Source organism: Pan troglodytes, chromosome 3, assembly GCF_028858775.2.
Source record: "Pan troglodytes isolate AG18354 chromosome 3, NHGRI_mPanTro3-v2.0_pri, whole genome shotgun sequence".
Lineage (NCBI taxonomy): Eukaryota > Metazoa > Chordata > Mammalia > Primates > Hominidae > Pan > Pan troglodytes.
The window spans coordinates 132,547,254-132,835,611 of NC_072401.2; the positions used below are offsets into that span (position 1 = coordinate 132,547,254).

Consider the following 288,358-nt stretch of genomic DNA (forward strand, 5'->3'; position numbering starts at 1 on the left):
TTTCTTAGGTCTGAAAAATATGTATGCATGAGAAACAGGAAGGTTTGCTCTTGAAATTATTATTCCTCCCCTCATTTATTGCCTGTTCTAAAATGGCACCAGGTCAAAACAATGAGACAATTTGCTGATAGTATCGCTATAAATACATAGATTTATTGATGGAATTATGACACTGCAGAAGCTTTTCAATTAGTATTAGAGTCATTAACTAGGCAGGAAATATATGGATAGTGGCACTTTTTTCAATTATACTTATAAAGATGTATTACTGCAGATAAGAAGAAGTAATAGAAACACTTGTATATAACAGTGTTTAAATGAAATACCAATAAAATGCTGTTTTTTTTCCTCTCAAACAATGTAGCTGATAGCATTTTGCTACTCCCACAACTTTAAACCTTGAGGATTGGATCTGTTCCCTGAGTGTTCTTGGCTTCCTGCAAGTCATTGAGTTTAGTGGTATTAACAAAGTCATGTAAAATTCTTTGTGCCAGTTTTTCATAGCTTGTTATTTCATATTATTCAAATATCTGCTCAAATATCAGTTCATCAAAGAAACTTTCTCTTACTAGCCTAGCCTACCAAAAATGTCCACAACTTTATGAATACTACTTACTCACTGTTCCGCTGTTTGAACTCTTAGGGGTAAACGTATCCAGGTTTGTGGAATTTAGCAACTCTTACCTTTGACACATTGTGAGGTAAGCGTTACAGAGAATTCAAATTACTTGCTTTCATTATAGCATGCTAACTATAATGGGGTGACTCAATAGCCCACATATACTGCTTATTAACAACTGGTAATAAAAGAAATCTCAGTAAAATCAGCAGAGTGTTTTTTCATATACAAAGAATATAATAATAGTGGTAATAATAAAGATATATAAACAGACACAATAAAACAAAAAACTAAAACCAAATGTCCCCAGACCTTGGCAAATAAAACCGTAAATACAGGCAGATTGTAAAGATCCAAAAGGTATTCCAATAAATTAGGCAATGCTGGGCTACCACAACTCATAGACTCAAGTACATAGTGGTTCAACATAATAGAAGAGTAGATCATCTAACAGTCCAGGGTAATTGGTGAGGGGATGAGAGCATATTTTCCACAGTCATTCAGGGACCCATGCTGAGGACCACTGTGCCATCTTCAATTGTAAGGCTAGTCCAGGCCACCAGGTGATTATTCTGTTGCCAGAATCAACCAGAGGAGGAAAAGGACAGGCCTAGAAGAAGCATGCATTATTTTTGTTCTCCTTCCATTGACCTGAATTCAGTCATATCATCACAGCTAAATGTAAAGAATTCTAACAAATTTGGCTCAGTTGTCTTCCCAGGGAAAAGAAACAGAGATTTTTATGGTCAATGAGCAGACTCTGCCACAGTAGCACAGATTGTTGGTATGTTGGTGATAGTTTGTACAAAATCTTCTGTAACTCAGAATATGTTCTGCAAAACTCCATATTCTCTAAAATTAGTAGGATGAATACCTATTCCAGGTTGTTTGAGGTAGTACTAAACATGCTTTCCCCAGAAACTATCCAGTTATTATCCCCTTTCCCTTTAAAAAATGCCCAGGTTAATTTTGTGAATTATATGGCAAACTTACTTATGAGAAAATAATAGAATTAGCACAGCCCACTCAAAATCTCGGCCCTGATAAACAAGAACAGTCATTAAAAAAAAAAAAAATGCCAGCACAGTTACATTTCCACTAACGTTAGTAGCCAGCATTATAATCAGTCTATCCATTGAAGCCTTAGTCCTTGGGTCTCATGTTTCTCTTTTAGTTAATATTTGGCTTCATGTAATCTGATATACACTCTTTCTGTGTGGTTATTTAATAATTCAAAACTAAAATTAAAAATTTACCCTCAAGCTATGATTATCAAAATCCTTTAGCTATACTTACTGCCATCTATACCAAGGATTTATTAAATAGTATAATGGACATTTGTAAATATTTTTCACTTCAAGGATGAGTAATAAGTAAGATGTGAATCAGTAAAAGTATTGGGAAGTCACTTCCGTGATTATGCAAAGTAGAGAAAACAAAGGATCCCACGTAAATAGGTCCTCATGCCTGTAATTCCTATGGGTTATGCGCTGACACTGATTAGAAGAAGGTTCATCAAATTTTGCTGCTAGAGTATTGTTACTTGTGACTCATATCAACCTTCAAGATTTGGGGAAGACACAACGTTTGGAATTCATTGAGCCTCTATAATCGCTTTATAATTTTTTTTTACCTAAATGACAATAACATTTCCCAGCACAGCAGAATTTATTCTGAGAGTTGTTTTCATTATAACATATCATCTGACAGTAGGGAGACTGATAACGCTTGCACATGTCCTACAACTGAAGAATTACTACAAAAAGACATCTAATGATTGTGAATGACCATACTTACATCAGTTTCCAATAGAAAGTTCATCAGTATCGGGCCAGGCATGGTGGCTCACGCCTGTAATCCCAGCACTTTGGGAGGCAGAGGCGGGTGGATCACCTGAGGACAGAAGTTCAAGACCAGCCTGCTCAACATGGTGAAACCTCGTCTCTAATAAATATATAAAAATTAGCCAGGCGTGGTGGCAGGCACCTGTAGTCCCAGCTACTCAGGAGGCTGAGGCAGGGGAATGGTGTGAACCCAGAAAGTGGAGCTTGCAGTGAGCCGAGATCAGGCCACTGCACTCCAGCCTGGGCGACAGAGTGAGACTCCGTCTCAAAAAAAAGAAAAAGTTTGTCAGTATCTTGTTTTGACAAAATTTATAGTGTAAGTTTGGCAGTAAGTGGCTGAGCCCATTTGAGAGAAAAAGCATTTTTTTTTTAACCTTGATGTTGAACTTCTCAAGGATGCTGACAGCAAATGGTCAGTCAACAAATAAAGTACGTCAGACACAAAAACCTTTAATGTATGAGTACATACTAGAAAGAGAAAGGTAATTGTGTAAGTGAAAATATAAATATTAAGGTGGTGGAGGTTTTGTTTGTTTTCTCCATGAAAGCTGCACTTAATTGAAAGAAAAGTAGAAGAAATTTAAAAGATACAAATCCTATCACCTAACCCTATGAATGGTGGAGTATAAGAAAATTAAGAGGTATCATAAAAGAACATCTTTTGAGGCTAGGGCACAAAATGTGTATATTTCAAAGGGATTTTGCTGCAATAAGTGAATATGCTGAGCACAGTGTTGTATCTTGGGGCACACAGTGGTATTTAACGGTGAGTGTGTGGAAAAGAGATGAGATCTGGGTCACAGCCAAGGGAACATAAAGTAATAGTAAGTAAAGTGCAGCACAGCCATGATAGAAAGTAGTATGCATTCCATTGACTATATGCATGATTATAGGTGTTATCTAGGCACTGTGTTTAAAATGATAATCTAAAATGTTTGTTTTAAATTGCAGTACAAGAGGAATATGTAATACTTCAATATATCGTCAAGGTAATTATTGCGTAAAATAATGATAGTAAAATGGATTTATTTAACATATGAATTAAATAAGATAATAGTGAGGCAGTAAAATAGGTTCTGGGGGCAGGGGACATGAGGCCAATTCACATTTCAGCTGTAACAGGAAATATCCTCTCCATAGGGTGTACACCGTCAATAACTTTGTAAATTTACTTCATCCTCTCCATTTGCATAGGGTGTACCAGAAGTAACCAATGGAATCCTCTAGGAGGTATTAAAACTCCCAAAAATTCTGTAACGGGACCTTTGAACCCATATGTTCAGGCCCACTTGCACATTGTGGAGTGTACTTTCATTTTCAATAAAACTCTTCATTCCTTCCTCGCTTTGTTTGTGCGTTTTGTCCAAGTCTTTGTTCAAGACGCCAAGAACCTGGACATCCTTCATTATTAACAATAGTACAAGATGAAAGCTATATTTAATTGATCTTAAAGGAGGTATTCCAATGAATCAAGTTAGGGCAACACTCAAGTCAGAACAAATATCCAGGGTATTCTTTTGGTGAGTGATTAATAAGTGTAGTTTGGATGTATTTAAGCTGAAGGATCTTGTTGAGGATGGTGGGTAATGAATTTAGCAAAATAAGTGTGACTTATTTGCCTGACAGTGGTTTTCACAATAAGTTTTGGGCAGAATGTGGAAATGAATTTTTCCTTCAGCAATATCAAAATGGTATATTTCCAGGTATTTATAATCTTATTTAGGGGCAGGAGTGGAACACTTTTACTCCTGTAGACTCCATGCTCTTCTTTTTTAAATATTTATTTAATTTTAAAAATAATTGACACAATAATTGCACATATTTATCAGGTACAATGTGATACTTCAATGCATGTATATATTATATAATGGTTAAATTAGGGTGATCACCATATCCATCACGTTTAAAATGTATCATTCCTTGTAATGACAACATTCAAAATCTTTACTAAACCAATTTTACTTTGCTTGTGTAGACACAACGTGAAAATGACATATTATCTCTTTTTACGTGTTTCTGTACTCAACTTGCTAGTATTTTTTTTAGATTTCTAGAATCTATATTTGTGAATGAGATTAACCTGTGATTTTCTTTCCTCATACTGTACCTGGCTTGTTTTGTTATCAAAACATAAAATGTGTTGGTAGTTTTTCCTATTGTTAATCTGCCGGCCAGCGTAATTATTTATATAAGATTAGTGTTTGGATTTATTTGAAATAGTATCATAAGTGCCTTAGCCTATTTTTATTTTAGTAAAAACATTTTAATTTACATTTAAGGACAGGTTCATGTCAGGTTATTTCTTTTGCAGTTTGAGTAGGTAATAAATATTTTCTATGTATGTATAGAGAGATGACATAACAAGTTAAATATATATGTATGATTTACTCCAAAATATCAAGCTTATTAAAATAAAAGTTTTTACAAATATTATATCTTATTACTGTTTAGTATCTTCAGACTCTATGTCTATATTCTTTTACAATATCTAATATTGTTTATTAAGCCATATATACACACACACATATGTATGTCAATCATGGTGACTTATTTCCCTATGTGTTTCACAATATGTATGTGTGTGTGTGTATATATGCATATGTGTGTTTGTCTATGTATGTATAAAATGTATAGCTCAGTCAAAACAGTACTTAAAAGGAGCATTTATATTTGAAATTATATTTTTAAATAAAAGCTAATAAAATATGTCTACATAGCTATATTAATAAAATATATTAAATAATATATACACACACAAATATATCTTTTTCTTAATATTGACAAATATTTGTATAGTTTATTCATCTTTTAGGTACCACTGTTTTAACTTGCTTGCTCTTCTCATATAAAATTATTCTGGCATGATTTTCAGCTCTTTATTTTTATTATTTTCGTTATTGTATTATTTTTGGTTTTATTATACTGTTCTTTCTAACTTCCTGTTAAATATTTGGCTCATTTAGTGTGAGCCACTCTAATTTTCTTTTATATCATTTCAAATATAAGTGCTCCTTTAAATGCTCCTTTAGTACTGTTTTGGCTGAGCTATGTATTTTATACTTATATAGATGAACACACATATATACGCACACTTATATAGATGAACACACATATATACGCACACACACATATACATACACATATACATATACATACACACATACACATATATACACATGTATATAAACACATACACACATGTGTGTATCCTTAACAGGCCAAGCTATTTCTATTCTATACAGTAAGATTTCTAAAGTAATCAGTTGCTTAAAATGTATTTTCGATGTATGTTTATGTTCATATACTTTTCAAGCTATATGTAATTGATTCTAATTTAATTGTACTGTGATAAAAATGGCATATATGGCACTGTTCCTTTTATTTATTTTTTGAGGCTAGATCATGTTCACTTTTCGTAAGTTATCAAAATGTTTTTGAAAATGCCATCTATTTCCCAATGTCATGATGCAATGTACCATATATTTTTATTAAATCAAACTTACTCGCTTTTTATCATTCAGGTCATCTAGATACTTTTGAGAGGTGACAACGCGCTAGCAGCCCTTGCTCGCTCTCTGCTCCTCCTCGGCCTCGGCGTCCGCTCTGGCCGCGCTGGAGGAGCCCTTCAGCCCGCCGCTGCGCTGTGGGGGCCTCTCTCTGGGGCTGGCAGAGGCCGGAGCCACCGGCTCTCTCTGCTGGCGGGGAGGTGTGGAGGAGGAGGCGCGGGCGGGAGCCGAGGCTGCGCCGGTGGCGCTCCCGCCGGCGCGGGTTCCTGGTGGGCGCAGGCTCAGCGGGCCCCCTACTCTGCGCGGCCAGCCAGCGCCTGCTCAGGGGAGGAGCTCACTCTGGGCTGCTGGAGTGCCCTGGGCTAGGTGCCGCGAAGTCCAGCAGGGAGTGCCATTGAGAGGTGAAGCCGGCTGGGTCCGGTGGTGACTTGCAGAACTTTTCTGTCTAGCTAAAGGACTGTAAACGCAGCGCTCTGTGTCTAGCTAGAGGTTTGTAAACACACCAATCAGCACTCTGTCAAAACGCACCAATCAGCTCTCTGTAAAATGGACCAGTCAGCTCTCTGTAACATGGACAATCAGCAGGATGTGGGTGGGGCCAGATAAGGGAAGCAGGCCTCCAAAGCCAGCAATGGCAACCCACTTGGGTCCCTTTCAATGCTGTGGAAGCGTTGTTCTTTCACTCTTCTCAATAAATCTTGCTGCTGCTCACTCTTTGGGTCTGCCCCGCTGTTATGAGCGGTAACACTCACAGCCAGGGTCTGCAGTTTCATTCCTGAAGCCAGCAAGACCACAAACCCACAGGGCGGGACAAACAACTCCGGACGGGAGGAATGAACAACTCTGGACGCGCCACTTCTGTGAACTTTTATGAACTCTAACACTCACCGCAAAGGTCTGCAGCTTCACCCCTGAGGCCAGGGAGACCACGAACCCACCGGAAGGAATGAACAACTCCAGACGCACTGCCTTTAAGAGCTGTAACACTTACCACGGCTGTCTGCAGCTTCACTCCTGAAGTCAGCGAGACCACAAACCCAACAGAAGGAAGAAACTCCCGACACATCTGAACATCTGAAGGAACAAACTCTGGACACACCATCTTTAAGAACTGTAACACTCACCGTGAGGGTCCACCGCTTCATTCTTGAAGTCAGCCAGACCAAGAACCCACCAATTCCGGTACGTAAAAAAAGCTTGTGCCAGACTGTAAATTAAACCACTGCCTCTTTCATGGAGAATGTCTTAAAATTAACCAAAAGAAAAAAATTGTAACAGATAAAAGTGTGCTTAGTGAGAGAGAGTTCGTTTACATTCTAGCCCAAGCTCCAGAACTTGTTGCAGATTTATAAAGGTTTGGAGAAAGCATTGAGCGTGGTCCACTCAGTACAGATCATACTTTGAGGATTACTTGGGCAAGTTAGATTTTGCTAACAAACATCCCCAACCTGATGTCTACAACAAGGACATGAAGTAATTTAGGGAATAGTAGCCTCCATTTCGTGTCATCCTCACTCAGGGATCCAACTTTGGAAGATTTCACTATGGGAAACAATGAGATGGGAAAAAATAGAAAGTAGTGAGTCATGTACTGGGCCATGAAGGCTTTTCTTCAGCAGGGACTCTGCTCTTTTCATGGACTTGCAGTAAATAACACAAACGTGTTTAACTTCAGGGAAGCAGGAGAGAGAACTATAGATATTTAGTGACTAACATGAATTACCTTCATGAATGTCATGTTTTTGTAATAGCCAATGGCTATGTATTTTTTATCTTTCCATTATTGAAGAATATTAAAATCTCCCAATATTAGTACAGTTCTCTATCCAAAACTGTGGGTTTTGAATGTATACATTTTTCGGACCCTGTATTTGGTGCATCCAAACATAGAATCTGGATAGTTATAAGTGCATACTATGTAGTAAACCTATTTAATTCAAGCATAAATTTTGCTTTAAAATAATGCGTATTGACATGACTACTCCAGAATTATTATGGTTATTATTTGTCTGCTACGTATTTTATATTGTTCTCATATTGTTCCATAAGACTTTGAATTTTGCTGAGGTTTCACATTTTAAGTGTAAAAGTAAATTTAGATGGATTCATTTATTAATAAATAAATGGATTGGATTAATACATCCATTGGATTATTAATAAATCCATTGGATTAATAAATAAATGGATTCAATTTAGATGGATTCATTTATTAATAAAATGTAATGTCACAAGACTTTCTTTTAGTTTGTGTAGTTGGTACTTTTTCATTTTTACTAATTTCCCCTGTTTTTAATTTATTTCCGATATCTTATTTTACAACTTGTATATTTTAAACATCTTTACATTTGCATTCCCCTTATCTTTTAAAATATTTTTCTGATTTTAATTCCTTCTTTCTCTTACTTGAAACATTAACAATTTCAATATTAATTAACCAACGTCTTACACTCCTCTTGGCCAGATTTCAGAACAATTTAGATAACCTACTAAACATACAAGTTTTCCTAGTCTACTACTTTAGTTTAAACTTTGTCCTATTAGATATGTTATTATGTTAGGCAGTTATTGTTTATTTGGATTTACCAATGTCATTACTCTTCGTTAAAGCACAGCTTTTCTATTTGAAATCTTTTCCCTCTGCACCCAGAAACTACTTCAGAAAATGTTCTCTTTTAAATGGGTCTTGTGTATGTATCTGTGTAGTAGACTTTTACATTTTGTGTAAAAGATGTCTTTCATTCACATTATGTTTTTTGTAGGTATTTTCATACTTTTTTTTTTATTTTCTATGTGTTTACTATTTAAGACTATATTTAAACTTCTTAACTCATTTCTTTTCCTGAACCTGATAATTATTGTTTTCCAACAGTTGTAGAGAATTATCAGAGAATTATCATCAGTTGTCTCCTCCAACAATGCCTCTCATTTTCTAATAATTTCTAATAATTTTATTTTATATATATGTGTGTGTGTGTGTGTGTGTGTGTGCGCGCACCTCATCTTTTTTTACCTGTGTCTCCTATGTCATGTTTTAAATATTTCATCTAGGTTTTTTTTTCCATAAACATTATGCATGAATTTTTCAGTTCTAATTTCTAGTTTGCTTATTTTTTATTAAAATATTCTTAATTCCTTAATCAGATCTTCATTGTTATTTGTTTTTGTAATTTATAAATCATACTTTTCTATTTTGGAAGTTTTTTTTTAATATTCATTTTACAAGTCTGATACCTAAAATATCTATGTTATGCTTTTGCCATTTCTTGTTTCTGCTGCTTCTCAATCATGGTGACTTATTTCCCTATGTGTTTCACAATTTCTGTTTTCTATCTGCTTATATCATTTAACCTGAGTTTTTCCGTATAAGTTTTGCTTAATGTCTGCAAGTTTTTTGTGGTTGCTATCAAATTGGATAAATTTTTAACTGTGTTTCTCACTTAAGATTTTTGATAATACTCAGACACCAAGAAATTGGATTGAAAGTTTGCATTTGGGGCAGATTATAATAACCAGTTCTTAGAGACAACTCTTTTTTTCTACTCAGTTTCCTTGCAGAGTGATGTTTATTTCTTGTTCCAAGTTATGATGCAGTCCAGCTCTTTGTGGAACCATCTGTGTGCTGCTATATTGTTTTGGATTCCTTAATGCAAAGCTGTCCTGGCCTTATTACTTTCTCTATATTTCATGAGTTCCTTGATAGGAAAACTCCAAGTGTCCAGCATTTTACAGCGACCCTTAGGATAAGGTTCATTGAAGGCGTTATTCATAACCTCTGAGTTTCTCATTTTATTTTAAAGCTCAGCATAGTCGTCATTTTCAAGGAAGCTGGTATTTGTGTTTTAAAATACGTTTTAGTCAGCACATTAATTATTTTTGCTGACGGAGTCATTCAGCTCATTTCATTTTTGTTTGCTATTAAATCCATGTCTGTGAATATCTACTGTTACACCAATGAGGTCATAAGATATTTGAAGGAATGGGTAGATCTTACATATCCTTTTACCTGTAAACAACATTAGATTTAGCTTTTCTCTCCAACCAATACCAATCCAATTCCTGTTACTCCCTCTCCCCAAATAACAATGTAACTACTTGTAGTTTTAAACAAGAGCCATGTTTTCCTTCATTATATTGCATGTGTTTCTGTCAACATGTCCATTGTTTTATCTAGAATACTATTCTTCCTTTGTTAATATAAAAATATACACATATATGTGTGTATATGTATATTTATATATTTACTGGATTCTTTGTGCCTAGTACTATCTAATTTATGAGATTACTATACAAATCTTAAACACATACAAAAAGACTTTGCCTTTCATTCTTCTAAGACTATGTTGAAAGAGATGGATATTTGGAAACAATCACACCGGTACCAAGAAGAGTATTAAAAAAGGAAAACGATTTTATATTGTGGGATGTAAGAAACTGTTGCAACAATCAATTTGTTGTTTCCCAGATCGAGATCAACCCTTCTATGTCCTGACTTTAATACAAGAGAAGGACCTTGTAAATATTTCTTCTTTGCCAACTGGTGCAACGTTAGGTCTTGGAAATGGAGGGCACCAGAAGAACACTGAACGAGGAAGGAACTTCTCTTTGTGGTTGTGATCATTTATTTTATGCTCCCATGGCAAAGTTGGCAGCAGCAGAGTATTCAAGCCAGGCTCCAGATTCCATGGAAGTTTTGTGTAGGAGACTCAAGGGCACCCAAATTGAAGAAAGTTTTAGCAGTGGCCTTGGAAGAGGATTCCCAGTGTGTTTCATCAGTGCGCAGCAGGCAGATTCTCTGAGAGATTTTCCATCACCCAGCAGGTGCCTTTCTAGGGAGGCTCATTGTCAACTTACTCAGTGGTTTCCTAGAGTTTTCCTTGTACCTGAGTGGGAAGTTTTCTACTTCTCTGTTTCAATCTATGACATCTCAGTAAACATCTTTGATATCTAGTAGGCCACACCATACCTTGTTTAATAAAGTTTGAATCTCATTTTTTTAAGTTTGTCTCTTTAGCATTTGTCCTTGATCCTAGAGGTTATAGATTATTCCTTACACTTGTTATGTCTGTATTCTTTAGCTTTGTCTATGCAGTTTTAGTAGTTAATTAGGTATAGCTAGTTAATAATTCTTCATATTAGATGCTTCTTATTCCATTTGCTGATACAATTTCTATCTCCTTGATGAAACTGCCCAACACAAAAAGGCACATGACAGCAGAGAGCTCTATTATGCTCCGGATGTGAAGCATAAATTAAAAAGATTACTCAATTGATCTTGTAGGATTTTCATTTTGGAGTAACAACATCCTACTTATCCTTATACCTGAAATTAATAAAATATGAGGATATAGAAATATATGTGTATATATATATGAAGTAATATATTTCAGCATATTAGGCATCGATCAATGGAAAACAGCAATCCTTGAAACACTGGGAACAAATCACACTCTACCTTAATCCCAGGTCACTTCAAAGCTATAGCACATGGAAGGGAAAACAAAGTGGAGCTTATTAGCTGCCCTGAGTTCACAAGATAACTCTGAGAACTCAGAGAAAGCCAAGTGGGTAGAATATGCAGGGCAAAGTATCAAAGAGAAGAGAGGTGCACAGAGAAAAAAACTGAAAAATAGTTCTCCCCCTCTTTTCTCCTCTTTCTCCTCCTTCTCATCCTCCTTCATCTTTTCGTCATCCTCATCTTCTTCTTTTACTTTGTCCTTTTCTTCTTCAAAAGAAGATACAATCATCCCAGTATCATTTGCTGAAAAGATTATCCACACATTACTGAGTTGCCTTTGTACATTTGCAAAAAATGATATGTGAACACAAATGTGGATCTATTTCTGTACTCTGTATTCATCCTACTTGATCTATCTTATGGCCAGGACCACAAGCTCTCAGTCACTGCAGCTTTATAACAAGTCTGTCTAAAGCTTTCTTCTTTCTCAAAGTTACTTTGGCTAATGAATGTCCTTTCCATTCCATATGAATTTTATAATCAGCCATTTGTCAGGGCATAAGGTGTTAAATGGTCAATTAGGGCAATGAGCCAAATGGAAAGTAACAAAACTTTATTCGCTTACTACAATAGTACAGGAAAGAAAGAGACAAAGAGAAAAAAAGGATTGTTTCTTTTTTTTCTTTTTAATTTTTATTTTACATTTGAGGGCACATGTGAAGGTGTGTTGCATATATAAACATGTGTCATGGGAGTTTGTTGCGCTTATTATTACATCACACAGGTATTAAGCTCAGTACCTAATAGTTAACTTTTCAGCTTCTCTCCCTTCACCTGCTAGTGTCAAGTAGACCCCAGTGTCTGTTGAATCTTTCTTTGTATTCATAAGTTCCTATTATTTAGGTCTCATTTATAAATGAGAACATTCAATATTTGGATTTCTGTTTCTGTGTGAGTTTTCTAAGGATAATAGTCTCCAGCTTCATCCATGTTTCTGCAAAAGACAAGATCTTATTCTTTTTTATGGCTGCATAATATTCCATGGTGTGTATGTACCACATTTTCTTTATCCAGTGTGGGCAGTTAAGTCGATTCCATGTCTTTGCTATTGTGAATATTGCTGCAATTAACATTCATGTGCATGTGTCTTTATGGTAAAATGTTTTATATTCTTCTCGTTATATACCCAGTAATGGGATTGCTGAGTTAAATGGTAATTCTGCTTTTATCTCTTTGAGGATTTGCCATACTGCTTTCCACAATGGTTGAATTAATTTACACTCCCACCAGTAGTATTTAAGGGTTCCCTTTTCTCTGCAACCATGCCAGCATCTGTTGTTTCTTGGCTTTTTAATAATTGCCATGCTGACCGGTGTGAGATGATATCTCATTGTGGTTTTGATTTGCATTTCTCTAATGATCAGTGATGTTGAGCTTTTTTTCATGCTTGTTGGCCACATAAATGTCTTCTTTTAGGAAGTGTCTGTTCATGTATTTTGTCCACTTTTTAATGGGGTTGTTTTTCTCTTGTAAATTTGTTTATGTTCCTTACAGATGCTGGGTATTAGACCTTTGTCAGATGCATAGTTTGCAAAAATTTTCTCCCATCCTGTAGGTTTTCTGCTTACTCTGTTGATAGTTTCTTTTGCTGCGCAAAAACTCTCAAGTTTAATTAGATCCCATTTGTCAAATTTGCTTTTGTTGATTGCTTTTTTTATCTTTGCCAAATCTTTGCCTGTTCCTAGGTCCTGGATGGGATTGCCTATGCTGTCTTCTGGGGTTTTTATAGTTTTGTGATTTATATTTAAGTCTTTAATCCATCTCGAGTTAATTTTTACTTATGGTGTAAGGAAGGAGTCTAGCTTCAATTTTCTGCATATGGCTAGCCAATTATCCCAGCACCATTTATTGAATATGGAGTCTTTTCCCCATTGTTGTTTTTGTCAGCTTTGTCAAAGATCAGATGGTAGTAGATGTATAGCCTTATTTCTGGGCTCTCTATTATGTTCCATTGGTCTCTGTGCCTGTTTTTTTTTTATTTTTTTTAATATTTTTTTAACAGTACCATGCTGTTGATTGTTTCCCTAATGCTCCATTTTTCCCAATAGAATGACACTGGACAAGGTTCTGTCAGATGACATGAAGCCCAGGAGGGGGGAATAGAATCATCTCCGTGCTGAAAAGCCCTACATACAAGGCTCCTTCTGCATTATGAATCCAGGAATAGGACAGGTGAGGGAGAGGAAGAAGGGCTAGGAGTGGAAAAGTACTGACTAAGATTGGAGGAAAAAAGTATCTTAGTCAAGTCTACAATCACCCCTCAACAAGACCTCCTTTGGGGTTCTTGAAAAGCCTTCAGCCAAAGATTCACAACAAGGAGACCTCCAACAGGAATCTCCTAGGCTAAGAATGCAGAAATACATATGAGCATGGCTGTACTGGTGGATGCCTTAGTGCTTGACTGTAACTCTCTACAGAAAAGTAAAATGCACTGGCTGTGCACCAAGTCTGATGAGGAGGGCAACTTTCCCTATGAGGCCTACCAGTAAAGTCTTTGAAATTGCCTAATTACAAAGGTCAGGCCTAAAGAATCACACATAGGATTCTGCCCCAGAACTAGACTCTTCAACTCCGCCACTTGATTCTTCAGGGCCTGAGCCTGAAGCATAGGCTACCTCATAGGAATCAAAACAGTTCAATTTAAGGGACTATAATTACACTAGTTAATTTGTCTCAGACAACAGTCAATGACCAGAATGATGACTAAACTTTAAGTAGGGTAATCAGACATGCCATGGAAGAGTGAATATAGCCATAAGTTCCAGTCATTATTAAGTCAGAAAAAGATGTCCCAAAGCCCAATAGAATCTATTGTAGAGATCCAAGAGACCAATTGATATGCTTTGGCTCTGTGTCCCCACCCAAATCTCATCTTGAATTATATTCCTATAACTCTCATGTGTTATGGGAGGGACCTGGTGGGAGATAATTGAATCATGGAGGCAGTTCCCCCATACTGTTGTCATCGTAGTGAATCTCACAAGGCCTGATGGTTTTATCCGGGGTTTCTGCTTTTGCATCATCCTATTCTCTTTTTGCCTGCTGCCATCCATGTAAAACGGGGCTTGCAGCAATTCCCTAAAAAAGGCACTTCTCATTTGCTACTTATATTTGACCATGCTGCCACCCCCTTTTCAATGTTGTACTTTTTTTTTAATATAATTATTGATATGTAATTCTCCATGCGTGACCCTATCACGGCCTTTCATTCTCAGCCATGTGGAACTGTAAGTTCATGTGGAACTGCTAAGTCCATGTGGAACTGTAAGTCCAATTAAACTTCTTTCTTTTGTAAATTGCCCAGTCTCAGGTATGTCTTTATCAGCAGCATGAAAATGGACTAATACACCAATCTTCTTATGTTTTTATATGATTATTTTTAAAATCTGGCCTGAGACATTAATCAGTCATAGCACAGCTCTGGCCAGTAAGTTAAAGCTGCCCTAAATGGCTTCTAGGATTGACGCTGTGTCATGATGGTCAGGGTATAAACATAAAGTACAATCCCAGCGGGCATACATGGTGCCACTGTAAATAAATAGTTTACACTGTTAGGGCATCCTGATCAGGATATACATTATTTAGTCAGTCAGGTTAACAGCACCCCCATGATGTTCTTGCACCATGGGGTTTTTTGTCCACTCAGAAGAATTTAATTTAGTCCTTGCTTTCAAAAGGACTAACTGAGACAGTCAGTTGTGAACAGTTTTATTTGTTCATGACATTAGTTTATCAACAGGAGTGTGAATGACATCTGGAGGTGTTCTCCGTGGAAAATCCAAGAGCTGAGGTCACCCCCTGCTGTCTCATAATCAGCATTATCAGGTGTGATCCTAGTCTCAGCAGTCACTTTGAACTTGATGTGTTCACAGCAGTTTAGAAAGGTAGTGCAGGGAGGTGGTGGTGGTGGTGTGTGTGTGTGTGTGTATGTGTGTCTTTCCCCAGAATGAACAGAAAACTGTCAGAAGCTGATCTGGAAAATAAAGATCATTAATGTCTTGGCCTGACCCTACCTTCACCCCACCACACATATCTCCCCAGGTGTCAGCTGGGGCTTTGTTTGTTTGTTTGCCCACTGCCACTTTGTTGCTTCATTCAATAATCAAAATTTCTTACTTTCTTAATTTTCTGCTATTCTCACCAGACTTTTTATTCAAAAGAGTTACAGCAAGATGTAAAATAAAAGCAGTTTAACATAAGTAGTTTTTATACAATATATCCAGAAAGACACTATATGTTTAAGAATTGATTGGGACAAAATTCTGAAAAATTTAAAATGGGTTTGCATAACCTCTTTCAGTCCTTCCTGTTTAAAGCCATTCTGGTCTGCTATCAATTTGAGCCTTCATAAAAGGGTAGAAGAGAATGAAAGGCCATGATAGGGTCACGCATGGAGAATTACATATCAATAATTATAAAAGAAAGGTATAACATTGAAAAGGGGGTGGCAGCATGGTCAAATATAAGTAGCAAATGAGAAGTGCCTTTTTTAGGGAATTGCTGTAATGAGACCCTACATTGCTTCCCCATGATGTACAGTCTAAGCTGGTTTTCTTGTTTCCTCCCAGTCGTCACTTAAGCCTATCATTTAATTATGAATTGAAAGGTTAACCACCCCTTCAAGTTGGGATTGTTATGGAACATGGAGATTCTATCATAGGATCCATGAGCTCAGTGATATGCAGCTTTGGCTGCAAATATGGGGCTATTAACAGATGCATTGTGCTGAGGGAACATAAACAGAAAACAAATGTGGACTTGCCAGGACTGGATAGTGTGGCTTGAGTTAATGAAAAACATCGGAATCCAAAAAAAGTGTTGATTCAGTGGAACCCTGTAGATGGGATGGGAAGCCTGGTGTGATCTATTTGCCAGGAAGTCCCTTCCTCACTGGCTCAAGAGATATATCCCTTTGACCAGGATGTGGCAGGTAGGGCAGTTTTGTTTTGGTGGTGTTGATATGGTTTGGATACTTGTCCCCTCCAAACTACATGTTAATATATGATTCCCAATGTTGGAGGTGAGGCCTGGTAGGAGGTGTTTGGGTCATGAAAGAGGATTCCTCCTGAATGGCTTGGTACACTCCCCACCATAATGAGTTCACATGAGATCTGATTTTGTAAAAAGAGCCTGGCATCTACACTCCTCTTGCTGTCTCTCACACCATGTGACACACCTGCTCCCCCTTCACCTTCTGCCATGATTGTAAGCTTTCTGTGGCCCTCACCAGAAACAGATGTTGGCACCATGCTTCCTGAATGCCCTGCAGAACCGTGAGCCATTAAAACATTTTGGTTTCTAAGAAACAGAAAACAAACAAACAAAACACCCCACAATTTTTCTTTATAAATTGCCCAATCTCTGGCATTCTTTCATAGTAGTGCAAATAGACTAAACAGATTGTCTTCTGATAGAGTAGCAGTTTGTGTCTCTAGGTTCAAGGTAGGATGGTGTCTGAATTTCCATGGGCTGTTCTCTTACAGATCCAGAAGGCTATCAATTCTACATGTGCTTGTTCTGGGAGAATAATTCAGTCTCATGTTCAGCTGATGAGGTTGGGTTTGCTACCATTTATCAGCATAGGTTTTGTTTGTTTGTTTGTTTGTTGTTTGACAGTCTTGCTCTGTCTCCCAGGCTATAGTGCAGTGGTACGATCTCTGCTCACTGCAACTTCTGCCTCCTGAGTTCAAGCGATTCTCCTGCCTCAGCCTCCTGAGTAGTTGGGAGTGCAGGCATCTGCCACCGCGCCTGGTTTATTTTTGTATTTTTAGTAGAGATGGGATTTCACCATCTTGGCCAGGTGGTTCTTAAATTCTTCACCTCGTGATTCACCTGCCTCAGCCTCCCAAAGTGGTGGGATTACAGGCGTGAGCCACCGCGCCTGGCCTAGCATAGGGTTCTTTTTTTTTTTTTTTTTTTGAGACAAAGTCTCGTTCTGTCGCCCAGGCTGGAGGGCAGTGGCGTGATCTCGGCTCACTGCAAGCTCCGCCTCCCAGGTTCACGCCATTCTCCTGCCTCAGTTTCCCGAGTAGCTGGGACTACAGGCGCCCTCCACCACGCCCAGCTAAGTTTTTTTTTTTTTTTTTTTTTTGATTTTCAGTAGAGACGGGGTTTCACCATGTTAGCCAGGATGGTCTCAATCTCCTGACCTTGTGATCTGCCCTCCTTGGCCTCCCAAAGTGGTGGGATTGCAGGCATGAGCCACCACGCCTGGCCTAGCATAGGGTTCTTTGTAGTGATCATCCACATAAGTAACAATGAGTTTATAAGTAGCAGATCTGATTTTTGCACAAATGTCTTGTTTCCACAGGGCACTTTATTTTATATGCTAGTCTAAGGCTTGCCAGTGGCCTGATCAAATACTCAGGCCATGGTGTGACAAAAACCAAGAGTCAAATGAAATATACTATATTAGTATGTTTAAGAGTTGGTCAGGACAAATGGGCCTGGACCATTGATGTGGCCTGAATAGCCATTCCTAGCACATGATGCTCTGCCCATTGTTTATGGGAGACAACAACACTAGACGCTGATAATCAGGTCTATGTTTTATTTTGAACAGCGTGTATTTATTTTAATGCTTCTTTGCATGTCTGCTAATTTCAATGGAATGCTATATATTGTGATTTTTGCCTTTCAGGATGCTGTATACATTTATATTTCTATTAATGTCTTTTAGCTTTGTTCCATCATACAGATAAGTTATTGGGAAATAATTTCATTTTTTAAGGACTTACTTTGAAGATTTGTAAGATGAGACAACAGCAGCGTTTTGTCTAAGGGTAATTATCACGTACTACTGAGGCAAAACACTTTGACTATTATCACCAATCCCTTTGAATCATCAGGTTTTGTGTATTACCTGGAGAAAGCTGTCAGTCTCCTGGCCTGTGTAGTCTCTTGGTACTGTTTTCACTAATTCTTATTGGGACTGTGTAATCCCTTGGTACTGTTTTCACTAATTCTTATTGGTGATTTGTTGCCTAACTTCTGGTAGTTTCTTCACATACATTCTTGACAACTCCTGACTACCTTAGGAGGATCTAGGTCCATCTATTTAGGACAAATGGCTCCTAAAACTAAATATAAATTGAAAATTTATACAACGTCTAAGAGGAAGCTCAAGAAAAAATCTTAAAGACATTTGCTTAAGTAAACATTGTTTTATTTCATTTAAGATGAAATGAAACCACCAAAAATATACATAAAATAAAAATTTTGATAAGTTCTACTTCATTAACATGAGAATCTTCTTCTTTTTAAATATACAAGTAATAGAATTAAAAAAGCAAGCTACGGGCCGGGTGTGGTGGCTCACGCCTGTAATCTCAGCCCTTTGGGAGGCTGAGGCAGGTGGATCACTTGAGGTCAGGAAATCGAGACCATCCTTGCCAACATGGTGAAACCCCATCCCTACTAAAAATACAAACATTAGCTGGGCATGGTGGTGTGCGTCTGTAGTCCCAGCTACTTGGGAGGCTGAGACAGGAGAGAATTGCTTGAACCTGGGAGGCGGAGGCTGCAGTGAGCCAAGATCACACCACTGCACTCCATCCTGGCAACAGAGCGAGACTCCATTTTAAAAAAAAAGCTACAGCCTGGAGGAGAAAAGATTTACAAGTAATGTAAGTAACAAAGGTTTTGCATTAATAATTCATAAAGAACTTTCAAAACTCATTAATAGAAACCATAAAAAAATTTAAAAATCTATAGCTAAATGCAAAGAATTTGCAGCTATGTCACAAGATTATATATATTTGTTTGTGTAAATATGACCACAGAAACATTTTCAACATCATTTTAAACATTTTCTGCATCATTTTAATTAATGTAATTAAAACCACAATGAGATACAACTATACAACTGCTACAATAGCTCAAAGTTAAAAATATATATAACAGTGTTGCAAGTGTTGGCAAGGCTACTATGAAACTTGAGCTCATACACTCCTTGTAGCAATGTAACATGGCAGCCACTTTAGAAATCACTTTGGCAGATTGTTTAAAAATTATATGCATCTAGCTTATAGCCTAGCTATTTCATTCCTAGGTATGTGTACAAGACAAAAGCATGTATCCATGCAAGGACTTGTATATGACTGTTTATAACTGATTTCTTGTGATAATCAAAATATGAAAACAAACCAAATGTCCACACACATGAATGTATGAACAAATTGTGGCATCTCCATACAATGAAATTCATCTTAGCAATGTAAATGAAAAGTACTGTTAGTACCTGTACCCACATTTTTAAGATAACTCTTTAAATTATCATATTGAGTGAAATGCACCATGTAAAAGAGTACATATTGAAAGATTCCACTTCTGTAAAGTGGTAAAAAACAAACTAATTTATAATGACAGAAATTTGAGCATGTACCTAGGTTCTCATAATTAGGACATGAACATCGTTGGGGGAAGGAAAGGGAGACATCATATGATTTACACAAATGTTCAACAATCATGTGAAAGAAACAATTGTAAAAATTTCAAGACTATATTTAGATAAACTATTTTTTTAATTTATTCTTATTTGTATAAATTTAAGGGACACAAGGACAGTTTTGTTACATCGATATATTAAATAGTGATGAGGACTGGGCTTTTAGTATATCCATCTAAATGGATATACTATAAAGATAATAATGATATGATGTATGTTTTACTCATTATTTTCTCATACCCCACCCCCTCCCACCATCCCACCTTTCTTGAGTCTCAAATGTCTATCATTACACACTCTATGTTCATGTGTACCCATTATTTGGCTCCCACTTAGAACTGAGAACATGTGATATTTGACTTTCTATTTCTGAGTTCTATTTAAGATAATGGCTGCCAGTTCCATCCATATTGTGGCAAAAAACATGATTTCATTATTTTTTATTGATGAACACTATTCCATCATGTATATATACCACATTTTCTTTATCCAATCATCCATTTATGGACATTTAGGTTGATTCCAAAGCTTATTGCTGCAATAAGCATAGGAGTGCAGTTATCTCTGCTACATACTGATTTCAGTTCCTTTGGATATACACTCACTAGTGGGATTGCTGGGTCATATGGTAGTTCTTTTTTTTTTTTATTATTGTACTTTAAGTCCTAGGGTACATGTGCACAAGGTGCAGGTTTGTTACATATGTATACATGTGCTATGTTGGTGTGCTGCACCCATTAACTTGTCATTTGCATTAGGTATATCTCCTAATGCTATCCCTCCCCTCTCCCCCCACCCCACAACAGGCCCCAGTGTGTGATGTTCCCCTTCCTGTGTCCAAGTATTCCCATTGTTCAGTTCCCACCTATGAGTGAGAACATGCGGTGTTTGGTTTTTTGTCCTTGCGATAGTTTGCTGAGAATGATGGTTTTTTGATCAAAATAAATTTCTTTGAGAAAGGCATAATTTCAGAAATAGTATCATTGCCATTAGATATTAACTAATAAAAGAAAAATGACTACTGTTTATTCTGTCGTATTTTCTCTGAGTTCTGATTTTATGATTTATGACAGCATTTGGGTTTCTTTTGTTTTTCAAATTTTCACTTTATCTGGAGTGGGGTGAATAGGTAACTGAAATATTAAAAACAGTTCAAAACAATAGTAAATAATGACACTTATACATTCCAAAGAACATGGAATTATTACTATTCTTAAATGATACACTCTTATAATAGGTTTTCCAGTTTTCACAGACAAGCCAATATGAGCAATTTATTGTTATGAAATCATGTGTTTTTAATGTTTGAATGCTGAAATTTGTAAATGATATTTCTGTTCACTCCAATAACCTGCTATAGATCAAATTTATCTCCTTCAGAGTTTATTCAGAAGGACTAGAGAAAGCCTTCAAGACATAAAACCATAGTAAATAAATTACTTGTACTTAGCAGGTTTAAATGTTTTTATGTTCCATTTGTAGTCATTTATAAAAACATATAGAAGATCTTTGACATTTTGTAGGTCTTTTGTATCAATACAAAAGTCAGCTTAATTCCAATCTTTAAAGCACACTGAATTTGTATTTTAACTTTTTATTAGTTTTCTTTTGAAAAGAGTTAAAAGATTTTTTGAATCCTTTTTGGAATAGGCTAACATGATTTATGCTTTCTTTTCCTATTTTCCTTAAAGCTCTCCCCACCCCTTAACACAGGCTTCCAAACATTATCTTTCTAAAGGTAACTCTAGAGGAAGGGTTATGATTAAGTATCTGAAACATAGCAATGTTCACCTTATAATGTAATAATTTTTGTATGCATGATAAACCATATTTAATTTTAAAACTAAATAGAAAATTGAGAATTATTCAGAAATAAGAGTAATCATTATGCAATTGCTATCATTAAGCATGGTAGCAATTAGAATTAGAAAGGGGAAATAATTCAGTCTCTGTATGTTGGATAATTGAGGAGGTTAGTACTCCTGATTATGGTTGTCAAATCTAAGAGCAGGGTATATTTTTCACAAAGTGTCCTCTGAGGAGTTACACACCAGAAAAACTTTAGGCTGATAATTAGAAATGAATATACCAAGGCGTCAAGGAGTCACTCATACCCACTAACCAGGTGTTACCTGAGCAGGACAATAAAACTGCATTTACATAGAAATTCATCAGTTGATTGTTAATTATATCATTATTTAAAAATACAAAATTATTGCATATTTTCCAGTGGATTACCTTTAAAACTTTATTTATGTTCTTTGATCTTGAAAGAGCAGTTGTATACTGTATTGGAATTTAATAATTCTTTCTCTGTTATAACACCATTTAGTTATCTATAGCCATTCTCAAGAGTAGAGGTAGTCCCAGCCCTGGCTTCAAATTGGGGCTTCTAAACCAAAAATGAAATTCTTAACCCCCTGAGTCCCTCAAGGTCTGATAAGAGACATTTACCATCTACTTTCTCTGAAGCCTACTACTTAGAGTCTTCATCTATGTAACAAGAACCTTGGCTTTCACAACCCTATTTATCTTAACTGTAGCATTTCTTTATGCTGCCTTCAGCTCTTCAAGCAAAGTTTAAGTCTTTCAACCAATTGCCAATCAGAAAATCTTTGAATCCACCTATGACCTGCAAGACCCTACTCTCCATCCTTCAATGTGTCTCATCTTTCCAGGCTGAACCAATGTTATTTCTTTATGTATTTGCCTGTAACTTCTGACTCCCTGAAATGCATAAAACCAAGCTGTAACCCAACCACCTCAGGCACATGTTCTCAGGACCTCCTGAGGCTGTTTCATGGGCCGCCCTCTTATTTACAGTTGCAGAATAAACCTCTTCAAATATTGTACAGAGTTTGGCTTTTCTCATCAACAGGCTTAAAGCTAAACCTCCCATCTTTCATAGGAACCAATTTCTTAAACTCCACTACACAGTTTTATTGCCTGAATTTCTATAGGTCTTCAGTTTTATTTAGCTATGCTCAGTGTTTTGTTTTACTATTACATTTCTGGTTAACAAATATGACTATCTTGTATTTGAATCTTAATTCTATTTTCTTTTTTCTTGCTTTTATCTATTATTCAGTGTATCTGTTGAAGTCAGTGTCATTCAGAGTTGACTCTCCACATTTCTTGATCTAGAAATTGCAAATACTTCTCAACTGAAATTGCAAAAATTTCAGTCCTCAGGAACACACATAGAGTATGTTTTTGTTGAGTGCAACAGGTTTAGAGCAGCAGAAAGCAATGTTGCTTAATTTTGAACTTGTGAGGAAAGATCTTAAAGCACACACAACAAACACAACGAAGTATAAATCATAAAGAAAACTACCGATATATTTTATTAAATATATTTTCCTTTGAAAAGAGTTAAAAAAATTTATATTTATATATCTGTAGATATAGAGATATAAATATCTGTAGAGAAAATAATTATAACATACACAAGTTAAAATCTGGAAGAAGGTGTTTTAAATGTATAAATATTTAAAAGGATAGATATTTAAAATATACAAAGAATATTTGAAATAAATAAAAGAACCAATAGAAAATAGTGATCATAATGTTTGATTGTTGACTTTAAGAAGAATAAACTCAAATGGCCAATAAACTATATAAAAATACTTTCAACTTTTTAATAAATTCAAATTAAAAGAAGGTAGCATATCATACCTGTCAGATGTCATATACATCAATGGTGATATTATTATACGTGTTGGTCCAGATATGGAGCAAAAAGAACTCTATGCTATTCTAGTGAAGAGCAAATTTGTCAAACACTTTTCAGGCTTTGCAGTGTCTCACTTGAAGATTATTTTGAAATGCTATAGAAATCTAACTTTTGTTCATATCATAAATGCCTCATAGAAATTCCTGTGTACAAAGGAACTTCCATAAAAATATTTATTGGACTATTGTGTGTTACATGAAAATGTTTAAACAATCTAAAATTTCATGAAGAGAGCAATTAAATTAAAGCTTATTTACAAGATGAGGTTTTTATAGAAAAAACTAAAACTACATATATCAACAAGCATAAATCTATAAAAAATTCAAAAATGTATATTACAGAATATTCATACATGTTGATGCCACTTTATATATATTCATATATGTTGATACCATTTATAAACAATTAAAAACCTGTTCATGGGTGAATATATTCTAAAAACATGGAAAAGAGTGATATATCCTGATTTAATGGTAGTGGTTTTCTTTGAAACGGAATGCGGAGAATGTTGTCAAGGAGATTATCACAGTGGTCTCAAGTACATATGTAGCATTTTATTTTTCATAAAAACAAGAACTGATATGACACAATATTAAGACTTTTTAAAGTTTGTATGTAAATGACTACTGACTGTATTGACTTGTATGCTTATTTATATACTTTAATGTTCACTATTATTTTAAATTTATAATACATGCAATAATTATAAATTCATATATTTAGTATTTAAAATAGATTTGTCTTGCAGAATCTTGAGTAATCACTAAGTTTTTTTTTTATTTTACTTTAAGTTCTGGGATACATGTGCAGTACGTACAGGTTTATTACATAAATATACATGTGCCATGGTGGTCTGCTGCACTCATCAACCCATAATCTACCTTAAGTATTTCTCCTAATGTTATCCTTCCCCATCCCCCAACCCCTGACAAGCTCCAGTGTGCGATGTTCCCCTTCCTGTGCCCATATGTTCTCATTGTTGAACTCCCACTTATGAATGAGAACATGCAGTGTTTGATCTTCTGTCCCTGTGTTAGTTTGCTAAGAATGATGGTTTCCAGCTTCATCCATGTCCCTGCAAAGGACATGAACTCATTATTTTTTATGGCTGTATAGTATTCCACTGTGTATATGTGCCACATTTTCTTTATCTGATCTGTCATTGATGGGCATTTGGGTTGGTTCTAAGTCTTTGTTATTTTGAATAGTGCTGCAATAAACATACGTGTGCATGTGTCTTTATAGTGGACTGATTTATAATCCTGCTGGGACAAATTTCTACTTCGAGATCCTTGAGGAATCGCCATACTGTCTTCCACAATGATTGAACTAATTTACACTCCCACCAACAGTGTAAAAGCATTCCTATTTCTCCACATCCTCTCCAGCATCTGTTGTTTCCTGACTTTTTAGTGATCGCCATTCTAACTGGCATGAGATGGTATCTCATTGTGGTTTTGATTTGCATTTCTCTAATGACCAGTGATGACGAGCTTTTTCTCCTGCCTTTCTTGGCCTCATAAATGTCATCTTTTGAAAATTGTCTATTCATATCCTTTGCCCACTTTTTGATGGGGTTGTTTGTTTTTTTCTTGTAAATTTGTTTAAGTTCCTTGTAGATTCTGGCTATTAGCCCTTTGTCAAATAGATATATTGCAAAAATTTTCTCCCATACTGTAGATTGCCTGTTCACTCTGATGATAGTTTCTTTTGCTCTGCAGAAGCTCTTTAGTTTAATTAGATCCCATTTGTCAATTTTGGCTTTTGTTGCAATTGCTTTTGGTATTTTAGCCATGAAGTCTTTGCCCATGCCTATATCCTGAATGGATTTGTTTCAGTTTTCTTCTCAGGTGTCCATGGTTTTAGGTCTTATATTTAAGCCTTTCATCCATCTTGAGTTAATTTTTGTATGAGGTGTAAGGAAGGGGTCCAGTTTCAGTTTTCTGCATACGGCTAGCCAGTTTTCTCAGTACCATTTATTAAATAGGGAATCCTTTCCCCATTGCTTGTTTTTGTCAGGTTTGTCAAAGATCAGATGGTTGTAGATGTGTGGTGTTATTTCTGAGGCCTCTGTTCTGTTCCATTGGTCTATATATCTGTTTTTGTAACAGTACCATGCTGTTTTGGTTACTGTAGCCTTGTAGTATAGTTTGAAGTCAGGTAGCATGCTGCCTCCAGCTTTGTTCTTTTGGCTTAGAATTTTCTTGGCTATGCGGGCTCCTTTTTGGTTCCATATCAAATTTAAAGTAGTTTTTTCTAGTTCTGTGAAGAAAGTCAATGGTAGCTTAATGGGAATAGCATTGACTCTATCAATTACTTTGGGCAGTATGGCCATTTTCATGGTACTGATTCTTCCTATCCGTGAGCATGGAATGTTTTTCCATTTGTTTGTGTCCTCTCTTATTTCCTTGAGGAGTGATTTGTAGCTGTCCTTGAAGAGTTCCTTCACATCCCTTTTAAGTTGTATTCCTAGGTATTGTAGCAATTTTAGCAATTGTGAATGGGAGTTCATTCATGATTTGGCTCTCTGTTTGTCTATTATTGGTGTATGGGAATGCTTGTGATATTTGCACAATGATTTTGTATCCCGAGATTTTGCTGAAGTTGCTTATCAGCTTTAGGAGATTTTGGGCTAAGACGATGGGGTATTCTAAATATACAATCATGTTATCTGCAAACAGAGACAATTTGACTTCCTCTCTTTCTATTTGAATACCTTTATTTCTTTCTCTTGCTTGATTGCCCTGGTCAGAACTTCCAGTATTATTTTAAATAGGAGTGGTGAGAGAGGCCATCTTTGTCTTGTGCCAGTTTTGAAAGGGAATGCTTTCAGATTTTGCCCATCCAGTGTGATATTGGCTGTGGATTTGTCATAAATATCTCTTATCATTTTGAGATACCCTCCATCAATACCTAGTTTATTGAGTGTTTTTAGCATGAATGGGTGTTGAATTTTATCAAAGGCTTTTTCTGCATCTATTGAGTTAATCATGTGGTTTTTGTCATTGGTTCTGTTTATGTTATGGATTATGTTTATCCATTTGTGTATGTTGAACCAAGCTTGCATCCCAGGGATGAAGCCAACTTGATTGTGATGGAAAAGCTTTATAATGTGCTGCTGGATTTGGTTTGCCAGTATTTTATTGAGAATTTTTGCATCAATGTTCATCAGGCATATTGGCCTGAAATTTTCTTTGTTTGTTGTGTCACTGCCAGATTTTGGTATTAGGATGATGCTGGCCTCATAAAATGAGTTAGGGAGAAGTCCCTCTTTTTCTGTTGTTCGAAGTAGTTTCAGATGGAATGGTACCAGCTCCTCTTTGTACCTTTGGTAGAATTCAGCTATGAATCCTTCTGGTCCTGGGCTTGTTTTTGGTTGGCAGGCTATTAATTACTGCCTCAATTTCAGAAATTGTTATCGATTTATTCACAGATTCTACTTCTTTCTGGTTTATTCTTGGGAGGGTGTATGTGTCCAGGAATTTATCCATTTCTTCTAGATTTTCTAGTTTATTTGCATAGAGGTGTTTATAATGTTCTTAATGGAAGTTTGTATTTCTATGGGATCAGTGATGATATTCCTTTTATCATTTTTTATTTGTCCATTTTATTCTTCTCTCTTTTCTTCTTCATTTTTCTGGCTAGCGGTCTATCTATCTTGTTGATCTTTTCACAAAAAACAGCTCCTGGATTCATTGAATTTTTAGAAGGGTTTTTTGTGTCTCTATCTCCTTCAGTTCTGCTCTGATCTTAGTTATTTCTTGTCTTCTGCTAGCTTTTGAATTTGTTTGTTTTCCCTTCACTAGTTCTTCTAATTGTAATGTTAGGGCATCGATTTTAGATCTTTCCCACTTTCTCAGGTGGGCATTTAGTGCTATAAATTTTTCTGTAAACACTGCTTTAGCTGTGTCCCAGAGATTCTGGTACATTATGTTTTTTTTGTCATTGGTTTGAAAAAACTTATTTATTTCTACCTTAATTTTGTTATTTACCCAGTAGTCAATCAGAAGCAGGTTGTTCAGTTTCCATGTAGTTTTGCTGTTTTCAGTGAGTTTCTTAATCCTGAGTTCTAGTTTGATTGCACTGTGGTCTGAGAGACTGTTTGTTATGATTTCTGTTCTTTTGCATTTGCTGTGGAGTGTTTTAATTCCAATTATGTGGTCAATTTTAGAATAAGTGCTAAGTGTTGCTGAGGAGAATGTATATTCTGTTGATTTAGGATGGAGAGTTCTGTGGATGCCTATTAGGTTTGCTTGGTCCAGAGCTTAGTTTAAGTCCTGAATGTCCTTGTTAATTTTCTGTCTCATTGTTCTGTCTAATATTGACAGTGGGGTGTTAAAGTCTCTTACTATTATTGTGTGGGAGTCTAAATCTCTGTGTAGGTCTCTAAGAACTTGTTTTATCTATCTGGGTGCTCCTATATTGGGCGCATACATATTTAGGATGCTTAGCTCTTCCTGTTGCATTGATCCCTTTACTCTTGTGTAATGCCCTTCTTTGTCTTTTTTGATCTTCATTGGTTTAAAGTCTGTTTCATCAGAGACTAGGATGGCAACCTCAGCTTTATTTTTGCTTTTCATTTTCTTGGTAAATACTCCTTCATCCCTTTATTTTGAGGCTATGTTTGTCTTTACACGTGAGATGAGTCTCCTGAATACAGCACACCAATGGGTCTTGACTCTTTATCCAGTTTGCTAGTCTGTGTCTTTTAATTGGGGAGTTTAGCCCATTTACATTTAAGGCTAAGATTGTTATGTGTGAATTTGATTTTGTCATTATAATGCTAGCTGGTTATTTTGCCCATTAGTTGATGCAGTTTCTTCATAGTGTCAATGATCTTTACATTTTGGTATGTTTTTGCAGTGGCTGGTACCAGTTTTTCCTTTCCATATTTAGAGCTTCCTTCATGAGCTCTTGTAAGGCAGGCCTGGTGGTGACAAAATCTCTTAGCATTTGCTTGTCTGTAAAGGATTTTATTTCTCCTTCACTTACGAAGTTTAGTTTGGCTGGATATGAAATTCTGGGTTAAAAATTCTTTTCTGGCTTGTAGGTTTTCTGCAATGAGTTCTGTTGTTAGTGTGGTGGGCTTTCCTTTGTGGGTAACCCAACATTTTTCTGTGGCTGCCCTTAACATTTTTTCCTTCATTTCAACCTTGATGAATCTGATGATTATATGTCTTAGGGTTGCTCTTCTCGAGACCTATCTTTGTCATGTTCTCTGTATTTCCTGAATTCGGTTGTTGGCCTGCCTTGCTAGGTTGGGAAAGTTCTCCTAGATAATGTGCTGAAGAGTGTTTCCCAACTTGGTTCCATTCTCCCCATCACTTTTAGGTACACCAATCAAATGTAGATTTAGTCTTTTCACATAGCTCCATATTTCTTGGAGGCTTTGTTCATTACTTTTCATCCTTTTTTCTCTAATCTTGTCTTCACACTTTATTTCATTAAGTTGATCTTCAATCTCTGATATCCTTTATTCCACTTGACAGATTCGACTATTGATACTTGTGTATGCTTCATGAACTTCTCGTGCTGTGTTTTTCGGCTCGATCAGGTTACTTATCTTCTTCTCTAAACTGGTTATTCTAGTTAGCAGTTCCTGTAACCTTTTATCAAGGTTCTTAGCTTCCTTGCATTGGATTAGAGCATGCTCCTTTAGCTCAGAGGAGCTTGTTATTACTTAACTTCTGAAGCCTACTTCTGTCAATTAGTCAAACTCATTCTTCACCCAGTTTTGTGCCCTTGCTGGCGAGAAGTTGTGATCCTTTGGAGGAGAAGAGGCATTCTGGTTTTTGGAATTTTCAGCATTTTTGCTCTGTTTTTTTCTCATATTTGTGGATTTATCTACCTTTGATCTTTGATGCTGATTATCTTTGGATGGGGTTTTTGCTTGGGTGTCCTTTTTGTTGATGTTGATGTCATTGCTTTCTGTTTCTTAGTTTTCCATCTAACAGTCAGGGCCCTTTTTTGCAGGTCTGCTGGCGTTTTCTGGAGGCCTACTCCAGATTCTGTTTGCCTGGGTATCACCATTGGAGGCTGCAGAAGAGCAAAGATTGCTGCCTGCTCCTTCCTCTGGAAGTTTCACCCCAGAGGGGCACCTGCCAGATGCCAGCCGGAGCTCTACTGTATGAGGTGTCTGTTGACCCCTGCTGGGAGGTGTCTCCCTGTCAGGAGTCATGGGGATCAGCAACCCTCTTGAGGAGGCAGTCTGTCCCTTAGCAGAGCTTGAGCACTGTGCTGGGAGATCCTCTGCTCTCTTCAGAGCTGGCAGGCAAGAATGTTTAAGTCTGCTAAAGCTGTGCCCACAGCAACCCCTTCCCTCAGGTGCTCTGTCCCAGGGAAATGGGAGTTTTATCTGTAAGCCCCTGACTAGGACTGCACCTTTCTTTCAGAGATGCCCTGCCCAGAGGGCTGGAATCTAGAGAGGCGGTGTGGCTACAGCGGCTCTGCTGTGCTGTAGTGGGCTTCGTCTAGTCCAAACTTCCTGGAGACTTTGTTTACACTGTGAGGGGAAAACCGCCTACTCAAGCCTCAGTAATGGTGGATGCCCCTCCCCCCTACAAAGCTCCAGTGTCCCAGGTCAACTTTGGACTGCTGTGCTGTCAGTGCGAATTTCAAGCCAGTGGATCTTAGCTTGTTTGGTTTCATGGGGGTGGGATCCACTGAGCAAGACCACTTGGCTCCCTGGCTTCAGCCCCCTTTCCAGGGGAGTGAACTGTTCTGTCTTGCTGGCATTCCAGGCAACAATAGGAAAAAAAAAAAAAATCCTGCAGCTAGCTCAATGTCTGCCCAAATGGCCACCCGTTTTGTTCTTGAAGCCCAGGGCCCCAATGACATGTAGGCACCCAAGAGAATCTCCTGGTCTGAGGTTGTGAAGACCATGGGAAAAGTGTAGTATTTTAGCCCGATAGCACCACCCCTCATGGCTTCTGTTGGCTAGGGGAGGGAGTTCCCTGACTCCTTGAGCTTCCTGGGTGAGGCAATGCCCTACCCTACTTCTACTCGCCCTCTGTGGGCTGCACCCACTGTCTAACCAGTCCCAATGAGATGAATCAGATATCTCAGTTGGAAATGCAATAATCACCTGCCTTCTGCATTGGTCTCACTGGTAGCTGCAGATCGGAGCTGTTCCTATTAGGTCATCTTGCCCAGGCCCCAAGTTTCTATTTTTAAAGGGCTGAGAATGTTAGTCAGCAACACATAATAATTAATTAAAATTCCATGATAGAAAGGAAAAAGTTTGAAATCCGATTGCTCTGTCATCAAATACTAACTCTACATTTAACTTATTTATGACATTCATGACATGAGCATTCATAAGTATGCCCATTCATAAGTAAGCCACTTTTTTTTTATTTATTTGTATTTTTAATTTTTTGAGACAGAGTTTAGCTCTCTCACCCAGGTTACAGTGTGGTTAGCATGATTATGACTCACTACAGCCTTAATCGCAGGGGCTCAAGTGATCCTCCCACCTCAGCCCCCCACCCCAAGTGGCTGGAAATGCAAGCAAGCACCACCATGCCCAGCTAATTTTTCAATTTTTGGTGGAGACAGGATCTCACTCTGTTGCCAAGGTTGGTCATGAACTCTTGGCTTCAAGCAATGCTCCCTCTTTGGCCTCTCACAGGGCTGCTATTACAGATGTAAGCTACCATGCCTGTCAGATTTTTAGACTAAGGTCTTTTTGTTTTGTTGTGTTTTAGAGATAGATGGAGTCTTGCTCTGTCGCTCAGGTTGGAGGGCAGTGGCCCAATCATTGCTCACCACAGCCTCGAACTACCGGGCTCAAGTGATCCTCCTGACTTAGCCTCCTGAGTAGCTGGGACTACAGGCATGTGCCATTGTGCCTGAATAAAGCCACATTAAAAAAATGTCTTCAGTAGAGCCCCCATAATGCTAATAAAACAGGGATAAGAAGATAACAGAATATTGTCAATGAAAGATCAGAGATTTCAGGATTAAGATGTTTGTCTATGCAAGATCTTTATATCAAGGATAGATTCATGTTTTGTATCATTTCTTAAGCATTTAATTCATTTAAAAATATGTACTAAGTGCTATTATACCTCTCTGGACTTTTGCAGACAAGATATGTTGAAGAAATATTATTCTTTATTTATAATGTAGGATTAATCTATCATATCTGATACAAGTAAAATTAACAAAGCAGCAATAAAGTGATAGAGAAAACACTTGTTTTAATAGTCAATGAGCTAGTTAAATCAGGAATCTTGATTCTCTGTACCAGCCCTGATCACTTCACAGAACATAAGTGAGAAAGAATTAGCATTACAGTTTTTAAGACATTGTATTTTTGTGACTTTTCTTTATAGTGTGTTAACCTCAATTCTACCTAATAAAATATTTGGATTCAAGCAGTGAAATGCTATCATAAAATAGCCCAAAAAAGCCATTTTTTATCAGTTGAGAAAGAAACAGCAAATACACAGGTGCTATAAATTAGAAAGCTGTAACTTTTAGTAGTCTATGATAATATTTGGTAGTATTATCACCTACTTTACTTTGGAAAACATACCACATGCAAACTGAGCTTAGCTTTGGGGCACTATTGAAGGTCAGAATTTTGGCATATAAGGCTACCTCCTGTTTCTTTTAATAAAGCCTGATTGAATTCCTCATTAACAAGCTGAAATGAATGTGAGTTTATTTCTGTCAAGAAAACATTTTTCTTTCTAGTTCCCCAAATCTAAATTATCTGATGATCTATTCATTTGAGTCTTCATAAGATTAAAAAAAGCTAATTATTTCTGCATTTCAAACTGAAGATCTTCTATGATGTGGCTTTAAAAATTAAGCCTCATCAAAAGATAAGCCAATGGATGCAAAACTTTCTCAAAAATGTCAGAATAAATGCTTTCTGTTAGGCACTATGAAACGCTTCAGAGAATAAGATCAGATTAACATTCTTTCATTTATAACTAAAGTTCTTTAAAGAAAAGTTCTCAATATAGCCTCCATTAAACTGACAGAAGAAAGATGAGATCACAGAATGCTATAAATACAAGATCAGAGTTTTTGAAACTAAGATGTATGTCTATACATGATCTTTGGCTATGTCAGAGGTGAATACAAGTTTTGTGGGGAGTCAAATATATGCAGTATGTAGCTAATAGGCCGCTGAAAATAATAATACAAAATTATGAACACAAAATTAGGTTCAGAGTCTTGTATGGAGTCTATGGAAGTGAGGGGTCTTGACACTTAAACTTTATTAGCTTCATGGTAAATTCTTTCCTTGAAGCAGTTAATTTTGCATGGAGTTCATTATAAGTAAATAAGTAAACAGTGCATCTCAAATAACTATTAAACAGAGGCTACAACAACCTGTGATAGTGTGAAAATAAGGTCAAAATCTGTACAGCTGCAGGACACTTTGAAGTATGTCAGAGGACAATGGATAAGGAGTACATTAAAATCTCCCACTGTAACTGTAGGCTTGCTTCCTTTTTGCTACTAGTTACTCTAATTTTTTATTTATATATTGTAAGATTATCATATTAGGGTCATGCAAATTGATATTTTTACCTTTTAATTGCATTAGCTTTTTGCTTCATGATAATGTTATTTTTACCCATTTTCTCTTTTAAGTATTCCTCTGTCTTTGTCTCTTCTTATTCTGGGATTCTAATTACACATTTCTTAAAACCCCTCATTGTATCCCCATGTCTTTTACAGTCTCTTTTATATATATATTTTTTGTTTCTTTACATTTTATTTTACATAATCTCTTCTTTCTCTAGTGAACTAATTATTCAGACGTATTGGATTTTTTGGTAAGTTAATTTACTGAATTTTTGGTTTTTTCAATATTGTGTTGTTGTTTTGGAGATAATTTTTGTTTAGTTCTTTGCCTGCAGTTTCTACTTTTTTGCCAAGTTTGCATGTTTTCTGAAACATACGAGTATACTTATTTTAACAACTGATTCTAATAACTTCATGTCTGAATTTCTTGTGGCACTGATTGTATTTTTTTCTTAAATTTCAATCATCTGATGTTGACTCCTTGTGATTGTATTTATTTTTACTTGTGTGCTGAAACTTATATAAAATTAATTGTAGAAATAATGTCAGACTTTTAATGACAGTGTCTTCTTTATGTCATGAGTTATGTTTGTTGCTGTCTGCAGTCCCTGATTGGGCTGGTCTATATTCAACTTACCTTTCTTAAACAATGTAGCCCTCTGACATCCAATCAAAAGTATTTTATCCTGATTCTGTCCCCTTCCTGCTGACAATGACTAAAAAGGCTGGAAAAGAACTAGAAAATGTCAAGACAGCTACTGAGGGAATGAATAATAATGAGATCAGTATTCAGAATTAAGAAAAAAAATTTAAACGACAGTGAAGTGTTTTTATGGAGTTTGGGCCAGTTTTCTCTTAGGATTCAATTCTACATGGCACGGCAAAACTGAGGAGCTGAATAGCATTTTTACGATTTACACATAATTTAAAATATTTTAATTTGACTCCATATTACAGTGTGGGCAAGTAAAGAAACCTAATCCATTTTAAGAATAAGTCTGCAGGTGGCAATTTTATAGCCCTTTCCTAACACATAAAGACAGGAAACAACAGTAACCGTATTGAGACCATATGTCAGCAAGAAGGACATGAGCTCATAGTTAGTTATGAGTCCACTTTAATATGAAATCTTAACATGCAAATTGTCTTTCTGTTATTTATCCTTGAAGTAGACAGACCACTGTCTAACATATACTCTTCTACAAATACAAGGACAAAGAAGTAGCACACATATTCTGATTTGCTGTTTTTTTATTCAAGTTGTCTCAGATAAGATAGTGAGAATGATTTGCTACATTAATTTATTCTGCTTTTGCTATTTGGTATGTGTGTTTTAGCATTGAATCCTGGCAATAGTGATTACAAAGGAACTTTATTCTGTTTGAAAAAATGTTTATTAAACTGTTGATTTTTATTACAGTAAATCTGCTTTTTGATCCCAACCTATTAAGCTCTGATTTATCTTTCACCCTTTAAACAATAACAGTTATTTGAAGCACCATTTTCCTCCTCAGAGCTCAAATTAACTTTTATTCCACAAATGATGGTGATTTTTAAAAATTTTAGTGAAATTTTATTTCTAAATGTATTTGATAGTAAAACACTCACAGTAAACACTTAATGTCAGACAACATGTCTGCATAAGCAAACAGGTTAATACATGTTACCTTCTTTAACTCAGCTATGTAAAGATAATGATGTGTCCTAATCATGGTACCAATATGTCACTGAAAAATCAAAACCCTTTAGTATGTAGTTGATTTTGGTATATACACAGGCATTTGCCTTCTAGTTCTGGACATGTGGTAATGAAATGGGAAATGTTCCCTTGACCCTCTAGCAGGGCATGCGATGGGGCTGTGGCTGGCTTCTTCGTTCAGTGCCCCGATGCTCACACCTCTAGGGGGAACATTCAGATGGGCAGACTGTGGGGCTCTGACCCCATAGCAGCGGCTAGGGATGAATGTTTACAGCTGCAGTACCCATGGTTGTGTGTTACAGTGTCTTCTTTCAGTTTAGCTTCTTCAGTTTTAGTTTAGGTGGCTTGTGTTAGTTTAATTAGACCCCCTGCCTAATCTCAAGGAAAGAAGACTTTCTGTATCCCACAGTTTCTTGCCTTGGTGTACCAAAAGAATCGGATCACATGTGGGCTTGGAGAATGAGTTCAAGGTTCTATTGAGTAGTGGTAGCTCTCAGCAGATGGATGGAGAACCAAACCAGAAAGGGGATGGAGTGGAAGGTGGTTTTCACCTGGAGTCGGGCTGACCAGCAGCTGGGCTCTCCTCCCACTACCCTGGCCAACAACTGTGTCATTCTGCTGGTCAGCCTGCCAGAATCTGCTGGTGTCTCAATGTGTTCTGCCAGCATGCTCCTCTCGACATCCAGTTGCTTGTGTTTTCCTCTGCTGGTGTGTTCCTCTCGATGTCTAGCTGCTTGTGTCTCTGCCTGCTAGAGTCTCAGGGTTTTTATAGGCACAGAATGGGTATGTGGCAGGTCAGGGTGGTCTTAGAAAATGCAACATTTGGGCACAAAAATGGGAGTGCCTGTCCTCACCTAGGTATGTGGGCACAGGCCCAGGAGTGGAGATCTCTCCAGGGACCCCACTCTTCTCCTCCCAGCACTTCCCTACCCCTTTCTAGTATCAGTAATATTGTTCCTTCCCACCCCTATGAAATTGGGTATTGCCATGTGGTGTTTTAGATGCTGAAGAATTTGATGGAATGGTTATTGTCATTTCAGAGCAAAAGCTTTAAAGGATGTTATACTATGTGTTACAATGCTTTCCCCACCAAAATGATAGTATTAGGATGCATGGGGATGGCCTGCATCAGCCTGGATCTTTAAAGGACAATCACAAGCATTTTCCCCAAATCCATTGCAGACATACCACATGGATAAGAAATAAACACTACTTATTTTAAGACAGTTATTTTAGGATTGTCGTAACTGCAGCAAATCTAGTCTATTTTGAATTATGTACTACCAAAGGCTCCCCATCTTCCACATCTAAAAGCATGTAGCTATAGATCTAGTTTATTTGGGAACTATAATATTATTCTTCAACAGTTTTCTTTCATCTGACCACAAATTTTTAAAGATGCGTGAACACACAAAAGTCATATTTATGTATTTTAATCCAGCCTGAACAGTAATACTAATAGAATTTACTATAATGAAGACCAATGAAGAAGCAAAATAACAGTATGTGAACAAGAGTTAGTTCTGAATTGGAGAAAATGAAAGTTAGGTATGATTTTAGAATTATGTATTTATAATAGCTTAAAGCTCAGACATACCACAGATATCAGTTTTTTTCCTCTTAACTTCTTTATTTTGTAAAATGACACATTGGATCCATTGAGTTTACTAAAGATATATCAGGAGTGGGAGAGCTAGATCTAGAACTGTGTTTTCAGTATTCCCAATCCAGTGCCCTCTTCAGACAGAAAAGTGAAGTCAGTTTAACTGCTTTTAACATTTAACTGCTTGGTTTATTAATGGGCCTTAATTTACTCAAAATATGTGAGTAGATGAAAGAATTGAAATCATTTTCTATAACTTTCTCTCATTAGTTCCAGGTCATTCTAAATGACAAATGTTTTGTATGAGAAAAAAAAGTAAGTCCTGTCTGAATTTTACACCCAAGAGAGGCCGAACAAAACCATTACTGCCTAAAACATACATAAGTAATGGATAAATTATGAAAAGAGAAGTGTAGGTGAACTCAAGAGCAAGAACATGATCTGCCGTAAACAAAGAGGTATCCCAAAGGCAGAGTAAGAAATAGGGGCTATCAAGATTGCAAGTCTCAAGCCCCACAGATGGTTAAGTAGCAGGATGTTATTCTCTACATAAAGCAAAGAAAACTGTCAGGATAAAGCTATCTCTCATTCATGAATTAGGATTAGAAAAATTCTACTCATCATCCTAGAGATATATTCTAGAAATTGGTTGCCCATTCTGGATGTAAATGGAATAACACACAAAATTTATGAAGCCTTAGACACTATTCTGCATGAGTGTGGTAACAAAATTTGCTGTGTGCATGTGTACTGAGACTCCAGGTTAAGGAACAAACCCCAAAATTGGTCTTGACCCAATAAATGACACACAGTACAGACCAAGATGAATGGGAAATTACCCCACAATATTTTATTTACAAACAAGATCACGTGAATGACTTTTATGTCTGTTACCAAAACACCAGGGATTTGGTCTAGGTCCTGCTCCTCATCACACAGAAAGCCAATCACTGAGACAATGAATATTCCCAGGAAAGAAGGTTTTAATCCAGTGCTGTCGCCGACAAGATCAATCTCAAATCCATCTCCCTGACTGACTTAAGTTAAGGGTTTTTACAGCAAGGAAAGAATGCAGCTGTGTGAGGAAACAGGAGCTAGGGAAGGGTGAGGAAGAATAGTTGGTTAACAACAAGCAGGTGGTCAGTTAGGAAAATATGAACTGAGAGGAGTAAGGAAGCAATCATGACAAATGAGAGTCCTGGTATCTCATTGTCTGGGTGCTGTGATATAGTGAGTTCTATTTCTTTGATACTTTTGAAGAGGCTGAGGGTCTTCTGATAAAGGAACTCAGTTAAAACAAATGGAAGTTTTAAGCCTTAAGACCAGAAAGATCAATTTCTATGTTTATCAAAAAAAAAATGTCAATGGGACTATTGGGTTGGTTTCAGATCTTGCTAATGTTCTGTTAAACACACACATGGACATTCATATACATACATACAGATATGAGTAAATCCTCTAAGGTTCCATTTAGTCAGTGGATAAAAGAAGAAGCACAATTGTACTAGAGTAAATGAAAATAATACTAAAAATACAGAGGGCATTATAAAACTAGGTTAAGTTTTTTTAAAGACTAGAGCAAATAGAATGCAAAAAATAAATAATTAAAAGATAATGATAATAACAGATGATTAATAGATATATTAATAAATCATAATAAAAACTACAAATCATCTAGACAGAAAATTAAATGTGTGAAAATTAAAATAAATAATCATTAAAATAAGATAAACATTCAATAAATAGGTTAAAATAGACTAGTAATACATAAAAAGAAAAGTAAGAAATTGAAAGTCATATCTAATTCTGAGGAATCTGTGTCCTGACCAAAAAAACCACGTGTGATTTTTCAGGCTGAATAATGGCTAATTACAAAGGCTTGATGCACAGTCAACACTGACAGTCTCAGAGGGGAGCTGCAGTCAAGGACTCAGGCTTCTCTTGCCAGCCATGCTGTTATACACATTTACATTCCTAGCCAGGCACCTTTATCTCTAGGTCTCTTTACCTGAGGCTTTGCCACCACTGATAAGACCTTTCTATGGAAGAGGAAGAGTAGAACCTTTAAGACACTGTTTCCCAATCTTACATAGTACTCAGAGCTTTCTACTCCTAGCCCTTCCCCCCATTTTTCTTGCCCTTATCGCCCCTCCCCACCCTATAACCCACAAAACTTCAGGAGCCTTTTGTTCAAGGTTCTCGTGGCAGTGGGATGAGCCTCACATCTGTGTTGGAGGGTCAAGCTTCACTTGACCCTCACTTGACCCTCCACTGGTATGCTGTTCGGTGGGGGAAAAATAAAACAAGGAAGAGTCTAAATTTTCTCTGGTTTAGCCTCTTGCTTATACTATTATAATAAGTAATTAAAAACTTTACCATTACTTCCATTTTTAATCTGCTAATCTGACAGCTGGCAGCTCAGCTATCCCTCTCCAGGTGGTTCAACTCCTGTCAAAGTCAATAGGACAAGGTGCTACATAATAATGTATTAAAATGACAAATACAAAAAAATTAAGAGATGTGAAGGGTGAGATAAAAAACACCATACATCTAATGAGTCTTACGAGGTAGCACTAGAGTGATAAATAACAACAAATACTAGTTATTTGAAAAGGCAAATAAATATATCATTGGCAAAACTGAACAGAATTTTAAAGAGTAAAAAATAAATAAATGATGAAAATATAAGAAAGGACAGCAGTAGATTATTTATAGTATTAAAAAGTTTTCAAAACTAAGAATAATTTTATGCCAATAATTTAGACAATATAGATGAAAGAGATGGAGAATATCTAAGTTATTCATAATAAACCAAATGATAGAAATAGATAAATGGCCTAAGCAAAATTTTAAGATGGTCCCACACTCATTGGTGTGGAAGTCCTCAAGGGAGTCCTTCTAAAGAGTATTTAGAGTACAGAGATGAAAGAAGTCATAGAGACTTAAAGCTGCAGCAGCTTCTCTTGTTAACCTTAAAGAAGCAAACAGCCTTCTAAAGAGGTGCAGAATCCTGTGGGCAGCTTCTGAAGGGTGAGGATAGTCCTCCATTGACAACCAGTCAAAAAATTGTAACCTCAGTCCTACAACCTCAAGAAACTAAATTTTACTAACAGCTTTAATGAGATTGAAAGAAGACTTCAAGCCTCTGGAGATGCTACTGTTCTGGCCAACACTTGATTTTAGGCTGGTGTGGGGCCCAGCTAACCCCTACCTGAATTCCTGACCCACAGAAATGAACATAAAAAATGGGGGATATTTTCCATTACTTAACTTCATGGTAATTTGTTATGGATTAAGAGAAAACCAATAAAATAAACAACTCACCAATTCATTCTATAAAGTTACAACCTTGTTAAAAATATGTAAATATTTTGAAGGAAAAAGAAATGAAAGATAAATTAAATATATGACAATAATTTAAAATATTAGCAAAGTAGCAATACAAGAGGGCCTCTCTCAAGAAACATATGTTTAATAGTATATATAAAAGAGTCATATATACAAAAAATTTATACTAATAAATCTTTAAAAATATTTGCCTTCCATGTAATCATTTACATTTTTATTTTAGGGTAAATGAGTTCCCAAAGTGCAAATTACGTCAATTTAACATAAAGACAATTTTGCCAATTATTTTTAAAGTTAGTATTCTTTTGTTTCTTAGTCAAAACTTCCAATAATGTTGTGCAATATTTTTAATTCACAGTTCTACCCCATCTATAATTTAATACTGATTAAATATTTATATATGTAATATGTTTTTTATCAATTGTTGGAAAAAATAAAAAAATATTTTCTCATTGTAAAATAATTTATTGATAAATTAAGTAACAACTAAGGTATGTGCCAATCATTGCCTTATACTCCTTTAAACAACAAATGTAATCTCTAAACAAAAAAAACTTAAGTAAAATATTGTAACAAATTTAATATTTACAACTGTTTTATGACATTGGAGTTTTATCTTCACAAAGAGATGAGTATCTTTTCCAGTGTTGTATAGCTGCTAAGAGGTAGAGCTGGGATTTGAACTAAAGCACTCAGATTTTAATACCACATCATTAATCATTATGTTACTGCTCTATGCTAAAAATAGTACGGTAGAGAAAAAGGTAACTCTTATCTATATCTCCATATATTAGTATTGGAAAGATGAGTCGCAATGATAAGTATTAACACATTTTTCAGTGCAGGAGTTTATTTAAAAATAATCTGTAGGGTAACAGTTTTCAAATGGAATCAACAAAATCAAAACATATGTGACAGACTTGAAGAAAATATTACCAAAATATGAATAGAGATGTGAATAATTCATAAGTTCTAGACAAGCAAAACAAGCACAATAAATCGATATACAAAAAGATGAACATTTCACAGAAAAGAAATATTAGAGGAGAAATAAATGTATACAATTATTTTTATCCTAGCTGGGAGAGAAGTGACAGTTAATACAATAAGATAAATCTTACAACTATCATATTGTAAAAAATAAAACAAAATTTTCTAAGATCCAGGATTGTTGAAGGTATAGAAAAAAATAATAATTTTATATTTTGTTTATCTGACAGTGAATTGAACCCGCCTTTTTCAAACAGAGTTTAGCATTCTTTAAAAATAATTTCTGGGAAGTGGCTAAGATGGCCGACTGAAAGCAGCTAGTGTGCATGGCTCTCACGGAGACAGACGAAAGGGGCAAGGGAACACAGCACCTTCAACTGAAACATCCATGTACTTGCGTTAGGACTAATCAAGAAAACAACTTGACCCATGGAGAATGGAGAAAAGCAAGGCAGGATGACCATCCACCAGGCAGGAATACGGAACCAAGGGGACCTCCCCTGCCCTAGGAAGTGGTAAGTGAATGTGCAACCCTGGGAACCCACACTAGTCCCACTGATCTTTGCAACTCTCGGGTCAGGAGACCCCCGACATGAACCCACTCCACTAAGGCCTTCAATCTGAGGAGTCTCGGCAGAACAGCCACTCAGGCACACGTAGAGACCCAGGATCTTTAGATACTCTGGCTGTCTGGCAAAAGTAGCTGCAACTCCAGCAAAGTGGGAGTTTAGACCCCTGTGCATACCCCTAGAAAAGAGATTGAATTTAGGGGGATGAGCAGTGATAGTTTACAGGCCCCGCTTCCACGGTGCCTCACAGGATAAGACTTAAAAGTCCAGCCAGGCACTGGTAGCAGCATTGCACCTCCCCGGGACATGGCTAGACTAACTTTTTAAGTGGGTCCTCAATCTTGTTCCTACTGACTGGGTGAGAATTCTGAACAGGGGTGTTTAGCCAGCATTCTGGCTGGCAACAGGCCTATACTTTTCTGGGACAGAGCTGCCAGAGGGAGGTGCAGGCTGCCATCTTTGCTGTTTGGCAGCCTTCACTGGTGTTATTTCCAGGTACTGGAAAATCCGAGTTGGCTAGGGACTGAAGTGGACCCCCAGCATACTGCAGCTGCCCTACAGAAAAGTGGACAGAATTTTAAATGGGTGCCCATTCCCATATTTCCCAACTGAATAGTTCCTCCAGGCCTGAGCCTCTAGCCACCCCCTACTAAAGCTACTGAGCCAGTAGCAGCTCAGCAACTCCCTGGACAGACCCTCCAGGGGCAACTGAAAGACACTCTAATGCTGCCTCTACAATTGAACTGCCCTTGCTACCCTTTGACTAATGAAGGAGCAAATACCCTGAGTGCCTTATCCACACTTCCAACAAGCTGCAGTCAACCCAAGGAGAAGAAGACAGTCTGTCTCCCATGGGTCCCACACATCCCCCACTGCTTATCACCAGACAGGGAACCCCTAGCTTGCTTTTACAGCACAGACCCTACATCCAGGGCTAATTGCACTAAGCAATTGCTAACCCACATCTCTCTGGTGTGGAGCAACCAATAGACAAGCAAAGTGGGTTAGCAGCAAGCCAGCTGATGTGAAGCCCACAGAGTTTGGTGCAGAAGCATCTGTAGCAGAGCATGGCCAGGGCCAGCCACCTTTCTAAGCCCGACTTGCTCCCATAAGAGACTTAGCCCTAGGAAATTGTCAGACCTGATCTCTGCAGGGCAGTCTTGCACATCAGATGGGACTGGTCAGACCTGAGCACTCCTTGGTGTGCTGGCCTCTCCTGGGAACCCAGCCTAGTCTCATGCGCTTACAGGGCAGTTGTGGGTTCCCTGAGGGCCCATACCATAGCTTCTGTGCTGGTGCATTGTGCCTGACTGGTGGAGAGCTCCACTGAGGCGGCTCCTACACTCACACACCAGCCCACATGTTTCCTCCCCATACTGCAGCTTCCCCCAAACCATGGTAGCAACTCTGCACATCAATTTGCTGGTACATGTCTGCACAGAAAATTTTTGCTTCACTTGCCAGCACACAGGAGTGCAGCACATCCCCTACCCCCACTGACCACCATTGCAGACTGACCCTTGGTGGGTTCAGAGTCAGCAAGCCCCACATCTGCCAGCACCCCGCTCTTGCACTAACACTGTGCAAAGAACAGGAGATCTTCCCACACCCTGAGTGATGGCTTCTGCCTGCAGGGCACAGAGAAGGCACCTAGACCTGAGCTGGCCAGCAGCCTGCTCCAAATAATGAAATTAAGGCAAAAATTCAAGAAGTTATTTGAAACTAATGAGAACAAAACTACAACATACTAGAATCTCTGGGACACAGCCGAGGCAGCATTAAGAGGGAAATTTATAGCACTAAATGCCCACAAAAAGTTAAAAAGATCTCAAGTTAACAACCTAACATCACATCTGAAAGAATGAGAGAACCAAGAGCAAACAAATTGCAAAGCCAGCAGAAGACAAAAAATACCCAAAATCAGAGCTAAATTGAAGAAGACTGAGACACAACATATCATTCAAATTCAGGAGCTGTTTTTTGAAAAAAATAATAAAATGGGTAGTTTGCTAGGTAGACTAATAAGTAAGAAAATAGAGAAGATTCAAATAAACAGAATCAAAAATGACAAGGAAGATATTACCACTCACCTCAAAGAAATACAAACAACCATCAGAGAACATTATGAATAATATTATGAATATTATTTCCAGTTTATATTATGCACATAAACCAAAAAAAATCTAGAAGATGTGATAAATTCCTGGACACATACACCCTCCCAAGACTGAACCAGGAAGAATTTGAATCCCTAACCAGACCAATAACGAGCTCTGAAATTTAGTCAGTCATAAATAGCCTACCAAGATAGAAAAAGCACAGAACCAAATGGATTCATAGCTGAATTATACCAGATGCACAAAGAAGAGCTGGTTCCATTCCCACTGAAACTTTTCAAAAAAAAATTTAAGAGGAAGGACTCCTCCCTTACACATTTTATGAGGCCAGCGTCATTTTGATACCAAAACCTGGCAGAGATATAACAAGAAAAGAAAACTTCAGGCCAACATGTTTGATGAACATCAATACAAAAATCTTCTGTAAAATACTGGCAAACTGAATCCAGAAGCACATCAAAAAGCTTATCCACCACAATCAAGTAGGCTTCGTCCCCAGGATGCAAGGTTGGTTCAACATATGCTAATCAATAAATGTGATTCATCACATAAATATAACTAAAGAGAAAATATTACATAATTATCTCAATAGGTGCAGAAAAAGCTTTAAATAAAATTCAACATATCTTCATGTGAAAAACTCTGAATAAACTAGGTAATGAAGAAACATACCTCAAATAATAAGAGCCATATGTGACAAACCCACAGCCAATATTATGCTGAATGGGCAAAAGCTGGAAGCATTCCCCTTGACAACTGGCACAGAAAAATGTTCTTTCTCACCACTCCTATTCAACATAGTATTGGAATTTCTGGCAATAGAAAGAAATAAAGAACATCCAAATATGAAGAGAGGAAGTCAAATTATATTTGTTTGCAGATGGCATAATCCTGCATCTAGAAAACCATCACATAGTCTCAGCCTAAAAGCTTCGTAAGCTGATAAACAACTTCAGGAAAGTTTCAGGATACAAAATCAATGTGCAAAAGTCACTAGTATTTCTATACACCAAATAAAGTCAAGCTGAGAGCCAAACCAGGAAGAAACTCATTCACAATTACCACAAAAAAATGAAATACCTAGGAATACAGCTAACTAGATAGGTAAAAGATCTCTACAAGAAGAACATCAAACCATGCTCAAAGAAAGCAGAGATGACAAAAACAAATAAAAAACATCCATTCTCATGGATGGGAAGAATAAATTTCATGAAAATGGCCATATTGCAACAAGTAATTTATAGATTCAGTGCTATTTCTATTAGACTACCATTGACATTCTTCACAAAACTAGAGAAAACTATTTTAAAATCCATATGGAACCAAAAGAGAGCCTGAATAGCCAAGACAATCCTAAGCAAAAAGAACAAAGCTGGAGGCATTATACTACCTGAATTCAAACTATACTACAAGGGTACAGTAACCAAAACAGCATGGTACTAGTACAAGAACAGATACATAGACCAATGCAACATAATAAAGAACCCAGAAATAAGAACACACACCTACAACCATTTGATCTTTGACAAACCTGCAAAAAACAAGCAATGGGGAAAGAATTCCCTATTTAATAAATGGTGCTGTGATAACTGGCTAGACATATGCAGAAGATTAAAACTGGACTCCTTCTTTACAATCTATGCAGAAATTAACTCAGGATGGATTAAAGACTTAAATGCAAAAGCCAAAATTATAAAAACCCTGAAAGGCAACCTAGGCAATACCATTCAGAACATAGGCATGGTCAAAAGTTTCATGATGAAGATGCCAGAGCAATTGCAAAAAAAGAAAAAATTGACAGATGCGATATAAATAAACTTAAGAGCTTCTGCACAGCAAAAGAAACTATCAACAGAGTGCACAGACAACCTACAGAATAGGAGAAAATTTTTGCAAACTGTGCATCAGACAAAGATCTAATATCCAGCATCTATAAGGAACTCAAACAAACTTACAAGAAAAAAAAAACCCTATTTCAGAGTGGGCAAAGGATATAAACAGACACTTCAAGAGTAGTCATACATGTGGCCAATAATCACATGAAAACAAGTTCAGCATCACTGGTCATTAGAGAAATGCAAATTAAAACCATAATGAGATACAATCTCACACCAGTCAGAATGGCTATTACTAAAAAGTAAAACAACAACAACAACAACAACAACAACAACAACAACAAAACAGAGCTGGCGAGGTTGTGGAGAAAAAGGAATGTTTATACACTGCTTTGGGAAGTGTAAATTATTTCAATTATTGTGAAACACAGAGTGGCGATTCCTCAAACACATAAAGACAGAAAAACCTTTATGCCAGACAGAAATACCTCAAAGACATAAAGACAGAAATATTTATTTGACCCAGAACCCCCATTACTGGGTATAGACCCAAGGGAATATAAATCATTCTATTATAAAAATGCATGCATGTGTATGTTTGTTGCAACACTATTCACAATAGCAAAGAAAATGGATCGACCTAAATGCCCATCAATGGTAGACTGCATTAAGAAAACGTTGTACATACATACCATGGAATACTATGCAGCCAATAAAAAGAATCAGATCATTTACTTTGGTGGGACGGTTGGAGCTGGAGGCCATTATCTTTAGCAAACTAAGGAATAGAATACCAAATACCACATGTGCTCACTTATAAATGAGCGCTAAATGTCAGAGAACACATGGGCACATAGATGGGAAAACACTTTGGGGCCTATGGGAGGGTAAAAGGTGGGAGGAGGGAGAGGATCAGGAAAAACAACTAATGAGTACTAGGCTTAATACCTGGGTGGTGAAATAATCTGCACAACAAACCCTCATGACACAAGTTTACTTGCGTAACAAACCTGTACATGTACCCCTCAACTTAAATAAATGTTAAAAAAAAAAAAGTAAACTCAACTGGAAAAAAATTAAAATTAAAAAAAAGTGTAAATGTGATTGCCTTTTGACTTTTAAAATGATACATGCCAATGAAAATAAATGTTATTTTCAAGGCTAGGATGTTAATGTCCTAAGATTATCAAGTTGCAACCTACTTGTAAGAGATCACTGAAGAAAGTATAAAATGGTATACAGTTATTTTTAAAAGTTGTCAAATAAGTGGTATGGTTAGCTCCAAGAGTTCTAAAGCAAACATAAAAATACATTTTTACGTCAAATATATTTATTTCTATCTGCACATACTTAAAATTTAATGTACTAGCAACCATTGTATAACAAATTTAAAACTTTATTAATTTACATGTGGACTAACATGAGAAAAGTTTTATTTTAAAAAAAGTCAGGAAAAGAAGAATTGAATGGGAGGAAGGGAAGATGAGAATTTAAAAAGACTACCAAGGTCCACTTGGTGCAGAGCTGAGTTCAATTCCTGGGTATCCTTGTTAACTTTCTGTCTCGTTGATCTGTCTAATGTTGACAGTGGGGTGTGAAAGTCTCCCATTATTATTCTGTGGGAGTCTAAGTCTCTTTGTAGGTCACTCAGGACTTGCTTTATGAATCTGGGTGCTCCTGTATTAGGTGCATATATATTTAGGATAGTTAGCTCTTCTTGTTGAATTGATCCCTTTACCATTATGTAATGGCCTTCTTTGTCTCTTTTGATCTTTGTTGGTTTAAAGTCTGTTTTATCAGAGACTAGGATTGCAACCCCTGCCTTTTTTTGTTTTCCATTTGCTTGGTAGATCTTCCTCCATCCTTTTATTTTGAGCCTATGTGTGTCTCTGCACATGAGATGGGTTTCCTGAATACAGCACACTGATGGGTCTTGACTCTTTATCCAATTTGCCAGTCTGTGTCTTTTAATTGGAGCATTTAGTCCATTTACATTTAAAGTTAATATTGTTATGTGTGAATTTGATCCTGTTATTATGATGTTAGCTGGTTATTTTGCTCGTTAGTTCATGCAGTTTCTTCCTAGCCTCGATGGTCTTTACAGTTTGGCATGATTTTGCAGTGGCTGGTACCAGTTGTTCCTTTCCATGTTTAGTGCTTCCTTCAGGAGCTCTTTTAGGGCAGACCTGGTGGTGACAAAATCTCTCAGCATTTGCTTGTCTGTAAAGGATTTTATTTCTCCTTAACTTATGAAGCTTAGTTTGGCTGGATATGAAATTCTGGGTTGAAAATTCTTTTCTTTAAGAATGTTGAATATTGGCCCCCACTCTCTTCTGACTTGCAGAGTTTCTACCAAGAGATCCGCTGTTAGTCTGATGGGCTTCCCTTTGTGGGTAACCTGACCTTTCTCTCTGGCTGCCCTTAACATTTTTTCCTTCATTTCAACTTTGGTGCATCTGATAATTATGTGTCTTGGAGTTGCTCTACTCCAGGAGTATCTTTGTGGCATTCTCTGTGTCTCCTGAATCTGAATGTTGGCCTGCCTTGCTAGATTGGGGAAGTTCTCCTGGATAATATCCTTCAGAATGTTTTCCAACTTGGTTCCATTCTCCCCGTCACTTTCAGGTACACCAATCAGACGTCGATTTGGTCTTTTCACATAGTCCCATATTTCTTGGAGGCTTTGTTCATTTCTTTTTATTCTTTTTTCTCTAAAGTTACCTTCTCGCTTCATTTCATTCATTTCATCTTTCATCACTGATACCCTTTCTTCTAGTTGATCGCATCGGCTCCTGAGGCTTCTGCATTCTTCACATAGTTCTCGAACCTTGCCTTTCAGCTCCATCAGCTCCTTTAAGCACTTCTCTGTATTGGTTATTCTAGTTATACATTCGTCTAAATTTTTTTCAAAGTTTTCAACTTCTTTGCCTTTGGTTTGAATTTCCTCCAGTAGCTCGGAGTAGTATGATCGTCTGAAGCCTTCTTCTCTCAACTGGTCAAAGTCATTCTCCGTCCAGCTTTGTGCCATTGCTGCTGAGGAGCTGCATTCCTTTGGAGGAGGAGAGGCTATACACATCTACAGAACTCTCCACCCCAAATCAACAGAATATACATTTTTTTCAGCACCACACCACACCTATTCCAAAATTGACCACATAGTTGGAAGTAAAGCTCTCCTCAGCAAATATAAAAGATCAGAAATTATAACAAACTGTCTCTCAGACCACAGTGCAATCAAACTAGAACTCAGGATTAAGAAACTCACTCAAAACTGCTCAACTACATGGAAACTGAACAACCTGCTCCTAAATGATTACTGGGTACATAATGAAATGAAGGCAGATATAAAGATGTTCTTTGAAACAAATGAGAACAAAGACACAACATACCAGAATCTTTGGGACACATTCAAAGCAGTGTGTAGAGGGAAATTTATAGCACTAAATGCCCACAAGAGAAAGCAAGAAAGATCCAAAATTGACACCCTAACATCACAATTAAAAGAACTAGAAAAGCAAGAGCAAACACATTCAAAAGCTAGCAGAAGGCAAGAAATAACTAAAATCAGAGCAGAAATGAAGGAAATAGAGACACACAAAACCCTTCAAAAAATTAATGAATCCAGGAGCTGGTTTTTTGAAAGGATCAACAAAATTGATAGACCACTAGCAAGACTAATAAAGAAGAAAAGAGAGAAGAATCAAATAGACTCAATAAAAAATGATAAAGGGGATATCACCACCGATCCCACAGAAATACAAACTACCATCAGAGAATACTACAAAGACCTCTATGCAAATAAACTAGAAAATCTAGAAGAAATGGATAAATTCCTCAACACATACACCCTCCCAAGACTAAACCAGGAAGAAGTTGACTCTCTGAGTAGACCAATAACAGGAGCTGAAATTCTGGCAATAATCAATAGCTTACCAACCAAAAAGAGTCCAGAACCAGATGGATTCACAGCCGAATTCTACCAGAGGTACAAGGAGGAACTGGTACCATTCCTTCTGAAACTGTTCCAATCGATAGAAAAAGAGGGAAACCTCCCTAACTCATTTTATGAGGCCAGCATCATCCTGATCCTGAAGCTGGGCAGAGACACAACCAAGAAAGAGAATTGTAGAGCAATATCCTGGATGAACATTGATGCAAAAATCCTCAATAAAATACTGGCAAACCGAATCCAGCAGCACATCAAAAAGCTTATCCACCATGACCAAGTGGGCTTCATCCCTGTGATGCAAGACTGGTTCAATATTCGCAAATCAATAAATGTAATCCAGCATATAAACAGAACCAAAGACAAAAACCACATAATTATCTCAATAGATGCAGAAAAGGCCTTTGACAAAATTCAACAACCCTCCATGCTAAAAACTCTCAATAAATTAGGTATTGATGGGACATATCTCAAAATAATACAAGCTATCTATGACAAACCCACAGCCAATATCATACTGAATGGGCAAAAACTGGAAGCATTCCCTTTGAAACCTGGCATAAGACAGGGATGCCCTCTCTCACCACTCCTATTCAACATAGTGTTGGAAGTTCTGGCCAGAGCAATTAGGCAGGAGAAGGAAATAAAGGGTATTCAATTAGGAAAAGAGGAAGTCAAATTGTCCCTGTTTGCAGACGACATGATTGTATATCTAGAAAACCCCATTGTCTCAGCCCAAACTCTGCTTAAGCTGATAAGCAACTTCAGCAAAGTCTCAGGATAAAAATCAATGTACAAAAATCACAAGCATTCTTATACACCAATAACAGACAAACAGAGAGCCAAATCATGAGTGAACTCCCATTCACAATTGCTTCAAAGAGAATAAAATACCTAGGAATCCACCTTACAAGGGACATGAAGGACCTCTTCAAGGAGAACTACAACCACTGCTCAATGAAATAAAATAGGATACAAACAAATGGAAGAACATTCCATGCTCATGGGTAGGAAGAATCAATATCGTGAAAATGGCCATACTGCCCAAAGTAATTTATAGATTCAATGCCATCCCCATCAAGCTACCAATGACTTTCTTCACAGAATTGGAAAAAACTACTTGAAAGTTCATATGGAACCAAAAAAGAGCCCGCATCACCAAGTCAATCCTAAGCCAAAAGAACAAAGCTGGAGGCATCACACTACCTGACTTCAAAGTATACTACAAGGCTACAGTAACCAAAACAGCATGGTACTGGTACCAAAACAGAGATATAGATCAATGGAACAGAACAGAGGCCTCAGAAATAACGCCGCATATCTACAACTATCTGATCTTTGACAAACCTGAGAAAAAAACAAGCAATGGGGAAAGGATTCCCTATTTAATAAATGGTGCTGGGAAAACTGGCTAGCCATATGTAGAAAGCTTAAACTGGATCCCTTCCTTACACCTTATACAAAAATTAATTCAAGATGGATTAAAGACTTAAACGTTAGACCTAAAACCATAAAAACCCTAGAAGAAAACCTGGGCATTACCATTCAGGACATAGGCATGGGCAAGGACTTCATGTCTAAAACACCAAAAGCAATGGCAACCAAAGCCAAAATTGACAGATGGCATCTAATTAAACTAAAGAGCTTCTGCACAGCAAAAGAAACTACCATCAGAGTGAACAGGCAACCCACAAAATGGGAGAAAATTTTCGCAACCTACTCATCTGACAAAGGGCTAATATGGAGAATCTACAATGAACTCAAACAAATTTACAAGAAAAAAACAAACAACCCCATCAAAAAGTGGGCAAAGGACATGAACAGACACTTCTCAAAAGAAGCCATTTACGCAGCCAAAAAACACATGAAAAAATGCTCACCATCACTGGCCATCAGAGAAATGCAAATCAAAACCACAATGAGATATCATCTCACACCACTTAGAATGGCAATCATTAAAAAGTCAGGAAACAACAGGTGCTGGAGAGGATGTGGAGAAATAGGAACACTTTTACACTGTTGGTGGGACTGTAAACTAGTTCAACCATTGTGGAAGTCAATGTGGCAATTCCTCAGGGATCTAGAACTAGAAATACCATTTGACCCAGCCGTCCCATTACTGGGTATATGCCCAAAGGACTCTAAATCATGCTGCTATAAAGACACATGCACATGTATGTTTATTGCGGCACTATTCACAATAGCAAAGACTTGGAACCAACCAAAATGTCCAACAATGAGAGACTGGATTAAGAAAATGTGGCACATATACACCATGGAATACTATGCAGCCATAAAAAATGATGAGTTCATGTCCTTTGTAGGGACATGGATGAAATTGGAAATCATCATTCTCGGTAAACTGTCGCAAGAACAAAAAACCAAACACCGCATATTCTCACTCATAGGTGGGAATTGAACAATGAGAACACATGGACACAGGAAGGGGAACATCACACTCTGGGGACTGTTGTGGGGTAGGGTGAGGGGGGAGGGATAGCATTAGGAGATATACCTAATGCTAAATGACAAGTTAATGGGTGCAGCACACCGGCATGGCACATGTATACATATGTAACAAACCTGCACATTGTGCACATGTACCCTAAAACTTAAAGTATAATAATAATTAAAAAAAAAGAGACTACCAAGGAATTAGGGGAAGGAGGAAAATTGGAGAAAGGGTTAAAGAAGAAAAACAATGAAAGCATTAAATATGCAATTAAAATAGAATCTATGGTATGAATTAAGGAAGAAACAAATAAAGATAACTCAATAAACACTACAAGACCTTTACTTGTCAAATTTTAGAAAAAAACATACTTAGAAAAATTTTTATTAAAGTCTCATTATGATTAGTAAATAACTGTGTAGGAAAATGAAAATGGCTGTACATACTTATAAATCAGGAAAAGCTTAGAGCACAGTATTGTTGTCAATTCTTATCTTTAGTTGGTATAAAAAATTAAAAAGAAAATATAAAAATATAAAAGGGTTTTACAGATGTTGTCATTTCCCTCACATATATATTAGGACTCATATATAATTATTCTCGAGACCATGAAGTGAATTAAGGAGTTGTGTTCTGGTAAAACAGATCCTGACAAATTCAAAGTTATAGGTATATGGGACCATAGAAAGTATAATATGGTCTCCTTTTCTGCATATATTCAAAATTTCCTTTATAGATTTTTCTTTTAATCCCCATGTCGCTGGTTTACAGATTTCAAGATATATTACACCAATGGGAAGGGATTAACATACTGCCTGGCATTCAATGGGCATAAAAGTAATCATCCATATTATTGTGTCTGATTTAAAAATTGCCTTTGATAAGATGGACAAAATTACTTAAGATTAAGTTCATCTATGTTATTAGGAGGAACTTTTACCTCTCCATGAAAGAGAGAAAGAAAGAAGGAGAGTAAAAAGAAAGAAAGAACAAAAGAACGAAAGAAAGGAAGGAAGGAAAAAGAAAAAAGAGAAAAAGGAAGGATGGAGGGAAAGGAAGGGAAGGGAGAAGGAAGGAGAGAGAGAGAGAGAAAGGAAGGAAGGAAGGATGAAAGGAAGGAAGGAAAAAGAAAAAAGAAAGGAAGGATGGAGGGAAGGGAGAAGGAAGGAGAGAAAGAGAGAAAGAAAGAGAAGGAAAGAGAGAGAAAGAAGAGAGAAGGAAGGCAGAAAGGAAGGAAGGAGAAAGAAGGACGGAAGGAAGGAAGGAAAGGAAGGAGAAGAAAGGAAGGAATGAAGGAGAAAAAAGGAAGAGGAAGGAAAGAAAAAAGGAAGAAATGAAGGAAGGAAAGAGAAAAAAGGAAGGAAAGAAGGAAAGATGGAAGGAAGGAGCGAGAGAGCGAGAGGAAGGAAGGCAGAAAGAAGGAAGGAAGGAAGGAAAAAAGAAAGGAAGACAAAAAAGAAAAAAGAAAAAACGAACGAACAGATTTTGGCAGAGGCTTAAATTAGGGTTTCCTTGAGCTCTCCAGAGCTCCAGTTATTTTGAGTAAATCTACTTCCCCTTTGCATACCCACACCACCCACTCACCGGATTATTGTCTCCATCATGACTAAAAACTGCCTATGCAACCAGTTTCCCAAAATAGATTATGTTGTAATGGAGGTTTCCCTGACCCAGTCAATCATTCAGGCACCACCAGTAGGTAAAGCCTCCAGGTTGTACATCATCACCAGGGCTTGCCTCCATCAGTCTGGTCTGATCCAAAAATCACCATCCCCAACCAAGCGATGTACTGTACCTTCTGGAATTTCCTGCCTGATCTAAGCAAGATCCTACAGTTTTCAATATTTTAAAGAATATTTTTGTTTCAGTTGCAATTGATTGTTTCCATCTGTAACATATTCTTTGCTAACTGGGTTAACAAATATAGGCATATTTTTCTCACATAATCTGAAGTCCACATATAGGCAGTTCCTAGCTTTGGTTCGGTCTCTGTTCAGGCTCTGCAATTCTCAGAATGTGGGTTTGTTGTCTTCATAATTTTGCCTTGCCTCTTAGTCATAAGAAGGCTGATGTATCTCAAATCATCTGGCCATATTTTAATCTGATAAGATTTTAAAAAATGGAATTTGTCCTGTTGTGTCTGCTGCTTGAGCAAGAAAACAAAAGCTCTCCAATGACTCATTCTTACCACTTACTGGTTAAATACAGGTTGTGTGACCTCCTGTAGTTGTAAGAGATACTGTTTTAATTATGGAAAATGGGCTTCCTGAGAAAGAGAAAGGCAGCCTGTGTCATTCAAAGCTAGCCCGCTACTATCGGCTATGCTTTGGTGGTGACAGAAGCTGGCCTGCTGCTCACAGTGAGGCCTTGGTGTTTTCTGTTGAACATAAGGACTTTTTTGGAATATTAGTGGAATATTAACATCAGACAAGGCAAATCTGCGACTGTGATTAATCAATGAAAAACAAGTTAGTAACATAAACTTGTATGATCACAGTATAAAATATATTTTTCTAACCACAAAAATGTCTAAATGTCTGCTGATTTTTTGAAACAGAGTCTCACTTTGTTGCCTAGGCTAGAGTGCAGCGTCGTGATCAAGGCTCACTGCAGCCTCAACATCCTGATCCCCAGTGTTCCTCCCACCTCAGCCTCCCAAGTAGCTGGGACCACAGGTATGTGCCACCACAATGAGCTAATTTTTATTTTTGTAGAGTCCTAGAGAAGTCTCCCTATGTTGGCTGGTCTCTAACTTCTGGGCTCAAATGAAACCCCCACCTCAGCCTCCCAAAGTGTTGGGATTAAAGGCATGAACGGCATCTGGCCCCCTTATCTTAACTAATAGGAACAACTGCCTATTCTTTAACAGTTATAGTTTATCCGTGGCCTAGTCTTTACTTCTTATAGGTAAGATGAATTAAAATGATCATAGATTGACCCCTGCCTCTTGATAGCATCCCATCTAGAGCAAAGCCTTGCTACCCAAAGTCCATTTCAATGTCAACCAAAGTCCAAAATATAATAATTCCTTTGTAACATCTTCTTACTAAAATGCCCCACATTTCCCCATGGTGTGTGTCTCACCTCCTCACAATGTGTTGGTCAAGTACAAGTGTGCTCGCAGGGGTCTTTACCTGGAAAGCAGTGGTGAATACCTCCACTCTTTGACTTCTCTAGTTCCAATAGCCTGTTGCTCCAAGTCACTCAGTCAGAAACTCCCATTGTTATATTCTAAACTTCGTGATTGTCAGTAGCTGTAGAACTATAAAAAAAATCTCAGTTTCAAGCATCCCACTTTAATCAACACTTACCTTTTTCCAACACTTTCTAATTTGTCTTTTTTTAGTGCCTACATTCCAAAAATATTTTTACTTCCTTAAAGTCTGTAATGAATTGACTTGACCCATTTTTTTCTATCTCATTAGCCATTTCTGTGCTGATCTTTTCTAGATATTATTCATGCTTGGTCCATTTTGTACTCTTCATTGCCCTTGGCCATTTATACATTTATACACAGTCCTTGCTCCAATTTTTCTATTAAACATATTTCATATAACTGCAACCTTGATAGAAACTAAATTCTCTATCTGTTCTGTTCCTTTCCCGGAAAAGCAGAATGTGCACATACATGAAAGATAACTGATCCATCCATCCATATAAAAAATAACTTTTCTGACTTAAATATGTAGCTACAAAATTTGTGTTTCATACTTTCTTACTCTCCCCCAAAAATATTTCACATGCCTTTGTCTCTTTTGAACATCCCATACATATTCTATCTTCCTATCCTCAGCTGATAATTTCCTTCTATTCTGCAGGGGACTGAATATTTATGCCCGCCCCGCATCGTGGCTCCCACCAAATTTAGATGTTGAAATTGTAACCTCCCAATGTGATAGCATTACAAGATGGTGCCTTTAAAGGATAATTAGGTCATGAAGGTAGAGCCCTCATGAATGAGATTAGTGCCCTTATAAAAGGAACCCAACTTCTTTTTGCCAGGTGAGAATACAGTCCTGTTGTGCAACCCCAAAGAGGGCTCTCACTGGAATCGAACCAGGCTGGCACCCTGATCACCCTGATCATGGGACGTACAGCCTCCAGAACTGTGAGAAATACATTTTTGTTGTTTGAAAGTGACTCAGACTATGGCAGTTACAGCAACCTGAATTAGTGAAGTACTATTCCAATGAGATAATTTGAAGCATTTGGAAGAGTCTAATTTTCCAGGCATCAAATTTAGCAATGAAACTGTACCTTTACCAATATATTCTATAGTCCATTCTGATGTCACAAGTTTTTATTTTTATTCAAAGCCCCCTCTTTAGAGCTGTATCCTGGATCATTATTTTTTTCATCTTTTCTCACATACTTTTTTCCGGAAATTACGTCTTCTCCCTCTGGTATAATTAATTGTCTTTTTACTTAATCATCCCATCAGATTAAATACATGTTGTAATATCTTCCATCTTTAAAAAAAAAATTTCTCTGATCACACATGCCGCTATTTATCCAATGTCGTTCCTTTTTATAGCAAGTATCCTTGCAAGTGTTGTTTTTATTTGCTGTTTCAATATTTTACTTCTGACTCTCCATTAAAACATATTTTATTATGAAATACGTTATATAATCAAAATGACAATACATACACTATTTCAAGAAATTGAAGATGACATTAACTGTAGGACATATCACTATTTTATCTATCAATAAGAGAGCATCAACAGTAGCAGGTAAAACTATAATAACAACATTGATTGGCAGATACATTGCAATGGTGGTAATGTGAAAAATGAACATTTTAGAAATGCAGTACCATATTATTTTTATTAATATAGTAGAAGAATTTAGCAAATAATATTCTTGTGCACATATAATAATAAAAAGAAGGACTCTGGTTTGGGGTTATACTGCTGACTCCTTTCAAGTCACTACCCCTCCTCTTTACTTTATGCTTCACATGTGGGCAATCTGTGGTGGAAGGTGGCACAGGCTCTTAATTCCAATCAAACTAGGCGAACCTCAGCTGTAGGGGGCAAGCTCCACTATGGTATTCTGGTCATTTTGCACATATCTAAATAGGCCACGTGGGCATAGGCTTGACCCGCACCTGGTCTGAGTTTTCACTGGAGCATGGTGTGATCTGATCTGCCTGGGACATGAGTGGGATCCTCGTAAGAAGCTGTTCTGAGATAATCTCCCACTCGCCTCTTTGTCTTACTTGGGAGGCTGGGGGAAGGCAGTGTTTCTGAATCTATCAGTTTCTGAGGTATGGGAATATTGGCTTTGCTTTCCCCCTCAGAGTAGAGCTATAAAATTTAGACTCCTCAGTAATGAGATATTCTACTACTCATGTTGTAATTAAGCACTTTTGTTGTGATGCCAGCCTTCTTGGTATATGGGACCGGGATCACAGGGTTCCATCATTTTTCCCCTTGTTCTTTTTTTGCTATCTATGCACATAATAAGCTATGCTAATGTAGATATTACTGAGGCGATGCATCAGTCCTTGGCTTTTCCTGTCTTCTGCATCTGTAAGCTTGACACCAGCCTCACCAGCTCCACCTTCTGACCAACATAAAGCCCAGTACCACCTGCATCCTCTTGCTTTTCTTTCACTTTAGACTTAATGTGGGCCCTTCTACTTCTGTCAAAGACAAAATTAAAACAAATTTAGTTTAAAGATCTCAGTCAGCATTATTGTAAATTGGGCAACACTCCATTCTATGAAATAAAATAAGTGTTCCAATGAGCTGCGTGGAGGGGGGTGGTTTTATGAAAAAAGTAGCCAAAGAAAGCAGAAACAAAGATCAAAGTGCAGATTGGTCATTTCAAAACTTATTTTCCTTGGAAGGTGGGGTCAGGGACACAGAATAATAGAAAAATAACTGGTTACCATCAGGTTGCTTCAGGTTTCATTTTGTTGTAAGGATTAAAATGAAGGAAATTTTGTTATGCCAATCGAAACTGGCCTGCTTAGGAAACTAGACAGTTTTCTCTCTCTCCTGATCTCCTGGAAGGCCAGACTACAACTCAGTTTCAGTTTGGTGATGTGGAGCCTCAGCATGAGTGACTTTATTTTGATTTTTAGTGTAGCCTATTGGGGCTTAGTGGAGGAGCTTAGTCTGCAACAATGACGTCTTATAATTTTTATTCAACACCTCAAATCTATTAATGCCCATGTGTCATTCATCTTAAGATTCATAAATTTCCAGGCAGTAGGGGATGCCTGGAATTTCCTAGCAGGGAATGCTAGGACCTCAAATAGCACAGCAGGTATACTTCTGTAGAGCATGATTGTTATTTTTAAAAATATAGCTGGGAGCTGTGATCATGCCACTGCACTCCTGTGTAACAGAGTGAGGACCAGTCTCAAAAAAAAAAAAAAAGACTAAAGAAAAGAAATAGAACTGGGAATGTTATTATTTTGTCATAGTGAATGCTTGTTAAAATATACCTAACCACTAGTAGGTAGTTTGTGTGAATTCCCATTATTCCATATCTTTTTTCAAGCTTTGGAAGAGTCTTCTTTCTTTTGATTTTAAAATGCTTAAACATATTCTTGATATTCTCTCCTGGACATTATAAAGTATTATTTTTCATATTTAAATTATTATTTATACTAGAATTGTATAATTAGTGAAAACAATATTTCGTGGTATATAAATGCATCCAATTTTTTGACACTGATACCCAATTATTCCAATAAAATCTATTAATACTCTTCTTGCTTTGCTGATCCATAATGCCATCTTTGTAATGACATATGCCTTTTCTTTCGTATCTGATTGAGTTTCTTTCTGGGACCAAAATTCTGTTCCACTGGTTTATTTCATTATTCAATATACTAAGGGGGTATTAAATTACTTAGCAAAAGTTTATTTAAAACAAATTTATTTAAAACAAAATCACCATATTTGAATAAGTACTATCTCTAGTCTCATTATTGGTCATAAACATTTTTAATTTTGTTTTTATTTTCCCCCTGCCATAAACACAGCCTCCACATACCAGTATACCCATGTGTATGCATATATAAATATTTATATAATTGAGAAAATTGTATATATTGTACTGTGTTGAATAATTTACTTTTTATCAAAATAACATTTAAAAATATTGAATGTATTTGTTAACCATTTGTAAATTTAGAAGAAATATTTTTTAAAAATATTTCACCAGCAAAAATGAACTTATTACGAAAGAAAGGGATATAAACCTAGAGAGAGAATGACTGTGGTGTGGCAGATGGTGTAGATCCCCATCACCTATCTTCTTGGCCAACCTCTCCTTTCAGCTCCACTTTCTTTTTATCTTTAGCTGTGAGAGATCATACTGACTTTGATAGCTCCATGCCCCAAGTACCTGACCCTCTATTTCTCTCCCTGAGAGCTTTAACTGTGTATCCCAAGCTTGCTCAATAAAAGACAACTGCAACCAAGAAGTGTGAGAAAACTGACACTTCCCAAGAGCAAACTCTAAAGCCATGGGGGCTCAAAGCCAGCCAAATAATGCCCCAACCTCTCTATATTCTGGTGGACAGTTCTGGGAGGTGTTCTATATCACATCTTAGAGGCAGTCAATGAGATTAACCCTCAGTTGCCCACAGTGGAAACTTACTTCTTCAGGCAATTTTCATTGTCTTTAAAATGTCTCGTTTTTACTCTCTTCATACTCTCAATTGTGAGTCCTGGCATCATGTACTAACACCCTTCTCTTAGTTCTTATTTTAGAATCTGCTTTTGTGGGAATTAAAATTAGGACACATGCCATCATAAAATGTACAATAGCTTCAAAGAAATAATATAGTCAGATGTATATCAGATGTAATAAGACAGATTTATTAAATAGTTCATTAGAGAAGATAAATATGATAACATAACTAGTTCATTCAAAAATAATACAGCTAAAATGGGAATTTTTACTAAAAGAGGGAGCAGAGATTCTGACTATATATACACACGCATATGTGTGTACACACACGTCTTTCACTGTGTATACATATATACACAATATGCATGTGTATACACATACACACATAAAAATGAAGAGTATCTATATAAGTATTATATATCCTTAATGAGAAAAAGCTTGTTGATTTTGTATAAAGTTTTAGTTGTGCAAGATGAATAAGTTCTAGAGATCTACTGTACAACACAGTACTTATACTTAACAATACTGAATCATGCACTTAGAAAATTTGTTAACAGCCCTGTTAACACCAGCCCTGTTAACTCTCCCTTTTTGTGGTTAGTGTTTTTACCACTAATAGGAATAAAGGCCCAACAAACCTTTGGAGATGATGGATACATTTATTATCTTGGTTGTGGTGATGTTCTCATGGTTATATGCATATGTCCAAACTCATTAACATGTATACATTGAATATGTGCAGTGTTTTGTATCAATTATACTTCTGCTATAAAAAAACTGTTGAAAAGAAACAAATTGAAAGGTTAAATTATTACAAACCTAAAAATACAAAATGCCATATAAATAAGAATAAAAAATTTAAAAGTTAATGTACTACAAAGAATTTTCTTCATTCATAGACTTTATTTTTAGAACTGTTTTAGGTTTACAGAAAAATAAGCAGAATACAGTACATAGCATTTTCATACTGGTTTCTTTAACTTAACAATACATATTTAAGGTTCCTCTATGTCTTTTTATGTTTTTAGAGTTGATTGCTTTTTATCTTTGGGTAATATTCTACTGTATGGATATATCACAGATTGTTTAGCCATTCACCTATTGAAAGATGTCCTGGTTGCTCCCAGATTCTGGCAATTATGTATAAAGCTTCTACAAATGTTTGTATGCATGTTTTTATTTTGACATTAGTTTTCAACTTACCAAATTTTCAATTTGGGTAAACAGGAAGAAACATGATTGCTGGGTTCAATTAGTAAGAACAGGTTTAGATTTATAAGAAATAACCAACCTGTATTCCAAAGTGGTTGTATCATTTTGCATTCCCAGTGGTAGCAAATGAGAGGTCCTGTTACCGTACATCTTCGCCAGCATTTGCTGTTGATAGTATTTTGGATTTTAACATTTCTAAACATATGTAGTGGAATCTCATTTTTGTTTAAATTTGCAATTTCCTATAACATAAGAAGTTGAACCTCTTTTTGTATGTTTATTTTTTATCCTTACATCTTCTTTAGCAAGATATATGTTCAGCTCATTTTTAATTAGTTTTTTTTGTACTTTTTAATTTTAAGTTCAGGAGTACATGTGCAGGACGTGCAAGTTTGTTACATAGGAAAATGTGTTCCATGGTGATTTGCTGCACAAATCATCCTATCACCTAGGTATTAAACCCAGCATCTTTTAGCTATTCTTCCTGATGTTCTCCCTCCTCTCCCCGCTGACCCTCTGACAGGCTCCAGTGTGTGTTGTCCCCCACATTATGTGTCCATGTGCTTTCATCATTCAGCTCCCACTTATAAGTGAGAGCACGTAGCATTTGGTTTTCTGTTCCTGTGTTAGTTTGCTAAGGATAATGGCTTCCAGCTTCATCCATATTCCTGCAAAGGACATGATCTTGTTCCTTTTTATGACTGCATAGTATTCCATCGTGTATATGTACCCCATTTTCTTTGTCCTGTCTATCATTGAAGGGCATTTAAGTTGGTTAAATGTCTTTGCTACTGTAAATAGTGCTTCAGTGAACATACATGTGCATGTATCTTTATAATATTTTATGCTCCTTTGGGTATAGCAAGTAATGGGATTGCTGGGTCAAATGGTATTTCTGCCTCTAGGTCTTTGAGGAATCACCACACTGTCTTCCACAATAGTTGAAGTAATTTACAACTCCTACCAATAGTGTAAAAGCATTCCTTTTTCTCCACAACCTTGCCAGTATCTGTTCTTTTCTGACTTTTTAATATTATCCATTCTGACTGGTTTGAGATGGTATCTGTATCAGTCCATTCTCACATTGATATAAAGAACTGCCTGAGACCAGGTAATTTATAAAGAAAAGGGGTTTAATTTATTTATAGTTTGACATGGCTGGGAGGCCTCAGGAAATTTACAGTCATGGTGGAAGGGAAAGCAGGCACATCTTACATGGCCGCAGGTGAGAGAGAAGTGAGTACACAGGAAAAAAACTGCTACTTTTAAATCCATCAGATCTCATGAGAATTCACCCACTATCACAAGAACAGCATGGGGAAAACAGCTCCCATGATCCATTCACCCCCCTTCCTCTACAAGGGGAAATTACAGGTCCCTCCCTTGACATGTGGGAATTACAATTTGACATGAGATTTGAGTGGGGACACAGAGACAAACCACATTCGTATCTCATTGTGGTTTTAATTTGCATTGCTCTAATGACCAGTGATTTTGTTGGGCTTTTTTTCACATGTTTGTTGTCTGCATGTATGTCTTCTTTTGAGAAGTGTCTGTTCATGTCTTTTGTCTAATTTTTAATGGTTTTTTTCTTGCAAATTTGTGTAACTTCCTTGTAGATGCTAGATATTAGACCTTTTTCAGATGGATAGATTGCAAAAATTTTCTCTCATTCTGTAGGTTGTCTGTTCACTCTGCTGATAGTTTATTGTGCTGTGCAAAATTTTTTTAGTTTAATTAGATCCCATTCATCAATTTTTGCTTTTGTTGAAATTGCATATGGTGTCTTCAACCTGAAATCTTTACCGGTGCCTATGTCCTAAATGGTATCAACTAGATAGTCTTCTAGGGTTTTATATTTAATTATTTAATCCATCTTGAGTTGATTTTTGTATACAGTGTAAGGAAGGGGTCCAGTTTCAATCTTCTGTTTATGGCTAGCCAGTTCTCCCAGCACCATTTATCAAATAGGGGATCATTTTCCCACTGCTTGTTTTTGTCAGGTTCGTGGAAGATCAGATGATTGTAGGTGTGCAGTCTTATTGCTTGGTTCTCTATTCTGTTCCATTGGTCTACGTGTCTGTTCTTGTACCAGTACCATGTTGTTTTGGTTACTGCAGGTTTGTAGTGTAATTTGAGGTTGGGTAGCATGATGCCTCCAGCTTTGTTCTTTTTCCTTAGGATTGTCTTGGCTATTTGGGCTCTTTTTTTGGTTCCATATAAATTTTAAAATAGTTTTATTCTAATTCTGTAAAGAATGTCAATGGTAGTTTAATGGGAATAGCATTGAATCTATAAATTGCTTTGGGCAATTTTTGCTCTTGTTGCAATTGCATATGGTGTCTTCAACATGGCCATTTTCACAATGTTGATTCTTCATGCTGCTATAAAGATACATGTACACGTATGTTTATTGTGGCACTATTCACAATAGCAAAGACTTGGAACCAACCCAAATGTCCATCAATGATAGACTGGATTAAGAAAATGTGGCACATATACACCATGGAATACTATGCAACCATAAAAAAGGATGAGTTCATGTCCTTTGTAGGGACATGGATGAAGCTGGAAACCATCATTCTCAGCAAACTATCGCAAGGACAAAAAACCAAACACCGCATGTTCTCACTCATAGGTGGGAATTGAACAATGAAAACACTTGGACACAGGAAGGGGAACATCACACACTGCGGCCTGTTGTGGGGTGAGGGGAGGGGGGAGGGATAGTATAAGAGACGTACCTAATGTAAATGATGAGTTAATGGGTGCAGCACACCAACATGGCACATGTATACATATGTAACAAACCTGCACGTTGCGCACATGTACCCTAGAACTTAAAGTATAATTAAAAAAAGAAAAAAAAATTGATTCTTCCCATCCAAGAGCATAGAATGTGTTTTCATTTGTTTGTGTCATCTCTGATTTCTTTGAGAAGTGGTTTGTAGCTCTCCTTGAAGAGATACTTCATTTTCCTTGTTAGCTATATTCATAGGTATTTTATTATTTTTGTGGCAATTGTGAATGGGAGTTTATTCATGATTTGACTCTTGGCTTGCCCATTGTTGGTGTATAGGAATAATAGCAATTTTTGCACATTGATTTTGTATCCTGAGACTTTGTTGAAGTTGCTTGTCAGCTTAAGAAGTTTTGGGGCTGAAACTATGTGGTATTCTAGATATGAGATCATGTTATCTGCAAACAAAGATTGTTTGCGTTTCTCTCTTCCTATTTGAATTCCAGTATTTCTTTCTCTTGCCTGATTGCCCTGGATTACATTGAATACGAGTGGTGAAAAACAGCATCCTTGTCTTGTGCTGGTTTTCAGGGGAATGCTTCCAGCTTTTGCCCATTCAGTAGGATATTGTCTGTGGGTTTGTCATAGATGTCTCTTATTATTTTGATGGATGTTCCTTCAATATTTAGTTTATTGAGAGTTTTTAACATGAAGGGATGTTGAATCTCATCAAAGGCCTTTTCTGCATCTCTTGAGATAATCATGTGGTTTTTCTCTTTAGATCAGTTTATGTGATGAATCACATTTATTTATTTGCATATGTTGAATCAACCTTGCATCCTGGGGATGAAGCCTACTTGATTGTGGTGATAAGCTTTTTGATGTGCTGCTGAATTTGGTTTGCCAGCATTTTGTTCAGGAATTTTGCATTGATGTTCATCAGGGATATTGGCCTGAAGTTTTGTATGTGTGCATGTGTAGTATCTCTGCCAGGTTTTGGTATCAGGATGATGCTGGCCTCATAGAATGAGTTAGGGAGGGCCGGGCGCAGTGGTTCACGCCTGTAATCCCAGCACTTTGGGAGTCCGAGGCGGGCGGATCACGAGGTCAGGAGATCGAGACCATCCTGGCTAACACGGTGAAACCCCATCTCTACTAAAAATACAAAAAATTAGCCGGGCGTGGTAGCGGGCGCCTGTAGTCCCAGCTACTCGGGAGGCTGAGGCAGGAGAATGGCGTGAACCCGGGAGGCGGAGCTTGCAGTGAGCCGAGATCGCGCCACTGCACTCCAGCCTGGGCGACAGAGCGAGACTCCGTCTCAAAAAAAAAAAAAAAAAAAAAAAAGAATGAGTTAGGGAGGAGTCCCTCCTTTTCAATTTTTTGTAATAGTTTCAATAGAAATGGTATCAACTCTTTCTTATAACAATAGTAGAATTCAGCTGTGAATCCTTCTCGTCCTGAGCTTTTTTTGGTTGGTAGGCTATATTACTGACTCAATTTCAGAATTCATTATTGGTCAATTCAGGGATTCAATTTCTTTCTGATTCAGTCTTAGAAAGATGAATGTGTCCAGAAAATTGTTCCTTTCTTCCAGATTTTCCAGTTTGTCTTCATAGAAGTGTTTGTGGTGTTCTCTGATGACTGTATTTCTGTGGGATCAGTGGTGATATCTCCTTTTTCACTTCTGATTGTGTTTATTTGAATCTTCTCTTTTATTCTTTTTATTCTAGCTAGAAGCCTATCTGTTTTCTTAATTTTTTCAAAAATCTAGCTCCTGGCTTTGTTGATTTTTTTGAATTGTTTTTCATTTTTCTATCTCCTTCAGTTCAGCAATAATCCTAATTATTTTTTGTCTCCTGCTAGCTTCAGGGTTTGTTTGCTCTTGGTTTTCTAGTTCTTTTAGTTGTAATGTTAGGTTGTTTACTTGAGATCTTTCTAGCCTTTCGATGTGAGAATTTAGTGCTATTAATTTTCCTCTTAACACTGCTTTAGTTGTGTCCCAGAGATTCTGGTATGTTATCTCTGTTCTCATTAGTTTGAAAGGACCGCTTGATTTCTGCCTTAATTTTATTATTTACCCAGGAGTCTTTCAGGAGCCGATTGTTCAGTTTTTATGTAGTTGTGTGGTTTGGAGTGAATTTTTAAGTCCTGAATTCTAATTTGATTGTGCTGTGGTCTGAGAGACTGTTTGTTATGATTTCAGTTCTTTTGCATTTTCTGAGGAGTATTTTACTTCCAATTATGTGATCAATTTTAGAGTACATGCCATGTGATGAGAAGAATGCATATTCTGTTGTTTTGGGGTGGAGAGTTCTGTAGATATCTATCAGGTCCACTTGATCCAGAGCTGAGTTCAAGTCCTGAATGTCTTTGTTAATTTTCTGTCTTGATAATCTCACTTATATTGTCAGTGGGTGTTAAAGTCTCCCACAGTTATTGTGTGGGAGTCTAAGTCTCTTTGAACTTTTCTGGTAACTTGCTTTATAAACCTGGGTGCTTCTGTATTGGGTGCATATATATTTAGGATAGTTAGCTCTTCTTGTTGAATTGAAGTCTTTACCCTTATGTAATGTCCTTTTTTGTCTTTTTTTATCCTTGTTGGTTTAAAGTCTGTTTTGCCAGAAAGTAGGATTGCAACCCCTGCTTTTTCTACTTGCCATTTGCTTGGTAAATTTTCCTCCATCCCTTTCTTTTGAGCCTATGTGTGTCATTGCATATGAGATGGGTTCTCTTAAAGACAGCATACCAATGGGTCTTGGTTCTTTATTCAGCTTGCCAGTCTGTGTCTTTTAATTGGGACATTTAGCCCATTCCATTTAAAGTTAGTATTGTTATGTGTGAATTTGGTTCTGTCATCATGATGCTAGCTGATTATTTTTCAGACTTGTTTATGTGGTTGTTTCATAATGTCACTGGTCTGTATACTTAAATGTGTTTTTGTAGTGGCTGCCAATGGTTTTTCCTTTCCATATTTAGTGCTTCCTTCAGGAGCTCTTGTAAGACAGGTTTGGCGGTAATAAATTCCCTCAGCATTTATTTGTGTGAAAAGCATCTTATTTCTCTTTTGCTTATGAAGATTAGTTTGGCCCAATATGAAATTTGGGATGGAATTTCTTTTCTTTAAGAATGTTAAATATTGGCCCCCAATCTCTTCTAGCTTATAGGGTTTCTGCTGAAAAGTTCACTGTTAGTCTGATGGGTTTCCCTTTGTAGGTTACCTGGCCTTTCTCTGTGGCTGGCCTTGACATTTTTCTTTCATTTTGCCTTTGGAGAATCCAATATTGTGTGTCTTGGTGATGATTTTTTTGTGGAGCATCTTACTGGGGTTCTCTGCATTTCCTGAATTTGAATGTTGGCCTGTATTGCTAGGTTGGGGGAGTTTTTCTGGATGATATCCTAAAATATGTTTTCCAGCTTGGTTCTATTCTCCCCATCTCTTTCAGGTACCCCAAATCAGTCATAGATGCAGACTCTTTACATAATACTGTATGTCTCAGAGGTTTTGTTCATTCTTTTTCATTCTTTTGTCTCTATTCTTGTCTGCTTGTCTTATTTCAGAAAGATGGCCTTCAAGTCCTCTGCTCAGTCCTTTCTGCTATTAATACTTGTGATTGTGAAGTTCTTATAGTGTGATTTTTAGATCTAACAGGTCAATTATATTCCACTCTGAACTGGCTATTTTGGCTGTCAGCTCCTGTATTGTTTTATCCTGATTCTTAGCTTATTTGCATTGGGTTACAACATGCTCCTTTAGCTTAGTGAAGTTTGTTATTATTCATCTACTGAAGCCTACTTCTGTCATTTCAGCAACCTCAGCCTCATCTCAGGTCTGAGCTCTTGATGAAGAGGTGTTGCGGTCATTTGCAGGAAAAGGGGCACTCTGATTTTTTGAGTTTTCAGTGTTCTTTGCATTGATTCTTTCCCATCTTTGTTGGCTTATCTACCTTCCATCTTAAAGATTTCTGCTCTTTGAATGGGGTTTTTGTGGTTTGTTGTTGTTGTTTTCTGTTTGTTTTTCTTTTAACTGTCTGGCCATTCTTCTGTAGGGCTGCACACTTTACTAGGGCTCCATTCCAGACTCTAGTTGCCTCAGTTTTTTTCTGTACCTGGTGATCTCACCAGTAAAGTCTGTGACACAGCAAAGATGACAGTCTGCTCCTTCCTCTGGAAACTTTATCCCAGGGGGATACTGACCTATTGCCAGGCCAAACATGACTGTTGTAGGTGGCTGGAGACCCCTGTTCTGAGGTCTCACCTAGTCAGGAGGAATGGGATCAGGGACTCGCTTAAAGAAGCAGTCCAGCTGGTTTTTGGTAGAGCATCTGTGCTGTGTTGGGAATCCCTTGAGCCCCTTATCCATTTGGACTGTCCAAGGCCCACAGCCTGGACCAACTGAGAAGCCCGAAAGGCCAAAGTGGTGGCCTGCCCTACCCCTCAGTCACTCTGTCCCAGGAAGAACACAGGCATGAGTGGCTAGATGCCCTGGCTGGGAGGACCTACCCTGTGAGGAGGAGTGGAATGGTGTCCCACTAAAAGAAGCAATCTGGCCACTCCTTGACAAACCAGCTGTGTCATGGTGGGGATCACTTCTGCCCCTATCAGCTTGAACTCTCCAAAGCCCACAGGCTAAATGGCTGAGTTGTCCAACCAACCCGGTGGACAACTCCCCTTCCCTGGCAACTCCATCCCAGAGGAAGATCAGAGCTCTGTCACTAATACATGCCGGTGGGCATGGCCGGAGGGTCTGGTTGGGACATCCTCCCCAGTGACCAGAAATGGATCAGGTCCCACTTAAAGAAGCAGTCTGGCCGCTATCTGCCAAAGCCACTGTGTTGTGTTGCTCAGGGGACCCCTCCTCATCCAGATGTTTGGACTCTCCAAAGCCCGCAGACTGGAACAGCTGAGTTGACCAAACAGCAGCGATGGCACCTGCCCCACCCCCTAGGGCTTTGCTGAGTCTCAGACAGGCTCCACCCTGTTGCCTGTGGCTGGCTGGAATTCCAAGCCAGTGCATCTTATCTTGTGAGGTGTCCTGGAAGTGGGGCCCACGTAATGACACTGCTCAGTTCCCTGGATTCTGCCCCATTCCTAAGGGTACGTGCGGACCTCCCGCCTTGCCTGAATTGCAGACACCTTTGTGGGGGATCCTAAGGAAGGAATGTGTAAAGCTCTTGAGTCTCTGTGCTTGGCTGAGCAGCTGCTCTGTCAAGATTTCACACTGTTATGTGTGTCAGACCCATGGCTTTTGTAGCATGGGCTCAGAAGGGGATCTCCTGATCTGCAGGTTGCAAAGATCTCTGAGAGAAATGTGGTTACCAGGGGTTGCAGTCACTTATCGCTTCTCTTGGCTTGGAGTGGGGGTTCCTTTGGCTCTGTGTCACTCCTGCATGGGTCATTGTCCCACCCACCCTACTTTTGTTTGTTCTCCATGTGTCCAGTTTTTTCCTAATCAGTCCCAATCCGAGAACCTGGATATTTCAGTTGAAGGTGCTGTATTCACTTGCCCTTTCCGTTCGTCTCTGTGACGATTTTCAAAAAATAGAGCAAATTGCTCTATTTTTTGAAAATCCACAATTTGTATTAATATGTGTAGATTATAAAGAAAAAAATAAAGAAAAGTTAAATGAGAATTGTAGCATATTATTTTCAAATTATGAATATTGATTTGAAATGAAAAAAAGTCTTATAACCATACTCTAAATGTATTATTAGTTAGATTAATAATTACTTAGAAAAGAATATGTATGCAGATTTTTTAAAATACTTTAACTTTTCCAATGCATATGTACTTTATCAAAAAACAGGTTTAACACACTGAAAGGCACAATATGTATCCCTTCGTTTTTCCCACCAACATATCAATAAGTAAGTGGCCTTAGAATTCTCATATTAGAAATTTATTGTACTATATGAACTGAAATGACACCCATTTTTGTAAGTTAGATATATATGGGTAAATCCCCCATTTATCTGCCAGATATTTACATCTCTCTAAATATAGTGAATAGTGGATATGTTTCTCACATGACTTTAATTTTTCTAAAATTATGCATCAAATTAGTATAATTATTATAATGTCTCTCAATTTGTATTCTATTACAGCTATAAGAAATATTTGTATTTTACTTTAGGGTTGTGATAATTATTAGCATTAAGATTTTTCATTAACTTTGAGGTTTTGTTGTGGTTGAAGGCAAACATGATTTATCTAGTAGTGATCTAGAAGGACTGGAGGCTGGTCTATTTCCAATAACTGTGTCTATGGAGATGGTGATAATCCCATCTGCACCATTACAAAGACTAAATGTTCACATTCAAAATTCTAGAATTATGTTACAGATGTCTTTATCTCATTACGTGGTTACTAGGGGGTTGTTTCATCTGGTGTACTTTGATACTGTGTGTACCTTAACAAGCAATCTGGAATAAGCCTTCTGTTTATAGCACTAGAAAACAGAGCATTGTTATATATCATGGCTACTGTTAATTACACTGCCGTGCAAGACATCATTAAAGCTTGAAATGCTCAAGGCATGTCAGCAGAATTTGTTTTACTTAAGTTAAATTACTTTTAAGACTCAGATTTAAATAAACAATATATGTGACAATTAAGTATATCACTATATATCATTGCTTTTGCAGCTTTGGTTGAGACTAATCTATTGGCAAGTTCAGGTTGTTGGTCAAATTTAACTCTTTGTAGTCAGAAAAAAATTCCATTATTTCAATTAATTTCTGACAATTCCATTTCACTTTAATTGAATACACACGCATTTAATGTTCACTACATACACGATTTGAATTAAGTACAATGCATAGTAGACACAACTTCTGCCACAAAATTCTTTACAATTTGTGTTACCTACACATATTAAAAACTATAGTGCAAAGAAGACTAAAATAATTTGGAAAATAATTGCTGAATATTTGCATTGTATGTCTCTATTTAAATAGTGATAAAATGAAAGGTGATGAAGTTTGCACTGTGTATTGCTTATTTGATATATATGTATATATAAAATGACATTGAGCCAGGCACGGTGGCTCATGCCTTTAATCTCAGCACTTTGGGAGGCCGAGGCAGGCACATCACATGGGGTCAGGTATTTGAGACCAGCCTGGCCAACATGGTGAAACCCTGTCTCTACTAAAAATACAAAAATTAGGCGGGGATGGTGGCAGGCACCGGTAATCCCAGCTACTCGGAAGGCTGAGGCAGGAGAATTGCTTGAACCTGGGAGAAGGAGGTTGCAGTAACCCGAGATGGAGCCACTGCACTCCAGCCTCGGTGACAGAGTGAGACTCCATCTCAAAATAATAATAATAATAATAACATAAAATTTAAAGAAAAAAATTGCAAGAAATCATCAAACTTAAAACTTTTTATTGAAAGAGAATAATTAAAAGGAAAACATTAGGTTGGCATATTTGGCTATAAATGAGGAAAAAAATGTTACATGTGATTTTTTTTTTTTTTTTTGAGACGGAGTCTTGCTGTGTCACCCAGGCTGGAGTGCAGTGGCTAGCTCTCGGCTTACTGCAAGCTCCACCTCCCGGGTTCAAGCCACTCTCCTGCCTCAGCCTCCCAAGTAGCTGGGACTACAGGCGCCTGCCACCATGCCAGGCTAATTTTTTGTATTTTTAGTAGAGACGGGGTTTCATCGTGTTAGCCGGATGGTCTCAATCTCCTGACCTCATGATCCACTCACCTTGGCCTCCCAAAGTGCTGGGATTACAGGCGTGAGCCACCGTGCCTGGCCTACATGTGATTATTAAGAGAATGATGTATCACTCTCATATAGAACAGTGTATGTATGTATATATAGATGCATATCAGTTCTGTTACGTGTTAGCTGTTTAGTCTTAGACTAAATATGCAGTTTTGCAAAATCTTGCTTTCTTCATTTTAACATTAGCTTCCTGGCTTCTTTCAACCCAATATCATCACAGGTTAAAGAAAGCAGTCTTTTTGTCTACTTGCCTGAGTTGTTCTGAAACCTAAATAAAGCATTATGTTATAAAAAATGTTTAATAAAGGCTCGGTTATAAGGAAGCACTCAACTGCTCATCATCATTATATTTTGACTTATAATAGTGGTCTAAACAAAATAGAATATGTACTCTAGGCAAAGCCCAAAAGCTTTTAGTGTAGAGATTTCTTCATAACCAAATATGGTAATTAAGTTTCATCAAATTCTCGTAAGTACATTTGCCTTTTAAAATTTGTAATAACCAAAAGTGTATTTTAACTTTAAAAATCTATCTGTAATTGTTATACATTTATATTTAAGAATGCAACTAAGTTTACATTTGATGAATTTGAAAGAATAGTAACAAATTTATGAATATTCATTAACAATGCTATCTTGATTTTTTATCAGTGATACTGATTGTAATCAATATGAATTCCAAATGAGAATTTGAACACAAAAATAAAATAATTTTCCATTTTAATAGAAATTGAATGGAAGAGTTTAGGATAAAGCTCTGGAGCGAGACTTACTGCATTTGAATCCAGGTTCTGCCTCTTATTAACATGATAACCTTTGGCAACTTACACCCTCATGGTGTGTTAATGTCTCTTCTCTAGAACAGAGAAAATAGCATACCTACCTCAAGGGTTATTGTAAGGAATAGGTAAATTAATATATGTAAAGCACTGCTGTTGACTGAATGTTAATGCCCCTGCCAAAAAATTTATATGTTGAAATCTTCCCCAGTGTGGTGGTACTAGGAAGAAGGGGGCTCTTGAAAGTGGGCAAGTAGGGACACCTTGCAAGGTGATTAATGCCTTTATTTTATTATTATTATTATTATTATTATTATTATTATTTTTTGGAGACAGAGTCTCGCTCTGTCGGCCAGGCTGGAGTGCAGTGGCACAATCTCGGCTCACTGCAACCTCTGCCTCCCAGGCTCAAGCAATTCTCCTGCCTCAGCCTTCTGAGTAGCTGGGATTACAGGCATGTGCCACCATGCCCGGTTAATTTTTGTATTTTTCATAGAGACGGGGTTTCACAATGTTGGCCAGGCTGGTCTCGAACTCCCAACCTCAGGTAATTCACCCACCTCAGCCTCCCAAAGTGCTGGGATCACAGGCGTGAGCCAGCGCACCTGGCCAATTAGTGCTTTTATAAGGGAGACTTGAGAGAGACCCATAGCCAGTTCTGCCATGTGAATTTACAGTGAGAAGATTGTTGTCTATGAGGAAGTAGGTCTTTACCAGACACTAACTATGTCAGCACGTTGATCTTGGACTTCACAACCTCCAAAACTGTGAGAGATAAATTTCTGTTGTTTATGTCACCCAGTCTCTGGTACTTTGTTATAGCAATTAGTGATGGCTAAAGCTGATTCCTGTCAGTTCTCCATGTAGCCTGGTATATTTTCATGTGGTAGACCATTACAGCAAAAAACCCTGTCTGTATTAATTTAATCCAGTGTATCTCAAAAATGTTCATTAACAAAATATCATTTCTCAAAAAAATTTGCACAATTCATATTAATGCCTCAAACAACTGTGAAACTAATATTTTAGATAAGAATTTAGTACAACATACTATTTTTTTGTTTTACATAAATTTTAAAAAATACTCCAAGACCAAAGATATATAGAGATTATTCTTAATTTTTTAGGTATTGTTTAAATATGACTTAGGACCTGTATTACTGACATGCAATCAGTTACTGCTTGCCCACTCTCAATGTCATTCCTGGTGGGTAAATAATTATATCTATGTGAGTTCCATTCCCCTCTTTTAGTAAAGAATGATGGCACATGAATAATATTTTAAAGTAAGTAAAAGTTAAGAGAATTATTTAGTCATTATAAAACCTATATTGAACATGTGTTATGTACCTGGTAACATACCAGGTGTAGGAGATTTACAAAGAAAGGACCTAAAGCTAAATGGAGATGGGGACAGCTAAGGAATTATGGTACTTTAGCTGTGTCTTAAGTGACACAGAAGGTGTCAATGATACAGGAAGCATTTTGTGCAAATATACAGGGCCCACATATTCTGAAAATATTTTTTCCCAACCATGTGACATCTGAGATTTATTTAATAACAGTTCAGAATACAAAACCCATAAATTTGTAGTAAATTTTAAAAGCTGTACAACCTTCAAACAACTGTGAAACAAAATATTGTTATGACATTGTAAAATAACAGCTTTATAAAATGAAATGGGTTATATTATGAGAACTCTACCATCAAAATCTGGAGCCATGAGTTGAATCTAATTTTACTTTAGTTAAATTTTTTATTTTCTCTTTACTTACACAAAAATAGAAACTTCTTAGAATTATAAAATTTAGGAGAAAATGGCAAGTGTTTTCTATCTGTGTCACACAGATTTGTAAATGTAGGTGCTATGGGTTCCAGAAATTAGGGAGAGTTCTAACTAGAAAAACAAAAGACAAAACAAAACAGAAAAATGACTTGTCTTCCATGAGAAGATGTCATATACCATTACTCAAAAAATGTATGTGGTTTCCATGTCTTATGGAATTTCAAGATTCATATATTTCATTTACCTAATGCCTCTATCACAGGTTACTATGAGCCCAGAATTTCCAATTATCTTCACATGACTCTGTTGCAGCAGTTGTTACTCAGTGCTTCGCTCTCAGTCTGAAGCACATCTTATGTTCTGTATAGCAGATATCATCACATATAGTTTATGTAAAAATAATTTATTAACAAAAAGAAAATTGTAAGATGGATTAAATAACTATTTTTGTAATTAATAATACCAAAGAAAAATGGAAAAGCATAGAGAAGATCTTTAGGTTTGATGCATTCTAGAAGATAATGGAAATCTTGAAAAATTAATAAACATGAAAAACATTTTCCAGTTATAACTTCATTAACTGTAATGCAGCTTATAAATCAATTTTTCATTGATTAATTAATGCAACATATATTTGATAAATATGCACTATGTGCAGGCATAGTACTAAATGAACGGATAACCATTCTTGCGATAAAATAATCAATAGTCTGCCAAGAATTCTAAGAGAATTTTTAAAATGAGGATGTAGAGTTAAATTATCAAATATTTTGGTAAAATTATAAAGAAGCTGAAAGAAGCACTTTTAAAATAAGTTTAGAATTGTTGCTGTATATAAGAGGTAATAGAAAATAATTGCCTCAAATGCTATTAAAGTGATACATTTATTAATTTTAACGATTGGATAAATAATAAGAATATTCATAGAGTAAAAGACAGTTTTTTCTATTTTCAATTAGGAAACAAAAAACTGAATTGATGCTGTCAAATTGATGATTTTCTTTAATTTTTAATGTATCATTGAGGATAAAATTTAAATTATAATTATGTGTATGCTAAAATTCATTATTCTTGAAGTGAGATTACTAGAAATTCTATATATCACTTTTGATAGACAAAAAAGTATAATTTTGCATTGCTGTGTATTTAACATTGGCAAAGTAATATATTCATAAAAACAAAAATATTGATGTTTAAAAAATTCACCATAATCATAATTATATAAAGCATTTTGTCACTTATAGTGCTCCATTGTTTTCAAAGAGACAATATTATTAGAAAATGTATGTCTCCACATTAGAAAATAGATTGAATTATATGTAAATGGTGTGGATAGGAATGATAAAGCAACTATTAAGATCTATATAAAAACATTCTGATTTTTAAACTTATGAATAACAAAAATTGTTTTTAAATCTACATTATCTTTACCTTAATATTGTATGAGATACATGTCTATTCAAAATAATCTTAGGCCTCTTATTCATTGTGCTTCAATCATTTATTTTTCTATTCCATTGAGATCAGCAAGAAGTATGCCTATACTGTGTGTGCACGTGTGTGTGTGTGCACGTGTGTGTGTATGTGTGTATATATTCCAAAGCTGATACATTTTTGAGGTAATAAATGCAAAATGTTTTGGAGCTGACATCGTATGTTAAGCTCACATATTAAACGAGCTCTTCTTTCTTCACTATTTCTTTAGCTCAGCATAAATTAGGACTTGCTTAAAATACAGCTTATTTAACATGGGAACATGGGTAAGTAGACACAATACTACCTTGAAAATGTAGGTACAAAACAACTTTAGCATTGAGACAAACTGCATAAAACAGATTTTAACAAACATGAGTCATCTCTGCTCATCAGCAGAAAGTAAAAGAGGAATCTACTTCCAGAAGAGGCATCTTATGAAATTAGAAAACATTTACACTTAATCTGAAAAATAATGTGACACATTCATGACTTTGATGAAATATATAAGAATTCATAGTTAGGTAATTCACTTCCAGCAAATTGGAATGAAATAGAAGTATTTAACTGGAGACCTTTCAAATCCAGCTTTTTCATTTTTATAATTAATAGTAAATAATAAGTTGTTTTCTGTGCATTTTTCCCATTGTTTTAACTGTATTTAATCTTCAGTAAATTGTATATGTGAAGTTTCAGGGTGAAATTGTTCTCTGATAAACTTTTGTTAGAATCTACTGCAGTAATATGCTAAAATCCCATATCGATTCTATTTTCAAGTATTTTCTAACTTAGCAGATTGTTAAATATTATTCATATTAATTTAATAACAATTTGAGAAATTGTACAAAAGGATGTGTAGTATTGAAGGTAAGTATAGAACACTAAATGACTATACTCTGTATATATATTTTTTTCAATAGGCTTTATTTTTAGAAATAGTTTTAGTACACAGAATTTAGAAGATAGTAAGTGGTACCCATTTATCTTGTACTCAATTTCCCTTATTATTAATACCTTTTATTAGTCAGATATATTTGTTACAATTAATGAACCAATATTGATACATGATATAATCAGATTATCTTAAATTCTATCTAATACAATTTGTTGTTTGTTGTTATTGTTGCAGGATCTCATTCAGACACAACATTTCATTTTGTTGTCATGTTTCTCTTTGGCTCTTCTTGGCTGAGACAGTTTCTAAGATTTTCCTGGTTTTTGATAATGTGAATACTTTTGAGGAGTATTGGTTAGGTATTCTATAGGATAAGCCTCCGTTGAAATTTGCCTGATGTTTTTCTTATGATTCGACTTGAGGTTATATATTTTTGAAAGGAAAATCACAGAGGTATTGGGTCATTTTCCTCCAGCATGTTAAGGATATATATTATCAACATGATGTATAATTGTTGACGTTGACATCTGGCTCAGGTAGTGTTTGTCAGGTTTCTCTACATTTTCTCTTCATTTTCTTCCATCCTTTCTAGAAGGAAGTCACTATATGCATTCCACACTTAAATAGTGGGGAGTAATTTGCCCCTTCCTGAAGGTAATAGTCCCCCTTATCCATGGTTTCACTTTTCATAGTTTCAGTTACCTGTAGTCAACTATAGTCCAAAAACATTACATGGAAAGTTCCAGAAATAAACAACTCATACAGTTTAAATTGTGTCCTGTTTTGAGTAACAGTGATTAAATTTTGCACCACCCCACTCTATCCCATCTAGGACATGAATCATCCTTTTGTCCAGCATGTCCATGCTGTAATGCTGCCTGCTCAGTAGTCACTTAGTAGCCCCCTGGGTTATCAGATTGACTGTCATGGTATTGTAAAGCATGTGTTCTATTAACCATTATTTTATTTAACAATGGTCACAAGTCCAAGAGTAGTGAGGTTGGCAATTTAGATATGCCATAGAGAAACTATAAAGTGCTTCCTTGAAGTAAAAAGGTGGATGTTTTTGACTTAACAAGGAGAGAAAAAGTATCCTATGCTGAGATTGTTAAGATCTAAGGTAAGAACAAATTACTACCTGTAAAATTGTGAAGGAGAAAAAGAAAATTTGTGCTAGTTTTGCTGTTGTGCCTCAAACTGCAAAAGTCGTGGTCACAGTGCATGATAAGTACTTAGTTAGGTGGAAAAGGCATTAATTTATGGGCAAAAGAGATGAACAGAAAAGTGTTCCAACTGATAAAAACAAATTGGGTTTTGTAGTACCTGTGGTTTCAGGCATCCACTGGAGGTCTTGGAATGTATCCTCCATAGATAAGGGAAGACTACTGTACATAGATTATTTGGAATTCTACTGCATGAGTGATTTATCTACTATTTCCTAATGGTTAATATATTCAACCATTTATTTATATGAGTATGGAATCACACATATTTATTTTATTTTACACTATGGACCTTATCAAATACTATTTTATTAATTTTATTGCTTAAATTATTCTAGCATTGACCAACAGGAACTCCTTCAGTGGGCTGGTTCCTGTGCCACTTTGATATATTTCTATCAATGTCCGTTTGTGGGTGTGAGTGTTCCAGGATTATCTTGTTTATTTTTTGCTTCAGTCCTACAACCAGACTTTCTTCAAGGAGTCCTGGCTCCTTTTATTGAAGAATAATATTAGAAACCAAAATCTGAGTGGTAGCTATGCTCTTTACTAGCAAAGTGTCCCTACATGTTTTGATTTATTTTAACCAGGGAAAAGATACCAAGCTCTGTGTTTATGGTTATGCTCTGAAAAAAAAAAAAAAAAACAAAAAACTGAAAGTGAAAATAACACCAGTTTACGGAGCACCCCTACAGCTTCCCAGTGCTCTGTTTAATAATTTAGGAAATAAATGATTTTGTAGTATAAGATAGTGTTATAGACAAAGATAAATTAATCAAAAATTGAATTGATTTGAAAATTTTAAAGAACACTCAAGAGAAAGAAAGTTCTTACTAAACCTATAGAAACTATGACTAGCAGATGAAAAGAAGGTCTAGATCAATGAAAAACAACTGACAAAATGAAAGTGATGGTGACAGGAAGGTGACTGGAAATGTCTAAAGAATTACTGTTGTTTGAAGTATATGGTGGGCTTTAATTGTGTTAAGTCTCTATTATATGCCTCTGTAGCATACATCTTTGAATACTGTTATTATTATTCCTAATTTGTCCAAGTTGTTGGCTTGTACAAAATTGTTCAATTCTAAGAAGCAGAACCAGTAATCCTTGCGTTTTAGCTATTGGGGTCACAGCTATTTAATGAGCATTGCTTTAAAATATGTATCTCATGTAGAAAGGCAATGCTCCAACTATGAAGAATACTGCTCTTATTAATTTGTTTCTTTAGCGGCACCTTAAAAAATGTTTCAACATGTTTTTCAGCTTCTAGGTGACTAGCGTATGGCAGGACAAGTCCCCATTGTCCCACCTCCTTGAAATAGTATGCATACCTTGGGCCAAGAAATGTTACACAAACATCTGTGATGACAAATTAGACAACCTGTGAGCCAAAGGACAAAGGCATTGACCAAGGCATTGAAGCCAGAGAAAGAAAATCTCTATTTAGGATCCATATTGTTCTTAACACAACAATGAAAATAGAAAATTTATCACCCAAACTTTTTCTTTTTGCCACTTTGCACTGAATCCCTATTCTACGTGCCCTGGACTTTGGCAAACACTAATCTAATTTTCATGACCATGGTTTTGCTTTTTCCTGTAATTTCAAATACCTGAAACTATATGTATAATAGATAACATATGTAGTCATATTTTTCTCATTGCATTAAGCATAACTCTTTGGAGATGCCTCTATATTGTTCCTCTATCAAGAGTTCACTTCTTTTCTTTGCTATGTAGTGTCCCATTATCTATATTTAGCACAAATGACTTTCCCATTTTTGCCTACCAGTGTTTTTCAGATTTTGTCAATTATGTATAAAGCTATGGTAAACATTCTAGTGCAGGTTTTTGCATGAATATGTTTTCATTTGTCTTGAACATGTGGGTGTGGGTGGGTGGATATGCGGATGTGGAATGCCCAGGTTAAATAGTATGTGTTTAACCATATAAGAAACTTCCAACTCATTTCCAATATGACTCTTCCCTCTCCCTAAAACAGCCTCCCAAACACTCAAGAAAATGAGCCTTTCCAACATAAGACATCAAATAGTAGGCCTATGTAGTGGTTTTCATGTAGCAGATATCCAAAGACTACAGCTTCAAAACAAATATGTTCTTTTGTAGTCTACAATAAAATTATTACTGTATACAATGTTTTCTTTTAAATCAGTGTGAGGCTTAAATGAGTTATTCTTTTAAAAATATTTTCTGTCCTTTCTCTATCTGCATATGTATATTTCATTGAGGTAATAAATCTACAAGATATGTTGTCTCTCTTACTTTAAATGATCATGATTTAGTAATAAATCAAGAGGAGTGCTGAGATTTGGTCTTAGGGCATCTGCACATTTTAAGATGTTACTTAGGTGAACCTGAAAGATTCTAAGCACAGCACTATCAGAGAGAGAAGAATGACAGGTACAACTCTGTTTATCATTTTTCTAGTAACTATAAGACCATTCCTGAAGTTCCTAGCCCTCATTAGATAAATTCTGATGTTTTATACAGAACAAATTAGTGGCTTTAAACTTCTTGGTATTGGTAATATTTATGAACATAATTAATCCCAATGAAGCTGATACTTCCAAAAGATGTTTGACAAACTATGACACTTTGATCATTTTCAGTAACTACTACCCTAAACTTTGTTATTTTGTTTTTGTGATGACAAGAAGTCATTTAGTAACAAAAATAGGCCTTTAAAGCCTATTTGTTATCATACCACCAGAAAAAAATAAGTCAATGTAGACCATCAAATAGTTTAGCCATTCACATTTATCTTGTTATTCTAAGTTTAAAAGGTATCTATCAACTAATATATTATTAAGCTGCTATATTAACATAGAAAATTTAGGGAAAGATTTAGAGAAAATTAAACTGGTAAGATCCTGTTTCTAAGACTGTGTAAGAAAGCTCACGAATACTTACCAAGGGGGTCTTAAAGTTCCCCTCACCTTGACTAAACTTTAGACAGGCTTCTTCCTAACTTGAAGCCCCTGAACTCCCTTTTCTTAGAATATTTATTTTAGAAAACTTACAAATTATTTATCTAAAAATTTGAGATGTAAATCTTTTTAATAGCCTCTTACAAGCTTGACAACCTGATGATGTTTTTTTTTCAAGGACCTTGGAGCCATCCTTTTGAAATGTAATCATGAAAAAAAGAATGCTCTTGTCTTCCAATTTCTGTGAGAAAGTGGGGGCCTAACTTTGGAGGGCACGTATCTCCAACTTTAAAACTACCTCTGGACTTGAAGATACAAGAAAGTTTACTTTTCCTTTTGGTAAAGCCAATTAGCAAACACAAATAACCTAAATTCTTTATTTAGCATGCCATCTCTTAAAAGTTGCTGTCTTTTGAGAATCTTTAAATAAATAATTAAAACAAAATAACATGAGATTCTAAAGAATGAAAGAGGTTTTGTTAAGTATACAAAATATATTTTATTGATGTCAGAAATTGTCTGTAAGGTGTTTTTCTTCTAATCTATTTCTAATGACTACTATCAGAAAGCTCTAGGGTATAATAAAAAATATGATACTAAATCCAAGGATACACTGCCTTATAGTCTATTAAACATCTTGAGTAGTATTGTTGATAGCACAAAATTGAGGCATTTCTCCTCAGGGGCATGCAAATTGCAATTGGTTTTGCAATCAATTGGTGCAGTTTCTTCCCTTCTAGTCTACCATAGTTCAAATTTTTATACACAGTCTTCTTCCAGCATGAATAAGAAAATATTACAGGCATAAACTATTGTGATACTTACATAAATAAATACATTTTAACTTTATACCGATTATGTAAAGACACCACAATTTTTAGAAATGTACTGGGATTTTTAAACTATTTAATTCAATCCTGTTTTGTAATACGTGAGGAAACTAAGTATAAATAATATAGCAAAGGTCAAAACTGTTGATTAATGGCAGATTTAGTATTCTCATCTAGAATCCAGCTTATAGTACAGTTCCGTTTTCATTTTTACATGCCGAATATAATACTTTATAAACCTTTATCAATCTCTTTTGAAATCAATATATTTCATTCAGTATTATGTACTATATATATGTAGGGTTAAATGGAAAGGAAACAAAAACAGTGGCCCACATTGCTAATGTTGGGGCTTTCTTCGTATCTCATTCACGAATAAAACAGTGATTATTATTATCATTATCATGGAAAGTTTTGGCACACATATTAATGACTCTACATTACTTATTTCATTTAATTTCAAATAACATAGCTCATTTTAAGCTTAGTAAGAATTCTTAGAAAGTGGAGCTGACTCAGATATCCTCATAAAATGGACATATATGTATATATGCCTATATTTGTATGCATGCGTGGATAATATTTCTAAATTTATATAAGTATATATGTTTATGTGTGTATGAGTATATAATATTTCCTAAATTATATTATATAAAATATATATGCATGCATATACAGTATTTCAGAATTTATTTGTTTGGCTCTAAGAGTATTTATTGCCTGTTTCACTTATAAGTTTTTTAAGTACTACAAGAACTTTCGGCAGAATAATTATCTCTGTTTGTATATCTCCTTCATTTGTTTTGTTTCAATTTCTATCTGATAAAGGCAACTTTTTCCCCAGAAGCATAAGACAAAACAATCAATAAAGAATTTTCAGATGGGTAGATTGCAAAAATTTTATCACATTCTGTAGGTTGCCTGTTCACTCTGATGATAGTTTCTTCTGCTGTGCAGAAGGTCTTTAGTTTAATTAGATTCCATTTGTCTATTTTGGCTTTTGTTGCCATTGCTTTTGGTGTTTTAGTCATGAAGTCCTTGACCATGCCTCTGTCCTGAATTGTATTGCTTAGGTTTTCTTCTTGTGTTTTTATAGTTTTAGGTCTAATATTTAAGTCTTTAATCCATCTTGAATTAATTTGTGTATAAGATGTAAGGAAGGGATCCAGTTTCAGCTTTCTACATATGGCTAGCCAGTTTTCCCAGCACCAGTTATTAAATAGGAAATCCTTTCCCCATTTATTGTTTTTGTCAGGTTTGTCAAATATCAGATGGTTGTGGATGTGTGGCGTTATTTCTGAGGCCTCTGTTCTGCTCCATTGGTCTATGTATCTGTTTTGGTACCAGTGCCATGCTGTTTTGGTTATTGTAACCTTGTAGTATATTTTGAAGTCAGGTAGCTTGATGCCTCCAGCTTTGCTCTTTTGCTTAGGATTGTCTTGGCAATGCAGGCTCTTTTTTGGTTCCATATGAACTTTAAAGTAGTTTTTTTTTCAATTCTGTGAAGAAAGTCATTGGTAGCTTGATGGGGATGACATTGAATCTATAAGTTACCTTGGGCAGTATGGCCATTTTCACGATATTGATTCTTCCTATCCATGAGCATGGAATGATCTTCCATTTGTTTGAGTCCTCTTTTATTTCGTTGAGCAGTGGTTTGTAGTTCTCCTTGAAGAGGTCCTTCACATCCTTTGTGAGTTGGATTCCTAGGTATTTTATTCTCTTTGAAGCAATTGTGAATGGGAGTTCACTCATGATTTTTGTCTGTTTGTTATTGGTGTATAGGAATGCTGGGGATTTTCGCACATTGATTTTGTACCCTGAGAATTTGCTGAAGTTGCTTATCAGCTTAAGGAGATTTGGGGCTCAGGCGATGGGGTTTTCTAAATATACAATCATGTCATCTGCAAACAGGGACAATTTGAATTCCTCTTTTCCTAACTGAATACCCATAATTTCTTTCCCTTGCCTGATTGCCCTGGCCAGAACTTCCAACACTATGTTGAATAGGAGTGGTGAGAGAGGGCATCCCTGTCTTGTGCCTGTTTTCAAAGGGAATGCTTCCAGTTTTTGCCCATTCAGTATGATATTGGCTGTGGGTTTGTCACAGATAGTACTTGTTATTTTGAGATACGTTCCATCAATACCTAGTTTATTGAGAGTTTTTAGCATGAAGGGCTGTTGAATTTTGTCAAAGGCCTTTTCTGCATCTATTGAGATAATCATATGGTTTTTGTCATTGGTTCTGTTTATGTGATGGATTACATATATTGAGTTGCGTATGTTGAACCAGCCTTGCATTCCAGGGATGAAGCCAACTTGATCATGGTGGATAAGCTTTTTGATGTGCTGCTGGATTTGGTTTGCCAACATTTTATTGAGGATTTTTGCGTCGATGTTCATCAGGGATGTTGGTATACAATTCTCTTTTTTTTATTGTGTCTCTGCCAGGCTTTGGTATCAGGATGATGCTGGCCTCATAAAATGAGTTAGGGAGGATTCCCTCTTTTTCTGTTGATTGGAATAGTTTCAAAAGGAATGGTAGCAGCTCCTCTTTGTACTTCTGGTAGAATTTGGCTGTGAATCCATCTGACAAAGAGCTAATATCCAGAATCTACAAAAAACTTAAACAAATTTACAAGAAAAAAACCACCAAAAGTGGGCAAAGGATATGAACAGACATTTCTCAAAAGAAGACATTTATTCAGCCGACAGACACATGAAAAAATGCTCATCATCACTGGTCATCAGAGAAATGCAAATCAAAACCACAATGAGATACCATCTCACACTAGTTAGAATGGCAATCATTAAAAAGTCAGGAAACAACAGATGCTGGAGAGGATGTGGAGAAATAGGAATGCTTTTACACTGTTGGTGGGAGTGTAAACTAGTTCCATCATTGTGGAAGACAGTGTGGCGATTTCTCAAGGATCTAGAACTAGAAATACCATTTGCACAGTAATAGTGATCCCATATACTGTGTATATACTCAAAGGATTATAAATCATGCTACTATAAAGACACATGCACACATATGTTTATTGCAGCACTATTCACAATAGCAATGACTTGGAACCAACCCACATATCCATCAATGATAGACTGGATTAAGAAAATGTAACACGTATACACCATGGAATACTATGCAGCCATAAAAACAGATGAGTTCATGTCCTTTGCAGGGACATGGATCAAGCTGGAAACTATCATTCTGAGCAAACTATCACAAGGACAGAAAACCAAACACCGCATATTCTCACTCATAGGTGAGAGTTGAACAGTGAGAACACTTGGACACGGGGCAGGGAACGTCACACACAGGGGCCTGTCATGGAGTGGGGGGCAGGGGAAAGGTTAGCATTAGGAGAAATACCTAATGTAAATGACAAGTTAATGGATGCAGCAAACCAGCAAGGCACATATATACCTATGTAACAAACTTGAACATTGTGCACATATACCCTAGAACTTAATAATAATAATAATAATAAAAGAATTTTCCTTCTCTCTCAAACTGCTCCCTTATTTCTTTCTTCCTACTTTTCTCCTTTCATGAAATAATTTTCATTCCTTCTTAATGTTATCAGTTTTCTTTGCATTTTGTCTAAAATATGTTATGACTTTTATCCAGAATAAAGTGGAAGTCTCCTAAATATCTGTCAGTGATAGGGATGAACTACTGTCAGAATGTTTTGTCCAGTGGGCATGAAACAGGAAAAAAAAAACACATAACATATAGGGAAATAAAGAATTTGGGTAAGCAGCTTTTTTCTCCCATTTTTTGTCATCTCTAAAATCTCTCTAGCAAATCTTTTACAAAATATCCCATCAACTTTATGCACACCAAGACTAACGAACTTACTTTTCTTTAAGATTAATTTAACAGTATCTATGATCAATTGAAAGTTGTCATGGTTCTTGCAGCATGCCACGTAGAAAAGTAGACATTTTGTGGTGAAGACAACAAATGTTTATGAAAACTAACCCGGAACAAGTGGTCCTATTGCAAACCACAACAAAACACATGGGATATTCTATTTTCTTCCCCTTATGAAGAAAGGTGTATTTACTTCCTTAAACTTTGTTGTCTCTTTAATCCAATAGACGTTTATTGACTGTTTCAGTTTTGCACTGTGTTATGTAGAGGAAACAATGTAAGCAGGATGGCATGTGCTCTGATAAGGAAAAGAGATACTATATATACAAAAGATAGTGAAAGGTAGCTAATGACAAGTAGTGGGGTAGAGGGGACAGTACAGAGAAAAAGAGAGGAAAATGCATGACTGAGGAACTTCAAAAGTTTCATGCTTTTAATGTGGGCATTGGGAACTAGAAGTTCAAGGCATAAATAAGAGACAAGCATTTCAAAGAGTGTAAAACTGTGAATAAGAGCAAGGTTACACATACTATTTTTAATGATTATAAGAACCATCATGTCTCAAAAAAAAAGAGCCATTTCTTTTTTACCTGGAGTCTTTTGAGATAATTGTGTTACTTATTTTTTAAAAAGATCTAAAATATAATTGAATTTAATGCTAGTTTAGGGTATAATCCTTTGTCCACAAGTAACCTCCAATTAGGTTGTTAAGTGGCTCTTTTTATTTATCTATCTATCTATCTATCTATCTATCTATCTATCTCTCTAGTTACTATTATCTGTTTATCCTTAATAACTTATCTACCTATTCAGTCATCCATGCATCTGTCCATCTGTCATTTTGTCTTCTCTCGCTACCCATTATTTTTGCATAAGACATATAAACAATAATACTGTAATGTCTAAAGGAGTTATTGAATTATACAGTGGTACTATAATCTGATAATGCTTCAGAGTGGATCTGACATTTATGATTAGAAAAAGATTTCAATGAGTGATGTGATTTAGCAAAGAGGAAGAAGATGATTACTTTTAATCATCTGAGAAAAAAATATAGACCCAGAACAAAGGCTGACTACTTACTTCATTTGTTTGAAATTTGTGGTTTTTCTAAGATTATAGTAGTTAGATAGAAGCTCAAAGAGCAGGTAACAACTACATTTAGAAAACTAAAAAATATTTTCAAATTAACTGCTCAGTGACAACAAGCTTTTTTATCTGTTAAAATACATATTATGGGTGAAATTATAATTTCTCCACCTAAATAGTTGTAGGAAAATGAAGAGTTATATGTTAATACAATTTCTCACTTTCTACTTTTCAAAATAAATTTTAAATTAATCTTTTAAATTTTAAAATAATTTATTAGAATAAAATTAGTGTCACTCTGTTTTTTCATATATACATGTTGATCAGGTTAATTAGGCATTAATCCCACAAAGGAAGTATATATAATATAATATACAACTATTTGGATCTTATTATTAATTTTAAAATACAGTTCATAACTGTGCTTAATAATTAAAATAGTGAAATATTTTTCTTTTGAAAAACGTGTAACTTGATATCTAAATACTGTCATTGTGATTCTGTTGAAAATTCTCTGTGTTTTAAAGTAGTGATAAAAATCCACTTTGAATACAATTTCATGAAAAGGTGAGCATCTATTACTGTGGCTTGCTGACTATCTCCTGTAAGTTCAAAGGCTATAGAATTTCTAAGATATCAACATACTATTGAGGTAGTAGATCAGCAGGGCTTGTTTTCCAAGCACTGGTGATGACCCCAGTCTCCACACTGCTGATCAGAGCAGGATGTGGTTGAAACAGTGTGCAGTGAAGAAGCCTGCAGAAACCAGCCGATGGTGACAGAGAAAAGCGATCTCTGGTTTTCCTCGCTGCTTTTTAGCACAAAGACACTCCTACTGGTGCCATGAAAATTTACAAATGACATAGCAACAGGTCATGATAATGGCCCAGAAGTTACCTTATATGGTTCTGGAAACTCCCTGCCCCTTTTCCAGAAATTTCTGAATAACCTAGCTCTTAATTAGCATATACTTAAAAGAGGGTATAAATACCACTGCCAACAGCCCATACACGGCTACTCTGGGCACACTGCCACTGGGGTAGCCCTGTTCCACAAGGGGCAGTACCTCTGCTACTGCTGCTGCTGCTGATGATGATGTTCATTGCTGCTTCAGTAAAAGTTGCTGACACCACAGGCTTGCCCTTGAATTTCTTCCTGAGTGAAGCCAAGAGGTCTCTGGGGCTAAGCTTCAGTTTTGGGGCTTGTCTTCCCTGCATCTCTATGAACGTGTAAATGTAGCATCTTACTTTCAAGACAAATTCAATAATCATTTCATTTGCAAGGCTTTCCATGGCACACTTAGTACCAGAGTCAGCAAACTTTTTCTATAAGGAGCCAGATGGCAAATATTTTCTGCTTTGTGGGCAGTACATATGGTCTCTGTCACAACTACACAACCCTACTGTTGTAGTGTGAAATATAATCCTCAGGGACAAGATCGGTAATAGCAGAAGCCACAAATAGTAAGAAAACTCACAGAGAATACAGGACTCAAGAAACAGTATCGGTATCAGCTGCCCCTTGTTACTTTAAGATTATCTTTCCCCATATCCTTACCTGTGAATTTTTTTTTAGCTTAATAAGGATGGTGTTCTACTTAAAAACCTCCTTTCATTTTCCCTAACTTAGAGTATACTCGACCCCTTTTTACCACCTTAGTAAGCAGGTTAATTAAGTGAGCACTTTCTGGTAGTGGTCAAAAAACATCCCTGACTCACACCTTTAGTTTTCCTATTGATTGCACCTGCAATCTGTGTTACAACTAATACTAAGAGGATAAATCCCTTTTGTTCTGATAGTCTCAACTTCTTTCTCTAAGACAGGCAATACATTTACTAGTGAAAAAAATAAAATTTAAACCCCCTCATATAAATATTGCATTTGATTCCATTCTTTTTACATGTAATATGCTCTATCAAAATGTGAAGCAAAAAGATCCTCTTTATTTTCTAAAATTTTCAGAAGGATGTTTTCAGAAGGATGAGTCAAAATCAGCCCCCTCCAAAGAATTTAGACTGCCAACACTTAGACATTTATTTAATGCTTCCCCACTTCTTCATATACATATATGTATGTATATATATCAATGTTAAAAATTATATAGAGGGGTTATTATACAATATTCAACTAGTTAGATTATACATTTGATTCCATATTCTCTGGTGTGTATAAAATTTGGAGAGTGGAGGGACATTAAGACTCATCTGGCCAGTTGGAGAGTCGTAGATTTAAGTTTGGCAAATAAATCACCTTTTATTTAGAATTCCAAAGTGCAGTCTCAGTAAATAAAGCACACTGAGTTGAATGCAGAGTGAGGCATAATCATTATACTTATTATTATGTAGTCATTGTTTAGCTCTCGTATTGTCTTTATAGATATGCTGTGGCTTCCAAAGAGCAGTGAACTATTTTATTTTATCTTTATATCCCAGTATCTGGCACAAAGCTTGGTACACCTAATGCATTAAAAATGTTGAGTAAAAGTGTGAAAAATTCTGCAGGCCATTGAATGATCTGTCCCTAAGTCTACTTAGGTAGAATTGTGTGACAAAAACAAGAGTCTGCAAACATTTTCTGGATGTCTGCACATGTGAATAAGTGAATGATGCATTAAATATAATACACACTAACACATATCTAATTAATTTAGCTTTTTATGCCTGATAAAAGAATAATGAGAAACTCTAAAAGATATTGCTTTGAGATATTTCCCTCTGGACTCATTTACAAACTAACAGAAGGATGTAAATCTGGTAATCGGTAAAATTTGCATATTTGTGAAAGAAAGATCTGTGAGATGATAGATCACTAGGAACTTTGCTCTATTTGATATTTTATAAGTTCATGCCATCAGATGGTGAATCCATTTGGGGAAAAAAAAATTCCTCCTAGAAAATTTGACGCTAAACACTGAAATGTAATAATATCCAATGTGAGAATGTCTCCTTTGACTTTGTATTTGCATTTCCCTGTACATCACAAAGAGGCTTGCACATCACTCATGAGTAAATTAATATGGTAATAATGGTAATAAAATACAAAACTATTTGAAGATCCTTGAAAAATTTAAAAATCCATCCCTTAGATTATATGAATAGCCTTCTATTATCTGTGTTAATATCTTAAAATTAAATGTTCTCCCCCAAAATCAAATACAAACCTAAAACATTTCTGTTTCCATTGAGTAAGTATTTCTGACTTAGGGAATACAGCTAGCAGTCAGTGATCTGACAGTATACCCTAGATACTGTAAGAGGAATAACACGTAAGTGAACACTCTACAGAGGAGAAGCCATAGATAAAATGGGAGTTTTAAGAGCCTGTAATCAAAGATGTGTAAGAAGCAGAGTGGCACATAAAAGGATCAAGAACCTTAATTTTTGACAAAATATGGGTAAAAAAACTTATAGATGCATACTATTTAATATTAATATTATCAATATTTTCTTTTAAACAGATTTTGTAATGTTTAAAAAAGAATCAGCCCTTTGTGCTTGCTATGCTCTCTATCGGTTAGATAGATCTTCACTTAATGTACTGTCTTATCACTATGTACTCATCAATTACTTTTGGGTCTTTTTTTAAACATCTTCTTTGACCACCTCATCTACAATAATTACTTTTGCCATTCTTTGCTACCTCTTTATTCTACTGTGGTAATAGTGTCATATACTATCATATATAGAACTTATAGCACTTTACAAAGGCACACATTGTGATGTTAGTGATATTGTGTCATTTTTGCTACTGTGTTCTCAGCTATTGGAATACATTACAGGTGCTCAATAAATAATTTTTGAATGCTGAATGTTGAATGAATTAATGGAGAAAATTCCCTGTTCAATCTAGTATTGATATTAAATCTCAACATATTCAACTTAACCAACACCTTTCATGTTGTACGTTCATAATTTTAATCAATAAATGCATTAACCATGTAATTTTTAAATTGAATATGTATCTTTGTTAAGATATTCCTACATATATAATTGCAGAAGATATTCAACAACTATATTTTAATCTATTATGAATAATGCATGGTTTTCTGTTTTTAATTGTTAAACTACAAGTGTTTTAATGCCAATGGACTTACTTGCTGACAAATTTTATTTTAACTAACAAAAACGAGGTTAAAATAAAAATGACTTACAGTTGAAAATGGCAAAAAATGCAAACTACAAAAGTATAATTATGGTCAATAGTAAAGAGCATGAGTGTTTTAAAATAAAAATACCAGGCTATTTTTCAAATTTTCTTGCATATTTTCATGTTGATTTGGTTCTCAAAATGAAATAAAATAAATATCCGAAGACTATTTTGGCAACTATAGAGATAAGTCAATAGATATATAACATAATCATGCTCAATAAGAAATTGCTATTTTGATCATTTCTTTCATTTCTGTTGTCAGTAACTGTGAAAATAACCTAAGAATATAGATGACACTCTACTCAGGAATGAAACCATTGCTTGCCCTCCAAAAGAAAAAAGATTATGAAAACAAAATAAAGAAAAAAGTCAGTTTTGACAGAAAACATAGCATGGAAAAATAAACTGAATTAAAACACAAATTATCTTATATATATGATATTGCTAAATGTGTTAAAATGATTATTTTCTGCACTATGATTTTTGTTTTTGTTTAAGATGTTATTAAGACAAAAACATTTCTTAGAAATTAGGTTGAAAGTTATTTACTTTGTAGTGAGCTAGATATTTGAAAGAAATTAGCTGCTATGATTTCTTTTTTTCATTTTTTTAAATTTTATTTTATAAGAGCACTAAGCATGAGATCTACACTCAACATGTTTTTTTAAATTTTTTATTTATAATTATAATGGGTACATAATAAGTGTATATATTATTGGGGTACATGCAATATTTGGATACAGGCATGCAATGTGTAATAATCAGATCAGGGTAAATAGGGTATTCCTTTATCATTTATTTTTGTTAGAAACATTCCAATTTTACTCTTGTAGTTATTTTGAAATAATAAATTATTGTTGACTATAGTCACTGTTGTGTTATCAAATACTAGATAATATTCATTCCAACTATATTTTTGCACTCGTTAACCACTCCTACTTTATGTCTCATCACCACTACCATTCCCAGCATTTAGTAACCATAAATCTAGTCTCCATGAGTTCAATTGTTTTAACTTTCATTTTTCACATGTAAGTGAGAACACGCAAAGTTTACTCAACAAATTTTAAGTGTTAAATATTATGTTGTTATCTAGAGGTGCAAGGTTGTATATCAGATCTCTAGAACTAATTTCTCTTGCATAATTGGAATTGCGTATGTGTTGACTAGTAACTCCCCGTTCATCTCCCCCAGTCCCTGACAAACATTATTCTATTCTTTGCACCTATGTTTTTGTATATTTTAGATATTTTATATAAGTGGAATCATGCAATATGTGTATTTCTGTGATTGGCTTATTTCACTTAACATAATGCCCTCTGGGTTCATTTATGTTGTTCACATGTTGTAGGATTTCCTTCTTTTAAGGCTGAATAATATTCCATTATATATATGTATACCACATTTTCTTCATTCATCTGTTGGTGGATATTTAGATTGTTTACACATGTTGGCTACTGTGAATAGAGCTGCAGTTAGTGTGGGAGTTGTTATATCTCTTAAGGATTTCAATTATATTGGAGTAATATTAAAAGTGGGTATGGTAGCTTTATTTTTTTAATTTTTATTACATTATTTTATTTCATTTTATTTTATTTTATTTTTGAGATGAAGCCTTGCTCTGTCACCCAGCTGGAGTGCAATGGCACAATCTCAGCTTACTGCAACCTCCGCCTCCCGGATTCAAGCAATTCTCCCACCTCAGCCTCCTGAGTAGCTGGGACCAGAGGCACTCCCCACCATGCCCGGATTTTTTTTTGTATGTTTAGTAGAGATGGGGTTTCACCATGTTGGCCAGGTTGGTCTTGAACTTCTAACCTCAAGTGATCCACCCCGCTTGGCCTCCCAAAGTGCTGTGATTACAGGCATAAGCCACCACACTCGTCTGGGTAGCTTTATTTTATTTTTAATTTTTGATGAATCTTCATTCTGTTTTCCACAATGGAAAAAGCTAGATAGATATCCAATTTCCCCCACACCATCTGTTGAAGAAACTATCCTTTCCTTATTGTGTAACTTGGCACCTTTGTAGAATGTCATGGTTAATACTGAGTGTCAACTTGATTGGATTGAATGATACAAATTATTGATTCTTGTGTCTGTGAGGGTGTTGCTAAAGGAGATTAACATTTGAGTCAGTGGGCTTGGAAAGGCACGAACACCCTTAATCTGGGTGGGGCCAATCTAATTAGCTGTCAGCATGGCTGGAATATAAGTAGGCAGAAAAATGTGAAAAGAGACTGGCCTAGCCTCCCAGCCTACATCTTTCTCCCATGCCGGATGCTTCCTGCCCTCTAACATCAGACTCCAAATTCGTGAGTTTTGTAACTGGGACTGGTTCTCCTTGCTCCTCAGACTACAGACAGCATATTGTGGGACCTTGTGATGGTGTGAGTTCTTAATAAACTCCCCTTTATATATATATTTATATATATAATATGTTTTATTGTATATGAAATACATATATATGAAATACATAAAATTATATCTAATGATATATTTATTAATATATTAATATACAATTATATAATTATATGTAATTATATATATAATTATATAAAAATATATATAATTTTATATATATTTCATTAATTCTGTGTCTCTAGAGAACCCTGACTAATACATTGAAGATCAATTGAATATCTACGTGTGAATTTATTTGTGAGCTCTCTATTCTGTTCCATTGGTCTGTAGTTCTGTCTTTGTTCTAGTACCATACTGTTCTAATTACTGTACTTTTGTGATGCTTTTTACTGTCAATCAAGAAGTGCAATGTCTCCAGCTTTAGTCTTTTTTTTCAAAATCGATTTGGCTATTGAGTTTTTTTGTGGTTCCTTATGAATTTTAGAATTGTTTTTTTCTGTTCTTATAAGAAAGGTTATTGAGATTTCAATAGGGATTCCATTAAAACTTTAGGTCTCTTTGTTTAGTATGGACATCTTAACAATATTGAATCTTCCAATCCATAAATATTAAATGTCCTTCCATTGTTGTGTGCCTCACTTAATTTCCTTCATCAATATTTTGTAGTTTTCAAAGTACACATCTTTCACTTTGTTAGTTAAATTAAGGCTAAGTATCTGATCATTTATAAATGCCCCACTTTACTTTGTTGATATGTTTCAAGTAACATAATTTTCATAACAGCCCTTTTATTAATCATATGTATTTAAAAGTAATGGATATATCCTTCTATATATTCTTCAAAAATTAACTGATTTTCTTTAGGAGATGGTTTTAAAACAGTGTTTTGCTAGTCAAGTAATATGTATTAATTTATATTCTAAACTAGACATTCTGATGAAGTTCAGATATTAAAGTATGAACAAGACAAATGTATTTATTATTTTTTAAAAAATTTGTGGTCTTTATGGGGAAGATAATTAAAAATATAACTAATTACTAAGAAGTAATATTTTTAAGTTAAAGGAAATAAAGATGCTGTGAGAGAGGCATTATATTTAATTGTATGTATATATAATCCAAACAATCTTATATCTAAGTGCTAAACTTTTGCTATGATTTAAATTTTTTTGTGTGCTCAAATTTTGTGAAACTTGCCCAAAGTAAAAATTCTGAAAAAGGCATCTTTGAAATGCTTTATTTTCATTCCTCATGTAGGCTAGTCCTGCCCCCAAAAAAATTATCCCAAAGGATACACAGTTGATTTAAATTATTCATACTTTTAAATAATAAAAAGTAAATTACTTTTATATTTTAATTAAGTTCACTCTACTACAAATCTTTAAATGTAACTAATGTAAGAAAACTAAGCTTACACTTTGTCTTTAAGTCTTCAACTATACCTTAAACCCTACACAACATATTTAAATTTAAGAGATTATAAGAAATAGTGGCTAGAGAATGTTAAGTCAGAAGAAAAACTAGACTTTGAAAACCTTGTTTTTCTTCAAAATGCAGTGTCCTCTCTGTGCCTCTGGATGTCATAAGTATCAAAAGAAATAATTTATGACCAAGATATTGTGTTTTGTATTTTTTACCTGCTACATACATACCTAATAAATAATCATTTCACAACTTCTCTTTAAACCATACTATGGTCAATGAATCATGTAACATTTGAGATTGTCATCAGGTGAAACTGGGACTTACAGAGCTCAGATAAGCCTTCGGTGATGACAGAATGTGAACCCTTCAGTATCAACACCAACTGACTTCCATCTATAGATTATGTTAAAAAATAAAATAATCTTTAGCACATGATCTAAACCTAGAAGGCACAGAAATTGGCATCTTTATAGTATCTTAATAGTTATGGTTTGAAATTTCATAGTCCTCTCTCAACACTATAATTATCTTCTTTGAAAAATTTTTTGAAGGTAAGTATTTTTCATTATTTTATTGCACAATAGTATAACAGATTATACTTGGTTTTGGTGAGATATTAAGTTACACTCGTTGAGAAGAAGAAATATTTTGACAAGTGCCAAAATAAGCAACATTCTCTCTTCAAGATACATGCTGTTTTATACTATAAAAATAGGCTTTTTTAAATGTTTTTGAAAGATAATATACATCTATTAAATTTCTAAAATATGTGGTTGTAATTTTTCACTATTATTATTTAATTTCATTGGATATACAATATAAATTTTTGAGGAATAAATTATTGTAACAATGTAGAGAATGATAAATAAACTCCTAAAATGGCCATTCTGTTAAATGTGGTGAGTTACATGTTTACTGTTCCTGTGACTCTATTTAAACATTGAAATGTCATCTTTCCATCCATTTAACTTATAATCTGGTATGGTTTGGCTGTGTTCCCACCCAAATCTTAACTTGAATTGTATTTCCCAGAATTCCCATGTGTTGTGAGAAGGACCCAGGGGAAGGTAATTGAATTATGAGGGCTGGTCTTTTCCATGCTATTCTCGTGATAGTGAATAAGTTTCATGAGATCTGATGAGTTTCTCAGGGGTTTCCACTTTTGTTTCTTCCTCGTTTTCTTTTGCTGCCACCATGTAATAAGTGCCTTTTGCCTCCCTCCATGATTCTGAGGCCTCCCCCGCCACATGGAACTGTTAAGTCCAATTAAACCTCTTTTTCTTCCCAGCCTCAGTTATATCTTTATCAGCAGCATGAAAACAGACTAATACAGTAAATTGGTACTGAGGGTGGGATGTTGCTGAAAAGATACTCAAAAATGTGGAAGCAACTTTGGAACTGGAAAACAGGCAGACGTTGGAACAGTTTGGAGGGCTCAGAAGAAGACAGGAAAATGTGGGAAAGTTTGGAACTTCCTAGAGACTTCTTTAATGGCTTTGCCCAAAATGCTGATAGCGATATGAACAATAAAATCCAAGCTGAGCTGGTCTCAAATGGAGATGAGAAACTTATTGGGAAGTGGAGCAAAGGTGATTCTTGTTATGGTTTAGCAAAGAGACTGGCAGCATTTTGCCCCCACCCTAGAGATTTGTGAAACTTTAAACTTGAGAGAATTGATTTAGGGTATCTGGCAGAAGAAATTTCTAAGCAGCAAAGCATTCAAGAGGTACCTTGGGTACTGTTAAAGGCATTCAGTTTTATAAAGGAAGCAAAGCATAAAAGTTTAGAAAATTTGCAGGATGGTTATGTGATAGAAAAGAAAAACCCGTTTTTCTGGGGATAAATGTAAGCCAGATGCAGAAGTTTGCACAAGTAGCAAGAAGCCTAACGTTAATTCTCAAGACCAAAGAGAAAATGTCTCCAGGCCATGTCAGAGACCTTCACAGCAGCCCCTCCCATCACAGGCCCGGAGGCCCAGAAGGAAAATATGGTTTCATGGGCCAGGCCCAGGGCCCCTGTGCTGTGTGCAGCCTAGGGACTTAGTGCCCTGTGTCCAAGCCGCTTCAGCTGTGGCTGAAAGAAGCCAATGTACAGTTCGGACTGTGGCATCAGAAGGTGGAAGCCTCAAGCCTTGGCAGATTCCATGTAGTCTTGAGCCTGCAGGTGCACAAAAGTCAAGAATTGACATTTGGGAACTTCTACCTAGATTTCAGAAGATGCATGGAAATGCCTGGATGCCCAGGCGGAGGTTTCCTGCAGGGGCTGGGCCCTTATGGAGAATCTTTGTTAGAGCAGTGCAGAAGGGAAATGTGGAGTCAGAGCCCCCACACAGAGTCCCTACTGGGGCACTGCCTAGCAGAGGTGTGAGAAAAGGACCGCTGTCCTCCAGACCCCAGAATGGTAGATCCACTGACAGCTTGCACCGTGAGCCTGGAAAAGCCGCTGACACTCAACACCAGCCCGTGAAATCAGCTGGGAGGGATGCTATACCCTGCAAAGCCAGAGGGGCTGAGCTGCCCAAGACCATGGGCACCCACCTCTTGCATTAGCATGACCTGAATGTGAGACCTGGAGTCAAAGGACATTATTTTGGAGCTTTAATATTTGACTGCCTTGCTGGATTTTGGACTTGTATGGGCCCTATAACCCCTTCGTTTTGGCCAATTTCTCCCATTTGGAATGGCTGTATTTATCCAACTATCTGTACCCTCATTTTATCTAGGAAGTAACTAGCTTGCTTTTGATTTTACAGGCTCATAGGCAGAAGGTACTTTCCTTGTCTCAGATGAGAATTTGAACTGTGGATTTCTGCTGAAAGTCATTTAATGCTGAAATGAGTTAAGACTTTGGGGGACTGTTGGGAAGGCATGATTGGTTTTGAAATGTGAGAACATGAGATCTGGAGGGGCCAGGGGCTGAATGATATGATTTGGCTGTGTCTACACCCAAATCTCAACTTGAATTATATCTCCCAGAATTCCCATGTGTTGTGGAAGGGACTCAGGGGGAGCTAATTGAATCATGGGGGGCGTTTTTTCCCATGCTTTTCTCGTGATAGTGAATAAGTCTCACAAGATCTGATAGGTTTATCAGGGGTTTCCACTTTTACTTTCTCATTTTCTCTTTCTACCACCATGTAAGTAGTGCCTTTTGCCTCCTTCCATGATTCTGGGGCCTCCCTAGTCTTGTGGAACTGCAAGTTCAATTAAACCTCTTTTCTTCCCAGCCTGGGGTATTTATTTATCAGCAGGATGAAAATGGACTGATCCATAATCATAGAATCTTTCTCCATTTAAGCAGGAGTGGCATTATACATTTTACATAAACGTGTGTGTGTATATGCACCTGCTTGGAATATTTTAAAATCTTAAATAGTCAATTTCTTAAATTTCATCTTTTTCAACTCTTTTATTTTTTAAATACAGAAGCTTACAATCATATTTTCGTAAGGTAATTTTGGTACATTTCACATTTAATGGCTTATTTCTGATAATATTATTGATAGCAAAAAAACCTTTTTAGATAATGTTTTGTTATAAAAAATTATGCTTGTGTATTTGGTTGAGTATCTGGCCTTCATTGTATTTATACATGCAGATTTAAAAATTCTGGATTAACATCAATTCACCTCATAATTATTGCTTAAAAAAATAGCAGGTATATAGGTCTTATGAGTAGGTAATAATTAAATACTGTTAAATCATTATAGGTACAATTATATCCAAGAAACAACATTGATGGACTATAATGGCTGAGATCTTAATTAAGCACAAGTCAGCAAATTCTAAACAAAGGTTCTATGACTACCACCTTTTCCTAAGTCTTTATACAGATCATTAGGCTGTATCTTTTTTTTTAACATAAATTTCAACATAAAATTTAAGTGCATTATTTAAGAAGACAGAATATAAAAATCTCAGTTGAATATTAAAAGAATGGAACTGCTATAGTTTAAAATGTACTCCTTCCAAAATTCATGTAGATGCTTTATCTCCACTGTGGCAGTATTAAGAGGTGAAGCATTTGGGGAAGTGATTAAGTCATGAGGGTTCAGTCATCATGAATGAGGTTAGTGTCTTATAAAAGAACTGAAGGGAACCATGTTAGGCCCTTTTTGCACTTCTGCTTTCTGATATGTGAGAAAACAGTATTTGACTCCTCAGGAGGATGCAATAAGACATCACATTGGAAAGAGAAAACAAGGCCCTCATCAAACATCAAGCCTACCAGCACCTTGATCTTGAACTTCTCAGCCTCCACAGCTATGAGAAATAAATGTCTTCCTTTATAAACAACCCATTATTAGGTATTTTATTCGAGCAGTAGAAAAAGACAAAGACAGGTATTAAATCACCTTTTGAAAAATCTGCCAGAATATTTTTAATGATCCAAACTTATCATCAATTGTACAAAATAAGAATTATCTCCCTGGAATGTGCAAATTAGGATATTGGTTTAGTTCTTTATTGAATTTATTTTAGTCCAGGTCATCTCGATCATTTTTGACAAACTCTAATTAAAATAACTTAATTTATATTAAAATGATATTATTATAAAATATGTAGCTTTCAGCTCTCAATTCAGAAATCTGCTCATTTTTCTGTGTGGCTGTCTAACCCAACACTGGTATAGTTCACTTTTCATAACTCAGAAGGCTACAGGTCTGTCTGGAAGTTTGCTGGGCCACTGAGTAGCGTAATTATTTATGCTCATCTTGTAATTGCTTCCTCAATTTCACAATAATTGGGGAAAATGAGTTAAGGATAAAGGCAAAGTGCTTAGGTACTATACAAAGAAAATGATGAATTTTATTGTATTCTGACTAACTTAGTTTTAAGCTACCTCAGAGAAAAAAAAAAGTCTAATTTTTTAGTAGTCTCCAATATAGTACATTATCCAGTATCTATATAGTATGCTTCTAAATTTAATGCATGATTGAAAGGAATAATTTGGTGTTTTCTGATATGTAAACATGGCTTAAAATTACAATTTGACAGCAGTAGAACTTTCTACTCAATCTATCCAATACTTTATTTAAGTAATAAAAATTAATACATAGTAAAATCTCCTTATGTTATAGATTACTAACAGTTTTTTTTTATTTTTAGTGAATCTTTTTGGTTTCTTTAAAAGTATATATTTTCAAATACTGGCCGTTTTCTTCCTCCTATCTAACTGAAACACTGCACCCTTTGACCAGTCTCCCTATTCCTCCACTCTCTAGCCTCCTGTAGCCACAGTTCTGTTCTCTGCTTCTGTGTGTTCGTTTTTTAAATAGCTTATTTTAAATAACTGTAAAGTATCACAGTAAAGGTAGAATATGACTTGAAATTTTGACATATAAAAGGCCAAATGCAGAAGGGTAGTGTCAAGTTTGATGTAGTTAAACTATTACTGTACGGGATCTGCGTAAGTTTGCTAGAGGTGCTCTAACAAAGAACAACTAGTGGCTAAAAACAAACAAACCAACAACAATAACGAACAGATAATTTATTTTCTTCATGGTTCTTGAGACTAGAAGTCCAAACTCATGTTGTCATCAAATTTCGTTTCCTCTGAGACCTCTCTTCTTGGCTTATAGATGGCTTTCTTCTCTCCATGTCTTCATATCATCTTTCCTCTGCAGATGTTCATGTCCAAGTGTTCTCTTACTATAACAACATTAGGGCCCACCTTAATGACCTCATTTCCACTAAATTACCTTTTTAAAGGCCCTATCTTTAAATATAGTCACACTCTGAAGTACCGGGGATTAGAACATCAACATATCAATTTTGGTGGGACACAATTCAACCCAAAATAGAATGATAAATATTAAGGCTGGCAAGGAGGAATGGTTATAAATATTTTTCCAATGTTACTACTTTTTCTGTGATAGTAAAGAAGAATGGTACATTATAATACCGTAACAAAATGTGGTCCTCACAATATAAATTATTATTTATCTATTATTTTCTTATAGAAAGCTTCAGAACACAATACCACAAAATTAGTAGCTTAAAAGCATACCTAGTTATGATCTCCCCATTCTCTAAGTTTGAATTCTGGGCACAAAATTAGCACACATTGTGCTTAGGCTCTCACAAGCCTGAAATCTAACTCTTGGCCAGGGCTTGTTCCCATTTAAGGCTTGGGCCCTATCCCTAGAACATGTGGTTGTTGACAGAATTCAGTTCCTTACAGTTGTAGGACTAAAATCTCTACTTTCCTACTAGCTTTTGGCCCAGGGATCAAAATTGGCTTCCAGTGCTAACCCTTGAGTCCTACCTACTTGGTGCTTTCACAGCATGGCAACTTAATTTCATCAAGAGCGGCAGTATAATCTTTCTCATACTCTAAATCTCTGATTTCAGGAAGAAGATAAGCCCACCAAAAGTGATAATTTCAAGTTATAAGAAAAGAAAAATATAATCTTGTGACATAAGTTACCTATGATAGACAAAAATTACATGATTCTCTCTAATTTTAGTAGCAAATATGACCAGACTTAGTGAAATACATTTATGTTTTATATTATATTTTCAAGATTGCATTTCCAAGGATTGGAGCTTCCCAATGAGGCAAATTTCCAACTTTTTTGTAAAAGCTGCTCTTAACAAATTATTCCAAAGCCCATTTTTTTCTCAACTGAAGTTTAATCATTATAAATAATTTGTCAACTGTTAAATATATATTTATTGAGAATTAACACTTATCTTCCTGAGATCACATTAGGTGTTGTATTAACGTGCTTAGATAAAACATTCTTCTTTTTTATTATTATAGTACTTTAAGTTCTGGGATACATGGCAGAATGTGCAGGTTTGTTACATAGGTAAACGTGCCATGGTGGTTTGCTGTACCCATCAACCCATCATCTACATTAGATATTTCTCCTAATGCTATCCCTCCTCCTGCCCCCGACTCCCTGATAGGCCCCAGTGTGTGATGTTCCCTTCTCTGTCCATGTATCCTCATTGTTCAACTCCACTTATGAGTGAGAACATGTGGTGTTTGGTTTTCTGTTCCTGTGTTAGTTTGCTGAGAATGATGGCTTCGAGCTTCATCCAGGTCCCTGCAAAGGATAGAAACTCATGCTTTTTTATGGCTGCATAGTATTCCATGGTGTATATGTGCCGCATTTTCTTTATCCAGTCTATCATTGATGGGCATTTGGGTTGGTTCCAAGTCTTTGCTATTGTGAATAGTGCCGCAATAAACATACGTGTGCATGTGACTTTATAGTAGAATGATTTATAATCCCTTGGGTATATACCCAGTAATGGTATTGCTGGGTCAAATGGTATTTCTAGTTCTAGATGCTTGAGGAATTGCCACACTGTCTTCCACAGTGGTTGAACTAATTTATACTCCCACCAACAGTGTAAAAGTGTTCCTATTTCTCCACATCCTCTCCAGCATCTGTTGTTTCCTGACTTTTTAATGATTGCCATTCTAACTGGCGTGAGATGGTATCTCATTGTGGTTTTGATTTGCATTTCTCTAATAACCAGTGATTATGAGCTTTTTATCTTTTGTAGGCTGCATAAATGTCTTCTTTTGAGAAGTGTCTGTTCATATCCTTGCCTCACTTTTTGATTGGGTTGTTTGTTTTTTCTTCTAAATTGCTTTAAGTTCCTTGTAGGTTACTCATATTAGCCCTTTTTCAGATGGGTAGATTGCAAAAATTTTCTCTCATTCTGTAGGTTGCCTGTTCACTCTGATGATAGTTTCTTTTGCTGTGCAGAAGCTACTTAGTTTAATTAGATCTTATTTGGCAATTTTGGCCTTTGTTGACATTGCTTTTGGTGTTTTAGTCATGAACTCTTTGCCCATGCCTATGTCCTGAATGGTACTGCCTAGGTTTTCTTCTAGGGTTTTTGTGGTTTTAGGTTCACATTTAAGTCTTTAATCCATCATGAGTTAATTGTTGTATAAGATGTAAGGAAGGGGTCCAGTTTCAGTTTTCTGCATATGGCTAGCCAGTTTTTCCAGTATCATATTAAATAGGAAATCCTTTCTCCATTTCTTGTTTTTGTCAGGTTTGTTGAAAATCAGATGGTTGTAGATGTGTGGCGTTATTTCTCAGGCCTCTGTTCTGTTCCATTGGTCTATATATCTGTTTTGGTACCAGTGCCATGCTGCTTTGGTTACTGTAGTCTTGTAGTATATTTTGAAGTCAGGTAGCGTGATGCCTCCAGGTTTGTTCTTTTTGCTTAGTATTGTCTTGGCTATATGTGCTCTTTTTTGGTTCCATATGAAACTAAAATTAGTTTTTTCTTATTCTGTGAAGATATTCAATGGTACTAGCAAAACTAAGCTTCATAAGCAAAGGAGAAATGAAATCCTTTACAGACAAGCAAATGGTGAGAGATTTTGTCACCAACAGGTCTTCCTTACAAGAACTCCTGAAGGAAGTATTAAATATGGAAAGGAAAAACTGGTACCAACCACTGCAAAAACATACCAACTTGTGAAGACCCTCAACACTATGAAGAAACTGCATCAACTAATGGACAAAATAAAGAGCTAGCATCAAAAAGACAGGATCAAATTCACACATAACAATATTAATCTTAAATGTAAATGGGCTAATGCCCCAATTAAAAGACACAGACAGGCAAATTGGATAAAGAGTCAAGACCCATCAGTGTGCTATATTCAGGACACCCATCTCCTGTGCAAAGACACACATAGGCTCAAAATTAAGGGATGGAGGAATATTTACCAAGCAAATAGAAAGCACGAAAAGCAGGGGTTGCAATCCTAGTCTCTGATAAAACAGACTTTAAATAAACAAAGATCAAAAAAGACAAAGAAGGGCATTACATAATGGTAAAGGAACGAATGCAAGAAGAAGAGATAACTATCTTAAACATATCTTGGGCACTCAATACAAGAACACCCAGATTCATTAAGCAAGTTCTTAGAGACGTACAAAGAGACTTAGACTGCCACACAACAATAGTGGGAGACTTTAACACACCACTGTCAATATTAGACTGTTCAACAAGACAGAAAATTAACAAGGATATTCAGGACTTGAACTCAGCTCTGGACAAAGCAGATGTAATAGACACCCACAGAACTCTCCACCTCAAATCAACAGAATATACATTCTTCTCAGCACCACATCACACTTATTCTAAAATTGACCACATAATTGGAAGTAAAACACTCCTCAGCCAATGCAAAAAATGGAAATCATAACAAACAGTCTCTCAGAACACAGGGACACTGAACAACCTGCTCCTGAATGACTACTGGGTAAATAACGAAATTAAAGCAGAAATGAATAAGTTCTTTGAAACCAATGAGAACAAAGACACAACGTACCAGAAACTCTGGGACGCAGCTAAAGGAATGTTGACAGGGAAATTTATAGCACTAAATGCCCACATGAAGAAGCGGGAGGATCTAAAATCAACACCCTAACATCACAGTTAAAGAACTAGAGAAACGAGAGCAAACAAATTCAAAAGCTAGCAGAAAACAAGAAATAATTAAGATCAGAGCAGAACTGAAGGAGATAGAGACACAAAAAAAATCCTTCAAAAAAATCAGTGAATCCAGGAGCTGGTTTTTTGAAAAGATTAACAAAATAGATAGACCGCTAGCTATAGTAATAAAGAAGAAAAGAGAGAAAAATCAAATAGATGTAATAAGATATGATAAAGGGGATATCACCACTGATCCTGCAGAAATACAAACTGCCATCAGAGAATACTATAAACACCTCTATGCAAATAAACTAGAAAATCTAGAAGAAATGGATAAATTCCTGGACACATACACCCTCCCATGACTAAACCAGGAAGAAGTCGAATCCCTAAATAGATCAATAACAAGTTCTGAAATTGAGGTAGTAATTAATAGCCTACCAACCAAAAAAAGCCCAGGACCAGACAGATTCACAGCCGATTTCTATCAGAGGTACAAAAAGGAGCTGGTACCATTTCTCCTGAAACTATTTCAAACAACAGGAAAAGAGGGACTCTTCCCTAACTCATTTTATGAGGCCAGCATCATCCTGATACAGAAACCTGGCAGAGATACAACAGTAAAGGAACATTTCAGGCAAATAACACTGATAAACATCGATGCAAAAACCCTCAATATAATACTGGCAAACTGAATCCAGGAGCACATCAAAAGCTTATCCACCATGATCAAATCAGCTTCATCCATGGGATGCAAGGCCGGCTCAACATATACAAATTAATAAACATAATCCATCATATAAACAGAACCAATGACAAAAGCCACATGATTATCTCAAGAGATGCAGAAAAGGCCTCCGATAAAATTCAACACATCTTCATGCTAAAAACTCTCAATAAACTAGATATTGATGGAACGTATCTCAAAATAATAAGAGCTATTTAAGACAAACCCACAGCCAATATCACACTGAATGGACAAAAGCTGGAAGCATTCTCTTTGAAAACCGGCACAAGACAAGGATGCCCTCTCTCACCACTCCTATTCAACATAGTGTTGGAAGTTCTGGCCAGGGCAATCAGGCAAGAGAAAGAAAGAAGGGTATTTAAATGGGAACAGAGGAAGCCAAATTGTCCCTGTTTGCAGATGACATGATTGTATATCTAGAAAACCCCATCGTCTCAGCCCAAAATCTCCTTTAGCTGATAAGCAAGTTCAGCAAAGTCTCAGGATACAAAATCAATGTACAAAAATCACAGGCATTCCTATACACCAATAATAGACAGATAGCAAAATTGTGAGTGAACTCCCATTCACAATTGCTACCAAGAGAATAAAATACCCAGGAATACAACTTACAAGGGATGTGAAGGACCTCTTCGTGGAGAATGACGAACTACTGCTCAAGGAAATAGGAGAGGACACAAACAAATGAAAAAAAATTTCATGGTTGTGGATAGGAAGAATCAATGTGAAAATGGCCATACTGTTCAAAGTAATTTATATATTCAACAACAATATTCTTTAAGTGATTTTTGTATGATAAGGAGACTGCCTTCCATCAATTGATGCACTTATAATTTAATATTTAAAAGTTCCAGGAAATTTATAGGCAGTGAGAAACAAAACAAAATGAAAGTGCTTGAAACCTGGGGACCTGGAGCAATCACTTACAATATAGACAGGCGCCAACAGCCTTTTTTGCTTGTGGAAGTACCTCAGTCTTTTTATACTGATATGAGTATTGAAAATGCTCAGTAAATATTTGTTGAATAATAAGTGATCAGTCATTTATATCAGAAGTATACTTAAACTAGAAAGAGGAAACATAGAATCAGGCCTGAAACTGAAGCTGGAAGTCGATGCAGAGTGAACGGATATATCAGAATCCAAAGTCTCAGCAATGTGATAGGTGCAAAGATAACTATCCGTTCTGGAAGACACAAGGCAAGCAAATTAAGCCTTGAAAGGCAAATGACTTGACATCACATGTTAGGCAACCTCTTCTATTGTTCTTCACCTCAGAGAATAAATGTTTGAGTAAGACTTTCCAAACTGCTTGCATGTTTTGTCTGTAAGTAGAAAGCATTTGCTGTACTTTAAAGGTACATTTCTAGTGTTTAGGGAGAATGTAAATTCAACCTCTCTGGCACTCTATAGTTACCTTACTGTAATGTAATTTTCTACAACACCCTGAAAGCTTTTCCTTCGATACTTCTTGAAACTCCTACTGTTCAAGTATAGTTCTGTAGAAATTGCTTCATTTCTCATCCTTCATTGAAGGACGAAATTTGTACTGCCCACAGTTGGCTGTTTATGTCTCCAAACACCAGACTGGCTTGATGGCCAAGACCAAACATCAATCCTCTTTGGCTTTCATATCTGGAAAAACATTCCTGATCGCTGGTTCCTCCACCTAGTGACCAGTTTCACCTTCCGTTCCCAAATATTTCAATTCACTGAAAACTCTTGGTCATAAATAAAAACTCCTAACTGATCACCTGAAAACTCCTTTTTTTGTAAGTCCACAGTCAATCTGTCAATGAATTCTATTAATTCTAAGTAAGATCAATCAGTTTTCTTTAAAAAAAATTAATTCCTAATGCACAAGGGCAAAGTGTAATAATGCGGTTCTTGATAGAACACATTTGTTTCCTTATAGGTCTCTGTTCTTGTGTGTATGACCTCTTCCAGTATATATTTTTTGTTGGTCAGATAAACTCATCATTTTAAAATGCGAATCAGATAGCTCCACTCCTTGCTTAAAAACAAGGGGTGCTTGCTTTTTAACATGTACCATAAAAGGCCCTGTTTGATCCTATCCCATCAAGTTTCTCTAGATTTTATACCAGCTATTCCTTTGCCTTTTATCATTTTTTTTCTTACATCTACCTGACTAACTTGATGGGTAGATCACTTCTAAGAAAGTATTTTCCTGATTATTCTCTCAAAATTATCATCCGCTGACCTCCTGCCTTCACTTTATAGTCTCTCTCACAGAAGCCATCTCTTTTGTGTCATGAAAATTATCACCATTTGAATTTGGTATTGATCAATATGCTTATTTTTAATGACTTTCTTCTGGAGTGAACTACAAGCTTAATGAGGGCAAAAATTATTTCTTACTTGTTTATTCCTACTTACCCAGAGTCTGAAACAATAATTCGCACAGGGATAATGTCCACAAAATGTAAATTAGTGAAATAATGATTCCTTTTTGTTAACACTTTTAGGAAGGAAGGGACAGTTATTAAAGGTATACTACAAAGCATCGCCAAACATTATTATACATTATGGCTTAAGCTCTGTTGTGAGTATGTAGATGTTAGTTAATTTTTACCTGACATAAATGTTTGTATGCCCAAATATTATATTAAATGTAGGGAAAAATAATTTTATCTACCTGAATTTGCTAAACATACCCATCATTTTCTGTGCATGCTCTCTCAGTGTGATGAACTGGGTCATGATGTAAAGAAGTCAAAGTAATGGTATTTCTTTAATAAATTCAAATATGTATATTTCTTCATTGTAATATACAGTGGGAATAATTATCAGTTCAGAATTACAATGAGAAACTGAGTTGTAAGCACAGTGAGGACAGTTATCATGTCTTATTTAATTTTCGTAATGTGTATTATCTATACAATATATCAACACTCAATAAGTATTTGGTAAATCAATAGATGGATGGATGAATCAAAGAACAGATAGATGAATAGATGGAGAGATAATCACATTTCATATGTAGAAATTTAAGACAAGGGTTAGAGATTATGCATTAAATGGTTTCACAATTTTATCCTCTGAAAGTATTGTGATGAATTAACTTTTAGAAACCTGCAACTCATGAATGTTTTTCATTATTTTCCTGTACACATCTTTTGAAAATGCAAATCTTTACATGTGACCAAAGTATCCTAAAAGTAAATTTAAAAGTATTCATTATTGTATTTACTTCAATATACATTTTTATTTGTTCATTTTACATTACTGTTTTGTTTAAAATATTATCTAAGGTTACAAAGTATAAAATAAGCTCTTGGTGCTTCTGCACAGCAAAAGAAACTATTAACTTATTGAATAGTAAGTGATCATCAGAGTGAACAGGAAACCTACAGAGTGGGAGAAAGTTTTTGCAATCTACCCATCTGACAAAGGGCTAATATCCAGAATCTACAAAGAACTTAAACAAATTTACAAGAAAAAAATCAAACAACCCCATCAAAAAGTGGACAAAGGGTATGAACAGACACTTCTCAAAAGAAGACATTTAGGCAGCCAACAGACATGAAAAAATGCTCATCATCACTGGCCATCAGAGAAATGCAAATCAAAACCACAATGAGATACCATCTCACACAAGTTAGAATGGCAATCATTAAAAAGTCAGGAAACAACAGGTGCTGGAGAGGATGTGGAGAAATAGGAACGCTTTTACACTGTTGATGGGACTGTAAACTAGTTCAACCATTGTGGAAGACAGTGTGGTGATTTGTCAAGGATCTAGAACTAGAAATACCATTTGACCCAGCCATCCCATTATTGGGCATATACCCAAAGGATTATAAATCATGCTGCTATAAAGACAGATGCACATAGATGTTTATTGTGGCACTATTCACAATAGCAAAGACTTGGAACCAACCCAAATGTCAACAATGATAGACTGGATTAAGAAAATGTGGCATATATACACCATGGAATACTATGCAGCCATAAAAAATGATGAGTTCATGTCCTTTGCAGGGACCTGGATGAAGCTCGAAGCCATCATTCTCAGCAAACTAACACAGGAACAGAAAACCAAACACCACATGTTCTCACTTATAGGTGGGAATTGAACAGTGAGAATACTGTTCAATGGGGTGGGGGGAGGGAGGAGGGATAGCATTAGGAGATATACCTAATGTAAATGATGAGTTAACAGGTGCAACACACCAACATGACACATGTATGCATATGTAACAAACCTGCACATTGTGCACATGTAACCTAGAACTTAAAGTATAATTTAAAAAATATAATAATAAGCTCTTGGTGTTGACTTCTTTTTGTTTTCTTTCTTTTTTTTTTTTTTTTTTTGAGACAGAGTCTTGCTCTTATTGCCCAGGCTGCAGTGCAGTGGTGGGATCTCGGCTCACTCAAACTCGACCTTCCAGTTTCAAGCGATTCTCCTGCCTCAGCCTTCTGAGTAGCTGGGATTACAGGCGCCTGCCACCCACCCTGCTAATTTTTGTATTTTTAGTAGAGACAAAATTTCATCATGTTGGCCAGGCTGGTCTCAAACTCCTCGTGATCTGCCTGCTCCGGCCTCCCAAAGTGCTGGGATTACAGGTGTGAGCCACAGCGCCTGGCCTTAGTGTTGACTTCTAATAAACAATGGTTTCAGTGACATTCTGTGGCATACCTCTCTATAGAGATCATATAAAACTCAGCTCAGTGGCTCATGCCTATAACCCCAGCACTTTAGGAGGCCAGGCGGGAAGATTGCTTGAAGCCAGGAGTTTGAGACCAGCCTGGGCAACATGATGAGACCTCAAAAAAAAAAAAAGCCAATGGGGTGGCACTTGCCTCCTGTAGTTCTAACTACTTGGAAGGCTGAAACAGGAGGATCACTTGAGCACAGGAGCTCAAGGCTGAAATGAGCTATGATCAGGCCACCACACACGAGCCTGGGCAACACAGTAAGACCCTGTCCCTAAAGAATATAATTTAAAATTATACATATATATAATTTAAAATTAATTTAAAATTATGTATATATAATTTTTATTTGTTTTTATTTATATATATATAAAATATTGACAAAGAAGAAATTTCAAAATTCATCTCAAATTAGTGAATCACTCATTTCCTTGTCAAACTTAAATGACACTAGACAATATAAAATTTAAATAAGTTGGTTAGCCAGGGATAATGTTTGAAGATACTTATTTAATACATTTTCACTGATGACTATAAAATAGTACTTTAAACTCAAATGCTGGCTGCTGATGGAGGGCAAGTCAACTTCAATTGTTCTGCATGTGAAATATATGAAGAAATAATCACAATAAATATATTCACAGAAATAGTAACTGAAGATAGACTAATGAGGTCTGAAAATATAAGCACTGGGGAATAGGAGTACACAAAGAACAGATCAACACGATGTTACAGTGACAAAAGCAACTACAAGAAACAAATCAATACAATATTCAACTTTTAAAACAAGTACAAACCAAAATAGAGGCTTAAGAGACATAGACAATCATCGTCAAGCATTCAAGTAGTAAATATTTATGCGTATAATTGAATATATGTGTGTATTTATATAATTATGGGAAATTAGAGAAAGAAATGGAAGCATCAAGTTTCTCAAATATTATTTCACGTTAAAAATTGTTATTTCTCTAGGTAAGATTATGAGTGAAAATTTAATCTTTCTTCGTTCTTATGCATTTTCTTCTTAAGTTTTCAAAAAATAATTATAACATTTATAATTAGAATATAATTAAAATGTATTATTTAGAAATAGTTGACAAGACAAAAAAATCTTAAGTTTGTGATAATGAATGAAATAAAGCAAATGTAGATATCTAAAAGACTAATAAACCCCCAAAATATTGGTACAAAGCATTTGTTAGTTTGTCATTGGTTATTTCTAGTTAAAATATATAGAATTAATATGCCAATAAATATACATTAAATTTTAAATGGCTTTCATTAATATATTTTTAATTTAGTGATATCATTTATATCAATTCATAAATCAACTTAAATGTTTGTTGGTAGTATTTCCTAGATAGCCAGAGTTCAAAAACTAACAAAATGTTTCCTTTTTTACTTTTTCCCTGTTTTTATCATTTCTCCTTTTTTTACTTATGCACAACATATTATTTTGTTCTTCAAATCCTTCGTATCCTACATTTCCCAAAATCATAAATACATTCAGATAATTTTATAGTATTTATTCAATTTAGTCAGTTCAAAATGTATCTAAATTTTAACTATGTTTCTATACTTATCACTGAGGATACAATGTTTGTGTTTTTAAACAGTTGTAACAAACTTGTAAGGGAAATGAAAGTCTTTTCCAAATTATTCAGTTACTTGTTCAGTACTCTATCACTCATCTAACAAAAAATTTACATATCTATCTATGGAGGATATAATCTATCAAAAATGCTTTACCTGTGTTTAGGTCCTGTATAGAAAGTTGAAGATACCATGTTATTTTCATATTTTTTATAAAAAAGACCACTCTGCGTATTTCTTTGTTTTTTTGGGAAATACAATGGAATAATAATAATGTAGAGAGAAAAATTACCACATAATTTAAGTTTCTATGTGGATCAGAAATTTAAAAACCTCTTATATAATAACATTTTTATGTCTTTTATTCTGTCTACAATGAAACTGTAAGATGAATTATATTGAATTATCTATTTTCAATTTTTTACATCTAGTTTGAAGCCTTTTTATTTATTTATTTTTAGAGAGAGGGTCTTGCTCTGTCACCCAGGCTGTAGTGCAATGGCACAATCTTGGCTCACTGCAGCCTCAAACTCCTGGGCTTAAGGGATCCTCCTGCCTCAGCCTCTCGAGTAGGTAGGACTACAGGCATGTTCTACCATGCTCAGCTAATTTAATTTTTTTTTTCTGTTTGTTTGTTTTTTCATAGCGACAGGATCTTTCTTTGTTGCCTAGGCTAGTCTCAAATTCCTGGCCTCTAGTAATCCTCCCACCTTGTACTCTCAAACCTGAGGCCTTTTTAGTTCTTTTAGGAAGTAATTCATCAATAATTTTAAAAATTGTATCATAAGATAAATTCTTACTCATAACAGAAAGGTATCTGCATATCAATAAGTTACAACTTACACTTTGTTGCAATTGTAATTCAAAGCAGGTTAATCTTTACCTTGAATTATTATTCCTGGATAAACCATGTGGAATTCTTAATTAATTCTATAATTTGTCTTCTCATCATTTTAGCAGTGTCATTCATAAAGCAAAAGTTTTTACTTTTGGGATTTATTTTTTGTTGTTACTTTTTCTTTTTAGCGATTATACTTTTGGTATTAAGAATAAGAACTGTTCACCTAGTGCGGCTTCCTAAAGGTGATTTGGGTTTTTTTAACCCCTGAAATTTTATGTTTTTACATTTTACATTGAAATCTGTGATTTATTTAGGGTTAATGCTAGTATAAGATGTGAGATATAGTTACTTTGTGTATTAGTTTGTTCTCACACTTCTAATAAAGACATAACCAAGACTGGGTAATTTATAAAGGAAAGAGGTTTAATTGACTCACAGTTCCACAGGGCTGAGGAGGCCTCAAGAAACTTAAAAAATTATGTCAGAAGAGGAAGCAAACACGTCCTTCTTCACATAGCAGCAGCAAAGGGAAGTGTAAAGTGAGGTGGGGCGAAAGCCCCTCATAAAACCACCAGGTCTCGTGAGAACTCACTCACTGTCATGAACTCACTGTCATGAGAACTGCGTGGAGGTAACTGCCCCCATGATTCAATTACCTCCCACCTAGTCCCTCCCACGACATGTGGGGAATATGGAAACTACAGTTCAAGATGAGATTTGAGTGGAGTCACAGGCCAACTATATCACTTTGTTTGTTTTTGCCTATGGATATCCAAATATTTCCATATGATTTCCTCAAAAGGCTGTCTTTCTTCCATTGCATAGAATTCCATTTGCCTCTTTGACAAAAATCAATTAAGAATATTTGTGTGGGTCTATTTCTCTGTTTTCGATTCTGTTCCATTTATCTAAATGTCTATCTGTTGTTTAAGACTTAAAATTAAGGTTAATTATAATGTTTATCTTGAAATCTGGGGAAAACCAGAGGCCCTCTTTTCCAGAGTACAACCCACTGTGGCATTGCACAATATGCATTGTCTTCCTTCTTTGGGCTGTGAATATATGTTACTAACAAACTACTATGAAGCTCATCTGTACAGTGTTGGGTGCTGTGTGTTTGACCTGTAGCATAACTTTATGATAGTAAGCTCAAAAACCTAACCATGGGATAAAGAGGTTGAGATCAAAACACTGTATCTCTGACAATACAACACATTTTTGAATTTTGTAGCTATAAAAGTCTTGAAATTGAGTAGACCAATATATCCCACTTTATTATTCTGCTTCAAAATTATTTTAGCTATTCTAGTTCCTTTGTTTTTGCACCTACATTTTAGAATAATATTGTCAATATCCAAGAATTCTTGCTGGAACTTTGATAGACCAATTGTTAAACCCACATACCAGTAGGAGGATAATTGATAGTTTATTGCTATATTGAGTCTTCCAATCCGTGAACAGGCTATTTATCTCCATTTGGTTAGGTCTTATTTTATTTCTTTCATTACCAACTGCATAGTTTCTGCATATAAGTCCTGTAAATGTATTCTTAGTTTTATACCTAAGTATTTTGTTGCTTTGATCTTTTTTAAGCAGTTTTAAATGATACTGCATTTTTAATTTTAACATCAATGTGCTCATTGCTAGTTATAGAAATGCAATTCATTTTTGTAGGTTGGTCTTGTATTCTGTCACCTTTCCAAATAAACCTGCTAGTTCTAGGAACATTTTTAAAAAAGAGAATTATTGGAATTTTCTAGGTAGAAAATTGTGTCATCTGTAAATAGTTTTTCTTATTTGTTTTTGATTTGTATCCCTTCTATTGGTCTTTCTTGACACATTTCACTGACTAGAATTACCAGTACTATGTCAAATAAGAGTGACTAGTTTGGACATATTTTTTCACAATCCTGGTAGAATAAAAGCATTCATTTTTTCATGGTTAAGTATATGACTGGTAGGTTTTATTGAGTTTATTTGTTTTGCTTTGTTTTTTGTAAATCCTCTTTATATAGGAAATTCTACTCTATTTCTATTTTTCTGACATTTCTTAACAAAAATTATGAATGAGTGTTGAATTTTGTCAAATGCTTTTTCTATACCAATTGATATAATCTTGAGATTTATTTTTCTTTCTTATAGTGTTAATATAGTGGGTTACATTTATTGAATTTTGAATATTGATTTAGCCTTCCATGACTGGAATAAACCCCATTTGGTGATGGTATATAATTCATTTTTTTCTTTTTTTTATAAATTTTAATTTCTTTATTAAAAAAATAGAGATCTCACTAAAATGAGGCCTCACTATGTTGCCCAGGCTGGTCTCAAATGCCTGAGTTCAAGTGATCTGCCTGCATCGGCTTCTTAAAGTGCTGAGATTACAAGTGTGAGCCACTGCTCCCAGCCTATAACTCTTTGTGTATAATAATTTTGCATCTATATTAATGAAGAACATTGATCTGTAGATTTTTTGTTTGTACTCTCTATCCCTTGCTTTAGAAGTAGGGTAATATTAACTTCATAAAATGAGTTTGAATTTGTCCCCCTACTTTTGTTTCTGCATGAAATTGTGTAGAATTAGTTATTCCTTCTTAAAATATTCATATAATGCTTTTCTGAAACTATTTGGGCCTTGGAATTTTTAGTGCAAGGAATTTTTAAATTACAAATTTAATATCTCAAGTAGTTACAGGACTATTAACTTTATCTATTTCATATTGAGTGAATTGTGATAGGGTATGCTTTTTGAAGAACTGGTCCAATTCATCTTAATTGTCAAATTTATACATCGATTTGTTTGTAGTATTCCCTTATTATTCATCAATGATGGTATGATAGTCCCTGTTGCCTTCCTGATGGTGATAATTTGTTTTGACATTTTGTCTTTGTCACTCTTGTTAGATGTATGTCCATTGTATTGATTTTCCTCAAGGACCAGCTACTTGTTCGATCATTTTTCTTACTTGCTTTTTTGTTTTTGTTTTTGTTACATTATTTCTGGTCCTATTATTTTCTTCCTTCTGCTTGACTTGTTTTGATATTCTTCTTGGTTCTTGATGTGGAAATTAGATGATTGTTGAAGACAGTTCCTCCTTTTCTAATGTTAATTCTCTTATATTTCTTTTCAGCACTGATTTAGCTGCCTCCCACATATTTTGATATATTACATTTTCACTTTTATTTAGTTCAATTAATTTTTAATTTATAGATTTTTCAAAGAAGTGTTTAGTTTCTAAGTGTTTGGAGACTTCTTATCTTTCCATTATTGATGTTTGGATTGATTCAATTGCATTCATAGATTATATTCTCTATGATATGCTATATCCAGATATGCTTTGTGAGTGTTTGAAAAAAATGTGTCATCTGCTACTGTGGGATTAGGAGTTCTGTAAGTGTAAATTGAACCCTGTTGGTTGATAATTTTATTGATTTTTTTCTATATTCTTGCTAATTTTCTAATTATTATATCAATTGCTGAGAGAGGGGTGTTGAAATTTCCAACAGTAATTGTGGATTTATCTATTCATTTTATCAGTGTTTGCTTGATATACTTTACATGTCTGTTGTTTGGTGCATAAACATTAGGACTGAGGTCCTGTGTGTGGAATGACCCTTTTACGACCTTATCTAGTGTCCCTTTTAGACTGGTCATTTTCTATGCTCTGAAATCTACTTTACCTGACATTAATATAGCCTGTTTAGCTTTCTTTTGGTTAATGTAACACATTAATCAAATTAATACATACAAAGTACAATCAGCCCTCTATCAGTGGTTCTGCATCCATGGATTCAACCAACCTCAGAAAATATTTTAGACAACAATAAAATGGGGCTGGGTGCAGTGGCTCACGCCTGTAATCCCAGACCTTTGGGTGGCTGAGGCAGGTGAATCACCTGAGGTCAGGAGTTCGAGACCAGGCTGGCCAACATGGTGAAACCCCATCTTTACTAAAAATACAAAAATTAGCTTGGCATAGTAGCAGGTGGCTGTAATCCCAGCTACTTGGGGGGCTGAGACAGGAGAATAGCTTGAGCCCAGGAGGCAGAGGTGGCAATGAGCAGAAATGGTGCCATTGCACTCCAGTGTGGGTGACAAAGCAAGACTCCATCTCAAAAAATAAATAAATAAAGGAAAACAATAAAATGACAATACAACAATAAAATAATACAAATAAAAAACACGTTATAATACAAATACGAACTGTCTACCTAGCTTTTAATTGTATTTGGTATTATAAGCAATCTGGTGATGACTTAAAATACATGGAAGAAATTTATGTTGGTTATCTGCAAACACTCCACCACTTTATAAGGAATTTGTGCTTCCAACAGATTTTGGTATCCAGGAAGTCCTAGAACCAATCTCTCATAGGTATCAAGAGATAACAGTATATCTCTATATAGGTATTTTAGTGTTTTCTCTAGGTATTAATTTATAAATGTATAACATTGCAGTCTACTCGTGTTGGCATTTTACCAATTTGAATGAAATATAGAGACCTTACACTTTATATGCTATTGTTTTTCTCTATTAAATAATTGTAAAAACTATATTCCACATACATTCAGAAGCACATCAGACAGTGTTATAATGTTTGCTGGAACTGTCAAACATAATTTAGAAGACTGAGAAAAGGAGGAAAATATGGTGTCTTCATTTATATTTTTACTCTTTCTCTTTGTTCATTCTTCCTTGTATGTTCCAAGGTCCCTTGTAACAGTTACTTTTTCTGTTTAGAGAACTTCCTTTAACCATTCTTTTAAGTAGTTGACTGTTCTTTTCTTTTAGCACTTGAGAAAAACTGTTATGTGACTTCCTTTGGCCTGTTGTTTTCTGATGAAATTCACCATAATCTGAACTGTTTTTCCCTATATGTAATTTGTTGCTTTTATCTTACTGTGGTCAAAAGCATTTTTTTTTTGTCTTTCAAAAGCTTGACTATGTCTTAGCATAGATTTGTTTAGATTTATTGTGGTTTTGATTCACTCAGCTTCTTGACTGTAGTTTTCTTTTACCAAGTTTGGGGGGTTTTCAGCAATAATCTCTTGGAATTTATTTTCAGCTCCCCTGTTCTTTCTCCTTGTTTCTTTAACTCTGATGCCACAAATGTTCAAATTTTTGTTATAATTTCCCCTGTCCCTGAGGGTTTTCTTCAGTCTATTTTATCTCTGTTTTTGATTTTGGGTAATCTGTGGGGAATTTGCACTATTCTATGTTCCAGGTAACTTTCTTTTGTCTTTTTCATTCTGCTGTTGAGCCATTCCATTAAGTTTTATTGTAGATTAGTTATTACATTTTTTAGAACTAAAGTTTTTATGTGGTTCTATACCTCTTCCAATTCTTCATTTAAAATCTGTTTTTTTCATATATTTCATTTGTGTTTATAAATATGCTTATTGAAACATTATTGTGACTACTGCTATCTTTGATAACTCTGACATGTCTTTTATTTAGGTGTTGGCAAATAGTCAATGTCTTTTTTTCATTCAAGCTGAGATTTTTCTGGATGTTTGTATAGCAAGTAATTTTCAACTGACGGCTGACATTTTGTCTAATGTGGTATGAGGGTCTGTATCTTCGTTAAACCTACTGCTTTAGCTGACTTTCTCTGACACAGCAATAACAGGGGAAGGGAATACACAGGCTCCTTATTGCTAAGTGGGGGTAGATGTTTACATTCTGCCCTCAGCCTGTGTTGACATCTGAGAAGGATATTTATGACTACTGCTGAGCTACGGTGGGATTTAGGGCTCCCAGTTTGGCCTCCACTGATACACCTTGGTTGGGATGGTTAGAAGTGCCTCTTCACTACACCCCATGTGGCCACTGCAAAGGCTGTAAGAGTTAGGGAGGTTAGTGAAAGACCCGATTTCCCCAGTAGGCCTTTTTGACCTACTCCAGTATTTTGGGAGAGAGGTGCCTCATTATTGTGAAGTGGGATTGGAAATATGAGCCTTTTACCATGTTGTTTCCATTGACCCCATGCACGACTGGGCCTTTGTTAGTGCCTGACAGGTATGAAAGTCTCAGCTATCTGTTCTGTATTCTAGGGCTTTATCCCAGCAGAGGTGTCACTCATTACAAGATTTTTTTGTGTGTGTGGAATATACTTGTAGTAGAGTAGTTGTTTCAAAATATTTTGTCTTGCTAGGATGCTACTATCTTGCTCCATAAGATAGAGATAACTGGCTTTTTAGGGTGGCTTTTTGTTTGTTTTATGTGTGTCGGCGGGTGGAGGGGCTGTTAGGGCCTCTTGGCTTTTCTAGGTTGCCTGATATTTTAGCTCCAAGTCTATGATTAAAAGGCAAAAGCAAACCCAAATATTTCACCACTATTTCATTCCTTGATTTCCAAAGCACCTAGCCAGTTTGCTTTCTTCTCTCCACATTTTAGAGTCTGTTTTATATATAACGCCCAGGGTTTTCCAGTTGTACTTGAAGGAAATAAAAGGTAGAAGATTATTCACTTCGTATTCCCTGAAAAAAGTGAGGCTAAATGTTGCCTTGTTGTTAATCATAAAAAAAAGAAAAAACACTAAAATATATATCAATAAGAAATGAATGAATAAACATTGGTATATGTACACAATGACTTATATTTCTACAGTGATAATAAATGAGCTTCACACATAAAAACACAAATTAATTTATAAAATGTTAATTAGTAAAAGGTTGTTTATGCTGTAATGTTTGAATGTTCAAAAATAAGCCAGAAAATCAAATATGTTTGTTTAAAGATACATGCATATTTGGTACCCATGTATGCAATTACATATGTAGGTAATTCTTATTATGGAAGTAGAAAAATGAAGAGAAAGAAAGATAGTGGAAAAGAGAGAGAATGAGAAAAAGCCTATGAGAAAAATAATTCAGTATGGGCTTTGTCTCTGAGAGGATCAAAAAGACGGAATCCATGACAAATACAAGGAACTTTAATAGTTCTAGTAATATTTCATTTCTTTAGTTGGGTACTATAATCATAATTTTGTTAATATTACTATTAATTATAACATGCATACATGCGTTATAAATTTATTTTTATATATTACCCATTAAATAATAAAAATAACAACTTCACGCATTACTGGAATTAATTTTATAAACATGGTGTAATGAATTTTGGATTTACAGAATACTTAGAGTATAAACCAATTATTATAAAATTTTAAAGATATGCAAGAAATATGTCATTAGGAGAAATTTATAGTATAAATATAAGCATGAAGTATAAATGTAATTTAATATGGATAGTTAACACTATATTAAAGATGATTACTAATTATAGACATAAGGAGAGAGGTTATAATTTGGAGATAATTCACAAGGGAATTTCAGTGTTTTGCTGGTGTTTGCAATTACTGAGGTCAATGTTTTTTTCTATTACCTTTGTATATTTCTGTACATCTAAAATATCTAAAAATGCAATCTTTGCTGCAAGTTAAAAAAAATAAATTTCTGAATTCACTGCACTGGCAAAATATACTTGTTCTTAGTCACATGGTACCCTGAATATACTTACTTTATGGAAAATGTATCTTACAAAGCTATTCTTCATTTTTTACATGATAATTTATTATGTAACTTGATGTTGAAGAGTTCAGTATAAATTTAGATCCAGCTTAAATACAAGTACTCCAGAAAATACCTTCTAAGTGAATCTATAAAGATAACTTGGTGATGTGTTGGTTTGATTCGCTAGGCTTTTCTAATTGTCAGCTCTCACTAAATGTCACTGAAGCTGAAGCAGCTAAGTCTTGAGTCTTGAATTGCAGAATCTTCATTTTGGGAAAAAGAATTATAACCAGCTTTTGGTTTAACAGGTGAAACCTCACAAAAATGTTATTTATATTGATATCTACTGATTACAATATATTCAGGATCTGTCTTCTACCAAGTTTTATTTTCTCTTGAACGAGATGGAATTTATATTCCTTAAACATCTACCAAATGGTTCCTTTAATAAAAGAAGATTCACAAGGTCATGGACTTCAACTTGATCATTACTAGCTGTATTATTATATTAGCTATATTATCATACTAACTGTATTATTTTGCAAAACATGCAATGTTTATAAATATCTCAACTTCTCCGATTATCCACATCTTCAAAAAAATTGTTACTATCACAAGATTGTTGTTAAATTTAATTTAGGAAAGGCATGTGAAGTCCTCCTTAATAAATTGTTCCTAAATAACCATTCCTATATATAACTGTTTCTATATATAAATATAAACAATATAAATTTTTCCTATATATAAGTGCTATAGTTATATAAAATTGTAATTAAGTTATTCTGACAAATTCTGAAATAAATATATAGGCCTATAGAGTTAAACATTTAGAAAAGTTTTATAACATTAATGTAAAACTTTAAAAATACGTAATTACTTTCATTGTATTTGAATGAGGACTTTATTGATATGAACTTCTCTGTGTTTCTATTTCAAGGCAGAGTACTTGGTTGCCTGCATAACTGTTACGTACTGGTGTTATGTACTGGTGTTAAATAGATTTCTGCGAGGTGTAGTTCTAACTCTAAATATGTATAGCCTATTAAAATTTCTTTTATTTAGTTAGAAAGACATTATGTGTATGTTGATGAAAATTAGGAGAAGGAATCATAATGAGTCAGAAATGCACTGAGAAAAGACAGAACAGCATTAAGTCTGCAGTGAAAAGGAGCACATATAGTTATAAGTAACAGAACTAATGTGAGCTTAGTGTCCAGAACAAGATAACTTTCAAATAAATTGTTTGAAAGACAAAAGTAGAATATTAGCTATTTCAGCAGTAAGGCAGAGAAGTACAGGATATCTCTGTGCAGCTGTGGGATTTTATGAAATTCTGGTTACCTGGATCAGCACATAGCGTAAGGTTTCACTTGTATTAAAATGCTGTTTTCTCTCCTCTATTCTATAAAACCATTGGCTTTGAAGACTCTATTTTCAAATCCATTTCTTTCTGTTAAGCTTTCTATTCCATCTGATTTTTTCTTTCAAAGGAATGACTTGCATGTGTCATAGTTATAGGCATCGGACACCAAACAAATGAGATGGGAGCCAAATAATAATTTTTACAGTTTATGGTATTAAGTATGATGTGGCTCATTCCCCAAAAAGTAGATGGTTATTATTATTGCTGGTGAAATTATAGCTCCTGTTAGTTAAATTTGTTAATGTAAATTACACAGAAATATGCAATATAACATAACTTTATTAACTAACCTAAATATACAATATAAACTGGAATATAAAGTCAATAGATGGCATACATTTATTATTAATTCATGTCCTGAACATTGTTTTTACTTTAAGTCTATTTTTCTATAGTTAATAGAGTATAGTAAACCAATTTTGTCTTTGTTATTTGTCAGTAAAATATTTCTACCCTAATACTTTATTTATAAAATAGGGACAATATACTTACCTAACTGAAAGTATTATTTTGAAATTAAATCTGTAAATATGTATAAAGTGCTTCAAATATCTTCATTTTTCAATGTATAGATATTTTTATATTTTAGGTGTGTTTCTTGCTAAATTAATTTAGATGTATTTAAATTTATCTGGCTAATTATTCTAATGCTTTATGGGTATTTCTGTCTTTATTAAATTATTTTGCATTTATTATTAATATTGGTATTTTACTTTTACAATCTTATATTTGCTACTTACCATTTTTTTTTTTTTTTTACCATTTAAATTCCATGCACCTCGCTGCTCTTCTTTTTTTTTTTTATTTTTTTTTATTTTTTATTTTTTTGAGATGGAGTTTCACTCTTGTTGCCCAGGCTGGAGTGCAACAACGCAATCTCGGCTCACCACAACTTCCACCTCCTGGGTTCAAGCAATTATCCTGCCTCAGCTTCCCGAGTAGCTGGGATTATAGGCATGTGCCACCATGTCTGGCTAATTTTGTATTTTTAGTAGATATGGGGTTTCTCTATGTTTGTCAAGCTGGTCTCAAACTCCCAATCTCAGGTGATTTGCCTGCCTCGGTCTCCCAAAGTGCTGAGATTTCAGGCGTGAGCCATTGTGCCTGACCGTTTTTGCCTTCTTTAAATGGTCATATTTCTTAATTTCTTTTTTTCTTCTAATGTGACTTTAAAATTGACATTCTATTGTTTAAATTATTTCATTTATTTTTCTCAACTATAGTTGACTTAAGATATGTATTAGTCTGTTCTCACATTTCTATAAAGAAATACCCAAGACTGGGTAATTTATAAAGGAAAAAAGCTTAATTGACCCACAAAAGCAATAAGGCCCTGGGCCTGGCCCAGGAAACCATTTTTTTCTCCTAGGCCTCTGGGCCTCTGTTGGGGGGTGCTGCTGTGAAGACCTCTGACATGCCCTGGAGACATTTTTTCCTATTGTCTTGTCAGTTAACATTTGGCTCTTTGTTACTTATGCAAATTTCTGTAGCTGGCCTGAATTTCTCCCCAGAAAATGGATTTTTCTTTTCTATTAAATTCCCAGGCTGCAAATATTTCAAACTCTTATTCTCCTCTTCCCTTTGTTTCTTTTGTTTGTTTGTTTGAGATGGGGTCTTGCTCTGTCACCCAAGCTGGAGTGCCATGGCGCAATCTCAGCTTACTGCAACCTCCACCTCCTGCGTTCAAGCAATTCTCCTTCCTCGGCCTCCTGAGCAGCTGTGATTACAAATGTGTGCCACCATGCCCCGTTAATTTTTGTATTTTTAATAGGGACAGGGTTTCACCATGTCGGCCAGGCTGGTTTTGAACCCTTACCTCAGGTGATTCCCCTGCCTTGGCCTCCCAAAATGCCAGGATTACTGGCATGAGCCACCACACCCAGCCTTTGCTTTCCTTTTAAACATATGTTCTAATTTCAAGCCATCTCTTTGTGAACGCATAAAATTGAAGACTTTCAAAATCAACCAGGCCACCTCTTTAATGATTTGCTGCTTAGAAATTTCTTCTGCCAGATGCCTTAAATCATCTCTCTCAAGTTCAAATTTCCACAGATCTCTAGGGCAGGGGGAAAATGGCACCAGTCTCTTTGCTAAAGTGTAGTGAGTCACCTTTATTCCAGTTTCCAACAAGTTTCTCATCCCTTTCTGAGACAACCTGAGCCTGGACTTTATTGTCCATATCACTATCACCATTTTGGTCAATGCAATTCAACAAGTCTCTAGGAAGTTTTAAACTTTGCCACATCTTCCTGTCTTCTTCTGAGCCCTCCAAACTGTGTTTCAACCCTTGCCCGTCATACAGTTCCAAAGTCACTTCCACATTTTTGGGTATCTTTACAGCAGTACCCCACTCTCTGCAGTACCAAGCACTGTATTAGTCTGTTCTCAGAATGCAATAAAGAAATACCCAAGACTTGGTAATTTACAGAGGAAAAAATCTTAATGGACTCACAGTTCCACATGGCATGGGGTGAGCCTCAGGAAACTTACAGTTGTGACAGAAGGTGAAGGGGAAGCAGGGACGTTCTTCACATGGTGGCAGGAGAGAGAAAAGTGAGGAGTAAAGGGGAAATAACCCCTTATATATCCAGCAGATCTCATGAGAAATCACTCACTATGACTAGAACAACATGGGGGAAAACTCCTCCATAATCCAATCGCCTCCCACCAGGTCTCTCCCTAGACACATGGGGATTATGAGGATTACAACCCAAGATGAGATTTGGGTGGGCATACACCAAACTATGTCAAGGTGTTTAAGTGTAATTGATTTTTCTATCCCCTTCCAGAGTAGGACAATGTGTTTAGAATGCTTAAACTCTAATATTCACACCTCCAGTGTTACATATTCTATACTACATTAGCTAACATTTAATTTCATCTAAATTTTAAAACAAATCATTTAATATTTATTTTTGTAGTTAATGATAATTTAAATTAAATAGTCAGTTTATATCGGGGGAACCAGCCCCCAATATATCAACGTAGGTCGTTTTCTATTTTCCCTAAGTGTCAGCCAGTCTGAGAAATAAAGAAAAAGAGTACAAAGAGAGAAATTTTACAGCTGGGCCTCCGGGAGTGACAACACATATCGGCAGGTTCCATGATGCCCCTTGAGCTGCAAAACCAGCAAGTTTTTATTAGGGATTTCAAAAGGGGAGGGGGTATGAACAGGGAGTAAGTCACAAAGGTCACATGCATCAAAGGGCAATAAAAGATCACAAGGGCAGGAGGGCAGAGAAAGATCACAAGGCCAGGGTGAAATTAGAATTACGGATGAGGTTCCATGTCCTGCTGGGCACGTATTGTCTTGATAAACATCTTAACAGGAAACAGAGTTCGAGAGCAGACAACGGGTCTGACTAGAATTCACCAGGCTGGAATTTCCCAATCCTGGTAAGCCTGAGGGCACTGCAGGAGACCAGGGCATATTTCATCCCTTATCTTCAACTGCATAAGGCAGACACTCCCACAGTGGTCATTGATGGGCCTACCCCTGGAAATGCATTCCTTCCCCAGGGTCATTCCTTGCTGGGAAAACAATTCAGCGATATTTCTCCTATTTACTTTCTGCAAGAAGAAAAATATGACTCTATTCTGCCCGACCCCACAGGAAGTCAGACCTTAAGGTTATCTTCCCTTGTTCCCTGAAGATTGCTGTTGTTCTTTTCTTTTTTAGGGTGCCCTGATTTCATATTGTTCACACGTTTTACAAACAATTTGTACAGTTAATGCAATCATCACAGGGTCCTGAGGCAACATACATCCTCATCTCATGAAGATGATGGGATTAAGAGATTAAAGTAAAGACAGGCATAGGAAATTATAAGAGTATTGATTGGGGAAGTGATAAATGTCCATGAAATCTTCACAACTTATGTTCAGAGATTGCAGTAAAGACAGATGTAAGAAATTATAAAAGTTTTAACTTTGGAAACTGATAAATGTCCATGAAATTTTCACAACTTATGTTCTTCTGCCATAGCTTCAGCCAATCCCTACATTCAGAGTCCCTGACTTCCTGCAACAAGTTTATAAGTAACATGCCTTAACAACTGTGAATTCATTTTATTGTAATATACAGAGTACATTTTCTTTTCTGTTGTAATATATTTTCTCCATGTATTATTTGAAAGCCTCAGAATAATAAAATCCCAGATTTTGAATCTGTTGAAACTATCCTTAGACTCATTCTCAGCCATTCTTATAGATAAACTAGGTTTATTGGTAATTTAGATATATAATATTTTAATCATTAATTCATATTTTTCTCTCTCATATCTCCTAAAATGTTCTCTGTATTTGAGGTTCTGCAGTATCTCTATAAAACATCTAGGTGTAGATTTGTTTTATTGTTTAACTGGTGTGGGCCTCCATGTAATCCTATATTGAGAAGTCTCCTGCTTTTTTTTTTAATTTCTGCATTGTTTTCTAGTGATTTTAAAAAATATTATTGATTCTTTTAAATTCTCCTTTTTAAAATCAGTCTGAAACATTTGTAAGATAGATATTGTAACAATTCATTCTGTCCCCAATGTTTACTTACCTTTCATTTCTAAACAAAGTACACCTTTTTTGCCTCACTTATGAAACTCTAGATTTAAAAAAAAAGAACTATCAAGCAAAAATTTAACCCCGACTGAGTAGCTCCAGAGGCTTGAGGTTTAACCATTATGCTCTTGAGAGTAAAATATGAATCTCACATGAATTCTTGGTTAACTCTTGTATTAATCTGCAAAACAGCCTTGCCATTTTTCTAATTTACACAGTGAAAGCAATATTCAGAGGGATTATTGAAATTGTTCTAGGTCATATGACTAGTAATTGACTTTTACTCAGGTCTACTTTGAACAATAGCCTGAATTCTTTTTAGTACTCCACGTTTTGTGCACTTCATATTCTTTAGGGTCTTACTCTCAATTATAGATGAAAAAGGAAGCACTGTTCCATATTTATGAGAAAGACCTGTGGAGATACTTAAGACTATGAGAATGTGTTTGCATGTTTTAATGCTTTCCATTAGGTGAAAAGAACAGGGGTAAGACCTGTGTCACTCCCAAACCTCTAAAAAGCTGTGACATTTTCTGCCACTTGTAACATGATTATGAAAATTAGGAAAAGAAACATTATTATAATAATGATCTCTACGATTAGAAAAATGATTAATTAATAATAAATTTAATTTAAAAGTGATTATATATTAGAAATGCAGCTTCTAAGTAAGAAAAGTTTTAATTACTAAGTAGTCTGAGATTTAACTTAAGTATGTGATTAAACGCCTGAGTATAAATTCTGTGGATGTGACAATCTACCTAAGAAGTTGTAAGAAATAGTGAAATTGAGAAAAACATGATAGAAAGGCAAGCATTCATTATTTTGAAGTTGTGTTAAAAAAGCAGAACAGTATAGATTTACCAGAAAGTTTGTATCCTTTACCATAAATGTATTTACTCAATTTATAATACAACTTTTAGAATACATGAAAATACTAGCTAGTAAGTGGGGCCACTTGTGAAAATATTTGTTGTTAAAAACATACTCCTGATTAAAAAGAAAATACAGAAAACAATAAATGATGTTTTCATTCCATTTAGGCTTTATTCATCATTATTCTATTCTCCTTTAATAACATATAAGATCAGAAATTCACACTAAATTTAACAAGATTTTTTTAATATTAAAAATCTATAAATATAACTGAAAGGATCTGTATGCCTTTATCATTCTAGAACAAATAGAATACAGCTAGAATTTTATAGTGTCTGAATGTTCTTCTTTGAGTAAAAGTACAATTTAATTATTTATTAAATAAATATATATTAAGTTCTACCTTCATCTCAGTTTTCAAGGTATTGTCAATGTATTTGTTTACAAAATAGGGAAATATAACCGCTTTTAGGATTCTTACATTCAATTGTGTGGAGACAGACAATACAACAATTCAAACACATACAATTCAAGACTGTGACAGGTGCTGTGAGCAAAAATAAAGCTGAAGGGTCTGTGGTTTTACTTTTTTTATTTTTTATTTTTTTGAGACATAATGTCTCTCTGTTGCCCAGGCTGGAGTGCAGTGGCACAATCTTGACTCACTGCAACCTCCATCCCCCCCCGGTTCAGGCGATTCTCCTGCCTTGGCCTCCCGAGTAGCTGGGATTACAGGTGCACACCACCATGCCTGGCTAATTGTTGTATTTTTAGTACAGATGGGGTTTCACAATGTTGGCCTGGCTTGTCTCCAACTCCTGACCTCAGATGATCCACCCACCTCGGATTTCCAAAGGGCTGTGGTTTTAAATATTTGGTCAAAGAATGTCTCAGGGAGACATTATTATTTATATACAGTGTAAAAGCCAAGAATACAAGCATCTGAGGCAATATAGGACATAGAGACAAATAAATAGAAAGGCCTCAAAGGAGTTGTGTGCATGAGTGTGTACTCCAAGAATAGCACAGATAACATATGGCTGGAATGGAGTGTCATGATTATATGACAGAAGTAGTGGGTAGCCCAGTATTATGTAAATATCTACCCACTACTTCTATCATACAATCATGACACTCCATTCCAACCATATGTCATCTGTGCTATTCTTGGAGTACACACCCTTATTGCCCTCCCAGGGCATGGGACAGGGTTGTGACTCACTGCTTCACTGCCCTGCTGCTCAAACTCCTAGGGGGAGCATGCAGATGGGCAGGTCATGGGAAGCGTTTTTGGGCTCCGACCCCTCGGCAGCATCTAGGGTTGAGTGTTTACAGCTCCTGAGGCCCCAGTGGGCATGTGTTACAGCGTGTTCTTTCAGCTTTGCTGTCTGCAGCCTACTTGTGTTGGCTCAATAAGACCCTCTGCCTTATCGCAAGGACAGAGGGCTTTCTGTATCCTGGGTTCTTGCCCTAGTATGCTGGAAAAGTCGATCACATGTGGCCCTGTAGTATGGGTGCAAGATTTCATTAGGTGGTGGAGGTGGCTCCCAATGAGATGGCTAGGGAGCCAGAAAGGGGTGGAGTGGGAAGGTGGTCTTTCCCTGGAGTCAGGCCACCTTGTGGCCAGACTCTCTTCTGACCGCCTCCAGCTGAATTTCCCTCAGCGTCTGCATAGCTCCGCCGTCAATTGCCTGTTGATGTCTTTCGATGTGTTCTGCTCCTCTCAACGTCCAGGTGGTTTTGTGTGTGCTTGCTACATCTCAGGTTTTTATGGGCACTGGATGGGGGGATGGGGGGTGGGGAGCCAGAGTGGCCTTGGAAAATGCAGCATTTGGGTGTGAAAACATAAATGCCTGTTCTCACTTAGGTTGGTGGGCACAAGCCCAAGGGTGGATCCCTCGCCAGGGACCCCACCCTTCTCTACCCAGCACTTCCCTGCCCCTTCCTGTATCAGAAGCAGATAGGCCCGTTTGGAGGCTCTTTGCAATAATCCGTGTTGTCATGATGCATCCTTGGACTTGGTGGTGATGAAGGTAGTAAAGGAGGTAATAAAATCAACAAGGGTTTCTAATACCATGTATATGTGTTATGACAGAGAAAGATTTATGAAATGACTCCAAGATTTAATGTATGAGTATATATAAGGATGGAGTTGCCATTTAATTATGAGACTAAAAGCAGTAGAGAAAGAAAGATAGTGGGTAGAGATCAGTCTTTGTTTATATATATTCAATTTGAGAAGTCATGTAGAATTTAAATGGAGATGTTTAATAAATTTTTGATATACCACTTCTAGTTTTAGTTCCTCCTCAGCTTGGAGGCTGTCACTCTAGCCGTACAACAGGAAAAAGCCAAACAAACTGAAAATCAATAATCTTATTGGTTTTATCAGAGAATTGAGATCACCGGGCAAACTGTCACCCCAACATCTGGACAGACAGGTGAATCCAGAAAGTTATAGCCAAGATGTGATTACATGGAGTGGAAACCAACAAAGCCAAACATTGAAAGGAACATTTAAATGGTGATTTTGATGAATTAATGGAGGCTTGTGTGGCCTATGGTGAGAAAGAGAAATTCGGGGTTAAAATCTTACATGGGTCAACAGAATTTGATGAGTTTACCTCCAGGAACACACAGTTTCTCACTGAAAGAGACAAGAAATATCTCCCAGTGGTTTGGGCAGAGAGAGAAGAAAAGTACCATAATGGTACATGCCCAGAATGTTCTCCATAAAAAAGGCTTACTCTTTAGGGAAAAATGCTTTACCAGAGACTCATTCCACCTGAGGGAAGGGAATTTATTCCACACCAGCTCCCTGTGCCTTTCCTGTCTCACCTGAGGAGAAGGGGAATGCTAAGAAATGGTTATAAAGGTCACAGGCCAGGGACACAGGCCAACTAAAAGACCTAATTATTGAACTACAGAATGTGTCACCTCCCTGATACCTTACCATAATATTAACAGAACTCTAGTATTCTGTATAATAACAGTGGATTACAGCTGAAAGAATTGTAGTGCACAGATTCTATTTAAGGGGGAATGCTTCAGGAAGCCAAAAGAGAACAAAGTGGGGAGGGGACAAGAATACTAGCTCTGGCCCTTAGAGCTATAGCAAAAATTAAACACTTCCCAACTACTAGCCAGATTAACATCAACCTCATATTAAAGGGCCATATACCTCATTTTCTATCATCTGACACATTGTGTCTAGTTTCAACAACAACAAAAATTACAAGGCACAGTTAAATTCAGGAAAATAATTTGTCTGAAGATACAAAAAGCAACCATTAGAACCAGACTCGGATATGAGACAGATTTAGGAATTATCAGACAAGAAATTTACACGATGGATATACAAGGAAAAATACTTCATTGGAAGTAATACTTTGTCAGTTTATAGATGGTGTTTAAAAGTCATAAGACTGGTTTAGAACACACTTAGTTAGCAAATGATGGACAAGAGGTGTGAGGATTTAGTGCTGTGACTCTCCGATGCTTAGAAATACTGGAAGAGGTCGGGCACGGTGGCTCACACCTGTAATCCCAGCACTTTGGGAGGCCAAGGCAGGTGGATCACCTGAGGTCAGGAGTTCAAGACCAGCTGGCCAACATGGTGAAACTCTGTCTCTATTAAAAATACAAAAATTAGCTGGGCACGGTGGTGGGCGCCTGAAATCCCAGCTACTCAAGAGGCTGAGACAGGAGAATCGCTTGAACTAGGGAGGCAGAGGTTACAGTGAGCTGAGATCATGCCACTGAACTCCAGCCTGGGTGACAGAGTGAGACTCCATCGCAAAAAAAAAAAAAAAAGCTAGAACAACTAGTAAGAAAAGACTACTAGTGATGTAAAAGAAAAATCAGAAAAAAATAGGTTCTGAGATCTAAGTTAAAAAAAAGTATTTCAAGTAGGTGAGCATATTCTGCTTTAGTAATTCATGCTGATATATCAGGAAAGAAAAGAAACATCGATAGGATCATTGATTAATTTACAAGAAGATTCAGTAAGTGAGGGTGGTGACAAGCAAACTGAAGTACATAGAAGAAAATAGACAAGAAGAATTAGAAACAGAGAATAAAATGTATTCTGGAATTTTTTTTCCTTGTAAAGAGAAAATTAAAAATAAAATTTAATAGTTGAGAAAGGTGGACTGAGGAGACTTTATTTTTAATTCTAGAGACATAATAATTTTATGTTTCTGTAAATGAGAAAAGAGAAAGGATGATTAGTAATGCAAGAATGAAAGGAGATCAAGTGCACAGGAAGAAGATTTCACCTTAGAGAGACATAGTTATCACCAGCATCCATCCAGATATTGTGATAATTCAATATATACATTTTCACTTCTCTGTCTAATCCTTCCTTGAATTTTACATCAGAATATACTTCATCCTTGGTTTCTGTACTGAGTTCAGGTTATATTGTACCAGATTGCAGCTATATATTTTTAGAAGTTAAGATAAGAGAATCTATCTAATTGGGTTGCAGCATCTTCCTATAATAAATACAATACAATTAAACTTGATTACACATCCCAAACAAAAATATATAAACAAAAAATTAAGTGCAGCAAGAAATCACCACCAAGAAAATCTTAAACAAAATGTTCAAATTTTAGCTCATATCATCATCTGCAAGTGTGTTTTTTTTTTTTTCTTTTCTCTTGCTCCAGCTCTTACTATTTGTATTAGACCTAGGCCAGGCCTACTGACTAACGCCCTTAAATAAGTGTAACATTGCTGTGAAAAGTGAAGAGCAGAATTTACCACGTTCTGTAACAGGCAGAGCAGATAATCACTTACCAGTAATTCAAATATTCACTCCAGATTGCATGCCCTAAAAATTCTTCTCTCTTTTGATCCCACTGGTCTCTAAAGGGTTGTATACGGCAGAGAACCTAAGATTCTGAGTTGCATGGGCAGGTTTCACACTGCAAATAGAGCTCTTCAGGACACTGGATTAGGGTTTGCCTCTGTGGGAAATAAGAGAGGCACCTGGGTGCGGAAACCACTCACACCGTGGTGTAATGTTGTAAATCGGCAAACTTGGTCAAGCTCCTTTTTTTTTTTTTGAGACGAAGTCTTGCTCTGTCGCCCAGGCTGGAGTGCTGTGGCACGATCTCGGCTCACTGCAACCTCCGCCGTCTGGGTTCAAGCGATTCTCCTGCCGCAGCCTCCCGAGTAGCTGGGATTACAGGCACCCGCCACCATGCCCAACTAATTGTTGTATTTTTAGTAGAGATGGTGTATCACCATCTTGGCCAGGCTGGTCTCAAACTTCTGACCTCATGATCCACCCGCCTTGGCTTCCCAAAGTGCTTCTGTCTCTGGAATGAAGAAAATAGGAGAAAGGAATAGATATTTTTGTAGATATTCTTTAAATGGAAGTATTAAGCACAAAAATGATTTTTTTTTTGGTCTTTAGATGTTCTCGCTCTCTACCATCTTTTCCAAAAAACTCTCTCCCCCATTTCCATCTGCAGAACATATTTTTATAAAGATGCTTTATGAAAATAATTTTTGAAAATTGGAAATTCAAGCAAAATGAGGAACATCTGCATTTTATACACTTCCAGAGATTCATGATGCACATAAGAAACACAGAGGCTCTGAGGATTCTTCCTCTGTTGAGCCTAATGTAGTTTTACGTATTTCCCAAATTTGTCTTTTCAAAAGATGTCTTTTTGGTATGAAGTTTTAATAAACCATGAAACTATTTTCCAGCTAAAACATTTAGAAAAATGCTGACTGCTTTTTTCTAGAATGAGCTGGATAAATTTTGGTAATACTGTGTGTATCTAGAAACTAATAAGAAGGATTTTAGAGATAAGACTATAGAGGAGCTTGTTTTTGAGCTGGTTAAGAACAGGTTTCTGACTGAAAAAAAAAATTGTGTTGGATATTACTGAAATACATTTTGGAGTTAAAATTAAATCTCTCTTTTAATAAGAAAAGAAAGAGTCAAAAAGGGCATAAATTTGTGACTAAACAAATTGTAAAAGAATCTTGACACTTCGTTAGTTTTTATTCTGTCTTCTGCATGATATATTGCTTGATTCAACTTTGTGGTTCAGAGAGCTATGTATGGCAAGTGATTGAAAGTATTTTCTAAATTTTAAAAATGATAAATGGTTAAGAAACACAACCAAGGGTACCATACTTACACAAACTAGTGATTAGACTATTATGGCTTTCAATCACAGAATGTTTCACATTATCTGCTTTGCCAACTCACTGTGATTTTATGATAACTTGAACGTAAGTAACAATAAAAGGAAACAGTTCTGATTGATGGTGATGGTACTATGAAATTCATTAGGGATTAAAAAGACTTCAAATTGAGAGTTCAATTCAAAATTCAGCCAACAGAGTCAATGCACTCTGTGAACTCATGAAATTACAATAAAATGCATGTGCACTTTTTAGATGAAACTGTTCCTAAAATACATATAAAGATCAATGGATTATATGATTTTTATTCATCAAATAGAGAAGCCATGGCTCTCAAATCCTGTTATGCTGATGCTAGTAAAATTATGCTTATATTTATGGATTATATATATATATACTTCCTAAATATTAGTCTTCCAGAGAAATAGGATATTATCAAATAAAACTTTAAATTCTGTTTTAGAGCCGTGTTCCACACTCAGTGAACAAGTCCTATGACTTTATTTAAAATGAACCAAATGTAAAAAGATACTAGGATATTCTGTCTTTAAAATAAAAATAGCTTGCCTATTTTTACTGACATTAACCAATATATTACTACATTTTTATTCTGAAAAATATTATAAACTCTGTAAAGATAAAACATATTTAATATTTGTATTTACTATTATGGAACTGTGATAACAAATATAGTTTTATAGCACAAAAGTCATTGCCAGGAATTCATGTTAACAACTTGGAAGAGATTTTTTTTTTCACTCAAAATTCTGAAGTCTCTAAAGAATGACCTTCTGTAAGCCATTTAATTCATAACAAAGTCCCTGAATAGCAACAAAATCACAAATCATAATAATAAATACAATAAAGCAATTTTATGTAAGTGCACAAACCTGATAATCTATGCTTATAGGTTAGAAAATAATTACTTGCTTCCCTAAAGAAAGGCAGCTGTAAATTATTCAGGGTTACTCCAGCACTGATGGAAATATTTCCTTTGTTTTGTATTTGTAGCTTAAATAATTCCCTATCAAGAATTAGAAAGTCTTATTATTTCTGTACAATTATGAATAGACTGGTTTTCCTTTAGTTTTCACATCCATATTTATTTTCTTTTAAGGATCTTTTTTATTCTGAATGTTTCTTTTCTTGTTTCCTTAACTTACATTACTTATACACCCCGTTAAGCCTTTCCTTGAATAAAAAGACCAGTTTTTGAATAGTGAAAGAATTGGTTGCTTGAGTGTTAGGGAGGCATAAGTATATACATATATGTATGTATATATGCATTATATATACACACACACATATGTACCTATCTTCCACATCTATGTATCTATGTATCTATTATCTATCTATCTACCTATCTACCTATCTAGCTAGCATCTATCTGTCTAATCTATCATCTATCTGAATTGATGAATATATCCTGGGTTTAATTCAGCTTTATTTTTCATGTACCTGCTGTATCCCATCACTCTGATAGACCTTTTCATATTTCTGTTATCTTATTTATTGTTCCCAGTGTGTGAGTGATCAATTATTATCTCCATGGACTAGTGTGTGTGTGTTTGTGTGTATGTTTGTATGTGTAATGTTTGTGGGTTTTTTTTCTATAATGCTACTTGGTTCTGTAGTCTCATGGATACTTATGATAATAAAAGCCAATATTTATTTAGCACTTATTCTATGCCCTCAAAGATTTAAATATTTTATACACATTTTCTCACTTATGCATTTCAACAGTGCTCTGAAGTAGATAATATTTATTGTAATTTATAAATCAGAATGTTATTATAAAACTCAAAGTAGTAATTAGCTTTTATATTCTTCCGGTTTATGTTCATCTTTATGTCCTGCTACATAAATCCTTTTGTATTGAAAAAAATATTTGACAAATGATAAGAAACAATGATGTCATAAAAACCTGAGTTGGAGTATTGATCTGTTAATTATTAATTCCATGAACATGAAGAAGTGATGATTCTGTCAGAAATTTACTCTACATATCCATATAATAGGGATAACAACACATACCTTGCAGGTTTGGTTTGAGGACAAATAAAAATGCATGTAAAGCCTATAGCATTCTGTGTAGCAGACTTTAACCATGAATATTACTAGGTAGCAAGGTTATCACTGAGGTAAGCAGAGTTGAATTTTTTTTTTAATTTGTATAAGTTGGAGGCAGATGGAGTCTGGCCACATGAATTGTTTTCTCATTACTCTAAATGGCAGATTGCTTAACTGTCATATGAACATGATAATATCACCTACCCCATATTATTTTAAGAGTTATTTGAGAACACTTAGAGCATCAGGCACATAAGTATTCAATATCTATTAGTTATATGTTCATTAATTATTTTTTAATATTTTTTGTTAAGAAACATACTTAGTTTGATATATTTAATGCTAGAACTTCTATCTGATAATGTATATACAGTGTTTATTTTTATATTTTCCTAAATGGCAAATGAACATGCAAATCTTTCTGTTTGATCTGTCAGAACATGGTTCTGTTAGTTGGCATTTTCTTTCAAATTTCGCTTGGACTACCTGAATTACATTACTTGTTTCATTCTTTATAATCTAATCAATTCTTTTATTTAATTCTTGTATTGTGACTTGTCAACCCAACTAAGACATAGATAATATGATTAGAGAATCAAAAGAAACCTGATTAACTCCCTCATTTTACCTATGTGTAAACTGAATACATATGTATAGAATAAATGTGTTGCAAAAACTTGTATTGTCAATGAATTATTGAGTTAGATCGAATTCTTGACAGCTCTGTTAGCCAAACAAGATCATTTGCACTGATATTTAAATTAATATAATAATATTACTGAACATCAGTAAAAAGTCCTATAAGTGATAAAATATATAAACTGTTTTGGGACCATTATTTTCTGGCAGTTATTTCTTATATTAACAGATTTACTAGTAAATTGCAACAAAAAATCACTACCTAAAGACAATACCTTTGAGGCTAACGAAGTAAAAAAATGTATTTTTTGTACATTTCAGAAATGTCATGATTTCAGTATCAGCACAGTAATATAATTTTACTGTGTTCTGTCACACCAAAGGGTTTCAAAGGAGATAATGCATGAAGAAACGACATTTTACTTCAGAGTGATAATTATCAGCTATATTCCAGAACAGACAGATCACTGCAAAGCAATAATAGTACCTATTATGATTCAAGAAAACTTTTATGTGAAGTTATTCATATTTGAAGGGTGATTGTATTGATGACAATGATAAAATAATAGCACTTAGTAATAATAGCATGTTCCATTTTTTATTTTCTCCTGAAAGATCCTAAGGTTATATATTAAAAAGTATCTATTTGTGCAATCATGGAAGGCAAGTAAAATATCAAATTATTTTCAGAAAAAGGAAACGGAATCCTTTTAACAGCAAGCCAGTGTGATTTGAAAAATGAAACACAAAATTTGATAGTAATATACAGGAATGACATAGTGAAATTATAAAATTGCATTAAAATGCATACCACAATTTAAATGTAATAACATAAAAACATGTCTAAGAATATGGTCATTAAGAATTCAGGTGATAAACATATACATTTTGACATGTTGAATGTATAAATGTCAATTCTTACGTAATTTTGTATGGTTTAGATTATGTGTGAATATAAAGAAAATAATGTTAAAGTGTATATACAAAACAAGTTCCCTGGAATAAAAAAAAAACGTGAGCATTAATGGGAATTTATCTTACAGTATATAAGAATGACTTATAAAGCTATTCTGATTACATCAGTAAAGTACTGACATAGGAATAGACAAAAACATAATTAAAACAAAATATCTGAGGCCAGTTAAAAATATAATTCAAACTGAAACTGTAATACATTTGCTTTACAAGATTTTTATTGTCTTCCCTCTATATCTCTACTTTCCTTTTTATGCAACCAATAGTCCACAGTCATTCACTGTGCTTAAATTTTGTATAAGTTTTTAATCCAGGAATTCTCATCCTTGGCAATTTGGGTCAAATAATTGTTGTGAGAGGGAATGTCTTGTTTTTGTTTAGCAGGATCTCTGGCTTCCATAACTAGATATCTATAGCACACCTCACTTACCAGTGTAATGAATAAACATGTTTCCAGACATTGCCAAATGTCACTAGAACTGGTGAGGGAATCATCCCTTATTAAAAACCACTGTCTTATTCCATTATTCAAAATAATGTATTTCATACTGGTTCAAAAAAGTGTCAAATAAATATTTGTTAAAGATGTATCTAATAAAGAGTTTATCTTCCTGGTGTTTAAATATATTCAAATGAATCAAGAAAAGACAAATAGCCAATTGAGTAAAAAAAAACATGAACAGATAAATCACTAACAAGAAAAATCCCAAATATTAATACACATAGGAAAAATAACTTCAGTGATAGGTATAAAATGAAAATAAAAAACAATAATATATATTCTTGTTGATCACTTAAACAAATCTAAAAATATTAGGACAATTAGATTCTATTAGGACCACTGCCAATGATAGGGGGTATAGACAAGCTATCATACATCATTGTTGGTGTTTGCCAAAGATTTTTGGAAAAGTATTTTAAGCAATACTACACATAGAAATCTGTCATACAGAAATATTCTCATACTATGTAAAGATATATTGAATGATTTCAAATGCAGGCAGAAGAATGTAAACCACTTGGATGTCCATATATCTGGAAATGAATGTACCAAAGTTTTTTAGAGAACTCAAATCTATTTCTTGGTGATAAATTGCTCCAATCACCTTCATCTTTATGTAGGACATCATAGATATTTTCACCTACACTCAACTCTGCCAAGATCAGGGTTCTAAAGCCCTTGGCTCCCACGGTGCTTCTCATAAAGAGAATGTAGCAGAGACTTGTCATTTCCACGAATTCTTCATATAAGACTTTAATTATTCCCTTTTCTAAAGGCTAAATGTTGCCTTTCCTCTTCAGTGCTTTGCAATAGGGCTCTTGGTTACCGTTCTTTTAGGATGAGGATGTTGAAGAAATTTAAAACTTGTTTGGCTCCTAGCAACCCAGAAAAATTACATTCCTTGTCAATGACGTCTAAGTTTCATAGTTTTCAGCAATGAATAGAGCCAAACTTACATATGGTACACAGTAAATCCAGCAATTAGGCAATATGGTCTTTTGTCAGCCAATTGGATAAGAAAATGGGATTGATGTCAAGATACATCTCTGTTCATTAAGTTCTGAAGATTATAAGATGTTTGTGAAAATAAATATTCAGGCTAATAGGTTTTGTTAGTCTGGCTACCTTCCATAGTAATCAATATTTTGATAGTAGACAAAAAATTGAGATTAGTTCCTGAGGAGTATCTTGATAAATGTTTCTTAAGCATTATTTTTTATCTATACTTTGTCAATGTATTTTCTTAGTGTTATTAATTCTGTTATTTCTCTATCAATGAGTTGTTATATTATTTTCCTTCTCCCTAGATAGTCATTAAATAGGTATTATAAATGAGGGAGCAATTGAAGCAAATAGTCTTATTTAATTTTTTAATGGATGTAGTAGCATTTCTTTCTATTTCCTGTCTATTGGATTATCCATAATGATACTAGAGTTATTTTGCTGCTGTAGAATCTGTCATTTTATGAAAAGAAGAAAAATAATATTCCTATACTTCTCTCTACCTTCTGCAACCTCCGTGTACACTTTATCATACAAAGGCTATTTCTATTATGTTCCTCTTGTATTTCCTTTACTTGTAACATCTTCCTTTAAGTTATCTTTTGTACTATGGTCAGCCCAATTTGCCTAAATCATTTGTGTGATTGGGATACATTCTTATTTGGAACACATAGAATACTTCATAGAAAAAAAGTTGATATTTTTAGTCCTGTCTTTAAATGACTCTGTAGATTGGCTCCAGTTTACCTTTTCAGATTAATTGATTTGGTCAATTCATTCAACACATATTTTCTGGTGCTCACAGACATTGATCTTAATTCTATCCAAGTAAGGAGCTGACATTCCTTGAATAGGAATTACAGTTTTGTATAACTATAGGTGGAATATGTCTAGAATACTACTCATTGTTTTCCTTGCTTAATTTACTATAAAAACCACCTCAAAGATTACTGTCTCTTAATTGTTTTCTGATTACCTTAATTTCAGAACATCTCTCCCACCTCCAGACTTTTATAGCAGTCCCCTAGTACCAATTTTATGGCTTGTACTACTTTGCATTTTAATAATTGATATTTATGTCTTAGCTTTCTAGTGTTAGCTACTGATAATCAAGAAGGGTGTTATACATCTGTTTCATATATATCAGATATTCATGAAGCATTTGTTCAAAGAATTAATTAAAAAACCCTTCCTCTTGGTTGATGAAAGCCTAGTCTTTATTACGACTGAGAAGGAAAAACATTGTTTCCTTGGTTTTATATTCCAGTTTTCTGTCATATCTACTTTATTCAGAGTAGCTTTAATAACTTTTATCTTGTTCCATATTTTCCCCTTATATCTTTGAAAAAAGATGTTTCATTATGTTATAAGAAACCATAATGATGTCTAATATTGTGATGGATTAAGAAGTTTGTATAAGTACTAATAAACAATTTCTACCACTTTGGTATTCCCTTATGTATTGGGTAAATTTTATTGCATATTGTGTTGAATGCATTATGTATTGAGTGCCTTTGCTTAGAGGGTTTTTTTAATTAATGACTCTTTTTTTCTTCTGTGAAACAGTAGAAAAGTTTATTTTAAAATAAAAAAAAACTTTTTTTTAACTTTTTAACTCAGGTGAAAATTTCTTAAATATATGTGTATGTGGATGTTTATATTACAAATAATTAAGAAGCATGAACTGACATATCTTTATTAGTTTTGAAAAATGCTAAAATAAGATAGACTACTACCGTGTAAGGACTAGAACTAAACTAAAGCAAAATTAAATTTTCATGTTACCAAAAACATAATCCCTTAACCTATATGTAAAATTAGATACACCCTTCCTATCAACTAGAAGCAAGGTGTGGAGAAACATTACGACCTGAAAGGAATTCGAGCTTCTTTTAGACATAGTATGTTAAAAATCATAAAGAAGATAAAGAATTATCTGACTTAGTGAAAGCTTGGAGTTTGTTATGTGATGCCTGATAGCATCACAAATGGAAAGGAAGTTTCTAGTTCAAATGAGCACTTTCGATTTTAAAAATGCTTAAGGCTCAAAAACTCCATATATTCCTGAAATATTTTGCAATGTTATGCTACCTTCTTATAATGATCTTAATTTTAAAAATATCAAAAGAATCAGCATTGCCTACCCTCCCTGGTTAGACTTATTGGCAGTGGCATCAACTTTTCTTCTAATAAGCAAGTTGTTCTCATGATCCCATGTTTTGGCTACAATTACGTGAGTGAGCTTTTCTAAGTACTACAGCAGGCTAACTTTAACTCCTGGCCAATTTTATCAGAAACTCTGGAATAAGTCACAAACATCATCATCATCATTATTTACTTGAATGATTATAATATAGTTGTCAAGGTTGTAGAGCCAAATGACAAATATTCTGAAATAGTGAGACAAATTATTCTTAATCATAAATAGTAAAATATTGTCAGATGGATTTTTACATTTTGCTATTGTTAGTAACCAATAGGTTCCCCCTAATGTCAAGTGTCAGTATATAAAACACTCTTCAAATCAAATAAATTCTACATATCAAGTAGAGAAAAATTTTACATATCAAGTAGTGATTAAGAAACATTATAAAATAGCAGAAACTATAGATTTTCAACAGGTAGTTTTAATTCATGAGTGAGGAGATTCAGACTGATTGCTGGATGTTGCATATTTAATCATGACATCAGCATGGAAGGACATATTAACCCAAAACAAATTTTATTCAGTGCTTAAATAATACATACACACACACACACACACACACACACACACACACCCTCAAACTCTCTTCTATCTGAGGCTAAGGCTGTGTATATTGGAAAACCTCCTTTGTATCACAAGCTTAAGTGCATGTATAGAGACTGAAAAGAAAAAAATAAAAGGCAAACTAAGACCAAATAAGGACATAATAACAAAGCATGAAAACAAAACAAACAAAAAACTAGTCAATGTGACAGTGTTATTTTAGATAGAGTGATCAGGTAAGATATTTTTGAATAGTTGTAACCTAAATGATGAGCAGTAATCAGTCACTTCAAGCTCTGGGAGAAGTGCTGCCCCAGAAAAAATTTGGCGAAGTCTCTAGCACAAAAATTTGATGTTTTTAAACAATGGAAATAAAGTAAATGTGAGAGGAGAAGAGTAAGACATGGTAAGATCAAACAGTGAAGCAGCAGCCAGTAGAGAAATGGTTTCTCAAACAACTCTATTTTCATACGTATTCTACTTGTAAGGCAGAAAAAATAAATTTGTTACATACTAGAAAGTGACCTCAGACCTCTGTCTTTTAAATGTATATCAATGAGGGTTTTCTTAATCCAATGAAAGTTGTACCAGGAGATAATTATTTTTTCTAGTGTTAACTGTTTCCATATAATTCCATATACTTTTCATTATAAATCCATAAACTCATGATTATAAACTGCATTTGAAGACTGTATCTGGTTTTTTGTTTAGTTTACACACAGCTGAATTACATCTTACAAAAAGAATTAAGTACTTGGCAAAATTTAAAATTAGAAGATTCCATATAAATGTATATAGTTTTATTACTTAAATAAAAAGGGGACTATCTGGTGATATGATTAGGCTTTGTGTCCTCACCCAAATATCATCTTGAATTGTAATCCGCATAATCCGCACGTGTCAAGAGAGAGACGAGGTGGAGCTAATTGAATCATGGGGTGCAGTGTCGTCCATGCTGTTCTCGTGGTAGTGAGTGAGCTCTCACGAGATTTGGTGGTTTTATAAGGAGCTCTTTCCCCTTTGCTCAGCACTTCTCCTTCCTGCCACCTTATGAAGAAGGTGCCTTGCTTCTCCTTTGCATTCTGCAATGATTATAAGTTTCCTGAGGCCTCCCCAGCGATGCTAAACTGTGAATTAATTAAACCTCTTTCCTTTAGAAATTACCCAGTCTCAGGTAGTTCTTTATAGCAGCGTGAAAATGAACTAGTACATCTGGTGACACGGAATCCTTATTTCTTCATTTCTATAAAAATTAAACAAGAAACAGTTTTTGGAACTAAATAGCTGGAATCCCATTGAGCTGGCATTTCAATTTTCCAATTTACCACACTTTTTCATTATTCATGTATATGTATATCCTTCCTGGCTATTATTGGCACTGATTTTCAGATGCTTTTTTGAAAAATGCCATGAGAAAGACCAGATAACAATATCCCTGAAAAAATATTTAAACTGAAATCATATATATCAAAGAAGCAATCTCAAATAGGCAGATAGATTACTATCATATTTTGCTTAAGCAGTGTACTTTCTTTTCAAGAAGAAGGTTTTGTTCACAGAATTCTATTTTGCATTGTTCCATTTTTGCTTTAGTGCTATTGTAGGTAATATTGCTAGGTACTAATGAGCTTGTCACTATAACTGAATTCAATCAGTCTTTTTATCCCTTGTTCTAAGATTCTATTGTGAAAATCTAGTAAGTTGTGTGATGTCATAGGTGTAACACTTTGTGCAAGTAATAGCCAGGATTTTTCAACACAGGCCATCCATTTCATTAACTATATGGGACAGATAATATAAATAAGGAAGGAAGAATCTTTCTACCATTTTCTCTCTGAACTGGCGTACAACACACTAGACTATGTGTACAGAGTTTCTAGCAGCTAAAATGATTGTGTAACTACGTATTAAAATGATTATCTTTCTTGCTGGGAGTGAAATCATTTTTCTTCAGGATAACAGAGATATTTACTGTTGTAAACTTTACTCCGATATAAAACCTTAGGCCCACAGAATCAATTAATTTGCAAAAGAACAAATGTATTTAAAAAGTAGAGACAGGATTTGGATACAAGTGCTTTCTGCTATATCACCCTGTTTGCCAAAAGAGAGCCTCTCCCCTGAGATCTTATCACTCTTCAAATAGTGATTTCTGTTTCTGTCAGAACAGGCCACATTAAGGAGCTATATCAAACACATCTAAATTTCAGTGGCTTATGATGAATATTTGTTCTCATTTACTGTATATGTCTATAGTGATTTGGCTATGGTTTTATTATTTATTGTGTTTTTCTGAAGGACCCAAGTCAATGCAACAATCTCTCTTTAGAACATTTCTTCTGTTATCAAGGCAGAGCAGAAAGAAAACAATTCCACCATAAACTGGCTCTTCAGATTTATGTTCAGAAGTGATAAATGAATGTCACATGTCACTGGCCAAAGCAAGTCACTTGATGATGCCTGAGATGAATGATTGGTATGCATTATCATCTCACAGGGAGTGGTGCTGAATATTTTGGAAAACATATATTTTGCCAGACAACCATTAATTGAATTATAACCCCACAAATATTCACCTAAAGATTACATACATTAATGGAGAATAATTGAATCAATGGACATCACATAATGAAATCTGAGAAGACTTTTAGAGTTAGGTCAAAACTTCAGAGTGTAATCAGAACTTAAATATGTAAGTCTTACCAAGTTTGGGGAGAATTCTGACACTAGGAATCTTGATGACCCGGGCATAAAAAGAGAAGAAAAAAAAAACGCTTGAACATTAAAATGCCTAGAACTTTTAAAATAAGCTTTAAAAATGTTGAGTAAATAACAAAATAGTTTAATGATATAAAATGTATGGGTGCCTCAGGGAAAAATTGGAAAGCAATGTAGTGGGCATAGTGCAAAGTTCTTTGGATGCCAACATTTTAGAGAGAACACAAATAAAAAGCTGTTATTCATTAACAAAAGCATCAACACTATCAACATCTACTCTCAAGATGTGTGTTTTTAATATTTAAAAATGAAAACTTCTTAGTCCTGCAGTTTAGACACAAAGGAAAGTCATTGAACTCAAGTCTCTATGAATGTTCTCTTTTCCAAATGAGATTTTCTATTGCTAATCATTTTGAATGCCTGCCAGAACATTTGGACTCTCGATCGGCAGGACAACACAGATGTCTGTGTGCCATTTAACAGCTTTCAGGTGAAATAACTTACCAGGCAAAAAGTAGAATTGACATCCAGCATACTGATGAAAAATAATGGACTTTTTATTCATCAAGCAAATAACATTAGAAGCAAGCAGCTTAAAAAAAAATTTGCTTGAATATATTACCATGTATCATGTTAGAAAATTGTAAACTTCCTTTTGAGACAATTTAGCATTGTTTCTTTCCCTAATCAAAGATGAATTTTTCTAGATTTAGAATGCTTCATGGATTTTATGATGGATTTGCTATATTTTGTGCTTTAATCTTTTTCATGACACTTGGAAACCTTGTTTTCATTTTTTTCATTGTGTTTAATAAAACTTAACAGCAAGCAAAGAATCACATTTGAATATCACTGTTGATTGCATTAAAAAAGACAGCATATTCATTTCATCACTCTTTGCACATGTGTAGAGTTCCTCTGTACCAGGTGGGCATAATTAGGTTGGAATGTGGTTTGGCTGACAAATTATTTCCTATTGGCTGCATGATGTGTCTGCTGCATCCCCATGGAAAAGAAAATAAATGGCAATATTATTGAGAAGCTTTTGGAAAATATTTGATAGGCAACCATGGTTAGGTTTATGCAAATATAGCTTTAAAATTCCAACATTCTGAAGCCATATAATCAAGGAGAGCAAAGATTGTTTTAATGAGAAAACTTTCTAAAGTCAGCCAATAAAATTCCATTAAAATAAAAGGATTTGATAAATTTAATCTTGATAGTTGATTTACACAATTGATCTTTTTCATGGCAAGTTTGTATATCATTTACAAAGGAAAGCAGTTACATGTGACATAGTTGATATAAATATTCCATATTAACCCAGCAAATGACCCATTTATTTTATTTACAATGGAAGCAAGAATCATTTGTTTCAACAATTTCTCATGCTATCAAGAAGATGACAAGCCATTAAAAAATTTTATTCAAAAGAATATTAAAGAAAAGAAGCAATACAAAACAAGATATATACAAAAAAAAATAAAACTCAATGGAAATAAATTTTGGAACTACAAGTGAATTGTTGCTGTGCATACAACCAGAGAATAAAATGAAATGTAAGGTCTATTTCCAAATACTAGCATACACTTAAGCTTATTGAGATGTATTTAGGAAAAGAGTTTTTTCTGCCAGTTTGGTTCCTAGTGAGCTCTTAATAATAATTGTGACTTAAATTTAAGTGGAATGTTGGACTGACTGTAAAAGTTCCCTTGTTCAAAAATTTTGATGGGTTTTAGAAATGTAAAATATTATAATTCTATGAGTCATTATTAAAGTCAAATCAATATTTTCTTGGTTATATTTTTACTGAAAGTTTTGCATAATATTTTATGTAAGGTAACTTTATAAGCTATACTTATAGCAGGCTAAAAGAAATGAAAAGCAGTGCTAAAAATGTAAAGACATATTACTTAAGTGCCTAGATAAGGAATATTCCACATAGCTGTGTTTCAAAATATCTTAGTCATGAAATTAATAAATGTCTTTTTTGTTTCATAATATTACTTCTAATTTTTCAAAAGCATGGAGACTGTGGAAAGTGTGATTTTCTAGAAATGGTGAAAATTAATCTTAAATAGTTAATTATAATATATGATGGCAAGTTAGTGCACAAACTGGTTTCCAAACTTAAATCAAATATTTTTCTGGAGTTCTGTAAATTTCAATCCATTTTAGTCATAGATTTTACAATGGTAATAACTTTTATATCTCGCCTTACTTTCATACCTATTAAGGGATCTCTTATTTATAGCAAGATCAATGCAATTGATACTGGTCTTCATTTTGAATTCCTTCCAAATAAGGCCTGAAACCAGGGCTTGGGTGCAGGTAATTCTTTTGGTTGATGATGTCAGGAAGCAGAACTGAGAAATTAGACAAGAGAAACAGGGCTTAGGGAAAACCAATAAAGAATATATTGATGAGTGAGTTATTGCTAGAGGTAAATAGACCTGAATCCTGCTAAGAAACTTCTAAAAACAAACTTCAGTATCATCTCACATAAGGGCCCCATGACATTTACTTCCTTCTCACAATGCTATACTCCATCTGCCCACCAGTCTACTGCATTGAGGTGGACCAAGCTTCAGTGGGGACAAAATCTTCAGGCAGAGGAATCAAAAAAGGAGCTTACAGAGTTAGTTAGACATAGACAGCATCTGCTGGAATACACATTGAAGGGATTCGTAAGAATAGTTTAAAGCACTGTTGTTATAAAAGAAAATTTGGTATCATTGTCAGAAAAAAAGAAAAAGATAAGAAGAGTGGTTTTCTGCATCTCATGAAAACTATATACACACACATTTATATAATTAATACATTTTAAAATCTAACACCAAACATCTAATTTGTTTCAGAGACCTATAAAATTTACTTTCTCAATATTTCTTGAGTTATTTTCTCTCTCAGCCTTTGACAGCCGCTGAAATTTAGTTTTCTTCATTTTTCATTAGAAAAATTAGAATATCATGTTTACTGCTTGACATTTTCTCCTGCTACCAGTTTTACCTCTCATAACATCATTATGCATTATTCTCTCAAATATTTTTAAAACTATAACTATGAAGATGAAACTTTCCAGATTTAAAACTCTCTTTGGTTCTCCATTCTTCTGAAGATGGCATCACATACATAATTCTTTATTATGTGGCCCATACCTGCTTTTTTAACATATTTATTTTTTTACCACTATGTTTTCATATCTTATTTCAACAGCAAATGTTATTTACTGAATATTGACTTATTTTATATTCAGTTATCTATAAAATTAATATATTTATGCCTTTTCATATGAGATGACTTCTCATATAATATACATTTTTGTGGTAATTTTTTCTCTTTCTTCCTCTCCTTCCTTACCTCTCCTGTCTCTCTCTGTTTTTTAATTTTTGTGGGTAGATATTAGGTGTATATATTTATGGGGTATATGTAATGTTTTGATATAGACATGCAATGTGAAATAAGCACATCTTGAAGAATGGGTATTCGTCCCCTCAAGCATTTATCCATTGAGTTGCAAACAATCCAATTACAACTTTTAAGTTATTTTAAAATGCACAGTTAAGTTGTTATTGACTATAGTCACCCTGTTGTGCTATCAAATAGTTAGTCTTATTCATTCTTCTATTTTTTGTACCCATTAATCATCTCTACCACCCCTCCAGACCCCACTACCCTTCCCAGCCTCTAGTAATCATCCTTCTACCCTCTATGTCCATGAGTTCAATTGTTTCCATTATTAGATCACACAAATAAATGAGAACATGTAATGTTTGTCTTTCTGACTTATTTCACTTAACATAATGACCTCCAGTTCCATCCATGTTGTTGTAAATGACAGGATCACATTATTTTTTAAAGCTGAATAATATACCCTTGTGTATAAATACTACATTGTCTATATCCATTCATTGATGGACACTTAGGTTGCTTCCAAATCTTAGCTATTGTAAACAGTGCTGCAACAAACATAGGAGTGCAGAAATGTCTTTGATATAATGATTTCCTTTATTTTGGGTATATACCCAGCAGTGAGATTGCTGGATCATATGGTAACTGAATTTTTAGTTTTTTGAGGAACCTCCAAAGGGTTCACCATAGTCGTTGTACTAATTTACATTCCCACCAACAAGGTACTGGGGTTCCCTTTTCTCTACATCCTCATCAGCATTTGTTATTGCCTGTCTTTTGAATGTAAGCTATTTTAACTGGGGTGAGATCATATCTCATTGTAGTTTTGATTTTCATTTCTCTTATGATCAGCAATGCTGAGCACCTTTTTATATGCCTGTTTACCATTTGTATGTCTTCTTTTGAGAAATGTCTAATCAATTCTTGTGCCCATTTCTTTGATTATTAGATCTTTACCCATAAAGTTGTTTGAGCCTTATATAATCTGGTTATTTATTAATCACTTGTCAGATGAGTAGTTTGGAAATATTTTCTCCCATTCTGTGGGTTGTCTTCACTTTGTTGATTGTATCCTTTACTGTGCGAAAGCTTTTTAGCTTGATGTGATCCCATTTGTCCATGTTTGCTTTGCTCACTTGTACTTGTGCTGTATTGCTCTAGAAATCTTTGCCCAGACCAGTATCTTGCAGAGCTTCTCCAATGTTTTCCTGCAGTACTTTCATAGTTTGAAAGCTTAGACTTAAGTCTTTAATCCATTTTGATTTAATTTTTGTATATGATGAGAGATAGGGTTCAGTTTAATTCTTCCACATATGGATATCCATTTTTCCCAGCACCATTTGAGGAAGAGACTCTCTTTTCTCCAGTGTATGTTCTTGGCAATTTTTGTCAAAAATGAGTTCACTGTAGGTATGTGGATTTGTTTCTGCATTTTCTATTGTGTTATATTGATTTATGTGTCTGTGTTTATGCCAGTAGCATGCTGTTTTTGTTACTATAGTTCTGTAGTATAATTTGAAGTCAGGTAATGTGATTCCTTATTTTGTTCTTTTTAGTTAGGATAGCTTTGGCTATCATGGGTCTTTTGTGGTTGCATATACATTTGGGATTTTTTTTTCTACTTCTGTCAAAAATATCATTGGTATTTTGATAGGGATTGCATTGAATCTGTAGATTGCTTTCAGTAGTTTGGACAGTTTAACAATACTGATTCTTCCAATCAATGGACATGGAAGATTTTTTGTTGTCCTCTTCAATATTTTTCATCAGTGTTTTATAGTTTTTATTGTAGAAATCTTTCATTTGTTTGGTTAATTTTTAGATATATAATATTATATATGGTTATTATAAAGGGGATTTTTTAATTTCTTTTTCACAATGTTCACTGTTAGAATATAGAAATGCTTCTGGTTTTTGTATGTTGATTTTGTATTCTGCAACTTTACTGAATTTATCAGTTCTCAGTTTTCTTGTGAAGTCTTCAGTTTTTCCAAATTAAGATGATAATATCTGCAAACAAGGAAAATCTGACTTATTCCTTTCCAATTAGGATAGACTTTATATCTTTCGCTTGTCTGATTGCTCTAGGTAGGACTTCAGTACTATGTTGAATAACAGTGGTGACAGTGGGCATCCTTGTTGTGTTCCAGATCTTAGAGGAAAAACTTTCAGTTTTTCCCTATTCACTATGAAACTAGCTGTGGGTCTGCCATATATGGCTTTTATTATGTTGAGGTATGTTCCTTCTATGCCAATTTTCTGAGGGCTTTTATCATGAAGGGATGTTAAATTTTATCAACTGCTTTTTTGACATCAGTTGAAATGATCATATGATTTTTATCCTTCATTCTGTTGATATATCACATTAATTGGATTTGCATATCTCAAACCATCCTTGTATCCCAGGGATAAATTCCACTTTGTCATGACGAATTATCTTTCCAATGTATTGTTGAATTTGGTTTGCTAGTATTTTCTTGAGGATTTTGGCATCAATATTCATCAGAGTTACTGGCCTGCAGTTTTATTTATTTATTTACTTTTTGGATGTGTCTTTGTCTGGTTTTAGTATCAGGATAGTAGTGGCCGTGTAGAGTGAGTTTGGAAATATTCCCTCCTCTTTTATTTTTAAGAATAGTTTGAGTTGTATTGGTATTAATTCTTCTTCAAAAGTTTGGTAGAATTCAGTAGTAAAGCCATCAGGTCCCAGGCTCTTCTATACTGGCAGACTTTTTATTACAGCTTCAATCCTCTTATGTGTTATTGTTCTGTTCAGATTTTGGATTTCTACCTGGTTCAATGTTGATAGGTGGTCTGTATCTAGGAATTTGTCTATTCTTCCAGATTTTCCAATTTATTGGTATACAGTTGCTCATAGTAGTCACTAATGATATTTTGAATTTCTGCAGTTCAGTTGTAAAGTGTCATTTTTTTCATTTCTGATTTTATTTATTTGGATTTTCTCTTTTTTTCTAAGTTAGTATGGCTAAAGATTTGTCAATTTTGTTTAAAAACAAAACAACTTTTTCTTTCACTGATCTTTTGTATTGTTTTAATTTCAGTTTGTTTATTTCTGCTCCAATCTTTATTATTTCTTTTATTCTACTAAGTTTGGGCTTGGTTTACTCTTGCTTTTCTAGAACTTTAAGATGCATTATTAGATTGTTTTTTAAAGCTTTTTCTCTTTTTTGATGTAGGCACTTATAGATATAAACTTTCCTCTCAGTGTTGCTTTTGCTGTATACCATACATTTTGGTATATTGTGTTTCCATTTTCATTTGTTTCAAGAAAATTTTCAATTTCCTTCTTAATGTCTTCATTGACCCAATGGTCATTCAGGAGCATATTGTTTAATTTTCATGTATTAGTTAGTATAGTTTCCAAAATTCCTCTTGCTATTTTTTCTAGTTTTATTTCATTGTGTTCATAGAAGAGGTTTAAAACTATTTTAGTTTTTTTTTTTATATGTTTTAAGACTTGTTTTGTGACTCAACATATGGTCTATCCTTGAGAATAATCTATGTGCTGAGGAAAAGAATGTGTATTCTGCAGCTCTTGGATGATATGTTCTGTAAATATCTGTTAGGTCCACGTAGTCTATAGTGCAGATTAAGTCCAATGTTTATTGATTTTCTGTCTGGAAGATCTGTCCAATGATGAAAGTGGGGTGTTGAGGTCTACAGCTACTATTGTATTGAGTCCTGTCTCTCTCCTGAGCTCTAATAATATTTCCTTATTATTGTTTGGGTGCTCCAGTGATGGTTGCACATATATCTAAAATTGTTGTATTATTTTGTAAATTTACCCCCTTTATCATTATTTAGTAACCTTCTTTGTCTCTTCTTATGGAAAATCCCATCTTCAGATGTGAGGCATGTGGGACCCAGCATGAACTCCCTCTCTGAAACATTTCCATCATGTATACCCCAGGCAGTTCACTATCCTAGTTTCAGGGCCCACAAGTCTTAGGGGGTGTCTCTCTCTCATGACTAGAATTGCAGGAGTCTGCAGTGGGAATGTGGACTACCAGGCTCTCTCACATACCTTTTCTCTTTGCTAGGGAGCTTTGGGGCTAGCTACCTCACTTTCCCTCTTTAATGCCTGAGGTCTTTTCTGTCACTTCTCTGCTGAATTCTAGTGTTCCTTCCTGAAACTCTATTTGAAGTATAATTATCAACTCACTATTTTTGTTTTTTCTTTGTGGAGCAGATGAATGCCAGATGCCTCTAGTGAGCCACCTTGAATCACTATTCTGAATACATCTTGAGTAAAAAGAGAAAATTGCTCATGTTTCCATGGTATGAGCCTTGTTTGTTCATTGTATCAGATACAAATATATAATTTTCATACAGTATAAAAAACCTTTATATATTATTATGATCTGTAAAATAATTAATTTCATCAGATTACTGATATTATTTGATCTTATTTCTTTGTCTTCAGTTATCTGCCACTATTTTCATATTATATAACATTTAAAAGTGTGACTTGATAATTCAGGTTTCATGAGTTTGAATCCTGCCTTCTTGGTTTATTAGATATGTGATTATTAGAAATTTATAAACTTTATCAACATTAATATTATTATATCTAAAATGAAAATCAAAATAATACAAATTCTATTATGAGTTTTTGGGATAATTATTTGACCCAGAAAGTGATATGACTAGCATAATAAACAACTAATGTTACTATTATTGTTTATATTCCATATGTATTATAATCTGAAGGTCCTGCTCTTTGTTAATGCTTTTTTTTGAGCTCCTACCAAAAACAAAATTCAATCATCTCCCCAAAAATAAATTATTGAGCAATTTGCAATGTCATAAAGACATCGGTGGTCTTATATCCAAAACTTGTGGCAGCAATTGAATACATTGAGTGGCAATTTTGTAGACAACTTAAAAAGGTTCAACAATATAAATGAACACAGTATTTCCCTGCTGACCCAAATTGTATTAGTACTCTATCCTTGTTGATAATCTCCTTAAGGATGTGTCTGATATTCAATGCTCCTAAATGGAATACCTTAAAGTAAAAATACAAGTGTAAAACCTCTATACTAAGATAGACAGTTGAAGATATTATAATGGGATTCTCCAGTCAACAATTTTGACAACCCTGAGGCTGGACCTTACTCTTAGGTTTACCTCCCAGAGATTATCAATGCAGGCTTGACCAGAGAGAACACATCCAAAGGCAGATTTAAACATGTATACTTCTTAAACTTCACTATTTTCTCTACTGTGCAGAATTTAATAAGGTTATACAGCTTTGTCTCTGAATCTGAGCAGTGTAAGAGGGAAACAATCAATGGGGTCTAGGGAATATATACAGTTGGCCCTCTGTATTTGTGGGTCCCACATCCGCAGATTCAACCAACAACAGATGAGAAATATTTACAAATAAAAATAATTTTAAAATACAACAACAAAAAAACAAATTTTAAAAGAAAGTGTAACAACAAGTTCAATAGCATTTACATTGTATTAGGAATTCTAAGTAATCTAGAAATGATTTGAAGTACAGTTGGCCCCCTATATCTGTATTCTGTATCCATGTATTCAACCAACTACAGATTGAAAATATTGAGGGAAAACAATAAAACTAACAATAAAACAATAAAAATAATACAGATAAAAATACAGTATAACCACTATTTAAATAACATTTGCACTGTATTAAGTAATATAAGTAATCTAGAGATGATTTAAAGCATACTGGAGAGTGTGTGTTTGTTATATGTAAGTACTACTCCATTTTATAAAAGGTACTTGAGCATCCCTGAGTATCCTTGTGTGGGGGAAAGCCTGAAACCAATTTCCCATGGTTTTTGAAAGATGACAGTATTTTTAGATCTGCCGTTGTATGTGTTGTAATTGGGTCTTTTGTGCTTTTTAGCCTTACAGCTTCTGTTTTTAAGCCTAAATGTACATATAGTGATTAAAATAATTAATGCTATATAAGTTAGAGAGTTTAAAAATCTAAATATTTTATTTGTTTTTTAATCTGCAACATAAACCTCACCTGAGTTATTCAGAAACATAAATGAATACATTTGACAACATCTCTTCTAATCGTATCTCTTCAATACTTCAAATATTTCATCACAAATGTTTTTTATTCTATACAATTTGTCATATGCTAATTTTCTAAAACTATTAAGAATGCTGGCCGGGCGCGGTGGCTCACGCCTGTAATCCCAGCACTTTGGGAGGCCGAGGCGGGCGGATCACGAGGTCAGGAGATCGAGACCATCCTGGCTAACACGGTGAAACCCCGTCTCTACTAAAAATACAAAAAAATTAGCCGGGCGTGGTAGCGGGCGCCTGTAGTCCCAGCTACTCGGGAGGCTGAGGCAGGAGAATGGCGTGAACCCGGGAGGCGGAGCTTGCAGTGAGCCGAGATCGCGCCACTGCACTCCAGCCTGGGCGACAGAGCGAGACTCCGTCTCAAAAAAAAAAAAAAGAATGCTATCATAACTATAAACAAAATGAATAAAATTATTGAAACGAGTAATTTTTTATGAATAATTAGAAAAAAACTTTGAAATAAATACTGTCGATATGTTATGGAAAGCAAAAATCTATTTTAAAGACACAACACAGTCTCAGAAATTCTTTATTCTCTACACATTCATGTGCTGCAGGAAACATTCTCTTTATACTTTCTGTTCTATGAGAGGATCAGTAAGGCTCAAAGGTCATTGCCCTTGATTCCATAATTTATTTTTCATATTATCAGAAGTCAAAGATACATTAAAAAAGTGTTTTCCTTACTTAATTGAGTGGTGCAAAACAGATTTATTTCACATTGGTAATTTTAATGTACCACTCTTAGAGAGTCACATTTTTCATATAGAGATACTTTAATGCAAATATTTTAAGTATAAGAGTAGCAAGTTTTATTTTAAAAAATATACTATCTCTATATGCAGATATTTCCAAAGTCTGATAACAAGTGGTACATATCAAGAGAAATTTCAACAAAATATATAAAATTATGCTAATAACCAGTAGAAGTTTATATTATGACATCAGTGAGCATAATACTTTTATACTGAGGGAGATAGTTAAAATTAACACATAAAAAGTATCATTTTCTGAATGTCAAAAAACAATTGCAATCAAATAAATATTATACAAAACAATTTTATAAAAATGTAACATGTAACCTTGCTTAAAAGTATAGCATTTACCTAATTAACCTAGTCTAAAAATACAGTATTTCTTACAAATAAATACATTTTCTTTATAAGTTTCCTTATGTGTGTCTTTATGTTGTTTTCTTGATAAGGTGCAATGGCTAAAAACATTAACTACATTATAAGTATTTTAAAAAGGCATTTTAATAGAAAACACTATTTTCAGTTTAGGAATATTCATGACATATAATCATTTTATATTTTTAAATGCTACATATTTTATCTTTACAGGAATTTTTATATTATCTTCTTTATTAATACATAATGTTTGTGTATATTTATGAGGTACATACGGTATTTTGTTACATACGTAGAGTGTGTAATGATCAACTCAGGATATCTAGGATATCTGTCGCCTTGAACATTTAGCATTTCTACATACTGAGAACATTTCAGGTGCTCTCCTAGCTATTTTGAAATATACAATACCTTGTTGTTAACTATAGTCACCCTACTGTGTTATTGAACATTAGAACTTAATTCTTTTATCTAACTCTGTTTGTACCCATTACATCAATCTTTCTTCATTCACCTCCACTAACACACACATACCCACACCCTTCCCAGACCCTAGTAACTATCATTCTACTCTCTACTCCAGTGATATCCAATCTTTTGGCACCCCTGGGCCACAATGGAAGAAAAAGAATTGTCTTGGGCCAAACATAAAATGCACTACTGATAGCAGATGAGCTAAGAAAAAAAAATCACAAGAAACCTTATAACGTTTTAAGAAAGTTTACAAATTTGTCTAGGGCCGCATTCAAAGCCATCCTGGGCTGCCTGAAGCCTGCGGGCCCCATGCAGCCTTCGGGACCCAGGTTAGAGAAGCTTGCTCTGCTCCAGGTATCAACATTGTTTAGCTTCCACATCTGAATAAGAACATGCAATATTTGCCTTTGTGTGCCTGGGTTATTTCACTTAACATAACAACCTCTAGTTTCATGCATGTTGCTGCAAATGACATGTTTTCATTATTTCTATATCCAAATAGTATTCAATTGTATATACATATATCATATTTCTTTATCATTTTGTCCATTGATAACTATTTCAAATAGTATTTAATTGTATATACATATACCATATTTCCTTTATCATTTTGTCCATTGGTAACTACATCAATTCCACTAACCCTTTGCTATAATTTTGATGACTGCATAAGTTAAACATTAAAGAACTGGAGGAATGTGCGCGGGAGTACAAGGGCTGCAATGCAAAAACAAACCCATTAAGACCCCACCTGGGTTTTCTCAGACCTTAAAGTCTGACCAAATAATACAAGCTTTCTTAGACATGCACTTCGTACCAGGGCCCACTTAAAATTAAGAAACTTTCTAAGACTCTAGAGAAAGCTTTCCAGACCCCAGATCCCAGTTAAAGATTAAATATATAGATTGAATGAAACACTCCTGCTTGTAGGTGCACTCCCACTTGTAGACTTCATGTCTAAAATGTATACAAGCACTAGAACAAAAACTTGTAAATTTTAATTGGTCTGATGAGTTACTCCAACCTTCTAGCTGTAATCAGTTGCTGAAATAAACTCCCTTCTTTTCCAGTCTGTCTGAATCATGTTATTGGACCATGAGAGCAAGCAGCTGGATCTCATTCTGTCCAGGTACAAATATACTAAATTAACATAAGTAGCATATCATATGTGTCATATGTGTGCTGAACATGTTATATTTAATAACTAAAAAACCTTAAAACCTTACTTTTTTGGTACTTTTAAATACCAAGAATTAATTAATTAATTAATTAATTTAGCTTGTGTCCATTTCCTCTTACAGGTATATAGGAAACTTTTCTCTTTACTCTCTGAATCTTTATAAAATTGCAAGTCTTGGTGAACAGTAATTGTCTTCTTGGATAATATTTATGCAAAGAGTGTTTGGAGACATCTATATTCTGGATAAAACTAATTATTTAATACAGTACTTTTTTTAAAGGACATGCTATTTTAACTTCACTTCAGCAAAGTTTATCTGTAGGCACTTATATATGCACTTAAAACAAAATTTAAATAAATGAGCATGATTTTTTTCCTTACTTTAAGTGGACTGGCATCTTTCCCATATGTTTTGCATGTAACAACATTCCCAAAAAGTTAAGTGCATCTAGGATACACCTTATTTAATAACCTTAGCACCAGCTGCTCATATTCACTGCCAGAAATCATGCTTTTTTGTACACAGCCTAAAGGCAAAATAAAATAAAAAGTGATTTAGAAGCTGCTACTAGGCTGAAAGGTAAATCAGTGTTCCACATAATTCAAAATTTACTTTTTATAAAAAAGCAAATAAAAGCACAAAAGTAATTTTAGCTGAATATTTAAAAAGTAATTCTATATGGTATGACACTTACTACAACAGAAACGTTTGCTTACTTTCATAGGACTCCTGGAAACAGCAGCTCTAACAAAATTGTCTTCAATAAATAAGTTTTTTTGCATCACATTTGTGTATGTCCTGAATGTTCTGAGCCCTTCAGATTTGACTCATATTCGTGCTAAAATAAAAAATGCAAATGAAAATTGTATAGCTAATTACGAGAAAAATAAAGCATCATAAGAAAACCGGTAAACTATATTTTTAACAAACAAAAATGTAGAACATACTTACCTATACTTTTAGTTTAAGGGGAAATATTCTTTCATTATATAGGTTTATGAAATACAATATTAAGAATGGTAAAGATTATTATTTTACTGACTTTAACTACAAAAATGCCTTTGAGAAAATGTTTTCTTCCCTGGATCTTGACCTAATTGGATAATTTTATGTGAGCTAATATTTCCGGTCTGATAAGACTTTCAAGGGAGCCAATTATGTGCTTTTATCCCATCAATATTGCAGTATTACAGGTTTTTCTGTGGCCTTTTGTACCATTTTTTTTTGTTGTTGTAAATATTAAGTTTTGCTCTTTGGGAGAAAACATTTCTTCCTTGACTGTTATTGCTGCTGATAGCTAGAAAGGATTACCAGTAGAACCCCTTCTTTAAAGAAAAAGAAAAAGATTGGGCTATAAATGATTGTTTTTTATTTCAAAATCCATCAAACTGAGTTTAACTAACACTAGAGCATTGCAGGTAGCTTACTACAGAAATAGTTTTTTTTAATTTCTTATCACAAATAAAAACGTCTGCAAATCATTACTATAAGTGTTAAATAGAGATGCTAGTTGATAAGGAAACCACTACTAAGCTTGCTCTGGTTTGTATGGTAGTGTGTCTGATGAAAACAGAACAAATAACTATCTGAGAAAATTCTATCTTCAGGATAATCCTTGAGAATACTCAAAGTACCAGCAAAATTGTAAGACTACTGTCCAAAATAAGGTTCAGAATGAGCTTTCTGTGCTCACATTTCATTCTCAATGGGACCTGGCTTCCTGGGGTTGAAATGCAGATCTGGCTTCTATTAAGGATGAGATATACAAAATCTTTGCATTCATTCAGATTTTTTGCAAATAAAATAATTGGAATTTTGACTAGGCAAAAATAAGAAGTCTCCATGTTTAGGTTATTGGGCATTGTTTCAAAATCTTAAAAAAAAAAATTAAACTTTTTTTTCTCCCATCGAAGGTTTTGGGTTGAGACTTTCATATGCACTTTAAAAATGTTATTTAATAGAGTTGATTTTTTAAAGATGTAAAAAGAAACAATTTTAAGACAAAAAGTGTTTTTTTAATATAAGATTGTAACTACTAGTTTTTGAAGAAAAAAATTATAGCAACAGTTGCAAATTAATTTTTTTTATGTAGGAACTTGAACAATGTTTAGAGAAATACAGCAACAAATCTCACATAATTGTTAAGCGTTTCATGAAAGAATCTTGGCCTGACAAATAAATGCATAAAAAAGTGATCTTACATTGCAACTGTTTGAATTGTTTTGAAATTGTCACTATATTAGATTTACCGTCTATCATGACTTATGGTGCCTTTCAAAAGAAACCAAAGGATATAATATTGACTAACAGAAATCCAAAGTGGAGGTTGTTTTTATACTGTTAAATACAAGGGTTAAAGTGTCCTGGAGACTTTTACGTACCTAGATTTAACATTTTCATATTCTTGGTAATTATCTAGTAAGATTATAGTTGATTTTTTAATATTCTTCAAAATATTCATGTACTTTTTTGTTAAATAAATTTGACTTCTTTCTCTATGAATCTCCTTCTTTGGAATATGCACTGCCCAATCCCTGAGGGGAGAGTGACTTCATTCATTTACCAAATCCCTCTGAATTCAGCTTTTGCTCAAGAGCACACAAATGGAGCAATCCATATGCTTTGGGTTGAAATAAAACTGCTAACCTGGAGCATCTTATTAAAGGCTTCTAGGAATATAGAAAATGTATAACATAAAACAATGTTGATTTCCTTGGTTAGAGACTAATCTTGTTTTTTATTTATTTATTTTTTGTACAGCCTAATGTTAAAAGAGTATGGAATTAGGCTGTCTGGGTACTATCTAAAAGAGACTAATGATTCTATAGTTATGAGAAGTAAATTAACTGTCCTCAATCTCAGTTTCAGTACTTGAAAATGTAAATACTAATCATATATATCTTAAAAGTTTCTATGAAAAATAAGTAAAATATTCAAAACATAGGAATATACACAATGCCTGGAACATTTTATCATTAATGTCATTATCACCACTCTCCTTACTATTATTACATTTTCTTCATACCAGTCATAACTTAAGAGTTTATAATATAGAATTGCCTTTATTAGGATGACTTCATTCAAAATTATATTATTTATATTTCAGTAAAAAATAACTCCATGATAGTGTTTGAAAACATACTCCTGTGTCTGAGATAATTAGGGCCAATAAATACTGGATTACACTAGTCTGATCTCTTGCCTTCAATCAAAAAACATAGGATGGCAGTGAAAATCCCCAAAATTGGTTAAAAATTGGCATGTCAACTACCTAACACTGATGGAAGTTTGTTAAATAGTTTGTATTTTAAAGGAATACATTATTATACGTTATTTCTGGGTTGTTTGGAATATCTGGTAATAGATAAAGACTCCCACCTTGAAAAACTAAAAATGCCAGATGGCATTTAGAAATCACCTGTCCGAAAGCAGCAAAGAGTTTCTTAACAAGATCTAGAGGAGGAACATTATGGAGAAGGAAGAAACGCTCAGAAGGAAGATTGCCTTTTGAAGTGACTTTTAATCCCAGGCATTTTTGCCAATTCTGAGCATGGGCAAGTAACAGATTCCTCTGCAGAGCCCAGAACATGGAAGAGGGCTGCTGTGGAGGGAGAGGGACATGTATAGAGCTTTCATGGAGATTTGAATAGCTCAAGTTCATGATTAATTTCCCCTCCAAATGTTCGACATATACTGGAGCTACTTGGGTAGCAGAAAAAAACTGTAGAGAAAGCTTCTGAAAAACAGAACAAAGATTCTGTGGAATAATATGAAATAACAATGAAAAGTGGATACTCACCAGATGGAAGGGCCCTTACCGAATACACAAGAATGTCTGTGAAAAACTCGAGAGATCCAGGGAGAACTGGAAGTAGAATTGTTATAGAAAAAAAAAAAAAACAACAAAAACCAGGTCATGTCACGTGACCAGGAAAGATAAAGCTCACAGACACACAGAAGGGTGAGGAGTGGAAATTGACAACTCAGCAAAATGAGATGAAGTCCTGCTAACAAGCTCTCTGCCTCACCGATTGAACCTCAGGTTACCACACTGGAACAGGAGAGGCCAGGCTCCTCCCCACTGCAAATGACAGGAACTTCCCCAGTGAACTTCCCCAGGCCCCATCCCGTCCTCCCAGTGCATAGGTCGACATTATTCAGAAACAATCAGTTGGGAAAGGGTGAGTTTCATTTGGGACGCCAGTTCGGTTTTTCAGCCTTCAGGCTAAGGCTTGAAGGCAGGGTTTTGCCAGGGGACGGTTGGCTGCCTCCCGTCTCTATCATGGTGTGGCTTAACATTGAAACCGCCACTGCAAAAGTATAACTGAGATGATTACTACAGTGAAAGAGATCTGACCGAACTGACTCCATCTTTCTTCTAACCTCCAAGCTGTCTAGTTCATTCCTGGGCATAGGCCAAACTAACTTTGGGAGGAACTTAGTTTATAGTCTACTGTTTGAAACAAAGACAATAACAGCCCTTTCCCAAAACAAACCCCCTTCTTTCCTGGGGACTAGGCTGCCTTTGTAGGACTAACAAATTAGCTACAAGATTAGAAATTATGGTTTAGGGGCCATGCAGCTTCCGAATGCAAGAGTCTGAGCCTCCCCAAATTGCTGTTGGGAATAACATCACTGTTGTAAAGCCTAAGATTAGTGCTTTAGACATTTTGCAGACCATGCATTCTGATGCACCAGCGGACACCACCCAGATTGGAAATCTGGCTCGATCGGTTCTGTGATCTCACTCCCAAACAGAAGTCAGCAAGAAAAACCTCACTTCAACTCCACTATGATTATATCTCCACTCGACCAATCAGCACTCTCCACTTCCCCAGCCCCTCCCTGCCAAATTATCCTTAAAAACTCTGATCAACAAATGCTCAGGGAGACTGATTTGAGTAATAACAAAACTCTGATCTCCCACACAGCCCCACTCCGGGTGAATTACACTTTATTGCAATCCCCCTGTCCTGATAAATCAGCTCTGTCTAGGCAGAGGGCAAAGTGAAACCACTGGGCAGTTACAATGGGGCAATTATCTAGCTTGTTCTTCCAGCTGAGCTTGCCTGATAGGATGACCGTGATCAGCTATTACTGCGTCAGGTATAAAGCAGGATGAGTTCAGTGGAGCACTACATTTTTTAAAATATGTGATGCTGGGTGCGGTAGCTCACGCCTGTAATCCCAGCACTTTGGGAGGCTAAGGTGGGTGGATCACCTGAGGTCAGGAGTTCAAGACCAGGCTGGCCAACATAGTGAAACCACATCTCTACTAAAAAATACAAAAATTTGTCAGGTGTGGTGGTGGGTAACTGTAATCCCAGCTACTAGGGGGGCTGAGGCAGGAGAATCGCTTGAACCTGGGAGGTGGAGGTTGCAGTGACCCAAGATCATGCCATTGCACTCCAGCCTGGGCAACAGAGCAAGACTCTGTCAAAAAATAATAATAATAATAAAAAGAAAAAGAAAAAATATCTGATGGTTGGCAGAAGATACAAAATTTATATAGATCATATCTCTAATAATTAAGAAAAAAGTAGACCCACAGGTGATCCAAATATTGGAGTTATCTGAAAAAAAATAAATCTCTTAATATTAAGTTTAAGGAAATGGAAACAAAAATAGGAAAATAGAGTAAAAAATGAAGAATTTTAATGGAAGATTGGAACTTTAAAAAACCATTCAAATAGCATTACTGAGACTAAATGATTGTATAAAAACATAGTATATAAACTGTGGGGGCCATTGACTCTTGGCCCCCTAAAGTTTCACTGAAAATTACTGACGCAAAGCAAATTGACTAATAGGAGGAAAGGCATACCAATTTATTTATTGTGTATATATGGGAGCCTTCAGAGTGAAGACTCCAACCTCCCAACAAAATACAGAACTTATATAACATCATGAGGTTATAGAAAGAATGTGGGCTCAGAGGATGGCCAAAAACAACTTTTAGTTTCAAGACAGGTTATTGGGAGGGAGAAAGGAAGAGGCCTGACTAGTGAAGTGTCCTTGTTTTGTAGATGAAGCTGCGCAGGTACCAGTTTTCAGAGATAATGGAGGGTTCTTTTTTTTTTTTCTTTTCAGACTTTTAAAGGTGTCAGATGCTCAGTCTCTCCTAAATCCTGGAAAGGTGCTGATGTCCATGCTTTTATTTTGACCCATATTGCCAGGGTGTTGTGGCTGCCTGCTCCAGGTCTATCTTGTCCCTAGGTAGGGCCCCTCTGGCTAAGGGAAATAGAGCGAAAAGACTTATAGCCAATTAAACATTTTAGGTCAGGCAGAAATGGAAGTGGGCAGGCATTCATAAATCCCTTAAACCTTTTAGACAACATGAGAGTCAAAAAGCAAGTTTACAAAATTGATATCCATAAGCACTACATGTTGAGCCATCTGCTGTTTAAGTGTCTGTTGACCATCTTTGATATGGAGGGTCTGAACTAATTATATGGTTATGAGTATAGCAGAATACATGACTCTTAGTAGCTACATAAGAAGTTTTCTGATTACATTGAAAAATGTAGATAAAGCCAAGAGTACAGAATCAATTTATACTAGGGAAAATATTGCTTTTTCCATTTTTTTAGACCTTTAATATAAAATATTTCAGCATCAGGCCATAACAGTAGTTAGAATCAGAGGGAAAAAATTACAGAAGCTGACTGATAAAAAAATTGAAGGACAGAGTTATTATCTTAGGCCTTCTCAAAGACAGAAAAAGCTGAAAGCAGCAAAATTTGAACTTCTGAGATATGAATCTGAGAAGTTGTCAAATAAATAAAACAGTTTATAGAATTAAACATAAAAACATCTTATAATTTTATTAGGAGAAACTCAATACCTTAAGAAAATCTTGTTTTAACATAGGGGAACTATCATTAAAAAGTTATATAAATATATGTGTTTAAATATTATAGCCAACCTAATTATATACAGAAATGTTTACCTTTCTTTCTTTTTTATAACTTTTAAAGTCCACAATTTGAATTAACCTTTAAATAATTTTTAGACAATTTTTCAATAAAAACATAATTTTATGTCTTTTTATAATTAATTTTATATTAAAAATAATTTTTAACCATTTTTAATGCCTATGAACATAAGATTTCACCTAAGTAAGAACCTTAACATTAAGCAGATGGGCTTTTGCCGATAACTCAGAGGATTTAGCTGTTTTCATTAAACCAATGATCTTAAATTAGTTTTAGTCTTATTTTTGTCATGGGTTTGTAGCTATAATCTTCTTAATCAGCCAGGATATGGCCCAATGGGCTCTTAGGTAGAATAAAAATTGAGCTGCACATTTTGAAGTTAGGAAACAAAGGAGCACAAATACACAGATCAAAGAAAACAGAGTACTCCCAAACAAATTCCCATAGAGGGAGACTGGAAAGTTAATAAATCTTATCTCAAACCAGTTGGTACTGCAAACAACATGTGTTAGGTCCAAATGCCACAAAACCAAAATGCCAGAGACAGAGGATGTTCGGTGTACATACCAGTTTAGCTTAAGCAGTCCTGAAGCCCTTCAGCTTCCCAATCATAGTATTCCTTGCACCAGTGAAGTGTTGCAGGCACCTGATGCCACAATGGAGAAAGAAGGGAGGATACCTGAGATAAAGAATTCTTAGCAGCTCCTGGATGTCTTTAGAATCCCAGCTGTGAGGTCAGCTGTCCATGAGCAGCTGGCACTCGTGAGCAGTTGTCACTCTGCCCATAGTGCGAACAGGTAAGTCCTGACGCTGCCTTGGCCAATTACTCCATCTGTTTGAAACCAGAGAGGCTGGATGCCTGAGGCCTGTCACCCTGTGCTGAATGCCAGATAATTGTAACCAAACTCAGGTTCAACTGCTCACTACTTGATGGAAAGAAAGCAGGTTTATTTATGTGCTAGCAACTTTGGAGATGGCCAGACTGAAATCTCAAAAAGCCATCTCAGAGTCTCAGGCTGGCTAAAGGGATTTTAAGGGGAAAGGTGGCATGGAAACTATGTGCAGAAGTGGTGTGGATTGCAGGTCGGCTTGTTGTTTTCCGTTGACTACCCTGAGTAATGGACCATTTGCTGACCTAGTTGGCAGCATCTCAGTGGGGGTCTGGTTATGAATTAACTGTTCACCAATTTCTTCTCAGAAGGGAGAAAATTGCAACTGTGATCTTCACTTAATGCTTGGACTGTTTCGAGATCAGTCTTTGGAACTCTCAAGCAAACAGGTAGTAAATACACGTGTAGCACGAAACAAAGTGAGGGAGGGGTTACTTTTAGACTAAGCAAGCAAATTGGCTATACCCTTTATAACTTAATCTAGAAAAACAAAAGAAAAAACAAAATTTTTTATGAAAATAGACATAATGACAGACCACACTAATATTAAACAGCAAGCAAATATTATAAAAAAGTTATACCAATAATTTGACATATTGCCAATATTGTCATACATAAAAACTGGATAAATTTGTGAGGAAAAATTACTAAAACAAACAAACCAAAAAACAGTTAAAAATATTACAGAAAACAAAAATCATCCGGGCGCGGTGGCTCAAGCCTGTAATCCTAGCACTTTGGGAGGCCGAGGCAGGCTGATTGTCTGAGCTCAGGAGTTTGAGATCAGCCTGGGCAACATGGTGAAACCCCGTCTCTACTAAAATCCAAAAAAAAAAAAAAAAGCTGTGCGTGGCGACATGCGCCGGTAGTCCCAGCTACTCAGAGGCTGAGGCAGGAGAATTGCTTGAACCCAGGAGGCAGAGGTTGCAGTGAGCCAAGATCGTGCCACTGCACTCTAGTTTGGCGACAGAGTGAGACTCTGTCTCAAAAAAAAAAAGAAAAGAAAAGAAAAGAAAAATCAATGTATAATATAAAATGTTCTCACAAAGAAAACCAAAAGCCCATGTATATTCACTGTTGAATGCTTTCATATTTTAAAATATATATAATTAAGTATAAACTTATATAAACTGTTTAATAGAATAGAAAATAGAGAATGGTTTGCAACTTACTTTCAGAAGCCAGGATAACATTTCTATAAACAATAGACAGGGATATTATGAGAAAATCAATTATCACCCAACTCTTTGATAAACATAAATGACAATTTAAAAAACAGTGAATCATATGCACTGATGTATAAAAAAGAATAATGCATTATGAACAAATAGAATATATTCCAGGAATGCTTATATAATTTATCACTATAAAAAAAAAAGAGAAAAAAGTAGCTCCTGGCAGAAACTATTCTGGCTTGGTCTATCAATGAGGCCTTGCTTGGTGTTGTTAGAAGCTGGCCTGGTAGACACAGTTACGCTTTTGTGATCTCTTCTTTAACATAAAAATTTCACAGAATACTAACATCAGACGAGACAACTCTGTGACCATGAAGGACCAAGAAAAATAAGACCGTTTACAATCACTTATGAATACAGACAAAATCATGAACATTTGCCCAAATCCCAAAAATGACCCCCCATTTCTGTATGTTGGTTAATATGAAAGACAGCTGCCACTTTCTCAATCACAACTTTACCCTTAGTTCATTTTCTTAGATGTTCTGTTATCACAATTCTCAGGTTACTAAAAACCCTAAGTAAGTCATTGTCATATAAAGGTCGTTGTTATGTTTATCACAATCTACGATTATCTGTTATACAGGGGTAATGTGTCATGAAAACTATATTGTAGTATCTCATTATTAAAAAGTACATCTGCTCCTCCAAGGACACTTTACAGTGCATTTTAATATCTGTAAATAACCATTTTTTTCTTTATACAGCAGAATAATTTAGTTCATCAAGCTAGTTGGTCTTTAAGATGTTTAACATACTGTCTGGTGTTTTATTTGTTCCTGTTAAAGATGTTGATAAACTTAATCGTTTTGGTGTGGATTCTCCAGCTTTAAGATAGCTGTATTAATACTTGTTATCTGCCAAGTTACCAGGGATAATGTGAAGAATAATTAAATTAAAAATGTGGTGTTTCTTGCATAAAAATCACTAAATAGTGTAATATTTGGCATCATCGGTATGTTAATGCTAGGAAAAAGCATTCCTTGAAATATTGCTTTAAATGGTTTATCTCAATGTGCCCATTTGTGATTCTGATATGACTTGGACAGCAGGACAGGTAATATAACACACTAAAGTATCTGGAAGTAGACCAAACTGTAAGTGAAGGAAATTGTCTATTCTTATGGTTGAGATTTTATGTTTTTTATATATATACATAAGTGAAGCACTCAAGAGACATTGACACAGTCCTAGGATATTTTAAAAGTATAGATTAATCTATAAAATACCACTTCTGGATTAAAAATTCCAAGCCAAACAAAACTGCACTTTAGATTTCCATTTTAAACCTGCAATAGAAAAGAAGATAGACTTTTAAAATAATGGACACAAATAAAACTGCACTTTTAAGTACCTATCCTCTTAAGCTTACAACACATGTCATCATTCACAGGAAGAGAAAAAAGCCATTTTTAACCAACGGTGAGTCACTTACTCAACACTCCCTTTGCTTATAAAAGCCTATAGGTTTAAAACAATAACCATTTTCTCGAAGATTTTGTGTTAACCACAGGATATTATACATCTTTTTTACAAAAAAAGAAGAAAAACAGTTAAGATTTTAAAAGACTAGATCAAAGAATGTTGAAATTCTAATTATTTTTAATGTAATATTTTTCTTATGTTACACAGATGAGTAAGTGTGAATATATATTTTTAAGCACTACATGCAGAAGAAAATAAAGCACTAAGAGTTTCATATTTTTGCTTTTTCCTCTAAGTTTAAAATGTTTGAGAATAGTCATCAAGACTGGCAGGTTGTGTGCCTACATGTGCATGCACGTGCAATGGTCCCATACACACAAATCTGAATGCATAACCAGAAGTTTAACATCTTGATTAAAGAAATCATTTTAAAATGCTGTAGCAAGATTTACTTGCTTCAGTTTTGCTATTATTTTTCTTTTTTCTTGACAGTTTCTCTCTCACATTTTTTGTTAGTTTTAATAAAGTGTTCTCCTTAGACCTGAAATAAAACAAAAAATTGCAGGCTCAGTAAATGGTCTCAGAGCACACAAAATTTGATCAGTTACCACCTAGTGTCTGTGATAATAATAAATGCTTCAATGACACTGAAGCTATTCTGCCTGGTTAGTAATTAGTAGGCCCAAAATATGGATTAATTACTTGAATGCAATGATTCTCAAACTTCTTGTGATTATAAGAATTTTATGACACACTTTCCAAAATTGCAGGCTCAGTGCTCTCACAATAGACAATAAAATAGACATTGAGGAGCCAAAGTCTGGGAATGACCTAGGAGTGTGATAAAAATGTGACAATCCAGACCTACTAATTGAGATCCTCTGTGTTAATAAGATATCCAAGTAAACCATACACATATTAAAGTTTGAGAAACATTTATCGATCATAGTCTTTCACTAATTTTAGATGAATGAAACCTTTTTGATTATTTTATGCCTAAAGTACCTTCATTACCTGTATACTTTATATGAAATAACATAATATAGAATATCTAGTTCGAACTCCTCATCAGGAGACTAAGACCCAGACATGGATTTTGATAATCAAATGGGTCTTGATTTCATCTCCTACTCTTATTATCTTCAAAGTTGTTTGTCCTTTAAAAAACTCTCTTTCCTAGTATAAATATTCAAGGAAATCCACAATTTTGTATCCATTGCTATTTTCAGCAAACTTCTACTATTTCCTCTATACTCATTCCTTCTGCTATATTTCCTATATAGTTGTTCCTATGATTCCTATTTTTTTCACTCATCGAGACACTGATATTTACTCTGGTAACATATTGAACTCTCTCATTGTTAGCCAATTTAGACCACTCACCATTTAAAATCAGTATCACACATATCAGTCTTTGATTACTAAGGTTATATCATAAGGACAGAAGAACATAATCCTATCAATAGTCATCAAATTAAATCCTGCAAACCTTTCAAAATTATACAGTTATTATTTTCTCCCTAGTGCATTCTCTAATTATTCAGCCGTGAAAGGACTCCTGTCTCCTTCCCAGAATCACCTTTGGCAACACTTGTAGTAGTTGTCTGTTGCTGCTGTAACAAATCAGCTCTACCTCTGCCACTTAAAACAACACAATATTTTTTTTCTCGAAGTACAAGAAGTCAAAAGCCTAAAATCAATGTGCCAGCAGAGCTGCATTTCTTCAAAAGGCTTTATTGGAGAATGTTTCCTTGCCTTCTCCAGCTTCTAGAGGCTGAGATCCCTTTCTCAAATCACTCTAACTTCTTTCTTTTATTGTCACACTGACTGATCTTTCTGTCTTCTCTGTTATAGACCCTTGGGATTATGTTGGCTTTCTCTGGATAATCCAGTATAAACTTCCCAACTCAAAATCCTGAATTTAATCACATTTGCAAAGGTCCTTTTGCCATATATGATAATATGTTTACAGGTCCTGGTGATGAGGATGGGACATCTTTGCGGGGGGCCATTATTCAGTCTACCACAATATTCTATACCTATTATGTATCAGAACTAATTGGTGTCTATTAGAAAGGAAGGGAAAGAAAGACTGAAAAGAGAGACATACACAAAGAGAGACATAGTCAGAAAATTAAATCTAATATCAGTAAAGAAAATGTTATTTTAAGTGGGTTGCTTTTGATCCTTTGATAATTAAATGCAATTTAAAGATTTTAGTATTCTGAAGTGTGAATTTCCTGTTAGATTAACATGCTCTAGTTGGAATGAATTATTTTTCTATCTTTTCGTTCCAGAAAAAAAAAAAAAGTAGCAAACCCCCCCGCCTTTTTTGTTGTTGTTGTTAAACTACACAACGCTGATCCAATATTTCATTGCAAAATGAAACTGTAGTTCTAACCATGGTAATTACTTAAATGTAGGTGATCAAACCTGGCTGATTACAGTCCACTCCCTTCAATCCACATACGATTGACCACCTCTAGTTCAGTCTCCAGCAAGGCTGCTGGGATGAGGAGGAGCTGGGCAAACACCTGTGGGAGGCTGGCCAAGAAGCTGAAGTTGTGGGGCTCCTTCTGGCTGTAAGGGAGACTCCTTGGGCCTTGAGAATGTTCTGCACAGCCCACAGTGCAGAACAGCACTGGGTGTGAGTGGCCTGTGGGTGGCCCATACTTCTGGGTAGAAAAAAGCATCTGGGGCTCAAAGTGTATGAACCCCAATCTATTGGTATCTTTCAATCTAGTTCTGTAGGAAAGCAGGACAGGTGGCCTAATGTTATGCTGCCTTGTTCTTCCTCAGATTGAAGGATAATACTGATGTCTGTTTATCTACTTATCTGTCTATCATATTTACGTTGAACATACCTAACTAGCAGTGCAAGAGGTCTGCTTCTAGCCATGCATCTTGAACTTTGCTTTGAAAATCTTTTTTTTTTTTTTTTTGCTTATTCTCTCTCCATATATAAAGAATGGGCCTCAGTCTAATTTATGATTTTTTCTTATATTCTGAAATTATACACATAGCCTAAGCTCTTATGCTTTGAATATCTTATTATTCAAATGGGATTACTAATCCTTTTCATAGCCTGACTTAGAATATCAAACTGCTTATAGCAGTTAAATCAGGAGTATATGCTACCTTGGATACCTTAATGCTGATTCATTGATTCCTTTTAAAAAATATATATCTTCTTCAATTTCTTCTAAACATATTTCTAAAGTGAAGCATTCTAGCTCTTGGCAGAAAGAATGATAGAGCAGTATTCTGTTATTCTTCTGTCTATTTGAAATCACATTTTTTTCATCTTAGGCTATTGCTAAAGCAGGCTGGCTGCCTTCATCTTCCCCAGTATTCTAGGATAACCTCAAAGCAATCACAACAGCTTGTTTTCTACAATTAAAACATTTGGGTTTTGATAGTGTGCATGGTCTACAAAGAAGTGAGAAGTGTAGCTGTTTGTATGGAATCTTATGGTGAACATTGCTGGCTCCAACATATAACTTGATTGGTGCAACATCAAGGTAAATGAATCCTCAAAGAGCTAGCAAATGGATCAAATAAAAGTATAAAGCATAATATAAAGTTTGTTTTCATCTATGTTTGTTTTATTTTGTGTGAAATATTGCTAGAGTATAAAAATGTATATCAGAACACAAGAATCACAAATATTTAGAAAACTGTCAGATAAAAATATAATCAACATTGTCTTTGTGTTTGCGAACTACTTAACAAAAATACAGATAAATTTAGTGTAGCAATTTAATTCTGAAGGATAATAATCTGTTTTATTAATAAATATATATGAATAAGTAAAGTGTATTACATTTTGGACAAAAATAATGTATTTGGCCCATCTCAGAGAAATGGCACTTTGGGTATGTAAATAGATGTGGTGTGGAGAAGAAAGGTGTGGCCCAGGACCTGGTTAAGGCAAAAAGAAAATTCAGCTCTTTATGAAGCAGTGAGTTAGAAAATGCCTGATTCACAGCTGCTGTGAAACTTCTTACTGCACACTAAAAAGTAATTTTCTAATACTATATTTTTCTGCCCACATCTTCCATCTCATGGAACTGAAAATAGTTTATTTTGTGAGAGTTTACCTTAACTTCTCAAATTAAATGAAGAGTTTCAGATTTTAGAAATAACAGGAATGGACTTAAAAGTTTGCAAATGTGAAGTAGAAAGTTTTAGATTTCCAACTTTAATATGGTGCATTTAGATAGTACCTGCAGATATGATCAAAATGTCTCCATTAATTTTTAAGAAAGCACTCAGGCGGCCATAATTGTAGACAGATTAGTTAAACACTTTAGGGGTAAGATTCAGATTCTCAGAATACAGTTCTATCTTTGTCAAAAAGTCAAAATTTAGGACAATAGTTTGTAAGGCCTAGAACACCCACAAAAGACAAATAAAAATACGAGTATAAATATATAGTCTATATCATATTTATTGTTTAATTCACAATTCTGTTGAGAGCACTAAATGTTATTTTAAAAACTTGAATATCCAGAGTAAAGAGAAATTAGTTCTGACATATGAAAAATTTTTAGCAGCTTCTGATGATTACTTTGTACCTTCACTGACAATAAATGCTGCTATGTGCTTTTTGGTTATAATTATTTTGGCATAAACTTTCTTTCTTTGACTCTAATTTATACAGGTAGTGTTTCTGAAATTCTCTGTTTAAATGTCAATCTTGAATTACACTCTCACCGGGTATTACAACATATGAATAAAGAAACTGAAAAAGTTTTAGATAAGAAACTTTTATGTATGAGATACTTGTTTGTCCAATGTTAAAAAAATGCACTAGGCCGGGCGCAGTGGCTCAAGCCTGTAATCCCAGCACTTTGGGAGGCCGAGGCAGGTGGATCACGAGGTCAGGAGATCGAGACCATCCTGGCTAACAAGGTGAAACCCCGTCTCTACTAAAAATACAAAAAATTAACCAGGTGTGGTGGTGGGCGCCTGTAGTCCCAGCTACTTGGGAGGCTGAGGCAGGAGAGTGGCATGAAGCCGGGAGGCAGAGCTTGCAGTGAGCCGAGATTTCACCACTGCACTCCAGCCTGGGCGACAGAGCAAGACTCCATCTCAAAGAAAAAAAAAAAAAAAAAAAGCACTAATTACTTTCAACTTTCCACTGACTCTCACAAGTTTAAGGTCACATTTTCATCACAGCAATAGTATTACTAAGTCATTCTTCAAATCATTATCTCACTCTAAGCCTAGATTGATTTATGCATTTTCTATCTGCATAGTCATGCATTTGTAATCACAGTTGTTATAATTCTAGCTTTATAATTTACTTATATCATTTTTGCTTATAAATATATTTAAATAATGTGTTTATACTGCATTATGTATGCTGTTTGGTTTCCCTATTCAATTGTGAGCATCTCGAAATCAGAGGCTATTCCATATACATTATTTTATTTTATTATATTTCCTCATCCATAGAACACAACAAAAGTACAACATAAGCAGGATAAATGTGTTAAATTTGATTCACAAATGTTGTAAGAGACATGCTGAACTTTAAAAAATGTATTCAAAGAGAAATACTGAAGATTACATGAGACAAGTATTTACATTTTATGTTTAAATATACCTATAAACTAGTTGAAATCAAATTAACTTTCTTTGCTGGGTCCTTTGCTGCCAAGCTTTATAAAGAAGCTGAGCACTCCATTTCATATTTGAAATCTTTTAAAATTTCTATTTTACTTTACCAATTTAAGACTCGATCTGTAAATGGTAGTCAAATGTTAATCTTCTTTTGATTTTCCAGAATTAGGATTTTCATGCCTGTTGTCAGTTAAAAATGCTAAAACCTGGAATATAACATGCATTTAGACACAAAATTTAGAAGTCAGGATTCAAACTTAAATGCATTCTTTATCCAAACCCTTCAGAAAAATGTGTGTGTGTGTGTGTGTGTGTGTGTTTTGCACAACTCTTACTCAGGTTACCTTACTTTGTTTCCTTATTTTTATACTGTATATTTCTTTTTGATTCACACTCATTTGTTTTCACATTTCATGTTATCCGGACCACATCCAAATTAAAGGATATCACTATAAAATCTGAAATGAGATCTAAGAAAAACTGTGCTTTTAAATTTCACAAACGTTGTCATTGTTCATAATAGAATAAATTATATTAAAAGTCAAACAACAAGCTGAGCACACTGCTTTGGCAGAGTAGTTAACTCAACAATGCACAAATGATGCAAACTTTTGATGACAAGGATCTTTGCTAAAAGATTAAATACAAATGCAGGCATTACTTTGGAGAGCCTTGAGTCTAGTTATTCCGTGATAATTAGTTCTTCTCAACTTGCTGAAAGTTATTCCCAGGAAAAAAAAATAGATTATATATTGAGTTCCCTGGGATGTGTAACTCTTAAGTTAAGCTCAAAAACATATTTTACATTTTTCTGTGATGAAAACACTTTTCGTTTCCTTTCATAAGCAGACAAGTAGACACACAGAAATAAATTTACAGCCTTAATCTCTTTGTTCTGTGGATAATATGGTTTCATTTTATATATTATTTGATAGTATTCCTATGGAAAACATTGAAAAATGAGTTGAAGTATTACCTGTATGCTCAACTAACAAAATAGTTAATAAAATTTATAATTCAGACAGAATATATAAAAAAGAATGAATTACCCAATATGGGAATTCCATGTTTTACACTCATTTTTTTCCTCTTTCTCCTTTCCGTTGGGTTTATGTGCCATAAAGGCTAAAATTGACACTTGAGACCATGAGCTGCAGTATTTTGTTCTCTCTTTCCCACACAAAGGAAATCTTGAATAGAAACATTTATTTCTGGTTTGGTAATCTCTCTACTGAAGTTTAAAAATTAAAAAAAAAAAACCCAAAACAAACAAACAAACCAAAAAAACAAACCTTGTTGAGTTTTTACATCCAATTTAAAATCACTAGATTTAAATGGTACTTAAAAAATAATGACTTTTTGTCTGCAACCAAGTTTATAAAAAGGAAATTTTGGCTCATGGAAAAGAGATGAATGAATATAACTAGACTTCTGTTGGAGAGATTTATGGTATATATTTAGCATCTTAGACAATATAATAAATCACTGCCATAGTCAATGTGAAAAAATATATTAGTTGCCATTTGTTTTTCCATCAGCCTATCTGGATTCTTTTCAGATGTCATTTTCAAGATTTATATATCAGTGTTATTTTATATAATAAAAAGTCTATTGCTGATGATACAAAAGAACTCTCAAATATAACATTGCCATCCTTTTAATTTTGAAGCTGCTCACATGGATACTACCAGCTTCATTGTGAATCACTGAAAAAGAGGACACAATGCCAAGAAATCCAAAGAGAAGGCAATAATGATAAATGCAAGTTATCACAAATCTCTATGTAGCTGAATATCATATATTGGCATTTTCTTTTTAGGTAGCACTGGTGGATCAAGCTTAAATATTCCCTTTACTTCTATAAAGGTCCTTGTCTATCATATGTTGTGTATATTGTGAAATCCACTGATAGTTTTCTGTGTCCTGCAAAGTTGTATCTTCATTAGTCCTGCATCAGATATAAGCTCCTGATAATTTTATTCTGTCAACATAGTACTCTATGTGTAATGATACATAACAAATAATGTTAAAATTAATTTTAATGATGGTGATGATGAAATAGAAGAAGACCACAACTAAGGGCACAGTTCTTATTTAAAATTATGTAGGCCGTGAAAATCTCCCAATATTTTAAGCATAAACCAAACTATCAAAAAGTGTTCTTGATTTATGGCTATATATAATTTGCTACAATTAATAAAAGAGAAGAAGGCTTTACTATATCAGTCTAAATAAATAAATGGAGTTTGACCTTAAAAAGTCATATGTTTGGGCCAAAATTGACTAAAAATAATGTAGTTCAAAGAAAGCAATATGCATAATTGCTTTCATATATCTTTCTATATTAAACAATAAATACTAACTTTCTGCTTGCTTTATTTTGCTAAATCAATTCAAGGATTGAAGATAATTTCTTAAACCCAAGTCTTTTATTCATCCCGATTACTATTGAATTGCCTTTAATACCCTACCTATTTAAGTATTTCAGAGAAGCTCTTGCAGGGTTAATCATGATAATCTTGCAATATTGCAAGGTTAATCATGTTAATCTTATTTAATAATTTACTAATATATACATTTCAAATAAGCTATTGTCAAATTTACTTAAAATTTGGAAAGTTTGATATACTGTATAGATTACTGCAATAATGAGAATAATTTAGAATGTTTTATTTTTAGCAGTGATTGTTTAAAATGTTTTAAGATGCACATTTTCAAACCCATACTAAATAAGGTTTTTCCCATGGGTAATCAAAGAAGTATTTAGAATTTGAATCTTGCTTATTCAAATTAATTTAAAGTGTGGATCAACTCTTAGTCCTCTGGGTGCATTTACATCAACACAAAAAATTACATTTAAAAATGTTGTGTCCTCTCCAACCAAGTTAAATCAATGTGCTTGCATTTTCCCTGAAGGCCAATATAAATGCAAGAATGCAACTTTAAGAGTGAAGGACCTCTATAAACAATATTCTGTTTCTAATTTCTGGAAGGCGAAACCAAAAGATTGAACATGGTAACCTTCACAGCATCTTAATTAGTTTTATGTTAAAGCAGTTACCATTTCTATAATTAACATAATAAAATCCATAAAGCTTAACATGAGAAATCAAACAATAACCTCAAATCTGTGCATAAACATTAACGATAAATGCAAATATGTTTATATTTTACCAAATGTGTCAGCATATGATTCATTACATCCTCATATATTTTTCCAAAAATGTAAAGTATACTGTAGTCCAGGAGGAAAGCTACATGTGAGAGATTAAATATGTATCTTGTCACACTGTCACTACACTATTTAACTGCAGCACTCAGATAATCTAGATCTATTTTGAAACTGAATAGGAACAGCCATTTAGTGTTTAAAAGGGACCTAGAAGTTACTATGGACCAATACACTGAGTTGTTCTACCTACATTTTACTTATTTTTGTCTTGGAATCTTCAGTTCACATGTTAATTTGTCAATTTAAAGAATAAGAAAGGCTGGGTGCAGTAACTCATGCCTGTAATCCCAGCACTTCTGGAGGGCAAGGTGGGAGGATTGCTTGAGGCCAGGAGATCCAGACCAGCCTAGGCAACATAGCACAACCCCATCTCTCTAAATAATTTGAAAAAGTAGCTGGGCATGGTGGTGAACGCCTTTAGTCCTAGCTACCTGGAAGGCTAAGGCGAGAGTATTGTTTGAGGCCAGGAGTTTGAGGCTGCAGTAAGCCAACATCACACCATTGTACTCTAGCCCAGGTGACAGAGCCAGACCCTCTCGTAATAAATAAATAAATAACAAGAAAATGAGTTTCTGGAAGCTTATGTGACTTCCACATGATGCTGTGTGTATTGATAGGAGTATTTGTTTGTTTATTTATTTATTTTTGAGACAGAGTCTCACTGTGTCCCCCAGGAAGGGAGTGCAGTGGTGTGATTCCAGTCACTACAACCTCCACCTCCTGGGTTCGAGTGATTCTCATGCCTCAGCCTCCCAAGTAGCTGGTACTACAGGCACCCACCACCATGCTAAGGCCAATTTTCGTATTTTTAGTAGAGATGGGGTTTCACCATGCTGGAGAGGCTGGTCTCAAACTCCTGACCTCAAGTGATAGGACTGTTATGTGAAGCCAGCTCTGCTCTAATTTGAAAGCTGATTCTGCTTTTTTAACTCCTTCACTATTTCTAGGTATACACAGATTACTGCCTGAATTATCTGTCACACTGAGGGAAGAGAGAGACCCTCTCATATTGTTTTATACTCAGTACCTGTTTTAAGAAAAAAACGAGGAAGTGAAACCAAAGACAGGCAGCCCGGCGCCAGTCCCAAAACTGGGCCTGGGCCTGCTTGGCCTAAACCTAGTAGTTAAAAATCAACTCATGACTTAGAACCCGATGTTACCCATAGATTTCAGGCGTTATATGGGAGAACATTGTGAAACTCCCTGCTCTGTTCTGTTTCTCTCTGACCACCGGTGCATGCAGCACTTGTCACATACCCCTTGCTTGCTCAAATCAATCATGACCCTTTCATGTGAAATCTTTAGTGTTGTGTGCCCTTAAAAAGGACAGAAATTGTGCACTCGGGGAGCTTGGATTTTGAGACAGTAGCTTGCCGATGCTCCCAGCTGAATAAAGCCCTTCCTTCTACAACTTGGTGTCTGAGAGGTTTTTTCTGCGGCTTGACCTGCTACAACACGTATTTCAATATCTTTGTTCTAATATTGAAATTAATTATAAAGTAGTTGATATAGAAGGAGCTTTTGGAATCATTTAACTGGTCCCCTTTCTTTTACAGATGTGAAAACTAAGCCCCAATAAAGTTACAGGATATTTCTAAGACAAAATAGCTTCTTAATAGCAGAGGCAGGACTAGAAGCCAAGTCAATCAATGAATACTCTATGTATACCAAACATATCTTTTAATGGTCATTTACTGAGTGTATATAAGCAAATAATTTAGAATACATGAGTGACACAGATATGTTGTACCTCATGGGGTAATTTTTGCTCAAAGACTATTTACATGCCTTATACAGACTTAATTTCCATCCTCTCTTATTAGGTCTGACATTTCTTCCATTGGTTCAGTAGGTTTCGTTTTACACACACACACACACATTACATATATATTTTTTGCTTCACAGCAAATGCAGAAAATATATACAAAAGATCACTACTGAGTTTTCTTGGAAAGATAAAACATACTTTATTTTAGGTATGTTAGATATGAGTTCTAACTTTCTCTTCAAAGAATCAATACGTCAATATGTTCAATTCTTTACCTTCTACTTTTAAACTTGACTTCCTTGTAAAGCAAGCTTTTCCAATTACCTGCTCCACCCTGACTCATTCCTATTACCTGCTCCACCCTGACTCATTCCAAATACCTGCTCCACCCTGACTCATTCCGATTACCTGTTCATTCTCCACCCTGACTCATTCCGATTTCCTGCTCTGCCATAACCATTTTTCCCGCCAAACCACTCACCCTGTCACTCTCTTTAAATTAGCCAGTCGGAATTAGTTTAGCCTGTGTGGTCTAACCCTAGCCAATAGGGGAATGACACAGCAGCAGGGGACATGTGCATCAGGAATAAGACCCCCTTTTCCTCCCTTGTCGAGATGTGCTCTCACCATTGCTCCATCTGTGAGGGTGAACCACCCTATAGAAGTAAACAGCCTTGGCCGGGCGCGGTGGCTCACGCCTGTAATCCCAGCACTTTGGGAGGCCGAGGCGGGCGGATCACGAGGTCAGGAGATCGAGACCATCCTGGCTAACACGGTGAAACCCCGTCTCTACTAAAAATACAAAAAATTAGCCGGGCGTGGTAGCGGGCGCCTGTAGTCCCAGCTACTCGGGAGGCTGAGGCAGGAGAATGGCGTGAACCCGGGAGGCGGAGCTTGCAGTGAGCCGAGATCGCGCCACTGCACTCCAGCCTGGGCGACAGAGCGAGACTCCGTCTCAAAAAAAAAAAAAAAAAAAAAAAAAAAGAAGTAAACAGCCTTGCCAAGAAGAAAAAAAAAGAAAATTTTATATTGAGTGCTATTTCTTTTGTGGTACCGAAACTTTACTTGTAACAGATATTTAACTTTATTGTGCTCTTTAAGTTACTCAGTGAATTATCTAAAACATACCAAAGAACCTGGCCTTAAGGGCATGAAGCAGGGTTGCAAGAGGGAGTGGAACTTAGTGGATAGTTAAGAATTAAGTTGTGTAATGGATCATGGAGAATCTTCCAAAGAAGGTTCAGTGAAGACAGGACTCTGACCACCTACATGGGAACAGGGAGGGATGTCAAGAAGCTGCAGGCAATTCCTAAATCATAGCAAGGATGTTCATTTAGAAAGGCGTGGCTGGCAGTGGTATGAAGAGAGAAGAGGTTGTGGAATGAGGGGTTTAGCAGAGGAAATCAGGAAGTCATTGTGCTTTACAGTTCTACCAAGAGGAGATGGTTGGGATGAAATATTCTTGAAATTTATACCCTTATTTTCTAATAGGGAACAGACGTGGTTATTTGAGGATGCTGCCGTTCCAAAATTGTTGGGCACACAGATAATACATGACTTTGCAATTGGAGGGCTTGAGTGTTTTCTCAGGTTGTAGGCAGTTGTAATCTCTTAAGGAAGCAAAGCAGCAGACAAGGTCCTTACATTTGTATGCAAAAATTATGCCTTGCCTATCCCCAAGGTGTACTGTCTCATAAAGGCCAGGAATTAGGCTACTTGATTTCCCTGGGAGTTAACCTACAAAGGGCAGCACAGTGTTGATATGATTATAAAACATGTAAATTCTACATTATTCTGGACTCCCAGGAAAAAATAAACTTTTAAATATTCTACCATTATAAAAATATTAAAAATAATGTAATAATTACTTCACTTAATGATGTTGTTATGCTTGGGACACTTAAGTATTAGCAGAAGAAATATATTCATTTTAATATTAATAATATGACTTATATAAATTAAATTCCATACACAGTTGAAATTAAAGTATTAATGGAGTCTTTGGTACTTCTGAAAATGGAAAGACAAACAAATAAAAAACTGCAATGAAAGACTTGAGTGCTGGGCTATTAAATGATGTAAACAGAATTTTCTGTGTCATTCTATGTTCCTGGGAATTAGTTTAGGTTCTAAATAACTGGAAGAAAATATTGCTAAAATTAAATTTATCATGTTTATTACATAATTTATAGAAATATCAAAGGCTTGTATTTCACTAAAACCCATATAGCTTTCTGATCATAGTCATATTTAATGTATTCTGGACAATAAATCTTTGTTTTGTTTTTTTTCTTTTTTCTTAAGCTGATTTTATCAATGCATTAAACAAATTTTTAATTTAGTCATTATTTTTAATTGACAAATTATAGTTGTATATATTTGTCATGTACAACATAATGTTTTGAAATATGTATATGTTGTGGAATGGCCAAATCAAGCTAATTAACATATATATTACCTTCCATACCTGTCCCTGTGTGTGTGTGTGTGTGTGTGTGTGTGTGTGTGTGGTGAGAACACTTTATTTATTCTCTTAGCAATTTTTAGGAATACAATACATTTTTATCAACTGCAGTCACCACAAAGACCTCTTGAACTTATTCCTCCTGCCTAACTGAAATTTTGTATCCTTTTGTATCTCAATATCCACCCTCCCAACCAGTCCCTGATAACCATCATTCAACTTTCTGCTTCTATGAGTTCTACTTTTTCAGAAGCTACATGTAAGTGAGATCACGTAGTATTTGTCTTTCTGTGATCTTGCTTATTTCACTTAGCATAGTGTCCCCCAGGTGCATTCATGTTGTTGTGACTATAGGATTTCCTATTTTCTTAAGGCTGAATAGTATTCCATTGTGTACATATTATTATGTCATATTATTAATATTAAAATGTTCATATTGTGTACCATACCTGTTTTTGCTTAATCTTAATTATACTCTTTTAAATATTTTAACACAAATAGCTGTAATGATTCTACTTGCTTTGATTTCTGAAAACATTTCCCCACTTCAACATCACTTTTTCTGCATCTGAATGTCCTTTTTAAAAACTCAAAATAAAATGAATAAATGTCATTCACATGCTTTGGCAAAATTATTCAATTGTAAAAATATTTAGCCTGTGTTTATTTTGCTTTGAAATTTATATAACATCTAATAACACAGGATGCATTATTTTATATGTCAGATCAAATATATGTTTCATTAGAGGACTGTAGATCAATTCTTATAAAACTTTAAGTTTCATACAAGTCATCTGTGAATCTTGCTAAAATTGCAAATTCTGATTTAGTCAGTGTAGAGTGGTGCCTCAATTTTGCTGCTGAACTTTGGGCAATGATTTGTGTTGGAGGAATTTAGAGGACAGTGAGGTAGATACAGCTTCAGTTTTCTCTGTGAAACATATGTAAGAACAATACTACTACAGGTCAATGATGTGTGGTGGAAATTTCAGTTTCAATCAGTTCATTATGAATTGTGTTATCCAAGTCAGGAACTCAGAGGATGTCTTTTCCATGTATATGTTTTAAAGTTACCTCCTTCACACTGTGCCCATCACTTAAAGATTTATCAGACTCTGTAAAATACCGGTTCAATAAATTATACCATTATTAACACAATTTTATGTGAAGAATAAAATATAAAGATATCTCTAAGATCACTCCAAAATAACTTACATTTAGCTTTCTTTTTCTTAGTCTTCTTCTTTTTGTTTTGTTTTGTTTTTTGTTTTTACACGAATTCTTGCTCTGATGTCCAGGCTGAAGTGGAGTGTCATGATCTTGGCTCATTGCAGCCTCCGCCTCCCAAGTTCAAGCAATTCTCCTGCCTCAGCCTCCCGAGTAGTTGGAATTACAGGTACGCACCACCATGCCCAGCTAATTTCTGTATTTTTTTTAGCAAAGACGGGGTTTCAGCATGCTGGCCAAGCTGGCCGTGAACTCCTGACCTCAAGTGATCCTCCTGCCTCAGCCTCCCAAAATGCTGGGTTTACAAGCATGAGCCACTGTGCCTGGTCTTTAATCTTCTTAATAAGTTGTCAAAATCTAATATTAGCACATCTTATAAAAAGATAGAACTCTTCTCTGTATGGTAAAAAATACAGTCATACAGTAAAAAAGGAGAACAAGTCATTATTGACAATGAGAGAAAAAGTAAAGGAAATCTACTTTTTAAAAATTTTTCTGTGGACTAGAAAAATGGCCAGCCATGAATGTCATTTAAAAGTTATTATATAATGAACATTCATGTAATGATTGCTTTTGTCAAGAAATAAAACATTGCCAGTCCTTCCAATACACCTTCCTGACTGACACCCTCCCGTCTTACAAAGATTAGCCTTAACATGATTTTTATGGGAATTGATTTCTCAGTTGTCTTTTCAGCTTTAACTTCCGTGTATATGTCCTTTAACAATATAATTTGTTTTGTCTTGTTTTGTTTTGTTGTAAAGATTATATAAATGGTGCATTCAGTATATGCCTTTTGTTCTGACAGCTTCTCTTCAGTAATGTGGTTCTAAGATTCATTAACGTTTTTGTTAGTAGCTCTATTTTGTTAATGTTGACTGTCTATAATATTCTTTTATATGCATACCATCACAGTTCATTTATTTTTTGATTGCTGAATATTTACGTTGTCATCAAATTGTCACCATTTTAAGTAATATTGCAGTTAATATTTTTCAATATGTATCCTTATATAGGTATGAGTATATAACATATAAATACAGATGTAAAATCTCTGGGTTATAGGGTATAGATTTCCTCAACATAATGAAATAAATACAGTGTTTGTTAAAATAACGATTTCAGTTTACATTCTCACCAGTGGTATGTGAGAGTTGTTGTTGCTGTTGTCAGTTTTTAAAATTTTTATCAATTTTTGTTAAATTCTGTTGTGATTTAATTTGCATCTCCCTAAATACCGTTGAAGTTATAGGTTTGTCATATGTTCGTTGGCCATTTAGATTTCCTTTATTTATTTATTTTTTTTTGGAAGTGAGAGTTCAAGCTTTAGCTCATATTATTTTCTTTTGGGCTGTTCTTTTTTAAAAATTTAATTACAAAGGGACTCTGTACATTTTGAGTATTAGTGCTTTTAGGTGATATTAATTGCAGATATTTTCTTCCAGTTTTGATTTGATTTTTCACTCTCTCTCTTTTATGTTTTGATACAGAAGTTCTTTGATTTAAGTGTTTGTTGTCCAAATTTGCCATGTTTTTCTTAGTAAAATTCATTATTTCTTCTTTACATTTAATGTCTTTTTATTCAGAAACCATACACATTAATTCATGTATTAATTATTCTATATAATTCTCTAATGACCTATTATTTTTTATTAGATAGGCCTATAGTCAACTGGAATTCATATTTGTCCATAATATGGAGTTGGGGAAATATTCCTTCTACTATATAAACATACAAATACAACAGTGCCATTTATTGAAGCATTTTTTTCTCAAGTTCTCTACAGTGCATTTTTTCATGACTCAAGTTCCATATATACATAGGCTTTTTTTCAAACTTTGTATTCTATCATACTGGTCTTTTTTTTTCCTTACATCAATATATGTGTCTCTATTTATTATATATTTTTAATAAATATGGTTATAAATTCCATATATTTCTTCAAATTTGTATTTTTATCAAGTTTATCCTTGCTATCCTTATTTATATTTCTATATATATTTTAGAATTAGATTGACAATTTCCCCAAAAATTCTGATGGGATTTTGATTGGGATATCTTTAAAATCTAGATAAATTTGAGATGAGATATCTCTGTTGCACTATTGAGTTATTGAGTTCTTATCCATGGATATGATTTTTATCATTTGTTCCCATATATTTAGATCTTATATCACACACACACACACACACACACTCTATATATACCTTATATGTAGAATATGTTATAAACTTATTCTGTAATCTCAGCACTTTGGGAAGCTGAGGTGTGTGGATCACCTGAGGTCAGGAGTTCGTGACCAGCCTGGCCAATGTGGTGAAACCCCGTCTCTACTAAAAATAAAAAAATTAGCTGGGCGTCATGGCAGGCGGCTGTAATCCCAGCTACCCTGGAGGCTGAGACAGGAGAATCGCTTGAACTTGGCAGGTGGAGGTTGCATTGAGCCGAAATCACACCGTTACACTCCAGCATGGGCAACAAGAGCAAAACTCTGTCTCAAAAACAAACAAAAACACATATTCTTCTGGATATATATAAAAGAGAAAAGCAAGAATAAATACTATGCCAACATGATAATATTTATTATTAAACCAGTCTCTAGTAAAAATACAAACAATAAAAAAAATTAGCTGGGCGTGGTGGCGGGCTCCTGTAGTCCCAGCTACTCGGGAGGCTGAGGAAGGAGAATGGCCTGAACCCGGGAGGCAGAGCTTGCAGTGAGCCGAGATCGCACCACTGCACTCCAGCCTGGGCGACAGAGCCAGACTCTGTCTCAAAAAAAAAAAAAAAAAAAAGAGATAAATATATAGCTATGAGTATATTTTATCTCTTATTAAGCCAGTTTATTTACTTCCTAATTACAGTACATGTTCATCAAATATGACTATAGAATTTTACCATTTTCTGTATCTGTTAATAATGATGCAATTTTTATCCTGGAATCTGTGTATGTATTGGTGAATTCACTAATTTTTGTAAAGCTGAACTTGCATTCATAATATAAATATAATTTGGTCAATTGTCTTTAGTTGATAATTTTTTTCTGGATTATCTGTTGTCTATAAGCTTGGATTTAATCTGTTAATAATTTCTTCAGAATTTTTTTTATGAGAAACACTAAAATTATCCTTTCTTATGTCATGCTTATTGGGTATAACTGTGAAGAATAAGCAGGCCTCTCTAACCCAGGCTAGACAGAAAGCAGAAACTGGGCATATGTTTAGATGGAAGTATATTGTGGGGTAATGTGATGTGGGAGCAAGAATGAGGACCAGGCTGAGCCAAGCAGGAAAAAAAGTAATGTCTACTCTGTCTGCTGTCTGGCATTCACCCATATTTGCATGAGAACATTTATTTCAAGAAGTTAGAAGGAGAAGAGCAAGATAAATCCTAAGAAATTATATGGAAAATGTCAATGACAGGAGAAGAAATTAAAAGAATGTAAGTGTACAACAGAAAGGATCAACAAAGACAAAATATTCTTTACAAATTATGTGCCTAGACTTGACACATTAAGGCATTTTCTACTCTAGGTAACTACTTGATATAATATTTATAATTAATTTTGTAAAGGCTTTAATAAAATATATGTATTAATAACTAGGAAAAGGTAAGTGAATCCTGGATTTTGTGAATAGAAATACTAGGTTCATTGAAAAAAGATGATACTCTTTTCCATAATATTTGGTTCAGTTTAATAAAGAATTCTCTATATTTTGTAATCAAGTTTTTACATATCTAGTTGGCAGTGTTTTCTTTGCTATGTGTGAAGTAATAGCTCAGCTTTATTTTCTGAAGTAATACCTCATTTCTTTGGCTTTTAGCTATAATCATCATTTCTCAAGTCAAATGAGTACATTCTGTTCTGCAAGTTCTTAGGTCTCAAGTTGATTTAGAGGTGTTTCAAATATTGTTCACAATTCTGCATGCTTGATATATTGAGTCATAAAGAAGTATTAGAATGAAATGAAAATATTAATTAACCTAGGAAGAATAATAAAAGCTTGACTGAAATAAGTGTGTTATATAAAGCAAGTATTTTCTTCTCACTTATCTCAGTTAAATTTTTTCTGCTAATTCCCCTTGATATTTACATTTTGAAAAAGAAAGAAACAAGGCATCAGTGATCAATGACCTTCTTTTCTATTTAAATTATTTTCACCCAGCAATCCCATTACTGGATATATCTCCAAAGGAATATAAATCATTCTGTTATAAAGACACATGCACACGTATGTTCATTGCAGCACTATTCACAATAGCAAAGACATGAAATCAACCCAAATGTCCATCAATGATACACTGGATAAAGAAATGTGGTACATATACACGATGGAATACCATGTAGTCATAAAAAAGAATGAGATCATATTCTTTGCAGGGATATAGATGGAGCTGGAGGCCATTATTCTTAGCCAACTAATGCAGGAACAGAAAACCAAATATCACATGTTCTCACTTATAAGTGGGAGCTAAATGGTGAGAACACATGGACACATAGAGGGGAACAACACACACTGAGGACTATCAGAACGTGTAGGGTGGGAAGAAGGAGAGGATCAGGAAAAGTAACTAATGGGTGCTAGTTTTAATACCTGGATGATGAAATAATCTACAAAACAAACCCCCATTACACACATTTACCCATGTAACAAACCTGCACATGTACCCCTGAACTTAAAATAAAAGCTAAAAAAAAGCTGAAGCAAATACTAAAAAAAAAATAATAAATTGTTTTCTTTAAAGTGGTAAAATTACAATATTTATGTATATATTTCTTTTTTTATATCTATAAAGATTTTAGTTAGAATATTTTTAGTTATCTTAAAAAAGAAATGCTGTCATTTTATATGTAGGCATAGAACATTAAACTGTTTTATCTCTTACCTTAAAAAGAAAATTGTATGATGATTTGGTATTTTCATTGTTTCCTGCATATTTTTATTGAGTTATTCACAATAATATAAACTGTGAATTTTTTCCTGAAGTGACAGTAATTTAGAATCCATCAGCGTGTTAGTCATTTACTTTTTCTCCACAATGTGCATTATTTAGCACTTTTCTGTGTAAATTATTATCTATCATCATGTTTTCCAATTACTACCATTAGCCTGACTCTTGAGTATTCTCTATTCTGACTGCTGTGGAAATTTAAAAAAAAAAATCGACTACCTATATTTTCACATTGCAAAAAATCTTAATATTGGTAATTATGAATTCTAGTGTTTATTTCTACAAATCCTCTAGAAAAGTTAAGGATATATTATTTGAATTGAACATCTTTCTTTGCTTTTAAGATTAGTTTAAATTTTTTAAATTTAAAACAGCAATATTTAATATGACTTTCATTTTGTTAATAGAGTCATTTCAATTATATTAAAATTAATTCATTTGATTCTAACCCAAATTACTCACAGTAGTTTCCATAGTGTAATTTGAATTTCTCTCAACAAAGGTTGGAAAACTATGAAAACTCTCACATTATAACCAAGTTACACATGAGTTAATTAAAAAAATGTTAATATTAAGATATCTCAATTTAAGATTCAGATAGCCAATTTAAAAGAAGAAAGAACTTATAATGATGACTTACATTCAGAACACATTAGATAGAATCTCAGGTTTATTTTTCTCAAAGAATTCAGGTAAATACAGAAATTTTACTTTCAATGCGAGACTAGTGACGCTTCTCCATTTTTTCTTTGAAAGATTCAATTTTCTATTTAAATAGAAAATTATTTCTATATTTTCGAAGCAATATTAAAGTTAACATCAAAACAGTAATTTTCACTTACTAGAAGGAAATTAAAATAAATGTAAGTTACACTGAAATGATTTTATAAATTTACATAAGCTAATTTTAATATGACATTTATGTATTTAATAAAAGTCACCTGTACTTTGGGAGGCCAAGGTGGGCTGATCATGAGGTCAAGCGTTTGAGACCAGCTTGACTTACATGGTGAAACCTTGTCTCTACTAAAAATATAAAAATTAGCTGGGCGTGGTGTCATGTGCCTGTAATCCCAGCTGCTCCAGAGGCTGAGGCCGGAGAATCACTTCAACCCAGGAGGCGGAATTTGCAACGAGCTGAGATCGCGCGACACTGCACTCCAGTGTGGGGGACAGAGCGAGACTCCGTTTCAAATAAATAAATAAATAAAAGGCTACCAAATGACATTAGTTTTTAGAACTTTATTCTACCCTAAGGTAAAAAATAAGTGCCCTGATTACTTATTTAGAGATAAGTTTCATAGACCGGTATATTGAAAGTGGCATGCTCTATTGTTTTGAAGCATTTTTGGAGTAAAATGTAGGCATATATCTTCTCAATTTGATTGTGATTGACTGGGCATTGTTATTATTATTTAATTTTCTGGGGTAAGGCATGGAAGTCTAGGTTTTAAAAAAGTCCATAAAATTTAGGAGCTAGTGTCTCATAAATCTGATAAATTGAGAAACATTTTTCTATGTTTTAAAATTTTACTTTTTTCAGATTCCATTGGCCAGACAGAAGGTTACATATTAAAATGATCAGTGTACAAAATTTTAAAGTAATATTTAATGCTAAATAGCTTTTATTTTCATATTTAATAATAAAATATCTAGGCAGTTTTTCTAAAAAGTAGTCAATCCATAGCTGTGTTGTTTTCATTCTTGGCAGTGATATAGAAATTATAAAGGAAATCAAGGTCAAGAATATTATTGATAGACAAAATTATCAGTTTGTGTTAACATAGAGGCTGATGATGAGACTATTTTTATAATCTTTGTTCTCAAATTGAACTTCCGCTTGGGTTCATTTAGTTGTTTTATAGAATTCTTAAAATAAATAATTATATTATTTCAATAAATTGGAAAGCAACTTTTTAGCTTAGAAACATAGGAAACAAAGAGCAAATATCATCAATAAGACTCAAATTTCCCCAATTTACAAGTCCTAGCAATGAGATATAATTGAATGAAATAAGGAGAGCAACAATTTATCTATGTAGAAATAATTTTATTTTTAAATGCACATTACATTATATATTTTGGTTAGATATAAATTTAGATATCTTTCAAAGATAGTTTTCATCTGTGAATTACTTTTCATCATAATCAAACATATAATTCATACACAATTTTTAAACATGCAAGGAAATTTTAAATATATTAAGTATAAAAATTAAACAAGTATTGAAAGATATGTTTATAGTACATTAAAAGAAAATTTTCCTGAAAATAAATTTTGAAGAGTTTTGGTTAATGGAACATACTGAAAATAGCCTTACTGAAGAAAACCAGCTAATATGTGCTGTGAAATATCAGTATGGGAATTTTAAGAATATCTGGTTGTAACAACTGTAAGCCCATGGGGCTCCTATAAATAATTTATCTTATAACTGTATTCAGATACAATTATTAATCATTAACATTCATTAATAAATACTAGATAATGTCCCAGTTACTGTCATGTACATTGTTTTCATTATTTTCTTAATGTAGTGGAAATTATAACGTTGATCTAAGCAATGAGAAGACTTACATTTCGATGAATGTTTGGGTGTGTCCAAGGTCACCCAATCCTTAAATGGGGAGACTGAAACTCAAGGAGAGATAATTCATATTCAACTTCAATGTTTTTATTATAGTATTTGTCAAGTTGTTCTTTTATTTTTACTGACTCTATCATGAAGGTCCAGAAACAACAGAAAATTTCAAATCAAAGGAAGACAAGACAAATAACGACTTCTTTGCTTCCCCCCCACACTCTTTCCATCTACAATTTCTATCCAGATCTTACTTGTATTCGTTACATGAGTATCCATATTGCCTTTATTCTCAAAGGTGTGTGCATCCTCTTTAAAATTATTCTCTGAGGAAAATATTTCTTTACCTTAAAAAAAGTCACGTATCAGAATCTTCGCTTTGTCCATTTTCTTTTTATCTCTTCTGATAGTGAAGGTGTTTTGAAGGGCCTGTTATTTATATTTTATGACATATGAGAAGACTGGATATAATATATATGTTTGAAGAAAAATGGTTGCTTAATAATTTATTTTTATATAGCTAAGGTTTAATTGCTTCTGGAATACAGTGGTCAGTGATTTTAGTAAAAAAAAAAAAAGGTAATTATAGATAACAGAAGCTGTAATTTTATTCATGTGCTATGATATTTAGAGGTAACCAAGAATATTTCAGTTTTTTTCAGTGATCACATTACTTCTAGCCACTCTTATAATTACAATTTAGCTCTTTTGCCATGTGTATAAATATGTAGGCCTTTCATGTATATTTTTATACATGTACCAATTCATACACTCTAATAAAAATACTATATAATGTAATCTGAAGTCATTTTCCATAAAATAAGGTAAACAGTAACTAAACTAAAAATCAAAAATATTGTAGGCCTATACTATTTCCAAGACTATAATTTGTCAATTAAACCAAACACATTCATAGATATAATGTGGGGCAAAATAATAAATTAATCATCTTCTGGTTTCATTGTAAATTCTGCTACTACTATTAGTAGAAATGTGCAGATAAGAGGAAATTTCAGGGTAGGTACAAAAACAATGCATTTTCAGCAAATATGAATATTCTCACTAATTAAATGAAAAATTAAAATAGCACATTTTACAGTATTAGTAGGATATGTGTTTTTTTCCTTACACTTATAGTATAAACATATACACATTTGTACTAATCCAAAATGTGTTTTATAAACTTTCAAATAATATAAAAATAAAATATGTTATCAGAAGCCTGTCCAATGTGAGAATGTTTTGTAATGTTTACCATGATTCTTTTAGGTTAATTACCTCTTGAGGTTTGCTTTTCAGTGAGATAGATGCCTTCTTTTTACAAAAATAACAGTGTATACATGTGTGTGCTTTAATTATTTCTATGCAGTTTATATACATGTGGGTGGCTTATCTATATGTTCGATATTACTTCTCAATATAAAACAAAAGTGTATTTGAGCCTAGAGCAAGTCAAAATGAAGATTTTCTGATGCCATCATGTAGAGCATAAGGCCTCAGTCATTGGGCTTTCTCTAAACCTTTGTAGGTTTTGAAGAATGCCAGTTTTATAGGCAGAAATAGCTTCATGGTTTGTATCCTGTGTAGTCACATAGGGTCCTGATCTCAAAAAGGCTGCTATGCTTGATTTAATACTGTGCTGTTGCCTTCTTAAAATTCTTAACGAGTTTTGAACAAGAGGCTCCATATTTTCTATTTTACCTGGACTCTACATATCGTATAGCTACTCCAGCTCACAGGGTGCAGAAAGGAGGGTGAAATTGTAACTTTTGCTTCAGAATAAACTACAACTCATGGACTACAGCTGTATGCCCCCGAGGAAGCAAGCTAAAAGTTTTTTGTTTGTTATTTTGAGACAGGATCTGCCTCTGTCACCCAGGATGGATGGCACCAACATGGCTCACAAAACCTTCGACCTCCTGGGCTCAGACAATCTTTTCACCTCAGCCTACCTAGCAGCGGGGACTACAGGCACATGCCACCCCACCTGCCTAATTTTTGTAAAGATGAGGTTTCGCCATGGTGCCCACCCTGGTCTGGAACTCCTGGACTCAAGCGATCTGCCCACCTGGGCCTCCCAAAGGTGCTGGGATTACAGGCATGAACCACTACGCCTGGTTAAGCTGAAAGTTTTTAACCTCACTCCCAATCCCTGAACTATACTGTAAGACATCACATTATTGTTAGTATGAGGTATAATAAGCAACACACACCAGCAAAGTTAAGGGTCAGTTATGGCAAAATTACTAATAGGTAAAAAGGATTAAGGTGAAAAATATTAAATGGGCAAAAGACAGACATAATATTATAATAATAATTGTTAATAGCTGTAAAAATTTTGAATTAATTTAGATGTAATTTTAAAAGTATGTATCTTATGATGTGGATATTGAAAAATATACAAAGAAGAACTTAGTAACTCATATTAGAATATTTTAATATGACTTACCTACAAACTGATAAGGAAAAAATAATTGCAAATATTTGGAACCTTTGAGGAAAACAATTTAGTAAATGTAATCTGTGTTCAATAGAGAAAGTATATAAATTATTTTCAAGTTCATCTGAGAAAATTAGCCCCCAAAATGCACATTTGGCCAAAAATAATTTGTTAAATAAAGGCCATGTAATTGATATCATATAAGTCCTATTCTTAGATCACAAAACAATGCAATTAACACCCTACATTAATCACCATTAGAGCACCAGAGTAATAATTACTGCTGGCAAAATCCACTGATGAATACTCAAATTAGTGGGCAAAACATTAAGGAGAAACAGAATATTTGCATAAACTTAAAGTATCTTCCTCCAAATTTATAAAATACAGCGATGGATTTAACATTTGAATATAAATTATTTCATACCCCTCCCCTCAGGAGGTGGAGTGCAATATCTTTCTTATTATTATGAATGTGGGCTGGACTTAGTTACTCCATTCAAACAGAGAATAGAAAGAAAATATTAACTTTAGAGAAAAAATTTAAACACCACTTTAATTAAGTGAACAAGGTTAACATCTATGATAAGTCATGTTGATATTATTCACCCTTTGATATGATGTGATGAGCAGGGGAGTGGAGAAAGTCCCATGTATGAATGGATAAACAAAATGAAAGAAAACATACATGCATATGTGCATACACACCACAATGATCTATTACCAAATATATACTATTAGGGATCAATTTAATTGAATTCATGAATCAGCTTCTCAGCTTATCTTGGTTTTTATAGTTAAAAAGAATATCAACATTTTATTAAAATAAATGATCCGAATTCATAATTCTAAGAAAACCGTTTATTGAAGTTTAGTATATACAAAGCACACATGTCATAAGAGTATACGTAGAGTAAGCCCAGGGAAGAGTAAGCCCAGTGAAGTTTTGGAAAGTGAACGGACCCATGTAACCAACTTCCATATCAAGAGATATATTATTAATAAAGTCCAAGAACCAAGAAGCCACCATCCAAGAACCAATTCATTTTCCCCAAGAACTGAAATTTCTGTTATCCTAATATATGCAAAAATTTAAATTATCTTAATAGGTGATTTTTTGTGGTTGTTACCATGATTTTGTTTTGAAAGTTTAACTCTGCTTTATTCTTTATTTTATTATTGATAGATACAAAAATAATCTTGTTGATCTAAATGTGATGTAATCCAGACTTTCTGTGGCAGTCAGACTTACCATGGAGCTAAGACCCTGGTCATCTTAGGATCTTTACAAATAATAATGTTTTATTAGAATTTTTGTTTGTTTGTTTCAAAAATATTAGGTTTTTAAGAATCATTTACAAGATTTACCCCAAATTGTATAAATACAATAGAAATTTATACCTTCAAATTCAATAAGCCATCATAAATTCACTTTTTGCCCTGAAAGAAAGATTCATATTTAGAAGTTTGAGACACTCCAAAAGTAAGAGTTAGGATGCTACAACTTGCTTTTTTATTAATTTTAATGTTAAGTTCTGAGGTACATGTGCAATATGTACGAGTTTGTTACATAGGTAAACGTGCGTCATGGTGGTTAGGTGCACCTGTCAACCCATCACCTAGGTGTTAAGCCCAGCAAGCATTAGCTATTTTTCCTAATGCTCTCCTTCCCCATAGTCCACCCGCTGACAGGCCCCATTGTTTGCCATTTCCCTCCCTGTGTCTGTCCATGTCTTCTCATTGTTCAGCTCGCACTTATAAATGAGAACATGTGGTGTTTTGTTTTCTGTTCCTTCATTAGTTTGCTAAGGATAATGGCTTCCATCTCCATCCATGACCCTGCAAAGGACATGATCTCATTCCTTTTTATGGCTGCATACTATTCCATGGTATATATGTACCACATTTTCTTTATCCAGTCTATCATTGATGGGCATTTAGGTTGATTCCATGTCTTTCCTATTGTGAATAGTGCTGCAACTTTCAATGAAAGACAATGGACAACCATGATGTGTGTTAAACATAGTAGTGACAAGGTCAGTATTACTTGTGATCAAAACATATTATCCTACAACGTTCTAAAGCTTAGAAAAGCTTGATTAAGTTTGGGATTAAACATCAATAAACATGGGACTGTTCTGCAGCAAAATCCACTCAAGATCATTTTGCTCCTCATTTCAGACTCTTAAAATTTTAATTAGGTAGTTTTTAGTATATACACAATGTTGTAAAATTATCATCACTGTCTTATAAGGGAATATTTTTATTACCTCAAAAGAAACCGCATGAGCTTTAGCATTAACTCACCATTTTAATTTTAATGGACTTTAATTGGACGGTTTAATCCATTTCTATTTAAAGTAACTACCAATAAGAAAGGACTTACATCTGTTGGCTAGTAATATATTTTTGTATTGCCCTGCCATTTCCAAAATGTTTTCTTCTAACTTATTCATGTGATACCTATAGTAATTCTGTAAAGAGGGTTTCATTATCCCCGTTTAGAATGGTTTTCTATTTCTGCATAACAAATTACTGCTAACATAATTACTCCAATAACGTGTTTCTTAACTCACATTCTGTTGGGCAGGAATTCAGAAATCATTTAGCTGGGTCCTCAGCAGAGTTGCAATCCAGGTGTTAGAAGAAGATTATCTTCTTGATGATGCTCGATTAGAGAAGGTTCCACCTCTGTTCATTCAAGTTGTTGGAAGAATTCATTTTCCTTGAAGTTGTAGGACTGAAAGTAGCAATTTCTTGCCAGTTGTCATCCTGAGGCTGCCCTCATTTCCTAGAGGATACTCATAGTTCCTTGACATGAAGTACCCTCAAATATATGCTTGCTTCCTCAAAGTCAGCAAGGCAGAAAGATAATTTAGAAGGATCGATGCTACAAACTTACATGTAATCATGTACATCTTGTCATAGTTGCTATTACTTTATTGGTTATAGTCAGATCAAATTCCCACCTATCCTCCAGGAAAGGGAATCACACATGGGCATGAACACTAGCAGCAGAGATGATGGAGCTCACCTTAGGAGTTTATCACCCATACCATCTCTTTCTATAAAACGAATCATCTTATGCTGCTAGGTAAATAGCCTAAACAAAATTTGAATACATTTTTTACTCTATTATTTTGGATACATTAATTTTATCCTCTGTGTAATCTCGCTTTATAACCACAAAGACAATGGGTAAAGTAATGCATGAAAGAATAAAAACATGACAGATTAACAATGTCTTTAAATACTGGATATGTCAAGAAGAATTTTTTTAGGGCTACTACAAAAACAATTGTCAGAAATAGTATTGCCAGATCCATTTTAAAATGCCAGTAATTTTAAAAGTATTTTAAAAGTAAATTTATATTAAATGTAGTGTTCAACCTTAAAAAATATTTATGTAGAACAGTGTAAAACTTGTATTAAACTGTTTTGGTTACTGTAGCCTTGTAGTATAGTTTGAAGTCAGGTAGCGTGATGCCGCCAGCTTTGTTCTTTTGCCTTAGGATTGTCTTGGCAATGCGGGCTCTCTTTTGGTTCCATGTGAACTTTAAAGTAGTTTTTCCAATTCTGTGAAGAAAGTCATTGGTAGCTTCATGGGGATGGCATTGAATCTGTAAATTACCTTGGGCAGTATGGCCATTTTCACGATATTGATTCTTCCAATCCATGAGCATGGAATGTTCTTCCTTTGTTTGTGTCCTCTTTTATTTCATTGAGCAGTGGTTTGTATCTCTCCTTGAAGAGGTCCTTCACGTCCCTTGTAAGTTGGATTCCTAGGTATTTTATTCTCTTTGAAGCAATTGTGAATGGGAGTTTACTCTGTATAATTAAAAAAAAAAAAAAAAAAACTTGGAGCATAAGCAATGGGTATGCCTTAAAGGAAATAATTTATCTCTTCTCTGATCGGAAGCTTCGTGTTTCTTCCCGGGATAAATAAACAAATACATATATAAAAACAATAATTTTGGTGATTAATATGAGATGTACTTGCATAAACATAACCTTCTGCAAAAAAAAAAATAATAAATGAGAACCATTGGGCCAATGTAAAAAGGTGGTGGATATATTGATAACTTGTTTTGTCAGTTGGGAAGTACATCTTTCTCCATGTAGTTGCTCATTAAGGAGGATTTGGTAAAGTGTTTGAAGGACAAGTAACAGAAGGTAAGATTGGAAAAAGAAGACTGAATAGTGCTTTTGCTTTTAGCTCTTACCTCCCAAGCAGCAGAGAAAAATTCCAGAATTCCTGAGAGCTGGTGGGGTTTGGTAAACAAAACTCACTTTCAAAAGTGAAGAAGTGTTCTCTGTACCGCCTTATTTCTTGCTTCTCCTCTATTCCAGCCTCAGCAGCTTTAATGATTCAGAATTGAGTCACAGTCTACACCCTAGGAGAACAGAAGGCTTTATACATCATTATCAAAAAAAAAAAAAAAAAGCCAGCACTTTAAGGATGAGAAAGATTCAGAAGTCTTTAGGACTGTTGGAAACAGTCACCCAAGACACTATCCTGCCCAACCATGGGCACAAGAGTGAATGAAGTTACCATGGAACGTAGGGTGAAGTCATGATGGTCTGTGAGGGCTAGAGAGAAAGAGCCCTTCATCCCAGGCAGACCTAAAGGCTGGAAAGTGAATAGGAAAGTAAACAAAGAAAGGGAAAGAAAGCCTCCGAGTCCAAAGCCATCCTCGATAATTTGCTTCCAAAGCTCTGATGTTTTCTAGCCCCCATCAGGAGGAAAAGTGATCTCCCAGCAGCTCTGAACATAACCCTTGAAATGCTGAACTTAAGCCACAGGATATAGCAAAACTTGCAGTGAAGAAACATGAAAGAGATTAAAATGACCTTTGCCTTGTTGCTTCTATATATGAATGTATGGTAGAAATCAATGCTGGATGTTACATGTCTATAAGTTTTTATCCCTGTAACATAGTGATCATTCTGACAATAGGAAAGTTGGAGATAGATAAGTGAGTTAATAAGACAAACTCACCTGCCCTTTGCCACTAGTGAGTTTGTTAAAATTGAGCTTGAGTGCCAATCAATTTATTAGGTGCTTTGGGTACTGAGGATAGAACAACTCTCTAAAAGTGATAATGATTTTTTGCTGATTAGAAACTTTTCAAGAGAAGGCTACATCCAAAGAGATGAAGTACTTACTGGCAGGTAATCTTGGGGTGATTTAGACTTGGGGTTGTGAAGGAGCTACTAGATATATTCTTCTATGAAATGTAGCTTGTTAATGGGCTCTTGTTAAACTGAAGTTCTAAGCCATAGAAACCTGATACCTCTCTGGCCTAATGCTTTCTTTTTTTTTTTTTTTTTTTTTAGTAGGTCAAGTTCAAGTCTTTATTTAAGGAGGTGGAAAAGGCTGGAAAATCTGTGCTTATTGATTAGATATGGTGTGGTAAATATTGTTGCTAACATGTTTCTAACAGCCTCTTGGCTTTACATGAGAATATGGCTGCTGTCCCTTTGGGAACATGAAATATCATCATTGGGGTGACACTGGCATCTTTGGGCTGGGAGGATTTATGTCCTGCTCCACTGCCTGAAGTAAAGCTGAACCTGTTGACTCTTTTGGAATTTGACTCACTAAAGTTCCCCTAAGTGACAGAAACTGGATGACTGATGTTAATTGAAACCCAGTGGTGTTTACTGTAGATTTTTCAGCCTCAGTGCCAGCTATTCCAAGCTGAAAGCAGGCATGACCATCTGCTCAGTGGACAGAACTTGGACTCTGAAACTGGTACAGATGAATATCACCCTTTTTAGGGGACATGGTTGTGGAAGTGGATCATAATTGTGGAATGAGCTATCTGGATCAGCTAAGTAGATACACTTGGCAATGGTCTGTTCTCTGATGAGAGCACCTGAAATCACACTACTGCCTGAGTATTGTATGTTTCCGAGGCAGAGGAAATCCACTGCAAGTCAGACTATGACTTGTTCCAGGGATGCCCCCTTCATCTCTAGGTTATGGAGGACTTATTACATAGACTGTGGCCCCAGTATCCTCTGGCAAATTTACAAATTCAGGATTTCTGCCTGCTCTCCAGTCTTACTAATTAGCTGCCTCTGTCACATGGTCCTTGAGGATAATTTGTGTCATATATTTGGCTTTCTTGACCAATTGCTGTTTGATAAGGAAGTGCCTTTTATGGTAGAATTTATACAACAACAAGCTGATAGACTGACTTTACTTCCTTCATCTTCTGATCCACAGAACTTAGTTCGGCACTTTGCTGTTGTCAGTTGATTGGTTGGTTTGTTAGTTTTGTAAATGCAGTCATACTAAGAAAGGGATTATCTCCTCTATTCTGTTGCCTGGAGGATAATCAGGATGAAATGAGTGGGGAACTTTAGGGATTATATTTTGAAATTTCAGAATTCTGCCCTTTTTATTCCTGGGCATAATGCATCATTCTTTCTCTGGACTGCACCCCCACATCAGCCTGGGTAGCAGACTCTCTTGACTGTAACTTGCACAAAAGTAGACCTAGATGATTTACTCTTGATTCTGGCTAAATTAGATGAAAATGTGTTTGTCCTTCTTGCACCAGAAAGATCTGCAAGTCAGACTTTGCACCAGAAAGATCTGCTGCAAGAGGGACAAGAGCCTTTTCATATAATTTCTGGATGATGTCTGAGTGACAGCAGATGACTGGGGAAAATGGAAATTTGTGTTTACTGAAATAGGACAGACTAATTTTGTGAAAGTGAAGAAAGAAAAAAAAATCCCAACACATAAGGAGACAACTCTGTAAATACTAAAAGGTACAGACAAAAGGAGCATTAATATTCATTGTTTCAGAATTGCCCCGGGAGCTTTTCTCCAGAAGGAAAATACTCTAGTATTGCTCCCCGATACAGTTGCAAGTATCTTAAAGCCCGAGTCTGCCATCCCTCACCAGATAATTCTGACCATGAGTCAGTCGGTGATGGTCCCAGCTCCTACACCTTAGGTTAAAAGCACCTCTAGATGTTGCCTTCACCTCTATTCTCAGTCATTCTGAGGGGTTCGTGAATTGTGTCATGGACAAGCAGGGCAGATTGAACTGACTACCCTGAAGCAGTCCCTCTGAAACCCGTGACTGAATTCTATCATTTACACTGAATAAGAATATCTAAGGCTTACCATCTTGTGGAAGATGTACAGTCCTGCAGGAAGCTCCAGTGGGGTACTACAGATCACTGGGAACTTGCGCCATCTGACTGTTGTATGTTTCATTTGGGAGGCCCCAATAATTGTTTCTAGGGGAACTGTATTTGCTTCAGCATTGTACTTGTGTGAAATGCATGTATTGATTTTTCTCACTCAGAAAAGCACTGTGATTTGCACATAGGAGTGGTTATAATATACATTTAACTATTTTTTAAAATACCACTAGTAAACCAGGTAGCCCTCAGTTGACTGTGAAGATCTCTTCAAAATGAGGATATACTCAGTTACCTGGGAGAATTTCCTAGAGGTAAAACTGGCTTATTATTCATACATATTATGGTAACAATTTTACCCACAAGGGAGTCATTCCATTTACAAAGTTTAGGCCAGACGCTGTGGCTCGCACCTGTAAACCCAGCACTTTGGGAGGCCAAGGCAGGTGGATCACTTGAGGCCAGAGGTTTGAGACCAGCCTGACCAACATAGTGAAAACCCGTCTCTACTAAAAATACAAAAATCAGCTGGGATGTGGTGGCATATGCCTGTAATCCCAGCTACTCAAAAGACTGAGGCGCAAGAATCACTTGAACCTGGGAGGCAGAGGTTACGGTGAGCCAAAATGGCGCTGCTGCACTACAGCTTGGGTGACAGAGCAAGACTCTGTCTCAAAAAATAAATAAATAAAAATATAGTTCAAAATTTGTCAGTACCCTAGACTTTTTCTTGCAAGCCAAGGTTGCATCTGTGCAATCACTAGTGCATCCTGCTATATCTGGCTTAATGCCTTGGCTAGATGGAAAGTTCTATACAGAAATTTAAAGAGAAAGCTACCTGGTTTCCTAAGATTCATTGATGGTTTACAAGATTTATTCAGCTGGCTGAATTTTGGAGCTGAAATAAATACTGCAGGTTGGTTTCACCCTGCTTCCCTGAGTCCTACTGATAATAGTGTTACGTGCCATATAAGACAAACTGAATAGATGTGTTTCTAGCCCTGTCATTCTTTCATATTCATCAGAATGGCCAATTCAGTGGTACACTGATGGAAAATATGCCGGAATTTAGACCACACAGAATTGAGGAGTAGACCTGTTAGGAAATAATGCTCATGAAAATATCCTCATGTCTGCATAGTCAGTTTTCTCTTAAATGAAAAAATGACAACCTGAGTTAAAGTATAATTGAATTGCCACCCTTGAAGACATAGAAACATCTTCCCCTAAGCAATTTGTTTAAATTTTAGAGGTGGCCAAAATAGAAACCTTCCCCTCCCCTCAGATAGGTTTCATCTATATTCCAGAGCAAAGTTTAATCTCCCTCCCTTCCTCTCTAAGGCAGGGAAGATGGACTGACTGCTTTACCAACTGTCTTAGACAATTTCCAAGATTCAAAATTTTGTTGTCCTCCTGTACAAGCCCCATTGTACGTTCTGGCCCTCAATATATAACCATGTCAGGAAGTGAGACATACAGAGGCATGAAAGCTGCTTTGTGAGTAAATAAATGGTTTGATCCTTGATCCTGAGGTCTTGTGTTTTTGTCAGTGTGTGTAGGTGCATGTGTGTGTCCATACATCATATGCACAGACACATAGATAGACACACTCATATCTATTTGTTCATACAAGATGACATTTCAGAAACGTCACAGTTTAAAATTCAACTCTAATAAAATTCCAGTGGCATAATTAGAAAATCAGCAGTAAATGTTAAAAACCCAGCTCGTACTATGATTCTCTAGCCATGTCATGTTCATTTTTGAAAATTTAGAAAAATTTAGAAAATTTAGTTGGTAACATTATTTTAGCATAAATATTGGAAACTCTTGATGCAGCTACATTTTAAAATTATCAGAGTTAATCAATATAGGGAAAAACACAAGGGGGCTAACACCTGCTAAATGACCCTTAAATGAAACTTCTCATTACAGTTATGTATTTTAATAACACTTTTATATCCTCTTATTAAATGTTTGCCCTTTAAGGGCATACATAATTTCCATCTGTGTAAATTCTCCTAATTAAAAATCTCTACAGCATCATCATAAACTTTATCTGGGTATTGTGGTTAAAAAGACCTTTGATGTCACAGTGTTATATAGCTTAAAAAGACACATTTATTTATAACCCCTAAGGTAACAAAAAAATAGACGTGATGAACTCTTGAATTTTTTGCTTTTAAAATAACTTATCAGGTCGAATTCTGACTTCAGTATACTTATGTTGTCAATAAATATATTTTATTTATGGATAGTTTACAGGATGGTTTATCTTTATCTACCATCTGGAATAAAAAGAGAGATAATGATAGTAAGCTATTTAGTAGCTCATGGCAGCTGGTACATAAATTTACAGTTATCAATTGACAAACAGCAATTATCAATCAATACCAGTAAAATTATGTCTACTAGTTACTATACTTGAAACATTAGCAAAAATTATACACTTACTAGTTCAAAATTAAAGAATGATTATATTATTGAAGTCTGTATATCATTTCATTGGATAATGAAAACTCTATAAAAACTAACAATAGCTACCTTATTTGTAATTGCTACCTTATTCTCTTTAATTTTATCACAATAAGTATCTAACTATTACATATTAATAGAGTAATACTGATAAAAGATGCTGGTGACTAAAAATTTATATTAAGAGTTTTCTTTGATTCTGCCCTTTTGATCCTCCTATTCAGAAGATCCTCCTATTCAGAAGTTTATATCAATATGTAATTGACCTGCTATTGTTTGCATTACTGTCTCTCCCATTTGATATTGGAATTCATTTTTCATCCATGTTATAATCATCTTCTGCTGTCTTTCCCTATCCTCTGATACAGCTGTTCCAATTAATAGCAATATCAGTTTCTAAACCCGATGTGGTGGCTCACACCTGTAATCCCAGTACTTTGGGAGGCCAAGGCAGGTCTCGGCTGGACCCTGAGACCAACATGATCAATATGGTGAAACCTTGTCTCCACTAAAAATACAAAAATTAGCTAGGCATGGTGGAGGACACCTATAATCCCAGCTACTCAGGAGGCTGAGGCAGGAGAATCGCTTGAACCTGAGAGGCAGAGGTTGCAGTGAGCCGAGATCGCGCCATTGCACTCCAGCCTGGGCAACAGAAGGAACCTCAGTCTCCAAAAAAAAAAGAGCAGTATCAGTTATCAGTTTCCAATACCAGGGCAGAGATTTTTAATGGGTAGTATTTATATCAGAGTCAGGATGCATTGTTTATATCATAACATTAATCACCCCAGCACAAAATTATCCCTTGATGATTATCTCCTGGTATTTTTTGCATAATTATATGTATTTTTTACTATTCAGAAAATATTTGCTGTAGTACTCTAGCCTCATTTTTCAAAATGGCAGTGTTCCAAGATCATAGTAGCTATGAACTTTTTGAAATACTGTGTAAAGTTTGTGTTTTACTCTGTAGGCTTGTTGTTAAAAACAAGGCAGCACTAAAATTAAAAAGAAAAACAATACTCTCTTTCTATAAAATACATTGCTTTTAGTTTGTTTTGTTTAATTATTTTGGAGATGCTGAAATTATCCTTTGCTATCTTTACATTAAGAAAATGGGTGGTCAGTTAATTGTGTTTGCATCCTTCACAGGACCATACATAGATTTCTGTACCCTAAATGTGTTCACTGAGTGATTGGATTGAATAAACTTAAGTTTAACAGGTTGTGTTTCTCAAATTATTCTTATCTCTTCCTAGGATTAGTGTGAAGGAAAAACAGATTTGTTTGTTGATATTAAATCAATGTGTTTTATCAAAATAAACTGGGTTAGTATGTTTTGCTGTGATTATAATCATCTACCAGCCATAAACAAAAACTTAGGCTACTCTGTAGGGTAGCCCTGCTCTGTAAGGAGCAGTTTAAAAAAATGCTTATTAGTTACAGGTTCTAATTGAGAAGGGAACAAATAGCCATGAAACATTTTGACATATTATACTGCTAATTATCAAATAACCTACACTATGCATTTCAGTTTATCTTCAAGTTTTGAACATTTTTTGTATTCTCATAACATCAATATTCTTTATTCTTATCCAGCAAATCTAAAATGACACATATCTTTATAATGTCTATAATAATTCATTTTAGAATCTATATATAACATCATTCTCTCTTCATTTATATTCAGAAATTTTTACAACTCGGGCTGGTATTAGTTTTGACACCTTTGGCTTCAAAATGCCATTAAACTCTTTAATAATAGACAGGTGGGGTTTATGGATGCCAGTCAGTCATGTAATGCTGTGAATTTATTACATATGGAACATGCTTCTGTCTTATTTTAAAGGCTATGTAGGTTTAGTTCTGTGTGTTTGCATTCATTAACATGTTGTAGAGAAAAGCAAATCATCACCATAATCCATTTTTGACATTTTTATCACATTTAACCTCATAGATTTTGATTTATACACTTCTCAAGTATAGAATGCTTGAGGTTACTGAACCAAAACCATTTATGATGTTTGTATGCTATTTGGACTAGTTACTGTTTTATTGACACATAGGAAATAATATTAGAACAGCTATAAATCTAACTCAGACCTTGTATGGTAATATTCTGCCTTGGAGATTTTGTCTTTCTGTTGATGTCAGAGACAAAAATAAATTGTAAATAAAAGTGAATTAAAATGTATTAATACATATCAACTGACTCTACAGAAATCAAAACCTTGTCGCCAACCTCACATCCCCAAATAAGACCAAGAAGACCATAGCCATTGAAGAAACATGAGGAGATAGATGTGAGAGTAATCCTTATTGGCTGAAAACTGTGGGTGAATGTGGCAAAACTGCATATGGATATAAGATCACCAGAAAGAAAGAGACTACATAGGCCTAACAAGAAATATTCAGCAAATGGTTCTTTCAGAGTTTCACCCTCAGGAATAAAACACTGCTTACAGAAACCAAACTGTACCCATAGAAATACGGAGGGTAATAGAGAAAAGAGCTTCAGATAGCTAATATGGAGGGGCTTGAAAGACTTAGATTCCATCTTGAAATTTTCAAATGTTCTTAATCAGATTTGACTTTGAGGGAGAGTAGTTATATAGAGAGGTCGTATTTAGAGTGCTTTCTGGGTAGCAGAGTATCAACAGTTTTCAAACTATGAAACCAGAAACTGCAATAGCACATAAGAATGTTCACCAACAAGCCTAAAAAATCTTTCAGGTTCATCCGTGGAAGGCAAAGAATACAATCTAACCCACTTAAAATTAATATTTTGAAAAGACAAAAATGAACCAAGTAGCATTCCAATAGAAAATGAGGATACACCAGAAAATGAGGACACAAAACAAGGAAATGATAGGTTTATGTTTCCAGCAACCTCAGAAAAGAGCACTTAGAATTAAAAATGAAAATATTACAAGTGATACAGCCAGTCAGAATCCACATGTCTCTCATATCTGGAGTGATAAAGTGGACAAAACTTAGCAGGCTAACAGAAGATCTGAAAATGTTTACTTTATTAGTAAATCTATGCAAAATACTAAAACCACAATAATAAAAATGTACCTACTTTTGAAGTGCTACTTTGCATTTAGAAAACCTAATCACATATTAAGTCACAAATGCAACTTTAATTTTTAAAGAAGATAGAACAACCTTTTCTGAATGCAATAGAGTAAGAATAGATGTTAATGGCAACAACAATGGAAAAAAAACTCTTCAACAGAAAAAAATACTTGAATTCCTATTAAAAATCCCTTGGTCAAAGTGGAAATAAAAAATAAAATTGCATCATTTGTACAAAACCACATGAAAGATCAAACCTATCAGCATCTATGTGATACAGTTAAAGTGATGCTACTAACACTGAGTGGATCTATTTCAGCTTCCTGTTCATTACCCTTGTCTGTCTTAGCTATTGCCATATCTGCAGTGGAAAAGGAAAGCACCTAGCATGCAATAAGCCACCAATGAACATCACTGAGTTCTCAATTATTTATTTAATAGAGAGCAGAAGCAGAGATACCATGAAAAAATACTGCAGAATAATAATAATGATGGGAGAACATACCTATCAAACAGTAAAACCTCCTGTAAAGTCACTTTAATCACAATACTGTATTTCTCTGATGAACAAATTTATATGAAAAATACATGTACGATAATGTTGATATTTTGATGCATTTTAATATGATCTGGGAGAAAATACATGTGTTTCCCCACATTAATGCACATAGAAATAGTAATTCCAGATGCAATAATAATAAAAATTAAATAAGAAAATTAAAAATGTAACATTAAAGAGTGTATTTTTATAAATTTGGAGTAACATTTCCTAAAAAATAGTAAAAATTGTGAAAGTCAAAAATGAAAATTATATGTATATTTGTTACATTAAAAAATTTTAAGTGAAAAAACCAAATACATACAAAGAACAACGAATAAACATATCTGATAAAAAACTGAAAACTCATGAGCACTGAGATTCCATAAATCAATATAGAAAAAGACAACAGAATACAAATAGTGTTCAAATGTTGAAAGAAAGGGAAATCCTCAATAACCCATGCATTTGAGAAGTGATTCCCAAAGGCAGAAGTCAAGAAATAAGAAAACAATAATAAACTCTTCATTTGAATTTTGTGGTAAGAGCAGTCTTTCATATCCATACTTGGTGAAAGAGAATATGTATTTTACTTATCAATAGAGTAGTCAGAAAGGAACAATTAAAATGAATTATTTGTCCTATCAGTTGCACTCTTTGCTATCTACTTTTTAGAAATAGAGCATAGGGAAATACTGGCGAGGGAATTTGTTGCAACAACGTTTGCTGTTGAAAAAAATTGTGTTTTCTTCATAAAAGGAAAAAAATAATGAGTTATTAAACAGAATTGGATTTATAGCTAGAAAACAAAAAGTTCATTACTAAGTGAGAATACATTATATGATTTTTACAAAAGCAAAAATAATCAAACATATCTCAAAAATGTTTTCTCCTTGTTGAGAAGGAGAGTAGAAAACAGAATTTTATAACACATAAGAAACTGTTAGCATTGACACATTCCTATCAAAAACCATATTTCTTGTTCTCTGATTTTATAACAAAAAGACAGGAAAATTTGTCACAATGCATAAAAATGTCAAGTAGGAAAGAAAGAATAAGCTCATAGGCTATGATCTAAATATAGCTCTGCTCTCTCATCAATTTCTCATCTACAACTTCATAACATGAGGATTTGAGGAGAATGTTGTATTAAAGTTACAATTGGTTATTTAATGCCATGATTTAATAAAGTATAATATATTTATTTTTATAGTTCTTCCTACTTTTTCCCGTATTTGAAATTCAGAAATGTGCAAAAAGTGCATAGTGATTTGAGAAATATTGGGTAAACATCACAACATTAAAATTATATAGAGTATTTGTAATAACAGTACTACCATTTATGCACGTTTTCAATGGGCCAAGTACTGTAACAGTACTTGATAGGTCTAATCTAAATATATACAACTATCCTACAAGATAGACGTTCATTTTATGTATAAACAAACTGAGGCTTAGGCAAGTAATTTGATCAGAGTTACACAGCAAGTAGTGTAAAATTACATTTGACTTCATGATGCCTCCATACCTTGGGTTCTTACATAACAAACTGCCACCTAACTTAATATGTAAACAAACTGAAAGACTAATTTAGGAGTGTCGTATTTTATAACAGATAGGTAAGTCTCAGCAAATCACAGCAGCCAAGCTTCAGCTAATCACAGGCTACATCTAACTGTAACTGATTATAGCAAACATCTAACTGTAACCAATCAAGCTGTTTCTGTACCTCACTTCTGTTTTCTGTCCATAAATGCTGCCTATATTGTGGAGCAGAGCTCTCTGAAACTCTTCGGGATCTGAGGGCTGCCCAATTCACAAATTCTTCTTTGCTCAATTGAACTCTGTTAAATTTAATTTGTCTAATGTTTTTCTTTTAACACTAGTAAATTCAGGATTTTAATACAAGTTTTTTGTTTTTGTTTTTGTTTTTATACTTTAAGTTCTAGCGTACATGTGCACAACGTGCAGGTTTGTTACATACGTATACATGTGCCATGTTGGTGTGCTGCACCCGTTAACTCGTCATTTACATTAGGTATGTCTCCTAATGCTATCCCTCCCCCATCTCCCCATCACATGACAGGCCCCAGTGTGTGATGTTCCCCTTCCTGTGTCCAAGTGTTCTCATTGTTCAATTCCCACCTATGAGTGAGAACATGTGGTGTTTGGTTTTTATGTCCTTGTGATAGTTTGCTGAGAATGATGGTTTCCAGCTTCATCCATGTCCCTACAAAGGACATGAACTCATCCTTTTTTATGGCTGCATACTATTCCATGGTGTATATGTGCCACATTTTCTTAATCCAGTCTATGGTTCATGGACATTTGGGTTGGTTCCAAGTCTTTGCTGTTGTGAATAGTGCTGCAATAAACATACTTGTGCATGTGTCTTTAGAGCAGCATGATTTATAATCCTTTGGTTATATACCCAGTAATGGGATGGCTGGGTCAAATGGTAGTTCTAGTTCTAGATCCTTGAGGGATCACCACACTGACTTCCACAATGGTTGAACTAGTTTACAGTCCCACCAACAGTGTAAAAGTGTTCCTATTTCTCCACATCCTCTCCAGCACCTGTTGTTTCCTGACTTTTTTAATGATTGCCATTCTAACTGGTGTGAGATGGTATCTTATTGTGGTTTTGATTTGCATTTCTCTGATGGCCAGTGATGATGAGCATTTTTTCATGTGTCTATTGGCCGCATAAATGTCTTCTTTTGAGAAGTGTCTGTTCATATCCTTTGCCCACTTTTTGATGGGGTTGTTTGTTTTTTCCTTGTTTGTTTCAGTTCTTTGTAGATTCTGGATATTAGTCCTTTGTCAGATGGGTAGACTGCAACAATTTTCTCCCACTCTGTAGGTTGCCTGTTCACTCTAATGGTAGTTTCTTTTGCTGTGCAGAAGCTCTTTAGTTTAATTAGATGCCATTTGTCAATTTTGGCTTTTGTTGCCATTGTTTTTGGTGTTTTAGACATGAAGTCCTTGCCCATGCCTATGTCCTAAATGGTATTGCCTAGGTGTTCTTCTGGGGTTTTCATGGTTTTAGGTCTAACATTTAAGTCTTTAATCCATCTTGAATTAATTTTTGTATAAGGTGTAAGGAAGGGATCCAGTTTCAGCTTTCTACTTGTGGCTAGCCAGTTTTCCCAGCACCATTTATTAAATAGGGAATCGTTTCCCCATTTCTTGTTTTTGTCAGGTTTGTCAAAGATCAGATGGTTGCAGATGTGTGGTATTATTTCTGAGGGCTCTGTTCTGTTCCTTTGGTCTATATCTCTGTTTTGGTACCAGTACCATGCTGTTTTGGTTACTTTAGCCTGGTAGTATAGTTTGAAGTCAGGTAGCATGATGCCTCCAGTTTTGTTCTTTTGCCTTAGGATTGACTTGGCAATGCGGGTTCTTTTTTGGTTCCATATGAACTTTAAAGTAGTTTTTTCCAATTCTGTGAAGAAAGTCATTGGTAGCTTCATGGGGATGGCATTGAATCTATAAATTAACTTAGGCAGTATGGCCATTTTCATGATATTGAGTCTTCCTATCCATGAGCATGGAATGTTCTTCCTTTGTTTGTGTCCTCTTTTATTTTGTTGAGGAGTGGTTTGTAGTTCTTGAAGAGGTCCTTCACGTCCCTTGTAAGTTGGATTCCTAGGTATTTTATTCTCTTTGAAGCAATTTTGGATGGGAGTTCATTCATGATTTAGCTCTCTGTTTGTCTGTTATTGGTGTATAAGAATGCTTGTGATTTTTGCACATTGATTTTGTATCCTGAGACTTGCTCCAGGTTCTTATAGGGCAATGTGATAAGGGTCTGATGTCAATGCACATGCAAAGTGATTTGCACTGCAAAAGAGGAAGCTTGAGTTTATGCATGCATAAGGTCATGGATGAAGGTATTACTTAGAATTTAAGGAGGATAAATTATTCTCAGTTCTATGTGACTGAGTAGTGGTGAGGAGATAAGAAAAGGCCTTCTGAATAAATCTGTTTCAATTTATTTCACAGTTGTTTTCAACATACACTCTTCCTTTCGTTGCCTTCCTAACATTATACAAGTGTAGAGAAATTAATCATTTTTCCTCTGAGGGGCCCATATGGCTCAGAGGCAAAAATCCCAGGAGTAGAGTAGATAAGACTATCATAGCCCTGGTGATCCCATTTTTCTAGTATTTGATTGAGGAACCACGGTTTAATTCAAACACAATACATGACTTAGCTTATAAGAATAGTCTTTGTTTCAAGAGTTTGAATGTAAACTAAATTGACTCAATCAGACTCAAAGGAAAGGCTCCTATTGTATTAGTATGTGACAGCCTCAATCTCTTCTATGCAGTTTATGAAAAATGGAAAATATAGTCTATTTTATTGATAACCATATTATGATGACAAGATGAACTAGCTTTAGGACATCACTGTCACTGAGGATGGCAGGAAGGAGAGAAAGCAAGAATCAGAGTTCTTGATGACACATTGAGTCACTGTCTTTTGACTTGTTATATGTCAAACTACTCTTATTATCTAATCCAGGGTAAATTCGATTTACTGGTACTTGCAGTTGGTATGACACTACAGATACAAAATTTGATACAAGAAATTGAGAAGTATAAAACATTATATTTGCCAAGTGGATAAAATAGGATGATGAGTTTCTGCTAAGGACGTTGCATTAGCACCCTTCAAGAGGCATTGCTTTTACAGAGCAAAATGTAAATGGTGTCCCTGGAGTTGTGTGCTGAGGTGAGGTGTTTAACTACTGCTTCCTGAATCAGCAAAACCATTATTTTTAACACTATTTTATATTAGTTAGTCATATGAATTTGTCAGTAATATTTCACTTATGTTGTGCCAGAGGTTTCCTTAAGGGCAAATTAAATTTGTTACAATTAACCAATTATCAAACAAATATAAAAGCATATCCTTTGCGGTATTAGTTTTCTATTGGTGCCGTAAGAAATACATCACAAACTTAGTGGCTTAAATTTATTTTATTACCATTCTGGAGGTCAGAAGTCCAAAATGAGTTTTAAGAAGCTCATCTCAAACTGTTGGTAGGGCTGGTTCATTCTGGAGGAGAATCTGTCCTTTGACTCTTCCAGCTTCTAGAAGAGTGCATTGGTTGGCTTCTGGCCCCATTACTGTAATCTCTACTTCCACTGTCGCATTACCTTCTCCTTCATTTGACCAAGGTCGCTTGTGCTTACATTTAGGTCCCCCTGGTATAACCCAGGATAATCTGCCAATCTCAAAACCTGTAATTAGTCACATTTGCAAAATTCCTTTTGCCATGGTAAGGTAACATATTCACAGCTTACAATGATTAAGACAAGGACATATTTGGAGGGCCATTATTCAGTGACCATAACTGCATTATGATAAATATCAGTGATGTAACTACTTTATTTCTTAAAGACCTGTATTTTGAAGGAGGTAACATATTTGTCAAATAGAGCATTACTCTAGCCTACTTATGCTAACAGAATGATCACTGTTTGTTCTTAGAATAAACTCTAAGAATAAAATGACCTTTGTATCATAGAATCATGCCTTTCTAACTGTTAATAATAGGTATATTTTAAGATCTCATAATCAATCTAAATTTCAACCAAAAATATATAATTTACAGGGGTTTATTTATAAGATTTAGTCAGATAGAATATGTGCTGCATTTTCTTTATTTTTAATGTACCATAAAATTACTGTCCCAAACTTAAGTGTACAGATTTGCCCAAAAGGTTGATACCAATTTCCTGGTTTTTTTAAATCAACGCTGTCTTCTAATTTCAATTTTCAACAATATTATTGTATTAACCTTATGAACTGATAATATAGTTAAATATAAAATATGTTCTAAGCAATACCATACTTTGTTTCTAATGTTTTGTTTTCTCTTCATTGGTATGTATACTCTGAACACATGATTACTATATATGCTGCAATTCTCTCATCATCTGAATAATAAGATGTATATAATATTTACTTAATCATTATTGATTGGCTGTTAGAAAAATTATCATAGTTATAGGAAATAGCTTAATAATCTTTCCTCTGATTGACTGGAGCTCCTTATGTTGATTCAATTGTACAACAGATTTTACTTCAAGAAATGTGTTTCAATATATAATGGCTTTAATTCTCATTTATAACACCTTTGCCCATTAATTCAAATATCTTTCCTGCTTAAAAATATGGTACACAATTGGAATAGACTTTCTGAATCATTAATTGATAAATCTGTGCATTGTCTATATTGTGGCTTCCATTCATCTTAATTTCCATAACTCTATTTTAAGTCCTCAAATCATAATGCTATTTCTTTCATTTCATTTCCAATAAGCAAGTTGTATTATACATTATTTTCTATTATATGTCATGATGGTTAATTGTAATATGTCAACCTGACTAAGCCACAGAGTGTCCAGATACTTTTTAAAACATTATCCTGGGTATGTCTGTGAATGTGTGTCCGGATGAGATTAACATTTAAGTTGGCAGACTGAACAAAGCACATTGCCTTCTCTAAATTGTTCAGTTCTCATACAGTCTCTTGAAGACCTCAATAGAGCAGAAGGCTGAGCCAGAAAGTACTCACTCTCTCTGATGATCTTCAAGCTGGGACATTGATCTCCTGCTTTTGGACAGGAGATCTCACACTTGGCTCTCCTGGTTTTCAAGACTTTAGGCTGCAGATCTTGGAACTTGTCAGACTTCGTAACCATGTTTTTTATGTTGTTTACAAGTTACTAAATACAACTTAAAAAAGAAAGACATAGTTATTTCTAAGAGCTGTTCACTAGGAACAAAATGGGAGAAATACCTCAAAGCAGAGAACTGGTTGGAGTGAATGAAACAGCAGCATATATTATAAATTATTCCTCTTAATTATTTCTAATGAAACAAATGTAGATGTAATCTACCATTTATATTTTGTAAGAATGATCATTCTATCTGTGAAAGAAGTTTAACTTATTTGAAATTCTCAAGGAAGTAGTATTATATTTATATTATGTCTACACTTAAAATATTATAAGTCAGTAAATTATCTTGACTTGCTGATGCTTTAATGTACCATGAATCTCAATACAGAGTATAACTAAATCTTTACAGTAGTTGATTCTGGGAAAACCATTATTAGGAGACTTTTACTTTTTAGAATCTACTTTTAAAGTCTTGGGAGTATTGGTTTAGACTAAATGGTGTTTCCTCAAATTTATATTTTGAAACTTTAACCCCGAATGTAACTGTATTTGGATATAGGGCCCTTAAAGTGGTAATTAAGGTTAAACTAGTTATGCCGATGGAGACCTAATTTAATAGGACTAGTTTCTTTATAAGAAGATAAAAGGATATCAGAGAGTTTTCTGTGCTTGCACACACGAAAATCCCGCATGAAGACACGATGAGAAAATGGTCATGTACAGGCAGGCCACGAAAAGAGGCCTTACTGGAAATGAACTCTGAGGGCACCTTGACCTTGGACATCTAGCTTCCAGACTATGAGAAAACAAATTTCTGTTGTTTAAGCCACCCATGCTGTAGTATTTTGTTATTGTAGCCCAAACAAAGTAATAAAGATTACATTTCATTAAACGTAATCTGAAAGTTGACTCCAAGATCTAGTAAGTAAAAGTGTTGCAGTCAAATCAACTCAGGTGTGAAAATCTCTGACATTAGTTTTTAACATAGCCCTAACAGGAAGCTTAATATTTTGTATTTCTATGTAATTCCCCCTTTATTTTAGCAAAAGCTCTCATTTTCATATTATGAAATATAAATTAGCCAAATTAAGTTAAATTCAGAGATTTCCAGTCCTTAATGTGTTCACTTAGCTTGTACTATGGAACTTATCCAGGTTCCCATAAACAAGGCTGCAATCTGCACCAGTATCCACTAGGGCCATCACCCACTGTACATTGGTGAGGGATCGGTGGATTGCTAATTCCACATCTGGCCTCTGGTCATCCAGTGTCCCCCCAAGACAGGCACCTCTGCCAGTTCCCTACTCAAACAGAAAAAGCTCTACATTTCCACCTGGCTGCAGCAAGCAGTCTTTGAGCTGAAATGCCCAGGGGGTACTGGGTTGCGCAGCAATGTCGTTCTTTCCCTTGGGCATTTTCTGGAATTGCAGCTCTGGAAACAACTGTCTCCACAAAGTTAAGAGTACTTCATTAGGCTGCTTATCAATTTTCTGTCAGTCAACCCTGGCCAAAATCAAATCTATCACATCTGTAAGCATGTCACTTGTTGGGGCCCCTTTTCCCTCATGGGGGCACACTTGTGGATGGGGTATCATCCCCTTCTTTATGGTGTGGACCCCTTGGTCCCATTCATGGCCTTCTGCTTCCCAGAGAGCCTCCACAGCAGTGGTTACTTCACATATGTGGCACCCTATGCATGAGTAGGACAGCATCTAGTGAGCCAAAGGCACTCAGGGGCACAGAACCCAACACAAGATTCCTCGTGTGGGAGGTGAAATGTTCATCATCTGGCCTCCTGGTGTTCAGATCAATCATAGCCTGCCTCATACCCATCTCCCGGATGACTTGCACCAAATCTGCATACAACTGCCATTTACTCATGGTTGCGGGAGTTTCACCAGTGTTGTTCCACACAATCCATATGGCTGCCCATAGCCACTCATTCAGGGTGTGGTCACCTTTCCTTTGTGTCAACCGCCTGCTCACCTGCAATTGCTGATGGAGAGAGGGGTGAGTTGTGATAGAGGCCAGCTTTTCCATTTCAAAGGCAGGACAAGAGATATTTATCTACTCCCTCATCCCACAAAAGAAGCATCCAGGTGGGCAGAAGTTCCCCTGGATGCTGGCAGCACTGCTTGCCTAATTCCTGCAACTCAGTTGGGGCATAGGCAGTATATGAAGTATGTTGTATTACAGTGTGGGGGTCCCTGAGCCTGCCCTTGGGGCCACAACAGCTATTGATGATCTACCTTCTGATGGACCATTGGGTGAGCCCGCAATGGGGGTTCATCCTTTTCAGTATTAGACCAAACACAGGTCTCCAGCCAAGAGGACGGACCCAAACCTGCATTCACAGCAGCCTCTAATTCCTTTTCTGCACTATGTTGCCAGGCCTCCAGGCACCCTATCTGTGCCTGGAGAGCCCTTACCATAACTGCCTCCCTCAGGGACTGTGTGTGTACTTCTCATAGTGCAGTCAAAAATGCCCATCCAACTCTGCTGGCAAAAGCTCACTCCTTCTCAGTGTTCTGTGCTTCCAACTGCTTCAGTGCCTTCTCCATGCTCACAAGGGACCCATCTATCACCCCCAGGTTTCCATCGGAGCCCATCTGAGCAGCAGACCTGCCATGGGGTACCATAACCCATGTTGTGGCCACATGGCTGACCTGGAATCAGCAGGGACTGAAGGCTCACTCATCTCGGGATCTTGTTTGTAACGCCAATTGTCAGGTTCTAACTGAGGTCCGAGGGGAGTGGGTGGGTGAGTGGCAGGTAGCTGGAAAAACACTCAAGGAATCGTAGACAGTTTTCACATGGCTTTACTCTCTCTCTGGGTGCAAGCAAGCCTGTGCATGAGCTGTGGGCACGAGTGAGCCATGTGTACAGCGTTGCCGGGGTAATTATACCTTTTCCGGATAATAGTGGCTCTGAGCCAAGCAGGAACTCATGTGGGTGATCACCTAATGGGCCTCATGTGGCGTGGTTACATAATCTGTGGAGTTGTGCACCTGCGCTCTAAACCTACTGAGTCATGCTGTGGTGGAAGGCTGCCTTGGCCTACTCCTGACTAAAGTGCAGTTGTTTCCCTTACACCCCTTTTCTTTTATTTCTGCTTCACCAACCTGCCCTTGGAAGCAGAAAATGTAAAACATCCTTGATTATGAATGAACATAAAAATAACATTAGGCTTCAGGTAATTATTTATAAGTTTTTATACATGGTGGAGGTATGGACTTTGGCTAGAATCTTACTCTGCCTGTATATTTAATTTGCTATTTTTCATCATGATTTTTGTGGAATTTTTTTTGCAGTCATCATATACATATAATTTGAAAAATGTCTAAATCTTATAATGGTAGAAAATAGGATGAGTTTCTACCACAAAAGTCCTAATTTGACACTAATATTTGAGACTTTATTATATATAAGGACAATTACATAAACACGTGTAAAATTTATTCAATTTAAGCTTTGTAATCTTCATTTTACACAAAGGGTTACAGTAGTTTAAAAAAGTGAAACGAGTTGCCCATATTTACACAGCTATAAAGACAAAGCTCATCCTCTTTCTATTGTATAATATTTCCTTCAGTCTTTCCCACATCTTAAAATATACCTACTACACTTTGTCATATGTATGCTGTCTTAATAATTCCCTATGACCATTTATTAAATAACAGAGCAGTTTGGTTAAAAATTCCACTCTTTCTACTACAACACAATTGGCCCTATCTGATATCAACCTCATATAGATTTTATCCCAATGAGTATTCTCTCTTCAGTCTAAACTTCAACCTAAAGAAAATACTAACATTTATTTAATAATTTTGCACTGAAAAAATCAAAACCTGAAGAAAATGTGCTGTTATGAGGTAATTAAAAATATTAACCCTTGAATTTTTAAAATTATTATAAACATTTCCCTACTCTTCAGAAGACTACTCAAAAGAAAAAATTGTGCTTGACTTTGTATGTGCAGAAAAATTACATAATACTCTTGTTATGGACCCAATTGTGTCTACTTCCAAATTTATATGTTGAAGTCCTGATTCCCAGTAATTAGAATATGAATGCATTTAGAGACAGAGTTTTTGAAGAAGTAAATAAATTAAAATGAAGTTGTTAGGATGGGTCGTAATCCAATATGACTGATATCCTTATAAGAAGAGGAGTTTAGGACACAGACACATATACAGAAGACACAGAAAGAAGAAGCCTATCTATATAAGCCAAGGAGATAACCCTCAGAAAAACCAACTCGACTAAAACCTTGATCTTGGGATCTATCCTCCAGAATTGTGAGAACATAAGTATCTTTTGTTTCAGCTACCTAACATTTGCTCAACTCAACTTACCTCTCATCTTTTATGTAGCAAAACAAAACACCTGAATTCAAAGAACACACTAGTATGGCTATTTAATTTTGATAAGTAACACCAGCTGATTTTTTGGAACCCAAATTAATTACCTTGGAATAGACTAGGCCAGTATGTCATCTGTTTATGAGCTCATCTATATCAACTAGACTCTTGCTAGAAATGCAGAATCTCAATTCTCATCCCAGGCATAATGAATCAGAATCTAGATTTTAAAAAATTCCAGAGTTATTTATATTTATACAAAAATTTGAGAATCCTTGCTCTAGGCTGGGTTAATGCTGACTTTGCAGACTCATGGATTACAAAACACTGTAACCCAGTTGAACTGTTATGGATATGCTTACTTGATGGATGTAACTAATATTATTTTTGTTATTAGTACTTAGAGTTTTAGGAGATTCATTTGTGATTATATCTGCCTTATAGTTTAGTTACCTGGTACTGCAGTGGGAATCAAGAGAAAAGAGAATCTCAAAACCACAGAGCCTATTCCCAAAGAACGTATGTGAGCACATGACTCTGTCCATGATTTATATCTGGGTGGCCATTAAAATTATTATTCTACCAGAGATACTTTTAAAAGTGAAAATAGGGCTGTATGCTACTTGAATAGGATGCTGGGTGAACAGATGCAAACTGTAACTCAATGACAAATCAGCTCCTATGGACACACTCGACACATTCAAATTATGGCCATTGGAAGACATGTGGATATCTCCAGATATAGGTGGCCAGATGGATTATTGTTGGAGAGGAATATCAGAAGCCTGAAAGACTTAGGAATTTCATAAGAATGGGTCATTAATTTACCAGCTTATGTCTTCTCTTATAATACCTAACTTGATAATAATGAGACTCTACAACTTTTGTATATTCTTTATGCTATGTTATTGCTATTTTAAAGTACTTACATCCTACTCAAGGCTTATTATGGAGGTGTATTGAGAGTCATAACTAGTTGATATATTCATTTTGTATATATCAATAAAGAAGGCTGTAATTTTTCAAATAAATTTTCTGGAACATAAATGTCTTCATTTTCCTATTTGAAGATCAATAGCTCTTTTTCTGCCATTGCAAGTGAGTGGAAGGTTGTACTAATAATTAAACTGTATATTAGAAAGTCAGATAATGATTGACTGTTCATGAATATAAAGTAGAAATTACTGCTCTGAGATATAATAAAGTACTGATGACATTAATAGCAATAAAGAAGAATACATCCAATTTTACAGGCTGTGGTTGTCTGTAGCACAATCAGTCCTGTGGATGTGGTTTTGGGCACAGCTCTTGGTTGTTTAATGAACATCCATCTTTTTTCCTTTTTCTGATTACGCAAAGTTCAGTTATATTTGGGTTGAAAATGTGCTCAGCCAAAAATAAAATAAAAAAGCAAATAACCAAAAAGACAAAAAATATTTTTCTCAGCCTCCTTAAAAATGGTGGTTTTTAAATCAACCACATTTGACCAAAGTATATGGAGCAGTTACTGAGAGGGCCTTCCAATGAATTGTATCAAGGCAGTCACTCAGCTGCCATGTGCCTTTTGCCTTCCTTCCCAATCTCCTTCTTTCTAACTAGAATTAGGCATAGTTCTAACCAACAGAATGTGAGCCCAGATGAGGCATGCCACATCTGTGTCTAAAGCTGAAGATGACAAGTCTAAGAAGAAAGATCCCATCCTCTGGGTCACCCGTTGAGTGAGAGTCATCCAAAAATCTCATATTATTGTTCTGATAAATGATACTTTTACTTGTATCATATTTCAGCCATGATCTATTTTTTGCCATCCTGCTACAGCAGCTAACAGAACCTTTAGGAAACGCACTAAGAATGGGACAGCAGAAAGAGAAACTTCGGTTTCTTATAATATTATAAAGCCATCACACCTTCGAGGAAAAATATGTATATAGCCTAATTTGTTCAAATAATGTTTTTTCTGCTCTCTGCAACTCACAGCTAACAGAAATTTCTATCTAATAAAGTCTATACACTCATAATAAAGCAGTCAAATAAAAATTGTCCTGTAACGATTGGCTTATTTCTATGTATTTACTATGGTCTTCTTGAAAGTAGAAAGCAACAATATTTCTATATAGGAAGTGACTAATCACTAAAAATTTGTTTGAAACTTCAGTTGTTTAGATGTATTTTTTGAAAGGAACAAATTTAATTCATATAGACCTGCCACAAGTATGTATTTTTTATTTTATTTATTTACTTAATCTTTGCAACCTGTATTTCCATTCTCTAAGAGATTAAAAAAGCAAAGCAGCCCCAAAGTATATTAAACAAAGTATATTTGTTTAATATACAAAGCAGCCCCAAAGTATATAAAACAAAGAAGTAAAGTATATTAATATTTTTATATATCTGGCTGTATTTCCCTTTAAATAAATAGATAATCCAAAATCAAAAGCAGTAAAAAGAGATGTATTTCTAAATGCATGGAAAAGCCCAATTTTAATGTATTATGCTTTATCCAGTCTCCCCACGTCCCACTGACAGTAAGAAACCTGATGTATTTGAACCACCAAGAGGTACAGTGTTTGGGTAACTATTTTTTGTTCTGTGTATTAGATTTGAGGGTGAAAACTTTGGAACAACCCAAAATGCAAATTTTTCTTAGCTTTCCATCTCTCCATAACCTTTTACTTACGTGCAGAAGTGAGTTTTTGGAGTGTTAACACTGCTTCAGATGGATATCTCAATAAAATTAAAACTAACATAAAAGTAAACCAAGTGGTAAAAGGAATATTGACTTTCTCTTTATTGCAGATTTAACAATATGAAAGATAGTAAAGTATAATTTTATGTTAGATAATAATAAAAATATGTGTTCTACAACATTGTATATTTATGGCATACTTTCCATTTCTGTGTTTAATTTCTGAATGTGAGAACCAATAACACGTTTTCTTCATTAGTTGTGTATTTCCTGGTGAAAGTAACATTTATACGTCATTGAAATATTAGCAACTTCTTTTTGCAAATCATTACCTGTAACCAAGCACATGCATATATATAAATACATTGTAATCACTAAATAAGAAACTGAGATAAAATCCAGTTCTAGAAATGGTCAGCTATGTTCATAAAGTTTATGTTTAGATATACAGTCAAAGCACAGGCTAATGATCTTATCTACATTTCTAAAGAAGGTAATAGTTTCTTATGTTTTTACTTAACTTGTATTAGATAATCCATTTTGTGTATGGTTTTCTCTTAGCTATTACTTTGAGGTTGTTTCTTTTTGGTTGAAGGGGAAGACATATTTTTCCACACTTTCTTGATTAATTGGTTTTTCCTCCAGTTAAACTACATCATATATATAAAAAACATTATTATTGCAGTGAACTACAATTTTAACATTTAATATGGAGAACTGCTCTCAGTTAAAGATCAGTTAGCTCTTCCTAGAAAGTATTGATCTTTCGTTTAACCTTATCAAAGCAATTTAGGCTTAAGAAGAGGAAACAGGCTTATAAAACAAAGATTTTGATAGTACCATAAACTCTATGTACTGCATATTTTAAAATTTGAAGTGCACTTTAAGAACTGTTGCCCTAGGTTTATAATAAATACAAATAAAGATGTAATTATGAAGAAAAAACTCATATTTTTACTTGTATGTATGTAATTTGGCTCTGTTACTCACACTGTTTGCTGTACATCATCTGTCATAATCCAAATAACTTTGGTTTAAACAATATACTTACATAGGTAGGTATACATGTGCCATGGCGGTTTGCTGCACCCATCAACCCGTCATCTACATTAGGTATTTCTCTTAATGCTATCCATGTTTGCTCAGTGGCTTTAACAGGACACCATGGCTGGGTGCCAAGGCTCATGTCTACATGTCTATAATCCCAGAATTGTGGGAGGCCTAACCAGGGGGATTGCTTAAAAGCCTGTGAGTTCAAGGCCAGCCTGAGAAACATAGCAAGACCCAATCTCTCCAAAAATAAAAAATTAATTGGGCATGTTGGTGTGCACCTGTAGCTCCATCTACACAGGAGGGGGAGGTAGGATGATCACTTGAGCCCAGGATTTTGAAGTTGCAGTGAGCTATGATTGCACCACTGTGTCCCAGCCTGGGTGACAGAGTGAGATCCTATCTTAAAAAAAAAAAAAAAAAAAAAAAAAGAGCGAAAGAAAAAAATAAGAGACCATGTTTTAGAAATAGTTCATTAACCAGTGACTTTATTAGCAGCCTCCACAGTTGTTGCCAAAGAGAAGGTTCCACAGTCCCTATCAATTTATCAATATGTGGAGTTTCTTTTATGGGTAGTTGAGGAAACCCATCCATGTTATAATTAAACTACCTAGTACCTCCCTCTTCTCTATTAAACAAAATCAATATCTATTTTCAAGAAATGTCTTAAAATTAATTTGTGCCAAAATGTGATTATTGGTTTACATATTTGTTAAAGATCTAAAGAAGCTGGGTGTCATTTCATTTGACTTTGACTGAAATTAGAGGCCATATGCATTAAAAGTAGTGTCAGTTGCTAACCTGTACTCTAGTGATAAGTGAATTTATCAGCTAGAGTACAGTGTTCATATATATATATATATATATATTTTTTCCAGCTAGAGTACAGTGTTCATATATATATATATATATATATATTTTTTTTTTTTTTTTTTTTTTTTTCTTGTTAGAAGGAGTCTTGCTCTGTCGCCCAGACTGGAGTGCAGTGGTGTGATTTCGGCTCATTGCAACCTCCATCTCCAGGTTCAAACAATTCTCGTGCCTCAGCCTCCGAATTAGCTGGGATTACAGAGGCACACCACCATGCCCAACTAATTTTTGTGTTTTTTGCATTTACAGGGTTTCATCATTTTTGGCCAGGCTGGCCTTAAACGCCTAACCTCAAATGATCCACCTGCCTTGGCCTCCCGAAGTTCTGGGAGTTATAGGCATGAGTCACCATGTCTGGCACCACATAAAATTATTTTGTCATTAACATTACATTTTAAAATACAAACGCTGTTTTCCATATTACTCAGGTCAGATCTTTTACCCCACTTCTCTCAGTGAGATTGCATTATTTATTTCCATCTCTATAATCTACTGTTCATCCATCTATCTATCCATCCCTCAATTTAGTTTGTTTGCTACATTCTGCATTTGATTCTTTTGAGGGTGTATGCTTGTGTTTGTGCGTGTAAGTGGGTGTGTGTGTGTGTTCAAAAAGGTCTACAATTTCCTTTTTCTGTAATATCTGTGTCTGCTCTTGGTATTAGGGTAATGCTGAACTCATGGAGTATGTGAAAAGTTTTCTACATTCTTTGATTTTTCTGAAAGAAATTGTGCAGAATTCATATTATTTCTTTCTTAAATGCTCAAGTGTTTATTAAAATTTACCAGTAAAATATTCTGACCCTAGGGTTTTCTTTTTTGGAAGGTTTTTAACTAAAATTTCAATTTATTTGATAAATATAGGACTATTAAAATTATATATTTTTCCTTGAGTTGGTTTGGTAGTTTGTGTCTGTCAAGGAATTGGTCTGTTTTATCTAAGTTGCCAAATGTATTGGCATAATTACCTTATTGATATTTGTCAGCTTCTTTCACTACTTATATTGACATTTTATTCTCTACTCTTTTTTTTATCAGCAAAAGGTTTACCAAATACATTGATATTTTCAGATAATTGCCTTTTTTCATTTCATTTATTGTTGCTATTTCTACTTTTATTTCTACTCTTATACTTAGTATTTCCTCATTCAATTTGTTTTGTATTTAATTTGCCACTTCTTATGGAGGACATTTAGATTGCTAGATTTTAGTTAGGTCATGCTTTTGTTCTCAGCAGGCCTTATGATAGAAATTTTTCTCTTTTCTGCTTTAGTCACATCCATACATTTTTATATATTGTATTTTCACTTACATTCATTTGAACATATTTTAAATATATCTGAGACTTATTTTTTAACACGTGAGTTATGTAAATGTATATTATTTTTCATATCTGGAGATTTTTCAGGTATCTTTTTTATTCTGGTATAACTGTTTTCTGGCTTACAAGCATACTTTGCATGATTTTTAATCTTTGAAATTTGTTAAGAGTTATTTTATGGTATAAAATATGATCTACCATGATTAGTCTTTCTTGTGGATTTGCAAATAATATGTATCTGCTATTGAGTGGCCTTTTCTATAAATATCAATTTGACCAAGTTGTATGATAGAGGTGATGGTTCAGATCATCTATAACCATCTATAATACCACTGACATGCTACCTACTTACTCTACCAGTTACTGAGAGAAGAGTGTTGAAGTCTCCAACTATAGTTTTAGATATCTCTATTTCTTTTACTTTTTTTTTCCAATGTGCCAATATTTTTTCTTGTGTATTTTGAAATTCATATTAGGTGGATACACACTTGAGATTATTACACATTCTGTAGCACTGGCGCTTTGTCGTTATTTAATTTCCCACTTAGCTATGTTCCGCATGGTTCGTGTCTGCATGTTATACAATCCATCACTTTACTTTTAATCTATCTATGTCAGTATCTAAAATGGGATGCTTGCAGTCAGCATTATGTTGGGTCTTGCTTTGTTTCTTTAATCAAATCTGATAATCTATGTTTACTTTCAACTAGTAAGTTTAGACCATTTCCATTTAAAGTGATTATCCACCTGTTTATATTAAAATCTACCATCTTCCCTGCTGTCTTACACTTGTTTTATGTTTTCTCTTTCTCTTCTTTTTCTGAATTGAATTATGTCTTTTTATGATTCCTTTTCTCTTTTTTTTAAATTTTTTTTTTTTTTGAGACGGAGTCTCACCCTGTCACCCAGGCTGGAGTGCAGTGGCATGATCTTGGCTCACTGCAACCTCTGCCTCCCGGGAAGCCATTCTCCTGCTTCAGTCTTCCAAGTACCTGGAATTACAGGTGTCCACCACCATGCCTGGCTAACTTTTGTATTTTTAGTAGAGACGGAGTTTCACCATGTTGGCCAGGCTGGTCTCAAACTCCTGACCTCAGGTAATCCATCTGCCTCAGCCTCACAAAGTGCTGGGATTATGGGCATGATCCACTGCCCCCGGTCCCTATTGTTTTTTTATAGTAGTTTTCATAGAATCTAAAAAGTACGTTTTTAATATAATACAACTCTACCTTTAATTATTATCCCACTGCTGAAGCAGATAGCATATGCCCTATTACCCCATCCCATTCCTTGCTCTATTTTTTCATCCATTTCATTTTCATATGGGATATAAACTTAAATTTTAGAGCAGTTACAATGATAATAAAATCTTTTTATAAATTATTCTATTTCTGATGTTCTTAATTTGTTTGTGGGTAGAACCATGTTTCTGAATATACTATATTCTTCCTACAGAAATAATTTTCTTTGACATTCCTTATAGGTTGGTCTTCTAACAATTAATTTTCTCAGTTTTTATGCATCTTAGAATGTTATTATTTCTTTAAGTTTTTTTTTTTTTTTTTTTGAGACAGAGTCTCTGTTGCCCAGGCTGGAGTGCGGTGGCATGATCTTGGCTCACCGCAAGCTCCGCCTCCCGAGTTCACACCATTCTCCTGCCCCAGCCTCCCGAATAGCTGGGACTACAGGTGCTCACCACCACGCCTGGCTAATTTTTTTTTTTTTTTTTGTATTTTTAGTAGAGACAGGGTTTCACCATGTTAGCCAGGATGGTCTTGATCTTCTGACCTTGTGATCTGCCCGCCTCGGCCTCCCAAAGTGCTGGGATTACAGTATTTCTTTAAGATTTTTAAGTCAGCTTTATTGAATTATAATTTAATACTTTACATTGAACCCTTTAAAGTATACAATGAAATAATTTTGTATTATACATATATAGTTATGCAATCATCACCTTAGATTATTTTTGGAACATTTTGTCACCCCAAAATGAAATGCCATGCCCTTTAGCAGTCATCTTCTATTCCCCAATTCCTAGGTAACCACTAAGCTCCTTTCCATCTCTGTAGATTTTTCTATTATGGATATTTCATTTAAATAGAATCATACATTACATATTTTTTGTGACTGTATTGTATTGTATGTGTTGGATACACATGACACACATACATACACATTTATAACACCACACACCTAGAGTTTAAAATGACCTAAATTTCAATCTCACAGCTTCTATTGGTCACAGCTTAATTAGGTTCTGTGCTCAGGATCTCGCTGTGCTGTAATAGAGGTGTTGGCCAGGCTGCATTCTCATCTTTAGACTTGCCTAAGGAAGATTCGACTTTCAAGATTCTTCAGGTTGTTCGTAAAATTCCTTTCCTTGTATAACTTTCTTATTTGATTTGAAGCCAGTAATGGAGAGAAGAGAAGGAGAGAGATAATGCATTGCTTCTGCTCTCTTGCTTCTGATCCTCTTTACGGGGCTCACTTGATTAGAATAGACTCACCTCAAATAATATAATTTTAATTACCATGAAGTCAACTGAAGAGGGACCATAATCTCATCTCTGAAATTCCTTCAATCTGAGATATTCTGTTGGTTAGATGCAAGTTACAGGTCCTGCCCACAATCAAGAATCGTTATTGAACAAACATTTGTATACCAGGGGACAGCAATCATGGAGGCCAGGTTAGAATTGTGGTTACCATATGCATCTAAATTTAGATATAGCTTATCTGAGAAATATTTTCTCTTTTTTTTTTTTAATTATACTTTAAGTTTTAGGGTACATGTGCACATTGTGCAGGTTAGTTACGTATGTATACATGTGCCATGCTGGTTAGCCACAATCAACAGACCAGGAGTGTGCACTCACAAGCTTTCCCTACATTACATCTTTCTTTGAGAACGCACTAGAGATTTCATTGCAAAACAGGTTTTAGGTGTATGTGTCCTAGACAATAGTCAGCTGTTAAATGTTTAATAACTATTTCCTGAAACAAACAAACAAACATGTCTATGCATATTATAACTTCTACTGATATAAAGATTATGCAACACATAATTTACAAATATTAACAAAATATACAATACCCTTTATTACAGATTTTACATATCCAACTGAGGCTCACAAAATTCTTTTACATTTATGTACAGGTTAATGAGTAAGACAAAATTAGAATAACAAAGACATATGCTCACATTTTCCTCGTTTATCAAGTACATCAGTGCTTCTTTGCTGAATTGAATCATACTTTTTGAATACTACAATCATATTATCTCTCTTGCTCTCCTCTTTTATTTATTCTTTTTGCTATTCACAATTCACTTGATAGAACCATTACTTCTGTAAATCTAAAGAATAAACAAAGCAATAACTCAAACTCTGATAGGTAGTACTTGCTGATTTCCACAGTGTAAATACTAGCATGGCTTATTTCAAGCAATCAAAATGTTATCACTGAATGTGAAGTTGAAAGACAAGTTCAGTAGTACATTACTATAAAGTAGTTTTTGCTATACAAATAAAATAGATATACATAATCTCAAAAATACAGATAATAAAATTTAATAAAATAATTAGGAAGTTTATGTCTTGAATAATTTGTACCTTCGTTTGTATGTATAATTTAATTATTAAATTTATATAACTAAATTTTAGATAATCCTTATAAAAAAAAACTTCTAGGTAGCCTTCTGAAATTTAAATGATTACCTTTGCTCCCTTATTCTTTTCCCACCAAACAAAAACAAGTCTTACAGAATTAATTGTCAGTGAAGATGCACATGCTTGTGCCTGATTCTCTCTCCTTCCTTCTTTTCTTTCCTTCCTTCCTTCCTTCGTCCCTCTGCCCTTCCCTCCCTCCTTTCCTCCCTCCCTCCTTCCCTCCCTCCCTTCCTTACTTCCTTCCTTCATTCTCTCCCTTCCTTCTTTGCTTCCTTCCTTCCTTCTCTCCCTTCCTCCCTTCCTTCCTTATATCCTTCCTTCCTTTCTTCCTTTCCTCCCCCTCTCCCTTCCTTCTTTCCTACCTTCTTTCCTTCCTTCTTTCCTTCCTTCTTTCCTTCTCTCCCTTCCTTCCTTATATCCTTCCTTCCTTTCTTCCTTTCCTCCCTCTCTCCCTTCCTTCTTTCCTTCCTTCTTTCCTTCCGTCTTTCCTTCCTTCCTTCCTTCTCTCCCTTCCTTCCTTCTCTCCCTTCCTTCTTCCCTTCCTTCCTTCCTTATATTCTTCCTTCCTTTCTTCCTTCCCTCCCCCTCTCCCTTCCTTCTTCCCTTCTTCCCTTTCTTCCTTCCTCATATCCTTCCTTCCTTTCTTCCTTTCCTCCCTCTCTCCCTTCCTTCTTTCCTTCCTTCCTTTCTTCCTCCCTCCCTCCCTTCCTTCCTCCCTTTCTTTCTTCCTCCCTTCCTTTTTTCCTTCCTTCCCCTTCTCTGTTTCTTTCTTTTTTTCTCTTTTTTTGTGTGTGCAATGAACTTCCCTATAGTATGCACATGATTCACCTCCCAATATTATGTATCAAGTAAATAAAATTTTTATTATGAGGCAGTTTGTTACTATAATGTTACAAACTTACAACTAGAACTTCTAAAAACTATACTGGCTTCTGTTATTAACTACTTATCTCACTTTAGATTATGCCAAATATTTCATATGAATAATGAATTAATTCTGGCTGTGTAAAGGGCATCACTTCTTTTTAATATAAAGCTAACATTGCCTGATGATACATCAAAATAAATATTCACATGAATTAACTCAAATGAATTCTCAAGTCTCTCATTTAGTTAACCTGCTTTTAATTACCGTGAAGTCAACTGAAGAGTGACCATAATCATATCTCTGAATAGAGCTTAGTTGAGCATTCCACTTTGGCTAAATGCATCCTGGAATTCTTGGTACCAACGTACAGGACATCAAATAACCTCAATTAGAGATCATTGTGAAGTGGAAGAGAAAAGAAGGGAGATAAAAAGAAAAGGACATCTGCATTGACCAGCAACAGTGTTCCTAACAATGCAAGTTGCTTATTAATTTAAGGTTGGATAACAGAAAAGCCTAATATTAAAACGCATAACAGATCTTTGTATTAGAGGACATTATCTTCTAGAATTGTGTTAGATATAATGGCTTGTCAAAGTAGAAAGCCAAATGGGCAAAGTATAACATTATTTCACTTTTGTACTAGTATGTTGTATGAATTTATTTTTTTCTTTTATTTATTTTGGCATAAGGAAACTTATGAAATGCTAGACGCTTTGAATACTTCTGTATCAAACAAGTATGGTACTTACTTATTTTATCTCCAAAAGAAACACTAAGGTCTATCTCAGATTTAAATGTGCCAACTTGAGTTTTGCAAAAAAGATAAATTCATTTTAAGAGTATTGCAAACGTTCAGTCATACTGACTGAAGCATAATGGCCTCAATGAAGTGTTCACAAGATTTGGAATTTTGTTTTGTAACTCCATGCTTCAAATATAAGCAAACTGATAGACCAAACTCACAATATATCTGAAATAAATTATATGTCGAGCATATGTATTTGTGTATTTGCATATTAACACTTTTAAAGGAAAGCCTTGAGCGTGGCTACATTTTGAATTATTTAAACTAATAATATGTTCTTTTCAATTTGTTACAACATGAGATAGCTTAAATAAGCTCAAAAAACGTCTACATAGATTATCTGATTGTCTCGATACTTGTCCCTTTAAATCTTGTCCTCGTTAAATATATGGCCTTTCTTCTGAGCATTGTCTTATCACTAGGAAGGTTTATTTGTCAAATATTCAAGATTATATCACCTTCTCCTGCAACCTTTTACATAAAGGGTCAACAAATTCTTTCCCTTTCATTTCATTTCAGTCAGGGCTGCTTTCTTTTTCAAAAAAATTTCCACTTTTTAAGAGATAGAGCCAATAAAAGATTATTTTTATACATTTATCTACTTAGGTAGAAAAGACACCTGAACATTAAGGATTAAGATACAACTTTTCTAGATCTATTTCAGCTATCAAAAAAGTATCCAGAAAGTAGTCAGCTAAATTTATTTAAATAGACACATTGACATTACGTTCTTGGGCACTTGGCTTAAAAAAATCTATCAGGAATTTGAATTAAAAGAAATACTACTAATTTTACTTAAACTGCTATGCTTGTGAATATTACATGTCTGGATGATTTATTCTGCTTCGCATGAAGCCTTTAAAGACTATGACTAATGTGTAGCAGAAAACAAAATGATATGGTATTTCTCATCTCAAAGCAAAGGAAAAGATGCACTTACACAACGAATACCTCAGTTGGTTCTGTTAAGAAAATAGTATGTATTTTTTAAAGATAGACTGCTATTAGGGTCTGCTGTGTCAATAAAATACTCCTTGCTATATATTTACCCGGTGGCTTTTAGTGAATTCAGAGAGAATCTTAACATTATGCTCCATCAGGTCAATTACAGGGTTGGGGTGGGGTAAATGATACTACTATTTGCATCATAAACTGTCTTTCATCTTTTCTACTGCTTCAAACCTGCACCTGTGTGTAAAGCTGCAGAAAAAGAAGAGCAGTGAGAACCTATGTTTTAGAAATATTACAGTAAATTACAATGACAGGATGGGGTTAAAAACAGCAAGATTTTAGGTTATGAAATACATTACACCTACCAGTTATCAATTTATGTTTCTTTCTGCTTAATTTCCCTTTACTAGGGATGTATGGAGAATATGTGATAAGAGATACAAAAACAGGTGCTCCAAACTGTGATAAAATTAAGTCATTGCAAAATAAACTGGGTCCAAAAAAGTTTCATCTCCAGGCAGATGAGCAGAATAAACCACTGAACCAACTGTAATGCATTTCTCAATCTGAGATGTGTTCTACAAGACAAGCTTCTATTCCTGATAAGACACTGACAATCTGTTGCTCAAAATGTTTCAAACTCTAACAGCCTTTTTAAATACCAGATGTTTACTAAAACAGAGACTCCATGTATACTCTGTGTAAAAAGGGTGTGTTCACACATAACAAATCTCATTCTTATTCATGGTTCATAATATTCTTAATTGTATCAACTTCAAAAAAATATTACATTACTAAAAAAAATCATTAATCCTTTTACAAGGTACTTCCATTACCTTTTGATATGTGTAAGTTAAATTTGTGTATTGTATATGTATATATGTATGCAAATGTATGTATTTCAGATTACATATATATTTGTATATATTGTAAAAGTTAAGAATGTTGTAATTTTTCTAATGCATTAATTTTAAATGCATTAATAATAAAATTACTTCAAAAATAAAACTTTCTTTTATATATGCATTAAAGTTTATATATATATAAACTGTGTACAGGAACTGTGTACAGTTTATATATATAAATATATATACAGTTTATATAAACATAAGTATAAACATATATACAGCATATATATATATGTGTGTGTGTATATAGATATAAACTGTACACAGTTCTGGCCAAGATGAAAGAGTTTTTGGGATCTAACTTGTGATCTCATCATAAATAACTAGAAAAGTGGATGAAAATCAATGGTTTTCATACATTGATAATAAGAGCACAGGTCTCTAATCCCTGACAAAAAGAAAATTTAAAAAGAGAGTGAGAGAGACAGAGAGAGAAATAAAGAGATAGAGAGAGAGCCAGGAGTTTCCCCTAGCTTCTGCTTGCAGGCATTTTCTGGAATGATGTAAAGCCCAACTAGAGATCCCATAACCAGTAGTAAAGAATGTTCAGACTAGCTAAAAGATGTACAATTGTAGACCATGAAAGAGATTTTTAAAAAGCATAACAAGTGAAAAGCAATGACCACACTAAGGCCTATTTTAATCTCATTGCAGAAAGTTAGTAATAAAGAAAAAAAATTGAAATGTAGATAAAACATATAGATATAAATAAAACAGTTATAAAATGTACTACTGAATTATTTTCAAACATATGAAGATAATAGGCAATGAAACAGTAACTTTATATAAAGTTCTAAAAATAAAAAAATGTAAACACACATCCACATCAAAATTTGTAGTTGAATATCCAGAGAAGATTTACTTTTAAACTGTTAATCACAACAAACTGCAAATAACTCAAAATTCCATTCATCAGTAAATGAATAAATGAATTGTGGTATATCCATACAATGAGCTAATACTCTAATAAAAAGTAGTAAATTATTGCAACATGCCAACCCATAGATTTATCTCTAAAACAGTAAGATGTTCAAAAGGAAATGGGCACAAAAGTGTTCACACCATAATATTTCATTTCTATGAAAATCTAGAAAAGATGAAATTAGTTTACAGTGACAGATATAGCATCAGTGATAACCTTGGTCTGGGCATTAACAGCAAAGGGCAATAGAGAAACTTTCCGAGTGACGGAAACAACCTGTATCTTCATGCCACTTACATAGGAATGTGTATTTGTGGAAACTCATCAAACTCATGAATTTTACTTCAATAAATTCAAGTAAAAATCTGTAGTAAGAAAAGTGAACATTAAGAGCAAGTATTTTGGGGTCAAGTAACACAATGGAATGTTCCTAGTGCAAAAGTGGGGTCCTGGCTGGGAGCGGTGGCTTACTCCTGTAATCCCAGCACCTTGGGAGGCTGAGATGGGCAGATTGCTTGAGCTCAGGAGTTCGAGACCAGCCTGGGCAATATAGTGAGATGCTGACTCTACACAAAATACAAAAGAAAAAAAAATCCAGGCGTTGTGGCATGTGCCTATACTCCCAGCTACATGGGAGGCTGAGGCAGGAGGATGCCTGAGCCCAGGAGGCAGAGGTTGCAGTGAGCTGGGATGGTGCCACTGCATTCCAGCCTGGGCACAAGGTGAGACCTTGTCTCAAAAAAAAAATCCAAAAAACAAAAAAACAAGATAGCTACTGTAATTAATCTGTTGACTTTGCTGTTACTGATGAGAACTGGTGGCCTAGAAAATGCTATTTAATATTAATTTGATGTATTTTATTCCCATTTATTATTCATGCTATTAATCAAGAGTAAAGCTTGTTGAATTTGCAAGTAATTCTCATAACCTTACATGAAACTAATTTATGATATTCTAATTTGAGTGATAAAGTCTTAACTATTGTCATTAATTATATGAGTATTCACATATTCTCTTGTTCTGAGTTTTTGTTGTTGTTGAACAAATCAATCCATTTCTGTTTAATTTTGTTTGGTCTGTTTGCTTCCTATGCTTTCCCAAGAAGTAGTACCTGCTAGCATTGCATCAGTTTCAATTCTTTTTCATCCACCCATTTAGCCTGCTTTAACTTGAGAACTTCAAAAACCTCCTGGCACTTAACAACTTTACCCAAATCCCTGCACTTACAGACCTGACCAAATTCTAGCATGGCTTCTAACAGCTTAAGGCCTTGACCCTAGGAGGCCAGCCTTCCTTAAAATGACTGTCTGAGAAAACTCAAGACTGTCAAAAGAATTTACTGTTTAATTCAGCCAACATTTCCCTTTCCTAGAGAATTTACTTAAAGGAAAGGTTAACATTGTAAATCTTTTTTTTTTTTTTTTTTTTTTTTTTTTTTTTTTTTTTTTTTTTGAGAAGGAGTTTTGCTTGTCGCCCAGGCTGAAGTGCATTGGTGCCATCTTGGCTCACTGCAACCTCTGCTTCCCATGTTCAAGCGATTCTCCTGCCTCAGCCTCCCCAGTAGCTGACTACAGGCGGCTGCCACCATGCCTGGCTAGTATTTGTATTTTTAGTAGAGATGGGGTTTCACTATGCCAGCAAGCCTGGTATCGAACTCCCGACCTCATGTGATCTGCCCACCTTGGCCTCCCAAAGTGCTGGGATTATAGGCGTGAGCCACCATGCCTGGCCAAAATTATAAATCTTTTCTCTGTCCCTTGGAGTTATATAAGTATGTATCTCCTAATGCTCAGGAGTGTCTCTATCAATGGCCTGACCTGAAAGCCATTTTTTGAAATGTAATCATCATGAAGAATAAGGATTCTCTTTATTAGTATCAATGGAAAAACAGAATCCTAATTTTGAGGCTGGGTGTGGTGGCTCACACCTGTAATCCCCGAACTTTGGGAGGCTGAAGCGGGCAGATCACTTGAGGCTAGAAATTCAAGCCCAGTCTGAACAATGTGGTAAAATCCCGTCTGTACTAAAAAATGCAAAAATTAGCCAGGCATGGTGGCACACGCCTGTAGTCCCAGCTACTCGGGAGGCTGAGGCAGAAGAATTGCTTGAACCTGAGAAGTGGAGGTTGGAGTGAGCCAAGATCAGGCCACAGCACTCCAGCCTGGGTGACAGAGTGAGACTCCATCTCCCAGAAAAAAAAAAAATTAAATTTTGATAGTTGCCAGATGATCTACATAGCTGGCATAATCGCATTTACACTACCCAATCCTTTATAATTTTTCACTTCTCTGCCTCTGGCTCATTTCCTCTTGCTACTCCCTCATTATCTGCTTACAACGTCCCATAATCTCTGCACAAATCAGAATAGAGTTCTACTCTTTTTCCTACATTGTTATTCACTAATAACTGAGTAAAATCTGGTGTCATCACTTTGGCTATGTCCAGCTTTTTTTATCTTTGAAAAACTCAGATTGTTGATTCAACAATAAATTAAACATGCAAACCATTCATCAAAATGGACGAATAAGTCTAACATCAGTTCCAATTTTTTTCATTTCTAATCTTAAATTGTATCTAGCATGATGAATAATTTACTCAAATTAGTGAATAAAATCAAATAAATCATTTTTAATGAAGGTGATGACTTTCAAAATCCCCTTTTTTGACAATCCATTTTATTAAATAAATTGTTATTGAACATTAAAAAATTATGAGTTAACAGGAACAATATGTTTTTTTCTAATTGTAAGCATTTAGAATATTTTTTGACATTAAACCATTCCTAATTCTCGAGCATCTAGTGAAGGCAAGCATGGCTGCAATTAATAGGGAAAAAGAAAATAAATCAGGCACTTCTGATAATTACATAAATAGCAATGCATTGTCAATTATTTTGAAAGCACATTCTTTCAAATTACATTACTATTCTTTGAAATTGACTCATATATAAATAGTTTGCTTCATATTATTTAAGAAATATTAATTAAAATTAGAAATAGAATAAATGTAGCTGCATTTACAAATTTTGATAAATGATTATTCAGAAATTTTTAGATCTACTAAAAATTATCCAAATGTTTCAAAACAGAAATTACTAACTAGAATTTTCCTTTGTACTATTTTTATAATTCATTCTAAATCTCAGCACTGTCCTACATTTATTGGCTTTTAAATATCCTCATTTTTGCATATATGTTATTTAAAATAAGTTTAATAGAGTTAGTTTATTGATTTAGAGACTTTGCAGTAAATAGCAATCTAGATTTTTATTTTAAATCTAAGTGACAGCACCTTTCACATTCATGACTGAAGATGTGAATGGGTAGGTAGATAGATTGATATTGTGTATTATGGATACCAAGCAATTATTACCAGAGAAAAATAACGCGACTGTACTGATTAAAATAAAACATTTCTGCAAGATAGAAATTATAATTACTTTGCTGAACTTAAGCTGCACTTTATACTCTGAATAAATTAGGCCATTATTATTCTATGTTCAAATTCCTAAGGGTACCTTGCCTTTGGTTTGTATCTATTTAATTCAGATCAGTTATTAGTGAACACCTTTGGTTAATGTCATGATATTTCCATTATGCAATTCAAACTCTCCTGAAAGAAGGGTGTCAAGTTGCTACCCTTCAGCGAAGGTGCATTCCATTAAAGACTGAATTTAGAACTTCTTTAGAACATGTTTCAACAGCAGAAGGTATTAAGAAACACTGTATAAAGGTACAATTGATTCACAGAAACTCTTTCTTGCTAACATGTGCTATTTTTGTCCATTTATCTCTTCCAATAAAGCCTTTCATAATTTTTCTTTTTTTCATTTCAATTGTCCTGTTCCAATCCATATTTTGCACTCTCTGATTCAGTATATTTACCTGCCACATTTTTATTATTTTTCCAATGTTAACCCCACAAAGAAAAGCTATTTCAGTTGACTGGAGCTCACAGTATTCATTATAGCCAATCAATTGTGTAAGTAGTGGTAATGAATAATCAGAATATTTGAAAAATTATCAAAATAGAAAAGAGTAATAAATATAAATGAGACAGGACTAATCATTTTATGAATATTACCAGTATAATATTGCTCTTGATTTCATAGGAAATGAAAATTACAAAACATTTATCAATTTGGTTTATCCGGAATACAAATGTCAGATAATTTGGAGTGTTCTTGTGGGTATAGAATATAGAAAATACGCAGCAAAAATAGTCTATATAAATTTTAAATAATAAATTTACAGTGTTTGTAGGCATAAGGATTTTTGGTCTCAAATGTTTCAGAAATCAGAGTTAGAAGCTTGCAAACATTATGTGCTTGAGAGTTTATTTTTTCTTGGTTTACTAAACTTGTGTGCAAGAATCTCACTGAGAGCAAAAGAATTATTATTCATTAGTTCATTTTGTTGACCTTGAGATGTCATCATCATGTGTGCAGAGAGCAATATTGTAGGCTAATAAAAAAAGAAAAAGTAAGTATAATGTATAAGTACGAAGAAATGCTAGGAAAAATGTTCTTTTCTGGAGGGTGAGGGAAAAGATTAGATTATAGTTTGGAGAATCAAGGGCACATAGGAATGACATGCAATGATCATGATTTATAAATGTATTTTGAAAGGTGGAAAATCAATAGATATTTTAAAAGTTCTGTTTTGTTCAGTTTAATTTGAACTGCTCTCTCTCCTCTCACATCACATTGGCTTAAATATGGTAGTGATTAAAAATACACATACACACATATACATAATATTAGCACCGTTTTTCTAATTAAGTAGTTATGCATGCATTTAACATCCAGGATTAAATATTTGTTAAAAATTTCTAGATTCTTACATGTAGAGTTTTGAAATTTGGATACATTAATGGAATGTTTGGTTCAGGAAATTTATTTAAGAGTTTAAATGATGAATCATTGGTTTACCTAAGAAATTTACTAGATTGCTAGGCAGAATACCTCCTTAATTCCCACTTTTTATGTCCACTTAAGCCTGTAATTTTGTTTAGAATTTGGCAAAAAAAAATTTAGTGATATAATTAGTTGCTCATAAATTATCTATCAACCCCAAATGCATAACCAGGGGTGCTCAGAGTTTTTATGATAATTATACTCATTTTGATCAAGTAAAACTAAAAAGGAATGAGGCAGGTGGTGAACCCCATGCGCATTTATGCCCAGTCGTGTTTGCTGAGGACACAGGATAAGATACTACATGATCTTTTAAATTTTTTTATTCTAAATTTTCAATTCCACTGTAAGAAATGAAATAAGGTTGTTTTGACTTTGATAATTTTTGTGGTATAAAAAAGGAAGTTAGTTATTGGGAGTTAAATATATTGAAGCATATATTTTATGTAAGAAAAGAAAAATGCTGCTAAAAATCTCTAGTCTCAAATGTAAATGAATAAAGCAAATGATTGAATAATTGATCAATAGATAGAGTGGACAAGAAATGTGATAGGATGTTTTCAGTTTGAGCTTTAGGCAATAGTTTCCAGTGTAATCCATTGAATTTTGCAGTTGTGATCCACATCATTTGAGTTGTTGACATTATTGAACTTATCCAAACAAAATATATGACATAAATTATAATGTTTTCCTAAATTGTATCAATATGGCAAAAAAGCTAAGCAGATTATATGACTGTGTTTGTATGTTGTGTGATAGTATGAGTACTAAAATTGTATCTTTTGTAAAATTTGTTTAGAACTTATGATTTATTTTTCATTATCTCTTTTAAGGTACTTTTATTATTAAATCAAGCATGTCATATATGTTAGTGAGCTGTAATTGTAATACTGCTTAGCCATCATAGCATAGGTTTCAAATTGAGTCTGCAAAGCTTATTGGCATGATGAGTTTAACATTATTTTAACTCTCAGAATCTATACATTTATAGACTGAATGTAACTTTTTATATTTCCAAACTGACAAGAATATTCAGTTTTCTAAAGTAACTATTTTTCATATTTTCTCATAAATACAAAAGCATATTTTTATATTTATCAAAAATGCTTTTTATTTGACAATACAAAATCCATGTAAAAATGATTACTTAACAAGATAGAAATTATCTGTTAATAACCTATTTTTATAATTAAGAAACTTTTATTTCTTCTATTAAGCATGCAAAAAAGGCCAGGTGTGGTGGCTCATGCCTGTAATCCCAGTACTTTGAGAATTCAAGGCAGAAAAATCACTTGAGCCCAGGAGTTTGAAACCAGCCTGGTCAACATAGCCAGACCTTATTTAAAAAAATTAGCTGGGCATAGTAACATGCACCTGTAGTCCTAGATACTTGAAAGGCTGAGGTGGGAGGATCCCTTGAGCCCAAGAGTTCAAGACTTCAGTTAGCTATGATTGTACCACTGCACTATAGTGACTAGGAGACAGAGTAAGACTCAGCCTCTAAAAAACTTGCTATGATTAATTTTCTCATTAGAAATATACTTTTATAGTCTATAATGTAGATAGAAAAATAGATAGATGTAGATATGTAGATATAAATATAAACATATAGATAGCCAATGAGATAGACATTAAAGAAATTACTAACATTGGCTCAAATATAAAGAAGGCTTAAAATTTAAATAAATGTGAAGTGCTGTTAAAATGAATATACTTGTACGCATAAAAAGCAATAAACTAGGAAAAAAAGTCTTGTTATATTTTTCCTTCTCTCCCACAATGTATGAAGCCAATAATGTATTATTTAGTTGAACAGACATAAAAAATAATTGTTTCTGAAGTAATAGAAGAAAAAAAGTGATGAAGTAAACCATGTCATTCATTTTGCAAGATAAAAATGGCATCATGTAGTTTATAAAATGCCATATGTTACATAATATATCAGTATTTTATGCTTCATAAATAAATTTAAATATCTTAATTATATTTCCATTAGTAATGAATTTTCATGAAAGTATCTTGAAATCTCTTTTCTTGTGTATTTTATCCTCCATGCATCCATATCCAATCACATAAATAAGTTATATCAGTTGGATCTGATCATTCAGATGTCTTTACTTCTGAAACAGAAAAAAAGCTTTAACTCAAACTTATAAAGTTATTTCTCTGTACATTTCCAAATGTCAGTCATCCCTTTAGCAAAAATGAACACTTGAAGTATTAGCAACTATGAAATTTAGTTCAATAGATGACGATCAGGATTGTCAAGCAGAACACTTTCTAAAATGGGAGAAGGAATTTTAAAAAAAAAAAGAGGGTCACTAGAAAAGGGAAGGTTAAAAAGAAAAAATTGAGATAGAAATTGTTGCGTGTGCAGTCTGTAAATCCAATCTACTACAGAATCTATTAATGCCAATGTTATTCTTCATATGGGGCAGATGGTGAGTACAGGCTCTAAACTTACGCAAATCAGTAAACTCATGAAAATTTCTGGTTGTGTCTTTTTTTTCTTTCTAATTCAGTATTCATTAGATTTTATTCTACTGTCTTCTGATGTGGAACATTCCAAATCATTTGTTAGCAATGAGAGTTATAACGTCCAATGAATTCTTTTTCTTTTGGTGTTAAATGTTGTTTTTTCTTTCTGAAAGTTTTTATGATTTCTTGCTTCGTTTTAGAGTTTGGGATTTTTTTACCAGTATTTCTGCTCAGTCATACTGAAATGGAATGAGCCTTTAAATCTGCTAACTAAAACTCTTTTGTTAAATAAAATTACTTCTACCATTTTAATAAATGTTTTATAAAATTATTTGCTTTCAACCAGATATTTTTATACTTCTGGATGTTTATTTGAATTTTAGGTTTTCCTGCATTGCTCTTCAATTCTCTCATCCTTTCCTTCATTATTTTTATTTACTTATATTTTGTAATATTTATTCTATTTGATTTTACAGAATACTAACATGGTCTTAACAGTAACTTCTATTGGTGCAATTACATACATATATATTACACTTTAAATATATGTTCTTTATTGCATAAATATTTTTCCTAAGGTTATAATTGAAATGTTCACCTCCTCCTCCACTTCTGTCTCTTTTTTCTCATTTCATTGTACAGATTGCTACCTGTCTCTTCCAAAGTTTGTTCCACTAGCAACAAGTTTTCTGCTGTTTGTTAGGTGACCTGTTAGTGTGCCTGTTAGGTGACCTTAGGCTTACTGCTATTTACTTTTTCAATATTCATGAGCCAATTTATGCTTGATGCTCAGGTACAGCTTCTGGTGTTCAAGTAGCAGAAATTTCTGTTCCATCAAGATAGCAATGAGTTCATTTGTGTATTGTTTATTACCAAGGAATATCTACTTTCCACTTTATCAACTGCCAGGTTTAGACCTCTGTTCCACCTCTCTCTATTGGGTTCCCAGAAAAACCCAAGGCCAAGCTCACACCAATCAGGTATCACTTGCCTGCAAACAGCTGCATCTGTTGGGCCAGGAGTGGTGGCTCACGCCTGTAATCCCAGCACTTTGGGAGGCTGAGGCGGGCGGATCACGAGGTCAGGAGATGGAGACCATCCTGGCTAACATGGTGAAACCCCGTCTCTACTAAAAATATAAAAAAATTAGCCAGGTGTGGTGGCGGGCGCCTGTAGTCCCAGCTACTTGGGAGGCTGAGGCAGGAGAATGGTGTGAACCCAGGAGGCGGAGATTGCAGTGAGCCCAGATCACACCACTGCACTCCAGCCTGGGAGACAGAGCAAGACTCCATCTCAGAAAAAAAAAAAAAAAAAAGTAAAAGAAAAAAACTGCGTCTGTTGGAATTCAGATGTAACAAGAAGTATGTATTCAAATAGGTGAAAGAGCTTTCTGACAGTACCATTTTAGAACCAAGGATCTTTAGAGCACACTTTGAAAAGCAGTGTACTCAGAAATCTAGATACACAAGATGCTGGCACCAACTCAGGAAAGGAAATGATCTGTTAAAGGGAAGGGAAACAAAACCAAGCTAAAAAATTATAATAGCAAAAATCAAAGTTGAAAGCTGCTGACACATTTGACCATCACTGTTGAATGCTTGGTACACAGTGGCTGATTAATGCTGGGTAATTTATAATAAATTGCAAATACAAATACTGATTGCAGGCATATTTTAGTCTTTTAGTCTCTATTTTAGTCATTTATTGTACTTTGGTAGATTCCTCTATAAAATGTGTAATTCCTAGAGTTTACATTTTATTTAAATATATAAACTTTTCTTGACTTTACCAGTCATCTTAAAGAAAAATATTTTCACAATCATTTTATTCTGTAAGAACAACAAAGAAAATTTAATCCATAAAGAGACTTGGTTTTCAAAACTACGATGCAAAGCAAAGATAAAATGCACTATATTAGCTCTAAATTTGCCTTTTCACATACATCGTTTTTCAATGTGATTTCATTATTGATTAGCTTACCAGAAAAACATGTCCATCATACACTCTAGAGCTTTTCAAAGTTGGTTCACTTTTCATTCACCTATTAGTGACCTAACAAGCGAAGAGTAAAACCTAAGGTATTTGTGTATGCAAATCAAACATCTCTTTAATTTAGTGCAAAGAATATCTTTTCAAGGTCTGAAAAACCTACCTATCTGAACTAGTATATGCATTCAGCTTACTAATAACCTATTTGATGACAAAAATGGTGTGAAATACTTCATTTTCCTATTTAATGATATTGGAATAATAATGTTATGTTTGTATGGATAAATTTCAGTCAGTGAATCAACATATTTTCACAAGAAATTTTTCTAAAAATATCTTTTGAACTAAATTTGCCCTATTTGATGAAAAATGTATTGAATGTCTACATTCCCTTAAATAGACCTTTTTTGAATAATTCAGTAACACTAAAAAGTCAAAGTAAATACACTGATGAGGATTCAGAGCAACTGCTTTGTCAGGTTGTCTTGAGTGTTCAGATATAGTGTAGTCCTTTCTGTTCTTAGTACTAAATATATGTTCATTGTTTTTATTAGTTTAATAATATAACATTGAATGTATTCTTGACTGAATGCTGTTATAAACCATGTAATATGCATATCTTTCTAAACATGACAAATGTTAACAAATTACATCTTTTTTGTCCTTTTATTAAAAAGTCAGGTTTATTAAAATATAATTTATATACAATTAATCTTATTCTTTCAACATACTCAGTTCAGTAAGTTTTGACAAAGGTATATAATCATGTAATTGCCACCACAATCAAGAAACATTTTCACAAATTAAGAATGCTCTTAAGTCCACCAAAGTCCAAAGCGATTTAATCACCTTACAAAGTTTTTTCCTGCTCCTTTGCAACAAATTCCATATCTCTATCTCTGGCCCTTGGCAACCTCTGATCTGTTTTCTGTCCCCATAATTTTGCATTTTCTGTCATTTTAAGTACAGGGGATAATGTAGTGTGTAATCTTATGTGTCTGGCTTCTTTCACTCAATGCTTTGGTGATCCTTGTTATGACATGTATTAGTGATTCATTTCCTTTAATTGCTGAGTAATACAATAGGTATTTGAATGTCCTTTCTGCTAATTTCATCATCTCTGTGTTTCCCAAATCTCTTTTTACTTACTGATTTTTTTTTCTTCCTGGAAATGGGTCACATATTCCTTCTTTTGTTGCCTGATTACCCCATATTTCTACTTCTAAGCAATTTTTAGACCAAGGAAGTGGGATGCAAAGAGAACCTGATGGTCTCTCAGTGAGTAGAGGAGACAAATGCTAAGATGGTGGGAACTTACAGGACAGAGTAATAAGAGGAAGGAACTACAAAGAGAAAAATCTCCATACATTTGTGGACCTTTGGAGTCTTTGGCCAAATACTAAGTTGTTCACTCCGAGGGTAGAATAGGCAGGTGAAGAACAATTTTCAGGAAAAGAAATTATTCTGGAGAGCTATAAGCCAAAAAATTCCAAGGGCTCACACAAAGCTTGGACTCATCCAAGGCCTCGCAAGCCAGAATGGAGAGACCTTGCCGAATACATGGAGCTTAAAGTAGAGACCCTAAACAACAGTAATGTAATGGGGGAGCTAAATTAGCCCTAGTGTAAAGACTACAACATGCATGTCCTTAAAAAGGCTTTAAAACTGGCCTTGAAAGAATGAAACGGCTGTGCCAGAACTGTAATTCCCTTCAGAGCAAAAGGCCAATAGTGTCTATCTAAGTAAATACAATGCATTGTACATATGGACAACATTTACGATGTCTAAGATCCAATCGGAAACAAATTACATCTTATAGACTGTTAAATAGTTCATCATTAGGAAAAAATGCACCTTCTACATTTACCACGCATGAAAAAAGCAAGCATGCAAAACGGCATCAAAATCAATTTCACATAATATTAAATCTTAAAATATGGGTCATAAATTCAATAATGTAAAAATAAGTTATCCACAACAGGCATTGTATTTTAACTTTTTTCTCAAAAAATTAAATAAAGGCTGGATATACTGGCTCTCATCTTTAATTTTATCTCAGCAATTTGAGAGACAGAGGCGGGAGAATCGCTTGAGCCCAGAAGTTTGGGAACAGCCTGGGCACAAAGTGAGACCCAATCTCTAAAGAAAATATAAAAATTAGCTGGGCAAGGTAATGTGTGCCTTTAGTTCCAGTTACTCTGGAGGCTGAAGTGGAAGAATCACTTGAACCCAGAAGTTCCAAGTGGCAGTGAGCCGAGACTGTGCCACTGCACTCCAGCCTCGGTGACAGTGTGAGTCCCTGTCTCAAAAAAAAAAAAAAAAAAGAAAAGAAAAGAAAAGAAAAACTAACTAAAATTGTTTTGTTTCCAAGTTAAAACCAATGAAACACATAATTTAATTGATGATGCTAAATATATTGTGCTTTTAGGACAGCATAATTGATATCTACTATAATTATAGTAAGTAAAATCAAAGTGCAGAATTTGGCATCATTTTGAGCTGATAACAGCTATCTTGTCAATATTGCCATTTTGATATATCCTGATGGTACATTTATCTTATTACTTATTTTTATTAGCAATACTAATAATTGACTGGTCAGTTACAATAATAATTTAGTGCTGATAAAGGTCATCATAAGAAACGATGCTATTTAAATAACTACGTAATATATTTTTTAAATGTTTTTCACATCCTTAAAGGACATGTAAGTTTAGTGAGTAAAACTTGACAAAATAAAAATCTCACAAAATGAAATACAATTTCAACATATTTGAAACAAAGTAGTTTACAAGCAAAAAAGTTCTACCTTTGGATAAGGAGGATAAGTTAGGTACAATTGAGCTAGCGGATATGAGGCACCAAATAATAATAGAATTGTCATTGATTGGGGTATGAATGAATTGCAAGATAGTCTCAGCCGCCATATAATTTAATCAAATGTGATCCATTATAGTACATATTTTACAGTGCAACTTAAAAACCATTGAGAGGAAATATGGTTTTCAATAATGTAGCAAGTGAAAATATGTTTTGAATTGAGGTATATAAGCAGAACAAAATATCACTTTTATGGATGAACTTATAAGTTCGAAATTAAGATTTTAAGTATGAATTTGTGGGGTGATCATATTAAAGAAATTGAGGGATTCTACATTCTTGACCTTCACTATTTATTGAGGTACTACTACAAATAATGTAAGGAATGAAACCACAATATGGGCTCTAACAAAGCTGAGAGCCTGTGAATAGAAAAACAGATAATCAATAGGAAAGTGACCTATGCAAGTTATAGCTAGTTTTTAAATGAAACTGTAGAGTCAGAATATCTTCCCAAATTGAGTAACTTAATTTTAGTGATTAATTTTAATTTGTAATTAAATTAAGTAATTAATTACTTAATTTTGTATTAGAGATTGCCAAATGAAGAACGGAGTGTTGTTCCAGGCTGTGTGCAGAACACGACTATCTAGGAACTATTTAACTCATAACTTGCAATTCAAGAATTTGCAAAAAATAAAAAGAAAATCTCGGTGAAGAAACTGTAGTGTATGTCTTTGTAGGTCAAGCTGATGAACACACACACGTAGCATTGATACTTGTTGGACTTAGCTGATTTGAAATGAGGACATGTCTAAATAAACTTTGGTTTCTGAGGTATTTGAGAAATGTATATCTAACAGAGAACTTATCCATGATATGTAACAAATACCTATAACTGTGTGTTGAGAACAGAAAATATATTTTTAAAAGGGCAAATGATTTAAAGAGAAACGTCATAGAAAAGTTATACATCTGACCACAAAACACATGAAAAAAGACTCAACATCAGTGAAATATCAGTTAAAATTAAAATAAGATACCACTAGACCTTAAGTGAATAGCAAACACAAAACAAAAACAGACTCAAAACACCAAGTGTTGTAGTTGAGGTGCAGGAACCAGAACACTCATACATTGTTGATGGGAGTATTAAATGTTAGAACCACTTTGAAACTAATTCTGGCAGTTAAAAAATTAGTGTACTTTCTTACCCTTTCAGATACAAACTTTCTTTTTATTGCTGCCTTTCAGCAATTCAATCATGATGCATCTTGGCATGCTTTTATGTTGTTTTTTTCCTGCTGGAATAAATACACCCATCAAGTGCCTTTTATCTGTAGGTATGCCATTTTTATCAAATTTAGAAAATACCCAGGCATTTTTGCCCTCAAATATATATTTTTCTATTCTTACCTTTCTTTCCCTTCCTCTGTGCAGATTAGTTAGTATTTCCCATATGTTGCTGAGGTTGAGTTTACTTTTTCAGTTCCTCTATTTTTATTTTCTGTGATTCACCACAAGTGGTTTCAACTACTAGGTTTTCATATTTGCTCATATTTATTCTGCAGGGCCTAATACACTGTTAATCCTCTCTAGGAAATTGCTCTGGCTAGGAATTCAAGTACTGCGTTTAATAGAGGTGGCCAGGTGAGCATCCTTGCCTTGGTGAAAAAGCTTTCAGTTTTTCACCACTGAGTATGATGTTATACATGAACTTCATTATGTTGAGGTAACTTCCTTCTATACCTAAATTGTTGAAAGTCTTTTTTTTAAATCATGTATTGAATTTTGTCAAATGCTTTTTCTAAGTCTGTTAAGTTGATCATGTGGCTATATCCTTCGTTTTGTTAATGTCATGTACCACATTAATTGCTTTTCCATGTTGAACGACTCTTTCATCCCAGGAATAAATCCGACTTAATCATAGTGTTTGATCCTTCCAATGCACTGTTGAATTCAGTTTGCTAGCATTTTGCTGAAGATTTTTGCATCTATTTTCATCAGGGATTGTAGCCTATAGTTATATTTTCTTGTGGTGTCTATATCTGGCTTTGCTATCTAAGTAATGTAATCTCCCCAACCTATGGTATTTTGTTATGGAAGTCCTAGAAAACGAATTAACTAAAAATACTGATAACTTGGTAATCCCTCCTGTTAATTTATATGATGCTGTCAGTTGATGATTATGAGTGCAGGTTTTGCACAGAAAAAAATAAATTGATCACGTATCTATAAATTTCTATTTTTATTTAATAATTAAATTTATTTACTTTTGATGCTATTATAAATGGTCTTTGTAAGTTTTTTTAGGAATTTCTATATAAATATATTGTTTCTAAATAAGGAAAGTCTTACTCCTTTTTTTGAATCTATATGTCCCTTACTTTTTTCCTTACCTTCTTGAATTGGCTAGAAATTCCAGTGCAATATTAAGTAAAAGTTGTCAGAGCAAATATCATTGCCTTGATCTTCTTAAATATAATGTATTCATTCTTTCACCATTTAGTACAATGCTAGCTTTATGTTCTTTCTGAATATCTTTTATCAATTTAAGGGATTTACCTTATAGCCCTTATTTGTTGAGAGTTATTAATCATGAACAGGTATGTTAATTTGTGATATTCTTTCATTCAATCTACAGAGATTATTATGTACATGCCTCCTTCCTTTTATTCCACTAACATGGTATATAGTACATTAATTGATTTTTGTATTATATTTTTGTATTCATGAGACAAACCTCTCTTAGACATGGTTTGTTATGTTATATATTTATTAGTGGACTCACTTTGGCAATTCATTTTCAGGATTTTAATTCCTATGTCGAGGGTCAGTATTACTCTGTAATTGTCTTTCCTTGTTATGACTTTGGCTACGATATCAAAATAATGTTGACCTCATGAAATAAAGTGTTCCTTTCTCAATTTTCTGAAAGTGTTTGTGTGGAATTGGCATTATTATTTTTTTATATATTTAGTAGAATTCATCAGACATTAAGGCTAAAATTTTTCTTTGTGGAATTTTTTTATTTACTAATTTAATTTCTTTGCTTAATATAGTTTTATTCAAAAATTCTAATTCTTCTTGTTTCAGTTTTGGTAATTTTTTTTTTTTTTTTTTTTTTGACGGAGTCTTGCTCTGTCGCCCGGCTGGAGTGCAGTGGCGCGATCTTGGCTCACTGTAAGCTCCACCTCCCACGTTCACGCCATTCTCCGGCCTGAGCCCCTGAGTAGCTGGGACTACAGGCGTCTACCACTACACCTGTTTAATTTTTTTTTTTTTTTTTTTTTTTTTTTTTTTTTTGCATTTTTAGTAGAGACAAGGTTTCGCTGTGTTAGCCGGGATGGTCTCGATTTCCTGACCTCGTGATCCTCCCGCCTCAGACTCCCAAAGTGCTGGGATTACAGGTGTGAGCCATCGCACCAGGCCGGTAAATTGTTTTTTTAAGAATGTATTCATATCTTCTAAGCAGACAAATGTGTTAACAAAAATTGTTCAATATAATTCTTAATTATGTTTAATATCTTATAAGGTTTATAGCAATATTCCTATCTCCTTCCTGATATTGCTAATTTTTGCTTTCCTTTTTATTCTTTATCAGTCTATCTAAAATTCAGTTTCACTGATCTTAGCAAATATATAATTTTTGTTCAATTAATTTTTCTCTGTTGTTTTTCTATTTAATTGATTTTTGCTTTGATCCGAATTATTTTCTTCATTAGATACATTTTTGTTTTATTTATTTTTCTTTTTCTGGATTTCTAAGGTGAAAGCTGACATCATTAATTATAGACTTTTCCATTATTGACCATGAAGCTATAAATAGCGTTAAATCACTGTTCTATCTGTGTCCTACCTATTTTCATTATATTGTGTTTCTATTTCATTTCAGTTACATATATATTGCTAATTTTTATTCTTTTTTGCTCTTTATCAGACATTCAAAATTCTATTTCACTGATCTTGGCAAGTACTGATCTTAGCAAGTAAACATTATATACAGACACACACACACACACACACATATATATATATATGTATTTCTTTAAATTTCCCTTTGGATTTCTTATTTGACACATTGAGTATTTAGAAACCTGTTCTTTATCATCCTCATATTTTTCTCCTCTCTATTCTAGATATAGATTTTTTTTCTTCTCCCTATTCTGGACATAGAATTTCTAATTTAAATACATTAAGTAGGATAAAATGATGTAAATTATCTAAATTTTTAAAAATTTATTGAGTTTTGTTTTATGGACCAAAACATGGTTAGTGAGTGGTTGAAAGGAATGTGAATCCTATATTCATTCAGTGGAATTCTCTATTGATATTAATTAGATTACTTTTCTATATAGTGTTGCTCTGGCCTTATTTATCCTTGTTGATATTCTTTCTAATTGTTTCAATTACTGAGAAGTAAGTATTAAAATATCCAAATATATATGATAATTTGTCTAGTCTATAAATTGTTAATTTTTGCATTTTTATTTTGAAATTGTTTTTACTCATGCATAATTATTTCTAATTGTTATACCTACCTCCCTAATATATTCATCTTTTCATTACTATAAAATATATTTTTATCTAAAACAGAACTATGTATCTTAGTCTAATTAGTTTATTATTATTACAGCCATTACATTAATTTTTCTTACTGTTTATGTCACATATTTTTCCAAATTCGTGCATCCATTATATTTGTGTTTTTAAATTTAAAGTCTATTTTTTATAGAAAGAATATTTTCAGTTCTTGCATTTTTATCTACGCTGACAGTCTCTGCCTTTTATGGAAGTGTTTAGTCCATTCAATTTCAATATAATTATTGATATAGTTGAGTTTAGTCTGCTATTTAGCTATTTGTTTATTCATTCACCTTTTTGATTTTTTGTTCCTCCCTTGACACCTTCATTTATTAAAACAAATCATTTTCCTATCCTGTAAGGTCATGTATTAAATTTTATGTATGTATATAGTGGCTCTTTAAAGGAATGCCATATGTATGTCTTTAACTCATAACAATCTATATTAATAGTGACTTAATTTTTATAATATGTAATAATTTTGCACATATATATTTCTATCCTCCATTCTTGTGTTTATGTTTATCACAGAGTATATCTATATAAGTTATAAACCATGAAATTTAGTGTTACAATTTTACCTTTAATGATCACATATATTTTTATTTTGCATTTAACCAATAATTATCATTTCTGGTGCACTTGTTTTCTTCCTGTGCATCTGAGTGATGATGTAGTGTTATTTTAATTCAGTGTAAAGACGTTCCTTTGGCATTTCCTGTAATAAAGTTCAACTACAAACATTTTCTTATTTTTTTAAATATGGAAATATATTATCTTCTTATGTGAAGAATATTTTCACTGGATACAGAATTCTTGATTGAAAGATGACCTCTTCACACCTCTCAGCAATTCAAATACATACATTTTAATACTTCTGAATTTGTTGTTTTAGATAATAAATTAGCCACTAATTCTATTTTCCACAAACATAAGCATTTACCCTTGTTGCTTCAAGGTTTCCTTTTATTTTCAGCTTTCAGAATTTATATAAGGATATATGTAAATGTGGTTTTCTAAATGATTAACCTATTAATGTTTATTGAGCTCCTTCAATCAGTAAGTTAATATTGTTCAACTAATTTGTGAAGTTTTTGTCATCATTTCTTCAAATATATTTGCAGTCCTTTTTATTCTACTTCTAGGACTCTCATGATGCATTTCTTTGAAATGTTTGTTATTTTCCAGCAGATGTCTGAGGCTCTGTTGTTATGATTAGTTTTTCTCTGTGTTATTTGAAATGAAATGATTAAACTCTTTTGAAGTTTATTGATTTTTTTTTGTGTCCGCCCTTTCAAATCTACTACTGAACCATTTTGGTAAGCTTTTAATTTATGCAACATTACTTTTTAGATACAAAATTGCCATTTATTTTTTATAGTTTGCATCTTTTTTGTATTGATTTTTTCTTTTTCTTTGCTCACTATTAATCCGTTTTCCTTTAACGTATTTACAGTAGTTGCTCTGTAGTCTTTATCTGTGAAAACCAAATATCTAGACCCGCTTGAAGTCAGCTTACTTTACAGTCTTTTCATCTCTAAGCATAAATAAAACTTTGGGTTTTTTTTGGCTTACCAATATTTGTTTGAAAACTAGAGATTTTCAACAATACATTGTAGCAAAATTATTGTTGTTATAAGCAGAAGGAACAGTTTTTATTCCTAGACACTTCTCAAGGTATTGCTTTCGTTGATTATTTTCCATTGTCCTAAAGTAATTGTTTCTGATCATTTTCTAGTTGTATATTTGTTTCTACAAAGGGTAATTACCCAAACTCTTTATGGTATGATTACTGGAAATAAATCACCTTTATTTTGAGGCTGAGAATATTATATTAATAATTTTCTGATTCAAGTTTTGTGTTACATCCTAGAGACCTGCAACTAAGTTGTGATGTGTAGTGATCTCCATGTGTAATTAATAGCAAAATCATATTTCTAGGTCTATTGTTCTTAATCATGAGTATATATATTAGCTGGAAAATATTTTTTAATGTCTACGATATTTGGGTCTTACACCAGGATATTATTATTTTACTTTTTGGTGTGCTTCCCAGGTGATTACAATGTGCTGTAATAATTGGTAATAAAAACAATTCATGCATCTAATATTGATGATAATTACTTTTGAAGCTATTTACCAAAGCAATGGTTTTAGACCTGGCACTTTTGATACTTATTTTTTTACAACATAATGCTTCATTAAACAGTATAAATGCTTTTCTTTAATTCTGAATATAAATGTAACTTACATTTGTCAAAGGAAATGTAGAACACTCTCAAAAATATAAAAATATAAGTTTCTATAAGTCCATTATCTCCTAATTATTATCACTGCTCTGATTTTTTATTTTGTACCTGCATTATTCTCCATATATATATGTAGAGAGAGAGAGAGAGAGAGAGAGAATCATAGCCTATCTATATAGATAAATGGCCTATGATTATAGAGTAGTACATATAGTAATTGATAAATCAGAAAATGCAATGGATCTGAGATTTCACCATGCTTACCTAGCACAGTATATCTATAAACAACAAAAACTCTGTATCAGAAAATAGACCTTTTATTATTCAAAACAGCGGCTAGACTAGCATCTTATGTTGCTTCCCCATATCCCAATTCTCCACAGAATTATGTGATGAGACCAGATTTTCATCTGCACAAGAACCACAAAATTATGAGACTTGGAGTTTATCTAGGGTGAATGACATATTTGCTTCTCCTTTCATCTGAGAAAAGAAAGCTTCTACAAGCTTAAAATTTCACTAAATGGTTTTGAGGTAGGAGATCATCGGCCAGACTTGTTTTCCAAGCACCAGTCATGACCCCTGTTGCCTCCCCACTGCTTGGAGCAGGATCTGGTCAATATATGGTCCATTGAAGAAGCTGGGCGAAACCAGTAGATGGCAAGGAAAGAATTCTCTAGTTGCCCTCCCTGATCATTAACATAAAGACACTCCTACTGCCACCATTACAGTTTGGAAATGTCATGGCAGTACTCCATGTGAATGACCCAAAAGTTACTTTATATGTTTTTGAAAACTCACCAGCACTTTATAGAAAGTTATTATTTGCATGTAATTAAAAATGAGTATAAATATAGCTGCTCAGCAGCCCATATGCTGCTCGTGTGGCCACACAGCCTATGGGTTAGCCCTGCTCCACAAGAAGCAGTACCTCTGCGTACACTATCACTTCAATAAAGTTGATTTCTTTCACCACCAGTTTTCTCTTAAATTTTTTCCTAGACAAAGCCAAGAAGCCTTCCGGGCTATGCCCCATTCTGGGGCTCACCTTCTCTGCATCAGTTTTGAAGGAGAGAGGAAAAGCACTTCTCTATTTTTAGTAGCACTTGTCAATACTTTTTGCTCAGAAAGCCTGGACCATGCAGAAATACTAAGAAATCTAGGGAAAATTGTTTCACCAACAGTATTTATTTTTCAAAATTGCTTCAGTGTGGTACAAAACTATTCAAATAAAGACAACTTTTCATTTAAATACTTGCACTTTGAATATATATACACTTTTATTTAAAAATCTTCATTTTTTGGTGTCTTAGATTTTAAAATTTGTTTTAGTTTCAGGAGAAAAGACTAGATGAAACATCTTTGTAAATAAAACTCAGTAAACTTTGACTGTTTAGGTTCAGTGCTAGAAGTAGAAGTACCTGACAAAAGTTAATTAACTCTTCATAGACTATTGACTTATAGAAAAGTTATAACTAGCTCAGGCTGGGCATGGTGGCTCATGGCTATACTCTCAGCACTCTGGGAGGTTGAGGTGGGTGGATTGCTTGAGCCCAGGAGTTCAAGATCACCCTGGGCAACATGGTGAAACCCCATCTCTACAAAAGAAAGAAAAAAAGAAACCCACAAAAATTAGCTAGATGTAGAAGCGAATGCCTGTAGTCTCAGCTACTCAAGAGTCTGAGGTGAGAAAATCACCTGAGCCTGAGACATTGAGGCTGCAGTAATCTGTGACTGTACCAGTGCACTCCAGCCAGGGTAACAGATTGAGACTCTGTCTCAGAAAAAAAATATAAGGAAATACTCAGATATGCACATATTATTTTTATTGCTAGATTAATTCTATGTGCTGACCTCAAAACTTTAGAGACATTTTTGTAATAGCTCATTATATTAGTTTAACTAATCAAATCACTGTACATGTATAACACCATATATTTAAGACAGAAAAAAACACCACATTAGTTTAACATTTCTCACAGAATATTATGGTAGACAAACATTTAAGTATGCTATGGGTATTGAGATTTTTCTCCATTACCAAACATACAATCAAGTGGGAAAAACAGATAAGTAAAAGAGATGTATCATATCTAAACATTTAATAAGGGAGAGAAGTAAAGAGAGTGAATACGAAGGCCACGGAATAGAGGCATAAATAAGAGGAATTGTTTCCTGGAGGGCATACTGGGAAGCCCATACCTAAAAAAAATTGGTAAAACTTTGAAGGGGATGGTGTTATAAAAGAAGCAGCAAAGATCCTCAGACAAGAGAACATAGCATGCTAAGGAGTATAATTCCATCTAGCTAGAGCACAAAAATTTTAGCTTGTATATGGAGAATTATGACACCATAAGTATCATATTATGAAGCAAAGGAGTAACATGAATAGCTCAGTTCCTTAGAAAGAGTACAGAGCTAAAATATGCAGAGTCAAATTTGGTTTCCAATGGGAGTAGTCTTAGAGACTGCAAGCAGTGATAAAATTACTACATAAATACAGGTGACAGATTATGATCTGCCTAATAGTTATCTTACTGTATTTTATCTCTAGTGACAGGGTCTCACTCTGTCACCGATGCTGGAGTACAGTTGCAAAAGACCATCGCTCACTGTAGCCTTGACCTCCTGGGCACAAGCGATGCTCTACAGGAGCCACTGCCCCTAGTTATGGTTCCTGTGCAAGTAATGACTTATTGCTTTATTGCTTTTCATAGATATATTCATTAAATAATCAGTTCCTAACCTATTCCAATAACTCACTTCTCATTTTCTTTCTCATATCTGCCTATTACACCTAAGACTTTCATTGAAAGTCCAATGCTTACCATTCATTGATAGTCTTATTTGACCATTCAGTGGTATTTTCAAAAGCAACCACAATGTGTTTCTTAAATTTATTCCCTAATTTTCATTACCCTACAGTGGATGTTTCCTGGTTCCTCCCTTAACTGACCTATAAATATTAGTATCCTTCATGTCTTTATCCTAAGACTTCATTTTATCTACCCTCTAGTCTATCCAGAGGTGGATTAAAAGAGAAATGAATGAAATCTAAACTTCAGGGACCTTCATTTAACTCCTTTAAAAGCACTGGGAGGAGCCATTGCAATATGTGACCATGTCTCTTGGCTTTAGTAAAATGTATTGAAGGTATTTATTATAAAACAATAAGAACCACATACATTTTCCTTTACAACTATGCCTTATTCACTTTCCACTTTGCGTCTGAAGAAGATGGAATACCTGTGGGTATTTTAGGGACCCAACTAGGGGAAGATACATTAGACATACATTAAATTTGAGTTTAAGTGGATTTTTATGTAGTTCTCAGTCACTTCTGTATATAATTCAGTTAGTGTTTGTTGAGCAGACATAGGAGTGGCTTCCAGAAATATTTCTACCACTTTCTATGCTGATTTACTAATTCTGTGACACAAAAAGATAGGGACAAGTGTTATATTCCAATGTGAACTTGATTTTCTCAAATTCAACCCAATCAAAATATTTACAAAGCATTACTAATGAGTTATAAAACAAAAAAGAAACACTTCACAATTATCAATAAATCAAACATCAATCATTTATGTGGGAAAAAAACACACATATGCTATTTTTTTCTTTTGAATATAACACCGAAAAGAAATCATTCTTAATTGAGGTGATCCAAGAATAAGACCAAAAAATGTATGATAATGGGATTATGGAGGTTTGGTGTTAGGCTATATAAATGAATAAATACATTGTTCCTCAGGATTTTGCAAGATAGATATTTGTCGTATTTTATTAACTTTTTAAACTTTATTGAGGTATAACTGATATACCCAAATTGCCCATATTTAACGTATACATTTTGGTGAGCTTGGTCATATGCATACACCCATTATTCTCCCATCCCTATCAAGGTACAAAATATATCCGTCACCTTCAAATATTTTCTTATGTTCTTTTGTGTTTTGTTTGTTTGTTGTACCAGGAATACTTAACATGAGATGGCTCCACAACATACGCTAAAGTACACAATACTATATTGTTAACTATAGATCTAGAGTTAAGATAGATCTATAGTCTGAAATGTCTCTTCTGATTTGTTGCCTAATTTTTCATAAAACTATTTGGCTTTTGTTGTTGTTTGAGGCTTTTTGAAGTCTAGTAATACTTTATAGACACTAAGTTTCAATTTTATGTAATTTTTATGTGTCACAAAATAATCTTTTTTGATACATAATATTTTTACCTACTCAAGGCACATGTAATATTTTGATACATGTATAGAAGGAGTAATGACCAAGTCAGGATATTAGGATAAAATCACCTCAAGTATTTATTATTTCTTTGTGTTGGAAACATTTCAAATTCTCTCTCCTAGATATTTTGAAATATACAACATATTGTTGTTAACTGTAGTCATCCCAATGTACTACTGAAAAATAGAACTTATTTCTTCTATCTAACTGTATATTTTTACCCATTTGCCTATCTTTTTTCTTTCCTTCTGCCCAATACACACCCTTCCTGGCCTCTGATAACTATCTTTTTACTCTCCAACTACGTGAGATCCAATTGTTAGTTCCTATGTGTTAGTGAGAATATGTGACATTTGTCTCTCTGGGCCAGGCTTATTTCCCTTAACATAATATCTTTCAGTTTCATCTATATCACTGCAAATGACAACATTTTCTTCTTGTTTATAGCTGAATACTACTCCATTGTGTATATATACCACATTTTTCTTGTCCACTTATCCACTGATGGGCAGTTAGACTGATTCCATATATGTGCTATTGTGAATAGTGCTGCAATAAACATGGGACTGTAGGGCCCATGTTTTGTTATACTGATCTACTTTCCTTGGATAAATACTAAGTAGTGGAATTGCTGGATTATGTGATAGTTCTATTTTTAGGTTTTTGAGAAAATTGTATGCTGATTTCCTCTCTTGCAATTTTAATGAATTTGTTTATTAGTTTATTAGTCTTATATGTAATGAATATATAGAAGATATATATATGTCTTATATAAAAAAACTTATAGGAGTTTTTATATGTAAGATCATGTCATCTGCAAAAGAGACAGTTTAACTCCCTCATTTCTAATGTGGATGTCCTTTATCCCTCGCATGCAAGAATGATTCAACATATGCAAATCAATAAATGTGATATATCACATTAATCACATAAGTAGAATGGTCATTTCAGTAGATATAGGAAAAGCATTTAACATGATTTAACAACCTTTTATAATAAAGATGCTCAACAAATTAGGTATAAAAGGAATGTACCACAACATAATAAAGGTCTTTCCCATACTTAAAAATATTATTGCAATTTCTAGTTCCATGTAAATATTTACTCTTATACTTTATTTTGTTTGTTCATTTTGTTTTAAATTCTCAACACAAATCAGGTAAGCTTCAGGCTTGAGAGGTAGAGACAGTCATAAAAGACTCCTTCTCCATGACCTCCACCACTCTCATGGCTTTAGAAACCATGTGCAAAATAATGCCACTCAAAAATGTTCATGATTGCAAATCTATTTACCTGAGTGATAGGCCACTATATTCAATCTTCTTTCTGACATTCTGAGTTGAATTTATATTATTTATCAAATATGTAATATGTCCCTTGCTAATATTTCTCATATTTTTAAATGGAAGAGATATTCATTCTCTTCACCAGTTTAAACAACCTTAACCAATGACTAATTTCAAACATTGATGTTATTTGAAATAATATCATTTTTACAAAGGCACATTTTTAATTCCTTACTACAAATCCTTGTTAGTTGAATCCTGAGTTCCTATTATTTTTAAACATAGAGGAGAAGAATGTTCATAGAGATTAACCACTATGTTTTCACACATACATAATGCATTCTTACCAACTTTTATTGATAGGCTAATATGATAACACCCAGTGCAAGGTGCCAAGTTAAATTAATAGTGGCTATAATATATTTTAATATTTCTCTATAATAATTTTAGTATAAGTGAGATTGACAGAAAAATACATTTAATTAGAGGAATATGTCTCTATTGTAGGATTGTTTGGAGTTTTATCTGTGAAAAAATCCTCTCTAGAAAGCAGCTGTCCTAAAAAATGTTCTATTGCAATAAAGTTAGTCATTTTCAGTGTCTCTTTATCTGCAAGATAACCTCAGGAATTGAGATAATGTGAATAAGTTAAACTTTAATCAGTTGAGGAAACATCATTCTAAAGATGTTTAAATTTTCTCCCTTTCCTAAACTTATATAGTCTTATCTTACACTACTAAATATGTTTTTGTCCAAAGTTTATAAAAAGTCCAAAATTAAGAGAGGACGGGTAAAAAAGATACAGCCAGAAGACTCTCTTGATATTTTAAACTTATCTTCTGAGGTAAGGAACATATATTAGTTTTCTACTGTGGCTGTAAGAAAGTAGCAAAATCTGGGTGGTTTCCAACAATGAAAAATTGATAACTATACACTTAAACATGTTTAAAATGGTAAATTTTATGTTAACCATATTTAACCACAAAAAAATTATTAGCAGCAAATAGAATAAGATGAACTCTATGTACTCCCTTCTCCACACCAAAATAACTTTGTAGCTTTCTCAAAAAAGCTTTTTCAAGGAAAAATATATAGAGATATTTGTTCAAGGGAGATAAAGTTACAGACATGGTGCTAAAATAATTTTTAAATATTAGCAACAAATGAACAAAAAGTCATCTTTGTTTAAAATAGTAAAATGATAGTATGAAAATTATTTTACTCAGGAACGACTGATGATATGTAATCATATTAAAATAAGAATTCATATATTATTTTAAATTCATCCATTCAACATCTGTTGTCTATAAAATTTTTACATTTTATTCACATGCACAATTTTGTCAAGTTTCTGTCAGACATTTCTCAATAAAATTATAATTGAGATTTTAATTACAACACAATTAATACTTATGATGAAATAAACGTACTTATAGAAATGCAGATCACACGGCTTAAAAAGTAAAAAAAAAAAAAAAAAAAAGCCTGTGTTGGCAGTTTTGCTGTATTTCTATTTTTTATTTTATTTTATTTTATAAGTCTGGGGTACATGTTCAGGATGCACAAGTTTGTTACATAAACATGTGACATGGTGGTTTGCTGCACCTACAACCCATCACCTAGGTATTAAGCCCAGCATGCATTAACTATTTTTCTTAATGCTCTGCCACCCCTGCCTTCCCCTGACAGGCCCCAGTGTGTGTTGTTCCCCTCTCTGTGTCCATGTGTTCTCATTGTTCAGCTCCCACTTATAAGTGAGAACATGCAGTGTTTGGTTTTCTGTTCCTGCGTTAGTTTACTGAAGATAATAGCTTCCAGCTTCATCCGTGTCCCTGCAAAGAACATGATCTCATTCCTTGTTATGGCTGCATAGTATTCCATGGTGTATTTGCATCACATTTTCTTTATCCAGTTTATCACTGACAGGCATGTAGGTTGATTCCATGTCTTTGCTATTGTGAATAGTGCTACAATGAACATACATGTCCATGTATCTTTATAATGGAATAATTAATATTCCTTTGAGTATATACACAGTAATGGGATTGCTGGGTCAAATGATATTTCCAGCTCTAAATCTTTGAGGAATTACCACACTGTCTTCCACAATGGTTGAAATAATTTACATTCCCACCAACAGTGTAAAAGTGTTCCTAATTCTCCGCAATCTCTCCAGCATCTGTTGTTTTTTGACTTTTTAATAATCGCCATTCTGACTAGTGTGAGATGCTATCTCAATGTGGTTTTGATTTGCATTTCTCTAATGATCAGTGATGTTGAGCTTTCCTTTATATGTTTGTTGGCTGCATGAAGGTCTTCTTTTGAGAAGTATCTGTTTATGTCCTTTGCCCACTTTTTAATGGGGTTGTTTTTTTTCTTGTAAATTTGCTTAAGTTCCTTGTAGATTCTAGATATTAGACCTTTGTCAGCTGGATAGATTGTAAATATTGTTTCCAATTCTGTAGGCTGCCTGTTCTCTCTGATGATAGGTTTTTGTGTGTGTGTGTGTGCAGAAGCTCTTTAGTTTAATTCGATCCCATTTGTCAATTTTTGCTTTTGTTGTCATTGCTTTTGGCGATTTTGTCATAAAATCTTTGCTCATGTCTATGTCCTAAATGGTATAGCCTGGATTTTCTTCCAAGGTTTTTATAGTTTTGGGTTTTACATTTGCAATCACAAATGATAAGGGGATACTACCACTGACTCCACAGAAATACAAATAACCATCAGAGAATACTATAAACACCTCTATGCAAATAAACTGGAAAATCTAGAAGAAATGGATAAGTTCCTGGACACATACCCCCTCCAAAAACTGAACCAGGAAGCAGCTGAATCTATGAATAGACCAATAACAAGTTTTGAAATTGAAGCAGTAATAAATAGCTTATTGTGATGGTTAATACTGAGTGTCAACTTTATTGGATTGAAAGATGCAAAGTATTGATCCTGGGTGTGTCAGTGAGGGTGTTGCCAAAGGAGATTAAAATTTGAGTCAGTGGACTGAGAAAGGCAGACCCATCTTTAATCTGGGTAGGCATTATCTAATCAGCTGCCAGGGCAGCAAAGATAAAAGCAGGCAGAAGAATGTGAAAAGACTAGACTGTCTTAGCCTCCCAACTACATCTTTCTCTTGTGCTGGATGCTTCCTGCCCTTGAACATCGGACTTCAAATTTAGGACTCAGACTGGCTTCCATGCTTCTCAGCTTGCAGCTGGCCTATTCTGTGACCTTATTATTGTGTGAGTTTAATACTCCTTAATAAACTCCTCTTTATATATATTCTATCTATCCTATTAGTTCTGTTCCTAAAGAGAATCCAGACAAATATACCTACCCACCAAAAAAAGCCCAGGACCAGATGGATTTACAGCTGAATTCTACCAGAAGTACAAAGAGGATCTGGTACCATTTCTTCTGAAACTATTCCAAACATTTGAAAAGGAGGGATTCATCCCTAACTCATTTCATGAGGCCTGCATCATTCTGATACCAAAATCTGGCAGAGATACAACAAAAAAAGAGGAAGCTTCAGGCCAATATCCATGATGAACATCAATGCAAAAATCATCAATAAAATACTTGCAAACCAAATCCAACAACACATGAAAAACTTCTCCACCATGGTCAATTTGGCTTCATCTCCAGGAGGCAAGGCTGGTTCAACATATGCAGATAAATAAACGTTATTCAAATTAATCACATAAACATAACTAAAGAAAAAAAAACACATGATTACGTCTAGATGCAGAAAAGACTTTCTATAAAATTCAACTTCCCTTCATGTAACAAACTCTCAATAAACTAGGCATTGAAGGAATATACCTCAAAATAATGAGAGTCTTTTATGACAAACCCACAGCCAATATCATACTGAATGGGCAAAAGCTGAAAGCATTCTCCTTGTATCTCTATTTTCATTTGCTACTACCAGTATGTTCCAAAACTGAACCTTCTAAGTGAAGATTACTCATTCAATTAAAAATCAATAAGGTTTATAGAACACATTGACAGAGATTTCGGATAACATACCTTGTGGCTTACACCTCTAAAATATGCCATCTATTTTAAACTTAATTAAAATCAAAGAAGAGAAATTTGGGGCTTTCCCTGTAACTTCAGCATGCTGAATTTTCCTTCATGACAATAAAGACAGTACTGTTCATAGAGCATAAATTAATAAAGACTTAAATGTGGAAGTGAATTCTAATTTAAAATATGTTGGAACTGCCAAATTGATATTTTAAGAGAAGACAAAGTGTTGAACACCTGGAAAACCTACCCAAGAAAGACAGGCACAAATAAGCCCAGACTGTGAAAAGTGCAGTAAATGCCCAACTCTTCAATGCCCATACACCAAAGAACATCTACAGGCATCAACACATTCGGGGAAACATGACTTCACCAAATAAACTGAATGAGGCATGAGGGACCAATTCTGGAGAAATGGACAAGTGACCTTTCATATGGAAAATTCAAAATAGCTGTGTTGAAGAAAGTCAAAAATATTCAAGATAACACAGAGAATGAATTCATAATTCTATCAGATAAGCTTAACAAAAAGACTACAATTATTAAAGAGAGTCAAGCAGATACTCCAGAGTTGAAAAGTGCAATTAATATGCAGAAGAATGCATCGTGGTCTCTTAATAGCAGAATTGATAGAGTGGAAGAAAGAATTAATGAGCTTGAAGACAGGCTATTTGAAAATACACAGGCAGAGGAGACAAAAGGAAGAAGAATTAAAAAGAATGACACATGCCCACAAGATCTAGAAAATAGCTTCAAAAGGGTAAATCAAGCATGAAGGAAAAATAGAAACCTTCCCAAAAAAAGAAAAGCTGAGGGATTTCATCAACACTAGACCTGTTCTACAAGAAATACTAAAGGGAGTTCTTCAATATAAATGAGAAGAACGTTAGTGAGTAATAATAGATCATCTGAAGATATAAAACTCACTGGTAATAGCACACAAAAAAACACAGAATATTCTAACCTGCAAATGTGATGTGTAAACTACTCTTATATTGAGTAGAAAGACAAAATGATGAACCAATCAAAAATAATAACTAAAATAACTCTTCGAGACATAGACAGTATAATACAACAAGAAAAACAACAGAAAGTTAAGAAAAGGAAGTGAAGTGAAGGTGTACAGTTTTTATTAGTTTTTTTGCTTGTTTGTTTATTTGATTGTTTATGCAGTGTTGTCATTAATTTAAAATAATGTGTTATAAGAGAGTATTTGCAAACCTCATGATAACATCAAATTGAAAAACATATAATGAATTCACAAAAATTAAACAGCAAAAAATTAAATAATGGAGAAAATCAACTTCACTAAAAGGAAGACAGAAGAGAAAGGAAAGAAGAAAGATAACACCATAAAGCAATCATAAAATAAGTAACAATGAGTAAGTTCTTACTTATCAATAATAACATTGAATGTAAATGGACTAATCTCTTTAATCAAAAGACATAGAGTGACTGAATGGATAAAAAAGCAAGACCCAGTGATCTGTTAACTACAAAAAACACACTTCACCTATAAAGATGCATATAAATTGAAAATGAAAACATGGAAATATATATCCCATGCCAATGGAAACCAAAAGAGAGCAAGGGTAGCTATTCTTACATCAGACAAATAGATTTCAAGACAAAAACTGTAAAAAAAAACCAAAAATATAATTATATAATGATAAAGAGGTCAATTCAGCAAGATAATATAAAAATTGTAAATATATATGCACCCAATACTGGAGCACCCACATAAAACAAATATTATTAGAGCTAAAGAGAGAAATAGACCTTGACACAACAATAGGTGAAGTCTTTAACATCCCACTTTCAGTTTTGGACAGATAATCCAGACAGAAAATCAACAAAGAAACATTAGACTTAATCTGTACTGTAGATCAAGTAGACTTAATAGACATTTACAGAACATTTTATCTAAGGGCTGCAAAATAAACATTCTCCACAGCACATGACTCATCCTCAAGAAGAAACCATGTGTTAGGTCACAAAATAAGTATTAATACATTCAAAAAATTGAAATAATATCAAGTATGTTCCCTGGCCACAATGGAATAAAACTAAAAGTCAATAACAAGAGGAATTTTGAAAACTATACAAGCACACGGAAATTAAACTGTATGCTTCTCAATGACCAGTGGGTCAATAAGAAATTAAGAAAGAAATCAAAAAATATCTTGAAAGAAATGGTAAGTGGAAAAACAACATACCAAAACCTATGGAAGACAGCAAAAGCAGTACCAAGAGAAATTTATAGCTATAAATGTCTACATCAAAAAAGAGAAAAAAGAAACTCTACAAATAAATAACCTAATAATGCATTTTAAAGAACTAAAAAAGCAAGAGCAAGCCAACCCAAATTAATAGAAGAAAAGAAATAATATCAGAGCAGAAGTAAATGAACTTGAAACCAAGAAAATATGAAAGATCAAGGAAACAAAAAATTTCTTTTTCTGAAAATATAAACAAAATTGACAATCCTTTAGCCAGACTAATGAAGAAAAAGAAGAGAGAAGACCCAAATAAATAAAACCAGAAATGAAAAAGGAGACACTACCCCTGATACTACAAAAATTCAAAGGTTTATTAGTGGCTACTGTGAGCAACTGTATGCCAACACATTAGAAAATTTAGTGAAAATGGATAAATTCTCAGACACATATGACCTACCAAGTCTGAGCCATGAAAAAAAATCCAAAACCTTCAGACCAATAACAAGCAACAAGAGCAAAGCCATAATAAAATGTCTGCGATGTGATGACTTCACTGCTGAACTCTACCAAATATTTAAATAAAATCTGATACTAGTCCTCCTGGAAGTATTCCAAAAAATAGAGGAAGACATAATACTTCCAAGCTCCCTCTATAAGTCCAGTATTACCCTCACATCAAAACCAGACAAAGACACATCAAAAAAAAGAAAACTACAGGCAAATATCTCTCTGATAAACTTGATACAAAAGTCTTCAGCAAGATACAAACTGAATTCAACAATACACTGAAAGATCATTCATCATAATCAATTAGATTTATCCCAGAAATACAAGGATGATTCAACATATGCAAATAAATCAATATGATACATCATATCAACAGAATGAAGGTTGTAAACCATATGAACATTTCAAATTATGCTGAAAAACCATTTGATAAAATTCAACATCTCCTTATGATAAAACCTTCCAAAAGCTAGGTGTAGAAAGAACATACCTTAATATGATAAAAGCAGTATACAACAGATCCAAAGCTAGTGTCATACCGAATGGGAAAAAAACTGAAAGCCTTTCCTCCAAGGTTTGGAACATGACAGATGCCCACTTTCACCACTGTTACTCAACATAATACTGGAAGTCCAAGCTAATGCAATAGGAAAAGAGAAAGAAATAAAGCCCATCCAAATTTAAATGGAAAAAGTCAAACTTTTCTTGTTTTTGCAGATGAAATGATCTTATATTTGGAAAAACCTAAAGACACCAAAACACACACACACACACACACACACACACACACACACACACAAACTGTTAGAACAGATAAACTAATTCAATACGGTTGCAGCATACAAAATCAACATACAAAAATTTGTAGCATTTCTATATGCCAACAGGGAACAATCCAAAAAAGAAATTTTAAAAAATCCCATTTACAATAGCCACACATAAAATTAAACATCTAGGAATTGACTTAACCAAAGAAGTAAAATATCTCTACAATAAAAATTATTAACCACTGATGAAAGAATTTGAAGGGGACACAAACACACGCACACACACACAAATGGAAAGATATTTCATGTTCATGAATTAGAAGAGTCAATAATGTTAAAATGTCCATACTACCCAAAGCAATCTACAGATGCAATGCAATCCCTATCAAAATACCAATGACTTTCTTGACAGAAATAGAAAAAAAAACTTAAAATTTATATGGAACCATAAAAAATCCAAAAGAGCCAAAACTATCCTGAGCAAAAAGAACAAAACTAGAGGAATCACTTTCTCTGACTTCTGATTATACTACAGAGGTATAGTAATCAAAACAGCATGATACTAACATAAAATAAACACACTGAACAATGGAATTGAAAAAGGAACCCAGAAACAAATCCACACACCTGCAGTGAACTCATTTTGAACAAAGTTGCCAAGAACATGCACTTGGAAAATGACTGTCTCTACAATAAATGGTGCTAGGAAAACTGGATGACCATATACAGAAGAATGAAACTAGACCCTTATCTGTCACATATAAAAAAGTCAAATAAAAATAGACTGAAGACTTAAATTTGAAACCTTAAGCTATGAAATTACTACAAGAAAATATTGGAGAAACTCCCTGGAACACTGGTTTGAGCAAAAAATTTCTTGAGTAATACCCTACAAGCACACTCAGGCAAAGCAAAAATGGTTAAATGGTTCACATCAAGTTAAAAATCTTCTGCACAGCAAAGAAAACAATTCAAAAAGTGAAGAAATGACCCACAGAATGGGAGAAAATACTTGCAAACTACCAATCTGACATGGAATTTATAACCATACTATAAAAGGAGCTCAAATGACCCTACAGGAACAAAAACTAATAATCCATTTTAAAAATTTGCAAAAGATTTTAATACACATTTCTCAAAAGAAGACATACAAATGGCAAATAGGCATATAAAAAGGTGCTCAGCATCATTGATCATCAGAGAAATGCAAATCAAAACTACAATGAGATATCATCTCACTCAGTTAAAATGGCTTATATCCAAAAGACGGGCAATAACAAATGCTGACAAGAATGTGGAGAAAAAAGGAATCCTTATACATTGTTGGTAGGAATGTAAATTAGTACAACCTCCATGGAGAACAGTTTGGAGCTTCCTCAAGGAAAACTAAAAATAGAGCTAGTATATAATTCAGCAATCCCACTGCTTGGTATCCACCCCCAAACTATATTTGAAGAGATATCTGCACTCTCATGTTTGTTGCAACACTGTTCACAACAGCCAAGATTTGAAAGCAACCCAAATGTCCATCAACAGATAAGTAAATAAACAAAATATTGTATATATACACAATGGAGTACCATGTAGCCATAAAAAATGATGAGATCCTGTTGTTTGCAACAACATAGATGGAAATAAAGGTCATTATATTAAGTGAAATAAGTCAGACACAGAAAGACAAACTTTACATCTCCTCACTTATTTGTGGCAGCGAAAAATCAAAATAATTAAACCCAGGGAGATAGAAAGTAGAAAGATGGTTATCAGAGGTGGGGAAGTTTTGAGGTGAATGTAGGGGGCAGGGAAGAGTTGATGGTTAATGAATACAAAATAAAAATAGTTAAATAGTTAAATACTATGAATAAGACATAGTATTTGCTAGCACACAGGGTGACCATAGTCAATAATAATTTAATTGTATCTTTTAAAATAGCTAAAAGAGTATAATTTGTTGGAACACAATGGATCAATGCTTGAGGGGATGGATACCCTATTTTCCATGCTGTAATTATTACACATTGCATGCCTGTATCAGGGTTTATTGTGTACCCCATTAATATATACACCTATGAACCTGCAAAAATAAAACTATGTGGCATTTTCTTGCACCAAAAAGAATGAAATACTTAAGAATAAACTTAACTAAAGATGTGAATGACTTGTACACTGAAAATTATAAAACACTGATGACAAGCATTGAACAAGAAATAAACGAATTTAAATATATCCTGTGTTCATGTAATGGAAGAATTATTATTGTTATAATAATTACACTATATAAAGCTATTTACACATTCAGTGCAATCTCTACCAATTTCCCAGTAGCATTTTTACAGAAATAGAAAAAAAAATCTAAAATTCATATCTAACCACACAAGATTATAAAGTGCCAAACTGACTTAGAGAGAAGAGGAACAAAACTGGAGGCCTTATACTTCTTGATTTCAAAGCTACAGTAGTAAAAAAAAATAGTTGGTACTGGCATGAAGACAAACATATCAACCAATGAAACAGAATAGAGATTTCAAAAAACTGAATCCTAACATATATAGTCAACTGATCTTCAAAATGGGTGCCAAAATACACAATGAGGGGAAGGACAGTCTCTTCAACAAGTGGTGTTGGGAAAACTAAATATTCACACGCAAAAGAATGATATTGAATGCTTATCTTACACCACACACAAAAATCAACTGAAAAGTGATTAGACATAAAAATATAATACCTGAGACTAAAATTTCTAGAAGAAAATATAGGAAAATGCTTCATGACATTGACCTTGGCAATTATTTCATGGATATATATGTGATTGTTGACAAAAGCGCAGACAACACAACAAAAATAAACAAGTGGGAATCCATCAAGCTAAAAAAAAGTCTTTACAGAAAAGGAAAAAATCAACAGAGTTTCAAAAAAGCAACCTGTAAAATGGGAGAAAATATTTTCAAACCATATATCTGACAAGGTGTTAATCTTCAAAATAATTAAGGAAGTACTACAAATGAATAGCTTAAAAAATTCATAACCTGATTAAAAGATGGTCAAAGAAACTGAATAGATACTTCTCCGAAGAAGATATACAAATGGATAACAGGTATATGAAAAGGTGTTTAAACAATTACTAATCATCAGGAAAATGCAAGTCAAAACCATAATGAAATATCACCTCTGTGGCAGAATTCTTACAATTTTGTTGCCTCAGAGTCCATTGTGAATCTTTTTTAACTGTCTCATAAAGAAGCAGGGCTTAGTCACCCTTGACACGGTTTCCAGTTTTCTGTAGTCTCCCAGTTCCTCAGTGTGTTCAGTCCAGATACGTTTTTCACAACTGCCTCCTCATGGGACATATAGGTACAATCAACTCCACCTACTCCACAGACCCTCACACCTCTAAGGTGAGTCCATTGAGGTCTCTGAGAAAGCAGTCAAAATAGGACATAGTAGAGAAGCTAACATTTTACTGCCTTTGGATAAAGTCATATAAGAATATAATGCTTAGAGTTTCGGGAACCATTGTGAAAACATCAGAATGAAGCCAAAATAATCACTTAGAATCCAAAGCAAAAATTATTAAAGCACTAAATCAATTAATATTTCTTATATAATAACATGTTTATTTCCACATTCTGTTATTTGAGGCCAAAATCATCTTAACTGATTTACTTGATATTACTTAACTATTAAAAATCAGTAAAAAGAAAAGTAACTGAGTTATGTCAACCATTTAGTGTAATTAAGACTGATTAAATGACTCTTGCACAAAATTTCTGCGCTTCAGAAATCCTCTTCATTGCTTAAGATGAAAGTGTAAAATAAATCTATCCAGCATGCCCATTAATTTATTTACTGAAAAGCAATGTTTTTAGCTCTATTGCAGTAGCAATCAAATGTTCTTCAGGAGCAATATTGAGGTGCTCTTTTGCTTAATGCAGTTAAATGAGTTTAGTCTAAAATTTCAAGCATTATAACACATTGATTAGATCTGAACCAACTGCATTTTGTTTATTTGAAAAGGTGAAAACTTGGTTTTGGAAGACATTTTTCGATTATCCTTGAAAATTCCATGATCTGAAATTTTAAAGAGGAGATTTATGAAGAAATTTCCTTTCATGAAACTAGCTGTTATTTAAATGTGTATATTGTAAGTGACAGTGTTTGCTTTATTTATCCAGGCAGAGGTTTGAGCCATTCCCTAGGAGAGACAGGGGAGAAAGGTAACAAGGCCTCCCTACCTAAGGAATGGCTCATACCATCTCCCTTGCCTGCACTGCCCCCAAAGGTTTCCACAGCTCCCTGTTTGTTCCCAGTCTTTCTCATGATCACATAAAGTTGTTTGTAGAGAGGAGTTGTAAGTCTGTGCAAATGCATCTTTTGTGTGTAGCCTTAAGATATTTTGTAGTACTCAGGTCCTACTTGGCTTCTAGCAATTCATTAAAAATTGTAACTGGATCTTATCTGCTTCTGTGTTGGTTCCATATTTTTCCTGTACTCCACTCCAAGGAAGGGAGTGCTTGTGTTCATGTCTCTCCTTGGAGGTCCATTTTTTTTTCTTAGATATCAGGTTATTTGGTTGGCTTCCAGCCTCAACTCTGTAATATGTTCAAGGTTTCATAGATATCTGGCTTTGTCTTGTTGTTAACAGGCGAGTGACACCTTTTCTAGTTTTACATTCTAAGCAGAAGCTGGAGTGCCTCTCCCTTTCATTAAAGCAGCAAAAACTTGACACTAAAAGAACACTAAACAGAAAATAAAATCAGTTTCAATTCTGTTATGAACACAGATGCAGAATTACTATGCCAATTCTTGTAAAGGGAATACAGCAACAAATTTAAAAATACCATTTTAAATAATATTTTTTAAAGATTTAGCACATGGGATACAAAGGTCAACTATTTTCATTCCCAGTGGGAAGCTAAGAGCTGGAATTTTTCCTCAGCTTCTTATGTGCTAAGCAGGTATGTCATTCAATGGCATCGACCAGCCCAAACCTCCAGCTCCTTCTTCCCTAGGCAGCTCATCTGTGGTCCTGTTAGAGAACTGCTGTATAACAGAGAATATATATAAAAAAATATATAATGAGGGCAGGCATTGTACACTTAAAATGTTGCTAAAATCTCTGCTGTACAACAGAGAATATATAAAAATATATATTAATTATAATACATATTATAATGTATATATTATAAATTATATATTATATATAATAATATATTAATGTGGGCAGGCATTGTATACTTAAAATATTGTATTAAATATTAAAATATTGCTAAAGTGATGATCTTATATTAAGAGTTCTTACCATAAAAAAAAGAAAAACAAAAACAAATCAAAAAATATTTTACAAAATGTAGATCTGCAATATTGAACATAGGATAATTAAATGTGATAGAAATAATAGCAACCAAAGACCATTCAGAAGGCAGAAGCTATAATTAATGAAGCATGGCATTGTTAAAATGATTTAAATGAAACATTAATTTTGTTATAAATTTCAACAGGAACAAAATGAAAATTGAGAAATAGGGGACAATTTAGTTGTGTAATAATAATGATTAAGGAATTTAAAAAAGGAAATTATAAAAAATGTTTAGATAAGTAAAAACATTCTAAATAGATTGAGGACATGTCTTGTTCACTGATTAGAAGATTTGATATTTATTACTATATTAGGTAGGTAGGTGTGTATGTGAATATTGACAGACATTTCTGAAGTTTTTATGGAAATATAAATGGTCAGTAATAAACAAAACAATCCTGAAAAAGAAGAAAAAGCTGGATATTTTAAACTAAGTGCTATCAAAATATATTGTAAAGCTACAGTAATTACAACAGTATGGCCCTAGTGTCAAATCAGAAAATTTCTGGCTTTTAATAGAGAATAGACCAATGAAGCAGAGTCCAGTAAGAGCTCAAATAGATGTGGTCACCTAATTTATGATAAATGTGACACCACAGTCCAACCTAGTAGGAAGGATATTTTAATAAATGAAGCTTGTCAATTAACTCTTCATTTGAAAATTGTATATTAATCCTCTACCTACAACATGCACAAAAGTAAATTTCAGATTGAATGCAGATCCTCATAAGAAATGAAAAAATGTAAAACTTTGATTAAAAATCTGATAATATAGCCTTAGATTAAACAGAAACATTTTAAACACAAAAATTACCAGAAGATTACAAAAAATTTAATTTGGCTCTGTTAAAGTGAATGTTTGTGATCAAAAGACAACACTGAAGCAATAAAGTGGAGTCTATAAGGAAGGAAAACATAATGGCAACACATACCTTTCATAATAAACTAATAACCAAATACATTAAAAAATACTTGCCAAGTTAAAAAAGCCAATTCAAATTGATAATTGATCAAGACATAAAGCAACCCTAATAGGATATATCCAGGTAACTAATAGGTATCAGAGAATGAGTTCAATATTATTATTAAACGAATGTATACTAAAATCTCAAAGTGTTACCACTATTCCTGAAGCAAAATGACTAAAATGAAAAAACAAGATGCTATAACTTATTAACAACGATGTGGAAAAACCAGAAATATCATTCCCTTGTTATAAGAATGAAATTGTTGCTAACATTTTGGAAAATTAATTGGTAGTACCCATTAATTGATTGGTAGTACTTATTACTACTAATTAATAAGTTGGGCATGTACATACCTGTGACCAAAAAAGTCTATTTCTAGGTATACAAACATTGTAGTTTGGGTCATCCAGAAGCCAACAATGAGATGAAGTTTACAGTAGAAGTGGAATTTGGGGTGTAAGAAGTTTATGAAAATCAATACTTAGCAAGTAGAAGGAGACAGAGTTGGATAAAAGCAGGAATTTAACTGCAAAGCAAATTTGATAAAGCCTCAGTCAAGCCTATGGAAAGCTCTGGAGGAAGAAGTGCCTGCCAAAATTGTCTCCTGACAGCCTGAAATAGCCCAAGCCTCTATATCCTTACCTATCCTCGCTCAGTAACCAGATGCAGGGTCTCCAGCAAGGCTGTGACCACAGACAAAGCCACTGTCTGTACCTGGGGCTGATTCTGAAGGGGCTGCTAGTTGGTGGTTGCTTGCTGACCAAAAACTTTAAAACTAGCAGCACTTTCTATCTGAGTCTGGATGGGTGCATCTCAGTGTCTATCAGTATTCAACATATATGCACGCACATATTCACAGGCACACACACTTGTGAAATAGTATTTATGACAGCTCTCTATATAATAGCTAAAAACTAGATAGAATCCAAACTTTGATCAACAGATGAGTGAATAAATAAGTCCTACTGTATTCAGCCACAAACTATAAATTACCTGTTACAATATGGATGAACTTCACAGACATAATATTGAGATAAAGAATCCAGACACAAAGAGTAAATCACGTGTGTGATCCCATTTATATAAAGTGTAGAAACAATAACAATTAATTTTGTCATTAGGAAGTTGACATTGAGGAATTTGGTTACTGGAAGTGAGTAGAATGGACTTTTGTCATTCTGGTAAAGTTTTCTGCTTTCATTTGGGAGCTGGTTATATTAATATATTGACTTTGTAAAAATACATTGAGCTATACACTTGTTTTTATTGCACATCTTTCCCAACATTTTATTACCTTTTCAAGCACCCAAAGTAGCTAAAATATTTTTACAATGAATACCTATATATCCATCACATCTATTATACCCTCAACAGTTTAATTATATACAGCTTTCTCACAATAAGATATTTTCAGCCACAATGTACAAGTTATTCCTATTCTTTTTATAAATTAAATATACAATATTTTCTTATTTAAAATTTAATAGCAGTTGTTATTGAATATTCTTGGGAATCTTCAATGGCTAGAGTGGTTTGGTTTGAGGAAAATGTAGTATTTTTCATTTTCTTTCTCTCTTCCCACACACACATGCGTGCACTCACACCCAGTGGGTCTGTGTGTATCTATACACATAAGCCTTTACACTAGAGGATATATATTATAAAATATATAGTGTGTGTATATATAAAGAATATATATGAGAAGATATATAATGCATGTATATATTGATGTGTATGCTTATGTTGGAGAATACATAAATAATATGTAATGAGGGCAATTATTCATATATAAATAAAAATATATATTGGATAATATTCACACACCCACACATGTGCACACACATGTGAATATGAACACAAAATATGCCCACAGCATACAAGTTTATAAATGTATTTTGCAAGGTATTTATCTCATCCAAAGATACACAGATTTCTGAGTCTCAGAATTGTTCTTCATATGGCATCCTATATTGGAAGTGAAATAGAGTATTATATGATCTAATTTATCATAATGATACAGATTTTTAGATAAATAAATCAGTCTTCACAGGCACATTACAAACGCATTTATCATACGATTTTTGTAGGTGAAAGAAAAAGAATATTTGAAATAATAGAACATGACTATTCAAAACCATTCTCCCTCGATGATGCCACATTAAGGTTATTGCAGGGTGAGGATTACGATATTGTGATATGACTGAAGGACAAATGATTTAAATTCCTGTTTCTATTTCCTGGTTTTATAGAGGAAAGAAGATGTTCAAAGAAAGAGGGTTTGAAAGCTTAATACTCAATAACAGTCAAAGGTTTTTAAAATGATGCATATGACAGTGTTATTTGTCTTCTAGGCCTGTCTTGAATTTTTCTAAATTGTTTGCAATAGAATCAAAAGGCACTTACCAATAATCCATATAAATAATATAAATATAAATTCCAGCTTACTGAATCATGTATCACCGACAAGTACTCATGATAATATATGCATTATCTTATTCTGTCCTCTTCATTACGCTGTCAACTTATGTGAACAAGATGCTTTAGTTCTTCAAAGCTTCACAGTGTGACTTCTTTTGCTTCAATTGCTACAGACACCCAGCTGTCCAAAACTCTTCAATTATTTGTTTATACTTTATTTATCTACATCTCAACAGAACAACAGTTTTCTATCACACATCTTTCAAAAGATCACAAAGCTTATAATATAACTTCTGGAGAGATATGGCTAGTCTAGTTCAAAGGAGTGAAATTTCGCAATCCAGTGAGAACACACTACTGCTTCTTATGAGTTTTTCAAAAATATTTTAAATTGAAGCTATCATGAATAATTCTGATTGTTTACTGAGAGGAAAACTATTGCAAATTAGCCCAATGTTTTATTTCTTTTCTGTTTATAGAATTATATATATAATATATGAATTGTTCTTCATATATATGAAGAAACATAGATATAGATATATAGATATAGATATATCTCAGTCTAATGACAGTAATGATTGAAAAGTTACCTTTAAAATATGTACTAATATGTTTCTTTGCTGCTCCAAGAGATAACAGCATCTATATAAAAACACTAATTAATATATTCATTACAAAAATAAAGCTATAACAAAACCTATAATATACTACATTCTTTGTGATTTTAATATTATATTTATGTTTCTATAGTTAGTAGTTCTTATAGATAAATTATTGAAAATATTTAAATTTGGGGGGTGTTATAGTCTCTAAGAAATGAAAACATGAATTTATAGAGCTTCATTATAGATGTTGCCATGGACTATATATTATTTGTTATATTTCCAAAGGTAAAAATTTTGGAAAACATATCATATCCTAAGGACAGCCATAGCACTCCTTTTAATATTAATCAAACTGTAATAAACTCTACCATTCTTGAAGTCAGCAGAATAAGTCATCATTTGCAGCTACTATGGTTGGGACCATGGTTATAAATAAATTATCAAATATAAATAGTTGCTGTGATATACTTTTTCAGAAAAGCGTGGATATCGGAATTTCACTTCCTTAATTACAATACATATATGAGTCTCAACTTTTTAAAATCATTCAACCAGTTTTATTATAACTATGAAGATACCGAAGACCAGTAACTTTGTACATAAAATGAAAACTTTGTAGTTTATTGCTGAGATTGCTTCAGCCTCTCACGTTGATAGTTTTCTTTCAATAGCCCAATAAGTTGTCCTGTTGTTTAATAACATATAAGGCACTTGTGTTCATGTAGTTATGTTTTCTGAGTTTTGAGAAAATAGTAAATTTACCTTAAGAACACAGTTAAAGGTTTTCATTTTAGCATCAATTTTCTCGCCCTGGCTATTTTATAGCAAACAATATGGAGAATTGTTCAAACTGCTCATTTAGAGAACCTGAATTAAATTCTAAATTCATCTGCTTATGAACAAATGATAAGCTAGTTGATGTATCATTAAAGTTGATTATCACTAAGACTATAATATGCAATCTCAGAACAATTTTATTATAAAATCAATTAAATACATTCTCATAAAGTTTATTTATTTAATTGATAGCTTTATTACTTGTGTAAGCTTATCCAGTCACTAATAGACTTCTGTTGTTTAACCTAATTCTCCTTACACCCAGTCTCTGAAGTGCTTTTCTCTGACTTGAACAAATTCCTTAAATAAATTGACACAATTCAGCATACGGTATTTCTTTTCTTTTTTTTTTTTTTTTTTTTTTGAGACAGAGTATCACTCTGTCGCTCAGGCTGGAGTGTAGCAGTGTGATCTTGGCACACTGCCACCTCTCCCTCCTGGATTCAAGTGATTCTTGTGTCTCAACCACCCTAGTAGCTGGGATTACAAGCTTGCACCACCACACCCAGCTAATTTTTGTATTTTTACCAGAGACCGGGTTTCACCATGTTGGCCAGGTTTCTTCAACTCCTGGTCTTAAGTAATCCATCTGCCTTGGCCTTCCAAAGTGCTGGGATTACAGGTTACAAGTGTGAGCCACCATGCTTGGCCAGCGTACAGTATATTTCAACCCAATCAGAGCAGAGTAGAAAAATGCACGTTTTTAATTAGGAAAAGTCATTGTAACACCATATTAAGACATAAACATTGGATACTTTTTGTTAATTCAATAATAGTCTATTAATTTTAAAATAAAATATTTAGCATTTCTTTGAAATTTCATTATGTATATAGTATTTGTTGTTTTGGTGAAAGATGGAAGAATGTGCCATCCCAAAACATGCCAGATTGATATATTGATTATTTGGAGTTGAAAATGTTGGAAAAGATGTAATTTCAGAAAAAGCTAGCTGACCTCTCTCCCTGAATGCAGCAAGCCATAAATATTCCTCTGGGAGGGGTACCTTTGTATTACCCGGGCACGAAAATAGTCTTTATCAACAGGGACTTGGAATTAGAGGCTCCAGTGGACCTGAATAAAAATTCTTAATGAGGCATACCTTATCTTCCATTAGTTTTATAACCCCAACCATGTATCTCCTAGTGACTTCCCTGGAAAATATACTGCCCTTAGCCAGATTTTCTTTGTCTTGTCATGTCTTCTCTATTGTTCTTTGCCTAGAAAATACAAAAGCATCTTGCTTCGGCCACTTCTTTGAACTTTGCACTTTTTTGAAGTTCCCCATAAACATGTAAAACTAGTAAAATTTGTATACTTTTCTCTTGTTAATCTTATTGGTGTTAATTTCATTTCTAAATATAGCTAAAAATCCACTAAGGACTAAGAAGGAGTGGGGGTGGGGTGGAGGTGATCTTGAACTCTCCTACAAGAGCCAACATTTAGATTTATTACAATGAACAAGGTATATATGCTTTTTTTCTCTATATGGTTAGTCCTACCAACTTTGTTCCAGTATTATCCTATTCAAACTCCTGAGAGTCCTAAATCCATCAATCATTCCATTGATTAAGCTGTCTTTATCCCTTTTAGAAGTCCCTTCTTCTATCATCATTTAAAGTATAACGAACTCTGTAGTCTTATATCACCCCCCTACACACACACACACACACACCCCTTTCCTCATTCTCACTTCATAAGCTGATACCTGAACTCCCATTGATTGCCCTTTCTTAGGTCACCAATGACACCATTATTGATGATTCCAATGGTGACATTTCATTTCCTGTCCTATCATCTCTGCAACATAGACACATCTTTTTCTTTCCTTCATCTCTGAAGACTCTCTTTCCTTGCCTTCAGTGACAACACACTCTGCTTTAAGCATTTTCTTCTAACAGGGAAGAATGTTATCTCTGGAGACTGATGAACAGGACGTAAATGCAGATTTTATCAATTCCTCACTGTTATGATATTAGAAATGTCTTAACCTCTCTTCTCTACAGTTTTCTCATTTAGAAATTAAAGAAAATACAATAGCATACGTCCTGGGCTTCTCTGTGGAGTAAATAAGTTAATGCAAGAATAGCATAGGAAAAAAGCTTTTTTTTTTTTGAAAAATTAAATCACTTAAACCTGTATCTGACATATAACTTAACCAGAGTTTCATTGTTACTACTATTAATAGTTGTAGTATTATTACTGTTGTTTCTTTCAATCACTTTGGGATTATTATTATTTTGATTTAAAGTTACTGTTCTCTTCTTACCCCTTGCAGGGCAGTTCTCTGAGTGGCCTTGGGCAACCCAGTTTTCTCACTTTTCTCACTTATAGTTCTCAAAAATAACTAGAATGTGCTGGGAATGCAACATCTTAAGAAAGAGTTGGATGAAATAGCTCAAGCTCTGTTATAGTCCCTATGTAGAAACAGGATGCCATTGAACACTTTAGCTCAGGGATGTCCATAGCCTTGCGGTATCAAATTCACGGATGCCTACTTTTCAGGATTCTTTAGCTGTGGTGTAAGTGGGGCACACACAGATGAGACATCATCCACCCCAGATAGCTTCCTGAGCCTTGGGGGCCCAGTTTGCCGTGAATCATAAGCTTCTGTTGTCCCTTTCTGCATTTCTGTAAATAATAAGCCTCCTTCATGTAACTTGTGGTGCGGGGCTATTCTGTCTCGCCAGACTCAGATGTTGGTAACCAGTGCACAGTGACCCTGTTTCACAAGCTAAAATATTCCAGTTCCTCAGGATTTTGTACTTGAGCATTTTCTGTTTTCAAGTTCCATATACCTCAGAGGTCACATCCTCCATTCTTTTCCATTCTTCCTGATGTATCTAAAATGTCTTCAAATTTTGCCCTTAAATTTTATGTGTATTTATCCAATTAAACACAAGGCATTTTTTTCTTCTCTTGAACATCACACACGAATATCTAACTCAAAGAACTAAAAGGCAATTCATTAGATTATTACTAAATTTGGATCATATTGTGTGTTCTTTGGTTCAGTGAATAACATGATTACCCATTCCCTTGGTCGAAAACTTCTGGGCTAATTTAGTCCCACTGAGGTATTATATATCTAATATATTATATTTATAAAGTGTAATATATAATATTAATATACAGTATATGATATATAATAAATATATATCATATATAATTTCTCAATTTTCCATTTTTCAATTACCAATATTTAAGTTCTTCCATAAGTAGTATTTTAACCTAGATTATTATAATAATTTATGGCATGGTCTTACGCCTTCCCAAACTCTCCTCCCAGAAAAGTCAGTGTTTGATACAAAAACAAAATTTTATCATTACACCACTTTTTTAAGTCCTTAAAAATCGTCTGAGACAAAATATGCATTCTTTATTATGAAAGAGGAAATGGTTTAGAATTTGTCCTTGCTAAAACATGCAGCCAACATTCCTTGTCCTTCTCCTAATTCTATACTCTAGTTCTACTTTTTGCTGCCACACTGGAACATTCTTCAGGTCTTTGCAGTTGATATTTATTTTTTCCTAAATTGTCCTCCAAAAATATCACCCCAAATTTAGACTTTAGTTATGTACCTATACTGAGTAGCCCTTAACTTTCTCTAAGTAATGATGTATTATCCCATTATTTTGGACATATATTTATTTTATATTTTGTTTTAATCTTTAAATACTGTAATTTGTGCATGTTGAAAGTACCTGCCATTTAGTAAACATTGAATATAGGTGAGATGTGATACCTAGGCTAAGAGCTCTGGATTGGGGCCTAGGCTTACACACATGCTGTGTCAATTAACCTTTCTATAATTAAATTAGCCAAACTATAAATTGGAGGCACTAAAAAGTAATCATTGTTGATCATCGTTGTTTGTCAGAAGTTAATGAAAAGATGCAGTAAAGTAAACTGGAACAGAATCAAGTAGTTTGTAAAACTATGATTTCAAAATTATTAGATGAATATATATTTATATACAACTTATTCATTTAAGTATTATAAATATTATATTTATATAAATATTTAATATATAAAATAATATTGTAATATATCATATATGGTATTATATAATAATTATAAATATTATAAATAAATATACATATACAATTTCACAACTTACATATATAAAGCATAAAGCTAAAATAAGAACAAAACCAATTTTTCATGGAAATTATACTCAGAACTTATTTTATGACTTTGACATCTAGATATAACAGATAAGTGGTAGAAAATGTGGTAAACTGGAGAAGACATTTACGTGGCAAAGAGTCTGTTTTCTGTTTCAAGATTCTGCTTTTAATTGTGACTTTTTCCTGAGAAAATTATTTAACCTCTGTGAACGTAAGCCTGATTAATTTTCTGTATATATCAATGGTGATACAAAGACAGTAAGTAGCAACTGTTTGAAAGTTATGAGGGGAAAATAATAGGGCTTTTGTTGCCCAGATGTAACACTGAAATGTTAGGGTGCTTCATTTCTCATATTAAAGTTCAATGCATGCAAAAAATTGATGCTAAGTATGTATTAGGTCAGTGATCAAACAGCATTCTAATATTTAAATTTAGAAATACTTTAATACTTGAATAATTTCAAAAATGGAATTATTCTTATGAAATTACATAGTGATTACCAATTTTAGGTCTAAAATTGTCTGTTTGGTTCATATTGGCTTGGGAAATAACAACATAATTAGATTTACACAAATTTAAGTCACGAATCTTCAAGAATGCTCAGGAGAAGGCATGCAGGCTGAATTCATAAAGTTCGGGATCACCTCTAAGTTTGTTTGAAGAACAAACTGCAATTATTTTAAAATGCATCTTTTGTTATTTTCCTACAAAAGCTCATGCTTATTATATATTTTCAATCTCACAGGACACACTAACGTTGTTTCCAATATTCCCACTACAAACAAACCTTCAGAAGTTCCCACTAGTTGACCTCTATCAATTTCTTATTTATTCCATAGGGGATGAAATCAACTTCTCAGTTTTTCACAGCCTTTACAGATGAAGTTTATATTTACCATATACATTATTTTCATTTATTAAATATTATTGTGATGTTTTTTCTTCTATATTCCAAGATCATTGCCCAGATTTTTTGTTATTTGTGCTACTTTCTATTAAAAACACTTTCTCTTAAACTAGGACACAGACTTCTTCATACTAGTAGTTTAGAATTTGTCAAGCTATATTTTTATTCTATTTTGAGTGTTCTGATGAAACAGTTGTCAACACATTTTTGTTCTTCTGAGTTCTCATGACTACTTCTATTTTGTTTAGATATATGTTTTTTAAAATAATGAAAAACAAGTAGCCAGATACTAAGCAAATCCTGTGAATGGATGAGTGATACATTAATTATTGTGTAGTTCCCTGATTTTTGACCTGTTTATTTCTCTATTAAATATACTTTCCCTTAAACTTGCTGTTTTCTTTCCTTACTTTTGGTTCTGTGAAATCTAAATATTGTATACTCTACAATATAGTAGAAAGTTTTAACAGGTATAATAAATTTTATTATATTAAAATCTTAACAGGTATAATATATTTTATTATATTAAAGTCTTAATAGGTATAATATATTTGCATATTGCATATTTTAAACTGAAGTTGTATATTCATGTCAATTTATAAGAAATAATACAGAGAAAGAGTTCTCTTGTACACTTGGTCCAGATTCTCCAAATTGTAACACTTTGAAAGCTATAATATAATATCTATAATATCATATCCAAGATATTGATATTGATAATCTATCAATCTTACTCATATTTGCCTACTTTTACTTGTACTGTTGTACATAATGTATATAATTGACTTTTATTCACTCGACAAAATTTCCTAAAAATACATCCAAATGATTGCATTAATTAATATTTTGTTCCTTTGATGACTGAGTAGTATTTCATGGTTTCTGGTATAAATTCACCACAAATTAAACATTCACCTGGGTTTATTGACCTTTTCAACTGTAACAAATTAAGCTGTTATAGACATTCATGAACAAGTTTTTGTGGGAACACAAGTTTCATTACTCCAAATTAAACACCCACAACTGCAATTGCTGGGGTCTATGGTCTATGCATATCTGGTTTTTATTTTACTTTAAACATTTTTTAAATTATTTTCTTAAAATTTTATGGGTACACTAAGTGCCCACAGAAGCTAGTAAGGATACTGGGGCATTGGAGAGGAGGTAGAGAAGGTTAATCAGCACAAAAAAAAAATGTGGAAAGAATGAATAGCATGTCTGTCTTTTTAAAAAACTGTCAACTATTTTTCAGAGTGGCTCTATTATTTTACTTTTCCACTAGCAACGTATGAGTGACCCTATTTTTTTACATCCTGAATAGCTTTTGCTATTGTCACAATTTTTAGAAGACATTTTGATAGGTGTGTAGAAATATCTCACTATGGTTTTATTTGACATGTCCATGATGATTAATAATATTGAACATGTTTCATGGATTATTTGACATCTGAATATTTTTCTTGTTAAAACGTCCATTGATGTCTTTTGTCCATTACCTAATTGGATCATTTGTGTTTTTTTTAAAAAGTTGCTGTTGAGTTTTGTGTCATCTCTATTTATTTTTGTCAGTTTTGATAGATGTTTATCAATTGATTGATTTTTTCAATAAACCAGCTTTTTGCTTCACATTTTTTTCTGTTTTCAATTTCATGAATTTTTGTTATTGTCATGATTATTTTTCTTCTTCTGCCTGCTTTCAGTTTACTCTGTTCTTTTCCTAGTTTCTTGAGATACAAGTGTTAAGTTATTGATTTGAGATCTTTTCTCATTTTTAATGAAGGATTTAGTACTATAAATTTCTTTCCCACCACAGCCTTAGCTGTATTTCCTATATTTTGATATGTTGTATTTTTCTTTCATTTGTTTAAATATATTTTTAGATTTTTATTTAAGACTTTATGTTTAATCCATAGATCATTTGGAACTGTGTTGCATAATTGAAATGCATTTAAACATTTTCCTGCTGTCTTTCTGTTACTGACTTTTATTTTAATTCCACTATGGTCAGAGAACATACTCTACATGACATAAATTCTTTTAAATGTATCAGGGTTTGTTTTGTGGTGCAAGAAATCATCTAGTATTTTAGTTAATATTTCATGAGCTCCTGAAAAACTGTATATTCTGCTGTTTTGTGTGGACTGATTCTATATTTAGATATATATATAATTGACATATATATCTATATATGTGTGTCTCTGTGTGTGTGTGTGTGTGTGTTTGTGTGTGAATAAAATCTTGTTGGTTGATTGTGCCGTACAGATCTTCTACATGCTTGCTGATTGTTAAATTTTTGTCCAATAATTCTATCAATTGCTGAGATAAGGCTGTTAAAACCCACAACTATCATTTATTTTTTTTTAGTTCTATAATTTTTCTCTTCATGTTGTTTAAGACTTTGTTATTTGGTGCATATATATTTAGAATTGTTATGTTTACTGGTGAATTGATCCATTTATAATTAGTGTTGCAGTCTCCTCACTCCTTAATTTAGTGAGGTCCAAGATCTTGTCCCACAACCAAGAGAATAAGGCACACAAATACCAGAGAGTGAGTAAGGCAAATTAGCATTTATTAAGCAACAGAAAAGCTCTTAGCAGCAAGAGGGGACCTAAACAAGGGTTGCCAGAAATGGGGCTGAGTTCTGAGTCTTTTATGTGACAGAAGCAAGGAAGTCCTTTGTGGGTCCTGCCTTAATGGAAGGGGTAAAATTCCCTGCTGGGAGTGTTCTGTCTGTGCATACCTGGGGTTGGCAGTAGTGACCCCATCTTGGTTATTAGGCATAAGTGCCTAAGCAAAATTCATGGGAGCACCAAAACTGCAATGCTAATGATATTACAATTAGCTCTGGGTCAAGTTGAGGACATTTAGTTGATTTATTGAAACATAATTGGGACAGTCCCTTCCGAGAGACATCTTGGTATAAGAGGAAGTTGTTAACCACATTTCCACATTCTAGCTACACCACAAAGGTAGTGCAGGTGCATTCCCATGGGCGCTGTCTTTCTCCCAAGACCCTTCCTCTCTATCTGCCTAGCCAGGCTCTAACTGCCTCCTCTGTTGTTAGTAATGTTCTTTGTAAGATTTTTTGAATCTAACTTCTAGATTATCAGATATTAATATAGCCACTTTTGCCCTTTTATTGATAAATATTTCCATGGTATATATTTTTATATTATTTTACTTTCAACCTACTGATACTATTGAATTAAAGTGTATTTCTTACTATAGCAATAGTTAGGTTGCGTTTTTTTTATTTATTCAGCTAATTTATCTTTTGATTGGTGTATTTATGTCACTTATATTTAACGTAATTATTAATGTACTAAAACCTAAGCATTTCATTTTATTATTTACTACATATTCATTTGTTGTGTTCTCATTTTTCAGTTTTCCTTTTTTTTTTGAACTTACTGTGTGCTACTCAAGCTTTCATGTTGCTTTACTTACAATGTTTGAATACATCTACAATATACACTCTTTGCTTTGGAAATTTGTATATACTTTTTATGCTACTCTTCATATTTTAATACCTGATTTAATATCCGATTTATAAAACAACATATAAATACCAATGGTTTTACCCTTTTGATTAAAGCAAGGAAGCTCAGCTTATATTTATTTTCCTTTATCTTCTATACTTTTAAGTATCACTTCCTTTAGTATCAAATGGAGTTATAATTTTTGTTTCTATCATCAACTATGATTTATAAAACTCACTAGGAAAACACATCTATTGGATGTATTCATATTTCTGCTAATTCTATTAATATATCTTCTTTCTTGATGTTCGAAATTCCTTTTTTCTTTATTTTGTTTGAATAACAGTTTTTAGTAAACATTTAATGGTAAGCTTGCTAACAACAAATTTTTAAACAGCTCAAAAAATATAATTTCCCTTTATTCCAGAAGCATAGTTACAACATCTGTAGCATTCAGAGTTGGCAGCTCTTTTCTTTCACTACCTGAAAAATATTGTGTAACTTGTTTCTGACCTCCATTGTTTCAGATGAAAAAACGTATTTTCGTTTACATTGGTTTTCCTCTATAGGTAATGTTTCACCTATAGGTGACTGTTTCTATCTGGCTGCTTTTAAGACTTTGTCTTTAGTTTTGTCAACAACCTACACTGGGGAAAGGACACAATCTCCAATACATGCTTCTGGAAAAATTGGATATCCATATGCAGAAGAATGAAACTAGACTCCTATCACTCACCTTATACAAAAATAAACTCAAAATGGATTAAAAATTTAAGTGTAAGACATGAAAAATTAGACTACCATACACTGTTGGTGGTAAGTTAAATTATTTCACTTATTATGAAAAACTGTATGGTGGTTTCTCAAAACAAAAATAGAGACACCATATGATCTAGTGATCCCACTACTAGGTGTTTATCCAAAGGAAAGGAAATCATTACACTTAAGAGGCATCTGCACCTCCATTTTTATTGCAGCTGTCTTCACAATAACCAAGATATAGAATTAAGCTAAATATCCATCAATGGATGGATAGATAAAAAATGTGGTATATACATATACCAAATTTGTATATACATTCATATACATATATATATATATATGAATACTATTCTGCCATAAAAAGAATGAAATTCTGTCATTTGCAGAATCATGGATAAGACTAGCAAACATTATGTTAAGCAGAATAAGTCAGACACAGAAAAATTAATACTGTCTGTCCTTACCCATATGCAGGAGCTAAACAAATTTGAGCTCATTAAAGTAAATGGTAGAATTGTGGTTATTAGATGTTGGGAAGGATGTGGGAGGGGAGGTTGGTTAATGGATACAAAATTATAGCTATATAGGAGGAATAAGTTCTGTTGTAGTGCTCTATAGCATGGTCGCATGGAAATAACTATAATTTATGGTATATTTTCAAAAAGCTAGAAGAGAGGATTTTGAATGTTGTCAACACAAAAGTATGATAAATGTTTGAGGTGTTTGAAATGCTAATTACCCTGATTTGATCATTACGCATTGTACACCTGTATCAAAATATCACTCTGTTTCCATAAATATGTACAATTATTGCATGCCAACTAAAAATAAAAGGACAAGATAAAGATTCAAAAAATAGGAAGAAATATCATTTTTCTGATACAATTTCTTCTCGGTGTGCCCATGTTGTTTCATGATTGCAAAGCGTTCTTTTAAGTGCTTGTAAAGTATTGTTTTCATGCTTCTTAAAATTACTTCCAGAAGTAATGTCAAACTCATTCATCTATAGTTTATGAGATCTATCTTCCTTTAAAAAACTAGTACACTGCCCATTTCTTGTCTTCTAAAACTTTTACTATTCTCCATAATCCTCAAAGATATCTAGAGCAACTTAAAAATCTCTTTCCTAAACTTTCTTATTGTTTTGGAGTGAGTTCTACTCCAATACTAGGGCCCAGAGCTCATAGTGCCTCTTCGTTCATCTTGAGATTTAATTAAAAGCAATGTTGAGTCTTCTCTTTTGGATCTAAAGATCTATTTGATGAGAAAGACTGAAGAAAAATAAGGATAAGGCTATTTCCTCCATGTTTTCATGGCACAAAATCTTTGTTTGCTAACTGTGATAAGCAGAATAATGCCCCCCCACCTCCCACAAGACTGTCCCTATCCTATTCTCCATGTCAGGAAGGATATGCTATGTTATATAAGAATATATGATGTTACAATGCAAGAAAGTATTAAGGTTGCACATGACATTAAGCTTACTAAACAGCAGAACTTAAAATAAGAGATCATACTTGATTATCTAGGGGGGCCCAATTTAATCACAAGGATCCTTTAAATGTGGAAGAGTGTGGTAGAAAATATTTAAAGATACTACATTGCTAATTGTACTGGAGGAAAGAACCAAGAGACAAGGAATGGGGAAAGTGGACAAGAGACAAGAAATGAAGACAGCCCCTAGAAGCTGGAAAAGGCAAGAACATGTATTCTCCTTTAGAGTCCCTAGAAGGCAAGCAGTGCAGCTGACACCTTGACTTTAGCCTAATGAAAACGATTTAAGATTTCTGACCTTTATAATTTAAAAATGATAGATTTATGTTTCTAAACTACCAGATAAAAATATTGTGTCTTTAGTTTTTAAAAGTTTAATCAAAATGTTTCTTGAAATGTGTTTATTCTGTGTAGGTATCTTAGGCTTCTTGAATCTATACATTTGTGTCTTCTGCAAATTTGAGGGTTTTTTGAAGCACTATTTCTTCAAGTATTCTTTCAGCCTCATTTTACTTCTTTTCTGGTACATGTAATAAAAATGTTGGATCTTTTGTTGTTGCCTCACACATACCTACATCTCCATTCATTTTATGTATCAGTCTATTTTATTTATGTTGTTCAAATTGGTTAAATTCTACTATTCTGCCCTCACATTCACTGATTCTACCTTCTCGCATCTCAATGGTACTACTGACTCCATCCAACACATTTTTCATTTCTGTTACCGTGTTTGTTTGCTTTTATAACTTACATTTGATTCTTTTTTTTTGTTTTTTTACAACTCAAGTTTGGTTAATATTTTGCTATTTTGTTATATATTTTAAGATAATTTCTATTTGATGTTGAAACATTTTTGCTAGATATTTTAAAATCATATTCAGATGATTCCAACATCTGATGCGTTTTGGTGTCGGTGTCAGTTAACTGTCTTTTTTCACTCAAATTGTTATTTTCTCGGTTCTTTGTATGATCGGTGATTTGTAATTATATTCTGGACACTTTGGCTATCATGGCAGACAATTCTGAGCTCTATTTAAACTGTTCCTTTTGGCAGGCAGTCACACTGTTTAGCTTTAGCATGTACATCCTGGGTGTGGGGCAGGTACACTGTGTACTATTTACTAGCTTGTCTGAGTTCAGTTAAACGGAACACACTCATATGCAACAAATTACGTAAAGCAGATGTATCATTTATGGACAAACAGCAAGAGACAACAGATACCTATATGAGCCGGTCCATTATGAGCCAGTAGCCCAAAGCTCAACAAAGTTGCCTGAAGAGGATGGAGTGCATGTGAAGTGCCTGAAGTGGATGGAGTGATTGTGCATGCCCCACTTGTACCACAGTTGAGGGACCCCACAAGACAGCTTGCCCTAGGTTACAAACCTCAGGACCAGTGGGAAACTATGGCCTAAGGTTTTAAAGAACATCTCTCTGTCAAGGGAGAGAGTAATAAGGCCTAGGCTGTTCCAGGCAGTTCTTCCCTGTCTCAGGATATTGCATTCTCAGCATATACTACAGTTGCTCTTGACAACTACAAGCAAGAAAGAGGGGATAATTGGGTCAGTCCAAGGACACCTGGAAAGTTGACCTGCAGTCTCCTGCTCCAACCAAGATATTTCCCTTAGAAAAGCTAGTGTATTTCACATGCCCATTGACCTCTCCAGATCTGGAGGTGGAGGTTTGTCTTGTCAGATCAATGTAACACCTTGGCTGACTCTGTCTCAGTGAAACATCATTGAGTCATAGCCAGAATACATTTTACTAGTCCCAGGAGGACTACTACCACTAGCAGCACAGCCAGACCTCTCTGCAGTAGTAATCTAGCCCTGGGTCTCAAAGATCTAGATAAGAGGTTGCCATAGAGGTTAAAGAAGGATTCTTCAGGTGGCCCCACTGTCTACAACCAATGGGTCAGCTTCTGGATCTCCTCTACCTATGTTTCTACAATACCTGAGATGTTTATCCCAATACAGTAAGAGGTGTTGGCAATTGTATACGCTTCTCCCAGTTGAGCTAAAAGAAAGTCTGGAGGGCCGAGTGCGGTGGCTCATGCCTGTAATCCCAGCACTTTGGGAGGCCAAGATAGGTGGACCACCTGAGGTCAGGAGTTCGAGACCAGCCAGACAAACATGCAGAAACCCTGTCTCTACAAAAAAAAAAAAAAAAAAAAAAAAAAAAAAAAAAAAAAATTAGCCAGGAGTGGTAATGCATGCCTATAATCCCAGCTACTCTGGAGTCTGAGGCAAGAGAATCACTTAGACCCGGGAGGCAGAGGTTGCAGTGAGCTGAGATCATACCACTGCACTCCAGCATGGGCAACAAGAGCGAAACTCCATCTCAAACAAAAAAAGTCTGGAACAATTCTGTTGTTTAAAATAACTTTCTGGGTGGATCTGGGAGATGTTTCCTTGGCTTCTAAGACAGTGGCAATGGAGGAGGCAATATTTGCCATGGTTTGGGACAGGTTTCTTTTCATTTTTTTATGAGTAATAACTCCTATGAATGGTACCAAAGATCTCATAAAAGACATAAACCCAAAGTCAGTTACACATCCAGTCAGGCCTTTGGTAAGTCTGGTATACAGCATTAGGCTCCTGAGTCAATGGAGCACTTCATTTTGGGGATGAATTCTAGGAGCATCCCTAGCACACTCAATGGGGCAGGATCTGTAAGTTTTCCAGGCATGACTTTGCCCACCCCGCATTTGAGTCACCCCAGATTGCCCACAGATAAAGATGTAGCCCTCTGGCACACACAGACCCCCTGTGCTAGTAATATTTATGAGGATGAAGGTATTGGCACTCACTAGCTAAGTCTCATTGATGGCAGTAGTTGCCTGAGTTTTCCTCATACAGTTTACCCCATACAATCCTAAAGCCCCTACGCAGAGGGCTAGCACTCTTCGGATACTTGTTCTCTTCATCATCATGAACACACATCCTTGTAATTAAAGGAGCCTGGTGCATCAAAGCACCTGCCCACCAAAGATTCGTTAGTTGTGGTCATGACATTTTTCCACAAAGTTATTTAAGTTAAAAGATAGCACCTTTGAATTCTTCCTATGTGGCATGTGCTAGGTCCTCACTCAGTAAGCTAGGACTTAGGGTCCATTACTGTACTCTGTGGCATTAGGAGTGCTGGAATAGTTAACCACTGGCAAGACGAAAGGATCATTCTAGTCAATGAGAGAACGAGGTCATGGATGGAGCATCCAGCACTTTGTCAGGTTACCCATGGTGGTCACACTTTGGAAGAGCCCACTAAGGCATTATGCTCACAGGCCTATAATGCCCCATCCTTGTGGAAAAGCAGACTGACAGTTTAATGCCCACCTCTCACCCTTTCCAGGGTCTCAGATGTTCTCTACCTATTGGATAAGAATTAGGCTGAGTTGGTATAGCAACCCGGTCTGTCTGTTTTAGTCCCAAGCTACTTCTGCAGACACCCATTGCCCTTGTTGCTTGACTCCGACCTTTCTGCCTCAATCATCCACTCCAGTACAAAGTTGGCATATCTCATAAATCATCCACCCAAATGGAAGGATCAGAGGTATCCAACATCATTAGAGGGATTCTAGCAGTCTGTCATTCCTTAGTCCTGTCCTCCACCCCAGAATCCCCTTATAGGGGAGGTACCCAAGGGAAGTATAAACTCCAGATTAGAGACAGGGTGGCCTCTCTGGAGTACTATGGCACCCTGAACTGCAATTCATCCCCAGGACATGTACTCTATAGGGAAAAAGGAAAAAGAATGGTTGAGAACACAGACTGAGACTTTACAGGCACAGACAGCCTAGTCAGGTAGGTTTCTCATCCACCTCCATCCCAACCAAGCTCAGTGTCCCTCAATATGAACTGCAGTGCTGTTTCCTTTGCATTGGTGCATAGTGTTTAGTGTCCCTATTGCCCTAGTCAGATGGGCTACCCCCTCACCAGCAGGACATCTTGATGTTCTTTCTTCAGTTGCTTTGTGAGTTCCATTATTCAATAACTCTGTTGGCCTGAGGATGACAATGTACTTAAAAAGCGCATCTTTTTTCACTAATGTGTACCCATTATCTAGTTGCTTGAATAGCAAAAAATATTCCTTGATCTAAGTAATATCCCATGGGCTATGTAAAAGGATTGCATAAATTCCTCTCAAGTGTGGCTATAGTTGCCTCAGCACCCATATGATTGACATATATTTGTCTTTTTCAGACAACAAGCTGTTTTTCTTAGTCCTTGTCCTCACATGGAGATCCTCTAACAGTCCAATCCTTCCATTGCCATTGTCCTGATCAGATGGCTAGGCTTTTGGCAATGGCCCATAAGTCACTGAAAATATGGCAGGATATGCGATAGAGGTAGCCTGCATGGCCATCACCACTGCATTTAGTTTGGCCCATTGGGTAGAATGCCCATGTCCAGTCTCAGTCAAAAGGTAGCCATCCACTGGCTGAATGGTGGCCCAGTGCATGTTGTCTGGCAGAGCTATCAGTAAACCATGCCTGTCAGGCCTCTGAGCCCAAGCTAAGCCATCATATCCCCTGTGACCTGCACGTATACATCCAGATGGCCTGAAGCAAGTGAAGAATCACAAAAGAAGTGAAAATGGCTGGTTCCTGCCTTAACTGATGACATTACTTTGTGAAATTCCTTCTCCTGGCTCAGAAGCTCCCCCACTGAGCACCTTGTGACCCCCACCCCTGCCCGCCAGAGAACAACCCTCTTTGACGGTAATTTTCCACTACCTACCCAAATCCTATAAAACGGCCCCACCCCTATCTCCCTTCACTGACTCTCTTTTTGGACTCAGCCTGCCTGCACCCAAGTGAAATAAACAGCCTTATTGCTCAGGCACTGTCTGTTTGGTGGTCTCTTCACATGGACGTGTGTGACATTTGGTGCCTGTTATCACTCCCCTGCTACAGCATGGGCTTGTAAAACCTATAAACTCTCCTTACAATTCTCCCATTTTACCTATTCAAAAACCAGACAAGTCTTACAGGTTAGTTCAGCATCTGCGCTGGCCGTCATGTCTCCGTGTAGCAGCTGCCATCACCCTAATACTTTTAGAAGCCCTAAAAATCACAAACTATGCTCAACTCACTCTCTACAGTTCTCATAACTTCCAAAATCTATTTTCTTCCTAACACCTGATGCATATACTTTCTGCTCCCCAGCTCCTTCAGCTATACTCACTCTTTGTTGAGTCTCCCACAATTACCATTTTTCCTGGCCCGGACTTCAATCCGGCCTTCCACATTATTCCGGATACCACACCTGACCCCCACGACTGTATCTCTCTGATCCACCTGACATTCACTCCATTTCCTCATATTTCCTTCTTTCCTGTTCCTCACCCTGAGCACACTTGGTTTATCGATGGCAGTTCCACCAGGCCTAATTGCCACTCACCAGCAAAGGCAGGCTATGCTGTAGTATCTTCCACATCTATCATTGAGGCTACCGCTCTGCCCCACTCCCCTACCTCTCAGCAAGCCAAACTCATTGCCTTAACTCGAGCGTCACCCTTGCAAAGGGACTACACGTCAATATTTAAACTGACTCTAAATATGCTTTCCATATCCTACGCCACCATACCATTATATGGGCAGAAAGAGGTTTCCTCACTGCGCAAGGGTCCTCCATCATTAATGCCTCTTTAATAAAAGCTCTTCTCAAGGCCACTTTACTTCCAAAGGAAGCTGGAGTCATTCACTGCAAAGGCCATCAAAAGGCATCAGATCCCATTGCTCAGGGCAATGCTTATGCTGATAACATAGCTAAAGAAGCAGCTAGCATTCCAACTTCTGTCCCTCACGGCCAGTTTTTCTCCTTCTCATCGGTCACTCCCACCTACTCACTGACTGAAACTTCTATCAATCTCTTCCCACACAAGGCAAATGGTTCTTTGACCAAGGAAAATATCTCCTTCCAGCCTCACAGGCCCATTCTATTCTGTCGTCATTGCATAACCTCTTCCATGTAGGTTACAAGCTGCTAGCCCACCTCTTAGAACATCTCGTTTCCTTTCCATTGTGGAAATCTATCCTCAAAAAATCACTTCTCAGTGTTCCATCTGCTATTCTACTACTCCTCAGGGATTATTCAGGCCCCCTCCCTTCCCTATACATCAAGCTCAGGGATTTGCCCCCACCCAGGACTGGCAGATTGACTTTACTCACATGCTCTGAGTCAGGAAACTAAAATACCTCTTGGTCTGGGTAGACACTTTCACTGGATGGGTAGAGGCCTTTCCCACAGGGTCTGAGAAGGCCACCATGATGATTTCTTCCCTTCTGTCAGACATAATTCTTTGGTTTGGCCTTCCCTCCTCTATACAGTCTGATAATGGACCAGCCTTTATTAGTCAAATCACCCAAGCAGTTTCTTAGGCTCTTGGTATTCAGTAAAACCTTTATACCCCTTACCATCCTGAATCTTCAGGAATGGTAGAACAGACTAATTGTCTTTTAAAAACACACCTCACCAAGCTCGGCCTCCAACTTAAAACTTAAAAAAGAGGACTCTGTCAAGGATAGAGCCCCAAAACTCACCAACCAAACAAGTAATTATGCTAAACTCCCTTGAGCACTCTCTAATTGGATGTCCTGGGTCCTCCCAATTCTTAGTCATTTAATACCTGTTTTTCTCCTTCACTTATTCAGACCTTGTGTCTTCCGTTTAGTTTCTCAATTCATACAAAACCGCATCCAGGCCATCACCAATCATTCTATATGACAAACGCTCCTCTTAACAACCCCACAATTTCGCCCCTTACCACAAAATCTTCCTTCAGCTTAATCTCTCCCACTCTAGGTTCCCATGCCTCCCCTAACCCCACTCGAAGCAGCCCTGAGAAACATCGCCCATTATCTCTCCATAGCACCCCCAAAAATTTTCACCACCCCAACACTTCAACACTATTTTGTTTAATTTTTCTTATTAATATAAGAAGACAGGAATGTCAGGCCTCTGAGCCCAAGCTAAGCCATCATATCTCCTGTGACCTGCATGTATACATCCAGATGGCCTGAAACAAGTGAAGAAGCAAAAGAAGTGAAAATGGCTGGCTCCTGCCTTAACTGATGACATTACTTTGTGAAATTCCTTCTCCTGGCTCAGAAGCTCCCCCACTGAGCACCTTGTGACCCCCACCCCTGCCTGCCAGAGAATAACCCCCTTTGATTGTAATTTTCCACTACCTACCCAAATCCTATAAAATGCCCCCCTCCCCCATCTTCCTTCACTGACTCTCTTTTCGGACTCAGCCTGCCTGCACCCAGGTGAAATAAACAGTCTTGTTGCTCACAAAAAGCCTGTTTGGTAGTCTCTTCACACTGATGCACGTGACAATGCCATGCTGTCAGTAAGCATGTCTGTGAGTCCTGGGCCCCAGGTCGCCACAGGAGAATCCAATGGATCCTTACAGGTTGCTTAAAAGGGATAGTTTGTTGTAGTCCTGAATTAAT

General features: G+C 34.7%; 2 long non-coding RNA genes across 2 annotated transcripts; one reads left to right on the top strand and one right to left on the bottom strand.

Moving 5' to 3' along the window:
- The first annotated feature begins 6,432 nt into the window (after positions 1-6,432).
- LOC129143769 (uncharacterized) lies at positions 6,433-157,202 on the top strand. The gene is made up of 4 exons (XR_008547613.1): positions 6,433-7,151; positions 54,346-54,443; positions 154,596-154,654; positions 155,431-157,202. It is a non-coding gene; the product is annotated as an uncharacterized LOC129143769 (long non-coding RNA).
- Positions 143,228-158,739, bottom strand: LOC134809836 (uncharacterized). The gene is made up of 3 exons (XR_010156395.1): positions 158,506-158,739; positions 155,423-155,544; positions 143,228-144,783 (listed from the first exon to the last, which is right to left on the bottom strand). It is a non-coding gene; the product is annotated as an uncharacterized LOC134809836 (long non-coding RNA).
- Between the last annotated feature and the right edge of the window lie 129,619 nt (positions 158,740-288,358).